We start from the raw sequence: 288,358 nt of genomic DNA, 5'->3' as shown, positions 1-288,358 counted from the left end.
TGGGACACCCTGGAGTAAAATAGGCTATTGTGGCGGACACGAAAGCACTGACGTGGTGACATCACCCCGCACACCAAGTGGGGGTGGGCCACACCCGGGAGAGAGGTGTGGCCTCACGATATACACGGGGCGCGCAGCCCTGAGCAGCTCAGTATTACAGTGAGCTCTTGAATAAAGACTCTTACAAATTACCGCGTTGTCCGCTTCCTCCTTGCTCACAAGCAGCGCGTGTAATACCACGCTTTACTGGTGACCCTCGACGTTGGGTCTGCCGTAGCGATCCTTCCAAACACGACGCCATTGCCATGGCCAACAACGCGATGTCGGTTAAACTTCCCGAATTTTGGGAGGCCCAGGCCGAAGTTTGGTTCGTCCAAGCCGAAGCCCAGTTTCAGCTTCGGCGCCTCACCGGCGACAACACGCGCTACTGCCACGTCGTCGCCTCCCTCGGGCCTGGCACGGCCGCTCGAGTTGTGTCCGTCCTTCGCCACCCACCGGACGGCCACAAGTACGAGGCACTCAAGCGGCTGCTCCTAGCCACGTTCGGCCTCACGGAGGACACACGGGCCGACCGCCTCCTGGATCTCCCCGAGCTCGGCGACACGCGCCCGTCGGTCCGAATGGACCATATGCTGTCACTGTTGGGCGACGAAGCCCCTGGTTCTCTATTCCGGGCGCTTTTCCGTCGCCAACTTCCAGCACAGGTACGCCTCGCGTTGGCCGGGACCATGCTAACGGAACCCCGAGCATTGGCCGCCGAGGCGGACAGGTACTTCGCGGCTTCGGACACGCGGGCGAGAGTCGGTGCAGCCCACCTCGTGGATCCTGAGGCTGATGCTGATCCACAGCATCAGCTTCCACAGCATACACAGCATGCTGATATGCACCTCGTGGCCGCCGCCACGCCCCGCCCACCGCCGCGGCGAAAACTGCCACCGCGGGGAAAACCGCCGGCTCCACCGGCCTGGCGGAGCCAGCCGCACTCCTCCAGCTCCACCACCTGGTGCTGGTTCCATGCCAAGTTCAGCCACGAGGCTCGACAGTGTCATCCGCCATGCTCCTTCAACAGGTCGGGAAACGCCCGGGCCGGCGCTCAATAGTGGCAATGAGCGCCGGCCGTTCGAGCAGCCTGCTGTTCATAACGGACACCTTATCCGGGCGCCGTTACCTGTGCGACATGGGAGCGCAGGTGAGTGTCGTTCCTGCCGGTACGTCGGACAAGCACACCGCGGGCGGGGGCCCCGCGCTGCTTGCCGCAAACGGGACGCCCATCCGTACGTACGGAAAACGCTGCCTCTCTCTGCGGTTCGGAGGGCAGGTTTTCCGATGGTCGTTCGTCACCGCCGACGTGCCCATGGCATTGCTTGGCGTGGACTTCCTGTGCGCCAATGGGCTCCTGGTCGACGTAAAGCACAGACATCTTGTCCAGGCCGAGACATTCAGCTCGCTCGCTTGTGCGCTGCCCAGCTCGTCGAGCAGCTCACCGAGCGGCTCACTGAGCGGCTTGCCAAGTGGCTTGCCGAACGGTTCGGTTCCAGCCACGTTGATCTGTACGCTTCCGGCAGCGGACGATCTTGCCGAAGCAGCGGACGATCACCCGCCTCCTCGCCGGCTTCCCGGCCCTCACGCGGCCCACCTTCTCGGCGGGGGCCGTCAAGCACAGGGTGGCCCATCACATCCCCACCGTCGGGCCACCGGTCTACGCCCGGGCACGCCACCTCGAGCCGACGAAGCTGGTGGTAGCAAAAGCGGAGTTCGCTACCCTGGAGCGACTCGGCATCGTTCGGCGCTCGGAGAGTGCTTGGGCGTCGCCGCTGCACATCATGCCGAAGCCCGGCGGGGGATGGCGACCGTGCGGGGACTATCGCCGTCTCAATGACGACACCACCCCCGACCACCACCCCGTCCCCCACATTCAGGACTTTTCCGCCCGTTTGGCGGGCATGTCCTTCTTCTCGAAGGTGGACCTCATACGCGGCTACCATCAGGTCCCCGTCAGGCCGGAGGACGTCCCGAAGACGGCGGTCATCACGCCGTTCGGACTCTTCGAATTCCTGCGGATGCCCTTCGGTCTGAAGAATGCGGCTCAGGCGTTCCAGCGGCTGATGGACAGCGTCCTGCGCGACTTGGATTTTGTATACGTCTACCTGGACGATATCCTCGTCGCCAGCGCGTCCCGCAAAGAGCACCTACACCACCTCCGCATGCTCTTCGAACGCCTGGGCCAGCATGGCCTGATTGTGAACCCCGCAAAGTGCCGGTTCGGCGTCGCCGTAATCGATTTTCTGGGGCACCGCGTCACCAGGCACGGAGCCGTCCCCCTGCCGGCCAAGGTGGAGGCGGTGAAGGGGTTTCCGCGCCCCCGCACGATCAGGGGGCTGCAGGAGTTCCTGGGCATGGTGAACTTTTACCATCGGTTCCTGGCCTGTATCGCCCAGCTCCTGCGCCCCCTGCACGAAGCTCTCCGAGGTATGCCGGGCAAAGGCGACGTTACCTGGACCGAGCAGATGGATGCGGCGTTCACGGGCGCGAAGCTCGCCTTGGCTAACGCCACCATGCTCGCGCACCCGGCGCCCGATGCACCGATCGCCCTCACCACCGACGCCTCAGACTACGCGGTGGGCGCGGTGCACGAGCAATGGGTGCGTGGAGCTTGGCAACCGCTGGCGTTCTTTAGCCGGCAGCTTTGCCCACCCGAATGCCGTTACAGTACCTTTGACCGCGAGTTCCTCGGGCTTCACTTGGCGGTCAGGCACTTCCGCCATCTGCTCGAGGGTCGTGCGTTCATGGCCTTCGTCGACCACAAGCCGCTGATCTTCGCGATGGGCAAGGTCACCGAGCCGTGGTCGGCCCGGCAGCAGCGTCACCTCTCGGCCGTGTCCGAGTACACGACGGACATCCGGCACGTCGCGGCGAAGGACAACCCGGTGGCGGATTGCCTTTCCCGGGCCGTCGCCCCCGCAGTCCACCTCGGCATCGACTATGCCCGGATGGCAGCGGACCAGGCCGCTGACCCCGACGTCCAGGCCTTGCGGACTGCCGTCACGGGCCTCCGCGTCACCGAGGTGCCGTTCGACGGCGCGGGCGCGGCCCTCTTGTGCGACATCTCCCTCGGGCAGCCTCGCCCCATCGTGCCCACGGGCTGGCAGCGCCAGGTGTTTGACGCCATCCACGGCCTGTCCCACCCGGGCGCGAGGGCCTCCCAAAGGTTGATCGCCGACAAATTCGTCTGGCATGGCCTCCGGAAGGCCGTCCACGGCTGGGCCAGGACGTGCCTCGCGTGCCAGCGCGCCAAGGTGCACCGGCACACCCAGGCCCCGTTTGCCCCGTTTACGGTGCCGGGACGCCGGTTTGACCACGTCCACGTGGACCTGGTGGGACCTCTGCCCCCCTCACAGGGTTTCACCCACGTCCTCACCCGGTGGCCGGAGGCCGTGCCCTTGGCGTCGACGATGGCGGCGGACGTCGCGCAGGCTTTCATCGCCACCTGGGTCGCCCGGTTCGGCGCCCCCTCAGACATCTCGTCCGACCGCGGCCCCCAGTTCACCTCGGAGCTCTGGGGGGCGGCCGCGCAGGGGCTCGGGGTCCGGCTGCACCGAACCACGGCCTACCACCCCCCAGGCTGATGGCCTGTGTGAGCGATTTCACCGCTCATTGAAGGCCGCGCTCCGGGCCACCCTCCGCGATGGCGGCTGGGTCGACAGGCTCCCCTGGGTCCTGCTGGGCCTCCGGACGGCGCCCAAGGAGGACCTGCGCGCATCCGCGGCGGAGTTGGTCTTCGGGCAACCGCTGCGGGTGCCGGGCGAGTTCCTCCCCGACTCCACGGCACCATGGTCCGTGGCACAGCAGCGCTCCGCTCTGCTCTGCAGGAGACCGCCCAGAGGTTCGCCCCGGTGCCAACGGCACGCCACAGGCATCCACCTACGCACGTCGCCCCGGAGCTTCGCACGGCGGAGTACGTCTTCGTCCGCCATGATGCCCACCGGACACCACTGCGGCCCCCGTACGACGGGCCTTTCTGCGTGCTGGAGACCGGGGTGAAGCACTTCACCCTGGACATCGGCGGTACTCCTGACTGCGTTTCTGTGGACCACCTCAAGCCGGCCCACCTCGACGTGGACCATCCACCGCCAGTGGCCCGACCCCCGCGTCGGGGCCGCCCCCCTGCGGGCGGACCCCCGGCACCGCCCAGCCCCGCCGCCACGCCGCCCCCCGGTCCTGCACCCATCCCAGGGTCAGCCGGTGGCATCCCAGATGGCATCCCTGCATCCCAGACGCCGCCAGTCGCCAGGGGGCGCTTCGGCCGGGTCATCCGTTTGCCCGCAAACTGACCCTTCAGGTGCGCGGGGATTCTGGGGGGGCGCGTGTGGCGGATACGAAAGCACTGACGTGGTGTCATCACCCCGCACACCAAGTGGGGGTGGGCCACGCCCGGGAGAGAGGCGTGGCCTCACGATATACACGGGGCGCGCAGCCCTGAGCAGCTCAGTATTACAGTGAGCTCTTGAATAAAGACTCTTACAAATTACCGCGTTGTCCGCTTCCTCCTTGCTCACAAGCAGCGCGCGTAATACCGCGCTTTACTATATTGTTTTTCCAATTAGGATTTTTTTTCCAATTTTCCAGTTTTTCCAAACACGATGGAATAATATTTACCGATATGAACAGTGATGTGGCTTTATTGAAATTCTACAAATACTGTTTAGATTTTGATGATTTGCGTGTGATATGATTTAACGGATGTTTATATAAATCGTTTAAAATAAAAAAAGAGCGGGTACCGTTGCTAGTAAAATAGAATAATAACATGTCATAATACGTCCAAACAATATTTTGATTCTGATTGGCTGGGCATGCCTGAGATGGTGGGCCTGAGAGTTACAAACACTCAAGAAAACTCCTTAAATATGGCAATTGTCAATGTTAATTGTATTTATTTATTTGCATTTCGCATTGATCATCGTGTAACATGCGTGTCAAACAAATAATATTCTGTATGTTATTTCGGCCAGAACCGGTATAAAGTTTTCCTTTGGGCTCAGCTTGAACAACAGAAAGTGTAAAGGGTTCGACATCTGGAGATTGTCTCTCAGCTGCGGGCAGTATGGCTTCCGACTGCCGTCACTTAGAGCAAGAACACAGCCGTGATGAAAAGAAGATGTTCCAGACAGCCACGTTCATTTCTCATCAATCGTTTCACCAAATGTGTACGAAGCACAAAGAGAGGTTGCAGTTTTTGGGAATGTATATGGGATGTACACCAGCCGAGCAGGGGAGAGGAACATTTTTAATGGGCCATTTCCCCCCAACAACGTTTTTCCTCTTTTCCTCCCTGGAGGCCAAAATGTAGGGCGAGGGAGGTACAACAGACTTCATTGTCTCCCTTCAGATGGCGCATAAGGTTTTGAAGCCGTATGTGGCTTATGCACCCGTTCATAATAAACAAGAAAAATTGGAGACAACAAAAGTCATTAAGATGCCCATTACCCTATAAATAAGATGATGATTTCGGCTTTAAAAGTCAAAAATCTTCATATAATGGCTTCACCTTGAGGAAGGTGGATCGAGTTGATGGAACGAGGAATGGAAATTGTGGGAAAGTATTTTCTGTAAACGATTATGGTTTCATACACGTGGCACCAGCACATGCTGCTTGCTGAGAGCCAGAGACAGCTTCGTGGATTTCGTCCGGTAAGTTTTTATAAGGTCAAGCCGTTATATGGCATGGAATTCCATCAAAACGGTGAGCAATGTCCTTATGGGGGAAGACCACCCAGGGCTGCCTCAATCTCTTCGGCCCAATTTCATTATACACTGTCTCAGTAGTGAGCATGTGACAGGTGTCTAATGGGTCTGTCATATGTATGTATGTATGTATGTGTATATATATATATATATATATATATACTCATGCTTTCACAAAATATCCGGGGAACAAAATGTTTCAGACCATGTAGTCTAGTAGGAAGACTAGGTCCCCCTGCACCCCCCGGAGATATACTTCTAATCAGTGTTTCTAGATTGGAAAAAATGTGTAGAAAATGACTAGCTATGGCCCCAAGCTGAAATAATGTCCCACATACCATTTTTATGCAAATTACTGCTGCCATTATCAAAAAAAGACTAGGTCCCCCTGCACCCCCCGGAGATATACTTCTAATCAGTGTTTCTAGATTGGAAAAAATGTGTAGAAAATGACTAGCTATGGCCCCAAGCTGACAAAATGTCCCACATACCATTTTTATGCAAATTACTGCTGCCATTATCAAAAAAAGACTAGGTCCCCCTGCACCCCCGGAGATATACTTCTAATCAGTGTTTCTAGATTGGAAAAAATGTGTAGAAAATGACTAGCTATGGCCCCAAGCTGAAAAAATGTCCCACATACCATTTTTATGCAAATTACTGCTGCCATTATCAAAAAAAGACTAGGTCCCCCTGCACCCCCCGGAGATATACTGAAACTGGCAGTGACTGGTGATTGAAATGCGGTGCCTTTTTGTGTTTCAGGTCGAGGTACGTGAACTCCCCACGATCTACAGCAACCAGGAAGAGACTGATACCAGGGTGGTTCTGTACCTCCATCATGCTGCTACCATCGGATACAAGAACGCTGTAGTCAGAACACCGGACACAGACATCCTCCTGATCCTGCTCCACCATGCCCACAACATCAAGCTGACGGTGTACCTGGATACAGGGTCAGGGAAGCATCGCCAACTTGTCAACGTCTCTGAGCTGGCAGAATCCCTGGGAGAGGACTACTGTGCCACTCTCCTGGGGTACTATGTGTTCAGCGGAGAAGACTGCACCAGTGCCTTCAAAGGGAAGGGAAAAGTCGGGCCCTTGAAAAAGCTGGAGAAGAATCCCAGGTTTCACAGGGCATTCGGTGAATTTCACAGGGTATTTAGAAAAATAAAACTTTGTGTTAACGTCTGTGTAGACGGACCTTAATATGAGTCTATTATTTCGTAAAACTGTGATTATTTTGTAAATAAAGCACTAATTAGCATACTAGTATACCATAGACACATGTAATCATGTTATGAATAGTTCTATCATGATCTATGCCCTTCAAAACATGGGTCTAGACACCTTCATTTTTCAATTATCTGCAATATTGGCTGAGATATGTCAAAAATCGTTTTTTTGATAATGGCAGCAGTAATTTGCATAAAAATGGTATGTGGGACATTGTTTCAGCTTGGGGCCATAGCTAGTCATTTTCTACACATTTTTTCCAATCTAGAAACACTGATTAGAAGTATATCTCCGGGGGGGTGCAGGGGGACCTAGTCTTTTTTTGATAATGGCAGCAGTAATTTGCATAAAAATGGTATGTGGGACATTTTTTCAGCTTAGGGCCATAGCTAGTCATTTTCTACACATTGTTTCCAATCTAGAAACACTGATTAGAAGTATATCTCCGGGGGGTGCAGGGGGACCTAGCCTTCCTACTAGACTAATGTATAGCTACAACAAGCAATTCCCAAGTGCAGGGATGTTGTGTGGCTTGGAAATCACCTGCCAGAATTTGAGAAAATTTGTACTTTGCAGAAATAAAAACATATCTAATGTACAGCCATCGAGTTGCCATATTGTATGGCACAGTTGCCATATACATATTGCTGTACAATATGTTGTTCCCTCCGCCACCGAAGGTGGATGGGGGTTATGTTTTCACCCCTGTCTGTCTGTTTGCCTGTCTGAGTATCTGTCTGTGAACAAGATATCTCAAAAAGTTTTAGAAGGATTCGGACGAAATTTGGCGGATAGGTAGCGTTTGTGACACGGACGAAATGATTAGATTTTGGTGAAGATCTGGATCCGGCTCGTATAATTTTAAAGTGATTCTTCACCATTATGAGATGGGGCCAAAAACGATGTAGAGCAGGATATCTCAAAAAAGTTGTGGACGGATTTAGACAAAACTTGATAGACAGGTTGGGTGTGTGACAAGGAAGAATTGATTAAATTTTGGTGAATCCGGATGCGGATCAGAGAATTTTTCAAGTGATTCCTTACCATTGCGATATTAGGTGAAAAGCGATTATATACATTATACAGTCACGTGAAAAAGTAAGTACACCCCATGTAAAGTTTTGACTTTTTCAACATATTTCAACATACAGCTGTTTGATCTTCATTTCAACAATATTTTTTTTTTATTTTTTTTTTTTTTTTTTGTATGCTGAATCGAGGCTCGTGAAAGAGCTAACATTTATTTCACAAACAAATCAACCAGACAAACAAAATATACAAAAAGAGGGAGCGGAAGACAAGATGGGGAGAGAAGGGGAAGCACACAACCACAACATTTGAGAGCAGGGAGAAGTGTGGGAGGGAGAGGGCTTGGGGGCAGGAGGCGTGGGAAGGGGGGGGGGGGGGGGAGAGAGGTATAAAACACAAGGGGACCGAAATTGGCGGGAGTAGAAAAGATCAAGGTTTTGGATGGGGGAGGATAAGAGATGGTGGTGAACAGCTGTTTTAAAGACCTGGAGGGTGGAGTGAGATTGAAGAGAGTGAGGGAGTTTGTTCCAGAGGCGGGAGAAAAGAGGAATGAAGGAGTGAAGGTGAGCAGAAAGTCTTGATTTTGGCAGTTTAACCATAAGAGGGTTGCAGGCAGATCTTGTGCGACCTGTAGGAATATTTGGGGGACAGAGCCCAGAGAGGGCTGGGGGGGCAAGGCCAGAGAGGAGTCGGTAGAAGACGGAAAGACCACCAACCTGCCTGCGGTGAGTGAGTGAAAGGCCCTTGGAGTTAGCTTCATCGCGGGAGATTCCAATGATTCTGAACGCTTTGGTTTCAACAGCGTGAAGACGGGCTAGGTGTGAGGCAGGAGCACCAGACCAGAGGGGAGAGCAGTATTCCATAGAGCTGCGGATGAAAGCCTTGTATGTGGTGAGGAGCTCAGGTGTGCCAAGGAAGGACTTCGCACGACGGAGGATGCCCAGTCGGCGACTGGCTTTGGAGGCCAGATTTGAAATGTGGTTTTCCCAGGAAAGATCATGGCAAATAGTGAGACCCAAAAGCTTGAGTGACAGAACTTCTTGGAGAGCATTATTCAGAAAGTGGATGGGAGGGTTTTCCAGTCGGTCTTTTCGGAGAGACATCGTAAGAGTGTGAGATTTATCAGGATTGAAAGACATGTTCCATTTGTTTGCCCAGTCTGTGATTTTGTCCAGGTCTGCAGAGAGTGAGGAGGCTGCAGACTGCCGATCTGAGGGATGAGGAATGGAGCGACAGAGAGTAGTGTCGTCAGCAAAGAGATAGAGAGGATTTTCAAGAGAGTCAGAGAGATCATTGATGAAGACCAGAAAAAGCACAGGGCCCAGAATTGATAGATAAAGGTGATATAATATAACAAATATCATGAAACATTTACATTTTGTAGTCCATTGTATAATTTAAATAAACATAAATGCAAATTTCGCATGTGGAAAAAGTAAGTACACCCTTGGCTCTAATAGGTGGTATTTCCCCCTTTGGCAGAAACAACCTCAAGTAGGCATTTCTTATAACTGTCTACGAGTCTCTGACATCGACTGGGAGAAATTTTTTCCCACTCCTCCATGCAGAATTCTTTCAGCTGTGCGATGTTTGAGGGGTTTCTTGCATGCACAGCTCGTTTCAAATCCCCCCACAACATCTCGATGGGATTTAGATCCGGGCTTTGACTTGGCCATTCCAGAACCCTCCATTTCTTTCTTTTCAGCCATTCCTTGGTGGATTTACTGGTATGTTTAGGGTCATTGTCATGTTGCAAGGTCCACCTTCGGTTGAGCTTCAACTTTCCGACAGATGGCCTCACATTATCCTCAAGCACCCTCTGGGACAATGAAGAATTCATAGTGGATTATATGATGGTGAGCTGCCCAGGCAATGATGCAGCAAAGCTGCCCCAAACCATAATATTTCCACCACCATGCTTTACAGTTGGTATCAGGTTCTTGTTGTCAAATGCTGTCTTTGGTTTTCGCCAAACATGTCTTCTGGTACCATGACCAAATAGCTCTACCTTTGACTCATCTGTCCAGAGCACATTGTTGCAGAAGTGCTGGTCTTTGCCCTGGTGTTCATTGGCAAACTTTAGTCTTGCCCTGATGTTCTTTCTGGACAGCAAAGGTTTCCTCCTGGCACACCTCCCATGTAGATCAAATTTGTGCAGCCTCTTTCTAATGGTTGATTCGTGCACTTTGACATCAACAGTGGAAAGAGCTACCTATGGGTCCCGTGATGAAATTCTGGGGTTCTTAGAGACTTCTTTCAGCATCTTGCGGTCTGCTCTCGGGCTGAACTTGCTGGGGCGGCCTGGCCTGAACAAGTTGGCAGTTGTTTGGAATCTTCTCCACTTGTAGATGATCTTCCGGACAGTCGAATGAATGATTTCAAATTGTTTGGAGATCTTTTTAAATCCCTTCCCAGACTCGTCGGCATCTCTAACCTTCTTTCTGAAGGCCTCAGAGAGCTCTTTTGATCTAGGCATGGTGACACCGCACACTTCAACAACAAAGAGCAAACCAAACTACAGACTTGGCATTTAATATGGAATATTTTTTTGTGGGGGTGAACTTACTTTTCAAGATGTCTTAGAACCAAAAGTTCATTGGAATTATGTTGAAATTATTCTAGATTTTGTTAATGTGACTTTTAAAAGAAACAAAATCCACATTTGACATTTCGAAACAAATAAATTGATCCTTGAAAGTGATGTAAACTGATATCGAACTCAATTCATGGACAGTACTGTGTTAAACTTCTGTACGTTTTCCAGAAGTATCTCTTTATTTTGCACATTAGCCAAATATATTTTTAACAAAAACAAAAGTTAAATTACGACTGGGATTACGGACAGTAAAATTACAGTTCAGTACTTCATGTAACCCCCACGAGAATTCAGGAGAGCACGTACACGTTGAGGCATGCTGTTCACGAGATTTGCCAAGGTTTGGACAGGAATTGCTTGCCATGCATTGACAATAGCCTGCTGCAATTCATGCACAGAGGTCGGCTGCTGGTCCAAGTGGTCGATATGACGCGATAATTATGCCCACAAGTTCTCTATCGGATTCATATCCAGGGACATGGCAGGCCACTCCATATGCTCTACACCACGGTCAGCAAGAAAGTGTTGGATCATGCGAGCACGATGAGGCCATGCATTGTCATCTTGGAAGACAAAGTTTCCTCGAAAGGCTGCACGAGCAAATGGAAGCAATGTTTCTTCCAGAATGGCCCTGTACTTGAACTGGTTCAGGATTCCATTCAGAACAACCAGGTCAGTTTTGCACCCTGCATGAAAAGCAGCCCAAACGGTCACCCCACCACCTCCAGCTTGGACTCTTGGCACTATACAATCTTTGTTGTAGGCTTCATGCACTTGTCTGCGCATTCGGACGCAGCCATCTTGACGATAGACCAGAAATCTAGACTCGTCACTGAAGATCACGTGATTCCAGTGTCCTGGCTGGCATTGACGGTGCTCTCTGGCCCACTGCAATCGGCGCTGGCGGTGTTGTCTGGTCAGGCGTGGCTTTCTCAGGGGACGCCTGGCACGATAGCCTGCTTGAACCAGTCGTTGGTTGACTAGCCTTCTGGATACAGGCACATTTGTCAGTTGCTGCCACTCAGCCCTCAGCCGATTAGCTGACTTGGTATGGCCATTGCGGACTAACCGGTGCAGCTGGCGATCATCCCTTCTTGTGGTTCTGCGGGGACGTCCTGGCCTCGGTATTGGAGTAGGGACACCCCTCTGATCATTTCGTTTCAGGATCATTGACACCTGACCTTGAGTGATGCCATACTGCTGAGCAATAGCACGCTGTTTCATGCCGTAATTTCGTAAAGCCACCACTCCATGAAAAACAGCATTGTCGAGTTGACGGACCATCTCCAGAGGAAGCGGCAATAACTTTTGGAGATGTGCAGCAGTTGTTTTCCACTAATACAGAACGCAACAACCCTTGTATACCCGACTGTGAAGCCAATCATCAAATGCACCTGTCCGTACATTTTGCCACGCCACCTGTGATATAATCCTGTTGTTGACTTCTTGCTGCGACAGACAATCAGTGACATGGTTCTTTTAACAAATAAATCACCAAAGTGTAAAAGAAATTCACCAGATTGATATACTGAGTTAAGAAAGTAAACCCAAGTCAAGAAAAAAAAAGATATTCCATATTAAATGCCAAGTCTGTGAATGTCTGAGGTTTAAATAAGACAGGTTCCTCCAGGATCCTCTCTAACGATGTTCTAATCATTTGCACCTGAGCTGGTGCACCTGATTCGAATTTTAGGTATTTGAAGTAGTGATAAATGTAGGGGTGTTCTTACTTTTTCCACAGGCGAAATTTGCATTTGTTTATTTAAATTATACAATGGACTACAAAATGTAAATGTTTCATGATATTTGTTATATTATATCACCTTTATCTATCAATATTATTGAAATGAAGATCAAATAGCTGTATGTTGAAATATGTTGAAAAAGTCAAAACTTTTCATGGGGTGTACTTACTTTTTCACGTGACTGTATGTTGCCTGGTAAACTCGGACACAAATTATCTCGGGGTACTCCAACTGGAATAATTTTGCTGCAGAGTCACAAAATTGAAACTTTGGAATTTAATCAAACTTCACAAAAGAAAGTCACCATCAAACTGTGGTAAAGGCAAGGCAAAAGTGGTAGTTGCAAACACGTGTTGTATTTCCTCCCGAAACCAACAATAACTACTCCGGAATTCTCCTCCCTCGGATGGAACCTCATGCAGCTTTGTGCAGGCTTTTCATAAAGTCATGGCCGCCGTCTTTTCCAGCCTGAAATGCCATGCCCCCTCAGCCTCCGTCAGTTCTGCTCCCCAATGGGCGTGGCCAACTCGAACTCTAAAGGGACTCTGTTAACTTCCGGTGCTGTTTAACGTTTTACCACCCGGTTACATTTTCCCCTGCTGAGAGTCACCGTCCACGGTGATTAGCACATACGTTTTTACTTCTTTCACAGCCTCTCTGAAAAACTCCAGTGCCCAGACTCGTCAGTAACTGAGATACGACCTCCAGACTTAAAGCAACAGTTGCATTGTCTGCCTTGTTGTCCTGTCATGGCCTACGTTACTTTCTGTCTTCCAGTCATTGGCATCAACCTTTTCTTCTGTAGATCCATCCCAGTTCTCATCACGTGCTGGGACCTCCTCAGAGTCTGTGTATGGGAAAGAAACTTCATCAAGCTCTTCACCAGGAGGCTGTTCTTCTGTGGCTGGCGTACTAGGAGGCAAAAGTCCAGCAGCTGTTTTTGCCTGCAATGGTGCAGTGTAACTGGCGTACCACTCGTCCCTCTCCAACGCAAGGCACAAGACCAGTTCTTGCAGCTGCCTCAGCTTAGCCTTCATCTCCTCTTCTTGCTGTCTTTGATAATTTGTGGTGAGAAGAGCAAATACATCTGACTGCGAAAAACCAACGGCACCGTTGAGATGAGATTGCAGCAGTGTGGCAATACTCCTACTCCTAACAACCATAGTTGGGCAAGGCCATCCATCTTCCTCCTGAGCCCAAAAGATGGCTTCATTACAGACCTGAATGAGAGAAGCCTGTGGTTCTTCTCTGACCTGTTTCCGGAGTTCCCTCCTCAAGGAAACATCCCTAATCCCTTCTACAAACCGGTCTCTTAAGGCAACTCTCTCACCTAGGATGGCAACACCTGACTGTCTTTTTGCAGAGTCTAAAATATGTGCCAAGGCAGGTGAGTAATTGCATAGATTCTCTCTCTCCTTCTGTTTGAGACCATATAATGACTGAAACAGTTGCGAGACACTACGCTTTTCCTCGAAAGCTTCCTTCAGGAACCTCAACAGATCACCCGAGCGGCCATCCTCCCTTTGCTGCGATGGCTAATCTATGGGGCAAGAACAAAAAAAGGATTCCTGGGAGATCCTGCCCTCGTAGATAACCAGTGTCGCAAGTTGGTGTTTGCAGTTTCGCCACATATGCCCAAACACAAACGTTGCTTTCTTTTTATGTGTCACATATTCCTGGGAGTTCCCTGAATCCACCATCACTGGTGTAATTTTAATCCGTTAATCCGTTCTCAAGTTAACAAAAAATAGATTTCTTGGATTCCACCATCGCAATTTGGCATTTGCAGTTTCATCACATGTGCCCATGTTCCCACAAACAAACCTTCCTTCAAAAAATAATTTGTTACAAACCTTCCTGGGAGTTTCCTGGATCCACAGTTGTTGTTTTCATTGAAATCCATTAATCTGTTCTCAAGTTAACAAAAAGGAATTCCTCGGAGATCCTGCCCTTGGTGTGAGGCTAACCAGCGTCGTAAGTTGGCGTTTGCAGTTTCGACACATGTGCCCATGTTCCCACACCAAAACCTTCCTTTTTTTCTTTTCTTTTTTTGCGTCACAACCCTTCCTGGGAGTTCCCTGAATCCACAGTCGGCGCTTTAATTGAAATATGTTGATCCATTGTCAAGTCAAGTTATAGTATGACAGACAAACTGACAGATGTGGCTCCTTTTGTAATATAGATAGATGATGACCAAGTCAGAAGCTTGTAGTGGGGCCTAGTACAGAGTGCTCTAGCAGTACTAGCTAGCATTCTCGATGTAGGGATGTCATGGCAAAAAATGTCGGTCCGATCCACTACATGCAAAACGAAAGTTGGAGTCACTCTCTCTAAATACTCTAAACTCTCTAAAAAGTCACTTCGGCAACATATGAGAGCCTACCTGGTCTGTTCATCTGATTGGCTAGGAAGGGATCACTTTTCAGCATTGCAGACCATGGCAAAAGGAAAAGGAAAAAAGGAAAAAACCAAGCTCTGTCAAAATTCGAAAATCTTTTTCTCGGTCATAATCTTACTATAATTCACCAAATGTCCGTCCGTCCGTTCGAAGGTACCGCTAAAACGGCTCAACCGATCGCAACGATATTTTGGGTGGGTATTCCTTGGACCCCTGGAAGTAAAATAGGCTATATTGTTTTTCAAATTTTTCAAAGATTTCCAATTTTCCAATTTTCCAGTTTTTCCAAACACGATGGAATAATATTTACCGATATGAGCAGTGATGTGACTTTTGTTGAAATTCCACACATACTGTTTATTCTACGTACCAGGAGAGAGTAGATCGACTTTTGACGAACTCTTCCGATATAAATGTGTGGCTCCGAAGTAACATGGCAGCGTGTGCAAAGCGACTGAGAAACAGGTGTAGTGGCCGCTTCCGTGTTACAGATTCGGCGCGCACTCTTCATACATAAACGTGTGACTGAGAAAGACGTGTGGCGGCCACTTCCTTTTTGCAGAATTCAATCTTTTATCAAAATGGGAGCCATGTACTGTTTAGATTTTGATGATTTGCGTGTGATATGATTCAACGGATGTTTATATGAATCGTTTAAAATTAAAAAAAGCCTTCAATTTCTGATATTTTGCCTTTTCATTTGGGCTTCCCAATTGAAGCCCCGCCAATAGGGTGGGTACCCTTGCTGGTAATAATAATAATTTTCAGATGGAGTATTTCTGAGCAGCCTCTCTCAATGGCAATGACTCTGGTACCATCTGACAGAGTTGTACTTCGTGTAGAATCCTTTGCTATCATTATTTTAACAGCTTGAAAGAATTCCGTGAAAATTACAGAAAACTGCATTCCTTTCCAAAGGAATAGGAAGGTAACAGAGAGGTGGGTGGGACTACGACTGTCAATCAACCTGATGGAGGCGGAGCCGCTACACACATTTGCCCTAGGGCCAATCAGACCTATATGGGTTAGGTTAATGGTGAACTATTTATCAGGAAGTCAGTGACAGCACCAACCAACACAATTTCTATAAAGCAAGTACTATTTAGAACGTTAGATCGTCTATAAAGAATGTACAAGTGCCATTACAACTTGAGCACGTCTATTAACTTTGTATGACTCCATTTGTAAATCAGTAGTAGAACATCTATATATATATATATATATATATATATATATATACACGAGTATGAAGCCCGTAAAAAATGACGGGTTGGAACAGTTTATTTGACGATGCAGCCGCGTGAGCGTGCCAAAGTCAGAAGCCTGGGCCTAGTGTCAGGTGTGCTTATATCTTCTTTATTTATAAGATATCCTACATACGTAAATGAACACTCGGTTTACTCTGCGCACTTTGCACGTCACGTTCAGCGAATGTCACCTCCCTGTGCCTTGTATTTTTTGTAATTTAAAAAAATGCTTCCATCCACCAACCTTGAGGCTTGGTTTGCAAGCCACCGTCTACAATTCCAATGTAAGAGACATAATTACTCTTCTTTTGGGTCTTCGGAATCCTTGGGGTCTTTTGGGGTCCTCTGGTTCATTTGGGACTTTTGGGTGTTCAAGCTCTTTTGCATCCTTGGGATATTTTGTGTCCTCTGGGTCATTTGGGTCCTCAGGGTATTTTGGGTCATTTGAATCTTTTGGATCTTTGGGGTCCTCGGGTCTTTTTTGGTCATCTGGGTCTTTGGGGTACTTTGGGTCTTTTGGGTAATTTGGGTCCTTGGGTCCACTGCACCCTCAGTCTTTTTGGTGTTTTGGATTGACATCCTACAGACGTCAAAGAACACTCAGTTTACTCTAGGCACTTTGCATGTTACGTTCAGCGAATTTCACCTCCCTACTGTATTTATTGTAATTATAAATAAATGCCACCGCAAAGTGGGCATAACCCCTCAGCCCATGCATGGTGAAAGGAATCCATGGCGGCCATATGGAAAATCGCAGCGCATCCATTTTCGAAAGGAACCTTCCTCTACTCAACCCCAACACACACTGCAAACATGGATTTAATCGGACAAGCCGTTCTGCTCGAAATTGACGGAAACCAATTTCAAGATGGCTACCGTGGCGGCCATATTGAAAGTCGCAGCGCGCCCATTTTCGAAAGGAACCTTCCTCTACTCAACCCCAACACACACTGCAAACATGGATTTAATCGGACAAGCCGTTCTGCTCGAAATTGACGGAAACCAATTTCAAGATGGCTACCGTGGCGGCCATATTGAAAGTCGCAGCGCGCCCATTTTCGAAAGGAACCTTCCTCTACTCAACCCCAACACACACTGCAAAAATGGATTTAATCGGAAAAGCCGTTCTCCTTGAAATTGACAGAAACCAAAAGTTGACGGACGCCCGGACGCACGCCCGCCCGCCCGGACGACATCCGTGACGACAATACCCCTTAGCGCTTAGCCCATTGGGCTGAGGGGTGAAAACCGCTTCCCTACACCGACCTTGAGGCTCGGTTTGCAAGCCACCGTCTACAATTCCAATGTAAGAGACATAATTGCTCTTCTCTTGGGTCATCAGTGTCCTTGGGGTCTTTTGGGTCCTCTGGTTAATTTGGGTCTTTTGGGTGCTCAAGCTCTTTAGCATCCTTGGGATCTTCTGGTTCATTTGGCTCTTTGGGGGTATTTTAGGTCATTTGAGTCCTTTGGGTCCACTGCATCTTTGGGGTCCTCGGGTGTTTTCAGTCATCTAGGTCTTTTGGGTCTTTGGGGTAATTTGGGTGTTTGGGTTCCACTGGGTCCTCAGGGTCTTTGGGGTCTTTTTGGTGTTTTGGATTGTTTCGTTCTGTGTGTCGTTAAGGGTCTTTGGGGTATTTTGGGTTTTCAGGGACTTTTTGGTCTTCTGGGTCTTTTCGATTTTTTTTTGGTCTTTGGGATATTTTTGGTCTCTGGGGTCTTCGTGGTCTTTTTGGTGTTTTGAGTCTTTGGTGTATTTTGAATCTTTGGGGTATTTTCGGTCTTCTGGGTCTTTAAGGGTCTTTGAGATATTATGGGTCCTTGAGGTATTTAAGGGTATTTTGGGTCTTTGGGGTATTTTTAGTCTTCAGTGTCTTTTGGGTCTTCTGGGTATTTAAGGGTCTTTGGGGTCTTTGGATCTTCTGGGTCCATGGGGACTTCTGGGTCTTTTTTTTTTTTTTTTTTGTATACAAGATCGAGGCTCGTGAAAGAGCGAACATTAATCACACAGAAAGACAAACAGACACATAAAACATATAACATCGGGAGCGGTAGACAAGATGGGGAGATAGGGGGAAGGACACAAACACAACATTTGAGAGCAGGGACCGAGAGACATGGAGACAACGAGAGATCTGAGAGAGGGCGAGGGCTTTGGGGGGGGGGCATGGGAAGGGGGCGGTGGCGGTGGGAGAGGTATAAAACATATGGACACTGCCAGGACTTCCAGGAAAGAAGTTGGAATTTCAAACAAGGTGGATCTGGGGTGAATTAGCGGGAGTAGAAAAGATCAAGGTTTTGGATGGGGGAAGATAAGAGATGGTGGTGAACAGCTGTTTTAAAGACCTGGAGGGAGGAGTGGGATTGAAGGGAGTGAGGGAGTTTGTTCCAGAGGCGGGAGAAAAGAGGAATGAAAGAGTGAAGGTGAGCAGAGAGCCGAGATTTCGGCAGTTTAACCATCAGAGGGTTGCTGGCAGATCTTGTGCGACCTGTAGGAATATTTGGGGGACAGAGCACAGAGAGAGCTGGGGGTGCAAGGCCGGAGAGGAGTCGGTAGAAGACAGAAAGACCACCTACCTGCCTGCGGTGAGTGAGTGAAAGGCCCTCAGAGATAGCTTCATCGCGGGAGATTCCAATAATTCTGAAAGCTTTGGTTTCAACAGCGTGAAGCCGAGCTAGGTGTGAGGCAGGAGCACCGGCCCATAGGGGAGAACAGTATTCCATTGAGCTGCGGATGAAAGCCTTGTATGTGGTGAGAAGCTCAGGTGTGCCGAGGAAGGACTTCGCACGACGGAGGATGCCCAGTCTTCATGGTATTTTGTCTTTAACAGACAGTCTACAGGGTATTTTGGGTATTCAGGTGTTTTGGGTGTTTGGGGTTTTAGGGGTCTTCTGGGTCCTTGAAGTTTTAGGGTCTTTTGGGTCTTTGGGTCTTACCAAAATTTTAGGTCTTTGGGGTCCTTTGTGTCTTTAGGGTCTTTTCAGTCTTTTGGGTCTTTGGGGTCCTTTGGGTCTTTGGGATATTTTGGGTCTTCAGAGTCCTTGGGGTCTTCTGGCTCCTTGAGGTCTTCTAGGCCCTCATTTTCTTTTGTGTCTTTAACAGTCTACAGGGTATTTTGAGTCTTCGGGTATTTTGGGTCTTTGGGGTCTTCTGGGTCCTTGGGGTAATTTGGGGGTCCTCAGCCTTTTAGCTCTTTTAACTGGTGGACTCACAGTCATGTTCAAAGATTGCCCCTGAAATCGCCCCCCCCCCCCCCCCTTCAAATCCCTCCTAAAGCACTACTAGTACTAAAGCACTAAAGTGAGATTTGCAGTACTTTGGTTTTTACTCGCCACCAAGTTGAAAATTTCGAACTGTAAGTACCCGCCATGTTTTTTCGTTGAGCCTCACGCGGCCCCGGTGTGCGCCTCTCAACAAGACAGTCCTTTTCCCCGTCTCGCCCTATCACCCGCCCCATCGCACGTCCCATCGCCCGGGCCATCGCACGCCTCATCGCCCGCCCCATCGCACGTCCCATCACCCGGCCCATCGCCCGGCCCATCGCACGCCCCATCGCCCGGCCCATCGCACGCCCCACCTCTGCACACACCGCTGCATGTACCGAGCTCGACTATCCGCTCTAACTCCTCTATCCCGAGGCCTATTCGCTCCACTCGGCAAAAAACTTTTGTCTTTAAACAACACCACTCGATTGACTCCTGGACTCGTGTCAGGCCTCAGACTCAGAGAACTTGAAATCGGCGTTGGTCTCCCGAGAAAACGCACAAAGCGAGGCGGGAGGAGAAAGCAGAGAAAAATACCGATTGTGATTTCTCTTCGTGACCAGCGATGCCCGGCCCACATTTTAATAATTCCTGTGAAAAAGTGTCCCCTGGAAACTTCAATAACCTCATCTATCCCTGTAGAACATACACAGCACCAAAACAACACCGTTCTGACCTGTATCTCGCCTTATTCAACGCTCAGTCTGTAAGTAGTCCTGACAAGCGAACCGAAATTACCTCTTTTATTCAAGACTAGGGCGTGCCCGTACGTGGGTGCAAAAAAACATGCGTGCAAACAACAACAACAAAAAAAAACTTTGAAACCACGTGGCAGTAACGACCACAGAACCCCCCCCCTCTATTTACATGAAATGGTTTGGTCCATTCGCAAAGCCAAAGCGAACGGCTTGCGAGTACGGTGACCATACCTTGGGAACCACTTGTCCGATTAATTTCAAACCTTGAAAAGGCACATCCTCAGGTCCCCAGCAATATACCTGGCAAGTTTCAAGTATATCGGACCCGTGGTTGTCGAGAAACAGCGGTCACAGACAAACACACAGACACACAGACACACAGAGATTACTGGAATTATAGATAGACTAGGATGTGCCCGTACGTGGGTGCCCGTTCCTTGCCAAAAAAAAAAAAAAAATGTCTTCGCCCATGCATGCATGGGCGTGCCCGTAAGTGCGTGATGTGACCGTACAATGAATGTATCGTCCCGACGCCGCAGCTCGGATGGCGCTGCAGTTAATCGGGCCTGTATCGGCAGAGTTATTATAAACGTGTACTACAATCGATCGTACCTTACAGCGTCTGCTCGCCACGTTCAGCATCAGTACGTCGTCACTATGACTATCCGTAAGTCCGGAAGTGACGTCCTCATTTGACTGTCCGGAAGGTCGCATATCGCAGTTACGATGAATCGCAAATTAGTTTTAATTAGTTTTAAAACATAGTTTAACGCCAACATAGCGCCAACATAGTTTGCCAACGTGAAATAAATGAATACGCTCTCAAATGTGCCGTCCGAGGCAGAGTCTGTTCGCCACGTTCGGCACACGTGATAGCTCGCTGCTCTCTGATTGGTTGAATCGTTTTTTGGACATAGCTCGGTAACTACTTCTCCGATTAATTTCAAACCTTGAAAAGGCACATCCTCGGGTCCCCAGCAATATACCTGGCAAGTTTCAAGTATATCGGACCCGTGGTTGTCGAGAAACAGCGGTCACAGACAAACACACACACACACAGACACACACACAGACACACACACAGAGATTACTGGAATTATAGATAGATAACGATATCGACGTGCTTTTTCTGACCGAAACTTGGCTCCGACGCAGTGGCGACGAAGCGAGATGTGCTGATCTCACCCCACCTGGATACACCCTGCAGTCATTTCCTCGCTCCTCTAGGGGTGGGGGCGTGGCTGTTATTTACAGAGACAACTTCTCTCCCTTTGTCTCCTTCACCACGACGTTTTCGTTCGACCATTCATCCTACGAGCTAGCCCATATCACCTTCACTCTGTCAGAAAACACTCTTCATTTCTTCTGCCTCTACCGACCTCCACCTAACCGGAAAAACAAGCTTACTGACTCTATGTTCGTGACCCAGCTTCCTAATCTGCTCGACCACTGCAATACTCTTCCTGGTTTCGTCTTGATTCTTGTAGATTTCAACGTCCACTACGACCAATCACAACTTCCTCTCACTTCAAAGATTATTGACCTCCTTTCTACTTTTAGTCTGTCTCAGTCTGTCTCCCAACCTACACACGTTAAAGGACACATCCTGGATTGGTTAGTGCACAGATGCGATGATCAGTTGGTGCAGTCCACGTCAGTGACCTGTGCTATCACCTTGGACCACTTCTGTGTCACCAGCCACCTGAGTATTGCTGTTCCTCGTCTTCAGCCCACCTTCATCACTGCCCGCAACATTCGTGCCATCGACCGTTCCGCCTTTAAAGAGGACCTTCACACCCGTCTCTCTGGCCGTTCCTATGTCACTGCAGAAGACCCCGACTGTTGCCTCCGCACAGCGTTGGACTGTCATGCTCCAGCGACACGGCGCGCCGTTCCCAGACGCAGGAGTACTCCGTGGTTCAGCGCAGTCAGCGACGAAGTCAGGGCTGCCAAAAAGGAACGACGACGTGCCAAGACACAGTGGCTGAAGACTGGCCTCACAGTCCATAAACAGTTGTACAACATAGCTAAAAGACTCGTCATAAAAATCATTCTGAAAGCAAAAACGTCATATTTCTGATCGGATTACTCGGAGCTCCTCCTGCAAGCAACTGTTCAGCATTACCAACCGCCTGTTTGCCACCAAAAATAAATCCGTTCTTCCCACTGTGTTTCCTCAAAACGAAGTACCCCAACGCTTCCTGCATTTCTTTCACAATAAAATTCAGTCAATAAGAAACAATCTTGACAAGCAGTCACTCCTTTCCTTCGATGATGCTGAACACTGCTTTCACAGACGACCTCTTAGTTCGTTTACTCCTGTTACTGAGGAAATTGTCAAATGTACAATCCTCAAGTCAAACACAAAAACATGTGATCTCGACCCCCTTCCCACCGATTTGTTTATTGAGTGTTTGGACACCCTCCTCCAATTTATTACTGCAGTTATCAATGATTCTCTGACTACGGGTTCATTTCCGCTTCTCTTTAAACAAGCTCTTGTTAAATCACTTCTTAAAAAGCCCACCCTTGACCTTAACGACATGAAAAATTACCGTCCTATCTCCAACCTGTCTTTCCTGTCAAAGATCACAGAAAGAATTGTGCTATCACAGATGAATGACCATCTAGTTTCAAATAATCTTTTCAATTCTCGCCAGTCAGCATATAGACCAGGCCATAGCACTCTCCTAAGAATAACCAATGATCTTCTGACCACTCTTGACTGTGGTAAGGTTTCCGTTCTTGCTCTTTTGGACTTGTCTGCCGCCTTTGACACGATTATTCATCGTCTTGAAATCACATTTGGTATAACTGGTACTCCACTTTCTTGGCTGATGTCCTATCTTACTGATAGAGTGCAAACAGTTGTTGTCAATGGCCAGAAATCAGCCCCTTCTCCGCTTTCCTTTGGCGTTCCCCAGGGCTCAGTCCTGGGACGTATTAGCCTAGTCAAAAAATCTGAAAATGTGCCTTTATAGAATGATTGAGGCATTTTTGAGTAAAAGCAAACAAACCACTTTTTCTGGGGTAGTTTTTCATGCTGAATATGAATCTGTTGTTTGCCAAGCCCAAAAATGCGTAATTAGGTCACTAATCAAGGTCAAAGGTCAATGAGTGCAAAATTCAATGTTTTTGAAAAAATGCTTTATTTTACATCCCCTATCTGTACATTTCAATTATTTTACAATATTTTGTCTAGTAAGGTTGCTAAAGCTTTTCAAAATCTTAATTTTAAAGGAAAACGTGAGGACACATCTATGCTCATTTGCCTTTATCTCTGTAAGGGGCGACAATTAGTTTTTGCGTAATTTGCTTGCAGTTTAACCTCTAAATGCACAATGGGGCAGAGTTTTTATGCTCCTATTGATGGTCTAGAGATAGATTTTATAAAGACAGAATCTAAATGTCACCGGTAAACAACATAGGTCAAAGGTCAATGAGTGCGAAAGTCTTGCAATGACGTAACAGTTACTTGCACTTGAAACCATCCCTTTCACTCAACAGTGAAAGTGGCTTCATCTTTCTGACCCCAATGCATTTGCCATGTTTGTCAAATCATTTCCATTCAGACAGAGCAGGGTGTTCTTCAATAGACCCTTAATGATGAAGAATGAATCTAATAGCCTAGCATAAGCCATCTAGTTCGTACCCTAGGCATCAGGCATTAAACATTTCAGGAGTACAGGTAAGGGTCTTTTTAAGATTGTTAAAAAATGAAATATAAAATCAAATGAAAGTAAAGGAATGCATTCTTCTTTGGTGAGATACATGTACATACAAATGTGTAATGTATGCTTGACATCTCACATCATAGGCAGGCCTACATACATGTACATTTACCTAACAGTAGCAAAAAGACAGGCAGGGCATGGGCATTGACGATGAGTGCCTAATGCATCTACCACTAATGAATTAGTGATATCGGTTAGATGTTTTGTCTTGAAGAAGCTTTACTTTGTGTCTTTGAGAATAAGATTAAAACCCGGGCCAACACTGCCTGCGCTTATTCGATCATTTAAGGGCTGTTGCAGTATATCATACAACGTTGTAGTTTTCATGGTCAGAACATGCGTGCCTGGTGCTTAGTTTGGTTTCTGTTTCTCCCCTCAGGCCAACCATGGAACCTATTGCCAGCCTCAAGCGACAGCGTGAGGATGTGTCGTTTGAACTTTGTATCATTTGTCAGGGAACTAGCCAGGTCAAAGATACGATTTTCAACCAGACAAACCAGGGTATTGCTGCCATCAGAGAGGCGACCGAGCTCCGATGCAAACTTAGACACTATGAATTTCGATCAGCCGTGGACAGGCTTTCGACTCTCTTTGCAGAGCCTCCAGAAAGTCTCCCCAAACTTAAATGGCATAAGCTATGTTACTCTGCATACACACACAAGGGGAAAATAAATGCTAAGCTAGCCAAGGAACAATCGAAAAACGAAAAAGATCCTGAAAGAAAGAGTGTTTCGGCTGAAGCATGTCCGTTTTTACGCAGTAGTACTACTAAGATGAACTGGACATTGTGTATGTTCTGCCAGAACTTTGACAAGAAGCAGAAGACAAGTCGTGTCACAACCTTCAAAATGAGTAATGAAATTACGGAAAAAGCTAAATTTGTACATAACATCTTAGTCCGTACTGCAAATGAGAATGATTTAATCTCAGCTGAGGCATGTTACCATGTTAACTGTCTTAGTAAATTCTTTAGGGATGTCAAAAGGGCGGAAACTGAAAGCAAATCAGCAGACATGGCGATATCATGGTTGTGTCAAGAGCTGCGTCACTCTGCTGAGAAAGGGCACGTATTTGAACTATCTGCAGTGTTCGAGAGGTACAAAGAGTTAGCCAGTGAGTGCGACGGCACAATTCCTACATCGTATCTTAGTAGACTGGGGACTTTTAAAGAAACTTTGTCGAATTGCATTGGGGACATTTATGAATTTCTTGTGCTAAGAAATTTGGCGCCTTCAGAGAAACAAACTTTGCTTCTTCCACGACATTTCAGTCACATACCTCTTTCAGAAATGGTGTGCGGTCAGAACAGTGCAGACTATATTCCCATATTTAGACAACAGGATGATCATTTTCTGTCTTTAGTGCACGTTGCTCTGCAACTCCGCAGTGATATCATGTCACATCCTGCATTCGAAGGTTGCGATGTAAGCGAAAAAGCAGAGTTGGCAAGTGTACCACCATCTGTACTCATGTTTGTGAATATCTTGCTTGGAGGCCAAAGTAGTGTCGATGCTGAGTTTGACGAAAGTGAGATGTCTGAAACTGGTTGGGTGAAGAAGACAAGGGTCCTTAGCATTGGACAAGACATGGTCTATGGTGTATGTGGAGACAAGAAGGCACCGCCTAAACACGTTGGAATGGGTATGACGCTGCACCAGTCAACTCGAACAAAGAAATTAGTTGAGCTATTCCATAATGCTGGGCACATAATCAGCTATAACCGGGTTCTTAGGTATGACACTGCCATGGCTGAAAACACTCTGAAAGCGCTTGATCAAGAAACTGGGGCAGTTGTTACCAGCAACCTGGTTTCGGGACGATTTGTGCATTTTTCTGGCGACAATATTGACATCAATGACTCTACCCTAGATGGCAAAAATACATTTCACGCTACTCAGTTAGCTGCCTGGCAGAGGGGGCCATCTGCTGAAAGCGGTCTTGGAGACATCAAACCATCCAATACGTCAACGTTGGATATACCAACAGCAGTTGAAAAGATCCAACAACAGCAGTTTCCGACACCATCAAAGAAGGTCACAGAAGATGCTGAAAAGTTCATTTGCCATATCTACAAGGAACCATCTGAGAACTGTAATCAAGCCCGCATTAAACTGTTCAACAAATGCCATGCAACGGAGACCCTACCTCCATCTAGTGATGCAGCAAAGTTCCACATAGAGCGTGCAAACTACCAAAGTTTCATTTGGAGAGAGGCCAGTAATCCAATGACAGATCTGCCACCGCCGACTGATTGTGGATGGAAACTCGTTGATGACAAGTTGTCACCGGTTCTTACAACTTTACCGTCAATTCCAAAGGGATGCCGAGAACTTACTCAGTGTGGTTGCAAGAAAGGTTGCAGTTCTGATAGTTGCTCTTGTCGGAAGTGGGGGAAACAGTTCTGCACTGAGGCCTGCAAGTGCAATGCCAGTGAAACACCATGTCGAAACAGGCCAAAGTAGGGGGGGGGGGGTCAGAGCTTACACAGTTAAGCTAATTGGCATTCCCCTGGATGGCTCCTCCTTCCAGCCAATCAGTCTGACAGACTGCAATTGATTCAGGATTAATTAAGAATACATGTGATAATGATCAACTGCCTGCACTCCAAACATGTTTGCCATGAAGTGCATTTTGCGCCTTGTGCCATGTAAGTGCACTTTGCGCCTTGTGACCGTTAGCCTTAATTAAGTGGCTAATTAGTCAAATATTGACATTTAGTGTAGAAAACAATCTTGCTATTATATAGGACTCAGGTAAACCACTTCACTGATGGTATTTAAGGCAACAATTCAAGTGAATTAAAACAGTATGTCAAAAAACGAAAAGTTGCTTCATTACGGATATATTCACAAAAATCTGATTTTTTCCCTTCACAATTCCCTTTACTTTCATAATTGTGAAAAGCTGTAGTAACCTTACCAGACAAAATACTGTAAAATAATTGAAATGTACAGATAGGTGATGTAAAATAAAACATTTTTTCAAAAATTTTGAATTTTGCACTCATTGACCTTTGACCTTGATTAGTGACCTAATTACGCATTTTTGGGCTTGGCAAACAACAGATTCGTATTCAGCACGAAAAACTACCCCAGAAAAAGTGGTTTGCTTGCTTTTACTAAAAAATGCCTCATGAATTCACGTTTCCCAGAAATTTGACTAGACTATATCCTCTTTCTTTTGTACACTCAGCCTCTATTTGATCTTGTTGCCAGACATTCAGTTGATCACCACGTCTTTGCGGACGACAATCAGCTGTACAAAGGAAGCACGATTCAACAAATCGTGCCCACTGTTGAAGTGTTAGAAGGCTGTATTGCCGACGTGAAGGCGTGGATGACCCAAAACAAACTTCAGCTGAACGATGCTAAAACAGAGTCTATGATTGTAAGATCGCACAGATGTCCTCTACAATGTTCACTTCCTACCACTATTCATGTTGGTGAAACCGATGTAAACTTTGTTTCGTCAGCCAAGAACCTTGGTGTGGTTTTCGACTGTAACATGACATTTTCCAAGCAAGTACTTCAAACTTGCAAATCAGCATACTTTCAGCTGCGAAAGATCGCATCCATTCGCCACTTTCTTACACCTCAGGCTGCTCTGACTCTGGTCTGTGCCCTTGTCCTCTCAAGGCTAGACTATTGTAATTCTTTGTACTAGGGCATTGCCCGTACTATATCTATATCTAAAATTATATCCCCCCCCCTCTATTTACATGAAATGGTTTGGTCCAAAGCGAACGGCTTGCGAGTACGGTGACAATCCCCCCCCTCTATTTACATGCAATGGTTTGGTCCAAAGCGAACGGCTTCCGGAGTTTGGTAAAGAAATCGCCATCGCGTGCACAAACGCGCAGGAAAGCGAATGAATCGCAAATTCGGTTTTATTAGTTTTAAAACATAGTTTAACGCCAACATAGTTTGCAAACGTGAAATAAATGAATACGCTGTCAAATGTGCCATCCGAGGCAGAGTGTGTCCTCCACGTTCGGCACACGCGATCGTTCGCTGCTCTCTGATTGGTTGAATCGTTTTTTGGACATAGCTCGGTAAGTAATTGTCCGATTAATATGAAACCTTGAAAAGGCACATCCTCGGGTCCCCAGCAATATACCTGGCAAGTTAAAAGTATATCGGACCCGTGGTTGTCGAGAAACAGCGGTCACAGACAAACGTACAGACGTACAAACGTACAGACGTACAGAGATTACTGGAATTATAGATAGATGCTGGCTGCCCTCAGTTTCGAAGGGGTAAGTTACAAAAGGTTCAAAACTCTGCCGCTCGTCTTGTCTGTAAGGCGAAGAAGTCTGACCATGTTACTCTGCTTCTTGAATCTTTACACTGGCTGCCTGTCTCTGCTCGTGTGCAATACAAAATTTGCACACGATGTTATAAATCATTGTGTGGAGCGGGACCTCACGATCTCTCCGATTTGCTCACTCTCTATGAACCTCGGCGACGGCTTTGTTCAAGCGACGACTCTATGACCTTAGAGCCGCCGCGCACCAGCACCAAGTCGTTTGGCGAGAAATCCTTTTCCTTTGCTGCACCTCTGCTCTGGAATGACTTTCCTTCCTCTGTTCGACATGTTGACTCTCTTCCTGCCTTTAAAACCTCCCTCAAAACCTATCTGTTTCACAAGTCTTTCAAAGTCTAAGTCCTGTTTTCCTTTTGGTTTGAGGTGGGACAGAGATCGAGAGTATTGTCTGTGTACATGTGCGGGGGAGGGAGGGGAGGAAGAAGGGGAGTACACATCTGTGGGTTTTGAATGGGGAGGGAGAGGAATAGGGCAAGAGTGAAGGTGTGTCTGTGTGTGTGTATGTTTGTGTGTGTGTGTGCGGTGTGTGTGCGTTCGCATGATAATGTAAAGTGCCATGAGGGTAGTTTACTCTGCTTGATGGGGCTATATAAGACTCCTTTATTATCTATATAATAATACTGTAAGGACTCGACTTTGTTATCCCTTTTACGCCACACCCAGTGACCCGATGCCCACGGCACTAATAGATTTACGATCTACGAACCGCACTCTTTGTTTATCACGTACAGACATACTCGAAAAATCTGAATTAGCCGACGTTGGGGCCCAAAAGCATCCGATTAACTGCCGATACGACGCCATCTTACGACACCATCGTATTGGCGTCTGCTGGGCGAAGGCGAAGCGAGCCGTCCGCTGATTGGACAGTCGAGTGGTGTGAACCAAATGGTCTTTTTATTCCCTTGAACATTTTAAATTAGGATATATAAGGAAACGTCTTTATCGTCATTTTAATAAAGTTAAATGGAGTGACGTTGCGATACTCGGGGTGCGTTGCATAAATCCTCGTAACTCAGAGAGGTGTAGCAGGTGGCGAGACGTAAGGAAGCTTAAAGATAACGAGCTGAAAACAGACGAACGATATGTCAATCCCTTTCTACACCGAACGGAAATAAAAGTATGAGAGCGGGAAGGCATGGCCTGAGCACTTCGAACAGAGAGGACTGATTGGACTTAACTTAAAGAGAAAAAATTGGAGCTTAACGGAAGAAGAAGATCCCATGAGGCTCCCCTATGCCATCCATAATGGTACACTCTATCCATACACCACATCCTCCCTTCCGTGGATGTTCCACGGGTTTCGGCTAGTTATTATTATTACTCAAAGCCTTTAAAACCTAGCCTTATGAAGAGGGACAGACACACATACACACACACACAAACACACACACACACACACACATAAACACACACACGCACACACACACACACACACACACACACACATTGTGTTTTATATGGTAGAATATATATATATATATATATATATATATATATATATATATATATATATGCGTTTGTATAAAAGTAAAGAGGGAAGTAATAAAAAAAATTTTTTTGAATGTAAAGGGATGTTGGGATGTTACTCCAAACAGTATGAAAACAAGGTAGGGATGATCACAAGAAATGATCAAGTGAAGCCATCCCTAAATCTTTCTTTGATAATGGTTGGCCCTAGAAAAGACATTGTTATATCGAACACAAACGCATACACACACACACACACACACACACACACACACACACACACACACACACACACACACACATACGAACACACACACATGCACATACACGAACATACACATGAACACACGCACATGCACACTGGCACACACACACATACACGAACACACACAAACACACACACACATATATTGTGTCTTTTCTAAGGCTAACCATTATCAAAGAAAGATGTAGGGATGGTTTCACTTGATCATTTCTTGTGATCATCCCTACCTTGTTTTCATACTGTTTGGAGTAACATCCCAACATCCCTTTACATTTAAAAAAATGTTTTTATTACTTGGCCTATAATGGTAACCGTGATAGTTAAACCATTCTTTATTTACAATCATTTCTGCTTCCAAGCTCTCAATTTTAAAGGATCTATTTTTACCATTTCAGGACACCATGGGCATAAATCTTGTTGGAAGAGATTGATTTGAAATATAACAAAACCAGAAGCAAAATGACAGCATTGAAAACTCAAGATGCATTTCCTAATTTGCACAATGTTGTGCCAAGTGTTCTGGCACTTCCTGCTGAAGTCAAGAAATCTGAAAAGCATTAACTCGCATCTCAACTTTCACTTGGTCAAAGTTTATTAGCAACCAAACTCCAATCATTCTGTAACATTTGATGCGACGACATTTCTGCTTTTAATCGGAGCACAACTATTGGGCTTTCCATTACCAGATATTCACCACGTCACGTGACGCAGCACATTGGCTACTGCTGGTCATCAATCCTGAGGAAGTGGCACTACCACCGATTCAGTTCCCACTCGGGTGGAAGTCTATAATTCGGATACCTTAGCGACCGACACACATTGGCTTATTCCTTAAGGCAATCCCTTATCCCTTCCAGTAATCCTTGAACCTCCCACCCCACCCACACTGTCTCCCATTTCCTCCCTGGTCTTGCTTCTCTTCCTAAATCATCCTCCAATGTCATCCCCATCCCTCACCTGCATCTCATTACCCCTTTCGAGGGGCATATTAAGGCTTGGGTAATGTGTCACGCGTAGTCCCAGCTCCCAGATGAAGGCTGCTCTTTGGTCGAAACGTCGGACCTTCGTGCCTTTGTTCTCAAACAGACATCTGATGTATTTCTCCTGAAAAGCCAAGGGCTGGCTCCATGAATGTCCTGCTGGTTTGCATTTTGAGCCATTGACTACAGAATATTTTGGACATCGATCGGCTAGTCTTTCTCATCAGCTTGGTCTCAAATTGTACTCCAGCTTGACATTTACTTTCAACATTTTGCAGGGATAAATATGATTGGCATTAGCACCTGGTAATGTACACAGGTCTGGATTTGCTGCATTTCTTTAATCAGAAATCTAATATTTGAAGATGAAACTGAAGCACAATATCTAGAGCTTTTACATCACCAACAGATCAGACCTGACCTCTCTGTTGTCGTCCGTCACATGTGGTCCACAAGCTCGCTCTCCTCACTCAACCCTGCAGGGCTGAGCCAATCAGAAGTGGGGTCAGGAGGGAAATTTGGCCTGGACCTCAAGCTCAAAGGGAGCCTCAGATATAGACCCTTGTTTGTTTGTTTTTGGCATTTGTTAAGTTTCGCAACTTGTTGTTTTTATATGCCTTAATATCGGATTTTATGTCATTCCTATTGGACCAAAAAAACCTGGTTTTGGCTTAGCGGTTAGGGTGCGGCTTGGGATCCTAGGATCCTGGGTTCGTAATCCCGGTCGATTGCTGAATTAACACCAGGAGGGTTGACTCAGCCTGTCATCCTTCCGAGGTCGGCAAATTGAGTAGCAGTTCACTGGTAATTCCCTGTGTGTCGCAAGAGACGACTAACAGGGTTGGCGGCAGGAAGGGCATCCGGCCATAAAACATTGCTTCAAAAAGGGGACCACGGTGCCAGAAAAAGGCCAACCCCAGCTCTGCGGGGAAAAATGGCCTCTGAAGGTGGTTCCTATCGGACCCAAATGTGACACTCTCAGCATCGAGATGCAAACGAACGTAAGCAGGTAAGAGATGTGATTTTGGTAAAATACGCACATTTTTTTGTTAATTTATATAGACTTTGTCATATTAAGAGTTCTAAGTGTTTATAAATATTAATAAATGTATATCGGTTCTGATGGCACAAGATTCAAGATTAGACTGATGGTTTATATAGCGACGGACCCATTTCGAGCTGCGAAATTCCTTGTAAACTGTGTAATGGCTGTCCAAATAAGGTGCTTGGGTGGCAGGTTCTGTTTGTTTGCAGTGGGTGGTTCTGTGTTTTTCACAAACTGCAACTAAATACCAGAAAGTCACTATTTTTTAATTATTGGGGGTGAACAAGCTGTACACAAGCTGAATGAAACACAGCTAGAATAAGAAGGGGGCAGTAGGGATGAAACAGAAAAGGAACAAACCACCTGACAACTAACAAACTAAATGAAGTAAGGGAGAGGGAGGAAATCACAATAACCTGGAAAAAGGGAGTGCATGGAAATGGGGTCATTTGAGGTGGAAGAGGTATTGAATATGGATGAGGGATGAGGTTATGTAGTGATGTACAGCTGTCTTGAATCCTTGGAGAGAAGACTCGGACTGAACAGACTGAGGAATTTGGTTCCACAGGTGAGAGAAAAGGAAAACAACTGAGTGGAAGTGAGCAGTGAGCCTGGATTTTGGAAGTTTAACAAGATGAGGGAGATTGGCAGACCATGTGCACCCTGAAGAAACCTGGAAGTGAGAGAGCTAAGAGAGGGCAGAGGTCACCAAGCTGTCTGTGATGTGAAATTAGCAAGCCTAGTCACTCAGCTTTATTGCCGGAGATCCCAATGATTTTGAGCGGCTTGCATTCCACGGTATCTAGAAGAACAAGGTGTGAGGTCACCCCAAAAGGAAGCGCAGTACTCCATCAAGCTGAAAATGGAGGCCTTGTAGGTTCTCAAAAGATCAGACTGGCCAAGGAAAGACGTTGCATCACAAAAGAGGCCCAGTTGACGGCTGACTTTCCAGGCCATCTTGGAAATATGGTCTGCGCAAGAAAGATCAAGGCCACTGGTAAGGCCCAAAAGTTGAGAGATGTAACCTCTTTAAGTGGTTTGTTTAGGATGTAGAGGGGAGGGTTTTCCAGACATTCCTTTCGGAGAGAATGCAATTGTGTGGGATTTGTCGGGTTTGAAATGCATATTCCGATAGGACCAGCTCCTAATTATATCAATGTCTGAAGAGAAGGAATTGGTTGCTGCCTGACTGGCTGAAGGATGGCAAATGATGCGGCAGGGGAGGGAATCGTCGGCAAAAGATAGGCAGGATTTTCCGATTGGATAACAAACATTATTGATGAGGAACACAACTGGCCCAAGACACTGTCTTGGGACACTCCAGCCTCGACAGGGAAAGGAGATCGGAGGATCCCGTTAAGAGACGCATGTTGAATACAGGAGTGGAAGAAGTCAGTGATCCATGACAGAAGGTGGCCTTGGATGCCATAAAGTCGTGGCCAAAAATATTGGCACTCTTGCACTTTTTTCAAATAACTCACAATTTTCTCGAAAAACAAGTTGAAATTGACAAATGTAATGGTCTCCACAATTCTTTATTTCACTGTTAATATTACAGAACCTTTGTTTTTGATTCAGAACTTAATATTGTTGCAGTTTTGTGTTTTTACAATAAAAGGTTAATTTCCCCTCCTAGTTTAGTTACACTACAACATGTAGCCTCATTTAAAGCTGTTATTTCATAGTAAATGTAAGCATAGACCTTTCCTGTGTGTAGTTTTGCATTGAGTAGAATAATGAGAATTAGGTCCTTTACGATGCCTCCATGCTTTTGGTTTTGGCGCGAACTACCACGAGGCCGGCCTGAACAAGTCGATCAAGGCCGAAGGAAGGCGGGGCAGAAGGAGTGGGAGTGACCAGTAAGCACGAGCCGCCAATCAGTGCTCGAGGGGAGTGACTTACCACTGCGGCAAAGGGCGGGGTTTGGAACATCCGATGCGGGCTAGGGCAGGGCCAATATAACCCTGTGCCCGGATCCCCCACCTCAGTTATGAGAAGGGAGGCAGACGAGTTATGAGGCAAGCCCATCAGTCGGTTCGGACCGCTGAGTTATGAGAGGGGATGCGCCGAGTTATGAGATGAGAGGAGACGCGCTGAATTGAGTTATGAGAAAGGAGGCAGACGAGTTATGAGGAGGTCATGCGCTGAAAGACAGCCGTGTCGGGCCACAGACGCGAATATTTTCCTCCTGCCTGCCTTTGTCGAGATACGCGCTGCGAGGATTCTCCCGCCTGCCTGCCTGTCTTCACCGGGGAACGTGCGGTGACCGCCAGAGGCCCACGCCGGGTGAGCTGTTCCTGGACGACCAAAGCCGGCGCGTTCAGCACATGAACAATTCTTCCTTCATCCCCCTGTGATTGTGAGTGGGCCCATTGTCTGGGGAGATAAGTCAGACTGTTTAAGACTGCCCTGTGTCTCTGCTTCTTCTACCAATCATTGTAAATAATAATTAAACCTGTTATTCCTTTGATTCGACCACTTTTGTCTCTCCATCATTGACTTAGCATGGTACGAATTATATCGCTCTGATCGGGTTCCAATAGCAAGGTAACAGCACGGACCACGTGGTACGCCATCCACTCGGGTGTACTCCATTACGCGTGGTTCGTGCAAGACTCGATCCCCGCCTTCCGCGGCGGCATGCGTACTTAGGTACGTGCGAAAATTGTCCCGAAACCCTGTTCCACGTCTGACCGGAAGTGGCAACTCAGTCTCGCGGTTGCGAAGACCAAAGGAGAACAAGGGGCTTAATCTCCCCTTGGTAAGGGAACGAGGTCGTGCAAAACCGTAACAATATATCCTTTAAAATCAGAAAATAAAAAGAAATGGCATTGACAAAATTATTGACAGCCTAGACTTAATATTTGGTAGCACAGCCTTTGGCCAAAATAACTGCAGGCAAGCACTTCCTGTAGCCATGAATGAGCTTCCTGCACCTCTCTACAGGCAGTTTGGCCCACTCTTCTTGAGCAAACTGCTCCAGTTCTCCCAAATTTGAAGGATGCCTTCTCCCAACTGCTGTGTCCAGATCTCCCCACAGGTGTTCAATGGGATTTAGATCTGGACTCATGGCTGGCCACTTCAGAACAGTCCAGCGTTTTGTCTTGCACCATTCCTGGGTGCTTTTTGAAATGTTTTTGGGGTCATTGTCCTGCTCCAAGACCCGTGACCTTTGACGGAGATCCAGCTTTCTGACACTAGGTTGAACATTGTGCTCCAAAATGCCTTGGTAATCTCCTGATTTCATGATGCCATACACACATTCAATGCAACCAGTGCCAGAGGTAGCACAGCAACCCTAAAACATCACTGAACCTCCTCCATGTTTGACTGTAGGGAAAGTGCTCTTTTCTTTGAAGGCTTCATTTTGTTTTCTGTAAACATAGAGATGATGTGCTTCACCAAATAATCTCTAATTTGGTCTCATCTGTCCACAGGACATTCTCCCAGAAGGATTTTGGCTTGTTCGGGTGTGTTTTGGCAAACTCCAGTCTGGATTTCTGAGGTCTCTCTCTCAGCAGTGGGGTCCTCCTGGGTCTCCTCCCATCGAACCTCCTTTTATTGAGTTGACAACAGATGGTGTTAGTTGAAACTGTCGTACATTCTGTCTGAAGGTCAGCTTGAATCTGTTTGGCAGTTGATCAAAGTGCTTTCTCCACCATTCATAAATCCTTTGCTGTACTCTTTGAACAAGTTTTGTCTTGCGGCCATGTCCAGGGAGGTTGGCTGCAGTGCCATGGGCCTTAAACTTCCTGATAACATTGCATATGGTGGACACAGGAACATCAAGGTCTCTGGAGATGGACTTGTCACCTTGAGATTGTCCATGCTTGGCTACAATCTTGTGTCTCACCTCCTCAGACAATTCCTTGGTTTTCTTTCTTTTCTCCATGCTCATTGCGGTACACACAGTGACACACAGTGACACACAGTGACACACAGTGACACAAAACAACAGAATAACTCCTCTCTATTCAAACTGGTTGAAGAGAGATGTTTGTATTGCAGATACCTGCAACTCACCACAGGTGAGTTCAATTCCAAAGCAAAGGAGAATCACCTGCTTGAAATCTAATTATTTCTCACAACTTCGAAAGGGGCCAATAATATTGTCCGGGCCACTTTAGGATGACATGTGTGGAATAAGCTAAGATTTAGTGTTTTTCAGCTTTGTTTTGTTTTGTTCCACTGCAAACCAAAGAAATACACATGTCGATATCAAAATATTTTTTAAATTCAACAATTTTCTGGAAGAAATGGTGTATTATTTGAAAAATGTGCAAGGGTGCTAATATTTTTTGGCCACGACTGTAAGCAGAGAGTTTGGATATCAATGTGGGATGCCAGGCTGTATCAAATGCTCAAGATATGTCCAGAGAGATGGCCCTTATTTCATGTCTGAGATTGAGGGCTTCCAACCATTGTTGAGAGAGTAGAAGCAGCATGTCCAAGGTAGAGTGACTGGATCTGAAACTGAACTGATGATCTGCGATCAGTTGATTGGAGAAAAAGAAGGATTTGATTTCAAATGCAATGATAGATTCCATGACCTTGCTTATATGAAAGGAAGCAAGCGAATAGGCCTGTAGTTAAGATGATCAGTTTTTGCACCATGTTTGTGAATTTTAATGATGTAGGTGAACTTCCACGCAGATGGAAACTGGCCCAGAGAGAATGATCGAGTGAACAGCAGGTATTTAGGACACCGTCTGGACTTGTCACAGAATTGGAGTTGAGATTTCCCAGAAACCTCTTCACCTTCTCAAGTGGAAAAGACAGTATCCAGCAGTTGTGTATGAGAGGGTATTGTCGGTGATGGGAGTGAGGGGATGGGTACACAACGGGTTTAACTGTAACATATACTGTGTGTTGGTGTGTTGGTGTGTTGGTGTGTTGGTCTGTTGGTGTGTGTGTGTGTGTGTGTGTGTGTGTGTGTGTGTGTGTGTGTGTGTGTGTCATTCATATATGTTCTCCACTCTCCTTACAAAGGTCTTTCAAATTCTGCTTTCTTTTTATCTTCTTACTCCAATACAAATGCAAATGTTGAATGGAGAAGGTGGATCAGACTCGGCAACGGTTGCTAGAGTGAGATGTGCATTGGAGAAGTTTCGGGAACTGAGTGGCGTGCTGATGAGGAGGGGAGTGTCGTTGAAGCTGAAGGTAAAGGTGTATGCTGCATGTGTGAGAAGTGTTATGATTTATGGGAGCGAGACATGGGTCATGAACGTAGAGCAGCAACGAAGGCTGGAAAGGGTGGAAATGCGAATGGTTCGGTGGATGTGTGGAGTGTCGTTGAGAGAGAGGAAGACAAATGATGAATTGCGAAAGATGATGGGAATGGAGCCTGTGATTGATGCTGTGAAGAGGAACAGGTTGAGATGTTTTGGTCATGTGTTGAGGAAGGATGAAAGTGACTGGTTGAGAAGAGTGATGGAAATGAATGTAGAAGGAAGTAGAGGATGGGGGAAGACCGAGAAAGACTTGGCTGAAGATGGTGGAAGAAGAAATGCGGGCAAGGGGGTTAACAAGGAGAGATGCAGAAAATAGGGCAAAATGGAGAAGATTGTCATGGGGACCGCAAGGCTAACTCCCGCTCTTGCAGGGAAAATGGCCTTAAAATGCATGTTGTTGTTGTTGTTGTACTCCAATACAAATGCAGTCACACACTCCCACCTCAACACCCATTTTATTACTATTTTTGAGGTCAAAAGGTCAAAGGTCAACTCAAGGTCAAACTTCTAAAAATATCAATTTTCATTTGAAAAATCATCACTTTTCATCTTATTAACCTGAAAGTTAAACAGCAATTGCATAGTGCATGACTGAATTGGGAAACCAACTATTTTTGAGGGCAAAATGTCAAAGGTCAACTCTAGGTCAAACTTCCAAAATCATCAATTTTCATCCGATTGACTTGAAAATTTAACAGCATTTGCATAGCGCCTCACTGAATTGAGAAACCAACTATTTTAAGGTCAAAAGGTCAAAGGTCAACTCGAGGTCAAACTTCTAAAATCATCTATTTTCATCTGAAAAATCGTCACTTTTGTCCCGAATTTTGATCAAGATCGTCAATTTTAATCTTGATGAAATGGACAATTTGATGGATCAATGGTAACCTTTTTGGGGGCGGGGGGGGGAGTGGATTTTGCAAGTATCGTGATCTGCATGACGTCTTCTTGTTTGTTTGTTTGTTTGCTTGTGTGTTTGTGTGCATCAAAATAGGGCATGAACAGATTCGGATGAAATTTGGCAGGGAGTTTGTGTATGTGATAAGGACGAATTTATATGATTTTGGTGATGATTCGAATCCGAATCTGGTTCCGAGGATTTTAAAATTGATTCTTCACCAGTGTGTAATGGGGTTTATACCGATATATAGGAGTATATATATTAGGCCGTTCAGAAATTATATGGTGTGAAAATTGTTTTTTATTTAAAAAACGCATACCCTCTAATTTTGTGAGGTTGGACATTATGAACAAATTTGACAACTTTCAGGTGGATCAGTATACATTAAGTGACAGCTCAAGTCATATGTAGAAATGAAAAAAGAACCAATTTTTCGTAAAACTAGTGATTTAATATAGCTTTCAATGCTTTACTTTTTAAATCATTTAATTACTCAAAAACATATTTTTCAATTAAGAAAATTATAAGTCATACGTCAAATGTTTTCACATGATAGAAACCACTGTCTTTATCATATTAAGTAGATATCATTAGGTTGTGTTGTCCTCAAAGAAATGCTTCTTCAGTGGCTTTCTGATCAATTTCCTGTGTTGTTCTACCACTTGGAAGATGAGCTGACGCTGTTCTTCATCATGAGTGAGGGCAAGGTTGAAATCTGTAGCCAACTTTACGGCACGTTCAGCACAATCATTGACCACACGTAGTGCAGAAACTTTTTCTTGGGCAAGAATATAGTCTTGATTCGAGCTCCATGTTTCAGGATCGCTTTTAAGGAACTCCTTTGACAACTTCAGAGCACAGAAGAGATTGAGAGACCTTCTTGTCACAAACTCAGCTAGCTGCCTCCCTTTGAATGCGTGACTGGCAGGAACATGAACTCTTCTCACATCTTCTTTCATCTCAGGCTTTTCTAAGGAGATTACCACATCCTTTTTCACCTCCACTGCAATTTTGTCAGAGAAGATAACTAAGCCAACCAAATCTTCACTCAAATACCATAGATGACTCCTCAATTTTGACAGAGCCGTCTTGGCAACTTTTTGATCGACTTCAGAGTAGTCTTCCATAGCCTGAAGAAGGTGTAAGTCATTGGAAGGTGCATTGCAAGTATCATTTGCAGTGAACCATGCTTTTACATACAAGGTGACCGTGAAGAGACAAATACGTCTTAGTTACTGGAATTCATGTGCAGATAGCTGAAACTGGTCGCGAAAACAGGATATCTTGAGGCAGTATATGCCTTTAGCCATCCAGCATGCACGATGGTATGCTCCAGGTGGGCTGAACTTTACATGTCCTTCCACATTATCTCCAAGTGTGATGAGAGCCAGTCTAATGAATTCCAAATAGTCATCTCTTGGCTGTTTGTCCATTAGTTGACTGTGAAGAAAAGTTATTGCAGAGTCGCGATTGTTTTCAAACCAAACCTTCTCATTGCCATCAAGGCTTGTGGCAAGTGATGCAAACTTGCTTGTGTCAATGGAAGTCCAATGCTTCTTAAAGCGACCAAAAATGCCAATTTGTGGTCCAGATGCAACAAAGAATGTGTCAAATACAGCTGAAGCAATGATTTCAAATATGTGATGCCGACAAGCCAAAAACAGTAGGCTGTAGTGGCTACCGCTGGGTTTTCACAATCGCCTTGCACCTATCAAGGACGCGGAGCGATCACCATGCCGGGCTCGTCCAGGACGCCCGGGCAGGCCCGTGCTCAACTTGCCAGGCCTCGGTCGGGACGCCCGGGCATGCCCGGGCAGGCTCGCCCTCAACTTGCCAGGCCGCAGCCAGGACGCTGGGCCACGCCCCCTCTCGCCTTTCCTGGGCAAACGCTCCGGGATAATATGTATATATATTGCTGCCCGATAAACGGGCTTTTCAGAGTGCCTGAGTGTTTGGTTTGATTAAAGCAACTCGGATGAATTCCAGCTTTTTGTCGCGTCCATTCTTCCGATCGACGTGGGAGCCCCAGCTCCTTCATTGGTGACCTACCGACATGGACACGGCAGTCGCCCTTAAACTGCCTACCTTCTGGGAGGCTCATGCGGCGGTTTGGTTCGCACAGGCGGATTCCCTGTTCGCCCTGCGAGGCATCACGGCCGACGACACCCGCTTCCACCATGTGGTAGCAGCGCTCGGTTCGGCCACCGCGGCCCGTGCCCTGAGCCTCCTCGAGAGCCCGCCAGCCGCTGACAAATATGGCGCGATTAAGAAGCTTCTTCTCGACGCTTTCGCCCTCCCATCGGTGGAACGCGCACGGCGCCTGCTCGACCTGCCCGAGCTCGGCGACACGCGCCCTTCCGAGCGAATGGACTACATGCTTTCACTGTTCGGCGAGCACTCTCCGGCATTCCTGTTCCGGGAGCTGTTCCTCCGTCAGCTGCCTAACCCGGTACGCCTCTCCCTGGCAAGCACGACGATCACAGATCCCCGGGCCCTTGCCAGAGAAGCCGACAAGATCTCCGCCGCAGGACAGTGCATCGCAGCGGCGACATGGGACCCACCGCCGTCCGACACAACACCCATGGCACCCGGCACGGTCGACGACCGAACTGCCGACGCAATTGGCGGCCGCTACACCGAGCCGACCACCTCCAGCACGACGACCGGGGCCTCCACCTGACCAAGCGTGGTGTTACTATCATGCCAGGTTCGGACAGAAGGCCCGGACATGCTGACCCCCGTGCACCTTCGGCAGGCCGGGAAACGGCCGGGCCGGCGTTCATTACCAGCCATGAGCGCCGGCCACATGGGCAACTTACTGTTCATCACGGATAAAGCGTCCGGACGGCGCTTCCTGTGCGACACCGGCGCCCAACTGAGCGTCATACCCGCCTCTGACCAGGACAGGCAATCCGCGGTTTGCGGCCCCTCCTTGGTTGCGGCCAACGGATCGACCATCCGCACCTCCGGCCCGCGCAACGTCACCCTCTGCTTCGGCGGCCAACGCTTTGCTTGGACGTTTGTAACCGCAAACGTGCCCATGGCTCTGCTAGGCGCCGACTTCCTCTGCGCACACGGACTGCTGGTGGATGTCCAACGGCGTCGTTTAATCAACACCAAAACCTTCAGCTCCCTGGTATGCACATTGAGCAGCTCCGCGCCGACCGAGCTGGCATGCGCCGTCCCGGCGGCGAACGAGTTTGCTCGCCTGCTCACGGAGTTCCCGGCCCTCACGCGGCCGACGTTTTCGGCCGTCGCAGTACGGCATGGGATCGAGCACCACATACCAACCACGGGCCCGCCGGTCTACGCCACGGCTCGCCGCCTTGACCCAGCCAAGCTCGCCGTGGCGAAGGCCGAATTCGACGCGTTGGAGCACCTCGGCATCGTGCGGCGCTCCGATAGCGCGTGGGCCTCGCCACTGCACATCATGCCAAAGCCGGGGGGTGGATGGCGCCCGTGTGGCGACTACCGCCGTCTCAATGACGCTACCACCCCCGACAGGTACCCGATCCCGCATATCCAAGACTTCTCCGCCCGTCTGGCGGGACGGGTCATTTTTTCGAAAATTGATCTCATATGGGGATATCACCAGGTACCTGTCAGGGCGGCCGACGTCCCTAAAATGGCAGTCATCACGCCGTTCGGCTTATTCGAATTGTTGCGGATGCCGTTTGGTCTCAAGAACGCGGCTCAGGCGTTCCAGCGCTTGATGGACGGCGTGCTGCGTGACCTGCCGGTCCTTTTCGTTTACCTGGACGACATCCTCGTTGCCAGCACGTCCCGGGCCGAGCACCTCCTCCACCTCCGAACACTGTTCGGGCGCCTCAGCGAGCACGGCCTCATCGTCAACCCGGCCAAATGCCACTTCGGCACGACGGCTGTTGATTTTTTGGGCCACCACATCACCAAGAACGGGGCCGTGCCGCTGCCAACCAAGGTCGAGGCCATCACCACGTTCCCGCGTCCCCGCACCATAAAGGCCCTGCAGGAATTCCTGGGAATGGTGAATTTTTATCACCGCTTCGTGCCCCGCGCTGCTCAACTCATGCGGCCCCTCTACGAAGCCCTCCGGGGCAAGCCGGCCAAGCACGACATTGCCTGGTCCGCAGCAATGGATGCGGCCTTCCAAAGCTCAAAGCGGGCCCTCGCTGACGCAACACTGCTCGCTCACCCGGTGCTCAACGCTCCCATCGCCCTCACCACGGATGCCTCCGACTACGTGGTGGGCGCCGTACATGAGCAATGGGTGAACAGGGTTTGGCAGCCACTCGCTTTTTTCAGCCGGCAGCTCCGGCCGAACGAGCTCAAATACAGCACGTTTGACCGGGAGCTCCTCGGTCTACACCTGGCCGTCCGCCATTTCCGCCACCTCCTGGAGGGCCGACCTTTCACGGCGTTCGTCGACCACAAGCCGTTGGTTTACGCCATGGCCAAGGTCACGGAGCCGTGGTCGGCCCGCCAACAGCGCCACCTCTCCGCCGTGTCGGAGTTTACCACGGACATCCGGCACGTCGCCGGCAAAAACAACGCCGTGGCCAACTGTCTTTCCCGGGCCAGCGCGAACGCGGTCCACCTGGGCGTGGACTTTGCGCTTATGGCGGCGGACCAAACCACCGACACCACGGTGCAAGCCCTCCGGGCGGCGGACACGGGCCTCCGCCTGGCCGACATCCCCTTCGCGGACACTGTCCTGCTCTGCGACGTCTCCCAAGGCCAGCCTCGCCCCATCGTGCCCGTCACCTGGCAACGCCGCATCTTCGCCTCCCTCCACGGCCTTTCCCACCCGGGCCGGAAAGCTTCCCAGAAGCTGGTGTCGGCACGATTCGTCTGGCACGGCCTTCGTCGGGACGTCCGCGATTGGACCAGCACCTGCACGGCCTGCCAATGGGCCAAGGTCCACCGACACACCCAGGCCCCGCTGGCACCTTTCACCGTGCCCGAACGACGTTTCGACCACGTCAACGTGGATCTGGTGGGCCCCCTCCCCCCGTCACGGGGGTTCACACACCTGCTCACCATGGTGGACAGGACCACCAGGTGGCCGGAGGCCGTTCCCCTCGTCTCCACCACCACCGCCGACGTGGCGCAGGCTTTCATCGCCACCTGGGTCGCCCGCTTCGGTGCACCGGCGGACATCTCGTCAGACCACGGACCACAGTTCACCTCCGAGCTGTGGGGCGCGGTCGCCCGCAACCTGGGGGTCAAGCTCCACCATACTACGGCCTACCACCCCCAAGCAAACGGGTTGTGCGAGCGATTCCACCGCTCCATGAAGGCCGCGCTCATGGCCGGCCTTCAAGACGGCGGTTGGGCCGACCGGCTGCCGTGGGTCCTTTTGGGCCTCCGCACGGCCCCCAAGGAGGACCTCCAGGCATCCACCGCCGAGCTTGTCTATGGCCAGGCGCTACGCGTCCCGGGCGAATTCGTGCCCGACGCTACCAGTCCCTGGTCCGCAGCTCACCAGCGCTCGGACTTCCAGGAGGCCGCCCGACGGTTTGCCCCCGTGCCAACATCCCACCACGGTGACCCCCAGTCCTACGTCCCCCCAGCACTTCGCACAGCGGAGTATGTTTTTGTGCGTCACGACGCACATCGGGGGCCACTCCGGCCGCCGTACGACGGGCCCTTCCGGGTGCTGCGACGGGACGACAAGTCGTTCGTCATCGACATCGGCGGCAGGTCGGACCGGATTGCGGTGGACCGCCTCAAGCCGGCGCACGTGGACGTCGACCACCCACCACGGGTGGCCCTTCCGCCGCGGCGAGGCTGCCCACCGTCCACGGTGCCCCCCACTCGACCGCCCACCACCACACCGGACCCCCTCCCACGACCCGCCAGGGGTCGCTTCGGCCGGGTCATCAGGACCCCCCTCAAATTGACCCTGCGGGTGCAAGTCGATTCTGGGGGGACGTGTGTAGCGGCTACCGCTGGGTTTTCACAATCGCCTTGCACCTATCAAGGACGCGGAGCGATCACCATGCCGGGCTCGTCCAGGACGCCCGGGCAGGCCCGCGCTCAACTTGCCAGGCCTCGGTCGGGACGCTGGGCCACGCCCCCTCTCGCCTTTCCTGGGCAAACGCTCCGGGATAATATGTATATATATTGCTGCCCGATAAACGGGCTTTTCAGAGTGCCTGAGTGTTTGGTTTGATTAAAGCAACTCGGATGAATTCCAGCTTTTTGTCGCGTCCATTCTTCCGATCGACGTGGGAGCCCCAGCTCCTTCAAGGCGTTTGTTTAAGGCATTTTGAATGATTGTGATTGCACCCATATTGAGTCCTGTATTTGTGCTTGTTGTGTCAAAACATAATCCAGAAAGCCATTCAGACACACCATCCCATTCATTGATGAACTTAATGACTGCTTCTCCCATCAGGATTCCAGTACCAGATTGAAGTTTTGGAATGCCAAGAAGCTTTTCTATGTCTTTTCCAGATACAACAACAGGCAAACGATCAGCCATTGTACAATCATTGTCTGGCATCAGCTTGCCATCAAAATGTACAACAAGAGGCGTATCAGGCGAAAAGTTTTCCTGAATAGTTTCTCCAATTGACTTGCAGACTGTCCTTCGAGCTTCATAAAGTGAAGTTGTTGACAGTGTCAGTCTGCTTACAGGGACCCCAGCAGCTTTCAGTGCAGGACCAATGATGTGCATTGCTTCACGTGGTGTAGTTCCAGTTCTATCCAAACTTGCTGCAACTAAAGGGTCTTCTACGATGCAACGTTTGTCCAACTTCATAGTCATTGGAGTTGTTGCTCCTGATGTTTCAGGCGTATCGATTTGTTTTGAGAAATATTTGTTAATCTCCACAGGCTCATCATCATTTGCAGATTCTTCACCTGTTGATTGTGATGAATCATCCAGCACTTCATTTGGGTTCATCACCATCTGTTTTTTTGCTTCCTGTTCTTTTTCAATGCACATCATCTCTTCACCTTGTCGTTTCTGTCGTTTCTCTTCTCGCTTTTTGAACTGCAAGTCTTCTCCGGTCATTATCATCTTCCTGGGTCCTTGTTGATCTTGAAGGAACTCAAAATCCTGTGGAATTTTGATAAGCTGTTCAGAATTAGCATGTGATAGATCAAATAGCTGATTCAGTTTATGGCTAAAATCAGTCTCCAATTGACCCTGCCTCTCCGTTCGCCGTGCCTTGTTTTTCCTAAGAAGGACATACTCCTGATAGAAAGCTTTAAGTTTTGCAATTGCATTTGGTTTGTGCTTTGTGGGAATGTTAGCCATATGCCAAAACTGAAGTACATCATCAATGACATTTGAACAGCTTCTTGGAACATCCAGTTTGTTGATCTTCAAATCGAAGAACAGACGACATAACACTTGACGATTGGTGGGTAATTGATTGCCCTCAAGTGCCGGGAATAATTTCTCCCAGCAACCAAATGCTGAGAGAATCCCTTGTTTGATAACCTGCTGCAACTGCTGCACTCATCATTGGTTGATTACTGCAAAAAAGGGAAAAAGAGAAACTTTATTTTTATACAAATATCAAATTCTTGCATAATAACATATATAATATGCAATACATTGTATAATGTATAGTGTATACTAATACATAAGCGTTACAACGTATATATATTATATAATATATACGTTAGCTCATTCAAAACTTTGGGTCTGTTGAGCTGTCACTTAATTATAATGGATTGACCTGACATTTTTGCCAGTTGTTTATTACCTGTTTCCTCATGTTTTGAGCACCTATGCATATCAACTTTCAGAGTTTTATTTTCTTCTGAACACCATAATATATATATATATATATACAGACTTGGCATTTAATATGGAGTATTTTTTCTGGCGGTGAACTTACTTTTCAAGATGTCTTAGAACCATAAGTTCATTGGAATTATGTTGAAATTATTGTAGATTTTGTTAATGTGACCTTTAAAAGAAAGAAAAACCACATTTGACATTTCGAAACAAATAAATTGATCCTTGAAAGTGATGTAAACTGATATCGAACTCAATTCATGGACAGTACTGTGTTAAACTTCTGTACGTTTTCCAGAAGTATCTCTTTATTTTGCACATTAGCCAAAAATGTTTTTAACAAAAACAAAAGTTAAATTACGACTGGGATTAGGGACAGTAAAATTACAGTTCAGTACTTCGTGTAACCCCCACGAGCATTCGGGAGAGCACGTACACGTTGAGGCATGCTGTTCACGAGATTTGCCAAGGTTTGGACAGAAATCGCTTGCCATGCAGTGACAATAGCCTGCTGCAATTCACGCACAGAGGCAGGCTGCTGGTCCAAGTGGTCGATTTGACGCGTTAATTCTGCCCACAAGTTCTCTATCGGATTCATATCCGGGGACATGGCAGGCCACTCCATATGCTCTACACCACGGTCAGCAAGAAAGTGTTGGATCATGCGAGCACGATGAGGCCATGCATTGTCATCTTGGAAGACAAAGTTTCCTCGAAAGGCTGCACGAGCAAATGGAAGCAATGTTTCTTCCAGAATGGCCCTGTACGTGAACTGCTTCAGGTTTCCATTCAGAACAACCAGGTCAGTTTTTCCGCCTGCATGAAAAGCAGCCCAAACGGTCACCCCACCACCTCCAGCTTGGACTCTTGGCACTATACAATCTTTGTTGTAGGCTTCATGCACTTGTCTGCGCACTTGGACGCGGCCATCTTGACGATAGGCCAGAAATCTAGACTCGTCACTGAAGATCACGTGATTCCAGTGTCCTGGCTGCCATTGATGGTGCTCTCTGGCACACTGCAATCGGCGCTGGCGGTGTTGTCTGATCAGGCGTGCCTTTCTCAGGGGACACCTGGCACGATAGCCTGCTTGAACCAGTCGTTGGTTAAATAGCCTTCTGGATACAGGCACATTTGCCAGTTGCTGCCACTCAGCTCCAAGCCGATTAGCTGACTTAGTACGGCCATTGCGGACTAACCGGTGCAGCTGGCGATCATCCCTCCTTGTGGTTCTGCGGGAACGTCCTGGCCTCGGTATTGGAGTAGGGACACCACTCTGGGCATTTCGTTTCAGGATCTTTGACACCTGACCTTGAGTGATGCCATACTGCCGAGCAATAGCACGCTGTTTCATGCGGTAATTTCGTAAAGCCACCACTCCATGACAAACAGCATTGTCGAGTTGACGGACCATCTCCAGAGGAAGCGGCAATAACCTTTGGAGACGTGCAGCAGTTGTTTTCCACGAATACAGAACGCAACAACCCTTGTATACCCGACTGTGAAGCCAATCATCAAATGCACCTGTCCGTACATTTTGCCACGCCACCTGTGATATAATCCTGTTGTTGACTTCTTGCTGCGACAGACAATCAGTGACATGGTTCTTTTAACAAATAAATCACCAAAGTGTATAAGAAACTCACTAGATTGATATACTGAGTTAAGAAAGTAAACCCAAGTGAAGAAAAAAAAAAAATTCCATATTAAATGCCAAGTCTGTATATATATATATATATATATATATATATATATATATATATATATATATATATATATATATATATATATATATATATATATATATATATATACATATATATATGTATATATATATATATATTTATATATATATATATATATATATATATATATATACATATATATATATATATACATATATATATGTATATATATATATATTTATATATATATATATATATATATATATCACAATATCTCAAAAAGTTATGGACGGATTCAGATGAAACTTAGTGGACAGGTTGGGTGTGTGACAAGGACGAAGTGATTCGATTTTGATGAAGATCCGGATACGGTTCTGGATATGAGAATTTTTTAATTTCTTAAATGATTCTTCACCATTTGAGATCGGATGGGGCCAAAAATGATGTATATCACGATATTTCAAAACTTTGTGGACCGATTATGAGAAAAGTTGGTGGATGAGCTATACCGCGTGCTGTTCTCGTTAATTCTGCTTTTCATCCTCTTTCCTTCCACCCCTTGTCCCTCTGTGCACATGTTAAACATAGACAACCCCCTTTTTACTTTTTAAAAATGATATAAAGTGAAAATTCTCTCAAGGCGCCAATTGATTAATTAGAGTAACTTTTGGTTCAGAGGCTTTCCACAAGTGAAGATACACATTTCAAAGGCTCTTAAAAAAAGAGATACTGTCCAGAGGCTGTACACAAGAGATATTAAAGGTTAAAAAGCCAAGACATGTGATTATAGCTCACGTCAAGACCTCAGACATCAATAGCAACTTACGCAGAACCAAAAGCATAGGGTTAGGCCTGTTGACCTTTCTCTGCCTTTTTTCTCATCTTCATGTCAGTTCAGTCAAAGAAAGCTTCCTTCACCAATTCTTTAATTTTTTAAAATTCTGTCTTGATCTTTGTACTCAAAGCTATTCGTTCAACTCTCTCTTGTAGTTGTCCCTTCCTCAAAACGTACTATTTCTACTGATACTGCTCTTCTTAACGATCCGCAGTCAAACTGGATTCCTGGTGACATCTCATGGTGTGACTTATTCCAGTGTCTGGCCAAGTGTGGAAAAAGAGAAGGAGGTGCAGACGCTTGTTCCTGCGACTAGCTACCGTGTGCGGATTTTCCACAATCCAGTGTTTTGGTCTCGTATCCAAAGAAACGGTACAACAGTCGTTCCTCCTAAGCTCCTTTTTTGAATCGCTTTCTACAAGAGTAACTGCAGTGTGACTTCCAGTTGGCAAAACCAACTACTTTCAGGTTCTTGTTAGTGAGTGTAGTGCCCTCTGCTGCTTACAACAAGGAAACCTGAGGCAAACAGAAGTTTACTTTGAAAGGATGAGGAAAATCCACCTAATGTCTCTACTTTTACCTTTAAAATGTTTTTGGAGTGATGTTGCTTTTCATCGGCAGATTTTTGGCTTTAGATCACGGTTTGCTCTCAAGAGCCTACCAGGAGCTACCCGGCACTGCTCGGAGGTGGGTGAGCTTTTCCCGGCGTACGCTCTGGAACGTGTTGGTTGGACATTGAAAAGCTATGGAGTTATTGGGCTCATGGTGTTTACCCTTTGCCTGCGGGCCGGTGGCATCACTGCCTGACCGACATTCCAAAATACACTTTATAGCGGCCTTTGGTGGCCTTAAAATGGACATCAAGGCTAACGTGTGGTAGCTCAGAACCTTGACCAGTTTCTGACGTACCTCAACCTAAATTTTGGGGGCATCTAGGTGCTATGGTTCGGCCGTGAAAGCATAACGTCCAAACGCATAAACAAACAAACACTTGAAAATATGTATACAGTATACCAGCAGGGTATGGTGACCACCCCCTGGGTGGGTCCAGTTTGTGCATCACTTGCTGAAAAAAGGAAAGACAGTATTTTGCAGGAAGACTATAATTAGGTTTGTGTGGTGGTCACTTAAAAGGTTCTAGATGGTCTAAACTCTAAAGGGTACGTTCAAATAGTAGTTCGTGTCTAATCGTTCGAAAGGGTCTAATCTCTGAAGCATGTAAAAAGTTCGATAATGGTCCAAGTGGTCTAAAGCTCGAAATTGTCATGGTTCCAAGCTGTCTTATCTGTCTAAAGACTGTATATGGTGTAATGAGTCTAAATGGTATTAAGGTCAAATGGCTCTAAAGGGACTTAAGGGGTGTAAAGCTCTGAAGATTATCGGGATCTAAGAGTGAAGGGATCTAAAGGTGTCTGAAGTGTCGAAATGGTCTTAAATGCAAAAGGGGTCTTAAGAGGCTTGGGGGTCTAAAGGGTCTTTGGGGTCAAAAGGGTCTTCATGGTCTAAAAGGCCTTCAGGTCTAAAGGGTCTTATGGGTCTTTTGATCTGAAAGGGTATCGGGGTCTTAGGGTATTTGGGGTCTTACGGTCTTTGAATTTTTAGAGTCTTTGGGGTCTTAAAGGGTCTTCTGGGTCTTAAGACCTATAAGACCCTCTAAGACCCAGAAGACCCTTAAAGGTCTTCAGGGTCGAAAGGGTCTTACAGGTCTTTTGTGTCTTAAAGGGGTCTTAAAATGTCTAATTGCCTTAAAAGATCTAACGGTCTTCTAAAGGGTCGATAGTGTACTGTATGTGTAGTATTTAAAAAACGTACTGTACGTGTAGTCAGGATGCAACTGATGTTCAAACAATACGTAATGAATAGACATATCTCTGGCCTTGCACCCCTTCTCTGTCTGTTCCTGCAGAACACACACGATCTGTCAGCAACCCTCTTCTGGTGAAATTGACAATATCAAGACTCTCTGCTCACCTTCACTCCTTCATTCCTCTTTACTCCCACTTATAGAACAAACTCCCACACTCTCTGCAATCCCACCCTTCCCTCCAGGTCTTCAAAACAGCTGTTCACCATCATTTCTTATCTTTCTCCATCTAAAACATTGATATTTTCTACCCCGTTAATACACCCCAAATCAACCTCCTTCAAATTCCGTTTTCTTTCCTGAAAGCACCTGTAATTGTCCATCTTGTTTATCACGTGTACCCCACCTCAGCCTTCTCCCTTCCACAGATCTCCCGATGTCCCTGATCTCTACTGTTGTTGTGCTTCCATTTTTCACCCCTCTTGTCTCCCGCTCCCTTTATTATATGTTCTATGTGTTAGCTCTTACACGAGCCTCAACTTAGTATATCAAAAAAATTAAAGAATATATAAGAAAACAGGAAATTAAACAAATTAAGATTGTGGGGAGGAGAAAAGTATATTTTTTAAATCAGTGTTTTTATATTTTTTCATTTCAAAATCAATTTATTCAGTGGGGGGTGAAAAGAAGAAAGTAATCAGCATTAACTTGAATCAGCATGAAACTATTAAGGACCCAGACAATGTTAAATAACAATGATTAGTGGAATACACTGTTACGTTCACTTGGAGATGTAAGGGGTTGATGGAGAGGGGGTCTGGATCAGTGGGTCATAGACAATATGCTACTTAGAAAATAATGCAATCCACATCAGAATGCTCAGCACACAATGGCAGAAACCCCTAACATTGAGGTTCATCGGGGAAACGGAGACGGCCAAACATTTCTCGTGAATGCCTGGTAAAGATTCTTGCATAAAACGGCTCACAAAGCTTCTTAAAGAAGCCAAAAATACTAGAAAAAGTACCTGCAAGAAAGAGGTGTGCCTCTGCTCAGCGAAAGATTTGGAGAACTTTCTGACCAATTCTCCTAAAACATTGATATCTTGCAGCCCATACTGCAAAAACTACCAACGATGTGGGCCTATGCAAGGGCTGTGGATGGGCACATTCTACGCAACCTCCCCGATAATCCCTGACAGCAAGTGGACTTTGAACCCTGTGGGATTATCTTGTGTGAACATGACAGACATTGTGATTTATTTAATGGAGTTTGCAATTGGAAAGTCGATGCCCAGATGCTGGAATTCCCAACATTCAGGTAGACTTCCAGGTGGGAGACATTGTATCTGGTTGAATTGCTTCTTGACATCAATGGCAAGGTCACATTTGGGCCTTGTCAATGCAAGGGATACGTTTAAAATGATGATATTTGCTATTAATCATGTTGGGGAATAGGGGAAGGTGGGAGTGGAATGTGTATGGTCTGTGGGCGCCATAGACTATATTTTTTGTTGTTGGTTCTGGGGCCGCAAGAAAAATTTATGCAAGATTTGTGCATCCATTGGTAAAAGGAAAAAACGCCTGTGTGTGTGTGTGTGTGTGTGTGTGTGTGTGTGTGTGTGTGTGTGTGTGTGTGTGTGTGTGTGTGTGTGTGTGTGTGTGTGTGTGGAATAATCCATTGTCCTCTCCGTGGTTTAGTCAGGTTCCTTGTGTCCATAATCTGACGCTCGCTGGAATATTTTGGAGAGTTGCCAACCCTCACATTTTTGGAAAATGTAAACAATGCCAAAACAGAAAATCCATGTTTCAGATTTTTTAAATGTACATAACATGGTCAAATAGGTCGTTTTGGGGCAAAAAGCCAATTTTTCGAATTTTAGCTCTGAAAATTCAAAATTACTTGCAAGGAAGTAACTGATGATGCATAACTGTTAACTAGAGGACTGTTCTTGATACAGATTATATATATATCTGCACTTTGAGTAATGGTTGCCATGGAAACTGCTTTAAATTTGTTCAAATTAACGTTTTTAATGCATTGCTTTCAGTACTTGAATCAAGTAACGCATGATAGAATATAGTGATCACTGATCAGTGACAGTCCGAATATGAATTGAGTGCAACTTGGCTTAAAGGTTGTCATGCCAAAAGCTATGTTTGGGATAAAACTCTTTTTATATGTATTGAAATAATAGTAGTAACATGATTATTGCATGATGCCGAGAACGTTCCGATAAGCCGATAGGCCGGAGCAGTTGCATTATTCGTAAAACAAACAACACTAAATCATTGAGCCAGACTGTTGTCCAATGCTGGTTTAGAGTTTCAACTATCTACTCGATGCTACGTATTCGACTTTAGAAGAACGACTCTATTGTCATCGGTAAAACGGCTGCCAAGTAATTATGCTAATTTGCCAAAAGCAGGTATGGCATCACTGACTCCAATGTCACTCATCATTGCCATCGTCATCATCGCTATCGTGGTCCTGCCTTTCAATGTTTGAGTCCTCGTCATTCTCACACGAAGTGCTGCACATGCAAGGATCAGTGCATGTTAGGTTCTTGGCCCGGCAGGAACATCTCTGTGATGAACATTCAGTCTTGCACTGGCACCTTACCATCTCGATAATTGCCTTTGGTGCAGGGAGAATGTCTGTGGTAGTCGGTTTGAGTTGATCACACGTGTCCTTGTGGTATCCATTCTTCAATGGATCGAGAAATGTTTGCTGAGAAATGGCTGATTGACCCCACACATATGCCTGGATATGTACCCGCATGATATGCTGTCTCAGAGCACCAACAGTTGGTGGTAGCCTGTCGTTCTCAGCCATGTTCTTACAGAAGAGATGCCACCGAAGTTCAGGGATGCTGGAAATATTGACACCTTTTGGACAATAAGCTGAGCAGACAAATCTAGCTAAAGTTGTGTACAGGTCCTCTGACAGTTCAGCATCCGTACAGAGCGTAGCAAAGGCAGCTATTATGTCGTCATCGGCCTTCAGATAGCACTGGAACCACTTTGCCTTTCCAAGTCTAGCGAACCGCCCATAGTGGGGCAACTTAGCATAACAATTGTGCATTTTGTGAGGAAAGCACCAAATTTGGCACACTAGTAGATTATCATATTATGAAAAGATCTGGATATTGGGCCATCTCAGATTCAGAGATTTGATTTTTGCAAGATTTCGATTCGATTGGGATCGAAGAGAACACCTTCTTCGTCTTCTGTGCAGTGAAGTTGCCAGCCCTGAATTCTCTGGCTACATCTGGGCGCTTCATTGGGAGTGCAACCATGTCCCTCAGGTCAACAGGGACCCACCTGGCATAGTGTGTGTGGTCTAAGGCATGGAACCATGGGACCAGTTCCGTCAGCGCATCAAGGTGAAATAATCATCTGGCCCAAAAACGCTCACCAAATCCACCCATAACTTTGCCGTCAACATCGACGGTTTCCCAGTATCCACCTCCCCTCACATCCGGAATCTTGGCATCATCTTTGACCAAACCCTCTCCTTCGACAAATACACTAAACAGATCACAAAGACAGCCTTCTTTCACCTGAAAAACATCGCCCGTCTCTGTCCATCCCTCTCCTCCACGGCTGCAGAAACCCTCATCCACACCTTCATCACCTCCCGTCTGGACTACTGCAACAGCCTCCTCTTTGGTTCACCCTAAATAATCATCAATAAACTCCAATACATTCAGAACTCCGCTGCCCGTCTACTCACCCATTCCCGGACCCGTGACCACACCACCCCCGTCCTTTACAAGCTTCACTGGCTCCCCATCCCCCAGAGAATCCAGTACAAAATCCTCCTCTTGACCTACAAAGCCCTCCATAACCTGGCCCCATCCTACCTAACTGACCTCCTCTCCAGACACACTCCCACCCACAACCTCCGCTCTGCTGGTACCAACCTCCTGACCTCCCCCCCCCCCCCATGCGGACCAAATTCAGATCCTGGGGAGACAGGGCCTTCTCCATCGCTGCTCCCACCCTCTGGAACTCACTACCTCACACCACCAGAGACTCCTCCTCACTCACCACATTCAAAACATCACTCAAGACCCACCTGTTCAACACTGCATTCAACATTTAACCCACAGCATTTAACCCCTGACTATCTCTTCTCCTTCTCCTTCCTCTTGCTTTGATTATTTACCTGTTGATTTTTGTCTTTTTGCACTTGTTTTTTTGTACTCTGTCAAAGCGTCTTTGGGCTTCTTGAAAAGCGCTATATAAAATAAATGTATTATTATTATTATTATTAAGGTACATCGTGAATGAAGCCTGCCGCAGATAACGCACGTAGACCAGTACCAACATCTCTAGTTCCAGCACAGTTGCCCAGTACTGAAAGTTAGGAATGTCTTCTCCTCTCTGGTGACACCAGTCTTCAAACTCAGGCAGGTCTTCTGCATCATCAGCATATGTCATACAGTGGCGTTCATACGCACGGTGTTGCAGGATGTGCAGTGCCGCTGCAGTGATTTGATGAGCTCTTCTTGTGCTGGTGACGTGGGCATCTCGCAGGAAGGAGTCGGCCGTCCCTGGCGTTGCAATCTCAGCTTGCAAATCTGCAAAATCTGCAAATCTTGCAAAAATCAAATCTCTGAATCTGAGATGGCCCAGTATCCAGATCTTTTCATGATATGATAGTCTACTACTGTACCAAATTTGGTGCTTTCCTCACAAAATGCACAATTGTTATGCTATATTTAGCTTAGCTGCCGGACTACCAGTATTATCGGCACCTGTGAAAGCGTGGAAGGCTGGCAATGCCTGGGCTCTCTCCTCACCAAGGGCCTTCCAGATTGGCTCAATTTGGATAACACTAGATGCCATTGAGATAGATGTGTGTCTTGGCAGCAGATGATAGTTTGCTATTGCAAGAACTAGGACATCTGTATCAGGTGAGAATATCGTCAGCTCAACATCTCCCTTATGTTGCTGTGATGCGGCTATTGCTTGCTTGATCATCAGCGTGTCGGCCTCCTCATGGTTATCTGCCTCAAATTGGAGACTCCTGTTGCTTGACGTCCGACCAGATGCTGAGACAACTACCACCTTGGTTGAATCACGGTTGTATTCTAGAGTTTTCTCTGCCAAGTAGTCCGTCAAATCAGCCTTGGTTTGATCATGAGACAGAAATTGGCTCATCGTGATGTGTTTGATACTGGTATCATCCTTGACCTGATACTGGACAGGTGCCTTTCCATGACGTCGTTTGGCTCTGGTTGTGCTCTTGAGGGAATCTTGCTTGTATGTATCAAAAACAAGTATTATGTGTTCGAAGCCCCTGGTCAGACTCAACACCCTATCATTGAAACATTCACTGAGATCCTTCACAGTCACCACCGTTGCTGGTTTCTTGGTCATTTTCTGGACAACAACCATTCCATCTATGACTGCGAGCTTCTTGCTAGTGCATGTACTGCCATCAGTTGCAAGATCAGTGGACACTGGTGCCATGTGTGTGGCATCAAGCTCATCTTCTGGAGAAGACTGTGCCTCGTTGGCAAACGTCTCCAAGATGTGGATAAGCTTTGACTTGTCTGTGCAAGAAAGTAAGCTACCGTCTGGTGCAAACAGGGCCCTCGGTGTCACAGTGAACTCAAAGTTGCCAATTGCGTCCTTTTGGTTCATATCCCTGCTGGATCTGGAGAGCACCATCAGTCTACCTAGTCTATTCTACCTAGTCTACCTAGTCATCTAGTCAATTCATTCTGTGGTTTGTACTTCGCCTGCCTCCTAGACTTGAGGCCGTACATGATGGTTTGGCTTACAGTTAATACTGATCTGTCCACAACTGATGTCCGTGCTTCTGATTGCATCGCTTCCACTGGACCAAGCATTATCCAACGTACCATTGCCCGAAGCTCGCTGGGAACGTCCTGTTCACTGCTAGAAACTAGTATATATTCATCCTGCTGATCTTTGCTTGAGAAATTGTCGATACTCTTGCGAACCAGCAAAGCTGCTTTGTATATGGCATCCATATGGTCCATGGTATCGTCATTTGTAATGCTTGCATTGACCATATCCTCCTCGCATGTCTCCAGTGAATAGAGAATAGCAGACTTCCGTCTGTTCTTTGGGAGCACTGACCTCAAATTTGGTAATGCCTGTAAGATTCTATCCTTCAGCCATTTCCTGCTGAATGTGGGCACGTGATGTACTAAGGCATCTATACCACCAAGAAGGTTAACATAAGTTGTCTCGATTTCCTCCATACATAGTTGAGTTTGCTGCTTGGTTAGGATGTCTACCAAGTTGATCAGTTCAATTAAACTCGCAACTTGTGTCATTGATGCTCTTTCCTTCCCTCCTTTGGCATCGTGATCTCGTAGGACATGGGAGGCATTTTTCGTCCAGCAAGATCTGTGGTACATAACGTCTATTGCATGTGCATCACTTGGTGCTATAGCAGTGTTCAATCGAGTCATATACACAGGGTTCTTGAGCAACCTCAACAGCGTCTCTCAGAGATTTGCCCGCACTGTCACTCCGAACAACGTAAATAGGTTTACCATCGTTCCTCTGGCAAAAGAAACACAAGGCCTTGTCATAGGGTTCTGTGGAAGACCGAGTGAATGGTGTGGAGGAGCTTGATGACTCCACACATACATCGGACCTTTTCCTCCTGCGACCTGGCCCTTTGTCGATATGCGATCCTGATGAAAGTGCCTGATCATAACGAACCCTGGCCCAATGAATTTGATCCTTGTTAGTTAAGTTAGAATAGCATTTTCGGTGCCAGACAGCATTCTTCATTTGCAACAGTTCAGCTGACGTCCCGTCTAGTCGTTTATGAATCTGTACATAATCAGCGTCCTGTAAAGTGGATCGCTCCTGTATTGTCTCTATCAAACGGCGGAATGACTCGACTTTTGGTTGCAACACCAAGGCTCCTTTCTGGGAAGAATCATCTTGGCACAGAACGCATTTTGACCAGTTCGTTGATTCTTTCACCTGGCAGGGATCCGCGCCACTCAGTGGTACCTCATCCATCCTGCAAATATAATAAAAATTCATTAGCTCAAAACAGAAAATCCATGTTTCAGATTTTTACCCCAAAATCGTTTTTACCCCAAAACTACTGTTACCATGGCAACCAACAGTTAAAATGCAACATTTCATTATCTTATAAAATCCATTGTTAGCTATTTAAGTGTAATCCATCATCAGTTGGTTATCTTGTATTGTTTAAGAATTCTTTAAATTTAAATTTAGAAAAAGTGATTTTCACCCCAAATCTGCTGTTTCCATGGCAACCAACAGATTGAAAAAATCTGAAACATCATTTTTTAAATTTAAATAGATCCTAAACTTCTCAAAAATCTATAGGTTTGCTACTCTCCAAGAAATTCCGGCGAAATTACACAAGGAACCTGACTAGTTTTACAGTGAAGAGTTTTAATACTCGGGAGAAATAAGGCTTTTGATACAAAACATCAAGTACATAGCTCAAGCACAGAAATTGACAAACTCATATGACAAACCCAATGGCAATGACAACCAGCCTCTCTCTCCCCATCCCTTGTGACAGAGTCCATTATATAGTGTTTTCAGCTGTTAACCAAGAAGGGTGGTGGGTGAACTTGAAAGTACAGACAGGGGGGTGGAGAAGGGGGCTGGGAGACCTTGCGGAGATATATCAATAGTGGCGTCACAAAGTCTGGGCTTTGGAGAAACCCAGCCAATGAGAAGACCCAAGTCGGTTACCGAGACAACAAAATTCCCCCAAGGGGCGAGTTTTCCAGAAATTAACTGTAAACGCGCAGTTCACTCCTGTAAGGGCCTCCAGCAAACTGTCTGACATAAAATGGCGACCTTGGGATGGAAGACTGATTGTCACCTGACGTGAGACAGAAGGCTGTAAAACTGAATTCATTATCAAGCCTGCCCATTATATGGCATATGCATGATATTGAAGGAGCTGGGGCTCCCACGTCGATCGGAAGAATGGACGCGACAAAAAGCTGGAATTCATCCGAGTTGCTTTAATCAAACCAAACACTCAGGCACTCTGAAAAGCCCGTTTATCGGGCAGCAATATATATACATATTATCCCGGAGCGTTTGCCCAGGAAAGGCGAGAGGGGGCGTGGCCCAGCGTCCTGGCTGCGGCCTGGCAAGTTGAGGGCGAGCCTGCCCGGGTGTCCTGGACGAGCCCGGCATGGTGATCGCTCCGTGTCCTTGATAGGTGCAAGGCGATTGTGAAAACCCAGCGGTAGCCGCTACACACGTCCCCCCAGAATCGACTTGCACCGGCAGGGTCAATTTGAGGGGGGTCCTGATGACCCGGCTGAAGCGACCCCTGGCGGGTCATGGGAGGGGGTCCGGTGTGGTGGTGGGCGGTCGAGTGGGGGGCACCGTGGACGGGGGGCAGCCTCGCCGCGGCGGAAGGGCCACCCGTGGTGGGTGGTCGACGTCCACGTGCGCCGGCTTGAGGCGGTCCACCGCAATCCGGTCCGACCTGCCGCCGATGTCGATGACGAACGACTTGTCGTCCCGTCGCAGCACCCGGAAGGGCCCGTCGTACGGCGGCCGGAGTGGCCCCCGATGTGCGTCGTGTCGCACAAAAACATACTCCGCTGTGCGAAGTGCTGGGGGGACGTAGGACTGGGGGTCACCGTGGTGGGATGTTGGCACGGGGGCAAACCGTCGGGCGGCCTCCTGGAGGTCCGAGCGCTGGTGAGCTGCGGACCAGGGACTGGTAGCGTCGGGCACGAATTCGCCCGGGACGCGTAGCGCCTGGCCATAGACAAGCTCGGCGGTGGATGCCTGGAGGTCCTCCTTGGGGGCCGTGCGGAGGCCCAAAAGGACCCACGGCAGCCGGTCGGCCCAACCGCCGTCTTGAAGGCCGGCCATGAGCGCGGCCTTCATGGAGCGGTGGAATCGCTCGCACAACCCGTTTGCTTGGGGGTGGTAGGCCGTAGTACGGTGGAGCTTGACCCCCAGGTTGCGGGCGACCGCGCCCCACAGCTCGGAGGTGAACTGTGGTCCGCGGTCTGACGAGATGTCCGCCGGTGCGCCGAAGCGGGCGACCCAGGTGGCGATGAAAGCCTGCGCCACGTCGGCGGTGGTGGTGGAGACGAGGGGAACGGCCTCCGGCCACCTGGTGGTCCTGTCCACCATGGTGAGCAGGTGTGTGAACCCCCGTGACGGGGGGAGGGGGCCCACCAGATCCACGTTGACGTGGTCGAAACGTCGTTCGGGCACGGTGAAAGGTGCCAGCGGGGCCTGGGTGTGTCGGTGGACCTTGGCCCGTTGGCAGGCCGTGCAGGTGCTGGTCCAATCGCGGACATCCCGACGAAGGCCGTGCCAGACGAATCGTGCCGACACCAGCTTCTGGGAAGCTTTCCGGCCCGGGTGGGAAAGGCCGTGGAGGGAGGCGAAGAAGCGGCGTTGCCAGGTGACGGGCACGATGGGGCGAGGCTGGCCTTGGGAGATGTCGCAGAGCAGGACAGTGTCCGCGAAGGGGATGTCGGCCAGGCGGAGGCCCGTGTCCGCCGCCCGGAGGGCTTGCACCGTGGTGTCGGTGGTTTGGTCCGCCGCCATAAGCGCAAAGTCCACGCCCAGGTGGACCGCGTTCGCGCTGGCCCGGGAAAGACAGTCGGCCACGGCGTTGTTTTTGCCGGCGACGTGCCGGATGTCCGTGGTAAACTCCGACACGGCGGAGAGGTGGCGCTGTTGGCAGGCCGACCACGGCTCCGTGACCTTGGCCATGGCGTAAACCAACGGCTTGTGGTCGATGAACGCCGTGAAAGGTCGGCCCTCCAGGAGGTGGCGGAAATGGCGGACGGCCAGGTGTAGACCGAGGAGCTCCCGGTCAAACGTGCTGTATTTGAGCTCGTTCGGCCGGAGCTGCCGGCTGAAAAAAGCGAGTGGCTGCCAAACCCCGTTCACCCATTGCTCATGTACGGCGCCCACCGCGTAGTCGGAGGCATCCGTGGTGAGGGCGATGGGAGCGTTGAGCACCGGGTGAGCGAGCAGTGTTGCATCGGCGAGGGCCCGCTTTGAGCTTTGGAAGGCCGCATCCATTGCTGCGGACCAGGCGATGTCGTGCTTGGCCGGCTTGCCCCGGAGGGCTTCGTAGAGGGGCCGCATGAGTTGAGCAGCGCGGGGCACGAAGCGGTGATAAAAATTCACCATTCCCAGGAATTCCTGCAGGGCCTTTATGGTGCGGGGACGCGGGAACGTGGTGATGGCCTCGACCTTGGTTGGCAGCGGCACGGCCCCGTTCTTGGTGATATGGTGGCCCAAAAAATCAACGGCCGTCGTGCCGAAGTGGCATTTGGCCGGGTTGACGATGAGGCCGTGCTCACTGAGGCGCCCGAACAGTGTTCGGAGGTGGAGGAGGTGCTCGGCCCGGGACGTGCTGGCGACGAGGATGTCGTCCAGGTAAACGAAAAGGAACGGCAGGTCACGCAGCACGCCGTCCATCAAGCGCTGGAACGCCTGAGCCGCATTCTTGAGACCAAACGGCATCCGCAAGAATTCGAATAAGCCGAACGGCGTGATGACTGCCGTTTTAGGGACGTCGGCCGCCCTGACAGGTACCTGGTGATATCCCCGTATGAGATCAATTTTCGAAAAAATGACCCGTCCCGCCAGACGGGCGGAGAAGTCTTGGATATGCGGGATCGGGTACCTGTCGGGGGTGGTAGCATCATTGAGACGGCGGTAGTCGCCACACGGGCGCCATCCACCCCCCGGCTTTGGCACGATGTGCAGTGGCGAGGCCCACGCGCTATCGGAGCGCCGCACGATGCCGAGGTGCTCCAACGCGTCGAATTCGGCCTTCGCCACGGCGAGCTTGGCTGGGTCGAGGCGGCGGGCCCTGGCGTAGACCGGCGGGCCCGTGGTTGGTATGTGGTGCTCGATCCCATGCCGTACTGCGACGGCCGAAAACGTCGGCCGCGTGAGGGCCGGGAACTCCGTGAGCAGGCGAGCAAACTCGTTCGCCGCCGGGACGGCGCATGCCAGCTCGGTCGGCGCGGAGCTGCTCAATGTGCATACCAGGGAGCTGAAGGTTTCGGCGTTGATTAAACGATGCCGTTGGACGTCCACCAGCAGTCCGTGTGTGCAGAGGAAGTCGGCGCCTAGCAGAGCCATGGGCACGTTTGCGGTTACAAACGTCCAAGCAAAGCGTTGGCCGCCGAAGCAGAGGGTGACGTTGCGTGGGCCGAAGGTGCGGATGGTCGATCCGTTGGCCGCAACCAAGGCGGGGCCGCAAACCGCGGATTGCCTGTCCTGGTCAGAGGCGGGTATGACGCTCAGTTGGGCGCCGGTGTCGCACAGGAAGCGCCGTCCGGACACTTTATCCGTGATGAACAGTAAGTTGCCGTGTGGCCGGCGCTCATGGCTGGTAATGAACGCCGGCCCGGCTGTTTCCCGGCCTGCCGAAGGTGCACGGGGGTCGGCATGTCCGGGCCTTCTGTCCGAACCCGGCATGATAGTAACACCACGCTTGGTCAGGTGGAGGCCCCGGTCGCCGTGCTGGAGGTGGTCGGCTCGGTGTAGCGGCCGCCAATTGCATCGGCAGTTCGGTCGTCGACCGTGCCGGGTGCTCGGGCGCCATGGGTGTTGCGTTGGACGGCGGTGGGTCCCATGTCGCCGCTGCGATGTGCTGTCCTGCGGCGGAGATCTTGTCGGCTTCTCTGGCAAGGGCCCGGGGATCTGTGATCGTCGTGCTTGCCAGGGCGAGGCGTACCGGGTTAGGCAGCTGACGGAGGAACAGCTCCCGGAACAGGAATGCCGGAGAGTGCTCGCCGAGCAGTGAAAGCATGTAGTCCATTCGCTCGGAAGGGCGCGTGTCGCCGAGCTCGGGCAGGTCGAGCAGGCGCCGTGCGCGCTCCGCCGATGGGAGGGCGAAAGCGTCGAGGAGAAGCTTCTTAATCGCGCCGTATTTGTCAGCGGCTGGCGGGCTCTCGAGGAGGCTCAGGGCGCGGGCCGCGGTGGCCGAACCGAGCGCTGCTACCACATGTTGGAAGCGGGTGTCGTCGGCTGTGATGCCTCGCAGGGCGAACAGGGAATCCGCCTGTGCGAACCAAACCGCCGCGTGAGCCTCCCAGAAGGTAGGCAGTTTAAGGGCGACTGCCGTGTCCATGTCGGTAGGTCACCAATGAAGGAGCTGGGGCTCCCACGTCGATCGGAAGAATGGATGCGACAAAAAGCTGGAATTCATCCGAGTTGCTTTAATCAAACCAAACACTCAGGCACTCTGAAAAGCCCGTTTATCGGGCAGCAATATATATACATATTATCCCGGAGCGTTTGCCCAGGAAAGGCGAGAGGGGGCGTGGCCCAGCGTCCTGGCTGCGGCCTGGCAAGTTGAGGGCGAGCCTGCCCGGGCGTCCTGGACGAGCCCGGCATGGTGATCGCTCCGCGTCCTTGATAGGTGCAAGGCGATTGTGAAAACCCAGCGGTAGCCGCTACAATATGTTATTTTAAATAGTTAATCATACTAAAAACGCAATTTGGCATCTGTCTGTCTGTATGATGATTTTTTGACCGCGATACATTCCATCGTTACTTATCCAATCTCAACCAAACTTGACAGGATGACTAAGGGTTACACAATGAAGGTTGTAGCACATTCATTTGCCCCCCTCCCGAAGGGAGTTCTCTCCACCAAGGGAGTTTTCCCCGCCATTGCCGTCAATGGATTTGCGTGTTGAGGTGTATATCAATGTTAAGTTAGCTTTGTCCTGGCGTTTTTCCAAGGCCGCTTCTAATAACAAAACAAACGATAATAGCATAATATAAATGTTATTACAAAACAATATTAATACCAATAATATTCCACCTCCCCAAAAGTTTTCCTCCTTGAACAAACGTTGTCAACGTTTATAAATAGCTTATCATAGCGTTTTTGTGGGAGCAACAGCCTCCACTGGAGGTTAAAATACTAGTACCGACTGCAAAGCCGCAATGAGCCGGCGAAGCCAAAGCCTCTTGCCACTATTTTACCCATCACTATGGCATCAGTAGGTTAGGTAGTTGGTAGTAGGTAGGTGTAGTAGGTACCGTACCTGGTAAGACTTGGTAAAAGAGAAGGGCAGACAGTCCTCAAAAAAACATGACCCATCACCAGGGACATCTACTGCAGCATATTCCCAAAAAGAAGACAATGGTGTCACATCCGATGGCTTTACTTGGTGCAACGTAAAAACCTCTCTCAAGTTACCACGGACTGTTGTCGAATCATGTTTCAGTGATGATAGCACTGGTGGAGGTTGTACCATTTTTCCTTTCATTTCGGTTCTTGTTCTTTCTCCGTAACAGACAACAGTGCCCAAAGCAATGACGATTTAGCAGAGGAAATTTGAGCATATGATGAGAACTATTTCGAGCAGCATATGCTTACGCGTGATTCGGTTGTTTTGCACCAACCTCGTTCCCGGCGTCGCAGACGTGTCGAGGGCGCTGGTAAGATGTCCTGTATCGAGGGCGCTGATTGGCTGATTCGGTTCTCCGACTGCCACGAGATTTCTAAAAAATAATTATTCGTCAATGTTAGAATATTTGACGCCGTTTTCACCGGCCGAAACGCGTAATAAGCTTGTAAAAAAATATTTTTTCAAATGCTCGAATCTCATTGGTTCTAATGTTCGATGACGATTTTCGTTGAAGATAACGAGGTTGGTCTTAACGTATTTTAATTACTAATTAGAGGTTTCATTATATTGTGAATCAAAGAACGACGTGTGAAACAAACTCCTATTGAACTTTTTCGCAATTGTTTTATGCAAACTTCCGCATCCAGTCGATGGTGCCCACGCACCCCACCATTGAGCGCTTTCATTTTAGAAATATTTTTGCAAATGCTCGACTCTCATTGGGTCCGGTGTTTGGTGACGCGTTTTGTTGAAGATAACCAGGCCCGTGCGGGCCGATGTTGGTCTTAAATTATTTTATTAATACATCGGAGGTGCATAAGATTGTGAATCAAACGACGACGGGTGAAAGAAACTCCTAATGAACGTTTTAAATTTGTTATGCATACTTCCGCTCACGCAAGATGGCTGCGCCCACGGCGCTTCGGATTCTCGAGCCAAGGCATAATCAGGTTTTCAACATAATACCTACTCGTTTATTGACAACACCGGCTTCGCCGGCTATTATACACCACAAACACGTATGATTAGCTTTTTAAACAGTCGCTAATGCTGTTTATAACACGGAAGCAATTTGGAGGAATCCCAACATCCAAAAAGTAAGTTTTACTTGCAGAACTGAGCGAAGATCTACTGCACTCTATATACCCAAGGGTGTGGTTAATAACATGACCCTTCTTTTTTTTGTATACTGCCGCTAACGTAGCGTTTTCTGTACCAAACTTTTGAAACTCTCTCCAGCTGTTCAACACAAAACTGAAAGGGAGGAAGCCCGGGTTGTGCGCATTTACCAAGCAGCTAGCCAAGCCAGCCGTTCCTTAACGGTTTTGAATTGAGTCCTTGCTCGAATGCTTAAACCACTTGTCGATCTCTCCACAAGAAACGTGGTAAATGAACACACACCCAATGTGCTTGAGACCCGACCATAGATCGACTGTAATCTATATACCCCAAGGAGGAATGACCCTTCTTGCCGCTCCCATAGTGAGCGGGTGAACTAATCTATGAAAATTACACAATACCGGGTACATATTTTAATCGATCAGATTAACAGTATGGCAAGGCGCCTGTGTAAATGAACTTAACACCGGGTGGCTTTAATGCGTATTCATCTATACAGGATACAATTGCCCCCCCCCCCCCCCCCCGCAAATATTCCTACAGGTCGCACAAGATCTGCCTGCAACCCTCTTCTGGTGAAATTGCCAAAATCAAGACTCTGCTCACCTTCACTCTTTCATTCCTCTTTACTCCCACCTCTGGAACAAACTCCCTCACTCTTCAATCCCACTCCTCCCTCCAGGTCTTTAAAACAGCTGTTCACCACCATCTCCTATCTTCCCCCATCCAAAACCTCGACCTCAAATCCACTTTTTTTTTTTTTTTTAAATACCGACTTTTCTTTCCTGGAAGTTCTAGCAGTGTCCATGTGTTGTATACTTTCCCACCCCCCAAGCCCTCTCCCTCCCACAGATCTTCCGTTGTCCCTGTTCTCTGCTGTTGTACTTCCCTCTCTCCCCCTATTGTATGTTTTGTGTGTCCATTTTTTTTTGTGATTGATGTTAGCTCTTACACGAGCCTCGATCTTGTATACAAAAAATAAAAAGGTGAGCGTCAAGGGTATTGCACCCCTACGATTCATTTTTCAAAGTGTTTTTTATCCGTACATAGCCCTTGACCTTCCTCTGGGTGAAAGAGGAGACCCTGCAAAGGTTGGCTGCACAGATTCCTTCATGATCCGAATGCATAAACGAACACACAAACAAATGAAAAAACTTTCTTCTTTATATATTAGATAAGAAGTTTTTTATTTTCATTTCAAAGGACTTCTCCAATACAACTGGAAAAAGTAAAATGCACCATTTTATTGCAATATAATATAACAGGCTCATAAAGGGGGTTACAGGTTACCAGTCAAAGGATGGAGGGGAGAGGTCAGGAGTGGCATTCCCAAACAGAATGTTAGCATGTCGAATACAAGAAATGAACGTCCAATTTAAAATACTGACAAATAAACAAAACTACAACCTGATCAAAATTAATAGAAAAAAAAAAGTTGATTGTAGTGTGCTTCCGATTGTTGCAGAATTCAAACAGTGCAGTTAGAAAGCATACTGGTTCGCACATGTTGAAAGCATTTGCTGTCCTTAACATCCGGTGTCATTAACCCGAACAACTTAAACTCCTCGTCCTCCTCCCTCCTCCACAATTGCACACCCAGAGGCACTTCAGCATAGAGCCATTTTAAAATGAGACTTCAATGGAGCCAGAGAACCAAAAAAAAAACAAAGTTGTAAGAAAATAGCACATTAATGGTATAATTATGGCATACATGTTGTCCAACCATTAATCTGTAGCTTATTAACAAATGTAATTTCCAATTTAGTTGAAAAAAAATTCTGATTACAAGTACCTCCAAATATTTATTTGAACTTCAGATTGTGTAACAAATGAGGCATGGTTTTCTCGACAAAATTATGATAAATTAGTATTGGTTCAGCAACATTGAGGAAAAAAAAAAAATTATAAATAAAACTTTCCTCAATAATATTACCATGTAAACTTAACCAGTGTGTATTTAAAGAACAACCCATGCTAGTATTTGTATAAATGAAAAATATTTTTTGGCTTCAGATTGGTTGTAGGTATTTTGCACACCGATGTTCAAACAAAATGAAAAGGTAACAAAGATATAGTGCATGCATTTACATTAAATGAAAATCTAAATATATGCTTTTGTATAAAAAAAAAATCCTTTAAAAACCTAATGAAAGTAACAGACAAAATAAAAGCAACAAGTATAGTGTGAACAAACATGTAAAACAGTTAAAGAAAAAACAAATTAAAACTACTTGGGTTAATGAACCAGGATGCCTTTTTACAAGGCCAATGATCAAACAAAGTATTCCTTGCTGGACTGGCTTGGTTCAGAGTCTGGGATAAGTGGAGGTAGTGTGAGAGGGGAGCCTTTGTCCTCTCGAGTACGATAGGCACCACGGTGGTGAAAACAATAGCGCAATCCCAGCACAAGCAGGCAAAGAAGGATAAGGACTGCAACCACCACTACACCTGAAAGAAAGAGAAAACCAAAATTAAATCCACACAGTGGCTTCAGTTCCCAGCTAGAGTTGGGAGTTTCTACACAAGTAACAATCGTGCAGCTCAATCAAAAATACTACAGTTTTTACATGACATATAGTACAATTGCACATGATCATAGTCTCCAGTCAAGCACAAACCAGTGACTAACACTCGATCCAAACAAAGCCAAAGGAAATCTGAAGCAACAAACCTGGGCAGTATATAATCAGCAGAGGCCTACAGGCCTAATGTATTAGGCCCATCACAAAGCCAAGATGGCGGCCATATAATTTCCTCTCGGTGCTATTGTGGGTGGATTCAAGCGGCAGATGTGGGTGTGGTCTGGCAGCTGTCTGACCAATGGGTGCACATTTCAAAAAAATTGACCTCCACCAAGAACCCCAACAACACCAACAGCAACTCAAAGCTCTTGTAGAGTTGCGACATGTTGCAGGTAAAAACAGTAAGGAAGTCACGGACCACTTCGACTGCACCTCCACATACATGATCGATGGAATCGCATGCATTTTCTGCAAGAAGCTCTACCTAAGCCATACTGAGCAATCCCTTCCATGAACATTTGCTCAATTTACAAACCAACAGCACAGACCCTTGTTCGACACTTCAACCTTCCAGCACATCATTTCAGTCATAGGCTAGTTTCCGGTATGTCTCTCCATTTCAGCACCACGGACAGTCACAAGTGCAAAGCCTTTACAGGATTGGCACGTTGGCTCCCCAAGGGATCAACGAGTGCTTTTCATTCACTTAAGCCAGGCATAGGCAACCTTTGCCGAGTCGCAGGCAACACCAATATTTTGGAATGTGCCGGTGAGCCGCATTCTCAAGGATAAACCCCACCCATCAAAATAATGAGCCAAAATAATGTTATCTCAGCACATGAGCAGGTGTGGTAGGTATAATGAACTCACAATTCAAGAGGCACGAATGATATTTCACAGAACTCCAGCACACCAGCAAATAATTTACGCACAAAAACCTGGTAAATTGATCAATTGCTCCCGCGATTAAGCAGAGCCTGTGGGTCTATCACAATGCGATCACAGACAGGTTGGTGATCTCTCGTTCTTCTACAGACTCCTTTCTGATCTTTCACACTCTGTTCTTTCCGTGCAGCAGTCTGTATCTATGTTGACCACCCTAGGCATCCCATCCTGCCCCTCATTCCTCTCCACACCCATCGTTTGTCCAAGTCTGCCTTTATCTTGGTCTTTGGCTCTGCTGTTGGTGTCGTCCCCGTCCCCCCCGTCCCCCCCCCCCATCCCCCCTCCTCCTCTCTGCTATTCCTTTTGTCCTGTTGCATCATGATTTGTTCAGTGCACTAGTATTGGCTCTTCCACGAGCCTCAACAATGTATACAAAAGAGTGCAAATTTGAACACATTGCTTCAGAAAGCGGATGGAGAATTGAGACACCATCACTGTTAGCAATGGTGACTTGTATGCGAGTCCAAGCAGAGACTTCCAAGTTCCTGAAGTCCCTCTTTAATTGAGTTTACTGGGATACCTGAGTTTGGATGCCTTTCACAAGGCATTGGAGAGATGTCTCAATTCGCAACTCTCGGGCGCAACTCTCAATTTCAGAGCAAGGTCCTCTTGTAGTTCTATCAGTTCCATCTGTAGATGAGCTGGAGAACCTTCAGCATTAACATGGAATGATGTAGAGGAGATGCTCAGGCTGGTTTATTTTCTTCCAAAAGCAGCAAAACGAGATCGGAATTCCTGGGTAAAGCCATAAAGCTCAGTAGCAAATCTGTTTCCTTTGCCTGGGAGTCCATCCCCAAGGACCTTTTATAGAGTTTGGAAGTGACATGCATCATCTCGCCATAGCTGCATTTTCCACAACCGTACTTTGTTTTGAAAATATTTTATGTAGTTCTACAACTTGTGAACCAGTGAGCCTATTTTCTGCAACTTTATGTTCAACTCATTCAAATGTCATATCGACGAGGAATGCCAAATCGGCCATCTACTCTTCATCTTGTAATTGCAGCATCAGTTCCCTTTCATGTCCATGAAGGTTGATACCTCGTTCATGAGATCGTACAATCGTTTCAACATTTCACCCTTACTGAGCCAACGTTCATCGGAAGGATAGACGAGATCTTCCTCATTCTAATCCAGGTCATCAAGGAAATATCAGAACCGATGACGTTTCAATGCCCGAGGCTCGATGAAATTGATGCAGGTAATGGACTGGAGCAATAACATGCTTGAGATCAGGGCCTTGGTGCTGAGGTTCTCATGGTGACAACACAGTGGAACACAGTCACTTCTGCAGAGTCCAAGCCCTGAATAGTGACGTCAGCTTTAATCTACGTAACTAGGCTGGTGTTTTGGCCCATCATAGTCTTCATCCAGTCAGTTGAAATACCATTCAGTTTCTCCCACTTGAGCTCTAAGCGGTCAAACGCAGCTTTCACCTCTGAGAAAAGATCTACGATTGTCCCTTTCATCGATTGAACAGCTACTAGTTCCTCAATGACACCGAAATCATCGACTCTTCGAATAAAGATGGTCAGGTGGGCTGCATCCATTTTTAATCAGTGCTTTTGTCAACAGCTATGGAAAAAGCCTGGTGTTGGGCTAGCGGCTAGGGTGCCAGCTGAGGATCCTAGGATCCTGGGTTCGAATCCCGGTCGATCACTGAATTAACGCCAGGGGGGTTGACTCAGCCTGTCATCCTTCCGAGGTCGGCAAATTGAGTACCAGTTCACTGGTAATTCACTGTTTGTCGTAAAAAGGCGACAAAAAGGGTTGGCGGCAGGAAGGGCATCCGGCCATAAAACATTGCTTCAAAAAGGGGACCGAAAAACAACAACAACCACGGTCCCCGAAAAAGGCCAACCCCCGCTTGCGGGGAAAAATGGCCTCTAAAGTTTTTTTTTTTTGGTTTTTTTAATGGAAAAAGCGCTGAGCTTCGATGCCGGCTTGCCCAATGAACACATGATGTTCTCTGGGCATAACAATCACGGGGAAGAACCTTCTGTTCAATTAAGAGGTACTCTTCCATCCATTATTCTTGGAACACTCGGCCTGTGTCGCCTATCTTCCTAACCTTACTCGAGGTCACCATGATCAGATGCAGCTTCATAATGACCGCAGGCTCGTAATTGACGAAATGGGTGACGCAGCTAGACAGAGTTGTTGGTGAGACCCTGGGCACGGGATTCAGTATGATCCCCACTGCGTGGGCTGCATTGAATATCATTTGTAAATTGCTGCATGGACCACACAAAAGCATGCCAGGTGCTTTTGTATGCCAGGCATGGGCGACCAGGAATTGACAACCTTATCCGGATCTTCACCAAAATATAATCAGTTTGTCCGTGTCACACACCCAACCAGTCCACCAACTTTTGTCCAAATCCGTCCACAACCTCTTGAGATATCCTGTTCACAGAGAGACAAACAAACAGATAGGGGTGAAAACATAACCTAGAGAGTTTGGAGGTAACTAGAGAGTCCATAGAACACGATACCCCATGCATTAATCAAGTACATACAGGAGGGCTTTGCCTTTTGCGGGAGCTACATTCTTGAAAATCACCATGAAAGGCAAATCCGCAAACTTAGGGGGTAATTGGGAAAATAGCATTGAGGACCTCAGCTTTAAAATTTGTCCAAATTCTACCCTTTTAAAATTACCAAGTTTATGCATTTTTGTGCTATTTATTTTCAAGAATAAAAGTTAAGAACATAAAATAAATTATTATTATTGTAGACATGCAGCTTGAGGCTGCTGGTTACATCATTGCTGGGAGCACTCATTTTTCCGACCTCGGAAGGACGACAGGCTTCGTCAACCCACGTGGTGTTGGTATTTTTCAAAGCTCAGGCTCAAATTCAAGACCCTAAGATCTGAAGCAAACCACCTTTACCGTTTATTATGCTTATTTTCCTGTATTAAGAAGATAAAATAAGTTTATTTTCTTGAGTTATTAAAATCATGAAATTTACTTTTAATACTAATCTTTCTATAATTCACCAAATGTCTGTCCGTCCGTTCACAGGTACCGCAAAAACGGCTGAACCGATCACAACGAAATTTTGGGTGGGTAATCCGGGGACCCCGTGGAGTAAAATAGGCTATATTGTTTTCCCAATTTTTCAAATTTCCCAGTTTTTCCAAACACGATGGAATAATATTTACCGATATGAACAGTGATGTGGCTTTTATTGAAATTCTACAAATACTGTTTAGATTTTGAAGATTTGCGTGTGATATGATTTAACGGATGTTTATATAAATCGTTTAAAATAAAAGCGGTCCCCTTGTGTTTTATACTTCTCCCACCCCCCCCCCCCCTTCCCACGCCTCCTGCCCCCAAGCCCTCTCCCTCCCACACTTCTCCCTGCTCTCAAATGTTGTGGTTGTGTGCTTCCCCTTCTCTCCCCATCTTGTCTTCCGCTCCCTCTTTTTGTATATTTTGTTTGTCTGGTTGATTTGTTTGTGAAATAAATGTTAGCTCTTTCACGAGCCTCGATTCAGTGTACAAAAAAAAAAAAAAGCCTTCAATTTCTGATATTTTGCCTTTTCATTTGGGCTTACCAATTGGAGCCCTGCCCATAGGGCAGGTACCGTTGCTAGTGATGACAAATTTGAACCAATAATGTGATGGTGATGTTGATGGTGACGATTCGGACAAGTTGGTGGAGATGATGGTGTTGATGGTGTTGATGTTGGAGGGTGTGAGAGGTTATTGTGTTAACAACCCATGCTAATTAGGTGAATAAAACCACAAATATTGCATCAATATAAGATTCATTGCGATAAAGCAAATCCACACAGGGGAAATCCACAAACAGCATGGTGCTCCTTCCTGTATTGAATTTTAATAAAATAATGATTTTAAAGATCGTTAAAAAAAAAAAAAAAAAAAAAAAAAATCAGGAAGTTTAGTGCCACTGAACCAATCTTATACACTATAATAAGACGACGTTTAGTCACAATTTCGGATATGGAGGCTTGCTTGATCACCACAGAATGCGTCATCAATCAGCAAAGTACATAACTATATTAGTGGCCTCTTCTTCACTCGATATGCACACTAGCACATGCCACGCCCCTCATGCTATATCGATATACAGTATAGCATGGTTTTTGGAAGTGTTATGAAGGCGATTTGTGTGTGATTATATAGTGCTCAAGTATATGATAATTAAATTTCATCAAAGATTTAAAGAGGTTTAAAGGTGTGTATTTAAGCGCCTTTGGGCTTCATGAAAAGCGCTATACAAAATAAATGAATTATTATTATTATTATTGTTACGTGCCCCTACCCAAACCCCGGTCACGGTGTACCTCCGAGCCCCGAGCGGAGTCACGGCAGAAAGATATGTTATTCTGTGTGTCAAAGATCAATGGTGAAACCACACCAATTGTTGCCAACAAACAAGTATTGTATTAAGGTCACACAAGAATAATAGCACAAAAACAATAGTAATCAATTGTACAACCAATATATCATTCCTATGATGGTACCATCTGTTTCGTACAATATAACTCACTGTGCTCCAAGTGAGCGAAAATAACATTCCCAATGTCTGTCCCGGCTTCAAGCCAAAGTCGATCCACGCTCCAGTGATCGTCAGAACGATATCGCATCGAGACCAGAATCCCGCTCGGTTGACAGTCACACTGCCAAAGATGGGCAAAGGTACCCTCAAGAGGCGACTGGGAAATCACACCTTCGGGCATGGATGTTCAACGGCTCCCCACACGACGAACCGCAAATTCCCACTCGAAATCCACGTTACACATGCAAACCAGGCTAACGGCTGGATGCGTTGAAATGGTTGGAGCGAGGTGAAAAACCAGGAGCGATGCAAAATCGGGCACGAGGCAAAATGGCCAATGGGCCCGTACTCGAGGCCTAACGGCACTCCAATGATTCTCTTCGGAATCAACCGCAAAACCTGACACGCAGGTTTATCTGTCACAGCGATAACAACTCTGTCGCAGGAATCCCTTTCCCAGGAAACCCAAAGTTCACGTGTGACACCCGTTCGCCAGCATTTGCTCAAGACCTCAAAGCAGCTCGGCTCCTTCCCGACCTCACTCGCGACACCTCCTTTTCCTCTTCTTCTTCCTCTTCTTCGTCCGGTTCCCGATCCGGTTTCTTTTTAAAACATTAATTTTTTTTACCTTTTGAAAACAGTCATCTCCAATTCACTTAAACGATAACAATAATAGTACATGGAACCAAAAATGTTTACAGTGGATGAGAACCACAACAACGGAAGTGACGAATCCGTAACAGTATATAAATAAATTCTGGATTTTACCACCATTGACTCCAGTGTCTATTACATCACCCTATCTAATACATCACACATTAGTTATTTGTGCCTGTTGTTTGTGTCCTTTATGACGTCCTAAAAAAGAATAAGATTCTTGTTTGGAATGATTTTAATTTGATCTCAAAATATGAGTAATTTGAGTAAAAAATATGATCTCACCCCTCACTGAGGATGTGCGATTGGGACAAATTCAGAGCCAGGGTACGGTAAAACAGCAGCCATGTCTTTCTATTCATATTCCGATTCATGTTCAAAATATAACATTAAATTTAAATAAGCTCTTCCTCTATCATAAACCGATAACAGATGGACAGCTAGATGGACAAATGTGAACCAATCGTTTAACCCCGCTTCTCACTTCTCGCGCATAAGGTAACAACCACAGCCACGGCGACAGCAACAACTATATTTACGTGTTATAAAAGACCATTTTTCACATGGTACATTTCATTTTACATCCTCAATGAGACTCACAGATCAACATGTGATAACATCTCTTCAGACGATCTGTTAACATAGGCCGACTGAGCCAGGTCGAAAACCCCCAGAAATGGCCGAAACGATATTTCAGGTTATGGTGTTCAATCATTATCTTTAAACTGCGTTCTGTACTATTACATTCCCCAAACACCGTTCCAACAAAAGCCCAAACTGGCTGTGGGACGTGCAGGAGGGAAATGTTTCTTACATTTAAAAAGGAGCTTATTTACAAAATAAATACGGGCACAAAGATAGACAGGGCACTATAAATATACAGCACTGATTTGTTGCTTGACAGACAGATAAGAATGAAAGGAACATGATCTTGCATGCAAAATGAATGGCAATAACCTGCTAATGGTCACAGCTGACTCCGCACGTGAAAAAGCTGAATGCCTCAACTCTGTGTTTGCCTCTAAATCTTGTGTCCCAAACCCATCCCTCTCTGTACCCACCATACCCAGTCGTACCCTGCTGCTCCTGGACTCCGTGTCCTTTCCTCCTGACAAGGTGGAAAAGTTTCTGTCAACCCTCGACTCTGATTCTGCAACTGGACCCGACGGCATCAGCCCATGGGTCCTAAAATCCTGCTCTGCTGCTCTATCTCACCCTCTCTCTGTTCTCTTCACCCTCTCTTTTGCTCAAGGTCAACTGCCATCTGCTTGGAAATCAGCCAACATCACCGCTTTGCACAAAAAAGGTGCAAAAACAGATCCTAGCAACTACAGACCAATCAGCCTTCTCCCAATTATCAGCAAAGTCATGGAATCCATCATTGCTTCGGATATGAAATCTTTCCTCTTCTCCAATGGCTTGATCTCCGATCATCAATTTGGTTTCAGACCAGGTCACTCTACTCTGGACATGCTGCTTCTGCTGTCTCAACAATGGATGGAGGTCCTCAATGCCAAACAGGAAATTAGAGCTGTCTCCCTCGACATATCACGTGCCTTCGACACGGTCTGGCACCCCGCTCTGCTCACCAAACTCTCCTCCTTTGGTATCCATGGAAATCTCCACGCATGGCTGGCGGACTTCCTCTCTAGTCGTCGTCAACGTGTGGCCCTGAATGGGTTTCTCTCATCTCCTCTTCCTGTTCAGGCTGGAGTTCCCCAAGGCAGTGTTCTGGGCCCCGTGCTTTTTCTGGTCTTCATCAATGATCTCTCTGACTCTCTCGAAAATCCTCTCTATCTCTTTGCTGATGACTCCACTCTCTGCCGCTCCATTCCTCTTCCCTCAGATCGGCAGTCTGCTGCCTCCTCACTCTCTGAAGACCTGGACAAAATCACAGACTGGTCAAACAAGTGGAACATGTCTTTCAATCCTGACAAATCTCACACTCTTACTATGTCTCTCCGAAAAGATCGACTGGACAACCCTCCCATCTACTTTCTCAACAATCCTCTCCAAGAAGTTCTGTCGCTCAAGATTTTGGGTCTCACTATCTGCCATGATCTTTCTTGGGAAAACCACATTTCCAAGCTGGCCTCCAAAGCCAGTCGCCGACTGGGCATCCTCCGTCGTGCGAAGTCCTTCCTCGGCACACCTGAGCTCCTCACCACATACAAGGCTTTCATCCGCAGCTCAATGGAATACTGTTCTCCCCTATGGGCTGGTGCTCCTGCCTCACACCTAGCTCGGCTTCACGCTGTTGAAACCAAAGCTTTCAGAATTATTGGAATCTCCCGCGATGAAGCTATCTCTGAGGGCCTTTCACTCACTCACCGCAGGCAGGTAGGTGGTCTTTCTGTCTTCTACCGACTCCTCTCCGGCCTTGCACCCCCAGCTCTCTCTGTGCTCTGACCCCCAAATATTCCTACAGGTCGCACAAGATCTGCCAGCAACCCTCTGATGGTTAAACTGCCGAAATCTCGGCTCTCTGCTCACCTTCACTCTTTCATTCCTCTTTTCTCCCGCCTCTGGAACAAACTCCCTCACTCCCTTCAATCCCACTCTTCCCTCCAGGTCTTTAAAACAGCTGTTCACCACCATCTCTTATCTTCCCCCATCCAAAACCTTGATCTTTTCTACCCCCGCTAATTCACCCCAGATCCACCTTGTTTGAAATTCCAACTTCTTTCCTGGAAGTCCTGGCAGTGTCCATATGTTTTATACCTCTCCCACCGCCCCCTTCCCATGCCCCCCCCCCCCCCCCCAAAGCCCTCGCCCTCTCTCAGATCTCTCGATGTCTCCATGTCTCTCGGTCCCTGCTCTCAAATGTTGTGTTTGTGGCCTTCCCCCTCTCTCCCCATCTTGTCTACCGCTCCCGATGTTATATGTTTTATGTGTCGGTTTGTCTTTCTGTGTGATTAATGTTCGCTCTTTCACGAGCCTCGATCTTGTATACAAAAAAAACAAAAAAAAACAAACAAACAAAAAAAACAATGGTGCCAAAATACCATACTTGCACAACAAAGGGGAAGTGAACGGCCAAGGACTTATGCAGGCATGAGCTGGTTGGGGCTGCAAGACTGCAATGGTTGTGCCTGCAGTGCGGCTTATAAAGCGAAGGTGAACAGGTGCAATGGCGATGTTGGGTGATATGCTCCCAACACTCCTCAGCCTTTTAATGGTGAGCAACGGAAGGAGAGAGACAGAGACGGAGAGAGAGGTCCCTATTGTGAGTTCACACTGCCCACAGATGGTCCCTATTGGCCACTCCAATGGATGGAGACTGCGCTTTCCCACAGTGTTTGTCCCACTCCACATCCAGGACCTCCCCCAACACAACACAAGGCCACATATCCTGTGGTCCTTTTGTGAGGCACAGCAGAACCCCATGCCTGCTATTGGTGCTTGAAAGTGTCCATTGTGTCCCACAAATCACTATTTCTGCCTTTGTGGCCACAATTCCTGCACTCAGCCTCACAGGTGGTTTTACACAACACAACCAATTACTCTATGCTACTTTAAGGTTTACACACTGAGCCTCCAAGGTATACCAGATTACTTACCTCTGACAAATATCCTCATACAAGAGGAATGCTACTCCAGGTGAACACTGGGACCAAGATCTTCTTAAGACTATCTATGCCACCCCCTAACCCTCTATTAGGGACTTCAAAAACGCCCCAACACTTACTCGGTAACATGTCTTACAGCTCTGCGCTCCCTTCTTTGACTCATAGTCAGGTTCACTATGTTTTTTCGTTCAAAATCATGGTAGATTAGCAAACCTATACATTTTTGGAAACGTTATTACATGGAAAATCTGAAAATCAATGTTTACATTTGCCAATTCCGACCAATTCCATTCGACCAATTCGACCATTCGACCAATCGCTTCGATCGACCATTCGACCATTTCAATTCGATTCATCGAATTCGATTCGATCGACCATTCGACCAATTCGATTTGCCAATCAATTTGACCGACCTTTGCTTGTGTGGAACGGACTGTGAAAACGATGCGGACTATATTGTCGGATACGACACACAGGACAGTGATGACGAACTCTAAATGGCATATTCTGTAATCGTGTATGTTTGATGCCATTGACTGCCTGTGTATATTTTGTCATTGACTGCCTGTGTAGATGTGAAGTTATACTGACTGCATGTGTAGACATGTTTTTTTTTTGTTTTTTTCCTTTGTTTGTTTGTTTGTTTGTTTGTTTGTTGTTGTTGTTGTATACAAGATCGAGGCTCGTGAAAGAGCGAACATTAATCACACAGAAAGACAAACCGACACATAAAACATAACATCGGGAGCGGTAGACAAGATGGGGAGAGAGGGGGAAGGACACAAACACAACATTTGAGAGCAGGGACCGAGAGACATGGAGACATCGAGAGATCTGAGAGAGGGCAAGGGCTTTGGGGGGGGGGGGGCATGGGAAGGGGGCGGTGGGAGAGGTATAAAACATATGGACACTGCCAGGACTTCCAGGAAAGTAGTTGGAATTTCAAACAAGGTGGGTCTGGGGTGAATTAGCGGGGGTAGAAAAGATCAAGGTTTTGGATGGGGGAAGATAAGAGATGGTGGTGAACAGCTGTTTTAAAGACCTGGAGGGAGGAGTGGGATTGAAGGGAGTGAGGGAGTTTGTTCCAGAGGCGGGAGAAAAGAGGAATGAAAGAGTGAAGGTGAGCAGAGAGCCGAGATTTCGGCAGTTTAACCATCAGAGGGTTGCTGGCAGATCTTGTGCGACCTGTAGGAATATTTGGGGGACAGAGCACAGAGAGAGCTGGGGGTGCAAGGCCGGAGAGGAGTCGGTAGAAGACAGAAAGACCACCTACCTGCCTGCGGTGACCGAGTGAAAGGCCCTCAGAGATAGCTTCATCGCGGGAGATTCCAATAATTCTGAAAGCTTTGGTTTCAACAGCGTGAAGCCGAGCTAGGTGTGAGGCAGGAGCACCGGCCCATAGGGGAGAACAGTATTCCATTGAGCTGCGGATGAAAGCCTTGTATGTGGTGAGGAGCTCAGGTGTGCCGAGGAAGGACTTCGCACGACGTAGGATGCCCAGTCGGCGACTGGCTTTGGAGGCCAGCTTGGAAATGTGGTTTTCCCAAGAAAGATCATGGCAGATAGGGAGACCCAAAAGCTTGAGCGACAGAACTTCTTGGAGAGGATTGTTGAGAAAGTAGATGGGAGGGTTGTCCAGTCGATCTTTTCGGAGAGACATAGTAAGAGTGTGAGATTTGTCAGGATTGAAAGACATGTTCCACTTGTTTGACCAGTCTGTGATTTTGTCCAAGTCTTCAGAGAGTGAGGAGGCTGCAGACTGCCGATCTGAGGGAAGAGGAATGGAGCGGCAGAGAGTGGAGTCATCAGCAAAGAGATAGAGAGGATTTTCAAGAGAGTCAGAGAGATCATTGATGAAGACCAGAAAAAGCACGGGGCCCAGAACACTGCCTTGGGGAACTCCAGCCTGAACAGGAAGAGATGAGAGAAACCCATTCAGGGCCACACGTTGACGACGACTAGAGAGGAAGTCCGCCAGCCATGCGTGGAGATTTCCATGGATACCAAAGGAGGAGAGTTTGGTGAGCAGAGCGGGGTGCCAGACCGTGTCGAAGGCACGTGATATGTCGAGGGAGACAGCTCTAATTTCCTGTTTGGCATTGAGGACCTCCATCCATTGTTGAGACAGCAGAAGCAGCATGTCCAGAGTAGCGTGACCTGGTCTGAAACCAAATTGATGATCAGAGATCAAGCCATTGGAGAAGAGGAAAGATTTCATATCCGAAGCAATGATGGATTCCATGACTTTGCTGATAATTGGGAGAAGGCTGATTGGTCTGTAGTTGCTAGGATCTGTTTTTGCACCTTTTTTGTGCAAAGCGGTGATGTTGGCTGATTTCCAAGCAGATGGCAGTTGACCTTGAGCAAAAGGGAGGGTGAAGAGAACAGAGAGAGGGTGAGATAGAGCGGCAGAGCAGGATTTTAGGACCCGTGGGCTGATGCCGTTGGGTCCAGTTGCAGAATCAGAGTCGAGGGTTGACAGAAACTTTTCCACCTTGTCAGGAGGAAAGGACACGGAGTCCAGGAGCAGCAGGGTACGACTGGGTATGGTGGGTACAGAGAGGGATGGGTTTGGGACACAAGATTGAGAGGCAAACACAGAGTTGAGGCATTCAGCTTTTTCACGTGCGGAGTCAGCTGTGTAGCCGTTTGAGGTAAGGGAGGGGATGGAGGGGGAACAAACACCAGAAACGGATTTGACCAGACGCCACCAGGATTTGGAAGAGGGAGACAGATAAGAGAGTTCGGTCTTGAGAACGGAGAGATATTGTTTCCTGGCTCTCCTGAGGGTGGACACACACTTGTTTCGGGTTTTGTGAAAGGAAATGAGATTTCCTTCCGTTGGATTTGCTTTCCAGGAGACGAAGGCAAGTTGTTTCTGGGCAACAGCCTCACCACAAGATTCCGTGTACCATGGACGGGAGGAAGGGTATGACAACTGAAGACGAGATGGGATAAATCTGTGCATGAGAGAGAGCAATTTACTTTGGAAGAATTCCCAGGATGAGTTGATGTCAGAGGTGGTAGAGATGGGAGACCAGTCCAGATGATTGATGGCTGCTTGAAGACCGTGCCAGTTGGCCTGAGTGAAATGCCAGACTCGTCGACGCTGAGCAGGCTCCCTGAGGATGGTCAGAGAGATGTCCACTTTAACAAGGACATGATCAGATGATCCGATTGGAGCAGAAGAAGAGCAGCAGACATTTTCAGGGAAGTTAGTCATAACCAAGTCCAGAAGAGAAGATGTTCCGTTGACTGAGATCCGGGTCGGGAAATTGACAGATTGTGTCAGTCCCAGTGAGTCGCAGAAGTCCTTTGCTGAGGAGCCATGGCTGGTGAGAGAGGTACCCACACCCAGCCAACTGGCATGACGACAGTTGAAATCACCACATATGAGGAAGAGAGAGTTGGGATGAGTAGATAGAAGTTGGTCCATATTATCAGACAGCGAGATGTAGATGGAGTCATCACTGTTTGGTGGACGGTACAACACACATATGAACAAGAGGTGGGAGCGAAGGGGAAGCCGTAGCCAGAGGTATTCCTGGGGGTGAGGTGGAGAGAGTGCAGTGCAGGGCGAGTGAGGAAGAGAGTTTTTGATAAAGATAGCAACCCCGCCTCCAGGACGAGGCTCAGGTCTATCATACCGGAGGAGGGAGTAGCCCGGGAGAGATACTAAGGAATCAGAGACATCATAAAGGAGGAAAGTTTCTGTTAAGCAGATCACGTCTGGTTTGACAGAAGCAACCTGTATGGAGAGATTTTGCTGACTGCCTGTGTATGTTTGGTGATATGAATTATTGTGACACATTTTGATGTTATTAACTGCCTGTACAAAATGATAACATGTATTTGATTATGCAACTTATCATCTATCTATAATTCCACTAATCTCTGTGTGTATGTGTGTGTGTATGTATGCGACAACGATTTCTCGACAACTATCGGTCCGATATACTTGAAACTTGCCAGGTATATTGCTGGGGACCCGAGGATGTGCCTTTTCAAGGTTTGAAATTAATCGGACAAGTACTTACCGAGCTATGGCGATTTAGCCGTTCGCCGTTCGCTTTGGCGTTGCGAATGGACCAAACCATTCCATGTAAATAGAGGGGGGGGGGGTTCTGTGGTCGTTGCGAATGGACGAAACCATTTCATGTAAATAGAGGGGGGGGATTGTCACTGTACTCGCAAGCCGTTCGCCGTTCGCTTTGGCGTTGCGAATGGACCAAACCATTTCATGTAAATAGAGGGGGGGGATATAATTTTAGATAGATATATAGTACGGGCATATATATAGTACGGGCATGCCCTAGTGAATATAAAGACAGTATTTTGCAATTCAAAACCTTTGATTCGTGTCTTACCATTCCCCATAGCACTAATTTGATACTTTCATTGGATTCCTTGTCCCTGAAAATATAGGTTTAGTATATTTTAAAAAGTTTTTAGGGTAATTAGAGGCAGAAATAGAACAAAATATGTATTTTACAGTGGCCATTTTGAAAATCCAAAATGGCCGCCATACAGGTATCTATCTATAATTCCAGTAATCTCTGTGTGTGTGTATGCGACCGCTGTTTCTCGACAACTACCGGTCCGATATACTTGAAACTTGCCAGGTATATTGCTGGGGACCCGAGGATGTGCCTTTTCAAGGTTTCATATTAATCGGACAATTACTTACCGAGCTATGTCCAAAAAACGATTCAACCAATCAGAGAGCAGCGAGCTATCGCGTGTGCCGAACGTGGCGAACACACTCTGCCTCGGACGGCACATTTGAGAGCGTATTCATTTATTTCACGTTGGCAAACTATGTTGCCGCTATGTTGGCGTTAAACTATGTTTTAAAACTAATTAAAACCATTTCATGTAAATAGAGGGGGGGGGGGATTGTCACTGTACTCGCAAGCCGTTCGCCGTTCGCTTTGGCGTTGCGAATGGACCAAAACATTTCATGAACCAAACCATTTCATGTAAAGCGTTCGCCGTTCGCTTTGGCGTTGCGAATGGACCAAAACATTTCATAGACCAAACCATTTCATGCAAATAGAGGGGGGGGGATATAATTTTAGATATAGATATAGTACGGGCATGCCCTAGTCTCTCCAAATGTAAACATTGATTTTTAGTTTCCTTATGCTATAACCTTTCCAAAAATGTATACGTTTGCTAATCTACCATGATTTTGAACGAAATATAATTTATTGACATAGTGAACCTGACTATCACTTCAAACATAAAAGCACAAAGAGACACCATCAAAATCACATCTGTCCTCACCATGAATATAAATCATCAGTTCTGAGTTGTGTGATTGTCTCTGTTGTGCAGCACTGTCTTGGTCAAATAATTACACTAAAACCTCGTTCAGTCAACAGTTGACATCGGTAATGACAGCACAAATCCATACAGAGATACTACAAGAGGATAAAGATCTGTCACTGAATTGTCTTGTAAAAATTGCACAACCTCCTAAATTCCTGCCCTTACAACGTACAGACAATATTTGTTTGAACAGCTTCCATTCTGCCCCAACACTTGTACGATTACCGAGGATGGCATGATCTTTAAAGTAGGCACATACCTTGGTAACTTCCTCATCCACGAACACACCCAAATTAGGATTGGTCACTTCAGGGACATGTGTGGGTAACATGGAAGTGAATGTACCAATCTGACCCAAGTTACTCAACCTCTCCTCTATATTACCGATAACAAGACTGATCAACTGATCAAATACACTGTTTATTTACGCATTGCCTCACTATCACTGACATGATGGCCTTGGTACACAAAGCTCTCGGAATTTGCATGCTTAGGCACATTTTCAGTTAAAGTCATGTAGTTTGTACTAGTGTGTACCTTTAAGGGTCTTTAGCTCACCCATGCATACATGCATGCATCCACCTGACCAAGAAAAGCACTAAAGTTAAGATTCACCTTCTGGAAAATTCAACACAGTTGGCTTTGATATACAGAATATCACTTAAGAAAACGGTGAACATGCTACAAATTTGGACCTGGTTACTGACTTCAACAAACCCCGTGCAAATGCAGATTTATCTTTCGCTAACAGACACAAGACCAGATCAGATCAGATCAGATAAGTTACAAATGAGAGTATTCAAAGCCCCATGGAAAGATAGACTGTACCAAGTATGGAAAAGCTGCACAAACCTATTTTTAAAGTAATTTTATACACCTTGAATTTCCTTCAGATTTCTGGTATGTTTATTTAGCATGATACTCAAAGTATTTTGAACACTTTGTTCATAATTTCCTGAAACTTCAACAAGTAGGATATAGTAGCAGTAGCTTGACCACTCATTAAAGCAAGTCAATGAGCCACACAATGAATTATTAGAATAAATGTATGATCTGTGCTGCTGAAATTGTGTATCTACCACCATTCCTGTGATCAATCATAACACTAGCATCATCACCACCCATCAGACGTGGGTGGGAGGGGAGCTAGGATTTGGCGGATCTGAGTAGAGTGGAGACCTGAGATTTGGCGTACCCGAGTGGAGGGCTATTTGGGAGACCCGAGTGAAGGGGGCCAAGGATTTGGCGGGCCTGAGTGGAGTGGGGACCTGAGATTTGGTGGACCCGAGTGGAGGAAGGGACCGAGATTTGGTGGACATGAGTGAAAAGGGCGCCTGAGATTTGGTGGCCCCGGGTGGGAGGGGCACTTAGGATTTGGCCGGCCCGGGTGGGGGCTGAGATTTGGCGGGCATGTGTGGAAGGGGGGGGCCTGTGAGGGATGGGGACCAGTGGAGCACGCACACGCACACAAACACACCAACATCCTGTCTCCCATGAATTTGAATTTCAAACATCGCACAAAAAAGCTTGACTGGGGAGCACGGGCTTGCCAGTATGCATACATAGTCATGGTGCATATTTGGGAAATTTGCTGGATTTATGCAATCTGAAAGGCTCGACTCAATAGCACTCTGTGCACCACTAGTCAAGCTGCAAAAATACATTTTTCTCCCTCAGCTGATGGTCTCATACACTTCAGGTTGAGATGCACTTTAACGAACCGTCGGCCTGTTTGACATCACGACAGACAATTTGTATTTAAAGGGTCGAAGCATATTTACAGCAAATCCCAAAACACTGGGTTACACTCGCTTCTTAAGGAAACGCGAGACCTAGACAACTCTGATTAACATTTAAAGGGACAAATCTGCCCAGTTTCAATCCCCCATGCATGGACAAAACATTCGATATCAACAATCATTAAAAAAAAAATCTGAGTAGAGTCATTTGATTTTGTTGATTTGATATCAACAATCATTAATCGAGACAAAAGGCAAGCATATGGATTATAAACATCGGCCTCCATCTCACATGTCCATTTTTCCCTCAGTCAATTATTGCATTTTATAAACTCTTCTGGTTCGTTGTTGATAGATAAATTGTTGCTGTATTTTTAAAAACAGCTTCGCCAATTTATCCAATTCCCATTCCCAAACATGCAAAGTCACAATGTATATACAATGTGCATGTGTGCATTGCTCAGCCTTGTAAATTCTCTTACCTATAATCAGCTTGTGATTCTCAGACAGCGTGTCTTTTGCCACATTTCCAACCAGATCTGCAAAACAAGACATGTTGAAACCAAATCGATGTTGCCATTACTGCCTCGAATGCAAAAAAAACGTTCTTATTCTACGCAAAGCTGTGTGCCATTTTGGGTTTGCTGGCTTGGTGTTCATAAAATCGAAAACCTTGTTCTTGGCATAAAAACCAAATCGATGTTCCTTGGCTTCGCCTCACAGGTGATGTGCAATGAGCTTTTATATCAATAAAAAGATTATTAATCAATTCCGCAAGAGGATGAGACTTATTAAATTTTGGCCTAACGTCTTTGTACTGTACTTTTAGAATTAGAATATCAGGAGAAGCTCCACCATGAACCTTAGAAAGAGAAGAAAATAATCAAAGTAAATGTATGGAACTCCAAATAGAGCAGAACCTACAATATAAATCACCATGGTGATCAAACAGCACCGACTTACATAACTCATAAAGCATTGGAGATAACCACAACACCAGAGGGCGACCAATTCGTGGCCACTCGCTCGCGAATAGTGAGCTTCAACGTTTGGATACGAAGTCAGGATCCTTCCGTTTGGTGCCAAAGCTGTTACTGTGGAAAATGTTAAACTGGGTGGTTTGCCTTTTCCTTCCGAGCAGTTGGTCAGGGGAATGATCTGGAATTTGTTGAGGGCGATGGCAATAACAAGCCAACGCTTCGCGAAAAACAGAGAGATCTTTAACGTCCTACGATGACGAGTGTGGAACACACAATGATGCATCGCACTGCATGCGGAACTCCAGGATGGCATTTTATAGCTGGTCCATATTCAAATCCAGGATAGATAGCTGAGATGCAAGTGTGCGTACCTGGAGGATATCCAGCCAACCCCTTATTTAACCAAGCAAGCTATAAAGATGCTAGACCACAATAAAAATTATATATATATATATATATATATATATATATATCTATATATATCTATATATATCTATATATATATATATATATCTATCTATATATATATATATATCTATATATATATATATATATATATATCTATATATATCTATATATATATATATATATATATATATATATAATGGTATCTGTAATCTGGTTCTCCAACCTAATGAGCGGACAACATGACGTCATCGCCATGCACGTCCGCCTTGCCTGCAAAGTTCCAGAGGAACCATCTAGCAGTGCGTCATTACGGATTATAAATACAGATACTGTCACAAGTGCATGCAAAACTCACAGTTACCGACCTGGTTTCGCCCTTGTTGGGGCTTCATCAGGGCAACGCAGTGAGGCTTTCCATACACTTGTAACTCTGTGACCCTTTCGGTTTTTATATCAGTCACTATGCGACCTTCATATCATCAGTGGGGAACCGCCAGCAAGGTGTCCCATACAGCTGCTGCTGCACCTTGCTGGGAGCGATAAGCACCGCCTGCCACGCGGTAACGTTATCTCTGGTATCCACTCATCATATGGAGTCGACTTGGTTGCCTCTGGAACTTTGCAGGCAAGGCGGACGTGCATGGCGATGACGTCATGTTGTCCGCTCATTAGGTTGGAGAACCAGATTACAGATACCATTATTAGTAACTCCCAATCGCAACCAAGTCGACTCCATATGATGAGTGGATACCAGAGATAACGTTACCGCGTGGCAGGCAGTGCTTATCGCTCCCAGCAAGGTGCAGCAGCAGCTGTATGGGACACCTTGCTGGCGGTTCCCCACTGATGATATGAAGGTCGCATAGTGACTGATATATATATATATATATATATATATATATATATATATATATATATATATATATATATATATTCTTCTTTCTTTTACTTGAAGCATTTTAAATGACAGTATTCCGCATCATGGTTAAAGCCATCAGTCTGTCAGCTGGCTTCCTTCACATATTGTCTTTATGGGCCATCTACTCGTATATATTATTGATTCAATAAAAGGGAGATGGATGAAATGGAAAAAAAGTTCGGGGAGGGATTGACAATGAAAAGAAAACAAATGAGAAAAGGAAGAGGAGATATTAGGAAGGTGTGAAATCGGGAGGTCAGGTGTTGGAGAGTATAGAATTATGGGATTTAAAAAAAATTACTAAATCGAGGCTTACAAAATACCAAGTTGACAGAGGGCTAAAAGGCAAAGTAGTGATCGTGGTGCAACAGTTGAATAGGACAAGCAGGGAATGAGCCAACTAAAAATAGAAAGAAGAGGAAGAGGAAGAAGAGGATGAGGAAGAGGAGGAGGAGGAGGAGGAGGAAGAGGAGGAGGCAAAACAAAAAGAAAAAAGAAAGAAAAGGAGGAGGAAATACATTAATTTGCAAGTAAAAAAAGTTGGGCAAGGTAGGGCTATAGAAACGTAGAAATATTGCGGATAAGGATGGGGGTCGAGACGAGATGGGGGTGCACTGCTTGCTTGAAGCCCTGGAGGAAAGAGTGGGATTGAGCAGTTTACATAAGACAGTTTCACAAATGCAAGAAAAGAGGACCGAAGGAGTTGGTGTGCTGTAATCCTGGATTTTGGGAGTTTAACCAGGAAAGGGTTAATGGAAGAATGCATGAAGAATGCATCTCAACCATGCATCCTGGATTTTCTGGGGAGGATTGGAGGGCTGAGATAGGAGAGAGGTTTAGACTAGGGGAGCATTAACAAACATACATACACCAAACAGTGACATGTTTATTACAGTTTTTACAACAGGGCACCACCCAGAATGAGGAGCTGCTCGATTGGTCAGCAACCATAACTTGGCACTGGTGGATTTCTCGCAGCTCAATAAAATCTTTATTTGAAGGATGTATTTACAATTTCTTGCAGGATTTTTCCATTTCAAAATGAGGATGTTACATCAACCAGGATCAAAGAGGGCGGGGGGGGGGGGGAAGGGAAGGGGGGGGGGAAGGGAAGGTGGGGAAAAGGGAAGGTGGGGAAAAGGGAAGGTGGGGAAAAGGGAAGGTGGGGAAAAGGGAAGGTGGGGAAAAGGGAAGGTGGGGAAAAGGGAAGGTGGGGAAAAGGGAAGGTGGGGAAAAGGGAAGGTGGGGAAAAGGGAAGGTGGGGAAAAGGGAAGGTGGGGAAAAGGGAAGATGGGTAGAGGAAGGGGAGGGGGGGGGGGTAGAGGAAGTGGAGGAAGAGAGAGGGAAGAGGGAATGGAGTGGCAGAGAGGGGAGGGTGGGTGAAGAGGAGACTAATTTGAAATTAGAAACTCCTGCCATCAGTAGAGTGAAAATTTTTATTTTTTATTTTTAAATATAACATGCTTTGGGACACACAAGTCACATTACAAAATGTCAATCTACAAGTACAAGCCACACCAATCTCAAGTCAAAGCAATTTCTTACAACAACAAACAAAATCAACATAACGACACAAACCTTGGTGGACCATTGTCGAAGTCCCTTGCACCCCGAACGTAGATCCCACACGCGTCCAAACTGTTGGTGTGAAAGTCTCATTTCCTGGCATCACCGTGGGTGTCGCCGAATCATTTCCTAATGCAGTCAGGGTTGCGTTGGGCCCCATATTGCCTGCACGGATCACACATGGAATCAAAACAGCTGCTCAAGCATCAAGCCGACAAGAAGCTTGCATGACGTCAGTGCAAGCAAAAGTCCTCCAGTAAATACAAGTGCAAAAACCATACAAGGGTTACATAGTGGGTGATATGGTTGCAAATCACAGACTTAACATTCCTGGCAAAAAAAAAAAAACAGGTTACAAAAATGTTTTAGAAAGAAAGACAAAATGCATTTCCAAAAGGCAGAATAAGGTACAAAAAACAACAACCGTGCTTACACCGTGCAAGAAGAGAGCATTATAACAAAACGTGACAGTTCAGTTTTTAAAACTGGGCAGTCTGGAATGAGCACATTTATGGTTGTTTGGTGTGGTACTAGTTTGGTGTGGTTTTCTTGAGTAGACATAAATATTAGTGAGAAATAAAAGCAGCAATTGGTCCTTCTTTTTGGTTTGGGGAGTGCAAGGGGTTGTTCATGGAAAGTAAGCTAAATTTTTTAGAATTAATTTGCAACACAAAGCACCTTTGCAAACTGGCAATAAAGCAAATTTACCACTTGCAGACCCCACCCATGTCCTTGTTTCTCTAGACTACATGGGGTAAGGTGTTCTACAAATTTACCACTCGCAGACCCCACCCATGTCCTCGTTTCTGCAGACAACATGGGGTAAGGTGTTCTACAAATTTACCACTCGCAGACCCCACCCATGTCCTCGTTTCTGCAGACTACATGGGGTAAGATATTCTACAAATTTACCACTCGCAGACCCCACCCATGTCCTTGTTTCTCTAGACTACATGGGGTAAGGTGTTCTACAAATTTACCACTCGCAGACCCCACCCATGTCCTTGTTTCTCAAGACTACATGGGGTAAGATATTCTACAAATTTACCACTTGCAGACCCTGCCCACGTCCTTGTTTCTCTAGACTACATGGGGTAAGATATTCTACAAATTTACCACTCGCAGACCCTGCACATGTCCTCGTTTCTCCAGACTACATGGGGTAAGATATTCTACAAATTTACCACTCGCAGACCCTGCCCACGTCCTTGTTTCTCTAGACTACATGGGGTAAGATATTCTACAAATTTACCACTCGCAGACCCTGCCCATGTCCTCGTTTCTGTAGACTACATGGGGTAAGGTGTTCTACAAATTTACCACTCGCAGACCCTGCCCATGTCCTTGTTTCTCTCGACTACATGGGGTAAGATATTCTACAAATTTACCACTCGCAGACGCCGCCCATGTCCTCGTTTCTCTAGACATGGGGTAAGGTGTTCGACAAATTTACCACTCACAGACCCCCGCACATGTCCTCGTTTCTGTAGACTACATGGGTTGAGGTGTTCTGCAAATTTACCACACGCAGACCCCGTCCATGTCCTCGTTTCTGTAGACTACGAGGGGTAAGGTGTTCTCCAAATTTACCACTCGCAGACCCCCGCACATGTCCTCGTTTCTGTAGACTACATGGGTTGAGGTGTTCTCCAAATTTACCACTCGCAGACCCCGCCCATGTCATCGTTTCTCTGGACTACATGGGGTGAGGTGTTCTACAAATTTACCACTCGCAGACCCTGCCCATGTCCTCGTTTCTGTAGACTACATGGGGTAAGGTGTTCTACAAATTTACCACTCGCAGACCCTGCCCATGTCCTCGTTTCTGCAGACTACATGGGGTAAGGTGTTCTACAAATTTACCACTCGCAGACCCCGCCCATGTCCTCGTTTCTGCAGACTACATGGGGTAAGGTGTTCTACAAATTTACCACTCGCAGTCCCCGCACATGTCCTTGTTTCTGTAGACTACATGGGGTAAGGTGTTCGACAAATTTACCACTCGCAGACCCCGCACATGTCCTTGTTTCTGTAGACTACATGGGGTAAGGTGTTCTACAAATTTACCACTCGCAGACCCCGCACATGTCCTTGTTTCTGTAGACTACATGGGTTGAGGTGTTCGACAAATTTACCACTCGCAGACCCCGCACATGTCCTTGTTTCTGTAGACTACATGGGGTAAGGTGTTCGACAAATTTACCACTCGCAGACCCCGCACATGTCCTTGTTTCTGTAGACTACATGGGGTAAGGTGTTCGACAAATTTACCACTCGCAGACCCCGCACATGTCCTTGTTTCTGTAGACTACATGGGGTAAGGTGTTCGACAAATTTACCACTCGTAGACCCCGCACATGTCCTTGTTTCTATAGACTGCGAGAGGCAAGGTATTCTATGAACTCTCGCGTTAAAGACTAAAAGTAAAACGAGTAAGAGATGCAAAATGTCATCAGACCCGTTTGTTTCAAACAGCAATAATTACGTAGGTACAGAAAATGCACAATAGCAAGACAATTCTAAAAAATGTTCCATGCGCTTGTCGTTTACTGCCCAACGTCATTAATACTTTCATTTCCCCTTACGTAACTCATTCGAGTCGGTATTTCACATTCGCATGAATAATGTCATCACCTGTAGGCTGTATGAAGGCTGTAACGTGACCGCGTGTTTCCACAATTAACGTACGAGGCCGCCCTTATATGACGTGCCTCACAGGGGGCGGGGATTGTATTTGGCAGAAGCCACGTGTGTCGGGGAACGCTCAGTTACCGAAAACATGTCTGATACCATACGTAATCTATGGACAGACTCAACTTTCAAAATTAAAGTTAACCAACCATTTTCTTCGTTTTGTAAGAACGAAAATATAACACCAAACAGAAAGTTACTAAACGTTACTTCCGTAATTCCTAAATGGTGCACATTTATTATATCCGGCGAAGCCGGTGTTGTCAATAAACGAGTACGTATTATGTTGAAAACCTGATTATGCCTTGGCTCGAGAATCCGAAGCGCCGTGGGCGCAGCCATCTTGCGTGAGCGGAAGTATGCATAACAAATTTAAAACGTTCATTAGGAGTTTCTTTCACCCGTCGTCGTTTGATTCACAATCTTATGCACCTCCGATGTATTAATAAAATAATTTAAGACCATCATCGGCCCGCACGGGCCTGGTTATCTTCAACAAAACGCGTCACCAAACACCGGACCCAATGAGAGTCGAGCATTTGCAAAAATATTTCTAAAATGAAAGCACTCAATGATGGGCGCCATCGACCGGATGCGGAAGTTTGCATAAAACAATTGCGAAAAAGTTGAATAGAAGCTTGTTTCACCCGTCGTTCTTTGATTCATAATCTAATGAAACCTGTCATTAGTAATTAAAATAAGTTAAGACCAACCTCGTTATCTTCAACGAAAATCGTCATCAAGCACCAGAACCAATGAGATTCGAGCATTTGAAAAAATATTATTACGCGTTTCGGACGGTGAAAACGGCGTCAAATATGCTAAAATTGACGAAGAATTATTTTTAGAAATCTCGCGGCCGTATGGGATAGTTTTTCACGGCCAGAAATATGGTATAAGCGGTTTACATATTTAGTTTAGAAATACGGATAGTTTTTCACGGCCGGAAATATCCGAAGTTGAGATGGAATTCATCAATTCACCGAATTAATCACTGCAAGCTAACGTCTTCTGGTGGACGAAGCTGCCGTGCCCGGAGAGTCAGAGAACCAGCCCTGGCGCCTGACAGCGACTGAAGTTAGAAGACAACACACACACTGTGAAAACGTATGTTAAGCCCAGTTAAAATTTCTTAAAATAGGCCCTAAGCTAGCACATCGTATAGTTACTTCCTTCAGCTTCTTGTGACATTTATTGTATGTAGGTATTGGGGAGGACTGTCTGCTGTTCTCTTTTACCAAGTCTTACCAGGTATGGTTGTAACGTATTATTCTGACTTGTATTTGCATTGTTGTTGTGGTTTATCGGACGCGCTTATTCGTCAGACACGAGTGAATCATCACCGCGTCAATAAACGCGTTTTCCGCTTCTGTTCTGACTCTGACATCACATGGTGTCAGAAGTTCGTTGATATTCACGCCATAAGCCGCCATTCGTCTCCATAAATATGGCATCTCCGAACTTTGATCATCCCTCGATCGACTGGGAGAGTCTGGATCTCTACCAGGAGTTTTGCCGGTTCAGAAATCACGTCAGTTTTGTCTTGTCAGGGCCGCTCGCAGACATAACGAAGCCTCGTCAAGCAGGATGGCTCGGAACGTGGATCGGCGAACAAGGTCGTCAAATCTACCAAACTCTATCTTGGGAGGAAGGAGAGAAAGACGACCCGCAGGAAGTGCTGAACAAATTCCAGAACTATGTGCAGCCCAGAAAGAACAAAAGAGTTGCCAGACACCGACTGAAACAAAGGCGCCAGCGGAGTGGTGAGTCTTTTGATCATTTCATAAAAGATCTGAGGATAATTCTCATGGATTGCGATTACCAAGACCCAGACGACATAATCGTCGATTGCATCATTGATGGCAGCCATGATAAGAGGGTCCAAGAGAAATTACTCGATAGGGGTGAGGAGCTCTCACTAGCTAAAGCTATAGAAATTGGCCAACAGCTAGAGCTCTCGCAGAAACATATGAGAATAGTCCGAGATGAAGATGCTCTCATCTCAGCCCTCAGATCTGAAAACGAACGAACTCAGCACCAGACTCAACGTTGTAAGAGCAAGCCTGATAGGCATACACAAGCCACCGAGCTGTTCAAAGCTGAGAATCGGTTTCGGAATGACGGTCCCTGCAGCAAATGTGGCCAGTCAGTGCACAGGCAAGCCAAGTGTCCAGCAATTAATTCTAGCTGCTCCTACTGCAAGAAGCCTGGTCACTGGTTTGCGGCGTGTCGGAAGAGACTGCGCGACCTAAAGTCCCTTGATGAGGAGACCAGTCTAGATCATGTAGATCTTCCTCAAGAACTCGTCAAGGAATCTGAAATTTTAAGGATCTCCGCTCTACAACCAAGCATCAATACGGCTACTCATGACAAGTGGGCACAGACCGTCACGTTGCTGGGTCAGCCGACTCGGTTCCGGATTGACACGGGTGCAAGGTGCAACACACTAACACTCGACGACTACCAGTTAGTCCAGCACCTCGCAGGCGATCTACAATCGTCGCATAAAGTTCTTAAAACATACTCGAACCATACTATCCATCCTGTCGGTACCGTGACACTCCCTCTCTCTCACAAAAACAAGACCGTTAGAGCCAGTTTTGAGGTCATTGACCTCGATCAGGAGAATGTAATGTCAGGCGCTACCTCGGAAGCCCTAGGCCTCATTGTCAAGCTCGATAAGTTGTCTCTTGTTCAGCCTCTAGTCAATGTGTCTCAGGAAGCAGTAATCTCTGAGTTTCCAGAAGTTGCCAAGACAACTGGAACTCTTCCCGGAACTTATCGGATCAAGCTTGTAGAAGGGTCACAGGGAGTAGTTCACGCTCCTCGCAGACAGCCTGCAGCATTGAGAGAGCAAATAGTTGACAAGCTACAAGAGATGGTCACCGAAGGTCACATCGCGAAGGTAGAACGACCGACTGAGTGGGTGAGTTCCATGGTAGTAGCTCTTCGCAACGGCAAAGTCCGCATCTGTATAGACCCCAAAGACTTAAACAAGTGCACAAAACGTGAGCACTACCCAATGAGAACTGTTCAGGAAGTTTTAGCTCAAATCCCTGGAGCCAAAGTATTTTCTGTGCTTGACGCCCGCAGTGGGTTCATGCAAATTCGCCTTGACGAGCCTTCTTCATTCTTGACCACGTTCAATACACCTGTAGGGAGATACCGCTGGCTGCGTCTCCCTTATGGATTGAGGTGCTCGCCGGAGATATTCCAGCGAATCATGGACCAGATGCTAGAAGGGATAGAATGGGCAACAGCGGTAATGGATGACATTTTAGTTGCTGGTCGTGACATCACCCACCACGACTGTGTACTGAAGCGAGTTATGCAACGAGCTACAAGTTATAACCTGCAACTAAACTTCCGAAAATGCCTCATCCGGCGAACCTCAGTCCCTTATGTAGGCCACCTGCTTACTGCAGAAGGAGTGCTACCAGATCCATTCAAGACGAAGGCAGTTGAGAAAATGCCACGTCCAACAGACAAACAAGGCGTCAAGCGTTTCCTTGGATTCGTTCAGTATTTAGGGAAGTTTATCCCCAACCTAAGTGACACAAGCAAGCCTCTCCGTGATCTCTGCAAGGCGGACGTGGAGTTCTCCTGGCAGTCAGCTCAGGAGCTGTCCTTCAAGAAGCTGAAGCAAGCATGTATTTCGGCCCCGGTCCTTCAGTACTACGATGTAAGTCAGCCAGTTGAAATACAAGCCGATGCCAGCCAAAACGCTGTAGGAGCCTGTTTGCTCCAGAATGGCAACCCTATAGCGTTCACATCACGCAGTATGACCGATACTGAGTGTCGCTACGCTATGATTGAGAAGGAAATGCTCTCAATCGTCCATGCAACAGAAGCATTTCACTACTATATCTTTGGAAAATCAGTAGTGGTATATAATGACCATAAACCCCTTGAGGAAATCTTCAAGAAGCCTCTCCTATCTTCTCCCATGCGTTTACAGCGTATGTTGCTCAAGCTTCAACGGTATGACTTGGAGGTTAACTACTGCCGTGGTTCTGAGATGGTGCTCCCCGACGCATTGTCCCGTGCACCTCTACCGGACACCGACTCAGAAGCTGGGAAAGACCTTGAGCCTGTGAACATGTTCCAGTTCCTTGCGATCACGAGTGGGAAATACCTCGAAATCCAGGAAGCTACTCTGAGTCAAATGAGCCTTCTCTGCGGTGTCATTGCAAGTGGATGGCCTGACTCCCGAAAGGAAGTCCCAGCACAGGTCCGTCCGTACTTTGACTCCAGAACGCAATTGGCAGTCTCAGACAGTGTTGTCTACAAAGGCATGCGCCTTGTCATCCCGCCAAGCCTCAGACCCAGAATGCTGAGCTTGATTCATGAATCGCACCTCGGAGTGAACAAGTGTAAGCAGCGTGCTCGCGAGGTCATGTATTGGCCCTCAATGAACTCTGACATCGAAGAAACTGTACGGAATTGTTGCAAGTGTGCAGAGTATCAAAGCGCTCAGCAACGGGAGCCTCTCTTGCCGACTTACACGCCTGATCTTCCATTCATCGAAGTTGGAAGCGACGTTTTTGACTTCGAATCAAAGCAGTATTTGCTCACGGTCGATTATTACTCCAAGTTTGTGGAGGTGGATTGCCTCAAGGACATTACAGCTCGCTCTGTAATCGAAGCTCTCAAGCAGCAGTTTTGTCGACATGGTATTCCAGAGAAGCTGCGAAGCGATTCCGGAAGTCAGTACACGTCAGAGGAATTTTCTCAGTTTTGCAAAGAATATGGCATAACTCACGACATTGTGTCCCCCAAGCACCAACGTGCCAATGGAGAGGCAGAAAGAGCGATCCAGACAGTGAAAAGGCTCTGGAAGAAGTCAGCAGATAAGTACTTAGCCCTGCTAGACTACCGCACCACTCCACTTGAAGGAATAAACTTGTCCCCGGCTCAGCTCCTAATGGGAAGACGCCCCAGAAACACACTGCCTTGCAGCCGCACTCTTCTCATGCCTGCGCGGTATGACCATCACCTTGTGAGATCACGCCTTGACACACAGAAGGAGAAACAAAAATACTATCATGACAAGCCATCTATGTCAGATTTGCCACCGCTCCAGCCGGGAGACAGTGTTAGGATGTTGCCAAACCCGGAGGCCAGGCATTGGATTCCGGCTGTAGTTGAGGCGCGCCACAACAGCCCCCGGTCATATTTGCTGAGGACCCCAAACAATGTGTACCGGCGTAACAGGCTCCATCTCCGCAGAGTGCCTCATTCAACCAATGTTGGCCCGGTGGGAAGTCAGCCACTCTCTCGCTTTTACTCTTCTCAGGACATGAGGGACTTCCCTGATCCCACCACTCAACAGGACACCCCAGTGGGGAACTGCTGCAAGTCCCCAAGTCCAAGTGAGCAAGCATCTGAATCCCAAAGTCTCCCAACAGTGTCATCGCCTCGAGCCACTGCATCTCCCAGAAATACCAAGTTCATCACAAGGAGCGGCAGAGCGGTTAACCCTCCCAGACGTCTGGATCTTTAAATTTAAATCAATTGATTCACGTGATCTGAATGTGATGCTGTTTGTTAATTAATTCAGTGTAAGTTTTACTTTATAGAGTTATTTGCTTTGCTGGTTTCCTTTAAAGTGGCTTCCTTGAAAGAAAGGAGGATGTAACGTATTATTCTGACTTGTATTTGCATTGTTGTTGTGGTTTATCGGACGCGCTTATTCGTCAGACACGAGTGAATCATCACCGCGTCAATAAACGCGTTTTCCGCTTCCGGCACGATGGAGTCTGCTTGAGTTCGTTACAATGGTACCTACTACACCTACCTACCTACCTACTACCAACTACCTATCTACCTACTACCAACTACCTACCTACCTACTACCAACTACCTAACCTACTGATGCCATGGTGATGGGTAAAATAGTGGCAAGAGGTTTTGGCTTCGCCGGCTCATTGCGGCTTTGCAGTCGGTACTAGTAGCCGGCGAAGCCGGTGTTGTCAATAAACGAGTACGTATTATGTTGAAAACCTGATTATGCCTTGGCTCGAGAATCCGAAGCGCAGTGAGCGCAGCCATCTTGCGGAGGTGGAAGTATGCGTAACAAATTTAAAACGTTCATTAGGAGTTTCTTTCACCCGTCGTCGTTTGATTCACAATCTTATGCACCTCCGATGTATTAACAAAATAATTTAAGACCAACATCGCCCCGCACGGGCCTGGTTATCTTCAACAAAACGCGTCACCAAACACCGGACCCAATGAGAGTCGAGCATTTGCAAAAATATGTCTAAAATGAAAGCGCTCACTGGATGGAGTGCTGGAGACAGCCATCGACCGGATGCGGAAGTTTGCATAAAACAATTGCGAAAAAGTTCAATAGGAGTTTGTTTCACCCGTCGTTCTTTGATTCATAATCTAGTGAAACCTCTCATTAGTAATTAAAATACGTTAAGACCAGCCTCGTTATCTTCAACGAAAATCGTCATCAAAGACCAGAACCAATGAGATTCGAGCATTTGAAAAAATATTATTCCGCGTTTCGGACGGTGAAAATGGCGTCAAATATTCTCGCATTGACGAAAAATTATTTTTTAGAAATCTCGCGGCCGTACGGGATAGTTTTTCACGGCCAGAAATATGGTATAAGCGGTTTACATATTTAGTTTAGAAATACGGATAGTTTTTCACGGCCGGAAATATCCGAAGTTGAGATGGAATTCACCGAATTAATCACTGCAAGCTAACGTCTTCTGGTGGACGAAGCTGCCGTGCCCGGAGAGTCAGAGAACCAGCCCTGGCGCCTGACGGCGACTGAAGTTAGAAGACTACACACTTACTGTGAAAACGTATGTTAAGCCCAGTTAAAAATAGGCCTTAAGCTAGCACATCGTACAGTTACTTCCTTAAGCTTCTTGTGACATTTATTGTATTGTATGCAGGTATTGCCATTGGGGAGGACTGTCTGCTCTTCTCTTTTACCAAGTCTTACCAGGTACGGTACCTACTACACCTACCTACTACCAACTACCTACCTACCTACTACCAACTACCTAACCTACTGATGCCATGGTGATGGGTAAAATAGTGGCAAGAGGTATGCAGGTATTGGGGAGGACTGTCTGCTCTTCTCTTTTACCAAGTCTTACCAGGTACGGTACCTACTACACCTACCTACTACCAACTACCTACTACCAACTACCTAACCTACTGATGCCATGGTGATGGGTAAAATAGTGGCAAGAGGTATGCAGGTATTGGGGAGGACTGTCTGCTCTTCTCTTTTACCAAGTCTTACCATGTACGGTACCTACTACACCTACCTACTACCAACTACCTACTACCAACTACCTACTACCAACTACCTAACCTACTGATGCCATGGTGATGGGTAAAATAGTGGCAAGAGGTTTTGGCTTTGCCGGCTCATTGCGGCTTTGCAGTCGGCACTTGTAGCCGGCGAAGCCGGTGTTGTCAATAAACGAGTACGTATTATGTTGAAAACCTGATTATGCCTTGGCTCGAGAATCCGAAGCGCCGTGGGCGCAGCCATCTTGCGTGGGCGGAAGTATGCATAACAAATTTAAAACGTTCATTAGGAGTTTCTTTCACCCGTCGTCGTTTGATTCACAATCTTATGCACCTCCGATGTATTAATAAAATAATTTAAGACCAACATCGGCCCGCACGGGCCTGGTTATCTTCAACAAAACGCGTCACCAAACACCGGACCCAATGAGAGTCGAGCATTTGCAAAAATATTTCTAAAATGAAAGCGCTCGATGGTGGGCGCCATCGACCGGATGCAGAAGTTTGCATAAAACAATTGCGAAAAAGTTCAATCGGAGTTTGTTTCACCCGTCGTTCTTTGATTCACAATCTCATGAAACCTGTAATTAGTAATTAAAATATGTTAAGACCAACCTCGTTATCTTCAACGAAAATCGTCATCAAACACCAGAACCAATTATTATTACGCGTTTCGGACGGTGAAAACGGCGTCAAATATTCTAAAATTGACGAAGAATTGTTTTTTTAGAAATCTCGCGGCCGTACGGGTTAGTTTTTCACGGCCAGAAATATGGTATAAGCGGTTTACATATTTAGTTTAGAAATACGGATAGTTTTTCACGGCCGGAAATATCCGAAGTTGAGACGGAATTTACCGAATTAATCACTGCAAGGCTGCAAGCTAACGTCTTCTGGTGGACGAAGCTGCCGTGCCCGGAGAGTCAGAGAACCAGCCCTGACACCTGACAGCGACTGAAGTTAGAAGACGACACACTTACTGTGAAAACGTATGTTAAGCCCAGTTAAAAATAGGCCTTAAGCTAGCACATCGTATAGTTACTTCCTTAAGCTTCTTGTGACATTTATTGTATTGTATGCAGGTATTGCCATCGGGGAGGACTGTCTGCTCTTCTCTTTTACCAAGTTTTACCAGGTACGGTACCTACTACACCTACCTACTACCAACTACCTAACCTACTGATGCCATGGTGATGGGTAAAATAGTGGCAAGAGGTTTTGGCTTCGCCGGCTCATTGCGGCTTTGCAGTCGGTACTAGTAAAGTTATGTTTAGTCGGTCATTTTGACGAATTAAAATGGCGCCCGATCTCCCGGTTCCATGCAATTTCAAATTTGACCCAAGAGGGGTCCGGCTTGGAAAAAGAAAATCTTCAGGCCGCAGTTTATTGTGTAGGCCTACGTCTTGCGAATTGGCAATAACGTACCGTACCGTACTGTAAATAATAATATACATCTTCGAGCATTGTTGGAAGGTGCAACTGTGTTTTAAATAATTAATACATCAGATCGGTAATTATGGGTTAAATCGTACATTAGCAATTTATTCTACCTTTGTTAACGTCGTGTTGTTAAAATTCGAATATTTAGCGCGAAAATGTTGACCACATTACCGAGCGAACAATGCCTACCAATACACCGCAATAAATATATAATTACAGTGGGTGCTATTTTAATTTGAAGAGCGAGAACGAATCAAACAAAGAACTAGGCCATGGGCCAGATATGGTTCTCGAATATTTAGCGCGAAAATGTTGACCACATTACCGAGCAAACAATGCCTACCAATACACCGCAATAAATATATAATTACAGTGGGTGCTATATTAATTTGAAGAGCGAGAACGAATCAAACAAAGAACTAGGCCATGGGCCAGATATGGTTCTCGTGCACCCCCCCCCCCCCCCCCCCCCACAACTCTACCACCCCATATATTTTTGAAGCACGAGGGTCCCCTCTGGTAAAACAGCAACAGTAAATAAACTGGTTCTTACTATTCATTTTTCACACATATTTGATGGTACCCTTAAAATAGATCTTTTCCGTGTCGTTATGTTCCCTGAGATGGCTGAAAGTGGTCTGAGTTATATAAGTTATATATCATCTGAAAGGTAATTATCTGCTGGTCATTATAAATGGCATATATTTTAGATTTAGTGTTACCATTGGCCTCAAAAATCAAGTCGAACAGCTATACCCCATGTTTCGCTGTGCCAACGTAACACAGACTAAGATATTCAAACTTATATCTTCAATCCAGCTGCACTAGACTTGATTGACATTAACAACACCTTTCTGGACATTCTTCATAAAAATACCTTTCATTTGATACCAAATATGTCTTCTTACCAGTAAACATCTATCAGATATGACACTGTAAACAGACCGCAGGTGTGCCGACAATTGCCGCATATGCTTCACAGATGATCCATGTGCTAACTTTCTGTGCTAACATGCACAGAAAGACAGACAGATGACACTGTGCGAACTTTCAACACAATTCAATATGAATTGCTAAATTCACACACAATCACACCTTATTTGTTACAGTATAACAACATTGTTATCAATTCCTTCAGTCTCCTCACTTCTTTCAGAGAAATAGTTCTATATGTCATGCTCATTTAAATCAGCACACTCAATACTTGTGAGAATCATGAAACATATATATCATTTTGTGCACAATCTCTTTCAGTTATGAAGCAGATCTTTTTCCATAATGATATAGGAATGTGAAACAGGTGAGGTGAATTCCGTCTTCAGACCACCGTTTTGTACAATGAGGCTAATCCTGGCCAAGAGACCTCCTGGGATAATGAAACGATGGCTGAAACAATTCCCAGACTCAGGCCGGGATCAAACCCGGGACCTGTGAATCTGAAGCCGAGCAATGTGAAACAAGGTTTAAAACAAAAATGTAAAAATGCCAGTACAATTCTGTTTCTCAACTACGTTGCTTCATATTGAAGAGAAGTTGTCATTCGTCCAAATCACTCTCACTCTCATGAGCGTCATCCTCTAGTGTCTAGTCCATACTCCATGTCACCAAAGGTTTCGGTGTCGGAATCATCATCACTGTTCGTGCTGTCTCGCACGTCCTGAGCTATGTCGGCTAGCTCTCGTGGGAGGGCATCCCCTTCATACCAGATAGGATCGAGGTTTCCCCCCTTTTCTTCCCAGCCGTGGCCCTGGCTCGCCTTGGGTATCGTGGGTTCGGGAATGTGAGCTCTCTTCCAAATTCCTACTTGGTAGTTGACCCTTCGAATGTGTTGTCTAAGACTCCTCTTACAGGGTGGCAGGTTACCCATATCTACAGTGCCTGATGGAACACGGCGATTCACCCAAGCACACAACTCATTAATTCGAATGAGTCTCAGATCATCCACCTTGGAGACTTTCGATGCTCTACCATAAATGGCGCATGTGAAGCTGTCCAGGTCATCAATGAGATGATCAAGTATATCCCAGGTATCTCCTAACTTCTTGAGCGTGGGAATGTACTTCGGTTGGCGCTGCAGAGTTTTCACTGGTTTGAGTTTGCCAATCCATCGGAATGCACTTGTGCTGTCGCAGCCGGTATATGCATGAAGAGCCATTAGTGCCGTGCATTTGTCCTTGCCAAATTCAGCAGCTAACGTGCTGACATTGATCATTCTCTGCTTGTTCCCTGCACCTGTGTCAAACAGCATAGTTACACCTATGGACGCAGCATGGTGTAACAGGATGAAGAAAATATCTGAGTCTGGGCTCTTCACTCGGATGTACCGGTAGTCCCTGCTTGTGGCATAATTAGCATACAGTACCACGCGTGAGTCAGTTTCCTCTTGTGAAGACTTCAGCATTGGCAGCTCCTGTACAACTATTTCCAGACCATCCGTTGATGTCAGCAGGTGTGCAATCCCTTCGCATATGAAGATCACCTTTCTTCCACGCAGCCTTGCTGCATACTGGTCACTGCTCCAGAGCCTAAGCATTAGCTTGATGAATTGGATCTTGTTGTCATCATTTGACAGGAACAACTTCCAGTCTGGTGGCCTCTTTGTAGCTTCTCCTTTCAGGATAAGCCTTTCTCCACATCCCCGACGGCTCCTTTCCATGGACTTCACAGACTCAGGTAAGTATTGATCCGTACTGAACACGACATCTCCTGTCTTGCCGATCATGTCAAATACCTTGGAACAGATCTGACTGAAGTTGCCAGGTACGTCTTTCAGATAGTAGAAGCATGCATTGCCATCAAACACAGTCAGCGTTTCTGATGCTGGTGGTACGTCAGCATCAGAACAATCTTTGGTTAGGTACTGGAAGGCTTTTGCCTTGTCTGTCTTGGCAAGATAGCCGTCCGCTGTGGCGATGCTGTAAGGAACTGCCGTTAATGGGTAGGTCATCAACTCTTTTAAGTCCAGCTGCAATCCCAGGCTCTGTGACTTAACAAAGAGGTGAAAAGCTACGTTGCCCTGCTGCTTATATTGGATGATCTTATTTTTGGTAGTCTTCATTTTGATGGTCTTGTTCATGTCATTCAAAGTTTTGAGCTTCAGTCACTTCACAGGTTCGAAGAACATCATCTGGTAAAACATCATCCATTTTGGTGAGATCAGAAGAACTTGGTGGCCATTTCAGATTGGGTGCTTCAGAGCATGCATCCATAATGGACTGTCGCAAATGCGTGCCTGCATTCTCGATCATATCTGTTGATCCTAATTGAAAGGCATGCTTAACGGCAATATTGACATCAATAGCTGAGCTGTATACCAAGTAGGACTGAAACTTTCCAAGGTCGCAGAATGACATCTGGTTCCTGAAGGGCTCGTGGATTTCAAGCTTGCGTTTCAGTTTTTCGCTCCGATAACCTGGATTGGCATGATTGCTGCTTTCTAGCTGAGCAACATACGATGCTCTCAAGTCTGATAGTTTCACAACCTTGTGGCTATGTAACACCTCCTTATCTACAACATCACAAACTACTTCAAAAGCTTTCTTGTGAATTTCTCCTAGTTCTAGCTGATGCTGCCGTACTTTGCCATTTCTCTGCCTTCTGCATATACTTCTGGCGGCAATTCTGGTGATATTTCGCTTCACAAGCAAAGAGATCATGACCCCTGATCCTTGTTAGAAGTTTTTCATCCTGTTTTCTCTCAGCAATTTCCAGTACTGACTTCCACCCATCAAATTCAAACCGACTCATTCCCTGGGTTGTCCAGCTTCCTTGTACTTTCACCCGTTTCCGGCCCTCGGAACTGCAGAATATACAGTCAGGTTTGAAAAGGACCTTGTCACCTAAGCTCCTGCGGCTCCGGCGCTGCGGCGGTGTATCAGTTGCTTGTGATGTACTTGCAGTAGGCTTGAGTCTATCGAGGTTCATTGTGAAACGCTTGTAACACTCCCAGTGGATGCCATGGTATTCTGCTATCACATCAGGAATGAGGTCGCATGTTTCCTGCATTATATAGCTAGATGACGGAGGCTGTGCAAGCCGCCTTGCTTTGACCTCCTGCAGCTTGGCCAATTTTCTTTCGGCATCTTTCAGCTCAGACAGTAGATGCAGCTCACCATATTTCAAACCGTCCACATGAACTATGCACACAGGGGTAGGAGACTGGTCACTGTCGCATTTCCGTTTCCTTGGTGCTTGCTCCATGATGTCACTTCAGCCGGAATACGTCACCTGGAAACATACATTTTGGATGGTAAATTTCTGAATAGTAGCGAGTGGTTGACAAAGCTGCTTCATTTGCAACATGCATGTATTCCTGTAACTAAATCGAGGTAAAGTGTGACTTAATAATATATTGTCAAGTAACAATGAGCAATTGAATGATATTTCACTTTCCAATAAAAGCACCTTCCATGACTGACAATGTCTATCAACGCGATCATTTCGTGCAGTCATCGCGATTGTCGGCACACCTGCATTCTGTTTGAAGTGTCATATCTGATAGATTTTTTTGACAAAAATACACATTTGGTATCAAATGAAAGGTATTTTTATGAAGAATGTCGACATTTGTTATTAATGTCAATCAATTCTAGTGCGGCTGGATTTGAAATATTAGTTTGAATATCTTAGTCAGTGTTAGTTTGACACAGCGAAACATGGGGTATAGCTGTTCGACTTGATTTTTGAGGCCAATGGTAACACTAAATCTAAAATATATGCCATTTATAATGACCAGCAGATAATTACCTTTTAGATGATATATAACTTATACAACTCAGACCACTTTCAGCCATCTCAGAGAACATAACGACATGGAAAAGATTTACGGCGCGACATTGGCAAAAAAGATATATTTTAAGGGTACCATCAAATATGTGTGAAAAATGAATGGTAAGAACCAGTTTATTTACTGTTGATTTCATGTTGAGGGGACCCTAGTGCTTCAAAAATATATGGGGTGGTAGAGTTGTGGGGGGGGGGGGGGGTGGGGGGGTGCACGAGGACCATATCTGGCCCATGGCCTAAACCTACCTCTGAAGAACATCTGAAGCAGAGCACAAAGAGGATGAACACCACTGCATGAATGAGTAATGACCTTTAACAAATATATATATATATTGTTACAGACGCGGTTGTGGATGTTATTTACCGAGCGGTTTGGTATGACCACGTCTGCACAAGTTACCCGATTATACCCGAACGTTGACTAATCGCGCTACGCTAGATCAATGAAGGAAAAGACACACGGCTGGGATTAAAATGACACGACACCAGGGATACGGTTCTCAAGACCCCCGGAGGAGGTTATATTCGTTCGGAAGGTTAGATTACAACTACAAGAGGGACAGCAAAGGAAGATAGGCACTTAGACACAATCTTATATTAACCCCAACAGACGACAGATAAACGGGACAAAAGGCTGACTCACACGGGGATTGATGGCTAGGAAAGGCAGGATCGATGGCTCCAGGTGCACCTGGGCTCAGGGACAGAATCGGCTCGGTCCGGTCCAGAGATGCAGCATGCAGGGAGCGGGAGGTCGCAGCGCTCGGAGGTAGTGACTTGCTCTTCTTCAAGCTGGGGGCGCATCTAACGTCACATCCGGTAAGTCGGCGCGTATATCCGGCGGGGAGTGACACGCCCTCGGCTCGTTAGCTCCGCCCCAGATGGAATCGGCTCGTTGCTTCTCATTGGGTGCATGCGGGGGGGTTACCGGCTCCACCCTTGACGAGGGGCTGACAGGGAGCCCCTTCGTGGTAACCCCGTGGAGCGCATGGTCATGGCGGCTAACCGAGCTGGTGGGAGGACGCACACTCCCCCCGCGCGCCGTGGTTGTAGTTGTTGTTGTAGCTGTAGTTGTTGTTTGGGGAAGAAGATGGGAGTAGGTAAGGGAAGGTCCTAAACTTACTACTGGTGCCATATAATCACATTCTGGTGCAACGAAGAGTCAGAATTAATGGAAAGGAGTCCTTAACTGACATAGACTAAGAATAACTAGCAAGATGTCCGAAAGTTGTCTACGTGAGATGCGGTGGACCTGGGCACGACATTTAATGGGGGAAAAAGGGGAAGGTCGGCTCTACTGATTGTTGTTTACAGACAATGGGACTAGGGAATGGGGGATTGGGGATAGTTGGGGAGTATTGGGGAAATAGGGGAATATTTACAAGCGGATATGGAGGCCAAATTCCATATTCGCAACATTGCACCCTTCTCTACCCTCGGGGCGTCCCGACCCGATAAATTTTTACCTACTTTAGTGTGGCACGCAATGTAGTTCCCTCTACTATTAACTCTACCCTGAGTGCGACAGTTTTACAGATATTCACAAATGAGTAAATATGTCCCCCTGCGACGTTGCACCCTTCTCCTCACAGAAACACACCCACAGGCTAACCGAATCCGGAAAGAATCCTCAAACTAAACATACAGCCGGTAGGGAGCATTATTTACACAAGACTACGCTGATATTTACACTACGATCCAGGACCTGTTTTTGGAGGAACACATGCAGATGTTATGCATAGAGAGAGCACGCATGCCAGCATCGATACACCAACCCACGAGTGCTCTGTGGCCTACGGCCTTTAATAATGTGCAGAGCACCCCTTCCAAGCATCAAGCACCACCCCCTCACACAGTGAGCACCATCCGGTGCACCAATAAAGTGTTTATGAATCATTGTGTGGTGTCGCAGCCGGCCGATGTTCTGCCGCTGGTCTTGCCTTCGTGTGGTGCACTTGGCCTTCTTGCCTCTTTCAAAAATAAAGAAAGGCGCCAACCGCGTCCATTTCTTTATTGTGGCCGTCAGGGGGCCAACTAAGAGTGGTTCACCTGTTTGGCATAGGTGCCACGTTGACCCATAGGTCCATCCACGGGTGGTGCTTGGCCGCAAAAGAGCTGCGGTCCATGGTGGGTGGCCACAAACATTGCGGTCCATATGGTGTATCGATCCAGGCAGCAAACAGCGAAAGTGCAGGCCCACAACTGCGAAGCCAGCACCTCTCTCTCCTCTCTCTCTACCCCAAAGCCAGATCCTCGGAGGTGGGAGACAAAAGAAGCAGACAAGTGAGTAAGGTGGTAAGGGCGCAAAAGTGCACGCAATACAAGGTGATGCACACTGGGGGCACATGGGAACCAGGTGAGACAGGTACGTTCCTACCGTACGCCCCCCCCCCCCCACCAGGTAACCTACATGGCCCCTCCCTTACCCCTTACTGTATCCACAAAACACAACACTACCCATAAACATCTACTTTACAAATCAACAAACATTCCTACTGTCTTCCCCGTTCCTCCCATAAACCAAATTCGTCTTCTCTCCCTCCTAACCAATCAAATTTGCTATTTCCAACTTTCCTCAAAATTTGCCATCTCCAACTCAACATCATAATTTGCCATCACCAATTCATCATCAGTCCCTCCTAAGGAGGGAGAGATGGAATCACCCCAATGTCTCATCCACGTCGTGATGCGTCTCACAAATCCTCACAGCAATCCTTACTTCTGCAACACAAACAAAGAAAACACAGGTGTGGAGTCATCATCATCACCACAGGTAAGTGGCTGCGCATGGTGCGACAGGTTCATCAATCCTAACTATTTCCTAAGTGACTTTACAACTTTACACTACCCGGGGTCTTCCTCCGGCCAAACCATTGGCCCTCTTACACTATGGGTTCTAAAAACCAATTCCCATTGGCCAAACTGTGGTGCTTTTCAATTTGGGGTCTCACTCCCCCGATTCATCTCCCGGTGCCCTCGCACAATTTCTGGGCTGTGGCGTGTACCTCTCCCAGCGGGTCTACCCACCTGCACACCTCCACCACTGCAGTTGCCTCCGAGCTTACCTGCTCCTTACCCTAACCTAACTACCTGGGGAAGGCCCTCTGGCGCTCTCCCCACTCGGTGCCCTCTCTGGCACTGGGCTGCCCGATCCACACCCGGGCTCCTCAGGCACCCACTCACAACTACCGGCTCCCAGAGCCCACCTGCGGCCTCACCTGGCCGACATCCTCACAGTGGTGGAGTGCCCAACCAACTACACACACTAACAGGCTACACGCCCAGCCATTTCCACAACACTAATGCACCCATTCACAACACCATTCTGCAACCGCACCACAGATGCCAATATCCAACCACAATTTACCTATACCCTCTACCTAACACTTACACTACCCGCCCCGGGTATCCGTGATGGGGGTCCACTCTTCCCCCATTCACACCTTCGCACCATGCACACCACTCCGTACCACTTACTCCAACTCTCTCCACACACCTGTACTTGCACACCTGTGCTCTCACACCTGGTGCCACCTGCACCCTTCTCTCCCCAAGCGCATTCGCGCTGATCCACAACACTCACTACTCATACACTGCTCCACACACCTGTCCAGTTGCACACCTGTGCAATCACACCTGTTCAACTCTCAACCACACGGCATCATCTCATCTAACTACTCCCCTCTGAAACTTGCGCTTCCCAGTCGTCCCTTTAAACTATTGCGCTCCCACGTCATTATCATCCATACTAATCTACCTGCGTCCCCACTACAGGTATCAGTCACTAACTAAACTTAACGTTACCTACTGTCATCTTCGCTAGATCCCTATCAATATCCTAACCCACCCGGGCTAGTTTTCACTGCCATACACCCCATAAGCTATTGCTCCTTTGCCCCCTCATGGGAAGGGTGGCAGGGATGCCATCCCACCACATCGGGGGTCTCTCACTACCAATTTTGCACATCAAATTTCAACAAATCAAAAATTTGCCAATCACTACCCATCATCTGCCAATCACTACTGCCAATCCCTTGCCAATCATCAAATTTTGTTTTTCTCCAATTTTGGGTCCAAAACACTAACCTCATCACCCAGTCTACTCAATAATGCCTCTCGGTGCGCCAATTCCTGTCCAAAGCCCGGCTTCGTAAAGCCAAGCAATGGATGCTGGTTGTTTTGTGCCGGCGGCAGGATGCGTCCGGCACTCGGTGCAGGGACGGGGGCTTACCCGTGCCGAGATCCCACGCACCTCCTCGGCGTGGAGCCATCCAATGCCCCGATCTAGACCTGCCGGCACGTCTCACCAAAAAGTGGTCGCCATGACGACCCTTTCTATCGGGCTGCCAGCTCCGCCTAGTGGAGCACGGACGCGGCCGTTCAAGGCGAGGCCCAGCACGCACCCAGGGCCCGCTTCGGCTAAAAGTCGCTCTAACCTCTAACCCGTTTAACGTCGATGCTTCACCTGCATGCTTACACCCCGCAGCCCGTTCCTTGCTCACACATCCAGCCGTGCCCATGCTCCTCGTACCTTTCCTTACACACCCAGGTACCCTCATTCCACTCACAGCCTTGGTCACACACCTGACCACCGAACACTGTGGCACACATTCGTTGCTCGCACACCTCACCAATACACCGCTTCGCGCCCCCTCCTCGGTCACCTCCTCTGTGACAATCACAGGTGTGCCCTCATTCGCACACCCAACCATGTGCCTCACCACCAACTCCAGCGTGCATTCCCACTCACGCTCTACCATTCCAGGTGTGCATCCTTCCATCCCAGGTGTACATCCTCGCTCACCTGTCACAACCAACTCACTCTCCTTGTCACTCTCACTACTCTCACCTCCATTCTTGCCAGCGCACTCACCCTTACTCTTGACAGCGCACTCTTTCCCCATGCACTTGTCCGTCACACACCTTTCTCGCGCACACTCTCCCGTCACACCCTCTGTAACACTCACCACACCACGCTTCCATGTGCTCCCTCGCACACGCGCTACGACCGACTCACTCTCGCCAGCACCCTCACTCCTTGGCACGCACTTTTTCCTCACACACCCCAGAGTCGGACTTTCTCGCACACCTCCTCTTTCGCACACCAGACCTGTCGCACACTTCACCAACGGCCTCTCACGAACACCCGGGTCTATCTCGACCCCCAAGCTTATTAAATCCCCTGGCGCATCATACGCACGACCATATTGGTCACCACTTACACCGGGTCCTCTTCCTCTTCGCTTCTCCTCCATCACCTGCGAATCCCTCATCCGGTTAATGAGCACATCATCACGATCCAAACACAGACTTTGGACCAATTCTTTTATCTCCTCTTTTATTTCTTTCTTATCCCCTCTCCGTCGCTTCTTAATTTCGCTCATCCCTTCTTCCACTTCTTCTAGTTTCTGTTTCACCTCTTTCATTCCCCGGTACGTCTCCTCAAGCTCATCCTCTAAGGCTACCTTGACCGTTTCCAGGTGCGTCCTCACCTGCCGGTCCTTCGTCTCCATTACCTCTACCACCTCGTCCAACCTCGCTGTCAGTCCCTCACGTACCATCTGACATTCCCTCTTTGTCGCTATTAAGTCGTTTTTTATGTCGTTTTGTGTCGCTTTTAAACCTCCTAATACCGCAGTGTTCCTCTTTACCTGGTCCGTTAGTTCTTTTTGTCCCTCTGTTAGCTGCTCCACCTCCTGCGTCAGGTCCTCTATGCCCCCTTGTAACTTTACAGTCCCCTTTCTCACCTCCTTCTCCATGTGCTCCTTACAGTGCCTCACCTCCTCGCGCACTCCTCCGACCTCCTCACCCACTCCTCTTCTGATCTCCTCTCCCATCACTTGCATCTCCTGCCCAGATGCCACCCTCATCTGCTCCATTTCCTCCCTGTGAGCATCCAGTTTGGTTTCTACCCCCATTCTGATCCCCTCTATCTGCTGCCCCATTTGGTTAACTTCCCTTTCCGCTTGGTCCCTCATGTCCCTCAATTTGCCTTCCATACTGCTTTCTAACCCCTCTAACCCATTTTTCACTCCCTCTATCTGATTCTCCTGGGCAGCCATTCTATTTTCTACCCCCTCTAAACCCCTTTTGCATCCCTTCCATTTGATTCTCTTGAGCGGCCATTCTGTTTTCTACCCCCATTAACCCCTCCTGTATTTCCCCTAATCTATTGTCTAATCCCTCAAATTTGTTTCCTAATCCCTCTATTCTACTCCCTAACCCTTGTTTCACCCCTTCTATCCCATTGTCTAACCCCTCTAATTTCTTGTCTAATCCCTCACCGGTACCCCTCGCTTCGTCCCTCATTACCCCCATTTCGTTTCCCATCCTGTTTTCCATCCCTTTGAAATTATCGTCTGTTTTTACCATAAAGGCCATCATCTGTTTCATAAACAGGTTCCAATTCATTGGCATCTCGGGTTCGGCTACCGCGACCACGGCCGCGGCTAAATTTGGTGCCGCTACACCCACGTGCGCGACAACGCTATTTTGCGACCCTGGCGCCCTCACTGCTTCGCTCTCCTCGCGTCCCTCAATTTGGTCCTGGACCGACCCTGCCTCACTCTCCCCTACCGGACCCCAGCTGTCTTGGTCTGCCATAGCGCGACTTTCAAAATTCGGGTTTTTATTTCCGTATAACAAAATCAAATTTCGCCGTTATAATTTCGCGCGGGAAACGCGCTCCGAATTGATTCTACTACAAATTTGGGCCTAATAAATTTAGTCCCGGGTTCGAATTCCACTCCTCGACACCAATTGTTACAGACGCGGTTGTGGATGTTATTTACCGAGCGGTTTGGTATGACCACGTCTGCACAAGTTACCCGATTATACCCGAACGTTGACTAATCGCGCTACGCTAGATCAATGAAGGAAAAGACACACGGCTGGGATTAAAATGACACGACACCAGGGATACGGTTCTCAAGACCCCCGGAGGAGGTTATATTCGTTCGGAAGGTTAGATTACAACTACAAGAGGGACAGCAAAGGAAGATAGGCACTTAGACACAATCTTATATTAACCCCAACAGACGACAGATAAACGGGACAAAAGGCTGACTCACACGGGGATTGATGGCTAGGAAAGGCAGGATCGATGGCTCCAGGTGCACCTGGGCTCAGGGACAGAATCGGCTCGGTCCGGTCCAGAGATGCAGCATGCAGGGAGCGGGAGGTCGCAGCGCTCGGAGGTAGTGACTTGCTCTTCTTCAAGCTGGGGGCGCATCTAACGTCACATCCGGTAAGTCGGCGCGTATATCCGGCGGGGAGTGACACGCCCTCGGCTCGTTAGCTCCGCCCCAGATGGAATCGGCTCGTTGCTTCTCATTGGGTGCATGCGGGGGGGTTACCGGCTCCACCCTTGACGAGGGGCTGACAGGGAGCCCCTTCGTGGTAACCCCGTGGAGCGCATGGTCATGGCGGCTAACCGAGCTGGTGGGAGGACGCACACTCCCCCCGCGCGCCGTGGTTGTAGTTGTTGTTGTAGCTGTAGTTGTTGTTTGGGGAAGAAGATGGGAGTAGGTAAGGGAAGGTCCTAAACTCACTACTGGTGCCATATAATCACATTCTGGTGCAACGAAGAGTCAGAATTAATGGAAAGGAGTCCTTAACTGACATAGACTAAGAATAACTAGCAAGATGTCCGAAAGTTGTCTACGTGAGATGCGGTGGACCTGGGCACGACATTTAATGGGGGAAAAAGGGGAAGGTCGGCTCTACTGATTGTTGTTTACAGACAATGGGACTAGGGAATGGGGGATTGGGGATAGTTGGGGAGTATTGGGGAAATAGGGGAATATTTACAAGCGGATATGGAGGCCAAATTCCATATTCGCAACATTGCACCCTTCTCTACCCTCGGGGCGTCCCGACCCGATAAATTTTTACCTACTTTAGTGTGGCACGCAATGTAGTTCCCTCTACTATTAACTCTACCCTGAGTGCGACAGTTTTACAGATATTCACAAATGAGTAAATATGTCCCCCTGCGACGTTGCACCCTTCTCCTCACAGAAACACACCCACAGGCTAACCGAATCCGGAAAGAATCCTCAAACTAAACATACAGCCGGTAGGGAGCATTATTTACACAAGACTGCGCTGATATTTACACTATGATCCAGGACCTGTTTTTGGAGGAACACATGCAGATGTTATGCATAGAGAGAGCACGCATGCCAGCATCGATACACCAACCCACGAGTGCTCTGTGGCCTACGGCCTTTAATAATGTGCAGAGCACCCCTTCCAAGCATCAAGCACCACCCCCTCACACAGTGAGCACCATCCGGTGCACCAATAAAGTGTTTATGAATCATTGTGTGGTGTCGCAGCCGGCCGATGTTCTGCCGCTGGTCTTGCCTTCATGTGGTGCACTTGGCCTTCTTGCCTCTTTCAAAAATAAAGAAAGGCGCCAACCGCGTCCATTTCTTTATTGTGGCCGTCAGGGGGCCAACTAAGAGTGGTTCACCTGTTTGGCATAGGTGCCACGTTGACCCATAGGTCTATCCACGGGTGGTGCTTGGCCGCAAAAGAGCTGCGGTCCATGGTGGGTGGCCACAAACATTGCGGTCCATATGGTGTATCGATCCAGGCAGCAAACAGCGAAAGTGCAGGCCCACAACTGCGAAGCCAGCACCTCTCTCTCCTCTCTCTCTACCCCAAAGCCAGATCCTCGGAGGTGGGAGACAAAAGAAGCAGACAAGTGAGTAAGGTGGTAAGGGCGCAAAAGTGCACGCAATACAAGGTGATGCACACTGGAGGCACATGGGAACCAGGTGAGACAGGTACGTTCCTACCGTACGCCCCCCCCCCCCCCCCACCAGGTAACCTACATGGCCCCTCCCTTACCCCTTACTGTATCCACAAAACACAACACTACCCATAAACATCTACTTTACAAATCAACAAACATTCCTACTGTCTTCCCCGTTCCTCCCATAAACCAAATTCGTCTTCTCTCCCTCCTAACCAATCAAATTTGCTATTTCCAACTTTCCTCAAAATTTGCCATCTCCAACTCAACATCATAATTTGCCATCACCAATTCATCATCAGTCCCTCCTAAGGAGGGAGAGATGGAATCACCCCAATGTCTCATCCACGTCGTGATGCGTCTCACAAATCCTCACAGCAATCCTTACTTCTGCAACACAAACAAAGAAAACACAGGTGTGGAGTCATCATCATCACCACAGGTAAGTGGCTGCGCATGGTGCGACAGGTTCATCAATCCTAACTATTTCCTAAGTGACTTTACAACTTTACACTACCCGGGGTCTTCCTCCGGCCAAACCATTGGCCCTCTTACACTATGGGTTCTAAAAACCAATTCCCATTGGCCAAACTGTGGTGCTTTTCAATTTGGGGTCTCACTCCCCCGATTCATCTCCCGGTGCCCTCGCACAATTTCTGGGCTGTGGCGTGTACCTCTCCCAGCGGGTCTACCCACCTGCACACCTCCACCACTGCAGTTGCCTCCGAGCTTACCTGCTCCTTACCCTAACCTAACTACCTGGGGAAGGCCCTCTGGCGCTCTCCCCACTCGGTGCCCTCTCTGGCACTGGGCTGCCCGATCCACACCCGGGATCCTCAGGCACCCACTCACAACTACCGGCTCCCAGAGCCCACCTGCGGCCTCACCTGGCCGACATCCTCACAGTGGTGGAGTGCCCAACCAACTACACACACTAACAGGCTACACGCCCAGCCATTTCCACAACACTAATGCACCCATTCACAACACCATTCTGCAACCGCACCACAGATGCCAATATCCAACCACAATTTACCTATACCCTCTACCTAACACTTACACTACCCGCCCCGGGTATCCGTGATGGGGGTCCACTCTTCCCCCATTCACACCTTCGCACCATGCACACCACTCCGTACCACTTACTCCAACTCTCTCCACACACCTGTACTTGCACACCTGTGCTCTCACACCTGGTGCCACCTGCACCCTTCTCTCCCCAAGCGCATTCGCGCTGATCCACAACACTCACTACTCATACACTGCTCCACACACCTGTCCAGTTGCACACCTGTGCAATCACACCTGTTCAACTCTCAACCACACGGCATCATCTCATCTAACTACTCCCCTCTGAAACTTGCGCTTCCCAGTCGTCCCTTTAAACTATTGCGCTCCCACGTCATTATCATCCATACTAATCTACCTGCGTCCCCACTACAGGTATCAGTCACTAACTAAACTTAACGTTACCTACTGTCATCTTCGCTAGATCCCTATCAATATCCTAACCCACCCGGGCTAGTTTTCACTGCCATACACCCCATAAGCTATTGCTCCTTTGCCCCCTCATGGGAAGGGTGGCAGGGATGCCATCCCACCACATCGGGGGTCTCTCACTACCAATTTTGCACATCAAATTTCAACAAATCAAAAATTTGCCAATCACTACCCATCATCTGCCAATCACTACTGCCAATCCCTTGCCAATCATCAAATTTTGTTTTTCTCCAATTTTGGGTCCAAAACACTAACCTCATCACCCAGTCTACTCAATAATGCCTCTCGGTGCGCCAATTCCTGTCCAAAGCCCGGCTTCGTAAAGCCAAGCAATGGATGCTGGTTGTTTTGTGCCGGCGGCAGGATGCGTCCGGCACTCGGTGCAGGGACGGGGGCTTACCCGTGCCGAGATCCCACGCACCTCCTCGGCGTGGAGCCATCCAATGCCCCGATCTAGACCTGCCGGCACGTCTCACCAAAAAGTGGTCGCCATGACGACCCTTTCTATCGGGCTGCCAGCTCCGCCTAGTGGAGCACGGACGCGGCCGTTCAAGGCGAGGCCCAGCACGCACCCAGGGCCCGCTTCGGCTAAAAGTCGCTCTAACCTCTAACCCGTTTAACGTCGATGCTTCACCTGCATGCTTACACCCCGCAGCCCGTTCCTTGCTCACACATCCAGCCGTGCCCATGCTCCTCGTACCTTTCCTTACACACCCAGGTACCCTCATTCCACTCACAGCCTTGGTCACACACCTGACCACCGAACACTGTGGCACACATTCGTTGCTCGCACACCTCACCAATACACCGCTTCGCGCCCCCTCCTCGGTCACCTCCTCTGTGACAATCACAGGTGTGCCCTCATTCGCACACCCAACCATGTGCCTCACCACCAACTCCAGCGTGCATTCCCACTCACGCTCTACCATTCCAGGTGTGCATCCTTCCATCCCAGGTGTACATCCTCGCTCACCTGTCACAACCAACTCACTCTCCTTGTCACTCTCACTACTCTCACCTCCATTCTTGCCAGCGCACTCACCCTTACTCTTGACAGCGCACTCTTTCCCCATGCACTTGTCCGTCACACACCTTTCTCGCGCACACTCTCCCGTCACACCCTCTGTAACACTCACCACACCACGCTTCCATGTGCTCCCTCGCACACGCGCTACGACCGACTCACTCTCGCCAGCACCCTCACTCCTTGGCACGCACTTTTTCCTCACACACCCCAGAGTCGGACTTTCTCGCACCCCTCCTCTTTCGCACACCAGACCTGTCGCACACTTCACCAACGGCCTCTCACGAACACCCGGGTCTATCTCGACCCCCAAGCTTATTAAATCCCCTGGCGCATCATACGCACGACCATATTGGTCACCACTTACACCGGGTCCTCTTCCTCTTCGCTTCTCCTCCATCACCTGCGAATCCCTCATCCGGTTAATGAGCACATCATCACGATCCAAACACAGACTTTGGACCAATTCTTTTATCTCCTCTTTTATTTCTTTCTTATCCCCTCTCCGTCGCTTCTTAATTTCGCTCATCCCTTCTTCCACTTCTTCTAGTTTCTGTTTCACCTCTTTCATTCCCCGGTACGTCTCCTCAAGCTCATCCTCTAAGGCTACCTTGACCGTTTCCAGGTGCGTCCTCACCTGCCGGTCCTTCGTCTCCATTACCTCTACCACCTCGTCCAACCTCGCTGTCAGTCCCTCACGTACCATCTGACATTCCCTCTTTGTCGCTATTAAGTCGTTTTTTATGTCGTTTTGTGTCGCTTTTAAACCTCCTAATACCGCAGTGTTCCTCTTTACCTGGTCCGTTAGTTCTTTTTGTCCCTCTGTTAGCTGCTCCACCTCCTGCGTCAGGTCCTCTATGCCCCCTTGTAACTTTACAGTCCCCTTTCTCACCTCCTTCTCCATGTGCTCCTTACAGTGCCTCACCTCCTCGCGCACTCCTCCGACCTCCTCACCCACTCCTCTTCTGATCTCCTCTCCCATCACTTGCATCTCCTGCCCAGATGCCACCCTCATCTGCTCCATTTCCTCCCTGTGAGCATCCAGTTTGGTTTCTACCCCCATTCTGACCCCCTCTATCTGCTGCCCCATTTGGTTAACTTCCCTTTCCGCTTGGTCCCTCATGTCCCTCAATTTGCCTTCCATACTGCTTTCTAACCCCTCTAACCCATTTTTCACTCCCTCTATCTGATTCTCCTGGGCAGCCATTCTATTTTCTACCCCCTCTAAACCCCTTTTGCATCCCTTCCATTTGATTCTCTTGAGCGGCCATTCTGTTTTCTACCCCCATTAACCCCTCCTGTATTTCCCCTAATCTATTGTCTAATCCCTCAAATTTGTTTCCTAATCCCTCTATTCTACTCCCTAACCCTTGTTTCACCCCTTCTATCCCATTGTCTAACCCCTCTAATTTCTTGTCTAATCCCTCACCGGTACCCCTCGCTTCGTCCCTCATTACCCCCATTTCGTTTCCCATCCTGTTTTCCATCCCTTTGAAATTATCGTCTGTTTTTACCATAAAGGCCATCATCTGTTTCATAAACAGGTTCCAATTCATTGGCATCTCGGGTTCGGCTACCGCGACCACGGCCGCGGCTAAATTTGGTGCCGCTACACCCACGTGCGCGACAACGCTATTTTGCGACCCTGGCGCCCTCACTGCTTCGCTCTCCTCGCGTCCCTCAATTTGGTCCTGGACCGACCCTGCCTCACTCTCCCCTACCGGACCCCAGCTGTCTTGGTCTGCCATAGCGCGACTTTCAAAATTCGGGTTTTTATTTCCGTATAACAAAATCAAATTTCGCCGTTATAATTTCGCGCGGGAAACGCGCTCCGAATTGATTCTACTACAAATTTGGGCCTAATAAATTTAGTCCTGGGTTCGAATTCCACTCCTCGACACCAATTGTTACAGACGCGGTTGTGGATGTTATTTACCGAGCGGTTTGGTATGACCACGTCTGCACAAGTTACCCGATTATACCCGAACGTTGACTAATCGCGCTACGCTAGATCAATGAAGGAAAAGACACACGGCTGGGATTAAAATGACACGACACCAGGGATACGGTTCTCAAGACCCCCGGAGGAGGTTATATTCGTTCGGAAGGTTAGATTACAACTACAAGAGGGACAGCAAAGGAAGATAGGCACTTAGACACAATCTTATATTAACCCCAACAGACGACAGATAAACGGGACAAAAGGCTGACTCACACGGGGATTGATGGCTAGGAAAGGCAGGATCGATGGCTCCAGGTGCACCTGGGCTCAGGGACAGAATCGGCTCGGTCCGGTCCAGAGATGCAGCATGCAGGGAGCGGGAGGTCGCAGCGCTCGGAGGTAGTGACTTGCTCTTCTTCAAGCTGGGGGCGCATCTAACGTCACATCCGGTAAGTCGGCGCGTATATCCGGCGGGGAGTGACACGCCCTCGGCTCGTTAGCTCCGCCCCAGATGGAATCGGCTCGTTGCTTCTCATTGGGTGCATGCGGGGGGGTTACCGGCTCCACCCTTGACGAGGGGCTGACAGGGAGCCCCTTCGTGGTAACCCCGTGGAGCGCATGGTCATGGCGGCTAACCGAGCTGGTGGGAGGACGCACACTCCCCCCGCGCGCCGTGGTTGTAGTTGTTGTTGTAGCTGTAGTTGTTGTTTGGGGAAGAAGATGGGAGTAGGTAAGGGAAGGTCCTAAACTCACTACTGGTGCCATATAATCACATTCTGGTGCAACGAAGAGTCAGAATTAATGGAAAGGAGTCCTTAACTGACATAGACTAAGAATAACTAGCAAGATGTCCGAAAGTTGTCTACGTGAGATGCGGTGGACCTGGGCACGACATTTAATGGGGGAAAAAGGGGAAGGTCGGCTCTACTGATTGTTGTTTACAGACAATGGGACTAGGGAATGGGGGATTGGGGATAGTTGGGGAGTATTGGGGAAATAGGGGAATATTTACAAGCGGATATGGAGGCCAAATTCCATATTCGCAACAATATATATATTATTACATGGAAAAAGAGGGGGTCGATAGCTATAGACTGTGTGGTAAGTGTAACATGGTCATTGTGACTGACTCACGTAGTGTAGATTATTCTTGTGAATAGGGAAAATGTCAGAGTGAGTCGTCTTGTTACACATGACACTGAGGATGCAGCGTAGGACTACGGTATGTCATTTATTGATTTTATATACCGTATAGTCAGGGTAATGTTGTGTACCGTAGCGTAAAACCTCCAATTTGAAAGACAAGGCCAGGTGGAGGCTTCGTGAAATAACTGCACAAAGAAAGTGCTTTGGACCATTACAAACTGTTGGCATGTATGCATAGGGGCCATGGCAGCGAGATGTGCTGTAGAAGCCCTGGAGTGTGAGAATACTTTTTTTTAATGGGCATGCCATACACTTGTACAGGATGGGGCGGTGGGAGGAATGTGCCAACTACACTGGCAGACAGCCAATGACGAGATCCACCACTTGGGGAGGCAGTCCCAAAACCCAGGAGGATTGGATGGAGGCAGAACACAGGGCGAGGGAGTGTGATCGGCTCTGTGCAGGAAGGCAGACTCACTAGTCCTGACCTCCGGGGATCACTTGCTTGAATCTGTGCCATCTTGCATTGCCTTCATCGCTTCTCGCTTGCATCGCAACTCGCTTCATCGTTGCTCGCCTTCACCGCTTCTTGCCTTCATGGGCCGTGTTGCTTGTTGCTGTGGTACCTCAACCAGCCTGTGCCAATATAAGCCCTGAAAAGGGCAGAGAGAGGATCTGCACCATCAGCAGAGCAGGTTACTTAGGACGCATGAGCTGATGACGTCCCGTTCCATTTGCAGAGTCAGAGTCGAGGGTTGACAGAAACTTCTCCACCTTCTCAGGTGCAAAATACACAGAACTCAGGAGAAGCTGGTTCCGACTAGGAAGGGTGGGTACAGAGAGAGGGGTTGGGGACACATGATTTTGAAGCAAACATGGAATTGAGGCATTTGCCCTTCTCGCGAGCGGAGTCGTCTGTGGTGCCATTTGATGTGAGCGAATGGATGTAAGGGGAGCATACACCAGAGACAGACTTCACTAGGCACCACCATGTTTTAGAGGAAGGAGACAAGTTTATAAGCTCATTCTTGAGATTGGACAGATATTGTTTTCTGGCTCTCCTGAGAATAGACACACTTGTTGCAGACTTTCTGGAATGATCTGAGGTTGATTTTACTTGGATTTGCCTTTCAGGAGGAGAATGCAAGTTGTTTTCAAGCACAGGATTCAGAGTACCAAGAGCAGGAGGATGGGCACTGCGGGAAGCTATCGCATATTTCTGTTGAATTTGCTAAAACTGCAGCTAACAGTGAAGACTCACTGAAAGATCATTGTAAACCAAACAGACCCTACCATACTTAAACGAAAAAAAAAATGTATGAAGACAGATAAGGAAAGAGATGAAGGGGAGTCTGTTAGGCTCCAGTCAACAATGGCTGTGTGCTGAACTGCTCAAACTAAATTATTAACCGAAATTGTCATGCAACAGCAGCCTACAACAGCTGCAAATAACAAGGATGCTTTTCTGTTTGAGAGGGATTGCATTAGACGTTTTACATTCAAAAAATATCATTATCATGGAAAAATTTGTAACAGTGACATTTGTTTGTTTGTAACTTCACCTTTTGGCAATAGTGTTCATCATTGCTCTAGCTATGGAAAGAAAATAACATTTTCTGGAAATACCTCTTTCAAATTCAAACGTTTTCACTCACTCAAACTTTTCCGAATGGCTTTGGAGGCCATCTTAGAGGTGTGGTTTGACCAAGAAAGATCATGGCAGATAGTGAGGCTCAATCGTGCAAAGTCCTTTCTTGGCAAACCTGAACTCTTATCCACCTACAGTCAACTTCTAGCTTTTGATTGGTTAACCAATTCAGTGACCCAATATGCTAATTCTTAAAATTTCAGGTCAATCGGATGAAAATTTATGATTTTATGCAACCTTCACCTTTGACCTTTTGATAAAAAAAGCAATCAGTATCAACGTTTGATTTGTGAACCAATTCAGTGATCCCATATGCAAATTCTTATAATTTCAGGTCATTTGTATGAAAATTGATGATTTTATGTGACATTCATATTTGACCTTTTGACCAAATTATTAATTTGTCTTCTCCATATTCTCATAATATGTTGAAAATTTGATGTCACAAGCTCAAATGGTAAAAAGGTTATGGCCTGGACAGACACACAGACAGCAGAATAAGATAGCAAAACCAGATGTTTGAAAATAACCCAAAAATATTTTACCGTGAACTAGGGAAACAAAAGGGAAATGTGTCAAAGCCCCCTGAAAAAGATAAACTGGACAATTTCTGGAAGGGTTTAGAAGACCAAAAATAACAGTAAGGAGTCGGAATGGATCCAAACACTTGGAAAATAAAACACAACATTGAAGTGAAATGCCCCTGGTGATAATTGATGAAGAAAAAAAGGAAAAACTTTAAAAAAACACCGAACATTGAAAGACCTGGCCTGGATGGAATTGCAAACTTCTGGCTAAAGCAACTAGATGCTCTCCACACTCACTATGCTCGAGCATTCAACAAACGTTTTATTCAAGAAGAAAAGGTACGAGATGAGTATCTCACAGAAGGTAACACCTTCCTCATCCCAAAATCTGTGTAAACCCAACTACTTCACAAGTAGACCAATAACATGTCTACCAACAACATACAAACTTCTGATGGGAATGATCACAAAAATTATGCACCATCAGCTAACTCAACAAGGAGAACTAGAGGCAGAACAGAAGGGATGTAAGAGAGGTGATGCTATGGAACAATAAATCACCTACTAATAAACAAGGCCAGACTCAAAAATTGTAAAATGAGAAGAACCAAACTGTCCACAGCCTGGATAGATGATAAAAAAAATAGTGCCCCGCATCCATGTATGATAAAATGCATGGAAGTGTACAAGATCAACTAACAAATAAATCAAACTGATTGAGAAAGTAATGGAGCTCTGGAATGCCACATTGATATTGCAGCACTCGGCAGGAAACCCTGGATCTTTCAGGGAGATAATGTGGGATTATACGACGTGGGATCTTCCAGGGAGACAGCCTTTCTGGATGATTCAAAACCTCACAACAAAATTAAGAAAAATTGGCAGAACAACTGCAATTAGTGAAATGGTATTCTGAAGCCATTCAAATGGAATTTGGTCTGGATAAGTGTGCAGAGTGCACATTCATAGGAGGTGAACCAACCAAAACAATATAAAAATCGACCTAAGTACAGCAACTTGAAAACAAAGCATCAATACAAATATCTCGAAGTAGAAGAGGGCCACCAAATATGTCACAAACAAATGGGGAAAACAATTACCAAAGAATACCTGTGTCGAACAAGGCAGATACCGAAAGCATATCTCTCCTCAAGAAAAGTAATCAAAACCATAAACCAACTCACAGTACCAATACAGTTGTGGAATAATAAATTGGCCAAAATCGGAAATCAACAAACTATATATCAATACAAGGAAATTTCTCACTTGCCACAAATTTTTTACAAAAATCAATCCATCCTGACAATGCACCTGCCGAGAGGAGAAGGAGGTAGCAGCCTCTTGGAGCTCAACTAAGTGCCCAGAATGACAACTGAAGGATTGTCTGATAAGTGAAATGTTCAACAGACCACCGAACCAAATTTATATACAAACATGAAGACAGCAAGCCAGAAACTTGTGGGGCTCTGGAATGCCACAGAAGACCAAAAGAGTGGCCTGATCCCAAACCCACGTTGCAAAAATTCCAAAACAGGTGTGAATAGAAGGTGTCACACATGAAAACAAACGAGCAACGAATAGAGCCCAAACAATTCCAAAAAAGACAAAATAAAAATATAAAGCGAAATATCAACACGTATGCAGTGCCTTCAGAGGGTATCCACACCCCTTGACTTTTTCACATTTTGTAGTGTTACAGCCTGAATTAAAAATGGGTTAAATTGAGATTATTTTTTTTGTTGTTTCTGATCTACACATAATACCCCATAATGTGAAATTGGATTTTTTTTGAGAATTGTTTGCAAAATAATTTGAAATTAAAAGCTGAAATGTCTTGCATCAATAAGTATTCAATCACTTTGCTATGACACTCCGAATTGAGAAATTGATATCAGGTGCATCCGATTTCCTTTGATAATCCTTGAGATGTCTTTACAACTTGATTGGAGTGCACCTGTGGCCAATTCAATTGATTGGACATGATTTAGAAAGAAACACACCTTTCTATATAGAAGGCCCCACAGTTGACAGTGCATGTCAGAGCAGAAACTCCACCATGAAGTCCAAGGAACTATCCGAAGTACCCGCTTGGAAGCCCGCTTGGAGTTTGCAAAAAAGCACCTAAAGGACTCTCAGACTGTGAGAAACAAGATTCTGTGGGCTTTCATGTGTCTTTCACTGAGGAGAGGCTTCCGTCTGGCCATTGTGCCATAAAGCCCAGATCGGTGGAGTGTTGCAGTGATGGTTGTCCTTCTGGAAGTTTCTCCCATCTCCACACAGGATCTCTGGAGCTCAGCCAGAGTGACCGTCGGGTTCTTGATCACCTCTCTTACCAAGGCCCTTCTCCCCCGATTGCTCAGTTTGGCCGGGCGGTCAGCTCTAAGAAGAGTCCTGGTTGTTCCAAACTTCTTCCATTTAAGAATTATGGAGGCCACTGTGCTCTTGGGAACCTTCAATGCAGCAGAATTTATTTTGTAGGTTTCCCCAGATCTGTGCCTCAACACAATCCTGTCTCTAAGCTCTGCAGGCAGTTCCTTCGACCTCATGGCTTGGTTTTTGCTCTGATATGCATTGTCAGCTGTGCGACCTTATATAGACAGGTGTGTGCCTTTCCAAATCATGTCCAATCAATTGAAATTACCGCAGGGGACTCCAATCAAGGTGTAGAAACATCTCAAAGACGATCAAGAGAAATGGGAGGCACCTGAGCTAAATTTCAAGTGGTCATAGCAAAGGGTCTGAATACTTATGTAAATGTGATATTTCAGTTTTTTCTTTTTAATAAATTTGCAAAACTTTCTAAAATCCTGTTTTATCTTTGTCATTATGGGGTATTGAGTGTAGATTTATGAGGGAAAAAATGAATTTAAACGATTTCAGCATAAGGCTGCAACATAACAAAATGTGAAAAAAGTGAAGGGGTCTGAATGCTTTCTGAATGCACTGAATATACTGTATCAGGTGGACAAGATAGTTCAGAAGTATATCTGCTTGCATTATCCCATCTGCTCGCATTAACTTATCAAGTGCTGATGGATGTAAAATACCCCTCGGTGTTCTTTGCAAAAGTAACCCGTTATTTGCTAACACCCTGAGCAAAATACAAAACCCTGCCCTAACTTCTGCTGGGAAAGTTAGGGCAGGGCACCACCATCTCTTATCTTCCCCCATCCAAAACCTTGATCTTTTCTACCCCCGCTAATTTCACCCCAATTCCACTTTTTTGAAATACCAACTTCTGTCCAGGAAGTCCTTGGTGTCCTTGTGTTTTATATTTCTCCCTCCCCCCCCCCCCCCCTTCCCATGCCTACTCCCCCCGGGCCCTCTCCCTTCCACACATCTCCCTGCTCTCGGATGTTGTGTTTGTGTGCTTCCCCTTCTCCCCATCTTGTCTTCCGCTCCCTCTTTTGGGGTATTTTGTTTGTCTGGTTGATTTGTTTGTGAAGTAAATGTTAGCTCTTTCACGAGCCTCGATTCAGTATACAAAAAAGAAAAAAAAAAGAAAAAAGGCAATAGCAAACAATCCTGTGTCAGTAGCACCAATGCTCTGAAAAGGGGTATGCACTTTGGACTGGATTGGATATTTCAACATTATGTAATCAATATTCTAGTGTTCAGATTATATTGGTTACACGTCACACTCCAGGGCCCTCATTCATTCTCAACGCCTCGCCCACCATCACATGAAGCATTAATTAAGTAGGTGGAGGGTGGAATTACAGGAAAAGAAAGTACATATGTAATAAGTGAAAATACAACAGGATGGAGGAAGCCTTTGCCCGTACCTTTACTCATATATATATATATATATATATATATATATATATATATATATATATATATATATATATATATATATATATTGTTGCGGATATGAGGTTTGCATTTTTTTGATTGTGTTGTATTATATTGGAGATGGTGATGAACATTGTTGGATATGGCCCCTCCTGCCTCCAGAGTTGTATAAAGGTAAAAAGGGCGTCCCATAATTAGTCCAAAAGCATACACGTCAGCCAATCATAGAATACCCCTGTTCGATAGTTATATCTTATTATGTGTTTCAGGGTAAGGCTGTGTCTCCCATTAATTGAAATACTCCATTGCACCAGTGAAAGAGATAGATTCCCTTCATTCCCATTCCCAAAACCTCCATTTCACCTTTCGTCATTGCCAGGCCTCGATCGCCATTGCCAATTACCTCCCCTCCAATAACCGCCATTGACCACGAGGCAGGGTCGGAGAAGAAAGGCGTGTCTCCACCTCGTCATAGAGGGGAGGAGTGAGCCAGCCCCACTCGACCAACCATGAGCCAGGGGTTTGGCTAGAGAGGGCGGAGGAAGAGCGATCGGGGAGGTTCGCAAAGGTTGAGGGGCGGGGCCTATATAACCCACGGCAGGGCGTTTCCCGAGGCAGACGAGCTTTTACGGAATGAGCTACGACAAGAGCGGAGTGTGTGGTTTTTTTGGTCAGAGCTGGGTTGGTCGTCAGTGGTGGTCAGTGTTTGCGTAGAGTGGAGGGGTTGCGTTGAGTTGTCGGTGGTGAGGAAGAGTTGGACTAAGCAAGAGAGAAAGAGTCCTGGAGTTAGTGAGAGAGGGAGAGAGAACCCGTCACGCCAGACCCCCCACCAGCAGCGTTGGCTTGGCTCCACCAAGCAGCTCCAACCCGCTACCCCGCGCACACGACAGGATCGGTGGCATCGGCGGCCGTCGAGGTCCAGCCCGACGTCCCGTGCGGGATCAAACTCCAGCCAGCTCCGTTCCTTCCTCCAGCCACCCACCTCCTGTCATTCCTGCCTGCAATTTCCATCCATTTGCGTACGTGAATTTGTTTTGTTCGTGCTGTCCTGGGTAGTAACAATAAGTCTGTATAAGCTAAAGATTTCACTGTGTCACCTGCGTCTCATGTCCCTGTAAATAAACGTGACTGCTTTCTTCTTGCTTATATGTGTGTAAATAATAAAGCCAGTTACTCTTCTGTACGTCTTCTTCCTCTTTGCATTCGGTCGCTTTAGAGTTTTCCCGATTGAATAGCGGTGGCGCGATCCGGCCAAAGTTTGGGGTAAATCGGGTTTTAGTTAGGGGAATAACTGTTCGGTCGCGGAGCCTCCGCTCGGCAAACATACCATCTTTAACCGCGTTCCGTAACAATATATATATATAATATATATATATATATATATATATATATATATATATATATATATATATATATATATATATATATATATATATATATATATATATATATATATATATATATATATATATATATATATATAATATATATATATATAGATATATAGATATATAGATATATATAGATATATATAAATATATATATACATATTGTTGCGGTTTTGCGAATATAGAATGACCCCCCCTGCGTCGGTAGTTGCACCACAACATGTAGCCTCACTTTAGTTCAGTTATTTCTTATTAAATGTAAGAGTAGTCTCCTTTCCTGTGTTAGTATGCGTTGAGCAGGCCAGTGAGTTGGGTGTTCTTTGGGCTGGAATGCCACGTGCTAGGCCTGGAACAAGTCTCGCAGGCCGAAGGGAGGAGCTGCAGGGGAATGGCCGGTAAGCGGCAAGCATCCAATCGGAGCTCAAGGGGAGTAGCTAACAACGGCAGCGAGAGGAGGGGCTTGGAGCATTCGGGTAAGGCTGGGGAGGGGCTATATAAAATCCTGCCCCGGTGACCCAGCGAAGAGAGTCGCTCAGCCCCTCAGTGAGAGTGCAGAGTGCCCCAGAGAGCGTTGTGAGAGCGAGTCGTCCAGCCCCAGAGTAGAGAGTTGGTTCGTGGTTGGTTTGTGGTTCGTGAACGTTGTGAGAGAGTACCAGTGACCAAGTCCCAGTGAGAAGGAGACGTTGTAGCCACGGGTGAATTCAGTTGCTTGTTATAGCCCTCTCTTTACACGAACTCTCCCTGTGCCCTGCGCTCTGCGGCTGTGTTAATCGCGCTTGTGGAGACGATCCATTCTGGGCCACAGACGCACGATCTCCCCGCCTGCGCTCCCAGCACACGTGCCGCGAACGTCCAAGGGCCACGCCCGGCACGGAAGACCCCAAATTCTCCAAACACCCATAAAGATCCTGAAGACGCAAAAGACTGTAAAGACCCCAATACCCTTAAAGACCAAAAATACCCCAAATACACCAAATACCCTTAAAGAACCAAAAGACCATGAAGACCCAAAATACCCTGAAGACCCAAAAGACCCAAAATACCCCAAAGACCCAAAATACCCCAAAGACCGCAAGACCCTTAAAGACCGAAAAGACAACAAAATCCCAAAGGCCTTGAAGACCCAAAATTCCCCAAAGACCCATAAAGACACCGAAGACCCAAAATACTGAAAGACCCCAAAACCCTTAAGACCCTTAAATATCCCAAAGTCCCAAACATTGAAAAGACCCCAAGACCCTTAAAGACCCAAAAGACCACGAGGACCCAAAAGACCCTGAAGACCCAAAATAACCCAAATACCCAAAAACCCAAAATACCTTGAAGATCCAAAGACCCTTAAATACCCAGAAAACCCAAAAGACCCTGAAGACTAAAAATACCCTGAAGACCCATAAATACCTAAAGGACCCAAAATATCCCAAAGACCCTTAAAGACCCAGAAGACCGAAAAGACCCCGAAGACCCAAAATAATCAAAAACCCAAAAGACCCAGAAGACCCAAAATACCACAACAACTCAAAATACATCAAAGACCCAAAATACCAAAAAGACCACAAAGACCCCAGAGACCCAAAATATCCCAAAGACCCTTGAAGACCCAAAACACCCCAAAGACCCAAAAAAATCTAAACGACCCAGAAGACCAAAAAGTTCCTGAAAACCCAAAATACCATGAAGACCCTTAATGACCCCATATAACCAAACAATCCAAAACACCAAAAATACCCTGAAGACCCTTAAAGACCCTGTGGACTCAGTGGAACCCAAACACCCAAATTACCCCAAAGACCCAAAATACCTCAAAGACCTAGATGACTGAAAAGACCCAAGGACCCCAAAGATGCAGAGGACCCAAAAGACTCAAATGACCTAAAAGACGCCGAAGACAAAAATGAACCAGAAGATCCCAAATTTGCAAAGAGCTTGAGCACCCAAAATACCTAAATGAACCAGAGGACCCAAAAGACCCTTAGGACTCTGAAGATCCAAATGAAGAGTAACTATGTCTCTTACATTGGAATTGTAGACGGTGGCTTGCAAACCGAGCCTCAAGGTTGGATTACGGAAGCGGTTTTGTTTTTAATTACAAAAAATACACGGTGTAGGGAGGTGAAATTATCTGAATGTGATATGCAAAGTGCGCAGAGTAAACCATGTGTTCATTTACGTCTGTAGGATGTCAATCCAAAACACCAAAAAGACCCTGAGGACCCAGTAGACTCCAAAGACCCAAATTACGCCAAAGACCCAAAATACCCCAAAGACCCAGATGACCAAAAATACCCGAGGGCACCAAAGATCTAGAGGACCCAAAAAACGCTGAGGACTCCAAAGACCCAAAAGAAGAGTAATTATGTCTCTTACATTGGAATTGTAGACGGTGGCTTGCAAACCGAGCCTCAAGGTCGGTGTACGGAAGCGTTTAAAAAAAAAATCACATTAAATACAAGGCACAGGGGGGTGACATTCGCTGAACGTGATGTGCAAAGTGCGCAGAGTAAACAGAGTGTCCATTTACGTCTGTAAGATATCTAATAAAGAAGATAAAAGCACACCTGACACTAGGCCGAGGCTTCAGACTTTGGCACGCTCACGTGGCTGCACTGTCAAATAAACTGTTCCAATCCGTAATTTTTGACAGGCTTTATACTCGTATATGTACATATGTATATCTATGTATATATATATATATATATATATATATATATATATATATATATATATATATATATATATATATATATATATATTATATATATATATATATATATATATATATATATATATATATATATATATATATATATATACATATATATACATATATATATATATATATATATATATATATATATATATACATATATATACATATATATACATATATATTGTTGCGAATATGGAATTTGACCTCCATATCCGCTTGTAAATATTCCCCTATCTTCTCCGATACTCCCCAACTCTCCCCTTACCCCATTCCCTAGTCCCATTGTCTGTAAACAACACCCATTAGAGCCGATCTTCCCCTTCATTCCCCCATTAAATGTCGTGCCCAGGTCCCCCGCACCACACGTAGACAATTATAGGACATCTTGCTAGTTATTCTTAATCTATGTCAGTTAAGGACTTGTTTCCATTAATTATGACTCTTCGTTGCACCAGAATGTGATGATATGGCACCAGTAGGAGTTTAGGACCTTCCCATACCTCCCCGCATCTCTTCCCATCATCTCAAGCTCCAACAACAACCACAACAACAGCGGCTTTGCGTCCTCACTCCGGCTCGGTTGGCCGCCATTGAACATGTGCTCGACGGGGTTACCCAGAAGGGGGCTCCCTGTCGGCCCCTCGTCAAGGGCGGAGCCGGTAACCCCCGCACCCAATGAGAAGCCATGGGCCGATGCCATATGGGGCGGAGCTAACGAGCGAGGGCGTGACTCCCCGCCGGATATACGCGGCCCCGCGCCGGACGTGACGTCAGAATCAGATGCGCCCCGAGCTTGGAAGGACAAGACGCCACCCTCCCGAGCGCTGAGCGACCTCCCCGGCATCTCCACCAAAGTCGCGACCCACGAGCGCTGAGCGACCTCCCCGCATCTGCTGGACACCACCGTACGTGATTCTGTCCCTGAGCCAGGTGCACCTGAGCCATCGACTGCCGCTTTCCTTGCCATCAAATCCCGTGTGAGTCAGCGTTGTCCCGTTTATCTGTGGTCTGTCTAGGGTTAATATAAGGTTGTGTCTAAGTGCCCACCTTCCTATGTTTCCCTCTTGTCCCTGTAATCTAACCTTTTCCGCCTTAATATAACCTCCTCCGGAGGTCTTGAGAACTGAACCCTTGGTGTCGTATTGTGTGATTGTAACCCAGCCGGGTGTCTTCTCTTTCCTATTGAGCCAGCGTAGCGCGATTAGTTAACATTCGGGCACAATCGGGTAACTTGTACGGATACGGCGGCCATCCCGCTCGGCCCACCATACCATCAAAGTCGTATCTGTAACAATTGGTGTCGAGGAGTGAGATTGGACCCGGAGCGCGTTTACGCGCTCGAAATTATAACAGCGAAATTTGATTGTGTTTTACAAAAAAAAAAAAAAATAATAAAAACCCGAATTTTGAAAGTCGCGCTATGGCGGATCAAGACAGCTGGGGTCCGGTAGGGGAGAGTGAGGCAGGGTCGGTCCAGGACCAAATTGAGGGACGTGAGGAGAGCGAAGCAGCGAGGGTAGCAGACGCGCAAAATGGCGCCTCGCTGGTCACCGCGCCCGTGACCGTGGCAGCGCCCCTGGTGGATCCGAACCTTTTTATGTTGCAAATGAGGGCCCTTATGGAACGAATAGAGGGCCAAATGGGGGTAATGAGGGACGAAGCGAGGGCTCAGAGTGAGCAAATGGGGGTAATGAGGGACGAAGCGAGGGGTACCAGTGAGGGGTTAGACAATAATTTTGAGGAGTTAGACAAGAAATTTGGGAAGTTAGACAATAATTTTGAGGGGTTAGACAACGGGATAAAAGAGGTGAGAAATGGGTTAATGGGGGTAGAAAACAGAATGGCCGCTCAAGAGAATCAAATGGAAGGGATGCAAAAAGGGTTAGAGGGGTTAGAAAACAGTATGGAAGGCAAATTGAGGGACATGAGGGACCAAGCGGAAAGGGAAGTTAAACAAATGGAGCAGCAGATAGAGGGGGTCAGAATGGGGGTAGAAACCAAACTGGATGCTCACAGGGAGGAAATGGAGCAGATGAGGGTGGCATCTGGGCAGGAGATGCAAGTGATGGGAGAGGAGATCAGAAGAGGAGTGAGTGAGGAGGTCGGAGGAGTGCGCGAGGAGGTGAGGCACTGTAAGGAGCACATGGAGAAGGAGGTGAGAAAGGGGACTGTAAAGTTACAAGGGGGCATAGAGGACCTGACGCAGGAGGTGGAGCAGCTGACGGTGGGACAGACGGAGTTAGTGGAGCAGGTTCAAAGGAACACTGCGGTATTAGGAGGTTTAAAGGCGACACAAAAAGAAATTAAAAACGACTTGATAGCGACACAGAGGCAATGTCAGATGGTACGTGAGGGACTGACAACGAGGTTGGACGAGGTGGTAGAGGTAATGGAGACGAAGGACCGGCAGGTGAGGACGCACATGGAAACGGTCAAGGTAGCCTTGGAGGACGAGCTTGAGGAGACGTACCGGGGAATAAAAGAGGTGAGGCACAAATTAGAAGAAGTGGAAGAAGGGGTGAGCGAAATTAAGAAGCGACGGAGAGGGGATAAGAAAGAGATAAAAGAGGAGATAAAAGAATTGGTCCAAAGTCTGTGTTTGGATCGTGATGATGTGCTCATTAACCGGATGAGGGATTCGCAGGTGATGGAGGAGAAGCGAAGAGGAAGAGGACCTGGTGTAAGTGGTGACCAATATGGTCGTGCGTATGATGCGCCAGGGGATTTAAGAAGCTTGGGGGTCGAGATGGACCCGGGTGTTCGTGAGAGGCCGTTGGTGAAGTGTGCGACAGGTCTGGTGTGCGAAAAAGGAGGTGTGCGAGAAAATCCGACTCTGGGGTGTGTGAGGAAAAAGTGCGTGCCAAGGAGTGAGGGTGCTGGCGAGAGTGAGTCGGTCGTAGCGCGTGTGCGAGGGAGCACGTGGAAGCGCGGGGTGGTGAGTGTTACAGAGGGTGTGACGGGAGAGTGTGCGCAAGAGTGTGCGCGAGAAAGGTGTGTGACGGACAGGTGCATGAGGAAAGAGTGCGCTGTCAGAAGTAAGGAAGAGTGTCCACCTGTGGTGAGTGTTACAGAGGGTGTAACGGGAGAGTGTGCGCGAGAAAGGTGTGTGACGGACAGGTGCATGAGGAAAGAGTGCGCTGTCAGAAGTAAGGAAGAGTGTCCACCTGTGGTGAGTGTTACAGAGGGTGTAACGGGAGAGTGTGCGCGAGAAAGCTGTGTGACGGACAGGTGCATGAGGAAAGAGTGCGCTGTCAGAAGTAAGGAAGAGTGTCCACCTGTGGTGAGTGTTACAGAGGGTGTAACGGGAGAGTGTGCGCGAGAAAGGTGTGTGACGGACAGGTGCATGAGGAAAGAGTGCGCTGTCAAGAGTAAGGGTGAGTGCGCTGTCAGGAATGGAGGTGAAAGTAGTGAGAGTGACATGGAGCGTGAGTTAGTTGTGACAGGTGAGCGAGGATGTACACCTGGGATGGAAGGATGCACACCTGGAATGGTAGAGCGTGAGTGGGAATGCACGCTGGAATTGGTGGTGAGGCACGTGGTTGGGTGTGCGAATGAGGGCACACCTGTGATTGTCACAGAGGAGGTGACCGAGGAGGGGGTGCGAAGCGGTGTATTGGTGAGGTGTGCGAGCGACGAATGTGTGCCAAAGTGTTCGGTGGTCAGGTGTGTGACCAAGGCTGTGAGTGGAATGAGGGTACCTGGGTGTGTAAGGAAGGGTACGAGGAGCATGGGCACAGCTGGATGTGTGAGCAAGGAACGGGCTGCGGGATGTAAGCATGCAGGTGAAGCATCGACGTTAGACGGGATAGAGTTTAGAACGACTTATAGCCGAATCGGGCCCTCGGTGCGTGCTGGGCCTCGCTTTGAACGGCCGCGTCCGTGCTCCACTAGGCGGAGCTGGCAGCCCGATAGAAAGGGTCGTCATGGCGACCACTTTTTGGTGAGACGTGCCGGCAGGTCGAGATCGGGGCATTGGATGGCTCCGTGCCGAGATGGTGCGTGGGATCTCGGCCCGGGTAAACCTCCTTCCCTGCACCGAATGCGGGACGCACCCAGCCGCTGGCACAAAACAACCAGCATCCATTGCTTGGCTTTACGAAGCCGGGCTTTGGACAGGGATTGGCGCACCGAGAGGTATTAGTGAGTAGACTGGGTGATGAGGTTAGTGTTTTGGACCCAAAAATTAGAGAAAAACAAAATTTGATGATTGGCAAGGGATTGGCAGTAGTGATTGGCAGATGATGGGCAGTGATTGGCAAATTTTTGATTTATTGAAATTTGATGTGCAAAATTGATAGTGAGAGACCCCCGATGTGGTGGGATGGCAAATCCACCATCCCTCACAGACGTGGGGCAAAGGAGCAATAGCTTATGGGGTGAATGGCAGTGAAAACTAGCCCGGGTGGGTTAGGTTATATTGATAGGGATCTAGCGAAGATGACATTAGGTGACGATAAGGTTAGGTAGTGACTGATACCTGTAGTGGGGACGCAGGTAGATTAGTGTGGATGATAATGACGTGGGAGCGCAATAGTTTAAAGGGACGACTGGGAAGCGCAAGTTTCAGAAGGGAGTAGTTAGCTGAGATGATGCCGTGTGTGTGAGAATTGAACAGGTGTGATTGCACAGGTGTGCAACTGGACAGGTGTGTGGAGCAGTGTATGAGTAGTGAGTGTGTGGATCAGCGCGAATGCGCTTGGGGAGAGAAGGGTGCAGGTGGCACCAGGTGTGAGAGCACAGGTGTGCAAGTACAGGTGTGTGGAGAGAGTTGGAGTAAGTGGTACGGAGTGGTGTGCATGGTGCGAAGGTGTGGATGGGGGAAGAGTGGACCCCCTTTCACGAGTACCCGGGGCGGGTAGTGTAAGTGTTAGGTAGAGGGTACAGGTAAATTGTGGTTGGATATTGGCATTTGTGGTGCGGTTGCAGAATGGTGTAGTGAATGGGTGCATTAGTGTTGTGGAAATGGCTGGGCGTGTAGCCTGTTAGTGTGTGTAGTTGGTTGGGCACTCCACCACTGTGAGGATGTCGGCCAGGTGAGGCCGCAGGTGGGCTCTGGGAGCCGGTAGTTGTGAGTGGGTGCCTGAGGATCCCGGGTGTGGATCGGGCAGCCCAGTGCCAGAGAGGGCACGGAGTGGGGAGAGAGCCAGAGGGCCTTCCCCAGGTAGTTAGGTTAGGGTGAGGAGCAGGTAAGCTCGGAGGCAACTGCAGTGGTGGAGGTGTGCAGGTGGGTAGACCCACTGGGAGAGGTACACGTCGCAGCCCAGAAATTGTGCGAGGGCACCGGGAGATGAATCGGGGGAGTGAGACCCCAAATTGAAGAGCACCACAGTTTGGCCAATGGGAATTGGTTTTTAGAACCCATAGTGTAAGAGGGCCAATGGGTTGGCCGGAGAAAGACCCCGGGTAGTGTAAAGTTGTTAAAGTCATTTAGGAAATAGTTAGGATTGATGAACCTGTCGCACCATACGCAGCCACTTACCTGTGGTGATGATGATGACTCCACACCTGTGTTTTCTTTGTTTGTGTTGCAGAAATGAGAATTGCTGTTGGATTTGTGAGACGCATCACGACGTGGATGAGACATTGGGGTGATTCCATCTCTCCCTCCCTAGGAGGGACTGATGATGAATTGAAAATGGCAAATTTTGATGAGAGTTGAAAATGGCAAATTTGATTGGTTAGGAGGGAGAGAAGACGAATTTGGTATATGGGAGGAACGGGGAAGACAGTAGGGATGTTTGTGGATTTGTAAAGTAGATGTTTATGGGTAGTGTTGTGTTTTGTTGATACAGTAAGGGGTAAGGGAGGGGCCATGTAGGTTACCTGGTGGGGGGGGCGTACGGTAGGAACGTACCTGTCTCACCTGGTTCCCATGTGCCCCCAGTGTGCATCACCTTGCATTGCGTGCACTTTTGCGCCCTTACCACCTTACTCACTTGTCTGCTTCTTTTGTCTCCCACCTCCGAGGATCTGGCTTTGGGGTGGAGAGAGAGGAGAGAGAGGTGCTGGCGACGCAGTTGTGGGCCTGCACTTTCGCTGTTCGCTGCCTGGATCGGTACACCATATGGACCGCAATGTTTGTGGCCACCCACAATGGACCGCAGTTCGTTTGCGGCCAAGCACCACCCGGGGATGGACCTATGGGTCAACGTGGCACCTATGCCATACAGGTGAACCACTTTTAGTTAATACCACCAAGTGCACCACAAGAAGAGCAAGAGACACCTGCAGGGTTAGGGGTTGTCGCATTTTTTTTTTTTTTTTTTTTTTTTTTTTTTTTTTTTTTTTTTTTTTTTTTTTTTTTTTTTTTTTTTTTTTTTTTTTTTTTTTTATACAAGGTCGAGGCTCGTGAAAGAGCGAACATTAATCACACAGAAAGACAAACCGACACATAAAACATATAACATAGGGAGCGGTAGACAAGATGGGGAGAGAGGGGGAAGGACACAAACACAACATTTGAGAGCAGGGACCGAGAGACATGGAGACATCGAGAGATCTGAGAGAGGGCGAGGGCTTTGGGGGGGGGGGGGGGCGTGGGAAGGGGGCGGTGGGAGAGGTATAAAACATATGGACACTGCCAGGACTTCCAGGAAAGAAGTTGGAATTTCAAACAAGGTGGATCTGGGGTGAATTAGCGGGGGTAGAAAAGATCAAGGTTTTGGATGGGGGAAGATAAGAGATGGTGGTGAACAGCTGTTTTAAAGACCTGGAGGGAGGAGTGGGATTGAAGGGAGTGAGGGAGTTTGTTCCAGAGGCGGGAGAAAAGAGGAATGAAAGAGTGAAGGTGAGCAGAGAGCCGAGATTTCGGCAGTTTAACCATCAGAGGGTTGCTGGCAGATCTTGTGCGACCTGTAGGAATATTTGGGGGACAGAGCACAGAGAGAGCTGGGGGTGCAAGGCCGGAGAGGAGTCGGTAGAAGACAGAAAGACCACCTACCTGCCTGCGGTGAGTGAGTGAAAGGCCCTCAGAGATAGCTTCATCGCGGGAGATTCCAATAATTCTGAAAGCTTTGGTTTCAACAGCGTGAAGCCGAGCTAGGTGTGAGGCAGGAGCACCGGCCCATAGGGGAGAACAGTATTCCATTGAGCTGCGGATGAAAGCCTTGTATGTGGTGAGGAGCTCAGGTGTGCCGAGGAAGGACTTCGCACGACGGAGGATGCCCAGTCGGCGACTGGCTTTGGAGGCCAGCTTGGAAATGTGGTTTTCCCAAGAAAGATCATGGCAGATAGTGAGACCCAAAATCTTGAGCGACAGAACTTCTTGGAGAGGATTGTTGAGAAAGTAGATGGGAGGGTTGTCCAGTCGATCTTTTCGGAGAGACATAGTAAGAGTGTGAGATTTGTCAGGATTGAAAGACATGTTCCACTTGTTTGACCAGTCTGTGATTTTGTCCAGGTCTTCAGAGAGTGAGGAGGCAGCAGACTGCCGATCTGAGGGAAGAGGAATGGAGCGGCAGAGAGTGGAGTCATCAGCAAAGAGATAGAGAGGATTTTCGAGAGAGTCAGAGAGATCATTGATGAAGACCAGAAAAAGCACGGGGCCCAGAACACTGCCTTGGGGAACTCCAGCCTGAACAGGAAGAGGAGATGAGAGAAACCCATTCAGGGCCACACGTTGACGACGACTAGAGAGGAAGTCCGCCAGCCATGCGTGGAGATTTCCATGGATACCAAAGGAGGAGAGTTTGGTGAGCAGAGCGGGGTGCCAGACCGTGTCGAAGGCACGTGATATGTCGAGGGAGACAGCTCTAATTTCCTGTTTGGCATTGAGGACCTCCATCCATTGTTGAGACAGCAGAAGCAGCATGTCCAGAGTAGAGTGACCTGGTCTGAAACCAAATTGATGATCAGAGATCAAGCCATTGGAGAAGAGGAAAGATTTCATATCCGAAGCAATGATGGATTCCATGACTTTGCTGATAATTGGGAGAAGGCTGATTGGTCTGTAGTTGCTAGGATCTGTTTTTGCACCTTTTTTGTGCAAAGCGGTGATGTTGGCTGATTTCCAAGCAGATGGCAGTTGACCTTGAGCAAAAGAGAGGGTGAAGAGAACAGAGAGAGGGTGAGATAGAGCAGCAGAGCAGGATTTTAGGACCCGTGGGCTGATGCCGTCGGGTCCAGTTGCAGAATCAGAGTCGAGGGTTGACAGAAACTTTTCCACCTTGTCAGGAGGAAAGGACACGGAGTCCAGGAGCAGCAGGGTACGACTGGGTATGGTGGGTACAGAGAGGGATGGGTTTGGGACACAAGATTTAGAGGCAAACACAGAGTTGAGGCATTCAGCTTTTTCACGTGCGGAGTCAGCTGTGTAGCCGTTTGAGGTAAGGGAGGGGATGGAGGGGGAACAAACACCAGAAACGGATTTGACCAGACGCCACCAGGATTTGGAAGAGGGAGACAGATAAGAGAGTTCGGTCTTGAGAACGGAGAGATATTGTTTCCTGGCTCTCCTGAGGGTGGACACACACTTGTTTCGGGCTTTGTGAAAGGAAATGAGATTTCCTTCCGTTGGATTTGCTTTCCAGGAGACGAAGGCAAGTTGTTTCTGGGCAACAGCCTCACCACAAGATTCCGTGTACCATGGACGGGAGGAAGGGTATGACAACTGAAGACGAGATGGGATAAATCTGTGCATGAGAGAGAGCAATTTACTTTGGAAGAATTCCCAGGATGAGTTGATGTCAGAGGTGGTAGAGATGGGAGACCAGTCCAGATGATTGATGGCTGCTTGAAGACCGTGCCAGTTGGCCTGAGTGAAATGCCAGACTCGTCGACGCTGAGCAGGCTCCCTGAGGATGGTCAGAGAGATGTCCACTTTAACAAGGACATGATCAGATGATCCGATCGGAGCAGAAGAAGAGCAGCAGACATTTTCAGGGAAGTTAGTCATAACCAAGTCCAGAAGAGAAGATGTTCCGTTGACTGAGATCCGGGTCGGGATCAGTCGGGATTTCGGGAAACGGGAAACATACAGTCGGGATTTTTAATCATTGAACAATGGTGACTGCACCGATTGGTGGTGGGGTGGTGCTGTTGATGCTCGGAAAGGGTGCTCTGCACGTTATTAAAGGCCGTCGGCCACAGAGCACTCGTGGGTTGGTGTATCGATGTTGGCAAGCGCGCTCTCTCTATGCATAACATCTGCATGTGTTCCTCCAAAGACAGGTCCTGGATCGTAGTGTAAATATCAGCGTAGTCTTGTAAATAATGCTCCCTACCGGCTGTATGTTTAGTTTGAGGATTCTTTCCGGATTCGGTTATCCTGTGGGTGTGTTTCTGAGAGGAGAAGGGTGCAACGTCGCAGGGGGACATATTTACTCATTTGTGAATATCTATAAAACTGTCGCACTCAGGGTAGAGTTAATAGTAGAGGGAACTACATTGCGTGCCACACTAAAGTAGGTAAAAATTTATCGGGTCGGGACGCCCCGAGGGTAGAGAAGGGTGCAATGTTGCGAATATGGAATTTGACCTCCATATCCGCTTGTAAATATTCCCCTATCTTCTCCGATACTCCCCAACTCTCCCCTTACCCCATTCCCTAGTCCCATTGTCTGTAAACAACACCCATTAGAGCCGATCTTCCCCTTCATTCCCCCATTAAATGTCGTGCCCAGGTCCCCCGCACCACACGTAGACAATTATAGGACATCTTGCTAGTTATTCTTAATCTATGTCAGTTAAGGACTTGTTTCCATTAATTATGACTCTTCGTTGCACCAGAATGTGATGATATGGCACCAGTAGGAGTTTAGGACCTTCCCATACCTCCCCGCATCTCTTCCCATCATCTCAAGCTCCAACAACAACCACAACAACAGCGGCTTTGCGTCCTCACTCCGGCTCGGTTGGCCGCCATTGAACATGTGCTCGACGGGGTTACCCAGAAGGGGGCTCCCTGTCGGCCCCTCGTCAAGGGCGGAGCCGGTAACCCCCGCACCCAATGAGAAGCCATGGGCCGATGCCATATGGGGCGGAGCTAACGAGCGAGGGCGTGACTCCCCGCCGGATATACGCGGCCCCGCGCCGGACGTGACGTCAGATGCGCCCCGAGCTTGGAAGGACAAGACGCCACCCTCCCGAGCGCTGAGCGACCTCCCCGGCATCTCCACCAAAGTCGCGACCCACGAGCGCTGAGCGACCTCCCCGCATCTGCTGGACACCACCGTACGTGATTCTGTCCCTGAGCCAGGTGCACCTGAGCCATCGACTGCCGCTTTCCTTGCCATCAAATCCCGTGTGAGTCAGCGTTGTCCCGTTTATCTGTGGTCTGTCTAGGGTTAATATAAGGTTGTGTCTAAGTGCCCACCTTCCTATGTTTCCCTCTTGTCCCTGTAATCTAACCTTTTCCGCCTTAATATAACCTCCTCCGGAGGTCTTGAGAACTGAACCCTTGGTGTCGTATTGTGTGATTGTAACCCAGCCGGGTGTCTTCTCTTTCCTATTGAGCCAGCGTAGCGCGATTAGTTAACATTCGGGCACAATCGGGTAACTTGTACGGATACGGCGGCCATCCCGCTCGGCCCACCATACCATCAAAGTCGTATCTGTAACAATATATATATATATATATATATATATATATATATATATACATATATATACATATATATATATATATATATATATATATATATATATATATATATATTTTGTTACTGATCGCGGTTTAGATGGTATGATGGGCCGAGCGGATGGTCCAACCGCGACCGTTACAGGATCCCCGACTCACCCGATTCACCCAGAACTTTGGCCGTATCGCACCGCAGCTGCCCAATCTGGGAAAAGACTAAAACGACGAATGCAAAGAGGAAAAGGAATAAAACGAGAAGACGTACAGACGAGTAATGGGATTTATTATTTACACAAGCAAAAAGGAGCAATCAAGGTTTATTTACAGCACATAAGACGCAGGTGACACAGTGCAAATACTAGCTTATACAGACTTAATTAACCCAGGGACAAGATACACAGAACAAACTCACGTACACAAGAAGGGTGGAGGAAAGGAATGAATGCTGGAAGGAGGAATGGGAAGGTTCAGCTGGGGCAGATGGTTCAGGCTTGATCCCGCACGGGACGTCGGCTGGACCTCGACGGCCACCGATGCCACCGCTATCTGGTCCCCGCGGGGTAACGGGTTGAAGCTGCCTGGTGGAGTCAACGCTGCTTGTGGAGCCAAAGCTGCGCTCTGGCTCACCTCAGGGCGCGTCTGCCGTCTCTGGCGCAACTGCTGGTAATTGACCTTGAACCTTCTCTCTCTTGGCCCTGGTGTCTCCTCACCACCGACAACTCAACGCAACCAACGTAACCACTGACCCTCTTCTGACGACCAACTCACGACTCACCACCGACTTCTTACCGCAACCAACGCAACCACTGACCCTCCACTGACGACCAACTGACGACTCTCTCCACTCTGACTCACTCAACGCTTCTTGCGCGCGCGCCTTTATAGCGCCTCTAGCGATCAAGCCGCCGGCCTTTTGGACACGCCCATCGGTGTGCTCACCTCGGCCCTGGTTGGTCAAGTGGGGCTGGCTCACTCCTCCCCTCTATGACGAGGTGGAGACACGCCTTTCTTCTCCGACCCTGCCTCGTGGTCAATGGCGGTTTTGGAGGGGAGGTGGTTTTGGAGGGGAGGTAATTGGCAATCGAGGCTCGGCAATGACGAAAGGGGATGTGAAAGAAATGGGGATTTTGGGGATGGGAATGAAAGGGGATCTATTCTCTTTCACTGGTGCAATGGAGTACTTCAATTAATGGGAGACACAGCCTTACTCTAAAACACAGAATAAGAGATAACTATCAAACAGGGGTATTCTATTATTTGGCTGACGTGTATGCTTGTGGACTAATTATGGGATGCCCTTTCACCTTTACACAGCTCCGGAGGTAGGGGGCGCAGAATAAACAATAATAATAATAATACAGCACACAATCAAAAAAATACAGTCCTCATATCCGCAACAATATATATATATATATATATATATATATATATATATATATATATATGTATAATTGTATATGTATATATATATGTATAATTGTATATGTATATATATATGTATAATTGTATATGTATATATATATGTATGTATAATTGTATATGTATATACATATGTATATATATATACTGAAACGCAAAAGAAACTTACCACCTTTGAAACCTTTAAATATCAACAATAACACTGCGTGTAGTAAATGTGTGAACTTATTTTTGGACAATAGTGTCCTCACTGTCGGACAAAATGGTCACTTGAACCTTCAATGGTCACTTCATAGCACAGCTGTTGAACAGCCGTTTTGACTGTCAGTGATTAGCCAAGGGGTACGGAATGATTTTAATGAGCTGCACGTGATGTCTTGATATTGGCTTTAAAAAGGCCAGTGCAAAATGGGTATTTCAATCAACATGCCACGATTGTCAAGGGATCAACGGCAGCGTGCCCTGGGCATGCTGCAAGGCGGACTGAGCTACCGTACAAACCAACAATTGCTAATTGAAACATTGGCATTTTATTGATGACATGTCAAGTTTTTGACCAAGATACACCATCTCATCAGTTTATTCTACAGTACAGAACAGCACAGGGTGCAATGTCAGTCCCCTTTCAATAGCGTGTGTGGCAGGTAGCTCAGTCCGCCTTGCAGCATGCCCAGGGCACGCTGCCGTTGATCCCTTGACAATCGTGGCATGTTGATTGAAATGCCCATTTTGCACTGGCCTTTTTAAAGCCAATATCAAGACATCACGTGCAGCTCATTAAAATCATCCCGTACCCCTTGGCTAATCACTGACAGTCAAAACGGCTGTTCAACAGCTGTGCTATGAAGTGACCATTGAAGGTTCAAGTGACCATCCGTGACCGTTTTGTCTGACAGTGAGGACACTATTGTCCACAAATAAGTTCACACATTTACTACACGCAGTGTTATTGTTGATATTTAAAGGTTTCAAAGGTGGTAAGTTTCTTTTGCGTTTCAGTATATATACATATACATAAGTTCACACATCAACTTCCGTTGAACTTGGGGACGACTAAGAAGAAGACCTTTGTTGGTCGAAAGCTTGTCGACAATTAAAGATCGACGTCCTGAAGCTGCATCCGCATCTGATTTAATCTCCCGATTATTTATTTAATGCAAATGAGACGCCCTGCTCGTACTGTGGAGTTTCTACTATTTCTCACAGTTATATATATATATATATATATAAATATATATATATATATATACAGTATATATATATATATATATATATATATATATATATACATACATACATACATACAGGGTCCGTCAGGGAGGTGTGACGATTTTCAGAAAACTCGTACAGTTATTTTTAGTCGAATTTCAATTTTTATTTTTTTAAAAGACTACATATATAATGCCATGTAATACACTGTAACAAAGACATTTTAAAAATGTAATTCATGTTTGAAAAATGACATAATCTAAATGGCGGCCGTTCTTGTCCAAGCATTCTTGCAGACGCGCGGAAAAGTTGTCCATAGACCTTTCAGCCATGGCAAGTGGAATAGCTCGAATTTCTCTGGTGATGGCATCTGAAAGGGTCTCAAGAGTGCGTGGTTTTTCAATGTAAACCTTAGCTTTCAGGTAACCCCATAAAAAATAGTCACAGGGTGAAAGATCGGGCGATTGAGGGGGCCACTCCACATCCCAACGGATTGAAATGAGGTGCCCTGGAAAATGTTCTCTTAATAAGGCCATTGAATCTCTTGAGGTATGGCAAGTAGCCCGTTCTTGCTGAAACCAAACTGTAGGGAGGTCAATGCGACGTCGTCTCAATTCAGGCAGTAAGAACTCGCGCAACATCGTAACATAACGTTGTGAGTTGACTGTCACAGTGCGTCCGCCTTCCTGGAAAAAATAAGGCCCAATTATGCCGAATCGGACTATTCCGGCCCACACAGTGACTCGCTCGCAGTGCAGGGTGTCTTTTATGGAGTTCTCGCGGATTTGTTGCTGACCAATATCGGGAATTTTGCTTGTTTACACTTCCCGACAAGTGAAAATGCGCCTCATCACTTATGATGAGAACAGTGTCATCCCTCAGCAGTTCCAGCATTCTTTCTGCAAACGTAAACCGCCGTATGAAATCATTCTGCTGCAGTTCTTGAACCACCATGATTTTGTACGTGTGATAATGAAGGTCCAAGTGCAAAATTCGACGAACTGATCTGTCTGACATCCGTAGAGCGCGAGCGTGCCGTACCGCTGACCGACGAGGGCTGGCCTCCACAGCTTGTCGAACCCTTTCGATGTTTTCCGGGGTCCTAACGGTTCGATCACCTCCCGGAGCTGCTCCCGGCCTCACAGATCCAGTTGTCCTGAAGTTTTTTACCCACTTCAATATTGTGTTTCGAGACGGAACGGCGCCACGTCGACCAACATTGAAGTGAGTACGAAATCTGCGCTGTGTAAGCACCACCGAACTACCCGTTTGAATAAACGTCTCAACAACAAAGACGCGATGTTCAATCGTCCACAGCTCCATGGCTACTGAAATGACGCATAACGAGTAACCATCAGCCATCACGCATGCGCTAGACCCCCCACTTGCATTGTTATACCCAATTTAAACATGAATTACATTTTTAAAATGTCTTTGTTACAGTGTATTAAATGGCATTATATATGTAGTCTTTAAAAAACAAACAAACTGAAATTCGACTAAAAATAACTGTGTACGAGTTTTCTGAAAATCGTCACACCTCCCAGCCGGACCTGTGTTATTTATATATATATATATATATATATATATATATATATATATATATATATATATATATATATATATATATATATATATATATATATATACATACATATGTACATACATACATACATACATACATACATACATACATACATACATACATATATATATATACATACATACATACATATATATATATATATATATATATATATATATATATTTAAGTATGGAGCTATAGGTCCATCACGGACAGTGTGGATGACGTTTATGTTTTCTAACGTACAGTCATTGTTCTGAGAAGACCTCTAGCGATCTTTGCGTCAATAACGTGTGTAGGACCCACGTGATCGGATCACTGACTCAATCACTGATCACTGATCACTGATCACTGATCACTGACTGTCCGTATACATGTATATGCATCCAGGGGATTCCATATAATGAGTGGATACCAGAGGTAATGTGCCATGTGGCAGATGGCACTTATCGCTCCCATTAAGGTACAGCATAGCTGGATGGGATACCTTAATGGCGGTTCACCACTGATGGTATGAAATCGCAAAGTAACTGATATATATATATATATATATATATATATATATATATATATATATATATATATATATATATATATATATATATATATATATATATATATATATATATATATATATATATATATATATATACATACATATATATATATATATATATATTGTTACAGACACGACTTTGATGTTAAGGTGGGCCGAGCGGAATGGCCGTCGTGTCCGCACAAATTACCCGATTGTACTCGAACGTTGACGGAGCCGCGCTACGCTGGCTCAATAAGAGAAAGAAGACACCCGGCTGGGTTATAAAATGACGACACCAGGGATTCGGTTCTCAAGACCTCCGGAGGAGATTATATTCGTTACGGAAGGTCAGATTACAGGGACGAGAGGTACAACATAGAAAGACAAGCACTTAGACACAATCTTATATTATCCCCGGACAGACGACAGACAAACGGGACAACGGCTGACTCACACGGGGGTTGATGGCAGGAAAGCGGGTATCGATGGCTCAAGGTGCACTCTTGGCTCAAAGCAGGGTCAACACGGTTCGGTCCAGAGATGCGGGGAGGTCTCGTCGCAGCGCTCAGAGGTGACGTTCTTTCTCAGGCGGGTCTTTCTCAGGCCTCTCCAAACTCAGGCGCATCTGTTTCAGCGCTCGCAGGTCCTTCTTTCTCTCCGCTGGGGGCGCATCTGACGTCACGTCCGCTACGTGGCCGCGTATATCCGGCGGGGAGTGACACGCCCTCGGCTCGCTAGCGCCGCCCCAGATGGAATCGGTCCGCCCTTCTGATTGGGTGCGGGGGTTACCAAGCTCCGCCCTTGAGGAGGAGCTGACAGCCAGCCCCTCCGTGGTAACCCCGTGGAGCGCGTGGTCAATGGCGCTAATCGAGCCGGTGTGAGGACGCATCCTCCCCCGCTCCGCCGCCATCTCCTCTGTTGTTGTTGTAATTGTTGGGGAAGAAGATGGAAGGAGGTATGGGAAAGGTCCTAAACTCACTACTGATGCCATATAATCACATTCTGGTGCAACGAAGAGTCATAATTAATGGAGACGAGGCCTTAACTGACATAGACTAAGAATAACTAGGAAGATGTCCGAAAGTTGTCTACGTGTGGTGCGGTGGACCTGGGCACGACATTTAATGGGGGAATAAGGGGAAGGTCGGCTCTACTGATTGTTGTTTACATGCAATGGGACTAGGGAATGGGGGATTAGGGAAAGTTGGGGAGTATTGGAGAAAATAGGGGAATATTTACAAGCGGATATGGAGGCCAAATTCCATATTCGCAACATTGCACCCTTCTCTACCCTCGGGGCGTCCCGACCCGATAAATTTTTACCTACTTTAGTGTGGCACGCAATGTAGTTCCCTCTACTATTAACTCTACCCTGAGTGCGACAGTTTTACAGATATTCACGAATGAGTAAATATGTCCCCCTGCGACGTTGCACCCTTCTCCTCACAGAAACACACCCACAGGATAACCGAATCCGGAAAGAATTCTCAAACTAAACATACAGCCGGTAGGGAGCATTATTTACACGACTACGCTGCTATTTACACTACGATCCAGGACCTGTTTTTGGAGGAACACATGCAGATGTTATGCATAGAGAGAGCGCGCTTGCCAGCATCGATACACCAACCCACGAGTGCTCTGTGGCCGACGGCCTTTAATAACGTGCAGAGCACCCCGTCCCAGCATCAAAAGCACCACCCCACCACCAATCGGTGCAGTCACCATTGTTCATTGGAATAAAAATAAATTCGACAACCCCTAACCCTGCAGGTGTCTCTTGCTCTTCTTGTGGTGCACTTGGTGTTAACTAAAAGTGGTTCACCTGTATGGCATAGGTGCCACGTTGACCCATAGGTCCATCCCCGGGTGGTGCTTGGCCGCAAACGAACTGCGGTCCATTGTGGGTGGCCACAAACATTGCGGTCCATATGGTGTATCGATCCCGGCAGCAAACAGCGAAAGTGCAGGCCCACAACTGCGCAGCCAGCACCTCTCTCTCCTCTCTCTCTACCCCAAAGCCAGATCCTCGGAGGTGGGAGACAAAAGAAGCAGACAAGTGAGTAAGGTGGTAAGGGCGCAAAAGTGCACGCAATGTAAGGTGATGCACACTGGGGGCACATGGGAACCAGGTGAGACAGGTACGTTCCTATCGTACGCCCCCCCCCCCCCCCCACCAGGTAACCTACATGGCCCCTCCCTTACCCCTTACTGTATCCACAAAACACAACACTACCCATAAACATCTACTTTACAAATCAACAAACATCCCTACTGTCTTCCCCGTTCCTCCCATAAACCAAATTCGTCTTCTCTCCCTCCTAACCAATCAAATTTGCCATTTTCAACTCTCATCATAATTTGCCATCTCCAACTCAACATCAAAATTTGCCATTACCAATTAATCATCAGTCCCTCCTAGGGAGGGAGAGATGGAATCACCCCAATGTCTCATCCACGTCGTGATGCGTCTCACAAATCCACACAGCGATTCATCTCCTGCAACAAAACAAAGAAAACACAGGTGTGGAGTCATCATCATCACCACAGGTAAGTGGCTGCGTATGGTGCGACAGGTTCTTCAATCCTAACTATTTCCTAAATGACTTTAACAACTTTACACTACCCGGGGTCTTTCTCCGGCCAAACCATTGGCCCTCTTAGTCTATGGGTTCTAAAAACCAATTCCCATTGGCCAACCTGTGGTGCTTTTCAATTTGGGGTCTCACTCCCCCGATTCATCTCCCGGTGCCCTCGCACAATTTCTGGGCTGCGGCGTGTACCTCTCCCAGTGGGTCTACCCACCTGCACACCTCCACCACTGCAGTTGCCTCCGAGCTTACCTGCTCCTCACCCTAACCTAACTACCTGGGGAAGGCCCTCTGGCTCTCTCCCCACTCCGTGCCCTCTCTGGCACTGGGCTGCCCGATCCACACCCGGGATCCTCAGGCACCCACTCACAACTACCGGCTCCCAGAGCCCACCTGCGGCCTCACCTGGCCGACATCCTCACAGTGGTGGAGTGCCCAACCAACTACACACACTAACAGGCTACACGCCCAGCCATTTCCACAACACTAATGCACCCATTCACAACACCATTCTGCAACCGCACCACAAATGCCAATATCCAACCACAATTTACCTGCACCCTCTACCTAACACTTACACTACCCGCCCCGGGTACTCGTGAAAGGGGTCCACTCTTCCCCCATCCACACCTTCGCACCATGCACACCACTCCGTACCACTCACTCCAACTCTCTCCACACACCTGTACCTGCACACCTGTGCTCTCACACCTGGTGCCACCTGCACCCTTCTCTCCCCAAGCGCATTCGCGCTGATCCACACACTCACTACTCATACACTGCTCCACACACCTGTCCAGTTGCACACCTGTGCAATCACACCTGTTCAATTCTCACAAACACGGCATCATCTCAGCTAACTACTCCCTTCTGAAACTTGCGCTTCCCAGTCGTCCCTTTAAACTATTGCGCTCCCTCGTCATTATCATCCATACTAATCTACCTGCGTCCCCACTACAGGTATCAGTCACTAACTAATCTTAACGTCACCTAATGTCATCTTCTAGGGCCCTATCAATATAACCTAACCCACCCGGGCTAGTTTTCACTGCCATACACCCCATAAACTATAGCTCCTTTGCCCCCCCATGGGAAAGGTGGCAGGGATGCCACCCTCTCCCACCGGGCCTATCGCTCCTCAATCCCCCAGTCCTCTGGCACTAATAAGCCCCCCTTATTCAGAGGTACTGGGTCCCGCCTCGGCATCTAAAGCCGAGGCAATCCACGGGGGCGCCTGCTCGCCGGTGTAAGGTCTTATCCGGTCGGCGTGGACGATCCGAGGGAGGGCTCGTGGCCCCATTTTGATCTTAAAGACCACGTCACAGATTTGCGACAGGACGACTCCTGGGCCTTGCCAGGGGGAGGTGAGTTTTGGGCACCTTCCCTTCCGCCTCCGGGGATTAAAGAACCAAATCTTCATCCCCGGAGCGTATTGACTCCCCTGGCTCCGGTCGTCGTACCTGCGCTTCATCTTTTCCCCCGCCAGATGGAGTTGGCGGCGGGCGAAGGCATGGACTAGCTCCATGCCTTCCTCTAGGTGACGTGCGTACCCCTCCCTCGGCGGGTTAACCACTGTGTCTGGCACGGGACCGCATAGCAAGTCGGCGGGAGCCCGTAACTCCCGCCCATACATAAGCAACGCTGGACTGCATGCGGTGGCCCCGTGCTGGCTGGTTCGGTAGGCCATGAGCAAATAAGGGAGATGTTCGTCCCAGTCATCCTGACGGGTGGTGGTGAACAGTGCCAGTTGTTGGATTAGAGTTCGGTTGAATCTTTCCACCATCCCGTCAGATTGAGGTCTTAAAGGCGTTGTCCTGGTTTTTCGAATTGACAGGAGACTGCACACATCTTTTAGCAATTTGCTCTCGAAATTTCGTCCCTGGTCGGTGTGCAACTCCTGTGGAATCCCATGCCGGCACACAAATCCTTCCACGAAGGCCTGCGCTACCACCCCTGCTTCTTGGTTGGGGAGGGCGTAGGCCTCCGGCCACTTGGTGAAGTAGTCCATCACAACGAGGATGTACTTATTACCTAGGCGGGTGCGGGGTAGTGGGCCTAGGATATCCATGGCCACCCGCTCTAGGGGGGCCCCCACCTGGTGTAATTGAAGGGGGGCCCTCATCCTCCGCGCTGGTCCCTTTTTGGCAGTACAGGCGTCGCATCTCCGACACCAGTCCTGTATGTCGCGCCCCATATTCACCCAATAGAACCTCCGGCGGACCCGAGATATTGTCTTTGTCCTGCCCAAATGGCCGCCGGAGCGGGTACCATGCACCTGTTGCAATATGACGTTCTTGAATTTGTCAGGGACGATCACCAGCCAGGAAGTTCTATCAGAGGGAACCTCCACCCACTTGCGATACAAGATGTTGCCTTTCAATTCCAGGGTCTGCCACTGAGCCCAATATGCCTTTGTCTGCGCCCCGAGGGGGGTGACCTCTTCCCCCTTTGGTCTTTGCCCCAATTTGACCCATTGGAACACCGGCCCCAGAACAGGATCCTCCTGCTGGGCCGTGCTCCAAGCCAACTCTCCAAATTCCTCGTCCGCGGTTAGTGGCAAAATTGGCCCTCTCACCCGGGTTGCCCGGACAACGAGGGTCGGGTCCGAATCGCCCAATTGTTCCCTCTCCTCGTGTCTCGCACAAAATTTGCAGTTTTCTCCCAGACAAGGACGCCGAGAGAGTGCGTCCGCATTACCATGGGCCTTCCCGGCCCTATGGGCCACATCAAAATCGTACTGCTGCAACTTTTCCAACCACCTTGCAATTTGGCCCTCCGGTTCCTTGAACCGAAGGAGCCATTGCAAGGAGGAATGGTCAGTTCTAACCAAAGATTTCCGCCCGTACAAGTACGGGTGGAAATGGTTCATGGCAGCCAGCATAGCCAATAACTCTTTGCGAGTGACGCAATAATTTCTCTCGGGCCTACTTAAGGCCCGACTATAATAACCAATCACTCTCTCCACGCCCTCCTGTGTCTGAGACAAAACTGCGCCCAATCCTTCCTGGCTCGCATCCGTGTCCAGGGTAAATGTCCCGTCACTAGTGGGGTAAGCTAGAAGGGGTGCGGATGTTAGACACCCCTTCAATTTTTGGAAGGCCTCGTGGCACTCCCGTGTCCAATTAAATCGCGTCCCCTTCTCCGTAAGCCGGTGGAGGGGACGGGCCAACTCCGCAAATTTCGCCACAAAGCGCCGGTAGTAGGAGCAGAGTCCCAAAAATCCCCGCACCTCTTTGATGGTACGTGGTGCGGGCCACTCCTCTACCGCTTTAATTTTGTCTGGGTCTGTTTTTACCCCCTCGCGGCCAATCACGTGACCTAGATAGGCCACCTCTCTTGCAAACAAAGTGCACTTACTCGGGTTCAGCTTCAACCCTGCCTGTCTGAGGCACCCGAACACCTGGTCCAAATTAGCTACTGCCTGGGGGAACGTTTGGGCATGTACCAGGACGTCATCCAGGTACACGAGGCATGACTGCCATGGCATGCCGCCTAGTACATGCTCCATCAATCTTTCAAAGGTGGCGGGGGCGTTACACAAACCAAACGGCATCACAGTAAACTGATACAGTCCCTTACCTGTGGAAAATGCCGTTTTCTCCTTCCCTGCCCTATCCATCTCCACCTGCCAATACCCACTCTTGAGGTCCAAAGTTGTGAACCAATTTGAGCCCGCAACGGCATCGAGGGTGTCATCAATCCTTGGCAGGGGATATGAGTCCTTGAGTGTCACGTTGTTTAGCTGGCGATAGTCCACGCAGAACCGCGTGGTCCCATCCTTCTTTTTGACCAGCACAACAGGTGACATCCAAGGACTTCCCGAGGGCTCGATCACACCTGCGTCGAGCATTTTTTCAACCTGCTCGTCAGCTTCCGCCCTCTTGCTCCATGGGAGCCGTCGGGCGGCCTGACGAATAGGCCGGGCCTCACCGGTGTGGATCTGATGTTTCACCAGGCCCGTACGTCCAATATCCTCGGTGGACAGGGAGAAGAGGTCCAAATGGGACCCAACCAGTTTGTGTAAGGCCTCCCTCTGGGTACCTCCCAACTCTATGCTGCTACGATTTACCATCTCGCAAATGGGATCGGGCCAATTCCTACTTGTTATTGAAGGCTCCCCCCGGGGTCGGCTCGGCTGGACGTTCTCGCCCCTCACTGTCGCGACTTCCTCAACGGGGGTGCAGCCAGCTACCCTCGTGCCCCTTACTATAGTGCGTGGTTCTGTACTCATATTTATTACTCGGACGGCCACTACCGGTCCGTCCGTTTTTACAAGGGTGCGGCCCACGATTAAACCCGGTATGGACTGCGCTGCCACCGGTTCGACCAGGCCGCAGGACTCCTGCCATGTTGGGCGAGCTGCCCATCGGGCCGGCACTATCGCCTCGGCCCTTGGGGGGATGGTCACGGCCTCGGAAGCCTCCAGCTCCGCTCTCTCGGCCGTGCTCACTCCCCCTAACGGCAGCTCTTCTACTCCCACCTGCAGGATCCCCCGGCACAAGTCGATTTTACAACCGCTGGCAGTCAACAGGTCCAACCCTATTAAACATGGGTCGCACACCTCCGCCACCCAAACATCTATCTCCCTCCTTACCGACCCTAACTTGAGGGTCACAGAACCACGCCCTATGATCGGGGCCGTTACCCCGGTAGCAAGCTGCAAACTATAATTTTGCAGGCGCTGGATCTTATCCCAGCCACCTGCGCTCGAATCAAGGACCACAGGGCTGATGATCGTGGCGCTAGCTCCTGTGTCCACTACGGCGTCTACCCCCACGCCGGCAATTTTGCATCTAATTGTCAGGCTACCGGTTCCAATTTGGCCACAATAAATGACCTGTCGCGTCAATGAGGGCTCTCCTCCATCCTCTGCTGCCGAACACCGCCCTACGTGCCCGACACCTTCTAGTTTCCCGGGGTCTGGCGGGGGGGTGTCTGGGGTCGGCTAACCCGCTCCCCCCTGGGCGGAGTTGAGGACCTCAACTGCCGGGGATCATCCCGGCGCGCGTTTCGACAGTGCCGCGCCAGGTGACCCAGGCGGTTGCAGGTATAGCACCTCACCTGGTAAGGTGCTTGCCTCCGGAATTCCAAATTCCCCCCCCTGTAGGTCCGAATTGGATTACCCGCTCGTGGTCCACCGCGGGCCACCTCCGGGGCCGCCTGCCATGGTCCAGGTCCTGCCAGGCGCTGGTCCACCAGCCTCCGGACCATGCCCGCCAGGTCAGGACCCACGTCGGGGGCGGGCCCCCTAAGGGGTCCGCCCTCCATCGGGGGTCCCATCTGGCGGACCGCCATTGCGAGACGCTCGCCTCCCCGGGCCAGGGGCCTCGCTGCTTCCCAACGGGCCGCAGCGTCAGCCGCCTGGCTCAGAGTCTGCGGGCGCCACATGGCGAGCTGTTGCCGGAGCTCAATATCCGGGAGGGCCTGGATAAAATGGTCCAGCGCCAGGCTTTCCCGGGAATCCGCTGCCATGCTAGCATGTGCGATCCCCACTGCGCGGCGAATGTCGTGGGCAAGTTCCCCGATGGCTTCCTGGGGCTTGCGCTTTCGCAGCGCGAGCTGAGCTTTAACAAGCTCGCTCTGCTGTTCTATTCCAAATCGATTAATTAGGGCGTCGCGGAGGGCTGGCAGGGTGAGAGCACCCGCTGGTAATGCCGTCAGCACCTCCGCCGCCGCGCCACGCAATGCGGCCACCAGGTGTACTCCACCTTCGTCCTCACCCCAACCGTTACCCTTACACACACAGTCGAACTGCGCCAGGTACGCGCGTAGATCACTCTTGCCGTCATACGGCGCGAGTGGGACCTTGTGGGACCACCTCGTATGCGAGTCGTTGCCCGCCGGCCGGACCCCGTGCGTCGCCCCTTGCGGGGTCAGCGCGGGGCCGAACCGGCCGGGCCCCCACAGTACATTACCCCCAAGGGGCTCTCGTGCCTCCCCGGTCCCTCCAACAACTACCCCTGTTGGTGTCGATGCATGGGTCACACCTCCGCAACCCGCTACCCATTCCATACTCCCACAACCTTGCTCACCCACACCTCGCACCTCTCGTTCCATACCCTCCGGACCAGCCATACACCTCACTCGTGGCCTCTCACGAACTTCCGGGTCTATCTCGACCCCCAAGCTTATTAAATCACCTGGCGCATCATACGCACGACCATATTGGTCACCACTTACACCGGGTCCTCTTTCTCTTCGCTTCTCCTCCATCACCTGCGAATCCCTCATCCGGTTAATGAGCACATCATCACGATCCGAACACAGACTTTGGACCAATTCTTTTACTTCCTCCTTTATCTCTTTCTTATCCTCTCTCCGTCGCTTCTTAATTTCGCTCACCCCTTCTTCCACTTCTTCTAATTTTTGCTTCATCTCCTTCATCTCTTCGTGCGCCCCTTTAAGTTCTTCCTCTAACTCCACTTTATTTTTTTCTATGTGCTCCCGCACCTCCCGCTCTTTAACCTCCATTACCTCTACCACCTTGTCCATTTTCCTCGTCAGGTCCTCATGTACCGTCTGACACTCTTTTTTAATTACCCCTACGTCCTTTTTCATCTCCTTCTGTGTCGATTTTAAACCCTCTATTACCGCTGTGTTCTTCTTTACCTGGTCCCCCAACTCCTTTTGTCCCACTGTCAGTTGTTCCACCTCCTGCGTCAGGTCCTCTATGCCCCCTCGCAATTTTACAGTCCCCTTTCTCACCTCCTTCTCCATGTGCTCCTTACAGTGCCTCACCTCCTCGCGCACTCCTCCGACCTCCTCACTCACTCCTCTTCTGATCTCCTCTCCCATCACTTGCATCTCCTGCCCAGATGCCACCCTCATCTGCTCCATTTCCTCCCTGTGAGCATCCAGTTTGGTTTCTACCCCCATTCTGACCCCCTCTATCTGCTGCTCCATTTGTTTAACTTCCCTTTCCGCTTGGTCCCTCATGTCCCTCAATTTGCCTTCCATACTGTTTTCTAACCCCTCTAACCCATTTTTCACTCCCTCTATTTGATTCTCTTGAGCGGCCATTCTGTTTTCTACCCCCGTTAACCCATGTTTCACTCCCTCTATCTGATTCTCTTGAGCGGCCATTCTGTTTTCTACCCCCGTTAACCCATGTTTCACTCCCTCTATCTGATTCTCTTGAGCGGCCATTCTGTTTTCTACCCCCGTTAACCCATTCTTTACTTCTTTTATCCCGTTGTCTAACTCCTCCCCAGTACCCCTCGCTTCGTCCCTCATTACCCCCATTTGGCCCTCTAATCGCCCACTATCAACCCTCATTTGCTCACTCTGAGCATCCATCCGGTTCCCCATTACCCCCAATTGCTCACTCTGAGCATCCATCCGGCCCTCCAATCGCTCACTATTCTGGGCCATAAGGGCCTTCATTTGTATAAAAAAAAGGTTCAAATCCATTGGCATCTCCGGTTCGACTACCGCGACCATGGGCGTGGCTAAATGTGGCGCCGCTGTAATCACGTGCGCTAGAGCGCCATTTTGTGTGCCTGCTACCCTCGCTGTTTCGCTCTCCTCATGTCCCTCATGTCCCTCAATTTGGTCCTGGACCGACCCTGCTTCACTCTCCGCTACCGGACCCCAGCCGTCTTGATCCGCCATAGCGCGACTTGCAAAATTCGAGTTTCGTAAAACAAATCCAACTTTTTTTTTTTTTTTTTTTTTCGTTATAATTTCGGCGAGCGCAGTAACCGCGGGACCGCGCTCCGGATCGATTTGGTCGAGCGCCGTACGCGCTCCGGCTCGATTTTCCCTCCCAAAATTTGGGCCTAACTAATTTAGTCCCGGGTCCGAATCTCACTCCTCGACACCAATTGTTACAGTACTAACACAATTGGTGTCCAAAATTTGGGCTAAATAAATTTAGTCCCAGGTTCGAATCCAACTCCTGACAACCAATTGTTACAGACACGACTTTGATGTTAAGGTGGGCCGAGCGGAATGGCCGTCGTGTCCGCACAAATTACCCGATTGTACTCGAACGTTGACGGAGCCGCGCTACGCTGGCTCAATAAGAGAAAGAAGACACCCGGCTGGGTTATAAAATGACGAAACCAGGGATTCGGTTCTCAAGACCTCCGGAGGAGATTATATTCGTTACGGAAGGTCAGATTACAGGGACGAGAGGTACAACATAGAAAGACAAGCACTTAGACACAATCTTATATTATCCCCGGACAGACGACAGACAAACGGGACAACGGCTGACTCACACGGGGGTTGATGGCAGGAAAGCGGGTATCGATGGCTCAAGGTGCACTCTTGGCTCAAAGCAGGGTCAACACGGTTCGGTCCAGAGATGCGGGGAGGTCTCGTCGCAGCGCTCAGAGGTGACGTTCTTTCTCAGGCGGGTCTTTCTCAGGCCTCTCCAAACTCAGGCGCATCTGTTTCAGCGCTCGCAGGTCCTTCTTTCTCTCCGCTGGGGGCGCATCTGACGTCACGTCCGCTACGTGGCCGCGTATATCCGGCGGGGAGTGACACGCCCTCGGCTCGCTAGCGCCGCCCCAGATGGAATCGGTCCGCCCTTCTGATTGGGTGCGGGGGGTTACCAAGCTCCGCCCTTGAGGAGGAGCTGACAGCCAGCCCCTCCGTGGTAACCCCGTGGAGCGCGTGGTCAATGGCGCTAATCGAGCCGGTGTGAGGACGCATCCTCCCCCGCTCCGCCGCCATCTCCTCTGTTGTTGTTGTAATTGTTGGGGAAGAAGATGGAAGGAGGTATGGGAAAGGTCCTAAACTCACTACTGATGCCATATAATCACATTCTGGTGCAACGAAGAGTCATAATTAATGGAGACGAGGCCTTAACTGACATAGACTAAGAATAACTAGGAAGATGTCCGAAAGTTGTCTACGTGTGGTGCGGTGGACCTGGGCACGACATTTAATGGGGGAATAAGGGGAAGGTCGGCTCTACTGATTGTTGTTTACATGCAATGGGACTAGGGAATGGGGGATTAGGGAAAGTTGGGGAGTATTGGAGAAAATAGGGGAATATTTACAAGCGGATATGGAGGCCAAATTCCATATTCGCAACAATATATATATATATATGTATATATATATATATATATATATATATATATATATATATATATATATATATATATATATACATACATACATACATACATACATACATACATACATACATATATATATATATATATATATATATATATATATATATATATACATACATATATATATATATATATACATACATATATATATACATACATATATATATACATACATATATATATACATACATATATATATACATACATATATATATACATACATATATATATACAGACATATATATATATACATACATATATAGATACATACACATATATATATATATATATACATATATATATATATATATTGTTGTGAATATGAGAATGTTTTTTTTTATTTTGTTGTGGTGGTAAAATGTTGTTGTAAAAGGTTGTTGTAAAATATCACCCCTCCTCCCTCCGTTGTGGTTGTATAAAGGTCAAAGGGCGTTCCCGTAGTTAGTCCATAAAAACATACATGCAGGACACGATATATCTTTTCTTTTGACAGTTATATCCATATTATGTGTATTAGCGTAAGGCTGTGTCTTCCATTAATTGAAATACTCCATTGCACCAGTGAAAGAGATAGATTCCCTTCCATTCCCCCCTTTCCGTCAATTGCAATTCGAAGCGCCTTCCGCATTTTGGTCGGTTTTTCCCTTCATCCGCCATTGACCACGAGGCAGGGTTGGGGGAAGGAAGGCGTTTCCCCACCTCGTCAGAGAGGGGAGGAGTGAGCCAGCCCCACTCGACCAACCATGAGCCAGGGGTTTGGCTGGAGAGGGCGGAGGAAGAACTTTTGGGGGAGGTTCGCCAAGGTTGAGGGGCGGGGCCTATATAACCCACAGCGCGACGCTCCCCCCAGTGAGTCGAGCTTGGAAGCAGAAACGGAGATGCACTTTTGAGCCGAGACAAGGAGGGTCACAAAGAGCTGAGTTGGTCGTCAGTGGTTGCGTTCAGTGGTTGCGTTCAGTGGTTGCGTTCAGTGGTTGCGTTCAGTGATTGCGTTGAGGAGTTGCGTTGGAGACGGAGTGGTTGGACCAAACAAAAGAAGAGAGGAGAGAACCCGTCACGCCAGACCCCCCACCAGCGCGTCGGCTCTGACCGTGATCCGACCCGTGATCCGACCCGTGATCCCACGCACACGACAGGATCGGTGGCATCAGCGGCCGTCGAGGTCCAGCCCGACGTCCCGTGCAGGATCAAGCTCCAGCCAGCTCCGTGCTGTCCTCCCCCTCCAGCCACGCACCTCCTTCCAGCCAATCCACTCTGCAATTCCCCGTGTGAGTCGTCTTTGTTTGTTCTGTCCTGGGGTTAATTAAGTCTGTATAACGATAAGCTAGTACTTCCCTGTGTCACCTGCGTCTTATGTGCTTGTAAATAAACGTCACTGCTTTCTTTTTGCTTGTGTGTAAATAGTAAATAAATGTAGTAGTATTTCAAACCTTTCTTGGCCTTCGTTTTCCTCTTTACATTGCGTCGCTTTTGTCTTTTCCCTCATTGAGCGGCTAGGGTGCGATACGGCCAAAGTTCTGGGTGAATCGGGTGAGTCAGGGATCCTGTAACGGTCGCGGAAATACCAAACCGCTCGGTAACTAACATCTTAATCCGCGATCGGTAACAATTGGTGTCGAGGAGTGAGATTCGGACCCGAAGCGCGCTTCACGCGCTCAAAATTATAAAGAACCGAAATTTGTTTTGTTTTACAAAACCCGAATTTTGAAATCGCGCCATGGCTGTTCAAGGCGGCGGGATGCCGGTGGGAGAGATAGACGGGGTGGAATCGACCCAGGACCTCGGGGAAATGTATGTGGAGGAAAGGAGGAGAAAAATGGCAATGTGGTTGCAGGAGTATCAGACGCGCAAAGTGGCGTCCTCACGCACGTGGGTGAAGCGGCACCAAATTTTGCCGCGACCGTGGCAGCGCCCCTGGTGGATTCGAACCTTTTTATGTTGCAAATGAGGGCCCTTATGGAACGAATGGGAGACCAAATGGGGGTAATGGGGAACCGGATGGATGCTCAGAGTGAGCAATTGGGGGTAATGAGGGACGAAGCGAGGGGTACCGGTGAGGGGTTAGACAACGGGATAAAAGAGGTAAAGAATGGGTTAAAGGGGGTGGAAAACAGAATGGCTGCCCAGGAGAATCAGTTAGAGGGGGTGAAAAATGGGTTAATGGGGTTAGAAAATAGGATGGAGGACAAATTGCGGGAAATAGGGGAACAATCCGCCCGGGAAATCGAACAGATGGGGAACCAGATGGAGGAAATACGACGAGGGGTGAGTGAGGAGGTCTCGGGGCTACGCGAGGAGGTAAAACGAGGCGAAAAGCGTATAGAGAAAGAGGTGAGAAATAATACGGCAAAGTTACAGGGGGGAATAGAAGATCTGACGAAAGGAGTAGAACAGCTGACAGTGGGACAAAAGGAACTAGCGGACCAAGTGGAAAAGAACACTGCAATCATCGGGGGTTTAAAAGCAACACAAAAGGACATTAAAAATGAATTAATAGCGACACAAAAGGAATGTCAAATGGTACATGAGGGATTGACGAAGAGGTTGGAAGAGGTGACAGAAGTAATGGAGACGAAGGACCGGGAGGTAAGGACGCACATAGAAACGGTTAAAGTAGCGATGGAGGAAGAAATAGAGGGGGCGCACCAGGAGCTGAAGGAGGTAAAGGAAAAATTAGAGGAGGTGGAAGAAGGGGTGAGTGAAATTAAGAAGAGACGGAGGGAAACTAAGAGGGAGATAAAGGAGGAAGTCATGGAATATGTACAAGGTCTGTGTTCAAATCATGATGCGGTGCTCACTAACCAAATAAAAAGTTTGCAGGTGGCAGAGGAGGTGCGACGAGGTACAGAGGTGAGTGGTAATGTACATGATGTGAGGGGAGATTCAGTCGGCTTGGGGGGTGGTGTAGACCCGGGTGTTCGTGAGGGACCAATGGTAAGATGTATGACTGGTCCGGAGTGTATGGACAGAGGAGGTGTGCAAGGAGGGTTGGCTATGAGGAGTGAGGGGGGTGCTGGTGAGCAAGGCTGTGGGGGTATGGCGTGGGTAGCGGGTTGCGGAGGGGCGACCCAGGCATCGACACCAGGAGGGGTAGTGTTTGGAGGGACGGGGGACGCGCGGGAGCCCCCCGGGAATAGCGTACTGTGGGAGCCCGAACGGTTTGGTCCCGCGTTGATCCCGCAAGGAGTGACGCGGGGTCCGACCTTCGGGCGCCCACAAGGTCCCACTCGCGCCGTATGACGGCAAGAGTGATTTGAGGGCGTACCTGGCGCAGTTTGAGTACGTGTGTAAAGGCAACGGTTGGAATCCGGACGAAGGTGGAGTACACCTGGTGGGGGCACTGCGCGGCGCGGCGGCGGAGGTGCTGACGGCTTTACCACCGGGTGCTCTCACCCTGCCAGCTCTCCGTGCGGCATTAATTAATCGGTTCGGCATTGAACAGCAAAGCGAGCTTGTTAAAGCCCAACTTGCGCAGCGAAAACGCAAGCCCCAGGAGACCATCGGGGAACTTGCTCACGATATTCGCCGCGCGGTCGGGATTGCACACGCGGACATGGCAGCGAGTTCCCAGGAAAGCCTGGCGCTGGATCACTTTATTCAGGCCCTTCCGGATCTGGAGCTCCGGCAACAGCTCGCCATGTGGCGCCCGCAAACCATGAGTCAGGCGGCCGACGCTGCAGCCCGTTGGGAAGCAGCGAGGCCCCTGGCCCGGGGAGGCGAGCGCCATGCAGTGGCGGTGCGTCAGATGGGGCCCGTGATGGGGGGCGGCCCCCCAAGGGGGCCCGCCCCCGACGGGGGCCCTGACCTGGAGAGCATGGTCCGGAGGTTAGTGGATCGGCGCCTGGCGGGACCTGGACCATGGCAGGCGGCCCCAGCGGTGGCACCCGGTAGTCCCCGACAGAGTACCCCAATTCGGACATACAGGGGGGGGAATTTGGAATACCGGAGGCAAGCACCTTACCAGGTGAGGTGCTATAATTGTGCTCGGATGGGTCACCGTGCATGGGAGTGTCGAGCTCCGCGCCGGGACGTTCCCCGCCAGCCGATGCCCTCAACTCCGCCCAGTATCGATCGGCCTAGCCGACCTCAGACACCCCCCCGCCAGGGCCCGGGAAACTAGAACGTGCCGGGCATGCAGGGCGGTGTTCGGCAGTAGAGGATGGGGAGAAGCCCTCGTTGACGCGACAGGTCATTCATTGTGGCCGAATTGGGACGGGTAGTTTGACAATTCGGTGCAAAATTGCCGGCGTGGGGGTAGACGCCGTGGTGGACACGGGAGCCAGCGCCACGATCATCAGCCCCGTGGTCCTTAATTCGAGTGCAGACGGCTGGGGTAAAATCCAGCGTCTGGAAAATCATAGTTTGCAGTTGGCTACCGGGGCAACGGCTCCGATCATAGGGCGTGGTTTTGTGACCCTCAAGTTGGGATCGGTGAAGCAAGAGATAGAGGTTTGGGTGGCGGAGGTGTGCGACCCATGCTTAATAGGGTTGGATTTGTTGACTGCCAGCGGTTGTAAAATCGACTTGAGTCGGGGGATCCTGCGATGGGGAGTGGAAGAGCTACCATTGGAGGGGGTGAGCACGGCCGAGAGGGTGGAGCTGGAGGCTCCTGAGGCCGTGGCTCCTGAGGCCGTGACCATCCCTCCGGGGGCCGAGGCCATAGTGCCGGCCCGATGGTCAGCTCGCCCGACATGGCAGGAATCCTGCGGCCTGGTCGAACCGGTGGCAGCGCTATCCGTACCTGGTTTAATCGTGGGCCGTACCCTTGTAAAAACGGACGGGCCGGTGGTGGCCGTCCGAGTAATTAATATTAGCACAGAACCACGCACTATAGTGAGGGGCACGAAGGTAGCTGGCTGCACCCCAGTTAGAGAAGTCGCGTCAGTGAGGGGCGAGAACGTCCAGCCGAGCCGGCCCCAGGGGGAGCCTTCAATAACAAGTAGGAATTGGCCCGATCCCATTTGCGAGATGGTAAATCGTAGTAGTGTTGAGTTGGGAGGTACCCAGAGGGAGGCCTTACACAAACTGGTTGGGTCCCATTTGGACCTCTTCTCCTTGTCCACCGAGGATATTGGACGTACGGGCCTGGTGAAACATCAGATCCACACCGGTGAGGCCCGGCCTATTCGTCAGGCCGCCCGACGGCTCCCTTGGAGCAAGAGGGCGGAAGCTGACGAGCAGGTTGAAAAAATGCTCGACGCAGGTGTGATCGAGCCCTCGGGAAGTCCTTGGATGTCACCTGTTGTGCTGGTCAAAAAGAAGGATGGGACCACGCGGTTCTGCGTGGACTATCGCCAGCTAAACAACGTGACACTCAAGGACTCATATCCCCTGCCAAGAATTGATGACACCCTCGATGCCGTTGCGGGCTCAAATTGGTTCTCGACTTTGGACCTCAAGAGTGGGTATTGGCAGGTGGAGATGGATAGGGCAGGGAAGGAGAAAACGGCATTTTCCACAGGTAAGGGACTGTATCAGTTTACTGTGATGCCGTTTGGTTTGTGTAACGCCCCCGCCACCTTTGAAAGATTGATGGAGCATGTACTAGGCGGCATGCCATGGCAATCATGCCTGGTGTACCTGGATGACGTCCTAGTACATGCCAAAACGTTCCCCCAGGCAGTAGCTAATTTGGACCAGGTGTTCGGGTGCCTCAGACAGGCAGGGTTGAAGCTGAACCCGAGTAAGTGCACTTTGTTTGCAAGAGAGGTGGCCTATCTAGGTCACGTGATCGGCCGCGAGGGGGTAAAAACGGACCCAGACAAAATTAAAGCGGTAGAGGAGTGGCCCGCACCACGTACCATCAAGGAGGTGCGGGGATTTTTGGGACTCTGCTCCTACTACCGGCGCTTTGTGGCGAAATTTGCGGAGTTGGCCCGTCCCCTCCACCGGCTTACGGAGAAGGGGACGCGATTTAATTGGACACGGGAGTGCCACGAGGCCTTCCAAAAATTGAAGGGGTGTCTAACATCCGCACCCCTTCTAGCTTACCCCACTAGTGACGGGACATTTACCCTGGACACGGATGCGAGCCAGGAAGGATTGGGCGCAGTTTTGTCTCAGACACAGGAGGGCGTGGAGAGAGTGATTGGTTACTATAGTCGGGCCTTAAGTAGGCCCGAGCGAAATTATTGCGTCACTCGCAAAGAGTTATTGGCCATGCTGGCTGCCATGAACCATTTCCACCCGTACCTGTACGGGCGGAAATTTTTGGTTAGAACTGACCATTCCTCCTTGCAATGGCTCCTTCGGTTCAAGGAACCGGAGGGCCAAATTGCAAGGTGGTTGGAAAAGTTGCAGCAGTACGATTTTGATGTGGCCCATAGGGCCGGGAAGGCCCATGGTAATGCGGACGCACTCTCTCGGCGTCCTTGTCTGGGGGAAAACTGTAAATTTTGTGCGAGACACGAGGAGAGGGAGCAATTGGGCGATTCCGCCCCGATTCTCGTCGTCCGGGCAACCCGGGTGAGAGGGCCAATTTTGCCACTAACCGCGGACGAGGAATTTGGAGAGTTGGCTTGGAGCACGGCCCAGCAGGAGGATCCTGTTCTGGGGCCGGTGTTCCAATGGGTCAAATTGGGGCAAAGACCAAAGGGGGAAGAGGTCACCCCCCTCGCGGCGCAAACAAAGGCGTATTGGGCTCAGTGGCAGACCCTGGAATTGAAAGGCAACATCTTGTATCGCAAGTGGGTGGAGGTTCCCTCTGATAGAACTTCCTGGCTGGTGATAGTCCCTGACAAATTCAAGAACGTCATATTGCAACAGGTGCATGGTACCCGCTCCGGCGGCCATTTGGGCAGGACAAAGACAATATCTCGGGTCCGCCGGAGGTTCTATTGGGTGAATATGGGGCGCGACATACAGGACTGGTGTCGGAGATGCGACGCCTGTTCTGCCAAAAAGGGACCAGCACGGAGGATGAGGGCCCCCCTTCAATTACATCAGGTGGGGGCCCCCCTTGAGCGGGTGGCTATGGATATACTAGGACCGCTGCCCCGCACCCGCCAAGGTAATAAGTATATCCTCGTTGTAATGGACTATTTCACCAAGTGGCCGGAGGCCTATGCCCTCCCCAACCAAGAAGCAGGGGTGGTAGCACAGGCCTTCGTAGAAGGATTTGTATGTCGGCACGGGATTCCACAGGAGCTGCACACCGATCAGGGTCGAAATTTTGAGAGCCAATTACTAAAAGATGTGTGCAGACTCCTGTCAATTCGAAAAACCAGGACCACGCCCTTGCGGCCACAATCTGACGGGATGGTGGAAAGGTTCAATCGAACATTGATCCAACAACTGGCATTGTTCACCACCACCCGTCAGGATGACTGGGACGAACATCTCCCGTACCTGTTGATGGCCTACCGAACTAGCCAGCACGGGGCCACCGCATGCAGTCCAGCGTTGCTTATGTATGGGCGGGAGTTACGGGCTCCCGCCGACTTGCTATGCGGTCCCGTGCCAGACACCACGGACACACCGCCGAGGGAGGGTTACGCACGTCACCTGGAGGAAGGCATGGAGCGGGTCCATGCCTTCGCCCGCCGCCAGCTCCATCTGGCGGGGGCCAAGATGAAGCGCAGGTACGACGACCGGAGCCAGGGGAGTCAATACGCTCCGGGGATGAAGATTTGGTTCTTTAATCCCCGGAGGCGGAAGGGAAGGTGCCCAAAACTCACCTCCCCCTGGCAAGGCCCAGGAGTCGTCCTGTCGCAAATCTGTGACGTGGTCATTAAGATCAAAATGGGGCCACGGACCCCCCCTCGGATCGTCCATGCCGACCGGATAAGACCTTATGCCGGCGAGCAGGCGCCCTCATGGATCGCCTCGGCTCTAGATGCCGAGGCAGGACCCAGTACCTCTCACGACGGGGGCTCGTAGCGTCAGAGGACTGGGGGGATGGTAGTAAGAGATGCCCCGCTGTGGTGGGATGGCAACTCTGTCATCTCTCACAAAGTGGGGCAAATGCGCAATAGCTTATGGGGTGTATGGCAGTGAAAACTAGCCCGGGTGGGTTAGGTTATATTGATAGGGCCCTAGCGAAGATGACATTAGGTAACGTTAAGTTTAGTTAGTGACTGATACCTGTAGTGGGGACGTAGGTAGATTAGTGTGGATGATAATGACGTGGGAGCGCAATAGTTTAAAGGGACGACTGGGAAGCGCAAGTTTCAGCGGGGAGTAGTTAGCTGAGATGATGCCGTGTGTGTGAGGATTGAACAGGTGAGAATGGAACAGGTGTGATTGCACAGGTGTGCAACTGAACAGGTGAATGGAGCAGTGTATGAGTGAGTGATGGTGATGTGTGTTGTGTTGACCAACTGGTCCAGGAAGGGGAGGAGGGTGCAGGTGGCACCAGGTGATTGCACAGGTGTGCACCAACAGGTATGGAGAATGGTAGTGTGGAATATCTGGCGTATTGGAATGGATGGTCGTGGAGTGAGTATGGTGGAAATTGTGGAGTGGAGTGGATGGTGCGAAGGTGTGAATGGGGGAAGAGTGGACCCCCATCACGGATACCCGGGGCGGGTAGTGTAAGTGTTAGGTAGAGGGTACAGGTAAATTGTGGTTGGATATTGGCATCTGTGGTGCGGGTGGCAGAATGGTAAGTGGATGGGTGCATTAGTGTTGTGGAAATGGCTGGGCGTGTAGCCTGTTAGTGTGTGTAGTTGGTTTGGGCACTCCACCACTGTAAGGATGTCGGCCAGGTGAGGCCGCAGGTGGGCTCTGGGAGCCGGTAGTAGTTGTTGTGGATGGGGCCCGAGGATCCGGAGGACGGACCCGGGTAGCCCAGTGCCAGAGGGCACCATGGGGTGACAGAGCCAGGAGAAGGGCTGTCCCCAGTTAGTTAGGTTAGGGTAAGGAGCAGGTAAGCTCGGAGGCAACTACAGTGGTGGAGGTGTGCAGGTGGGTAGACCTGCTGGGAGAGCTACACGTCGCAGCCCAGAAATTGTGCGAGGGCACCGGGAGATGAATCGGGGGAGTGAGACCCCAAATTGAGAAGCACCACAGTTTGGTCAATGGGAATTTGGTTTTTAGAACCCATAGTGTAAGTGGCCAATGGATTGGCAGGGAAAGACCCCGGGTAGTGTAAAGTGTGTTAATGTCATTTAGAGGATAGTTAGGATGAAGGATCTCCTCGCACCATCTGCATCCACTCGCCTGAGGTGACAGGTACTCCACACCATGCCATGGTTTAATTATTTTTATGATGCAAATATTTGGATTGTGGGACGCATCATGACGTGGGTGTGACATTGTGCTTTGATGTTCCATCTCTGCCTCCTTATGAGGATTGATGATGAATTTGGTGATGGCAAATTTTGAAGTAGAGGGATTGTGGAGACGAATTTGGTATAGGGGAAATATGGGGAAGACGTGACAGTAGTGACGAATTGGTAATGTGTAGGTTTTGTACATATGGGGTAAGGGCAAGGGTGGGCTAGGTAACAGGGGGGTGACGTACGGTAGGGACGAGCTTTCTCACTTCGCCCTCCGTACGCATTTCGCCTTGCATTGCCTTTTTGACGTGTACCCTTGTGACCTTACCCCTCGCTCAATTGTCTTTCTTTTGTCTCCCACATGACCTGTGCGCCGTTGGGCGCCGAGGGGAGCGTGCGTGGGTCGGCCATTGTGCGCCCGAAATTCCCAGAACCAGCTGTCTGCATCGATGCACCACATTATGGACCACATGCCTGTGGCCGAGCACCACTTATGGACCCCATGGGTTGGGGCATGGCCCCTCTGCTGGAACCGGCCATAAGGGCCCGAAATCTTGCTGGCGGACCTTGGCCACAGGGCACCGATGCCCCACAGGTGAACCACACTAGTCGGCCCTGTGGGCCATAAATAAAATAAATAAGAAGGACACATTGGGCACACTTTATTGCAAATAGGCCGCCAGTAAGCAAAGCAAAAGAGAATGACAACATCTGGAAGATAAATAATAATAACCAGCAGAGGGAGCCGAAGAGCAAGAGATCACCTGCAGGGTTAGGGGTTGTTGGTTTATTTTTATGGAACACTGATGAACTATGGTGACTGCACCGATTGGTGCTTGGGTGTGTATTGGTGCGTTTTTGGGTGCTTTTAATGGTGCGTCGATGCAGAGCAGACTGTCTCCCCCCAGAAAGAACAATTACAGGTCCTGGGTTAGTTTTGTAAATAAAATTAGCGTCAGTGTAAATAATGCTTCCCACCGTCAGTGTGTAGTTTGAAGACCATTCCGCAATTCGGTTAACTGTGGGCGTAAGTCTGTTAGGTAGGGTGCAATGGAGCAGCGGGACACATTTATTTATGTTTTAAAACTGTCGCACTCAGGGTCAGGTTAAAAGTAGAGGGAACTACACCTACGTGCCACACTAAGGTAAAAGTAATAGGCCCGGGACGTGCCTAAGGGGAGGAGGGTGCAGTGTTGTGAATATGAGAATGTTTTTTTTAATTTTGTTGTGGTGGTAAAATGTTGTTGTAAAAGGTTGTTGTAAAATATCACCCCTCCTCCCTCCGTTGTGGTTGTATAAAGGTCAAAGGGCGTTCCCGTAGTTAGTCCATAAAAACATACATGCAGGACACGATATATCTTTTCTTTTGACAGTTATATCCATATTATGTGTATTAGCGTAAGGCTGTGTCTTCCATTAATTGAAATACTCCATTGCACCAGTGAAAGAGATAGATTCCCTTCCATTCCCCCCTTTCCGTCAATTGCAATTCGAAGCGCCTTCCGCATTTTGGTCGGTTTTTCCCTTCATCCGCCATTGACCACGAGGCAGGGTTGGGGGAAGGAAGGCGTTTCCCCACCTCGTCAGAGAGGGGAGGAGTGAGCCAGCCCCACTCGACCAACCATGAGCCAGGGGTTTGGCTGGAGAGGGCGGAGGAAGAACTTTTGGGGGAGGTTCGCCAAGGTTGAGGGGCGGGGCCTATATAACCCACAGCGCGACGCTCCCCCCAGTGAGTCGAGCTTGGAAGCAGAAACGGAGATGCACTTTTGAGCCGAGACAAGGAGGGTCACAAAGAGCTGAGTTGGTCGTCAGTGGTTGCGTTCAGTGGTTGCGTTCAGTGGTTGCGTTCAGTGGTTGCGTTCAGTGATTGCGTTGAGGGGTTGCGTTGGAGACGGAGTGGTTGGACCAAACAAAAGAAGAGAGGAGAGAACCCGTCACGCCAGACCCCCCACCAGCGCGTCGGCTCTGACCGTGATCCGACCCGTGATCCGACCCGTGATCCCACGCACACGACAGGATCGGTGGCATCAGCGGCCGTCGAGGTCCAGCCCGACGTCCCGTGCAGGATCAAGCTCCAGCCAGCTCCGTGCCGTCCTCCCCCTCCAGCCACGCACCTCCTTCCAGCCAATCCACTCTGCAATTCCCCGTGTGAGTCGTCTTTGTTTGTTCTGTCCTGGGGTTAATTAAGTCTGTATAACGATAAGCTAGTACTTCCCTGTGTCACCTGCGTCTTATGTGCTTGTAAATAAACGTCACTGCTTTCTTTTTGCTTGTGTGTAAATAGTAAATAAATGTAGTAGTATTTCAAACCTTTCTTGGCCTTCGTTTTCCTCTTTACATTGCGTCGCTTTTGTCTTTTCCCTCATTGAGCGGCTAGGGTGCGATACGGCCAAAGTTCTGGGTGAATCGGGTGAGTCAGGGATCCTGTAACGGTCGCGGAAATACCAAACCGCTCGGTAACTAACATCTTAATCCGCGATCGGTAACAATATATACATATATATATATATATACATACAGCCTTGGCATTTAATATGGAATATTTTTTTTGTGGGGGTGAACTTACTTTTCAAGATGTCTTAGAACCAAAAGTTCATTGGAATTATGTTGAAACTATTCCAGATTTTGTTAATGTGACCTTTAAAAGAAACAAAAACCACATTTGACATTTCAAAACAAATAAATTGATCCTTGAAAGTGATGTAAACTGATATCGAACTCAATTCATGGACAGTACTGTGTTAAACTTCTGTACGTTTTCCAAAAGTATCTCTTTATTTTGCACATTAGCCAAAAATTTTTTTAACAAAAACAAAAGTTTAATTACGACTGGGATTACGGACAATAAAATTACAGTTCAGTACTTCGTGTAACCCCCACGAGCATTCAGGAGAGCACGTACACGTCGAGGCATGCTGTTCACGAGATTTGCCAAGGTTTGGACAGGAATCGCTTGCCATGCAGTGACAATAGCCTGCTGCAATTCACGCACAGAGGTCGGCTGCTGGACCAAGTGGTCGATTTGACGCGTTAATTCTGCCCACAAGTTCTCTATCGGATTCATATCCGGGGACATGGCAGGCCACTCCATATGCTCAACACCACGGTCAGCAAGAAAGTGTTGAATCATGCGAGCACGATGAGGCCGTGCATTGTCATCTTGGAAGACAAAGTTTCCTCGAAAGGCTGCACGAGCAAATGGAAGCAATGTTTCTTCCAGAATGGCTCTGTACTTGAACGGGTTCAGGTTTCCATTCAGAACAACCAGGTCAGTTTTGCCCCCGGCATGAAAAGCAGCCCAAACGGTCACCCCACCACCTCCAGCTTGGACTTTTGGCACTATACAATCTTTGTTGTAGGCTTCATGCACTTGTCTGCGCACTCGGACGCGGCCATCTTGACGATAGACCAGAAATCTAGACTCGTCACTGAAGATCACGTGATTCCTGTGTCCTGGCTGCCATTGACGGTGGTCTCTGGCCCACTGCAATCGGCGCTGGCGGTGTTGTCTGGTCAGATGTGGCTTTCTCAGGGGACGCCTGGCACGATAGCCTGCTTGAACCAGTCGTTGGTTGACTAGCCTTCTGGATACAGGCACATTTGTCAGTTGCTGCCACTCAGCCCTAAGCCGATTAGCTGACTTGGTACGGCCATTGCGGACTAACCGGTGCAGCTGGCGATCATCCCTCCTTGTGGTTCTGCGGGGACGTCCTGGCCTCGGTATTGGAGTAGGGACACCCCTCTGAGCATTTCGTTTCAGGATCTTTGACACCTGACCTTGAGTGATGCCATACTGCCGAGCAATAGCACGCTGTTTCATGCCGTAATTTCGTAAAGCCACCACTCCATGACAAACAGCATTGTCGAGTTGACGGACCATCTCCAGAGGAAGCGGCAATAACTTTTGGAGACGTGCAGCAGTTGTTTTCCACGAATACAGAACGCAACAACCCTTGTATACCCGACTGTGAAGCCAATCATCAAATGCACCTGTCCGTACATTTTGCCACGCCACTTGTGATATAATCCTGTTGTTGACTGCTTGTTGCGACAGACAATCAGTGACATGGTTCTTTTAACAAATAAATCACCAAAGTGTAAAAGAAACTCACCAGATTGATATACTGAGTTAAGAAAAGTAAACCCAAGTCAAGAAAAAAAAAAATTCCATATTAAATGCCACTTCTGTATATATATATATATGTATATATATATATATATATATATATATATATATATATATATATATATATATATATATATATATATATATATATACTAGCTTGGCTTGGCTCGCGTCGATACAGAGGAATGGGCTTATTTTAACTGAGGCTAATGACTTTACCTGAGTTGCTGTGTTGTCATGATTTTCACCAATCATAATACAAACAATTACTTTGCACAAATGTATTTGTTGTGTTTGTGATATTACATTTTTACAGGCAATTTAGGTTGAAGATTTAGGTTGAATGTTTTTGTTTCAAGAAAGAACTCCTCCGAACATACATAGGGGAGGGGTAGGTGCAGACTGGAAGTTTGGGACGATTACACCTCACCACCACGTAATTCAAAACACCTCACCACCACGTAATTCAAAATACCTCACCACTAAGTAATTCAAAACACCTCACAGCCATAAAACACGTCATAAAAACACCTCACCACCACGAAATTAAAAACATCTCACAGCCATAAAACACGAAAGAAAAACACCTCACAGCCATAAAACACGTAATAAAAACACCTCAGCCATAAAACACGTAATAAAAACACCTCACCACCAAGAAAATAAAAACACCTCACAGCCGTAAAACACGTAATAAAAACACCTCACAGCCATAAAACATGTAATAAAAACACCTCACCACCACAAAATTAAAAACACCTCACAGCCTTAAAACACGTAATAAAAACACCTCACAGCCATAAAACACGTAATAAAAGCACCTCACCACCACAAAAGTAAAAACACCTCACAGCCATAAAACACATTGTAGTGCGGTGCTATACGCACGTCTTGTCTTGCCAATAAAGGAAGCAACAACGTATGTAATCAAAAGCGTCTTTATTCCAAGGATCAAACTATAGCACTGCCGTGCTCGGGGCTGTGAGCCCCGTGTATATCCCGAGGCCACGCCTAACCCCTCGGGCATGGCCGACACCCTCCTGGTGCGCGGAATGATGTCATCGCGCCAGTGAGCCATCGTGTCCGCCACACGCCCCCCCCCCCCCCCCCCCCCCCAGAATTCCCGCGCACCTGAAGGGTCAGTTTGCGGGGCAAACGGATGACCCGGCCGAAGCGCCCTCTGACGGCTGGCGGCGTCTGGGATGCCGGGATGGCACCGGCTGCCCCTGGGATGGGTGCGGGACCGGGGGGCGGCGTGCCGACGGGGTTGGGCGGTGCCGGGGGTCCGCCCGCTGGGGGGCGGCCCCGACGCGGGGGCTGAGCCACTGGCGGGGGGTGGTCCACGTCGAGGTGGGTCGGTTTGAGGCGGTCCACGGACACGCGGTCAGGAGTTCCACCAATGTCCAGGGTGAAGTGCTTCACCCCGGTCTCCAGCACGCGGAAGGGCCCGTCGTACGGGGGCCGCAGCGGTGTCCGGTGGGCGTCGTGTCGGACGAACACGTACTCCGCCGTGCGAAGCTCCGGGGCGACGTGCGTTGGTGGGCACCCGTGGTGCGCCGTCGGCACTGGGGCAAACCTCTGGGCAGTCTCCTGCAGCATGGAGCGCTGCTGCGCCATGGACCATGGTGCCGTGGAGTCGGGGAGGAACTCGCCCGGCACCCGCAGTGGTTGTCCGAAGACCAACTCCGCCGCGGATGCGCGCAGGTCGTCCTTGGGCACCGTCCGGAGGCCCAGTAGGACCCAGGGGAGCCTGTCGACCCAGCCGCCATCGCGGAGGGTGGCCCGGAGCGCGGCCTTTAAGGAGTGGTGGAAACGCTCGCACAGGCTGTTGGCCTGGGGATGATAGGCCGTGGTACGGTGCAGCTGGACACTGAGCACCCACGCGACTGCCCCCCCAGAGCTCTAAGGTGAACTGGGGGCCGCGGTCGGACGAGATGTCCGAGGCGGCGCCGAACCGGGCACCCCAGGTGGCGATGAACGCCTGCGCGACGTCCGCCGCTGTCGTCGCCGCCAAAGGCACGGCCTCCGGCCACCGGGTGGTGCGGTCCACCATGGTGAGGACGTGGGTGAAACCCCGCGAGGGGGGCAGAGGTCCCAACAAGTCCACGTGAACGTGGTCGAACCGACGTTCGGGCACCGTAAACGGGGCCAACGGGGCCTGGGTGTGGTGGTGCACCTTCGTGCGCTGGCACGCGAGGCACGTCCTGGTCCAATCGCGGACGACCTTCCGGAGACCATGCCAGACGAACTTGTCGGCGACCAGCCTCTGGGAGGCCTTCGTGCCCGGGTCGGACAGGCCGTGGATGGCGTCAAAAACCCGGCGCTGCCAGCCCATGGGGACGATGGGGCGAGGCCGCCCGAGGGAGACGTTGCACAAGAGGGCCGTGCCCGCGCCATCGAACGGCACCTTGGTGATGCGGAGGCCCATGACGGCGGTCCGCAAGGCCTGGACGTCGGGGTCGGTGGTCTGGTCCGCCGCCATCCGGGCATAGTCGATGCCGAGGTGGACCGCGTGGGCGTCGGACCGGGAAAGGCAATCCGCCACCGGGTTGTCCTTCCCCGCGACGTGCCGTATGTCCGTTGTGTACTCGGACACGGCCGAGAGGTGACGCTGCTGCCGGGCCGACCACGGCTCGGCGACCTTGGCCATCGCGAAGACCAGGGGCTTGTGGTCGACGAAGGCCGTGAACAAACGGCCCTCGAGCAGATAGCGAAAGTGCCTGACTGCCAGGTGAATCCTGAGCAACTCGCGGTCGAAGGTACTGTACCGGCGTTCATGCGGGCGAAGCTGCCGGCTGAAAAACGCCAGCGGTTGCCAAGCTCCACGCACCCATTGCTCGTGCACCGCGCCCACCGCGTAGTCCGACGCGTCGGTGGTGAGGGCGATCGGTGCATCGGGCGCCGGGTGCGCGAGCATGGTGGCGTTAACCAGGGCGAGCTTCGCGCCCGCGAACGCCACGTCCATCTGCTCGGTCCAAATGACGTCACCTTTGCCCGGCTTCCCCCGGAGGGCCTCGTGCAGGGGGCGCAGGAGCTGGGCGATGCGGGGCAGGAAACGGTGGTAAAGGTTCACCATGCCCAGGAACTCCTGGAGCCCCCTGATCATGCGGGGGCGCGGAAACCCCTTGACCGCCTCCACCTTTGCTGGTAAGGGGATGGCCCCGTGCCTGGTGACGCGGTGCCCCAAAAAGTCGATCTCGGCGACGCCGAACCAGCACTTGGCGGGTTCACGATCAGGCCATGCTGGCCCAGGCGTTCGAAGAGTGTGCGGAGATGGCGGAGGTGCTCTTCACGGGACGCGCTTGCGACGAGGATGTCGTCCAGGTAGACATAGATGAAATCCAGGTCGCGCAAGACGCTGTCCATCAGACGTTGGAACGCCTGAGCCGCATTCTTCAAACCGAAGGGCATCCGAAGGAACTCAAAGAGGCCGAATGGCGTAATGACGGCCGTCTTCGGGATGTCCTCCGGCCTTACGGGGACCTGGTGGTAGCCGCGTATGAGGTCCACCTTAGAGAAGCAGGACATGTTCGCCAACCGGGCTGAAAAGTCTTGTATGTGGGGCACTGGGTAACGGTCGGGGGTGGTGGCATCGTAGAGGCGGCGGTAGTCCCCGCATGGCCGCCATCCCCCGCCAGGCTTCGGCACGATGTGTAGCGGCGACGCCCAAGCACTCTTGGAGCGCCGCACGATGCCCAGCCGCTCCAGCGTAGCGAACTCCGCTCTCGCCGCCGCGAGCTTCGTCGGTTCGAGGCGGCGGGCCCGGGCGTAGACCGGTGGCCCGACGGTGGGTATGTGATGTTCCACACCGTGCTTTACGGCCACCGCCGAGAAGGTGGGCCGCGTGAGGGCCGGGAAACTGGCGAGGAGGGGGGTGAACTCGTCCGCTGCCGGAAGCGTACAAACCAACCTCGCCGGGACCGAACCGCTCAGCAAGCCGCTTGGCGAGCCGCTCGGTGAGCCGCTTAGTGAGCCGCTCAACGAGCTGCTCAGCGCGCAAGGAAGCGATCTGAATGTTTCGGCCTGGACGAGGCGTCTGTTCTTCACGTCTACCAACAACCCGTTTGCACAGAGGAAGTCCGCACTGAGCAATGCCATGGGCACGCTGGTGGGTACGAACGACCACTTGAAGCGTTGCCCTCCGAACCGCAGGGAGAGGCAGCGCTTCCCGAATGTGCGTATGGGTGTTCCGTTGCCTGCAAGCAACGCGGGGCCCCGGCCCGCGGTGCGCTTGTCGGACGTAGAGGCAGGGATAACGCTCACCTGTGCACCTGTGTCGCATAGGAAGCGGCGCCCGGACAAGGTGTCCGTTATAAAAAGAAGGCTGCCGGAATGGCCGACGCTCAGGGCCGCTACCGAGCGCCGGCTTGGCAGTTTCCCGACTTGCCGAACGAGCACTGCGGGCGACAACTCCTCGCCTTGTGGCCAAACCTGGCGTGGAAATAGCACCAGGTTTGCGGCGAAGGCGGAGGCCGCGGTTTTCGCAGTGGTGGTGGGCAGGGCGTGGCAGCGGCCACGCGGTGTGCATCAGCCTCGGGAACCCCGAGGTGTGGTGCATCAGCGTCAGCCTCGAGATCCGCGACGGCCGCACTGAAGCTCGCCCGCGTGTCACACGCCGCGAAAAACTTTTTTGGTCTCGACGGCCAACGCGCGGGGTTCCTTTATCTTGGAACCGGCCAACGCGAGGCATACCTGGGCCGGTAGCTGGTGTAAAAAGAGCGCCTGGAATAAAAAAAAATCCGGTGCTTTGTCCCCCAGTAGCTACAGCATGTGGTCCATTCGGACCGATGGTCGCGTGTCGCCGAGGTCGGGAAGGTCCAGGAGACGGTCGGCCCGTTCGGCCTCTGTGAGGCCGAACGTGGCGATGAGGCGACGCTTGAGGGCCTCGTACCTGTGGTCGGCCGGTGGGTTCCACAGGATGGACACGACTCGGCCAGCTGTGCCGGGCCCGAGGGCAGCGATGACGTGGAAATAGCGCGTCTCGTCCGCCGTTATGCCACGAAGCTGAAACTGGGCTTCGGCCTGCATGAACCATAATTCCGCCTGAGCTTCCCAAAACTCAGGGAGTTTCACCGCTACCGCGTTGCTGCTTGTCATGGCGCGTTCTGTAGGTCAGCGTCGGCTGAACTAGTCGGAGGTCACCAATGTAGTGCGGTGCTTTGTGCACGTCTTGTCTTGCCAATAAAGGAAGCAACAACGTATGTAATCAAAAGTGTCTTTATTCCAAGGATCAAACTATAGCACTGCCGTGCTCGGGGCTGTGAGCCCCGTGTATATCCCGAGGCCACGCCTACCCCTCGGGCGTGGCCGACACCCTCCTGGTGCGCGGAGTGATGTCATCGCGCCAGCGAGCCATCGTGTCCGCCACAACATAATAAAAACACCTCACAGCCATAAAACACGTAATAAAAACACCTCACAGCCATAAAACACGTAATAAAAACACCTCACAGCCTCGAAATTAAAACACCTCACCACCACATCATTTAAAAACACCTCACCACCAAGTAATTCAAAACACCTCACCACCACATAATTCAAAACACCTCATCACCAACTAATTCTAAACACCTCACCACCACATAATTAAAAACACCTCATCACCAACTAATTCCAAACACCTCACCACCACATAATAATAAGTACCTCACCACCAATTAATTCAAAACACCTCACCACCATGTGATTTAAAAACACCTCACCACCATGTGATTTAAAAACACCTCACCACCACGAAATTAAAAACACCTCACAGCCATAAAACACGTAATAAAAACACCTCACAGCCATAAAACACGTAATAAAAACCTCACAGCCATAAAACACGCAATAAAAACACCTCACAGCCATAAAATTAAAAACACTTCACCACCACATCATTTAAAAACACCTCACCACCAAGTAATTCAAAACACCTCACCACCACGTAATTCAAAACACCACATTACTAACTAATTCAAAACACCTCACCACCACATAATTAAAAACACCTCACCACCACGTAATTATAAATACCTCACCACCACGTAATTCAAAACACCTCACCACCATGTGATTTAAAAACACCTCACCACCATGTGATTTAAAAACACCTCATCACCACGTGATTCAAAACCACCACAACCTTATTAAAAACACTTCACAACCACGGAAACAAAAGTTTGAGGGATTTGTTAGGTGACAACACAGACACTGCCCAGATGTGTAAATATATAGATAAATGACTGTACCCGAGTTGCCGTTTTGTCATTGTTTAAACCAATCATAATTCAAGCAATTATTTTGCACAAATGTATTTGTAATATACGTGATATCACATTTTATAAACAATTGAAGTTGAAAAAAAAAAAATTCCCCAAAAAATTACAAAAAATAAAAATAAAAATTGTAAAATTTTTCAAATAAAATACCCTTAGGACATACTGACGGGAGAGATATGTGCATATCAGAAGTTTGGTACGATTTCATAAAAGTTTGAGAAAGTAGTTCAGTGACAAGACAACACAAGACAACACAGGACAGGACAGACGCTGCACAGATATATATATATATATAGATATATAACACTAGATGGCATTGGTTCTGAAAGCGGTCTGGTTGCGAAGTGGGAGCATCTCTCCTGACAGGGTCATCTTGTCCTACATTACTCTAATTACTGAGTTCACTTTCATTCCCCGAAAGAGGGACGTCTTTAACTACACCATGGAAACAAATAGTTACAATTGGCCTCTTTCTGGAACAGTGGACAATTTGCCTCAATTGTGCTGTTTCATTTTTAAGCAAACAAACAATTTTTTATTTTTGTTTTAATCAAAAAAAAATATTCGCAATCAAAGGGATTATATATTTGGTAGAGAAAATATAGTAGTATGAAGCTTTAGTATCAATCTACATGTTCATGTTACTTACAAAAGTTTGTGTGTGACGTGTGTGTTTGGGAAGGGGTTTGAGAGCGTAGAATATAAATATATGAATGAATATGTAGAGGGAGGGAAATAAAAATAGAATTCAAAGGATGGGAAGGAGAGGGGAGCCAGGGAGGGCAAAGAGGTAATGGAGAAGAGAGGGTGGGAGAGAGGGAAGGTAATTTGGTGGAAAATGGAAAGGGGAGTTCAGGGGAAAAATATTCAAAAATAATTTTGGGGATGGGGGCGATTTCAAAAGAATATACTGTAGCGGCTACCGCTGGGTTTACACAATCGCCTTGCACCTACCAAGGACGCGGAGCGATCACCATGCCGGGCTCGTCCAGGACGCCCGGGCAGGCCCGCGCTCAACTTGCCAGGCCTCGGCCGGGACGCCCGGGCATGCCCGGCCATGCCCGCTCTCGACTTGCCAGGCCGCGTCCGGGACGCCCGGCCACGCCCCCTCTCGCCTTTCCCGGGCAAACGCTCCGGGATAATGTGTGTATATATATTGCTGCCCGATAAATGGGCTTTTCAGAGTACCCGAGTTGTTTTGTGACAATAAAGAAACTCGGACGAATTCCAGCTTTTTGTCGCGTCCATTCTTCCGATTACGTGGGAGCACAGCTCCTTCATTGGTGACCTACCGACATGGACACGGCAGTTGCCCTTAAACTGCCTACCTTCTGGGAGGCTCACGCGGCGGTTTGGTTCGCCCAGGCGGACTCCCTGTTCGCCCTGCGAGGCATCACGGCCGACGACACCCGCTTCCACCATGTGGTAGCAGCGCTCAGTTCAGCCACCGCGGCCCGCGCCCTGAGCCTCCTCGAGAGACCGCCAGCCGCTGACAAATACGGCGCGATTAAAAAGCTCCTCCTCGACGCTTTCGCCCTCTCATCGGCGGAACGCGCACGGCGCCTGCTCGACCTGCCCGAGCTCGGCGACACGCGCCCGTCCGAGCGAATGGACTACATGCTTTCGCTGCTCGGCGAGCACTCTCCGGCATTCCTGTTCCGGGAGCTGTTCATCCGTCAGCTGCCTAGCCCGGTACGCCTCACCCTGGCAAGCACGACGATCACGGATCCCCGCGCCCTCGCCAGGGAAGCCGACAAGATCTCCGCGGCAGGCCAACGCATTGCAGCAGCGACCTGGGGCCCACCGCCGTCCGACGCAACGCCCATGGCGCCCGAGCACCCGGCACGGTCGACGACCGAACTGCCGACGCAATTGGCGGCCGCAACGCCGAGCCGACCACCTCCAGCACGATGACCGGGGCCTCCACCTGACCAAGCGTGGTGTTACTATCATGCCAGGTTCGGACAGAAGGCCCGGACATGCCGACCCCCGTGCACCTTCGGCAGGCCGGGAAATGGCCGGGCCGGCGTTCATTACCAGCCATGAGCGCCGGCCTCACGGGCAACTTACTTTTCATCACGGACAAAGCGTCCGGACGGCGCTTCCTGTGCGACACCGGCGCCCAACTGAGCGTCATACCCGCCTCTGATCAGGACAGGCAGTCCGCGGTTTGCGGCCCCTCCTTGGTTGCGGCCAACGGATCGGCCATCCGCACCTTCGGCCCGCGCAAAGTCACCCTCTGCTTCGGCGGCCAACGCTTTACTTCGACGTTTGTAACCGCAAACGTGCCCATGGCTCTGCTAGGCGCCGACTTCCTCTGCGCACACGGACTGCTGGTGGACGTCCAACGGTGTCGCCTCATCAACGCCGAGACCTTCAGCTCCCTGGTATGCACATTGAGCAGCTCCGCTCCGACCGAGCTGGCATGCGCCCTCCCGGCGGCGAACGAGTTTGCTCGCCTGCTCACGGAGTTCCCGGCCCTCACGCGGCCGACGTTTTCGGCCGTCGCGGTACGACATGGGATCGAGCACCACATACCAACCACGGGCCCGCCGGTCTACGCCAGAGCCCGCCGCCTCGACCCAGCCAAGCTCGCCATGGCCAAATCCGAGTTCGACGCTTTGGAACACCTCGGCATCGTGCGGCGCTCCGATAGCGCGTGGGCTTCGCCACTACACATCGTCCCAAAGCCAGGGGGCGGCTGGCGCCCATGTGGCGACTACCGCCGCCTTAACGACGCTACCACCCCCGACAGGTATCCGATCCCGCACATCCAAGACTTCTCCGCCCGTCTGGTAGGACGGGTCATTTTTCAAAAATCGATCTCATACGGGGATATCACCAGGTACCTGTCAGGGCGGCCGACGTCCCTAAAACGGCCGTCATCACGCCGTTCGGCTTATTCGAATTCCTACGGGTGCCGTTTGGCCTCAAGAACGCGGCTCAGGCGTTCCAGCGCTTGATGGACGGCGTGCTGCGTGACCTGCCGTTCCTCTTCGTTTACCTGGACGACATCCTCGTCGCCAGCACGTCCCGGGCCGAGCACCTCCTCCACCTCCGAACACTGTTCGGGCGCCTCAGCGAGCACGGCCTCATCGTCAACCCGGCCAAATGCCACTTCGGCACGATGGCCGTTAATTTTTTGGGCCACCACATCACCAAGAACGGGGCCGTGCCGCTGCCAACCAAGGTCGAGGCCATCACCACGTTTCCGCGTCCCCGCTCCATAAAGGCCCTGCAGGAATTCCTGGGAATGGTGAATTTCTATCACCGCTTCGTGCCCCGCGCTGCTCAACTCATGCGGCCCCTCTACGAAGCCCTCCGGGGCAAGCCGGCCAAGCACGACATCGTCTGGTCCGCAGCAATGGACGCGGCCTTCCAAAGCTCAAAGCGGGCCCTCGCCGACGCAACACTGCTCGCTCACCCGGTGCTCAACGCTCCCATCGCCCTCACCACGGATGCCTCCGACTACACGGTGGGCGCCGTACATGAGCAATGGGTGAACGGGGTTTGGCAGCCACTCGCTTTTTTCAGCTGGCAGCTCCGGCCGAACGAGCTCAAATACAGCACGTTTGACCGTGAGCTCCTCGGTCTACACCTGGCCGTTCGCCATTTCCGCCACCTCCTGGAGGGCCGACCCTTCACGGCGTTTGTCGACCACAAGCCGTTGGTTTACGCAATGGCCAAGGTCACGGAGCCGTGGTCGGCCCGCCAACAGCGCCACCTCTCCGCGGTGTCGGAGTTTACCACGGACATCCGGCACGTCGCCGGCAAAAACAACGCCGTGGCCGACTGTCTTTCTCGGGCCAGCGCAAACGCGGTCCACCTCGGCGTGGACTTCGCGCTTATGGCGGCGGACCAAACCACCGACACCACGGTGCAAGCCCTCCGGGTGGCGGACACGGGCCTCCGCCTGGCCGACATCCCCTTCGCGGACACTGTCCTGCTCTGCGACGTCTCCCAAGGCCAGCCTCGCCCCATCGTGCCCGTCACCTGGCAACGCCGCATCTTCGCCTCCCTCCACGGCCTTTCCCACCCGGGCCGGAAAGCTTCCCAGAAGCTGGTGTTGGCGCGATTCCTCTGGCACGGCCTTCGACGGGACGTCCGCGATTGGACCAGCACCTGCACAGCCTGCCAACAGGCCAAGGTCCACCGACACACCCAGGCCCCGCTGGCACCTTTCCCCGTGCCCGAACGACGTTTCGACCACGTCAACGTGGATCTGGTGGGCCCCCTCCCCCCATCACCGGGGTTCACACACCTGCTCACCATGGTGGACAGGACCACCAGGTGGCCGGAGGCCGTTCCCCTCGTCTCCACCACCACCGCCGACGTGGCGCAGGCTTTCATCGCCACCTGGGTCGCCCGCTTCGGCGCACCGGCGGACATCTCGTCAGACTGCGGACCGCAGTTCACCTCCGAGCTGTGGGGCATGGTCGCCCGCAACCTGGGGGTCAAGCTCCACCGTACTACGGCCTACCACCCCCAAGCCAACGGGTTGTGCGAGCGATTCCACCGCTCCATGAAGGCCGCGCTCATGGCCGGCCTTCAAGACGGCGGTTGGGCCGACCGGCTGCCGTGGGTCCTTTTGGGCCTCCGCACGGCCCCCAAGGAGGACCTCCGGGCATCCACCGCCGAGCTTGTCTACGGCCAGGCGCTACGCCTCCCGGGCGAATTCGTGCCCGACGCTACCAGTCCCTGGTCCGCAGCTCACCAGCGCTCGGACCTCCAGGAGGCCGCCCGACGGTTTGCCCCCGTGCCAACATCCCACCACGGTGACCCCCAGTCCTACGTCCCCCCCTGCGCTTCGCACAGCGGAGTACGTTTTTGTGCGTCATGACGCACATCGGGGGCCACTCCGGCCGCCGTACGACGGGCCCTTCCGGGTCCTGCGACGGGACGACAAGTCGTTCGTCATCAACATCGGCGGCAGGTCGGACCGGATTGCGGTGGACCGCCTCAAGCCGGCGCACGTGGACATCGACCAACCGCCACGGTTGGCCCTTCCACCACGGCGAGGCCGCCCCCCATCCACGGTGCCCCCCACTCGACTGCCCACCACCACACCGGACCCCCCCCCCCCCACGACCCGCCAGGGGTCGCTTCGGCCGGGTCATCAGGACCCCCCTCAAATTGACCCTGCCGGTGCAAGTCGATTCTGGGGGGACGTGTATAGCGGCTACCGCTGGGTTTACACAATCGCCTTGCACCTACCAAGGACGCGGAGCGATCACCATGCCGGGCTCGTCCAGGACGCCCAGGCAGGCCCGCGCTCAACTTGCCGGGACGCCCGGGCATGCCCGGCCACGCCCGTTCTCGACTTGCCAGGCCGCGTCCGGGCCGCCCGGGCATGCCCGCCCTCGACTTGCCAGGCCGCGCCCAGGACGCCCGGCCACGCCCCCTCTCGCCTTTCCCGGGCAAACGCTCCGGGATAATGTGTGTATATATATTGCTGCCCGATAAACGGGCTTTTCAGAGTACCCGAGTTGTTTTGTGACAATAAAGAAACTCGGACGAATTCCAGCTTTTTGTCGCGTCCATTCTTCCGATTACGTGGGAGCACAGCTCCTTTAATACCATATGATGTGGATTCCTGAATACCTCAGGTTTGAAACAAGTGAATTATATTGTATTGGGAAATGATATAATGTACTGTAACAGTGCAGTCAGTTCGAACCAGTATACCTTATTTTAAATCACGAACACTTTTCCTAATTGACGAACTTAATACGATGAAAACATATATATGGGTCATTTAATCCTTGTGCTAACGGTTTATGAAAGTAGGTTAGCGTGCCAATGCGGTTGGTCTGACAATCATTAAAAGCTACCATGTGAAAGACAATAGCAGTTTGTGTGTTTGTAAGGAGATTAAAGACCCACAAAACGACTACATCATATGCAGCAACTTCTTGGTAACTGCCATGCCAACCCTGACCAGTCACTACCAACACCTGCCATCGCCAGGGCCTTTGACCACAACTGGATCACACGTTTTGGTGTTCCATGAACCATCAGTCCGGATCATGGTAGCCAGTTCGAATCAGCTCTTTTTCGTGAGCTGACTCAACTCTGTGTGTGAACCACCACTTACCATCCAGTAGTGAATGGTATGGTGGAGTGGTTCCACCACGAACTCAAGTCTACCCTAAAAGTGCATGACAACTCCACGCACTGGACGAATGTCATACCTATCGTCCTGCTTGGTACACGAGCTGCTCTAAAAGACGACCTTGGATGCTCCATGCAGAACTCACTAGCTCTGCATGGAGCATCCAAGGTCACTTCATCTTATGGCGCACTGCTTCAGTGCTTCGTCTCACAGGAGAATTATTCTCAGTGTCTGATGACACCTTTCCCAGGACACCACCAACTATGCCAACCAACTTCGTGGAGCCACGCAGTGCCTCCTGACAACACCAACATGTACGCTTTGTCACCCCCGGTTTTTGTATTCCCCAGGAATTTTCTACATGCACCCACGTATTTGTTACGAGAAAAAGTACTACCCCCATTCAAATTACTACCAACCCATAAAAAACTCAAAATAATGACGAGATTAATATTAAAACGCAGAAGGCAGCCTGAATGATAACAAAGAGTGGAGATGCAACTGCCGACCAGCGGGTGTTAACACCACAGTCGCTCTTACAGCACCTCAGGTTGCCGCGGACGGCATATCGGAAGGCACCAAGCCCGCATCTCCTGTTTTATATCTGCGATTTAGTGTAGCAGCATAGCAAACCTGTTGTGCATTTTGTGATACAAGCACCAAATTTGGCACAAATGTACATTAATATGTTGCGAACATTTTCAGATATTGGGCCACTTGAAATTCCGTAATTTTTTTTTTCAAATTTTTTCAAATTTCGTAATTTCAAATTTTTCGGGTGACACCGTCACAATTTCGGTCTTCGAGGCCGGCCGATATAGTGGGGCGGCTTAGCCCAAATATTCAAAAGAATTGTGCATTTTGTGATACAAGCACCAAATTTGGCACAAATGTACATTAATATGTTGCGAACATTGTGTGGTCAGCAATGAAGACGAGAGTCTGAATTACATGTATGCAAAAGACCTTGTGAACCAGTGAAGCAAATACACGGGTAAGCATGAATTAAATCTAGGGCATGATATAATTTCCATGATGTTTACCTCTACACTCAATGGTGGAAGGAGGTAATGTTTTGATCCCAGCTTGTCTGTATGTCTGTTTGTCTGTTAGTCCACAAAATTCCAGACAAAGCTTGTAGTAGTGGTAGTTGTAGTTGTAGTGGTAGTGGTGATAACAGAAATTGTTATATAGAACTGAACTTATATTATTATTATATGCAGAAAATAACTTCATTTCTATATGCCCTGCAGTGGACAGGTTAATTGGTTTATGCACTGAAGGGGTCACCCTGGTGTGCACTGCTGTGTTCTGCCTCACTGAGTTGTTCAGGTATGATGTACTCAGCACAAGCTTCCGGTCGGCCCGGAGGTGGGGGTGCGGGGCCTGTCACGGAACGTCAAAACAAACGGCCTGCCGGGGCCGCCCAAAAGTCGGGCGTGAGGGGCGCGACCACTAATGGAACGCCTCTCGCTTCCCAGATCGAGGGCCACGTGGTCAGGAGAACCTCGTCCCTTCCGGTCACACTTTGCCTATCGGCCGGCCTCGAAGACCGAAATTGTGACGGTGTCACCCGAAAAATTTGAAATTACGAAATTTGAAAAAAAAATTACGGAATTTCAAGTGGCCCAATATCTGAAAATGTTCGCAACATATTAATGTACATTTGTGCCAAATTTGGTGCTTGTATCACAAAATGCACAATTCTTTTGAATATTTGGGCTAAGCCGCCCCACTAATTATAATACAATTCAGAATAATGACGAGATTAATATTAAAACTCAGAAACCAGTCCGAATAATAATAATGAGTGGAGACGCAGCCTCGGTCCATCTGCTGTGAACAACACGACTGCTCCTACAGCACATCCGGTTGCCGCGGATATTGTGTTTGAATGCGCCAGGGCCGGCATCTCATGTTGTGCATCTTTGATTATTATTCCAGGTATGAATCGATTTCTCTCAAAATAGTGAATATTGAGGCACGATGTTGTTGAGTTTATTATCAATGTTGCAAGTAAATTCGCATAGTGCATTATTGGGTTGTTATTAGTTAAGGCCTACAAACTCGGGGAACAATGGGAGCATTTAGTCAAACCATCTCTGTCAATCCATCATACCAAATATGTTCTGGGGGGCAATGATGGCACAGTGATACCGTGATTTATTACGTTGTTTGGTTAGCGATGTTATTTGTTGAGATATTAGGATTAATGCAAGCATTCTGTGCATGATTAATTGAACGGTAAACAACACCACTGCTCTTACAGGACATCCTGTTGCCGCGAATATTGTATTTGAATGCGCCAGGCCGGCATCTCATGTTGTGCATGTTTGATTATTATTCCAGTAAAATAATTTGGAATTGGAATGGTGACTCTGCTCTGATCGATCTACCTCATCACCCTGCACCATCACACCTTGTTCCAGCAACCATATGACCGACGTAACAAGTTCTACAACACTCCGAGAAGACTTCATACCCAATATTAATGGTGGTCCTGATACAGTCTCCATAAATCGCTTGAAGCGAGCTTTTCTTGATGCTAGCCGACGAGCCGACCCTCCCATTGATCAACAGGTCGACACCTACGACAACAATAGCATTACCTCTGTATATGATTCATTCTGGGCATCATGTACACTTCTCAGCACGTTATTTATGAGAGTACATTTTACTTGTTGAAAATTTCTCTTTGCTGTGTCTTTTTTTTTACAGCATAGGCCAAAGGGCAAAGCCGTCTAGAACAGTGTTTGTCCGTCTGTATGTCCGTATGTATGCACGTATGTACGTATGTATGTATGTATGTATGTATGTATGTATGTCAGCGGTGATGTGATGTCATTACGGCGGTACAACGCCCAACTCCACACACCGCCATTTTGATTCCTATGCCGTTCAGGCCGGACATATCGTTGAACCTGTCATGTATCGCAATATACATGCTCTACCTTCACGTTTTTCAATCAGTGTGAAACAAACAAACACGTGAAGTAAAACACGTGAAAATAAGGATCTTTTATAACACGCGATTGCTATCGTGGCTGTGGTTGTTGTTGTTTGTGAGATTTTCTGGGTAGTTTTATATTTTTTTTTATTGCTTCGCAAAATATCACTACTGTATATATATATAATTTTGTACGCTCATTCCATGTCCTTCTAAACGGTTTCTACTGTCGTAGAATAATAAGCGTTTCCATTCAAACTGCTGTGTGAATAAACCATACAATGGCGCTTCTTCTTCTTCTTCTTCTTTAAATCGTAAAGAGGCTTTTAGAACTGGCAAATTCGTGATTAAACAAACGATTTTTACTGCGTAGATGTTTGGTTCCAGTGTTTACAGCGTTTGTCTCTCTGTATGTATGTATGTATGTATGTATGTCCGTCACATATTTTTCCTACATATTGGGTGAGCTTTAGGCTGGTTAAAAAAAAAAGCCTCTTTATCATCGCTGCCCACCCCATAAAAGTCGTCCGCCTCTAACATTTTTTTTTTAGCCGCGTCGCAAGACGCTGGTCATAGAGTGCCCTCTGCTGTTGTTGTTGTTGTTCTTCTTGTTCTTCTTGTTCTTGCAGAGAAGACAAAACCTCAAAGCTCCACCCATTCTGGGAACCATAGCTCCACCCATTGTGGGAGAGGCTTCATATAAACAAATATCCACCATTTTATTAACTCGCATAGCTTTGAGGCCTGTTTTGTAGGCCCGTGGTGTCTTCCTCTCTCACACAGTTTTATTTCAAATCAAATTCGATATATCATTTCATTTTTCACAGTCGCTAACATAGTTTTAGACTCGGTTGAAAAAAAACGGGAAGAAAATCCGATGGAAGTTGCCCTTTATAGAACGAAATGAATTCTCAAAGGCCTGTAACTTCAAGTCCATTGAGATATATTTTGTTTAAATCGCGGCATGGTCAGTCATACACCGCCCGAAATAACAGATGGGAAAATGCCGAGATATATTTAAAATTCGTCCATTTGATGACAATCGTCACGATGAAATATTTAATTTATACGTCGTCACAATAATGTGGAGAGAGGAGCATAGCTTCGTTCACGTGTCGCTACACACGAGAAATTGCCGAGATATATTTTTTTTTAATCGCGGCATGGTCAGTCATACACCGCCTGAAATAACAGACGGGAAAATGCCGAGATATATTAAAAATTCGTCGCCAGTCGCCACACACGGGAAATTGCCGAGATATATTTTCACTTTGCACAAAAATAACATCAAGTAATCGAATCAATAGGAATGTCCTGTGCCTATAACATCGACGTTATAGGCACAGCTGCATCTAGGCATTGTGTAACATCGACGCGGCTTTTGTTTTAATTTAAAAATTTTGTTCTTGTTTTTTTTTTGCTCGCGAAGTCAGTAAAATCCGTTCCCGCTCAGTGGAACAGGTTCGAATTTTGTATGTGCTCGCCTACTGTCTGAGCCAAGTTACATGTGCTCGAACTTCGCCGATCTGCAGGAGACCAATGAGGCAAAGTCTTCAATAATGTCTACGCCAAACCCAATCTCGCATGCAACGATGCGACAGAGAAGCCATACTACACGGCTGGCTATGAAGATGTGTGCTATTTGTGTGGCTGTGTTGAGGAGCTGAGTACCACAGATGAGTCATATCCTATATGCAGTACCTGCGGTAAGAGTCGTACTGCCGAGAAGAGGCCCACTCGGAAGTTCAAGAAGTAGTTGGTATTCTGAAGGAGAAGCCAAATATCATCGGCAAACGGGAGAGCCTTACGTGATAATTATTGCTGAGAATTCCTAGTCAAAAAGTAAACGAGCGCTACACTACATGTAGTAGGTGATGATAGATAGATGAATAAACGGCAACCAACACTCTACTCAACATGTATGAGTGCTATAATAGCAGTAGCTGCTGATATATAGATACATCTATGAGTGCTATAATAGCAGTAGCTGCTGATATATAGATACATCTATGAGTGCTATAATAGCAGTAGCTGCTGATAGATAGATACATGTATGAGTGCTATAATAGCAGTAGCTGCTGATATATAGATACATCTATGATGCTATAATAGCAGTAGCTGCTGATATATAGATACATGTATGAGTGCTATAATAGCAGTAGCTGCTGATATATAGATACATCTATGAGTGCTATAATAGCAGTAGCTGCTGATATATAGACACATCTATGAGTGCTATAATAGCAGTAGCTGCTGATAGATAGATACATCTATGAGTGCTATAATAGCAGTAGCTGCTGATATATAGACACATCTATGAGTGCTATAATAGCAGTAGCTGCTGATAGATAGATACATCTATGAGTGCTATAATAGCAGTAGATGCTGATAGATAGATACATCTATGAGTGCTATAATAGCAGTAGCTGCTGATAGATAGATACATCTATGAGTGCTATAATAGCAGTAGATGCTGATAGATAGATACATCTATGAGTGCTATAATAGCAGTAGCTGCTCATAGATAGATACATCTATGAGTGCTATAATAGCAGTAGCTGCTCATAGATAGATACATCTATGAGTGCTATAATAGCAGTAGCTGCTGATAGCTAGATACATCTATGAGTGCTATAATAGCAGTAGCTGCTGATAGATAGATACATCTATGAGTGCTATAATAGCAGTAGCTGCTGATATATAGATACATCTATGAGTGCTATAATAGCAGTAGCTGCTGATAGATAGATACATCTATGAGTGCTATAATAGCAGAAGCTGCTGATAGATAGATACATCTATGAGTGCTATAATAGCAGTAGCTGCTGATAGATAGATACAACTATGAGTGCTATAATAGCAGTAGCTGCTGATAGATAGATACATCTATGAGTGCTATAATAGCAGTAGCTGCTGATATATAGATACATCTATGAGTGCTATAATAGCAGTAGCTGCTGATAGATAGATACATCTATGAGTGCTATAATAGCAGAAGCTGCTGATAGATAGATACAACTATGAGTGCTATAATAGCAGTAGCTGCTGATAGATAGATACATCTATCAGTGCTATAATAGCAGTAGCTGCTGATAGATAGATACAACTATGAGTGCTATAATAGCAGTAGCTGCTGATAGATAGATACAACTATGAGTGCTATAATAGCAGTAGCTGCTCATAGATAGATACATCTATGAGTGCTATAATAGCAGTAGCTGCTGATAGATAGATACATCTATGAGTGCTATAATAGCAGTAGCTGCTGATAGATAGATACAACTATGAGTGCTATAATAGCAGTAGCTGCTCATAGATAGATACATCTATGAGTGCTATAATAGCAGTAGCTGCTGATAGATAGATACATCTATGAGTGCTATAATAGCAGTAGCTGCTGATAGATAGATACATCTATGAGTGCTATAATAGCAGTAGCTGCTGATATATAGATACATCTATGAGTGCTATAATAGCAGTAGCTACTGATAGATAGATTCATCTATGAGTGCTATAATAGCAGTAGCTGCTCATAGATAGATACATCGATGAGTGCTATAATAGCAGGAGCTGCTGATAGATAGATACATCTATGAGTGCTATAATAGCAGTAGCTGCTGATAGATAGATACGTCTATGAGTGCTATAATAGCAGTAGCTGCTGATAGATAGATACATCTATGAGTGCTATAATAGCAGTAGCTGCTGATAGATAGATACATCTATGAGTGCTATAATAGCAGTAGCTGCTGATAGATAGATACATCTATGAGTGCGATAATAGCAGTAGCTGCTGATAGATAGATACATCTATGAGTGCTATAATAGCAGTAGCTGCGGATATATAGATACATCTATGAGTGCTGTAATAGCAGTAGCTGTGGATATATAGATACATCTATGAGAGCTATAATAGCAGTAGCTGCGGATATATAGATACATCTATGAGTGCTATATTAGCAGTAGCTGCGGATATATAGATACATCTATGAGTGCTATAATAGCAGTAGCTGCGGATATATAGATACATCTATGAGTGCTGTAATAGCAGTAGCTGTGGATATATAGATACATCTATGAGTGCTATAATAGCAGTAGCTGTGGATATATAGATACATCTATGAGAGCTATAATAGCAGTAGCTGTGGATAGATAGATACATCTATGAGTGCGATAATAGCAGTAGCTGCTGATAGATAGATACATCTATGAGTGCTATAATAGCAGTAGCTGCGGATATATAGATACATCTATGAGTGCTGTAATAGCAGTAGCTGCTGATAGATAGATACATCTATGAGTGCTATAATAGCAGTAGCTGCTGATAGATAGATACATCTATGAGTGCTATAATAGCAGTAGCTGCTCATAGATAGATACATCTATGAGTGCTATAATAGCAGGAGCTGCTGATAGATAGATACATCTCTGAGTGCTGTAATAGCAGTAGCTGCTGATAGATAGATACATCTATGAGTGCTATAATAGCAGTAGCTACTGATAGATAGATACATCTATGAGTGCTGTCATAGCAGTAGCTGCTGATAGATAGATACATCTATGAGTGCTGTAATAGCAGTAGCTACTGATAGATAGATACATCTATGAGTGCTATAATAGCAGTAGCTACTGATAGATAGATACATCTATGAGTGCTGTAATAGCAGTAGCTGCTGATAGATAGATACATCTATGAGTGCTGTAATAGCAGTAGCTACTGATAGATAGATACATCTATGAGTGCTGTAATAGCAGTAGCTGCTGATAGATAGATACATCTATGAGTGCTGTAATAGCAGTAGCTGCTGATAGATAGATACATCTATGAGTGCTGTAATAGCAGTAGCTGCTGATAGATAGATACATCTATGAGTGCTGTATTAGCAGTAGCTACTGATAGATAGGTACATCTATGAGTGCTGTATTAGCAGTAGCTACTGATAGATAGGTACATCTATGAGTGCTGTAATAGCAGTAGCTGCTGATAGATAGATACATCTATGAGTGCTATAATAGCAGTAGCTGCTGATAGATAGATACATCTATGAGTGCTATAATAGCAGTAGCTGCTGATAGATAGATACATCTATGAGTGCTATAATAGCAGTAGCTGCTGATAGATAGATACATCTATGAGTGCTATAATAGCAGTAGCTACTGATAGATAGATACATCTATGAGTGCTATAATAGCAGTAGCTGCTCATAGATAGATACATCTATGAGTGCTATAATAGCAGTAGCTACTGATAGATAGGTACATCTATGAGTGCTGTAATAGCAGTAGCTACTGATAGATAGATACATCTATGAGTGCTGTAATAGCAGTAGCTGCTCATAGATAGATACATCTATGAGTGCTGTAATAGCAGTAGCTGCTGATAGATAGATACATCTATGAGTGCTGTAATAGCAGTAGCTGCTGATAGATAGATACATCTATGAGTGCTGTAATAGCAGTAGCTGCTGATAGATAGATACATCTATGAGTGCTATAATAGCAGTAGCTACTGATAGATAGATACATCTATGAGTGCTGTAATAGCAGTAGCTACTGATAGATAGATACATCTATGAGTGCTGTAATAGCAGTAGCTACTGATAGATAGATACATCTATGAGTGCTGTAATAGCAGTAGCTACTGATAGATAGATACATCTATGAGTGCTATAATAGCAGTAGCTACTGATAGATAGATACATCTATGAGTGCTGTAATAGCAGTAGCTACTGATAGATAGGTACATCTATGAGTGCTGTAATAGCAGTAGCTGCTGATAGATAGATACATCTATGAGTGCTATAATAGCAGTAGCTGCTCATAGATAGATACATCTATGAGTGCTATAATAGCAGTAGCTACTGATAGATAGGTACATCTATGAGTGCTGTAATAGCAGTAGCTACTGATAGATAGATACATCTATGAGTGCTGTAATAGCAGTAGCTGCTCATCGATAGATACATCTATGAGTGCCATAATAGCAGTAGCTGCTCATAGATAGATACATCTATGAGTGCTATAATAGCAGTAGCTACTGATAGATAGGTACATCTATGAGTGCTGTAATAGCAGTAGCTACTGATAGGTAGATACATCTATGAGTACTGTAATAGCAGTAGCTGCTCATAGATAGATACATCATCCTCCCTTTTTAGGGTGGCATAGTTCCGAACCCGAAGGATCGGTAACCGCCACAATTTCGGTCTTCGAGGCCGGCCGATAGGCAAAGTGTGACCAGAAGGGACGAGGTTCTCCTGACCACGTGGCCCTCGACTTGGTGGGGTTTGTCCGCACAATGTGGGCGCTTTCAGGATGAACTTTAGCCGGGGAGCGTTTGGGCGCCCCGGTCTGATACTGCCGCCCATGCGCAGAACAACTTGTGAGTGCACGTGGGTCCCGGCGGTCCCACTGGCCTAGCGCTACCATGTTTAGACAGCGAAATCCGTCCCCGGGCACCGGCACCTACTCCCGGAAGTTGACAGAATAGCGGCGCCAGCCACGGTAGGACACCCGCGGAGCCCCGGCGGACCAGGGACGCGCGAGCCTACGCGTTAGCGTGCTACGGCGGAATCAACGACTACGGCCGGGCCGATACTCGGCCCGGTCGCACCAGAAATGAACTGGTTTGGCAGTTGCGTTGGTTTGGCGCATGCATTGTTTTGTCCTATGTGTTGGTTTGGTGCAGGTGTTGGTTTGGCGGATGTGTTGGTTTGGCAGCTGTATTGGTGTGGCGTAGGTGTTGGTTTGACAGTTGTGTTGGTTCGGCGCATGTGTTGCTTTTGTGGATGTGTTGGTTTGGCACATGTGTTTGTTTGGCGGATGTGTTCGTCTGGCGGATGTGCTGGTTTGGCGCATGTGTTGGTTTGGCAGATGTGTTCGTTTGGCGGATGTGCTGGTTTGGCGCATGTGTTGGTTTGGCCAATGCATTGGTTTGGAGCAGGTGTTGGTTTGGCGGATGTGTTGGTTTGGTGCATGTTTTGGTTTGGCCGATGTATTGGTGTGGCGGAGGTGTTGGTTTGGCAGTTGTGTTGGTTCGGCGCATGTGTTGGTTTGGTGCTTAAGTTGGTTTGCCGTATGTGTTGGTTTGGCGGATGCGTTGCTTTGGCGCATGCATTGGTTTGGCAGAGCTGTTGGTTTGGCAGTTGTGTTGGTTCGGCACATGTGTTGGTTTAGTGGATGTTTTGGTTTGGCCGGTGCGTTGGTTTGGCAGTTGTGTTGGTTTGGCGAATGTGTTTGTTTGGCGCATGTGTTGGTTTGGCAGTAGTGTTGGTTTGGCGCATGTGTTGGTTTGGCGGATGTGTTCGTTTGGTGGATGTGTTGATTTGGCACATGCATTGGTTTGACGAATGCATTGGTTTTGGCGAATGCATTGGTTTAGTGCATGTGGTGGTTTGGCGTATGTGTTGGTTTCGCAGATTTTTTGGTTTGGCGGATGTGTTGACTTGGTGACTGTGTTGGTTTGGCGCATGCATTGGTTTGGCGCATGCATTGGTTTGGCGCATGCGTTGGTTTGGCGGATGTGTTGGTGTGGTGGAGGTATTGGTTTGACAGTTGTTTTGGTTCGGCGCATGTGTTGCTTTAGTGGATGTGTTGATTTGGCGCGTGCTTTGGTTTGGCGCCTGTATCGCTTTGACGCATGTGTTGGTTTGGCGCAAATATTGGTTCGGCGCATGTGTTGCTTTGGCGGATGTGTTTCTTTGGCGCATGCCTTCGATTGGCGGATGTATTGGTGTGGCGGAGGTGTTGGTTTGGCAGTTGTGTTGGTTCGGCGCATGTGTTGTTTTGGCGGATGTGTTGGTTCGGCAGCTGTAGCGCTTTGGCGGATGTGTTGCTTTGACGCATGTGTTGGTTTGGTGCATGTGTTGGTTCGCCGCATGTGTTGGTTTTGCAGATGCATTGCTTTGGCGCATGCTTGGTTTGGCGGATGTATTGGTGCGGCAGAGGTGTTGGTTTGGCAGTTGTGTTGGTTCAGCGCATGTGTTAGTTTGGCAGTTGCGTTGGTTTGGCGCATGCATTGTTTTGTCCTATGTGTTGGTTTGGTGCAGGTGTTGCTTTGGCGGATGTGTTGGTTTGGCAGATGTATTGATGTGGCGGAGGTGTTGGTTTGGCGCATGTGTTGCCATGGTGGATGTGTTGGTTTGGCGGATGCATTGGTTTAGGGAATGTGTTAGTTTGGTGCATGTGTTGGATTGGCGGATGTGTTGGTTTGGCGCATGCATTGGTTTGGAGCAGGTTTTTTTTTGGTGGATGTGTTGGTTTGGTGGATGCATTGGTTTGGCGGATACGTTTGTTTGATGGTTGTGTTTGTTTGGCGTATGTGTTGGTTTGGCGCAGGTGTTGGTTTGGCGATTGTGTTGGTTTGGCGCACATGTTGCTTTGTCGGATGTGTTGGTTTGACACATATGTTGGTTTGGCGCATGTGTTGGTTTGGCGGATGTGTTGGTTTTTCAGATATGTTGATTTGTCGGATGTGTTCGTTCGGCGGATGTGTTGATTTGGCAGATATGTTGGTTTGGCACATGTGTTGGTTTGGCGTGTGCATTGGTTTAGCGCATGTGTTCGTTTGGCGCATGTGTTGGATTGGCAGTTGCGTTGGTTTGGCGCATGCATTGTTTTGTCCTATGTGTTGGTTTGGCGGATGTGTTGGTTTGGCAGCTGTATTGGTGTGGCGGAGGTATTGGTTTGACAGTTGTGTTGGTTCGGCGCATGTGTTGCTTTTGTGGATGTGTTGGTTTGGCACATGTGTTTGTTTGGCGGATGTGTTCGTTTGGCGGATGTGCTCGTTTGGCGCATGTGTTGGTTTGGCACATGTATTGGTTTGGCGGATGTGTTGACTTGGTGACTGTGTTGGTTTGGCGCATGTATTGGTTTGGCGGATGTGTTGTTTTGGCGGATGTGTTGTTTTGGCGGATGTGCTGGTTTGGTGGATGTGCTGGTTTGGCGCATGTGTTGGTTTGGCAGATGTGTTCGTTTGGCGGATGTGCTGGTTTGGTGCATGTGTTGGTTTGGCCAATGCATTGGTTTGGAGCAGGTGTTGGTTTGGCGGATGTGTTGGTTTGTCGGATATGTTGGTTTGGTGCATGTTTTGGTTTGCCGCATGTGTGGGTTTGGGGGATGTGTTGGTTTGGCGGATGTGTTGATTTGGCGCATGTGTTGGTTTGGTGCTTACGTTGGTTTGCCGTATGTGTTGGTTTGGCAGATGCGTTGCTTGGCGCACGCCTTGGTTTGGCCGATGTATTGGTGTGGCGGAGGTGTTGGTTTGGCAGTTGTGTTGGTTCGGCGCATGTGTTGCTTTGGTGGATGTGTTAGTTTGGCGGGTGCGTTGGTTTGGCGCATGCATTGGTTTGGCGCATGCATTGGTTTGGCGGAGCTGTTGGTTTGGCAGTTGTGTTGGTTCGGCACATGTGTTGGTTTAGTGGATGTTTTGGTTTGGCCGGTGCGTTGGTTTGGCAGTTGTGTTGGTTTGGCGAATGTGTTTGTTTGGCGCATGTGTTGGTTTGGCAGAAGTGTTGGTTTGGCGCATGTGTTGGTTTGGCGGATGTGTTAGTTTGGCGGATGTGTTGATTTGGCACATGCATTGGTTTGACGAATGCATTGGTTTTGGTGAATGCATTGGTTTAGTGCATGTGGTGGTTTGGCGTACGTGTTGGTTTCGCAGATTTTTTGGTTTGGCGGATGTGTTGACTTGGTGACTGTGTTGGTTTGGCGCATGCATTGGTTTGGCGCATGCGTTGGTTTGGCGGATGTGTTGGTGTGGTGGAGGTATTGGTTTGACAGTTGTTGTGGTTCGGCGCATGTGTTGCTTTGGTGGATGTGTTGATTTGGCGCATGCTTTGGTTTGGCGCCTGTATCGCTTTGACGCATGTGTTGGTTTGGCGCAAATATTGGTTCGGCGCATGTGTTGCTTTGGCGGATGTGTTTCTTTGGCGCATGCCTTCGATTGGCGGATGTATTGGTGTGGCGGAGGTGTTGGTTTGGCAGTTGTGTTGGTTCGGCGCATGTGTTGTTTTGGTGGATGTGTTGGTTCGGCAGCTGTATCGCTTTGGCGGATGTGTTGGTTTGGTGCATGTGTTGGTTCGCCGCATGTGTTGGTTTTGCAGATGCGTTGCTTTGGCGCATGCTTGGTTTGGCGGATGTATTCGTGTGGCGGAGGTGTTGGTTTGGCAGTTGTGTTGGTTCGGCGCATGTGTTAGTTTGGCAGTTGCGTTGGTTTGGCGCATGCATTGTTTTGTCCTATGTGTTGGTTTGGTGCAGGTGTTGGTTTGGCGGATGTGTTGGTTTGGCAGATGTATTGATGTGGCGGAGGTGTTGGTTTGACAATTGTGTTGGTTTGGCGCATGTGTTGCTTTGGTGGATGTGTTGTTTTGGCGGATGCATTGGTTTAGGGAATGTGTTAGTTTGGTGCATGTGTTGGATTGGCGGATGTGTTGGTTTGGCGCATGCATTGGTTTGGAGCAGGTTTTTTATGGTGGATGTGTTGGTTTGGTGGATGCATTGGTTTGGCGGATGCGTTTGTTTGATGGTTGTGTTGGTTTGGCATATGTGTTGGTTTGGCGCACGTGTTGGTTTGGCGATTGTGTTGGTTTGGCGCACATGATGCTTTGTCGGATGTGTTGGTTTGGCACATATGTTGGTTTGGCGCATGTGTTGGTTTGCCGGATGTGTTGGTTTGTCAGATATATTGATTTGTCGGATGTGTTTGTTCGGTGGATGTGTTGATTTGGCAGATATGTTGGTTTGGCACATGTGTTGGTTTGGCGTGTGCATTGGTTTCGCGCATGTGTTCGGTTGGCGCATGTGTTGGATTGGCGGATGTGTTGGTTTGGCACATGCATTGGTTTGGAGTAGGTGTTTGTTTGACGGTTGTGTTGGTGTTTGTTTGGTGGATGTGTTGGTTTAGCGGATGTGTTGGTTTGGCGGATGTGTTGGTTTGGCGAATGTGTTGGTTTGGCGGATGTGTTGGCTTGGCGGATGTGTTGGTTTGGTGGATGTGTTGGTTTGGTGGATGTTTTGGTTTGGCGGTTGTGTTTGTTTGGCGCATGCGTTGATTTGGCGCCTGCTTTGGTTTGTTGCATTCGTTGCTTTGGTGGATGTGTTAGGTTGGTGCACATGTTGCTTTGTCGGATGTGTTGGTTTGGCGGATGTGTTGGTTTGGCAGATATGTTGCTCTGTCGGATGTGTTGGTTTGGCGGATGCATTGGTTTAGCGCATGTGTTAGTTTGGCGCATGTGTTGGATTGGCGCATGTGTTGGATTGGCGGATGTGTTGGTTTGGCGCATGCATTGGTTTGGAGCAGGTGTTTGTTTGACGGTTGTGTTGGTTTGGCGTATGTGTTTGTTTGGTGGATGTGTTGGTTTGGTGGATGCGTTTGTTTGACAGTTGTGTTGGTTTGGCGTATGTGTTGGTTTGGCGCAGGTGTTGGTTTGGAGATTGTGTTGGTTTGGCGCACATGTTGCTTTGTCAGATGTGTTGGTTTGGCGGGTGTGTTGGTTTCACAGATATTTTGGTTTGGCGCATGTGTTGGTTTCGCAGATATGTTGCTTTGTCGGATGTGTTGGTTTGAGGGATGTGTTGGTTTGGCAGATATGTTGGTTTGGCGCATGTGTTGGTTTGGCGGATGCATTGGTTTAGCGCATGTGTTGGTTTGGAGCAGGTGTTTGTTTGACGGTTGTGTTGGTTTGGCGTATGTGTTGGTTTGGCGGATGTGTTGGTTTGGTGGATGTGTTGGTTTGGCGGATGTGTTGGTTTGGCGGATGTGTTGGTTTGGCGGATGTGTTGGTTTGGCGGATGTGTTGGTTTGGCGGATGTGTTGGTCTGGCGGATGTGTTGGTTTGGCGGATGTGTTGGTTTGGTGGATGTGTTGGTTTGGCGGATGCATTGGTTTGGTGCATGTGTTGGTTTGGCGGATGTGTTGGTTTGGCGGATGTGTTGGTTTGGCGGATGTGTTGGTTGGTGGATGTGTTGGTTTGGCGGATGTGTTGGTTTGGCGGATGCATTGGTTTGGTGCATGTGTTGGTTTGGCGCATGTGTTGGTTTGGCGGATGTGTTGGTTTCACAGATTTTTGGTTTGGTAGATGTATCACTTTGGCGGATGTGTTGACATGGTGGATGTGTTGGTTTGGCGGATGTGTTGGTTTGGCGGATGTGTTGGTTTGGCGGATGTGTTGGTTTGCCAGATGTGTTGGTTTGTGTTTTGTGGTTTGTGTTTTCTGGCGTTTCGCCATTTTTTCACGGAATTATGCCCTTTTTGGGCTTCTTGGACTTTCCCCCTTTCCCTTTAACATATTTAACTGAAACTTGGTGCATTGCTTTATTTTGATCAGGTGCAGAAACTGCACCTTATTCTGTAGCTTTGCATACCTAAACGGATTTGGCCTACTGTATACGGCTCACAAATCACAACATCCCAATGAATATTGGGATCAGTAGGGGAGAGCATTTATTGGACCATCCATTGGTACCATTGCAAAGCACTTCTCCCTCTTGTTTATCTTGTAACTCTCATGATAAACGGGTATATCTTGCATGAAGTTAAAATCATTCAAAGTGACCAGTTATTAATTTTTTGATATGACATGACTCAGCTCAAGTCCTGAGAACACATCAGCAAAATAGTTGAATGTGAGTTCTTCATGAACAATCTAGTGCTTTGAAAGGATCATGGATGTTCCTTGCTTTATATGTCTTGAAGGTGATACATAACACGTGGCCAACAATCCTCGCCCTATCTCTTTTCTGTGGCAAATGAGTGGTGCTACGTTCGCAAATCCTATGTGGTGGGACATTTTCCATGCTGGCATTTTGCACTTCGGTTTCTACATTGTGCATCCGCTTTTATCCTTATATATGCCAATTTAGCATTCTAGTTTCAATTCCAATCTACGGATATGGGAATATCAATTGCAAAAATAGTTTGGAGGCAGAGGAAGGAAGAGTGAACACACAAAGAAGAGCAAAAATCATGACACTTACTTGCTTTAAGCCACGGTTAAACAGTTTCCACTGGAGTATTCTTCTCCGTTTGAGTTCCGCTTGGTTATATCTAACTTCCTTCCTATGGCTGCCTTCACAGTGGAGCTGGGAGTGCAGTCTGGACACGCAGAGGGTCGAGGAATTAAAAAGAGCTGGTCGTTATGGCCTGTGCTCTGCTGTTTACACTACACGCTCTAAATGCACGACAGTCAGGGTTTCCTGTAAACCCTCCCCACATCCTCCTCCCCTTCCTCCAGCTGCCCTCCCCACCAGGCACCAACTCTCCTTGTCCCTCATGTTCCTTTCCATCACCTATCAACCCACACCAAAAAACCTCTCCAAACTGGCATCGTTGCATCATAATCAGCATTGATTACAATTTCATTTATATATCTTTTCATTATATCTTCTGGGCGTTTGTAAAGTACAGTTACTTTTCAATTATTTCATCGCTTACAGTGGCCAAAATGGCAATCTACTCTTTCACTCTAATGGTGCCACATCTGTTTTGTTAGACACTGATTCACATGCATAAGATAGAAAATCAACTGAACAGGCAAAAAAGTAAAGGTGTTTGCTTCCTCCAGCAACAACTCTTCGTTGTGTTCTGTTTGCTTTACAGTATCCTCAGAGGCAGTTTACAGGCTTTTGAATATATCCCGCTCGGCCTCTTATTGCTAGCAAGACCTTACACTGAGGGTTATTGACGACTGCTTGTCTTTGCCTATTAGTATCGGGTAAAACATCCAAAAACTAATACCTCTTGTAGCCTCGAGTCTTATGAGTGTTTACTTTTGTTCATACAAGTAGGAAAAATATAATAAATAACATATCAAGGCTGGTGTTGAGTCATTCAAGGCTGAGCTCATTTTATTTAATCTTTTCTGTGCCAGAGTCTGGGTTCAAAGCCATTTCAGGATTTAACAAACATTTCACTATTTACTCAGACTGTATCTGTCAAATGTTGATCATCAAATGTGTTTTGTTCCAAAAATTTTTATATATCACAGTTACGTGCCCAGCAATGATGCAACCAGCAGTCTTGGGCTGCATTTAAAAAAGTCACATTGTTCTAAAACTACCTTAATTTTTAAAATCCAACTCTCTCCACCTCCCTTTTTTCCATATCTTCTACACATACTTATTTCCAATTGTTGGCCACCCCTGCTTCCTAACACACACATATACACCATGTGATATACTAAAACACAAGGTTATACACATTCCCAACTGTTGATTCAATTTGTAATGGCTACTGTCTCCAACTTCTTCTTTTTTTTTTTCTTTTTTTTTTCTTTTTTTTTTCTTTTTTTTTTGTATACAAGATCGAGGCTCGTGAAAGAGCGAACATTAATCACACAGAAAGACAAACAGACACACAAAACAAATAACATCGGGAGCGGTAGACAAGATGGGGAGAGAGGGGGAAGGACACAAACACAACATTTGAGAGCAGGGACCGAGAGACATGGAGACATCGAGGGAACTGTGGGAGGGAGAGGGCTTTGGGGGGGAGGCATGGGAAGGGGGGGGGGGTGGGAGAGGTATAAAACATATGGACACTGCCAAGACTTCCAGGAAAGAAGTTGGAATTTCAAACAAGGTGGATCTGGGGTGAATTAGTGGGGGTAGAAAAGATCAAGGTTTTGGATGGGGGAAGATAAGAGATGGTGGTGAACAGCTGTTTTGAAGACCTGGAGGGAGGAGTGTGATTGAAGTGAGTGTGGGAGTTTGTTCCAGAGGCGGGAGAAAAGAGGAATGAAAGAGTGAAGGTGAGCAGAGAGCCGAGATTTCGGCAGTTTAACCATCAGAGGGTGGCTGGCAGATCTTGTGCGACCTGTAGGAATATTTGGGGGACAGTGCACAGAGAGAGCTGGGGGAGCAAGGCCGGAGAGGAGTCGGTAGAAGACAGAAAGACCACCTACCTGCCTGCGGTGAGTGAGTGAAAGGCCCTCAGAGATAGCTTCATCGCGGGAGATTCCAATGATTCTGAAAGCTTTGGATTCAACAGCGTGAAGCCGAGCCAGGTGTGAGGCAGGAGCACCAGCCCATAGGGGAGAACAGTATTCCATTGAGCTGCGGATGAAAGCCTTGTATGTGGTGAGGAGCTCAGGTGTGCCTAGGAAGGACTTCGCACGACGGAGGATGCCCAGTCGGCGACTGGCTTTGGAGGCCAGCTTGGAAATGTGGTTTTCCCAAGAAAGATCATGGCAGATGGTGAGACCCAAAAGCTTGAGCGACAGAACTTCTTGGAGAGGATTGTTGAGAAAGTAGATGGGAGGGTTGTCCAGTCGATCTTTTCGGAGAGACATAGTAAGAGTGTGAGATTTGTCAGGATTGAAAGACATGTTCCACATGTTTGACCAGTCTGTGATTTTGTCCAGGTCTTCAGAGAGTGAGGAGGCTGCAGACTGCCGATCTGAGGGAAGAGGAATGGAGCGGCAGAGAGTGGAGTCATCAGCAAAGAGATACAGAGGATTTTCCAGAGAGTCGGAGAGATCATTGATAAAGACCAGAAAAAGCACACTGCCTTGGGGAACCCAGCACACTGCCTTGGGGAACTCCAGCCTGAACGGGAAGGGGAGATGAGAGAAATCCATTCAGGGCCACACGTTGACTACGACCAGAGAGGAAGTTCGCAAGCCATGCATGGAGATTTCCATGGATACCATAGGAGGAGAGTTTGGTGAGCAGAGCTGGGTGCCAGACCGTATCGAAGGCACGTGATATGTCGAGGGAGACAGCTCTGATTTCCTGTTTGGCATTGAGGACCTCCATCCATTGTTGAGACAGCAGAAGCAGCATGTCCAGAGTAGAGTGACCTGGTCTGAAACCAAATTGATGATCAGAGATCAAGCCATTGGAGAAGAGGAAAGATTTCATATCCGAAGCAATGATGGATTCCATGACTTTGCTGATAAATTGGGAGCAGGCCGATTGGTCTGTAGTTGCAAGGATCTGTTTTTGCACCTTTTTTGTGTAAAGCGGTAATGTTTGCTGATTTCCAGGATGCTGGCAGATGACCTTGAGCAAAGGATAGGGTGAAAAGAACAGAGAGAGGGTGAGATAGAGCGGCAGAGCAGGATTTTAGGACCCGTGGGCTGATGCCATCTGGTCCAGTTGCAGAATCAGAGTCGAGGTTTGACAAAAACTCCTCCACCTTGTCAGGAGAGAAGGTCACAGAGTCCAGGAGCAGTTTGGTTCGACTGGGAAAGGTGGGAACAGAGAGAGATGGGTTTGGGACTAAGGATTTTGAGGCAAACACAGAGTTGAGGCATTCGGCTTTGTCACATGCGATGTCAACTTTTTGGCCATTTGAGGTAAGGGAGGGGATGGAGGGGGAACAAACACCAGAAACGGATTTGACCAGACGCCACCAGGATTTGGAGGAAGGAGACAGGTTTGAGAGTTCATTCTTGAGTGAGGAGAGATAGTGCTTCCTGGCACTCCTGAGGGTAGACACACACTTGTTCCGAGCTTGGTGGAAGGAACTGAGATTTCCTTCAGTTGGATTAGCCTTCCAAGAGGCAAAGGCAAGTTGTTTCAGGGCAACTGCCTCACCACAAGATTCAGTGTACCATGGACGGGAGGAAGGGTAAGACAACTGAAGGCGAGATGGGATAAATCTGTGCATGAGAGAGATCAGTTTGCTTTGGAAGAATTCCCAGGAAGAATTGATGTCAGAGGCAGTGGAGATGGGAGACCAATCCAGACGATTGATGGCTGCTTGAAGACCGTCCCAGTCGGCCTGAGTGAAATGCCAGACTCGTCGACGCTGAGGAGGCTCTCTGAGAATGGCCAGAGAGATGTCCACTTTGACAAGCACATGATCAGAAGAACCGATTGGAGCAGAAGAAGAGCAGCAGACATTAGCAGGGAAGTTAGTCATAACCAAGTCTAGAAGAGAAGATACTCCATTGGCTGAGATCCGGGTCGGGAAATTGACAGATTGTGTCAATCCCAGTGAGTCACAGAAGTCCTTTGCTGAGGTGCCATGACTGGTGAGAGAGGAACCCACACCCAACCAGGTGGCATGATGACAATTGAAGTCACCACATATGAGGAAGAGAGAGTTGGGATGAGTGGATAGAAGTTGGTCCATGTTGTCAGACAGTGAAATGTAGATGGAGTCATCACTGTTTGGGGGACGGTACAGAACACATATGAACAAAAGGTGGGAGCGGAGAGGAAGCCGTAGCCAGAGGTACTCCTGGGGGTGAGGAGGAGAGAGGGCAGTGCAAAGAGAGTGAGGAAGAGAGTTTTTGATAAAGATAGCCACCCCACCACCAGGCCGAGGCTCAGGTCTATCATACCGGAGGAGGGAGTAACCAGGAAGAGATATTAAGGAATCAGAGACATCTTGAAGGAGGAAAGTCTCTGTTAAGCAGATCAAGTCTGGATTGTCAGAAGCAACCTGTATGGAGAGATCAGTCAGGTTTGAGCGAAGGCCCCGGATGTTTGAGGTCCATACCGTTAATGAAGAGAGAGGGGGAGCATCGGGTACAGGACAGGGGAGGGGAGGAGTAGGGTAAGATGAAGGATGAGAGGGGGAGGTAGGGAGAGCAGTTGTTAGTGTGTCAGCGATTGCAGAAGAGTTCCAAGAAAGGGAAGGATGAGGAGGATGAAAGGTTTGAAGGTGAAGGGATGAGGCACAGAGAGGGGTTGTTTGAGGGGGGGCAGAGGAAAGAAGAAGGTTGGGGGGGGGGGTGGAGGTATGAGATAGAAGGGAGACGAAGTGGGGAGGAGGCAGCTTTGAGGAGGAGGGGGGAGGAGGGAGAATTGGAGAGGAATGGTATGGGGGGAGATTTGAATGGGAGGGGTTGGGGGGAGTTTTGAAGGGGAGGAGTGAGGGGGGAGTTTAGGAGGGGAAGGGCAAGGGGGGAGTTCAGGAGTGGAGGGGTAGGGGGGGAGTTTAAGAGTGGCGGGGCAAGGGGGGAGTTTAGGAGTGTAGGTGCAAGGGGAGGGATTTGGATGGGAGGGGCAAGAGGGGAGTTTAGAAAGTGGATGATTAATGAAAGACGAACATTGAAAACAAATTGGGTTTGTTGTGATTTTCAAGTTAGCAATCCGGTTCAGAATGATGGAGGAGGGATGGAATGAATGTGAATTTAGACCATGTAGTGAGGGAGACGTATAAGATATTGAATTTCTTTTTTTTGAGGTGGAATGAGTTGGAGAGGAAATTGAGAAAAGCCTTTTAAATAGGAAGAAAAACAGCATGTTGTAAAATACCACTGAGTAAAACACTGAAGGGGAAAGGTTATACATATTTAAATAATATTTAAACAGAACCGTGAACAATCTTATGTGCACAAAAATACCAACGGGGGGAGAGCCGAGAGGGACCACCACGAGTCACGTGAAGGGCAAACGGTGGATGGCAAGGAGTTAATGGGGGCGGGGCGAACAGCACACCTGGACAGAAAATACAGGATGAGTCAACAGTACACGTGGAGAAATCTTAGCGGATATCGGTCGATATTAGGCATAATATTTTGCTATTCCTCCTGCAGAGCTGTGTTGGTTTGCTGTGTTGTGTTGGTTTGGCGGATGTGTTGGTTTGGTGGATGTATTGGTTTGGTGGATGTGTTGGTTCGGCGCATGTGTTGGTTCGGCGGATGTGTTGGTTTGGCGGATGTGTTGGTTTGGTGGATGTATTGGTTTGGTGGATGTGTTGGTTTGGTGTATGTGTTGCTTTGGCGGATGTGTTGGTTTGGCGGGTGTGTTGGTTTGGCGGATGTGTTGGTTTGGCGGATGTGTTGGTTTGGTGGATGTATTGGTTTGGTGGATGTGTTGGTTTGGTGTATGTGTTTGCTTTGGCGGATGTGTTGGTTTGGCGGGTGTGTTGGTTTGGCGGATGTGTTGGTTTGGCGGGTGTGTTGGTTTGGCGGATGTGTTGGTTTGGCGGGTGTATTGGTTTGGCGGGTGTGTTGGTTTGGCGGATGTGTTGGTTTGGCGGGTGTGTTGGTTTGGCGGATGTGTTGGTTTGGCGGGTGTGTTGGTTTGGCGGATGTGTTGGTTTGGCGGGTGTGTTGGTTTGGCGGGTGTGTTGGTTTGGCGGGTGTGTTGGTTTGGCGGATGTGTTGGTTTGGCGGGTGTGTTGGTTTGGCGGGTGTGTTGGTTTGGCGGATGTGTTGGTTTGGCGGATGTATTGGTTTGGTGGATGTGTTGGTTTGGTGTATGTGTTGCTTTGGCGGATGTGTTGGTTTGGCGGATGTGTTGGTTTGGTGGATGTATTGGTTTGGTGGATGTATTGGTTTGGTGGATGTATTGGTTTGGTGGATGTGTTGGTTTGGTGGATGTGTTGGTTTGGTGGGTGTGTTGCTTTGGTGGATGTATTGGTTTGGTGGATGTATTGGTTTGGTGGATGTGTTGCTTTGGCGGATGTGTTGCTTTGGCGGATGTATGTGTTGGTTTGGTGTATGTGTTGGTTTGGCGGATGTGTTGGTTTGGTGTATGTGTTGGTTTGGTGGATGTATTGGTTTGGTGGATGTGTTGGTTTGGTGGATGTATTGGTTTGGCGGATGTGTTGGTTTGGTGGATGTATTGGTTTGGCGGATGTATTGGTTTGGTGGATGTATTGGTTTGGCGGATGTATTGGTTTGGTGGATGTATTGGTTTGGTGGATGTGTTGGTTTGGTGGATGTATTGGTTTGGCGGATGTGTTGGTTTGGTGTATGTGTTGGTTTGGCGGATGTGTTGGTTTGGTGTATGTGTTGGTTTGGTGTATGTGTTGGTTTGGTGTATGTGCTGGTTTGGTGTTTGTGTTGGTTTGGCGGATGTGTTGGTTTGGTGTTTGTGTTGGTTTGGTGTATGTGTTGGTTTGGTGGATGTGTTGGTTTGGTGGATGTGTTGGTTTGGTGTATGTGTTGGTTTGGCGGATGTGTTGGTTTGGCGTATGTGTTGGTTTGGTGGATGTGTTGGTTTGGTGGATGTGTTGGTTTGGTGTATGTGTTGGTTTGGCGGATGTGTTGGTTTGGTGTATGTGTTGGTTTGGCGGATGTGTTGGTTTGGTGTATGTGTTGGTTTGGTGTATGTGTTGGTTTGGTGGATGTGTTGGTTTGGTGTATGTGTTGGTTTGGTGTTTGTGTTGGTTTGGCGGATGTGTTGGTTTGGTGTATGTGTTGGTTTGGTGTATGTGTTGGTTTGGTGGATGTATTGGTTTGGCGGATGCGTTTGTTTGACGGTTATGTTTGTTTGGTGGATGTGTTGGTTTAGCGGATGTATTGGTTTGGCGGATGTGTTGGTTTGGCAGATGTGTTGGTGTTTGCAGGTGTTTTGCGCAGGTGTTTTTGGGGGAAACCTGCGTGTCGGCAGGTAGTGAAGTTTCCCACTTTGGTGGTGAAGTTTATTGTTGGATTAATTATGTTTGGTTGATTCTGCCATCCTGCATTGTTTCAAAACATCCCAGAATGGTTTGATTGTTGATGTCAGGACTCGAGAAGATTCACTGCAAATTTTCCACATTGTTGTCCTTGAACGAATTCCTAACAGACATGACCTAATCAATCCCTAGCAAAATCTACCCTAATATTGCATTAAAGATGGTAGTGCAGGGTTTTAAATATATGTAGTTTTAAAGAAGTTAAGGCAGATGGAAAAGCTGAACGACTGTGCCTGAAGGATTAAAAGACTGCTGAAGTGGTAAAGAGAAACAGGCATACCACATTGAGTGAAGGAGCAACAGGGGGGGGGGGGGGGGGAAGCAGCAGTGGTTCAGTGAGTAGAAAATATCAGGGGTAGATATCAGAGAGACCATGAAGTGGTGATGAAGCTGCAGTTTCCAAAAAACTGAAAGGCAGTATAGCTTGGTAGATCGACTCAGATGGTCGGTTGCACAGAACAGAGGAAGGCATGAAGCTTACACTTGTTGAAGGTAACACACTGGATTTGTGTAAGGTGTGACCTGGTGGAGGGGTAGGAGATGAGTGGGAAGAAGAAAAGGCAGGAGGAGCAAGTCCAAAAGAAAGAGAGATGGTGAAGAGGTGAAAAGTCACTAACCTCCCTGTGGAGAGTGAGAATCATACCGAGAGACCTTGCCTCTTGCAGAGATTTAGCAATGACTCATTGGGTCTTAGATTCCACTGCCACAAGAAGCACAAGATGGAAGGAATCCGCACCGGCCCAGAGTCAGGATCAATATTACGTAGGGCTTTGGATGAAGGCGTTGTAAACTTTTATGAGTTTACCTCAAAACAATGTTGGCTCTGTGAAAACATAGCAAGGCGGCAACCACCTTCGGAGGCCAGCTGGAGGCAAGCTATGGCTGGTCATCAGGAAAAATAGTTCCAAACACTGCACCCAAAGATTAACCCAGAGTCTTACCACGGAAGTAGACTTGGGGAGTCAACAACCATATGGTATTTAGGGGTAGAGTAAGTATGTGGGACTATGTGGTCCAGGCAGTGAAGAGATGTTATCCAATATGTCAGAGTATAAAGCACACACCTATTTTCATTGTGAGAAAACGTGTGCACATGCAGGTTGGGGGTGCTCATTTCCATCTTGAGTCTGCTGTGAAATCATTTTGGTTTTACAGATACAACTAAATTACCTACATTGTGCGCTGTTGCCCGTTACTTCTTAATGCTCCACCTTCCCCTCATTAAAGCCCACAGGAAAACACATCACAATATTTAAATAATTTGCTGTACTCATGTCCTGTCCAGGTTTATAACTGGCAAGCCTAAAGTTTGCTTGTGAGCCAAAAAAGAACATTCCATTTTTAGCTGCACTGCCTTGCACATGACAGACATGAAAATGGAAAGCATGAAGGTGTGTTAGACCAGTACAAGTAAAGGTTATTTTGTTTGTGTTGCTCCAATTCCAAATATTCTAATATTTTTGCATGAAAAACCTTAAATACAACTTACTTCTCAGGGATGTCGACCTATCGTACCATAGATATATCGTTCTTTAAAGTTTCATGCAGTTTGAGAACCCAAAAAACTTTTGAGCAAACTTTTTGAATCGACTTCAAAAAAAAATATTTCCCTGGAATTCATGTTTGTGGAATTTATATAGAGGAGGCACAGAATTCTTGTTCGTCTTGCTGACTGCACAGCTGAAGGATCGCAGGAGGCCGGGAAAGCGCCCCACTGAAGTGTCGGGGCTAATACAACTCTCCATTACGAGTGGGAACAGGTGAGTAAATCCTGCCTCAGAAATTGTGCATACAAGTACATTGTGCATTGTGCAATCAAGACATCTGGCCCTACATGGGAAAACGACGTATTTCTCATATCCAAGGCAGATGCGGTGGAAGTGAAGGAAGAGAGGAAAACCCAGTACTTTGCAGCAACGTCAGGCCGGATGTTTTCTTTGGATCAAACCTGAATAGTTATTCATGGAAATAGAACGAAACGGATACCTTGGATGTTGTTGTTTAACACCTATTGTTGAACTGATAAATATTTCAAAATATAGCCCAATGCTTTGTTATTTACTCAGCATAGTTGTGAATGCAAAGGGAGACCATTTTACAAGCAGGTGGTGCCTGTAATTAGCTCCTTTCTGGCTCCTGTCTGTATGGGGTCCATGGCCAGCTGTTGAAATGTCTGCTTCCCCAAATGGAGGGGGAGCAACTTTGCTGATGCAGTTATTCCTTCTCCTTCTGTCTGACACATACTGACTCTGTTTGCGTTATGTTCCACAGACACACAACCTTGTGGAAAAAAAAAAACATTCCATTATCTGCTGTAACAGTGGCCTCTGCTGCTACAGTAGATCCTCTTAGAATTAGAAGAGTCGACGTCTGCCATACTGTTTTATTTTGCAGGAAAGGTAAAGTGCCCTCTTTGCGTTGGTGGTCCTCAAACTTACTTGCCCTCTTAAAGAGCAGAATCAGTCGTCATTAAGAAAGGGACATGGTTTCGGCACTTTTCACTTGCATGAAATGAAAACAGGTGTCTGAAAACCATATGATGTAAAACATCCAATAACATTGTGTACCATAAAGCAATATGAACAAGAAAAAGCAATCAGAGATTGCAGACCCTCGCCAGGACGTGTTTTTAGTATTTTTTAAGGCATTTGTATTAAAACAAATATGGCAGCCGAACCACGTGAACGATTACATCATTATTTTTCTCTCCAATTTTATCCATAGACGACGCTCAAGAAATTTCATATTGATCGGATGAAGTTTTGTACTTGTCGAATTATGACGTCATAATGGAGGCACCTACGACATCATCATTAACATATGTTATTCGCCATGGAGAGTTCTTTACAATGACCCATGTCTCAATTTTGTTATGCAGCACTTTCGGAGATATAGAGGTGTAAAGTCTTTCGGTCTTTCCAAGATGGCGCCCGTACCACGTGACCTATGACGTCATAATTATCATTTAAAAATTATACAGAAGGAAGTGCACCATTGGTGAAAATTTCCTGTCAATCAGACCAACTGTTGCAGAGAAAATCATATTTATTCTGTGCGGACAAACAAACAGACAGACAGAGAGACAAACAAATGAAAAATCAATCATAGAGTGACACTTGGAAAAAGCGAACAAAATAGAATGGCACTTGGTAGAGCATCCTTTTGACCTCAAAAATAATTTGTGGTTTAATTAAGTTACCTGATATGAAAATCGTCTTCAAATGTTAAGTGGATCGAATGAAAATTGACAATTTCAAAAATTTGGCCTACGTTGGTTGACCTTTTGGCCGATGTTGACCTCAAAAATAGTTGGTGCTTGGTTTCAGTAAGCTGAAATGCAAATCCTATTCCAATTTCAAGTCAATCGGATGAGAATTGAGGATTTTAGGAATTTTGTAAAAAGTGGTTGACCTTAAGCCTATGTTGACCTTTTGGTCTATGTTGATCTTCAAAATAGTTGGTGGTTGAATTTAGTAAGCTGATATGAAAATCCTATTCAAATTTCAAGTCAATCGAATGAAAATAGAGATTTTAGAAATAGCACCTACATTGTTGACCTTTGGCCTATGTTGACCTTTTAACCTATATTGTCCTCAAAAATAATTCGTGGTTGAATTCAGTGACCAGATATGCAAATCCTGTTAAAATTGTAAGTCAATTGGATTAAAATTTAGGATTTTAGAAATTCAACTTCACCTTTAGCCTATGTCAGTTCGTCCTTTTGACCTCAAAAACAATATGCTTCTTGCTTATGACCAACTATACCATGTAATGTTTCGTGAAGATCGGACCAACCAATATACTCGAAAAAATTTCGATTTTCGCAAGCAACAAAAATTTTGGAATCACCATGCCACAAGCGCACACCTCCACCACGCTGAACTGTTTATGTTTTGTATTCCATAGTTAGGCCAGATCTGGATCGGGATCATCACCAAAATCCAATCAGTTCGTTCTTGTAACATACCCAACCTCCCCACCAAGTTTCGTCCGAATGCATCCACATATTTTTGAGATTTCCTGCTCGCAGGCAAACAAACAGACACACAGACAAACAGGGATGAAAACATAACCTCCGCACACCTTTGGTGGTGGAGGTAATCAAATAAATATTGTACACCGCTCCTTTCCTATGCCATCTCCAGGCATTGCAAATCGTCATTGCTGGGCACCGAAGGGGGCTCGGCAGTGACGCACGCTGAAAGAGAGTACTCAGTTTTCACTCTGGTTTCTTGTTTGTTTGTTTTCTTGGTTGTTTGTTTGTTGTACACCGCTCCTTTCCTATGCCATCTCCAGGCATTGCAAATCGTCATTGCCGGGCACCAAAGGGGGCTCGGCAGTGACGCACGCTGAAAGAGAGTACTCAGTTTTCACTCTGGTTTCTTGTTGTACACCGCTCCTTTCCTATGCCATCTCCAGGCATTGCAAATCGTCATTGCTGGGCACCGAAGGGGGCTCGGCAGTGACGCACGCTGAAAGAGAGTACTCAGTTTTCACTCTGGTTTCTTGTTTGTTTGTTTTCTTGGTTGTTTGTTTGTTGTACACCGCTCCTTTCCTATGCCACCTCCAGGCATTGCAAATCGTCATTGCCGGGCACCGAAGGGGGCTCGGCAGTGACGCACGCTGAAAGAGAGTACTCAGTTTTCACTCTGGTTTCTTGTTTGTTTTCTTGGTTGTCCGGACGATATCTCAGCCATCCTTTGAGCTAGGAAGCTGAAATTTCGGCACAGTAGTGAGCAAGTCCTTTGTCAAATACGGTATTTTTTGTTTTTTGAATAATCAATTAATTGAGGAGTTATTTAATTATTAGCGTTTAATTAAGTACTTATTTAATTAATTAAATTTCATTTATCTTCTGACCATTATTAACTCAGGCACCTTTTGAGTTAGGAAGCTGATATTTGGACATGCCAATGACCAGGTGATTTGGCTGCAAAGGATATTTTTGATTTATTAATTAATCAATTAATCGATTAATTATTTAATTATTCGATTAATGACAAAAAATTTTTTTTTTTTTAAGTTACAGATTCTGATGAAATAGTGGTAGTTTATGTGTTCTCTGACCAAATTGATTAATAATTTAATTTTTTTATGATTATTATTTATTTTTTTTCATTATTAATCATTTATTTATTTTCTTTCTCATTTGGCCAATATCTCAGGCACCTTTTGAGCTGGGAAGCTAATATTTGGACATGAGTGACCAAGTGATGTGGCTATCAAGGATATTTTTGATTTATTGATTAATCATTTCATCTATTAAGTATTTATTGATTAATCGATTAATTATTTATTGAGTAATCAATTAATTATTTAATTTTTTATAAATGACTTATTTAATTAAATTTCTAAAAGATACATCTTCGGATGAAGCACTACTGGTTTAGTTATGCGATTAGCCAATTGATTATGAAAATATTTTGTGATAATCTTTTATTGATTTTAATTATACAATTAATCAATCAATTAGTGTACACCTCTCCCTCCCAATGCAGCCTCAATGAGCTGCACTGCGGTATTGCCGGGCGCCGGAGGCGCCCCGGCAATGCCGCGCTGCAGCATATTTAATTATTTGGCATGGGGCGGTGTACTTTGAATGTATGTGTACTTGTTTGTTTTCTTTCTTGGTTGTCCGGACGATATCTCAGCCATCCTTTGAGCTAGGAAGCTGAAATTTCGGCACAGTAGTGAGCAAGTCCTTTGTCAAATACGGTATTTTTTGTTTTTTGAATAATCAATTAATTGAGGAGTTATTTAATTATTAGCGTTTAATTAAGTACTTATTTAATTAATTAAATTTCATTTCTCTTCTGACCATTATTAACTCAGGCACCTTTTGAGTTAGGAAGCTGATATTTGGACATGCCAATGACCAGGTGATTTGGCTGCAAAGGATATTTTTGATTTATTAATTAATCAATTAATCGATTAATTATTTAATTATTCGATTAATGACAAAAAATTTTTTTTTTTTAAAGTTACAGATTCTGATGAAATAGTGGTAGTTTATGTGTTCTCTGACCAAATTGATTAATAATTTAATTTTTTTATGATTATTATTTATTTATTTTCATTATTAATCATTTATTTATTTTCTTTCTCATTTGGCCAATATCTCAGGCACCTTTTGAGCTGGGAAGCTAATATTTGGACATGAGTGACCAAGTGATGTGGCTATCAAGGATATTTTTGATTTATTGATTAATCATTTCATCTATTAAGTATTTATTGATTAATCGATTAATTATTTATTGAGTAATCAATTAATTATTTAATTTTTTATAAATGACTTATTTAATTAAATTTCTAAAAGATACATCTTCGGATGAAGCACTAGTGGTTTAGTTATGCGATTAGCCAATTGATTATGAAAATATTTTGTGATAATCTTTTATTGATTTCAATTATACAATTAATCAATCAATTAGTGTACACCTCTCCCTCCCAATGCAGCCTCAATGAGCTACACTGCGGTATTGCCGGGCGCCAGAGGCGCCCCGGCAATGCCGCGCTGCAGCATATTTAATTATTTGGCATGGGGCGGTGTACTTTGAATGTATGTGTACTTGTTTGTTTGTTTGTTTTCTTTCTTGGTTGTCCGGACGATATCTCAGCCATCCTTTGAGCTAGGAAGCTGAAATTTCGGCACAGTAGTGAGCAAGTCCTTTGTCAAATACGGTATTTTTTGTTTTTTGAATAATCAATTAATTGAGGAGTTATTTAATTATTAGCGTTTAATTAAGTACTTATTTAATTAATTAAATTTCATTTCTCTTCTGACCATTATTAACTCAGGCACCTTTTCAGTTAGGAAGCTGATATTTGGACATGCCAATGACCAGGTGATTTGGCTGCAAAGGATATTTTTGATTTATTAATTAATCAATTAATCGATTAATTATTTAATTATTCGATTAATGACAAAAAAAAAATTTTTTTTTAAGTTACAGATTCTGATGAAATAGTGGTAGTTTATGTGTTCTCTGACCAAATTGATTAATAATTTAATTTTTTTATGATTATTATTTATTTATTTTCATTATTAATCATTTATTTATTTTCTTTCTCATTTGGCTAATATCTCAGGCACCTTTTGAGCTGGGAAGCTAATATTTGGACATGAGTGACCAAGTGATGTGGCTATCAAGGATATTTTTGATTTATTGATTAATCATTTCATCTATTAAGTATTTATTGATTAATCGATTAATTATTTATTGAGTAATCAATTAATTATTAATTTTTTTATAAATGACTTATTTAATTAAATTTCTAAAAGATACATCTTCGGATGAAGCACTACTGGTTTAGTTATGCGATTAGCCAATTGATTATGAAAATATTTTGTGATAATCTTTTATTGATTTTAATTATACAATTAATCAATCAATTAGTGTACACCTCTCCCTCCCAATGCAGCCTCAATGAGCTGCACTGCGGTATTGCCGGGCGCCGGAGGCGCCCCGGCAATGCCGCGCTGCAGCATATTTAATTATTTGGCATGGGGCGGTGTACTTTGAATGTATCTGTACTTGTTGTACACCGCTCCTTTCCTATGCCATCTCCAGGCATTGCAAATCGTCATTGCCGGGCACCAAAGGGGGCTCGGCAGTGACGCACGCTGAAAGAGAGTACTCAGTTTTCACTCTGGTTGTTTGTTGTACACCGCTCCTTTCCTATGCCATCTCCAGGCATTGCAAATCGTCATTGCCGGGCACCAAAGGGGGCTCGGCAGTGACGCACGCTGAAAGAGAGTACTCAGTTTTCACTCTGGTTGTTTGTTGTACACCGCTCCTTTCCTATGCCATCTCCAGGCATTGCAAATCGTCATTGCCGGGCACCAAAGGGGGCTCGGCAGTGACGCACGCTGAAAGAGAGTACTCAGTTTTCACTCTGGTTTCTTGTTTGTTTTCTTGTTTTCTTTCTTGTTTGTTTGTTTTCTTTCTTGGTTGTCCGGACGATATCTCAGCCATCCTTTGAGCTAGGAAGCTGAAATTTCGGCACAATAGTGAGCAAGTCCTTTGTCAAATACGGTATTTTTTGTTTTTTGAATAATCAATTAATTGAGGAGTTATTTAATTATTAGCGTTTAATTAAGTACTTATTTAATTAATTAAATTTCATTTATCTTCTGACCATTATTAACTCAGGCACCTTTTGAGTTAGGAAGCTGATATTTGGACATGCCAATGACCAGGTGATTTGGCTGCAAAGGATATTTTTGATTTATTAATTAATCAATTAATCGATTAATTATTTAATTATTCGATTAATGACAAAAAAAATTTTTTTTTTTAAGTTACAGATTCTGATGAAATAGTGGTAGTTTATGTGTTCTCTGACCAAATTGATTAATAATTTAATTTTTTTATGATTATTATTTATTTATTTTCATTATTAATCATTTATTTATTTTCTTTCTCATTTGGCCAATATCTCAGGCACCTTTTGAGCTGGGAAGCTAATATTTGGACATGAGTGACCAAGTGATGTGGCTATCAAGGATATTTTTGATTTATTGATTAATCATTTCATCTATTAAGTATTTATTGATTAATCGATTAATTATTTATTGAGTAATCAATTAATTATTTAATTTTTTATAAATGACTTATTTAATTAAATTTCTAAAAGATACATCTTCGGATGAAGCACTACTGGTTTAGTTATGCGATTAGCCAATTGATTATGAAAATATTTTGTGATAATCTTTTATTGATTTTAATTATACAATTAATCAATCAATTAGTGTACACCTCTCCCTCCCAATGCAGCCTCAATGAGCTGCACTGCGGTATTGCCGGGCGCCGGAGGCGCCCCGGCAATGCCGCGCTGCAGCATATTTAATTATTTGGCATGGGGCGGTGTACTTTGAATGTATGTGTACTTGTTTGTTTTCTTTCTTGGTTGTCCGGGCGATATCTCAGCCATCCTTTGAGCTAGGAAGCTGAAATTTCGGCACAGTAGTGAGCAAGTCCTTTGTCAAATACGGTATTTTTTGTTTTTTGAATAATCAATTAATTGAGGAGTTATTTAATTATTAGCGTTTAATTAAGTACTTATTTAATTAATTAAATTTCATTTCTCTTCTGACCATTATTAACTCAGGCACCTTTTGAGTTAGGAAGCTGATATTTGGACATGCCAATGACCAGGTGATTTGGCTGCAAAGGATATTTTTGATTTATTAATTAATCAATTAATCGATTAATTATTTAATTATTCGATTAATGACAAAAAAATTTTTTTTTTTTAAGTTACAGATTCTGATGAAATAGTGGTAGTTTATGTGTTCTCTGACCAAATTGATTAATAATTTAATTTTTTTATGATTATTATTTATTTATTTTCATTATTAATCATTTATTTATTTTCTTTCTCATTTGGCCAATATCTCAGGCACCTTTTGAGCTGGGAAGCTAATATTTGGACATGAGTGACCAAGTGATGTGGCTATCAAGGATATTTTTGATTTATTGATTAATCATTTCATCTATTAAGTATTTATTGATTAATCGATTAATTATTTATTGAGTAATCAATTAATTATTTAATTTTTTATAAATGACTTATTTAATTAAATTTCTAAAAGATACATCTTCGGATGAAGCACTACTGGTTTAGTTATGCGATTAGCCAATTGATTATGAAAATATTTTGTGATAATCTTTTATTGATTTTAATTATACAATTAATCAATCAATTAGTGTACACCTCTCCCTCCCAATGCAGCCTCAATGAGCTGCACTGCGGTATTGCCGGGCGCCGGAGGCGCCCCGGCAATGCCGCGCTGCAGCATATTTAATTATTTGGCATGGGGCGGTGTACTTTGAATGTATGTGTACTTGTTTTCTTGTTTGTTTTCTTTCTTGGTTGTCCGGGCGATATCTCAGCCATCCTTTGAGCTAGGAAGCTGAAATTTCGGCACAGTAGTGAGCAAGTCCTTTGTCAAATACGGTATTTTTTGTTTTTTGAATAATCAATTAATTGAGGAGTTATTTAATTATTAGCGTTTAATTAAGTACTTATTTAATTAATTAAATTTCATTTCTCTTCTGACCATTATTAACTCAGGCACCTTTTGAGTTAGGAAGCTGATATTTGGACATGCCAATGACCAGGTGATTTGGCTGCAAAGGATATTTTTGATTTATTAATTAATCAATTAATCGATTAATTATTTAATTATTCGATTAATGACAAAAAAAAATTTTTTTTTAAAGTTACAGATTCTGATGAAATAGTGGTAGTTTATGTGTTCTCTGACCAAATTGATTAATAATTTAATTTTTTTATGATTATTATTTATTTATTTTCATTATTAATCATTTATTTATTTTCTTTCTCATTTGGCCAATATCTCAGGCACCTTTTGAGCTGGGAAGCTAATATTTGGACATGAGTGACCAAGTGATGTGGCTATCAAGGATATTTTTGATTTATTGATTAATCATTTCATCTATTAAGTATTTATTGATTAATCGATTAATTATTTATTGAGTAATCAATTAATTATTTAATTTTTTATAAATGACTTATTTAATTAAATTTCTAAAAGATACATCTTCGGATGAAGCACTACTGGTTTAGTTATGCGATTAGCCAATTGATTATGAAAATATTTTGTGATAATCTTTTATTGATTTTAATTATACAATTAATCAATCAATTAGTGTACACCTCTCCCTCCCAATGCAGCCTCAATGAGCTGCACTGCGGTATTGCCGGGCGCCGGAGGCGCCCCGGCAATGCCGCGCTGCAGCATATTTAATTATTTGGCATGGGGCGGTGTACTTTGAATGTATGTGTACTTGTTGTACACCGCTCCTTTCCTATGCCATCTCCAGGCATTGCAAATCGTCATTGCCGGGCACCAAAGGGGGCTCGGCAGTGACGCACGCTGAAAGAGAGTACTCAGTTTTCACTCTGGTTTCTTGTTTGTTGTACACCGCTCCTTTCCTATGCCATCTCCAGGCATTGCAAATCGTCATTGCCGGGCACCAAAGGGGGCTCGGCAGTGACGCACGCTGAAAGAGAGTACTCAGTTTTCACTCTGGTTTCTTTCTTGTTTGTTTTCTTTCTTGGTTGTCCGGGCGATATCTCAGCCATCCTTTGAGCTAGGGAGCTGAAATTTCGGCACAGTAGTGAGCAAGTCCTTTGTCAAATACGGTATTTTTTGTTTTTTGAATAATCAATTAATTGAGGAGTTATTTAATTATTAGCGTTTAATTAAGTACTTATTTAATTAATTAAATTTCATTTCTCTTCTGACCATTATTAACTCAGGCACCTTTTGAGTTAGGAAGCTGACATTTGGATATGCCAATGACCAGGTGATTTGGCTGCAAAGGATATTTTTGATTTATTAATTAATCGATTAATTATTTAATTATTCCATTAATGACAAAAAAATTTTTTTTTTTAAAGTTACAGATTCTGATGAAATAGTGGTAGTTTATGTGTTCTCTGACCAAATTGATTAATAATTTAATTTTTTTATGATTATTATTTATTTATTTTCATTATTAACTATTTATTTATTTTCTTTCTCAATTGGCCAATATCTCAGGCACCTTTTGAGCTGGGAAGCTAATATTTGGACATGAGTGACCAAGTGATGTGGCTATCAAGGATATTTTTGATTTATTGATTAATCATTTAATCGATTAATTATTTCTTGATTAATCGATTAATTATTTATTGAGTAATCAATTAATTATTTAATTTTTTATTAATGACTTATTTAATTAAATTTCTGAAAGATATTCGGATGAAGCACTAGTGGTTTAGTTATGCTATTAGCCAATTGATTATGAAAATATTTTGTGATAATCTTTTATTGATTTTAATTATACAATTAATCAATCAATTAGTGTACACCTCTCCCTCCCAATGCAGCCTCAATGAGCTGCACTGCGGTATTGCCGGGCGCCGGAGGCGCCCCGGCAATGCCGCTCTGTAGGATATTTAATTATTTGGCATGGGGGCGGTGTACTTTGAATGTATGTGTACTTGTTGTACACCGCTCCTTTCCTATGCCATCTCCAGGCATTGCAAATCGTCATTGCCGGGCACCAAAGGGGGCTCGGCAGTGACGCACGCTGAAAGAGAGTACTCAGTTTTCACTCTGGTTTCTTGTTTGTTTTCTTGTTTGTTTGTTTTCTTTCTTGGTTGTCCGGACGATATCTCAGCCATCCTTTGAGCTAGGAAGCTGAAATTTCGGCACAGTAGTGAGCAAGTCCTTTGTCAAATACGGTATTTTTTGTTTTTTGAATAATCAATTAATTGAGGAGTTATTTAATTATTAGCGTTTAATTAAGTACTTATTTAATTAATTAAATTTCATTTATCTTCTGACCATTATTAACTCAGGCACCTTTTGAGTTAGGAAGCTGATATTTGGACATGCCAATGACCAGGTGATTTGGCTGCAAAGGATATTTTTGATTTATTAATTAATCAATTAATCGATTAATTATTTAATTATTCGATTAATGACAAAAAATTTTTTTTTTTTTAAGTTACAGATTCTGATGAAATAGTGGTAGTTTATGTGTTCTCTGACCAAATTGATTAATAATTTAATTTTTTTATGATTATTATTTATTTATTTTCATTATTAATCATTTATTTATTTTCTTTCTCATTTGGCCAATATCTCAGGCACCTTTTGAGCTGGGAAGCTAATATTTGGACATGAGTGACCAAGTGATGTGGCTATCAAGGATATTTTTGATTTATTGATTAATCATTTCATCTATTAATTATTTATTGATTAATCGATTAATTATTTATTGAGTAATCAATTAATTATTTAATTTTTTATAAATGACTTATTTAATTAAATTTCTAAAAGATACATCTTCGGATGAAGCACTAGTGCTTTAGGTATGCTATTAGCCAATTGATTATGAAAATATTTTATGATCATTTATATATTTAAATTTCACAATTAATCAATCAATTATTGTACTCCTCTCCCTCCCAATGCAGCCTTAATGAGCTGCACTGCGGTATTGCCGGGCGCCGGAGGCGCCCCGGCAATGCCGCGCTGCAGCATATTTAATTATTTGGCATGGGGCGGTGTACTTTGAATGTATTTGTACTTGTTTGTTTTCTTTCTTGGTTGTCCGGACGATATCTCAGCCATCCTTTGAGCTAGGAAGCTGAAATTTCGGCACAGTCGTGAGCAAGTCCTTTGTCAAATACGGTATTTTTTGTTTTTTGAATAATCAATTAATTGAGGAGTTATTTAATTATTAGCGTTTAATTAAGTACTTATTTAATTAATTAAATTTCATTTCTCTTCTGACCATTATTAACTCAGGCACCTTTTGAGTTAGGAAGCTGATATTTGGACATGCCAATGACCAGGTGATTTGGCTGCAAAGGATATTTTTGATTTATTAATTAATCAATTAATCGATTAATTATTTAATTATTCGATTAATGACCCCAAAAAATTTTTTTTTTAAGTTACAGATTCTGATGAAATAGTGGTAGTTTATGTGTTCTCTGACCAAATTGATTACCAATTTAATTTTTTTATGATTATTATTTATTTATTTTCATTATTAATCATTTATTTATTTTCTTTCTCATTTGGCCAATATCTCAGGCACCTTTTGAGCTGGGAAGCTAATATTTGGACATAAGTGACCAAGTGATGTGGCTATCAAGGATATTTTTGATTTATTGATTAATCATTTCATCTATTAATTATTTATTGATTAATCGATTAATTATTTATTGAGTAATCAATTAATTATTTAATTTTTTATAAATGACTTATTTAATTAAATTTCTAAAAGATACATCTTCGGATGAAGCACTAGTGGTTTAGTTATGCGATTAGCCAATTGATTATGAAAATATTTTGTGATAATCTTTTATTGATTTTAATTATACAATTAATCAATCAATTAGTGTACACCTCTCCCTCCCAATGCAGCCTTAATGAGCTGCACTGCGGTATTGCCGGGCGCCGGAGGCGCCCCGGCAATGCCGCGCTGCAGCATATTTATTTATTTGGCATGGGGCGGTGTACTTTGAATGTATGTGTACTTGTTTGTTTTCTTTCTTGGTTGTCCGGACGATATCTCAGCCATCCTTTGAGCTAGGAAGCTGAAATTTCGGCACAGTAGTGAGCAAGTCCTTTGTCAAATACGGTATTTTTTGTTTTTTGAATAATCAATTAATTGAGGAGTTATTTAATTATTAGCGTTTAATTAAGTACTTATTTAATTAATTAAATTTCATTTCTCTTCTGACCATTATTAACTCAGGCACCTTTTGAGTTAGGAAGCTGATATTTGGACATGCCAATGACCAGGTGATTTGGCTGCAAAGGATATTTTTGATTTATTAATTAATCAATTAATCGATTAATTATTTAATTATTCGATTAATGACAAAAAAAAATTTTTTTTTAAAGTTACAGATTCTGATGAAATAGTGGTAGTTTATGTGTTCTCTGACCAAATTGATTAATAATTTAATTTTTTTATGATTATTATTTATTTATTTTCATTATTAATCATTTATTTATTTTCTTTCTCATTTGGCCAATATCTCAGGCACCTTTTGAGCTGGAAAGCTAATATTTGGACATGAGTGACCAAGTGATGTGGCTATCAAGGATATTTTTGATTTATTGATTAATCATTTCATCTATTAATTATTTATTGATTAATCGATTAATTATTTATTGAGTAATCAATTAATTATTTAATTTTTTATAAATGACTTATTTAATTAAATTTCTAAAAGATACATCTTCGGATGAAGCACTAGTGGTTTAGTTATGCGATTAGCCAATTGATTATGAAAATATTTTGTGATAATCTTTTATTGATTTTAATTATACAATTAATCAATCAATTAGTGTACACCCCTCCCTCCCAATGCAGCCTTAATGAGCTGCACTGCGGTATTGCCGGGCGCCAGAGGCGCCCCGGCAATGCCGCGCTGCAGCATATTTAATTATTTGGCATGGGGCGGTGTACTTTGAATGTATGTGTACTTGTTTATTTCCCTTCTTCCCGACATGTAATCAAAATTTGGCCTTAGAGAAACTCGTCAATTTCTCAACAAATCCGTGTCCATCGACCAAAGGCTAAATTTTCTGTCTGCTCACCTGCATATTTTTCCTTTTCACCTGCAAGTGAGAAATCCTATGTCTCAATACCATTCTTTCCCCAGTTATTTCAAGTAGCAACTCAACTCTGCCTTAAATCTGCATCTTCAACAACACAATTTATCATGGCACCACCACAATTACAGATAAGTTGTTAAGTCACGTGATTTGATTTGAGATGATCTAATGGTTGCTCAAGCTATGGTTGCTTAAGCTTGTTATGGTTACACTTGTTCGGAAAGAAAAATGGATCAGATTTATCTGGAGTGACTTTAGAAGTATTTTATTGTTGTAAATTTCATTCGTAAAATGAACAGAAATTTCGCTTCCCTGAAAAAAAAAATGATTTTGTTGAAAACAAAAAAATTGAAAAATACATTTGTGCCTTGAAAACATCATTTGGAGGAGAAGCTGCTCCCTCTCGTGGCATGAATCGTCAAATCTTTGTTTCTTCTTTATTTACAGGAGTGAGGCTCTTGGGGAGGAAGGACAAATGTCAAGGGAATGAACGAACCAGAAAAGAGGAGAGGAAGGAGGGAAGAAAACACTGAGATTAGCAAGTAAAATGGCTAAATTAGGAAAGGTCAATGGGAGTAATAAAATCATGGGTTAAAAATGGCAGGGCACTGCTTTATTGAAGTCCTGGAGGGAAGACTACAGTAGTTACCCATTCGGATGTCGTTTTTTTTTGTATGCAAGATCGAGGCTCATGTAAGAGCTAACATTAATGACAAAAAAACACATAAACGCACACATAAAACATTAAAAATAAAGGGAGCGGGAGACAAGAGAGAGAGAGAGGCACACAAGTACAACAGTAGAGAACAGGGACAACAGGAGATCTGTGGGAGGGAGAGGGCTTGGGGGTAGGGGGCATGGAAAGGGGGGGGGGGAAGAGGGTGGAAGAGGTATTAAACAAATAGACACTGCTCGGACTTCCAGGAGAGAAGTCGGTATTTCAAAAAAGTGTATCTGGGGTGAAATCTTTAATGATAAGTACAGTTATTATATGGTACCATTTATCCATACATTTACTGGAATTTTTTTTATACCTCTGCAGCTGAAGGTCGGTGGCAATGTTTTAATTGCGTTTTTTTCATAACACATTAGATCAACACGTTTGTACATCGTACATGACACACTGGATCAACACATTTGTACATCATGCATGACACACTGGATCACCACATTTGTACGTATTGTTACGGATACCGGCCATAATAATGGTGGTTCTAGTTATCATGGTTGATGCTTCTTGCTTAGTGATGATGCTTATTGATGATGCTGATGTTGATGATGCTTATTGTGGTTAAAAGGGTTAAAAGCGTTCCGGGTAAAATGTGGCCGGAAATCGGATCGTGACCCGGAAGATATAGGGAGAGAGAGGGGAGAAGCGGGGAAGATCGTAGGGAGACATGTTCTGATTGCAGCTCCGGACCGAGCAGTCGAACGTGCAGGACAAGGGAACTTTGCGTCCTTGAAAAGAAGTCCGCGCGATAGGAGATCGTCGGAATGCTGCGGAGCCTGCATAGTCGGGTATCCTCGTTGAGGTTGCCGAGTATCCTCACCTCCAAACCCGGGTGCGAGAGAAAGCCGACCGCCATCTTCGCCACACGCACCACCGGCAGTAACCAGGTTTTTGTATCGCGTCGGCCGGGCGTTATTCTCCGGTGGCTTGCCGGGGACGGCTGTACAAGACAGTGGCTGTGGGAGGGGTATTGAGGAGACTCGCGGATTGAACCGCAACCGGGTACGTACCGGAAATCGGCTTTGGGGAGGTTTCCCATTCTACCGCCATCGTTCTGGGGATTGGATCACGTGGCCTGCGGGTTGGTTCGATCGACTCCGCTTCCCCTGATTGGAATCGGAAATTGATTCCACGATCGCTGGAGCGAATCGACGTCGCCTTGGAGGAGTGCAGAGACATTGGGGCAAGGGCCGTGAGTTGGGGGTTAAGGGGCTCGGTAAGGTGGCGCCACCTGTAGATAGGAATTATATGGTGAAGTGCTGTACTAATTGGGTCGTGATTCCTGGGTGGGATTTATAATATATTGTGGTTTGTTCGTAACCCTTGGTGTGGACTCGTTATTGATTGGCTTGTTTTCAACCAAGGACAACACATCTTTCTGCCGGGGACTTCCTCGGGGTTCGGAGGTTTGCCGAGACCAGAGGATAGGGGAGGACCCCGTAACAGAAATTGGGGGCTCGTCCAATTGATATTCGTGGGCTTGCAATTGGGTCTGCGTCCGGGATCTGAAAATTCCTAAATTTAGTCCGGGTAAGAATTCCCTAACATTCCCAGAATTCCCAAGTTTGGAGCTTTTCCAACATTCCCAATTTTTTTCCAAAAAAAAAAAAAAAATTTATTTTTAATAATTTAATTTTAATAATTAATTTAATTTTTTGTTTTTTTTAATTTTTGTGTGAAGGTTAACAGATGTTAGCAATAGTCACCATGGAGTTTGACGCAGGGAAATTTACAGTGACCCCTAGTGAAGCACAGTTCAGAGCGTTAGTAAAATCGGACCTCTTGAAATTGGCCAAACATTTTAACATGGAGGTCCGAACTAATATGAAGAAGGCAGATTTGCAGACAGTGGTGATACAATCTATGGTGGGATTAGGAACATGGGAAGAGGTAGCCTGGGAGTGGTTACCAGAGGAGCAAGAAAATTGGGAACTCCGGAAACTGGAGATGCAATTACAGAGCCAGGAAAGGGAAAAAGCAAAGGAAAGGGAAAAAGCAAAGGAAAGGAAAGCAGAAGAGAGAAGAGAAGAGAAGCAAGCAGAGGAAAGGAGAGTGGAGAAAGAACTCCAGGAAAGGTTAGAAGAGAAAAAAGCAGAGGAAAGGAGAGTGGAAAGAGAACTCCAGGAAAGTTTAAAAGTACAGGAAAGAGAACTCCAGGAAAGGTCAGAAGAGAAAAAAGCAGAGGAAAGGAGAGTGGAAAGAGAACTCCAGGAAAGGTTAGAAGACAAAAAAGCAGAGGAAAGAAGAGTGGAAAGAGAACTCCAGGAAAGGTTAGAAGAGAAAAAAATCAGAGGAAAGGAGAGCTGCAAGAGAACTCGAAGCAGAGGAGAGAAGAGCCGAAAGGGAGTTAAAGGACCGTGAAGTGGTGCGTCAGCAGGAAATTAAAGTCAAGGAGCTGGAGTTAATGAGAGAACGGGGAGAGGTACCATCCCTGCTGACTGGTTCGACACCTAGTCAGAACACCTGGGATGTTGGCAGACATGTGAGGCTGGTCCCACCCTTCAATGAAAAGGAGGTAGCCAAGTTTTTTCCACACTTTGAGAAAGTGGCTCGACAGTTAAACTGGCCTGAAGAGTACTGGTCCATACTAGTGCAAAGTGTTCTGGTGGGTAAAGCTCAAGAGATTTATTCGGCTTTACCGATTGACCAATGTGCAGATTACGAGGTATTGAAGAAACACATTCTCAAAGCTGATGAATTGGTCCCGGAAGCTTACCGGCAAAAATTGCGGAATGCCAGGAGGAGGGAGAGTGAGACCCATGTGGAATTTGCCAGAGTGAAGGAAACCATGTTTGATAGTTGGTGTGATTCAGAAGGAGTTGGGAAAGACTTCGAACTATTGCGACAATTTATCCTGGTGGAGGAATTCCAACAGTGTGTCCACGAGGACATTAAAGTTCATCTGGAGGAAAGGAAAGTACCAATGTTGTATGAGGCAGCCACCATGGCAGATGACTATGCCTTAACACACAGGATGGGGTTCCACAAACCGAACTTCTCACCCAGGTCTAGCCAGGGGAGCTATGGTACATCAGGGGCGGAGAATGAGAATCCATGGGGGCGGCCTCGGGATGAAAATGAGGTCCACGTTGACACCCCGACTTCTAGAAATCGGAAGACTGCGGTTCCAAGACAGACCTATCGTCCGGGGGACTCGAGGCAGACCGCCGCCCCCATGCCTTGGCAGACCACGAGGTTCTCCCCTCCGGGCCGACTTACACTTTTTGCCATAAACCTGGACACTGGAGGTCCAACTGTTATGCTCTGGGAAAGGAAAATCAGGAGCGGAGTTCGACTAGTACGACTCCAAATGCGATGGCCATTGTGAGAAATCGCCCTCAAAAGTGTTGCCGACCATTTATTTCCGAGGGGTTTGTGTCACTGGATGGAGCCTCGACTAACCAGAGACCTGTTAGGATATTGAGGGACACAGGAGCTCATCAATCTTTAATGCTTGAAGGCATCTTGCCATGGTCCGAGGAGACGGCAACGGGGGATAGTGTTCGTTTACAGGGGATTAGTGGCTGTGTTAGTGCTCCACTTCATGTCATCCATTTGGAGTCCGATTTGGTGTCAGGACCGGTCACCGTCGGTTTACAAGCCACACTTCCTGTAGAGGGAGTAGCTGTGGTTATCGGGAATGATTTGGCCGGTGGTCAAGTTTATGGTAACGCGAGGGTTGGTAAAGAGCCCAGCAGGGAAAATAAAACCACACCAGTTCGGGATGGCGACAAAAGTACCAAGTTATTTGTAGGGGGACTGAACTTCAAAACAGAGGAAGAAGTTCTGACCTCTGTCTTCAACAGATATGGGCCACTTGTGGAAGTGCGGTTGGTAAAAGACAGGGAAACGCAACAGTCAAGAGGGTTCGGCTTCATCACGTTTGCAAGCACAAAAGACGCCAGAGGCAGAGAAGAATTGGATTGGCAAGGATTTGGAGGGTCGGACCATAACAGTAGGGAAGGCATTTCATAGGCGTCAAGAGGTCTACAGAAGAGGACAACTTGGCGGTAGTTTTGGTGGTGGCCGCAGCCGATATTACTATGGAGGCTCCCAGAGTTACGGCATCTCCCAAAAGAATGATTATCAGGGTAGCGGCCGAGAAGGAGACCACTATTCCCGTGACTACTGTGACAAGTGATCCCACCGTAATTATTAGGAGTCCGGAGAAGTGGAAGCACGGAATGCGGCGGAGCCGCCGAGCCCAGATTCCTACACGGACTAACCGTGAACGCCACGTTCCTAAAGGTGTCCAGGTAGTGAACTTTCCTGCACGGACTAACCGTGAACTTCACGTTCCTGAAGGCATCCATGTAGTGAACTTTCCTCCCCAGACTAACCGTGAACTCCACCTTCCTAAAGGCGTCCATGTAGTGAATACTCGGCTTGGCCTCCCGGAAAAAGTGCTATCGAGTTACTTAACTTTAGATTTTTTTTATCAACCCCTTAACCTTCATTCAAAAAATGAAAAATAAAAAAAATCAGAGGTTGATGAGATGGAGTTTGGCTTTGCAGGGGTTCAACCTGGAAATTGAACATGTGAAGGGCCGGGACAATGTCGTGGCGGATGCGTTGTCAAGAGTGAGTTAACTTTGGGGAATTCTGTGTGGGGGTGTGGTGTCTCCTTTCGCCTGTTTGTCGTTTTATTTTTTTGGGAACCATGGATGGTTGTTGCTCACAGGAATTGATGATTCGGGGGTGAGCTTACTCTTGTTGGTGTAAAGAATTTTGCCTACAACGAAAGTTTTCCCTATGTTCAAACTTTCTTTCTTGAGGGGGGGGAAGTGTTACGGATGCCGGCCCTAATAATGGTGGTTCTTGTTATCATGGTTGATGCTTCTTGCTTAGTGATGATGCTTATTGATGATGCTGATGTTGATGATGCTTATTGTGGTTAAAAGGGTTAAAAGCGCTCCGGGTAAAATGTGGCCGGAAATCGGATCGTGACCCAGAAGATATGGGGAGAGAGGGGGGAGAAGCGGGGAAGATCGTAGGGAGACATGTTCTGATTGCAGCTCCGGACCAAGCAGTCAAACATGCAGGACAAGGGAACTTTGCGTCCTTGAAAAGAAGTCCGTGCGATAGGAGATCGCCGGATTGCTGCGGAGCCTGCGTAGTCGGGTATCCTCGTTGAGGTTGCCGAGTATCCTCACCTCCAAACCCGGGTGCGAGAGAAGGCCGACCACCATCTTCGCCACACACACCACCGGCAGTGACCAGGTTTTTGCGGCACGTCGACTGGGCGTTACTCTCCGGCGGGCTGCCGGGGACGGCTGTACAAGACAGTGGCTGTGGGAGGGGTATTGAGGAGACTCGCGGATTGAACCGCAACCGGGTACGTACCCGAAATCGGCTTTGGGGAGGTTTCCCATTCTACCGCCATCGTGCTGAGGATTGGATCACGTGGCCTGCGGGTTGGTTCGATCGACTCCGCTTCCCCTGATTGGAATCGGAAATTGATTCCACGATCGCTGGAGCGAATCGACATCACCTTGGAAGAGTGCAGAGACATTGGGGCAAGGGCCGTGAGTTGGGGGTTAAGGGGCTCGGTAAGGTGGCGCCACCTGTAGATAGGAATTATATGGTGAAGTGCTGTACTAATTGGGTCATGATTCCTGGGTGGGATTTATAATATATTGTGGTTTGTTCGTAACCCTTGGTGTGGACTCGTTATTGATTGGCTTGTTTTCAACCAAGGACAACACATCTGTCTGCCGGGGACTTCCTCGGGGTTCGGAGGTTTGCCGAGACCAGAGGATAGGGGAGGACCCCGTAACAGTATTACATGACACACTGGATCGTTTGTCTATCTACATGACACACTGAATCAACACGTTTGTAAGTCATACGTGACATGTTTGTACGTCATACATGACACACTGGATCAACACCTTTGTGCATCATACATGACACACTGGATCATCACGTTTGTACATCATACATGACACAATGGATCAACACGTTTGTGCAGTCATACACGACACACACGATCAACACGTTTGTACATTGTACATGACACACTAGATCAACACGTTTGTACATTGTACATGACAAACTTGATCAACACATTTATCAATACACTGTATCAACACGTTTGTACGTTATACATGACACACTGGATAAACACGTTTGTACGTTATACATGACACACTGGATCAACACGTTTGTACATCGTACATAGCTCCCAGTGTGTACCCTGGATTAGAATAGGTACACTGTATCCCTGCATGTCATAAGAGACGACTAAGAGGGTTGGCATCAGGAAGAGCATCCGGCCATAAAAACATTGCCTCAAAAAGAGAACCATGACAATTACAACTACATATGGGCAGGGTACAGACCGAAGTGGAGATCGGTTTCTGAGGTTTGGGACATGGAATGTAGGGACAATGACAGGGAGATCAGGAGAAGTGGTGGAAGTATTGGTCAGAAGAAGAGTGGACATATGTTGTGTGCAAGAGACGAGATGGAAGGGAAGTGGTGTGAGAATGTTGAAGGATAGGCAGGGACACAAATACAAGTTTGTGTGGCAAGGGTGCCTGGAGGGCATGGATGGTGTTGGTGTCCTGTTTTCTGAGGAGTTTGTAGACAGTGTGGTGAGTGTGAGTGATAGGTTGATGATGGTGAAAATGATGATTGGAAAGCTCTTGGTGAACGTCATCTCGGGATATGCTCCGCAGGTTGGTCGGAGCGATGAAGAGAAGGACGGGTTCTGGTGTGCGATAGAGAAGCTGATGGAAAACGTGAAAGATGAGGAAGTTGTTGTGGTAGGAGGAGACCTAAATGGACATGTGGGAAGGAGTATGGATGGTTTTGAGGGAGTTCATGGGGGTTACGTATATGGTGTGAGAAATGGAGAAGGTGTAAGGATTTTGGAGTTTGCTGATGGAGCTGATTTGTTGATTTGTAATACTCAGTTCCAGAAATAGGATAATAAGCTTGTTACATACACGTCAGGTGGGTCGACGACAACCGTTGACTACCTGATGGTGCGTAGGCGAGATAGGGGGCACCTCCGGGACACAAAGGTGATCCCGGGGGAGGAGGCTGTTTCACAGCACCACTTGGTTGTCTGCGACATAAGGGTGAAAGGTGCGAGGAGAGCTCGGCGGGTGAAGTACCAACCGAGAATGAAGGTGTGGAGGTTGAAAGAGGTGACAGTAAGGGAGGCATTAAAAGAGAGGCTGAGTAGGGTAGAGGATGATGTGGTTGAGCTTGAAAGTGGTTGGATGTCAATGAAAGCTAGTCTGTTGGGAGCCGTTGGTGAGGTATGTGGATGGACAAAAGGACCACCGAGGCACTCGGAAACATGGTGGTGGGATGATGAAGTTGGAAAGAGGATTGACGAGAAGAGGAAGAAGTTCAAGGAGTGGCAGAAAGCGAAGGGTACAGGAGCAGAAACAGCAGAGCATGAAAGTTATAAGGCAGCCAAGAAGGCTGCAAAGAAAGAGGTAGCAAAGGCGCAGGAGGCATGTATGAAAATGTTCGGAGAACGCTTGGATTCGGAAAAGGGTCAGAGAGCAGTATTCAGGATTGCAAAGCAGATAGCGAAAGAGAGGTGTGATGTGATGGGGGTGAGTTGCTTGAAGGATGAAGTGGGACAAATCGTTGTGGACCCAGATGGAATTAAAGGAAGATGGAAAAGATATATGGAAATGCTGTTGAATACAGAGAATGAATGGGATGGCAACATGGAGAGTAACCCAGTTTTAGGACCGGCAGAGAAGATAACTGAGAAGGAAGTTGAGGAAGCAATAAAAGCAATGAAGAGTAGAAAAGCGGGAGGGCCGACGGGAGTTGTGGGAGATATGTTGAAGGCAGCAGGAAGTTGGGGTGTGAAGAGAATGACAGATATCTGTAATCTGGCGGTGAAAGAAGGCCGCATTCCAGTGGATTGGGAACTGAGTACCCTCATCCCTCTATACAAGGGGAAAGGTGACCCTCTAGAGTGTGGCTCGTACCGAGCGATAAAGCTATTGGAGCATGGAATGAAGGTATTGGAAAGGGTGTTGGAGAGGAGGATAAGGAAGAAAGTGAAGATAGACGAAATGCAGTTTGGATTTATGCCAGGAAGAGGAACGACAGACGCGCTTTTTATTGTGAGGCAGTTGCAGGAGAAGTACATGGAGAAGAGGAAGAAGTTGTTTCTTGGGTTTGTTGATCTGGAGAAAGCATTCAATAGGGTTCCACGCAAAGTTTTGACATGGGCAATGTGGAAGTTAGGAGTGGAGGAATGGTTGATCAGAGTAGTGATGGCAATGTACAAAAGAGCGCGCACAGCTGTAAGGACGTAGGACGGGAACAGTGGTGAGTTTGAGGTGAAGGTGGGAGTGCATCAGGGGTCGGTACTAAGTCCACTACTATTTGTAGCTGTGATGGAGGTGCTGGCTTAGAACATAAAGGAGGGTTTACCATGGGAGTTGTATGCAGATGATCTGGTGTTGATTGCGGAAAGTATGGATGGACTGAAGGAAAAGATGAACAAGTGGAAGGAATGTATGGAGACAAAAGGTCTGAAGGTGAATATTGGAAAGACGAAGGTGATGGCAAGTGGTAAAGCATGTGGTGAGGTGGAAAGAACTGGGAAGTGGCCCTGTGCTGTGTGCAGGAAGGGTGTCGGAGTGAACTCCATTCAATGTACAATGTGCGCTGAGTGGGTTCATCAAAAATGTAGTGGTCTGAGAGGGTCATTAACCAGTGTGGCAGCTACATTCAAATGTAAGGTGTGCACAGAGGGAGCTGCAGATGGAGGAAATGTTGAGTTGGATCTTGGAGACGGCGTGAAGCTGGAAGGTGTGAAAACATTTTGCTACCTCGGAGACATGCTGAATGGAGAAGGTGGATCAGACTCGGCAACGGTTGCTTGAGTGAGATGTGCATGGAAGAAGTTTCGGGAACTGAGTGGTGTGCTGATGAGGAGGGGAGTGTCGTTGAAGCTGAAGGGGAAGGTGTATGCTGCATGTGTGAGAAGTGTTATGATTTATGGGAGCGAGACATGGGTAATGAACGTAGAGCAGCAACGAAGGTTGGAAAGGGTGGAAATGCGAATGGTTCGATGGATGTGTGGAGTATCGTTGAGAGAAAGGAAGACAAATGATTAATTCGCGAAAAATGATGGGAATAGAGCCTGTGATTGATGTTGTGAAGAGGAACAGGTTGAGATGGTTTGGTCATGTGTTGAGGAAGGATGAAAGTGACTGGTTGAGAAGAGTGATGGAAATGAATGTAGAAGGAAGTCGAGGATGGGGAAGACCGAGAAAGACTTGGCTAAAGATGGTGGAAGAAGAAATGCGGGCAAGGGGGTTAACAAGGGGAGATGCAGAAAATAGGGCAAAGTGGAGAAGATTGTCATGGGGACCGCAAGGCTAACCCCCGCTCTAGCAGGGAAAATGGCCTTAAAATGCATGTTGTTGTTTGTTTGTTGTACATCGTACATAGCACACTGGATCATCATCACGTTTGTATGTCATACATGACGCACTGGATCAACACGTTTGTACATTGTACATGACACACTGGATCATCATCACGTTTGTACGTCATACATGACACACTGGATCAACACGTTTGTGCATCGTACATGGCACACTGGATCATCACGTTTGTACGTCATACATGACGCACTGGATCAACACGTTTGTGCATCGTACATGGCACACTGGATCATCACGTTTGTACGTCATACATGACACACTGGATCAACACGTTTGTACATTGTGGGCTACATGACACACTGGATCATCACGTTTGTACGTCATACATGAGTCATGACACACTGGATCAACATGTACAAGACATTTCCTTTCAATGTTCTTCCAACAGATGTCGAAGAAAGCTGGATCGTCTGCCATTTTGAATTGGCCAAACCGACTGTTGTATCCAGTAATCACACGAAACGTTCTGCTTGTGAACGTCAACGGTTTAATCACGAATCACCCAGCCTTCGGCCTCAGGCCTCATGCCAAACCACGTGCCTCTCTCAGCTCCTCCAACACTTTCTACTCTAACCGTCATTTCCGTTTCCGATGACGTCACTCCCATATTCCAAACATATCAATTATAAACATGTGAATTGCAAACATAACACCGACGTACGTGTGAATAACCACGGATAAGGCGTTATCCGGTTATCCAGGCAAGAGGAGGTTGGCTAAAGTGAAACGGGAAAAAATCGCAAATTTATTCAGCAGATAAACTTGTCCAGGCTTTGAGCAACCGCCGGATAGGTGATTTATGTTATCCGCCGGTGTACGATTCATGTCATTTTAACATAACCCTAATGTCCAAAATGTTGAAACCATTTCTTATTAATCGGAGGTACAATATCCAAATAGAGTAGCCTGTGATAAAAATTTAACTGACGAGTTGCTTTAAAATCAGGCAAATGATTTACATTTTGGTAACCATCTTTCATTTATGAAAATGATAGGATACATGTTAAGATTGTAAGTGCTTATAGTTTCTTCAGTGTGTTAAATATCATGTGGTTTAACACCCTTAAACATTGAAAGTAGATTGATTACAAGTGAAAATGTGGTCAAAACAATGTAATGACAAATATTGCGGTGGCCATCTTGGATTTATGCAAATTCTACTGCTGCAATTTTGGAGAACTTTTGATATGTTTTTCTGTCGCCTTTTCTGAGATGAATCGTGATTTAAAAAAACAATTTATTTTGCAACTTGTGGGTCATTCCATATATTGACTGGACTACTTCGCCAAGAGTGATCCAGATATCAACATTCAGTTTCAGTCATTCTTCTCTCTTTTTGGATCAGAAAAAAGAAAACTGTAGCCTCGAACAATGTATACTATAAAAGTGAATTTGTACATTTGTTCGTTTATTTATATTGTAACGGTTCTGTGATTCCGGCATTTCCTAAGCAATGTTGCATACAACATACAGGTTCCATAGTTAGTTATTTCCTTCGTATATGTGCAGAATAGTCCTTTGCCATTTGTGTAGTGGCTTTGTTGGGTCAAGATGTGTTGTATGGAATGAGTGAGGTTTTTTTCCCTTTTTCTCTCCATTTCTGATTAAGTACATGCAAACATATGCACAAGACGACTCAACCTAATCCACAACAGCTGTGTTTCTCGAGCCTTCCCTAATTTGCATATGCGTGCCAAAACCCCATTCAAATAACCCAACTACAGTACACATTAATCACAATTACAATCTATCTACAATCATCACGTTACACTCTAAAATCATGAAAACACTTATTAACACGACACTTTATTTGGCCATTACAGAAACTTGCTGTACATGCTCCCCATTACTCAAATCATGACACCACCACCTCAGCACGACCAACCATGACGCTTCAACAAACCACTACTATTCAACAAACAACAGCCTGGGAGAGCGGGACTTACTAACTATTACCTCAACTACAGCTCACCCGCAATGCACCTCCATCACCGCTTCAACTATGATCACCATAGATGCCCGCCATAGCCCTCAGAACAGGGGAAAGACAGCACCAGACGAGGCAGATGTGGGTCACTTCACCCTCCCTCTTCATACCTCATTAGCATGCAGAGAGAATATGCACTAATTGGCTCTTAGTGCCTCATTACCAGCCTGGACACTCCTGATCTGTTCACTTATAGCAATTAGGTTCCTGTACACTCAGAAAGCACAGCAAAAGATGCTAGCCCTATGCTAATTGGGGAGCTCCAGTCCATGGAATCGGCTGTATATAATAAAAGGCAGGTCGGAGCTGATAGGAACGGAGCTGGGAGCAGGAGTTTTCCATTGGTGGGACGGAGCGTTTAACGAGCGAGCGAAGCAGGTGCCATGCCAGGCACTTTCATTAAGGCCAAGCCAATTAACAAACGCATGAAGATTTTCTTCATAAGATCTCTCATCTCACATGATTAAGTAAGTCTGTCTTCTCACATTCTTCTCTCTTTCTTCAAATTGTCTACTTTGTACGCAGGAGCTCAACAATGGCACTGCCACTGCCTGTTCTTTTCAGAGAGGGACTTACAGATACGCGCCTCTTTCCAGTTTCCTCATCATACCCCTCACCGCACCCACCCGCACCTCTACAATATGCACCTTAGATACCAATCAATATTCCTCCTTTGACCCCCCTCGCTTAGTGTATGGGCAGCGTGGGCACAACAACCCATGCCCAGTGAACAAAGAAGTCGAAACCACCTCATTCTACCTTATCTTTCTTTTCTCTCTACCCTTTTTTTTTTTTTTTTTTTTTTTTTTGTATACAAGATCGAGGCTCGTGAAAGAGCGAACATTAATCACACAGAAAGACAAACAGACACATAAAACAAATAACATCGGGAGCGGTAGACAAGATGGGGAGAGAGGGGGAAGGACACAAACACAACATTTGAGAGCAGGGACCGAGAGACATGGAGACATCGAGAGATCTGTGGGAGGGAGAGGGCTTTGGGGGGGAGGCATGTGAAGGGGGGGAGGCATGTGAAGGGGGGGGGGTGGGAGAGGTATAAACATATGGACACTGCCAGGATTTCCAGGAAATAAGTTGGAATTTCAAACAAGGTGGATCTGGGGTGAATTAGTGGGGGTAGAAAAGATCAAGGTTATGGATGGGGGAAGATAAGAGATGGTGGTGAACAGCTGTTTTAAAGACCTGGAGGGAGGAGAGGGATTGAAGGGAGTGTGGGAGTTTGTTCCACAGGCGGGAGAAAAGAGGAATGAAAGAGTGAAGGTGAGCAGAGAGCCGAGATTTCGGCAGTTTAACCATCAGAGGGTTGCTGGCAGATCTTGTGCGACCTGTAGGAATATTTGGGGGACAGAGCACAGAGAGAGCTGGGGGAGCAAGGCCGGAGAGGAGTCGGTAGAAGACAGAAAGACCACCTACCTGCCTGCGGTGAGTGAGTGAAAGGCCCTCAGAGATAGCTTCATCGCGGGAGATTCCAATGATTTTGAAAGCTTTGGATTCAACAGCGTGAAGCCGAGCCAGGTGTGAGGCAGGAGCACCAGCCCATAGGGGAGAACAGTATTCCATAGAGCTGCGGATGAAAGCCTTGTTCACACCTACCCTTCACAGATGTTTCTGATGGGCCCATGTACTGTGTTTTAGATAGGTAAAGTATAGATTCAGTATAGTGCTGCTCTTTGTCCTTGTCCTTTCTGACTGTACATTTGTATTGCTTGACCATTGCTTGCAATCTAGCACCATCCACACCTAGTGTTAGCCTGGGAGATTTTAATTCTCCAACAAATTGACTCTAACATGCATATTCAGTGTGCACTAGCAGTTGCTCAGCTGTATACAATGAAGATCGTAACATAAGATGAGTGCATAACCAAGGGCGCGAGACCCGGTAGGAAAACCACGTGACTACAGGTAAATGGCAAATTAGATGGAAGACCCTGGGGGAACCTGGCAGACTAATTAACACCCGCCATGACATAGTTATCCATGCTTGGTGGCCTCAGGCCCGGTAAGTCTGAAACTGAGGCTCCCCCTCAAAAGTAAAACCCAGTGGCGTAACAATAACGAAACTGAGGCTCCCCCTCATAAGTAAAACCCAGTGGCATAACAATATATTTGTTTGTTTATACATTTATATATGCTTCAAAAACTAAAAATTTACTTAACCAAATCCAACCAAATTTTGCAAGTTGCCTAGGGGTACCTCAATTATGGTTTCTGTCTATGTAGCATATCTAGGAGAGGGGGTTCAGGGTGGGGGCATCGACTTCAATGCTTCCTATGTAAAAGTGTATTGTATAAGCGTGATCATTTTGTAGCCAGTATTACAAATAATCCTCTTTTATAAAGAAAGTGTAAAAAACTTGAGAATATGCATTACGGTGATGTTGAAATCTAAGTGAGAATAATTAGAAATTATCAAAATGTTTAATTTCACTCATTTTAAGTGGAGGTTCAAACCAAAACATCCAACACTGAGTTTAGCAGAGAATAGGAAGTGATTTCTGCTCACACCTTATATAAACAGCAAGAATGGTTGATGAAGGTGATGTTAGCTGACTTCCAAGCAGATGGAAGATGACCTAGGGAAACTTATGGAAATTATAGAATTTATGCCTCCCGGAACCCCGACACCCCCACGTGAGGCTGCAGGTACAGAGCCGATGTTACCCTCCACACAAAGTTGTATTTGTACCCCGAGTTTGGAGTTTGTAACTTAAAAAAAACATGGCCGTGCTAGAACACCTACAAAAAAACAGAGTGAGAAAGAGAGAGGTATAGGTGTCATACCTAGTTTGCCTTTATAGGTATAGGTGTCATACTTGACAATGCTTAGGTTACTCTTTCTAACATAGAAATTGCTTTAAAGATCTATCTCACACAAATGATAACTAATTGTTTTGGTGAACGATCCTTTTCGAAAATGAAGCTGAGGAAAAACTTTCAATGGACTACTATGAAAAAAGTCGTCTCACAAATCTTACCATAAGAAGTGCTGGATCAGACATACTTCACAGTGTTGACTACACCAACATGGTATTCATGCATTTGCTAACCAAAAGGCACATGAGGCATTGCTTTGAAATAAACAGTACACATATTTAAATTTGCTATATTCCTAACACTGGGTGTGTAAATATGGAAATATAAATAAGGGAGCCCACCCGCTGAGTTTTTCCCAGGGCCCCCATAAATGTTTAAATCGGCCCTGTCTACATCATGGATGCATGCATACATTATTCTAGTAAACCCCCTCCTGGCTAAACTTCTAGAATCCATGATGAATGCACACCACAACTCTCTTATTCTTCACGTCTCCCATCTGTGGAACCACCTTCCCGAGGCTGTTTTGTCTTTCTCTTCCTTTGATGGTGTAGGATGGAGGCAGAAGAAGATGAGGTTGTTTGTGTTCACAGATAGTTCAGAGAGATGAATAATGCAAGAACTTTTTACATATGCATAAAAATGTGTTTTGTCATACGAAGGTTGCTCTACCCATTGTTGATGTGTGAAATGTGTAAATTAATTATAAAATAATGTCGACGTTAAGATGAAGTTGGACTTTTTGGGGCACCGTGGTCCCCTTTTTAAGAAATGTTTTACAGCCGGATGCCCTTCCTGTCACACACCGGGAATTACCAGTGAACTGGTACTCAATTTGCCAACCTCAGGTTGACAGGGTGAGTGGCCGAGCCCTGATGTTAATTCAGCAATCGACCAGGATTTAGAAGCCAGGATCCCAGGATCCAAGCCGGCACCCTAACTGCTAAGCCAAACCAGACTTTAAGTTGTGTGTACATATATATATATATATACTCGGCTGTAATAGCTTTTTCAATACCAGAGTCAACGTTTTAATGACGCAGATAATTTTTTTAAATCAACGTTTGTGGAGGTTACAGAGGGTACCAACTATTAGGATAGACAACGTATTTAGAGGAGCGTAAAGGCAACGCATTTCGAGTCGGTCATTGGGGCCACAATACGGGACTTTCAACATGACCTATGAATGCTAACTAGGCATTTCGCACATGCACTGTGTGTGCGTTTTCAGTGATCCGGGTCAAGAACTGGGATGCTTTTAAATCTAACGGCATGAGCGCAAAATCTGTAAATCAAAGTTTTTTTAAAACACAATTTTCAGCATTTAAACGAAAGAGTGGCAATTGCAAAATTTGCTTTACCATAATTGTTGTGTCCTGGATGCAAATCAGACTCAAGGAAATATTGGATATACGAGAAATATCTGTAGAGGAGAAGTGTCTAGTTCCTACTAGTGCAGCGGCATAGCAAACCAATTGTGCATTTTGTGATGGAAGCACCAAATTTGGCAGAATGATAGAATATTATATGGAGAACATTTTCAGATATGGAACCACTTTGGAATTCACCCCAATGTGGCCGCCATATTGGATTTCAAAATGGCGGCTTAAAAATCTTTAATTACAAATATTTCTGGTTCTATACCAGCTACAGCCTTGATTTTAGTGTCTGGATGTACAAACTTGAGGTCAAGGAATTGAATGGTTCTACTTAGAAGTTGATTTACTGACGCCATATTGGATTTCAAGATGGCGGAAATTGATTTACTGACGCCATATTGGATTCCAAGATGGCGGCTTCCGAAAATCTGCTGACCGATATCTCTGGTTCTATGCCAGCTAGATACTTGATTCTGGTGTCTAGATGTACATTTCTGAGGTCAATGAATTGAATGGTTGTATTGAAATATGTTTTAATGCACATAAGCAACTGATAATCCCATATTACGTACATTGTATACACACGTTCAGCAAGAGAACTAGCGAGCGTATTGCATCAAGTCATGCCAAGTGTCACAGTTCCAACTCAATGTGAGCAGTCACCATCACAGGCACACAGTGCTGTGCATTTCAGAGCCGCTTTCTTGCACTTGCATCTCCCACTGCAACCGTTTTCGCACCCACAACAGATGAGTTCATAGCAGGATTTGGCAGCTTCTGGTAGTGTTGTCCACAGAGGATCGAACTGTCCGTCATTGTCCACCCACCCCCAGTCGCATGGTGATGGGAGATAGCAGTGTGGGACAAGAGACTGTCCCCAACAATGTCCACCCTGGTAAGTTGCTCTCTTCACGTGTTGTACTAGGGCGGCCTGTGTTGGAGGTATTGCTTCAATGGATCGAGATTTCTTTGCAAAGAGTTTCTTTCTTGCCAGATTCACCTCAGAACATGTGCATGTGCGGTCGTACAGAAGCACTACGTATCTCTCCAGGGTTGCCAGTGTATCCTCAGATATCTCACTTGGTGCAGATGCCAGGTCCAGGAATGCATTGGTCACTTCTGGAAAAGTTTCCCATACTGCCCATGCTGTTTTCTTGCCACGACCTGCAAAGCTCGAGACGGTATCACACCTTGTGATTGCATGGAAGATTGGCAGTGCCTTGGCTTTGTCTGGTCCCAGGGTAGCAGACAGCTCGTGTGCTGCTATGTAGCAGAAGTTCTTTCCGGTTCCAAACGCTAACCAGAGTTCGTCCACTACCTCATTAAGCTCCTGGGCCATCCACACAGCGAGAACCACCACATCTGTGTCCACGGTGCGGATGAGTACTCTGCGGTGTCCAGATTTCATAGCAGCTGCTGCGTGGAGCATCATGCGCGTGTCTGCTTCCTCGTGATTGCACGGGGCCAAAGCGGCTGTGTCTGCACATGGTGGTACAGCAATGACCTGTTGGTGTAAGTATGAACAATACCGTGATGTAAATTAAATGTGAATTCCTTTGGTGTAGGTGGTCACGAATAAAACCTGACATGAATCTGCATAACATTTATTAATTTATTTCAGTACATTATTTCAAGTACATAAATACAGGGCAATTATTATTATTATTATTATTATTATTATTGTTATTTACTTGGCATCAAACACATGAAATCATACAATATGACATTGCACATATAACAGTAGCCTGTTCGTGTACACTCCCCCAAGATGCCAGGAAAGAAAAAAGCAATTCAAGAACACTATGGCCAATAGGCCTTTCTTAACAATTTGAGGGAGTGTACCGTGGACAGCTAAAGATTATATATACAATACAAAATATTCTTCCGAATAGATAATACAAATCGGGATTATATAATCAAAATTAAATTACACCGTAAGTCAAGTCATCTGATGTTAGCTTGGAAGGTGCCTCACCTTCCAAGCAATAAAACCCTCTCCCTCCTTCCTCCTCTCCAGCCTCCACATGCACCATCAGAACTCTCCACGAAGGTAAATGCAGTTATTTTCATGTTAGTACATTTACTTCTTGTTTTTATTATTATTATTAGTTGATATTTAGGGCATTTACTCATCTTATTTTACCTTGAATCATGTGTATTTGCAGTTAACAGTGTCTTGATAATGGGTTTTTGGGGTCCAGGAACGGATTAATTCACTTTCCATTATTTCTTATGAGGAAAATAGTTTCTAATTCCGAACTTTTCCCAATCCGAACTGCCGCTGGAACGAATTAAATTCGGATTTAGAGGTTCCACTGTATATGAAAAGAATACACGTATGTGGGTAAGAATTTACTCTACAACAGCATAAATCAATAATACATTGTATAATATGTACTGAAACCACAGAAGATTGTACACACACTCTCAAACACACAAGCAGGCACGCACCCACTCTCACCACCCAGACACATACACACACTTTCACTAACACACACTAACATACATCATGCACATTACCTGTTCACCGTCAGTAGCAATCAGCTGTTTGTCTGGCACATCGATGGACTCCGTGACCTGCTTAGACAGAAAGCTGAAGAGTTCCTCCTTGTTCTCGTCGACACGGAGGAAACTGTGCCAGTTGCCTGGTAGGAGGGCAGAGCCAGTGACACGTCTGCGTATTCCCTTGCCTCTGTTGGTCCTTGCAGTTGCCTTCAGGCTGCCTGACTTTGCATAGCGGTCCCACACTAGATCGAGACGAGATCGATGTTGAAGCTGTGACATAATGTATGGAACGAATACTTTTGTGGCATAGTCAAGAAATGTTTTGGTCTGGCCTGGGCTCAGCATTTGAACTATTACAGCTCCATCGAGGATCACAGAAGATACTTGTGGTGGGTCCGACTTTGTTTCGACAAGCTGTTCTAAGGGCTGCAACAAGTCAGCTTTGGAACCAAAGCGGAGCTGTCCATTTTGCGAGAGTGCTGGCGGATGTGCGCTGTTCTCATGTTTGAAGAACTGCTCGAGACCCCCATCTCTGGTTTGGCATGCGATGTATAGTCTGGAGAAGAGCTCTGAATCACTCTTTGCAGAGGCTACTTGTTGTTTGCTCTTCTGGGCAGCTTTGACCTTGATGGATGAAAACAACGGGAGTTTGTTGCGTTTGATGACATCATTGAGTGGCTTGGATCTGTCTGCCAGACGTTCCTTCTCAAATGAATGGAACTGATCTCTCCCAATCTGTAAAGCTGTATGCACAGTATCTACAACAGCTGGGCCCAAGATCTCCAGTGTGCCCAGGACCAGCAAATCTGTGCTTTCTTCTTCAAAGGGGCTGCCCATCTCTTCGATGACTGTTGTCAGTGCACGGACATCTTGGACGAACTTCTTCTGCACACTGTCGGTTTGCTCATGGTGGTGGGTGTGCTCTCCCCTTTGGCGCAGTTGCTGTGAGGTCTCAAATTCTGTGATGACCCGAGCAACTTCGGGGCCAGCCACCATCCACCGTCGAAGGGCACTTGGATTTTCAGTTAGGCCCACTGCCCCGCCATCGCCTTTGACCGTGGCATTGTTTTGTTCATGAGCCTGGTCTAGGGAGATGGCGGAGAAAGCATGCCTAGTCTTCTTGGATGTGAAGTGCCCCGCATGGAACTTGGCAGCAACATCTGGGTGTTTCTCTGCAATGCCAACCATGTCCCTGATGTGGACTGGTAACCAGCGAGCATAGTGGATATGGCCCAATGCAGCGAACCATGCAGCTAGCTCTGGTAGGGTGTCCATGTACAGCGTGAAGTTGGACTCTCTCAGTGAACGTATGTAGAGGAGTATACAGAGCTCCAGGTTAAGTACAGTGGCCCAGTACTGAAACTGTGGACATGCCGCTGCTCTCTGGTCACACTATGCCTCGAACTCCAATGGTTCCTCATCTCTTGCAGTTGCTCTTTCGTTGTATATGTCATATGCACGATGCTGCAGTATGTGTAGGGCAGCAACGGTTACTTGGTGGGCGCGTCTTGTACGGCTGACGTGAGCTGCACGCAAGAAGGAGTCTGCTGTGCCAGCTGTTGCTATCTCTGCCTGAACCAATGCCTGTGTCCAACCGCTGTCTTGCAGCCAGTCTCCTGCTGTCTTCAAAGCTGCCATCTCTGTGTGTAGACCACCCAGCATGACCACAAAGAGATCTTCACCATGTGTGTCTGGCCAGTTCCATTGCACCTGCTTGGCGATCGCATAAAGTGGTTGGTCCAGTGTGACGACGGGTATCTGTCCAGGGTTTAGCTCATTGATCGCTGCTTTCACGACATCCATGGCATGGCGGATCATTGCCACTGAGTGGGCTTGGTCATGGAAGAGGGGAAGCAAGGCAGTGGGTGTGACTGTGATACTAGTATCCTTGGCCGATTGGTTCTCTGCGTGATGTGCAGCCCAAGAAATGTTTCCTGGATTCTGTGTGTCACCACTGTCACATGCATCCTTCACAGTCTGGAGCCACCTCTTCTCTTTATCCAGTTCAGCTTGTGCAGGATTCCTCTGCAGCGACGCCTGGGTTCCAGCTGGTACAGGGTGGCTTTTGGCAAGTGAACTAACTGGTTGTACATCTGTGTAATACCGTGGAAGGTCCTCCACAGTCTTGACATTTGAGACACCCCCGATGATGACAATACCTCGGTCTGTGCCTTGATTGTCATAGTCTGGATGTTGTATCAATGAAATACCAGTTCCGTGGAAGGAGTCGTGTGCTGTCGTGGAACTGGGATTGTGGTCTATATTATCCACAGCTGATGTGGTGAACACTCCACCGCGGAGCTTTGGGGGACAGACCACCTTCTCCGCCCGAAAGCGCTGACAGACCCCGTTCCCCAGCTCTGCAGAGATCCGTAGCACTCTATCATAGGCAATGCTGATCCCATGACTTGTGCCACTTGGCTTGGTGGGCAGCTAGAGTGGCAGCTATCCCTTGGCCTTCATCCAGTCGTTGCAAGTCCACGTCTTGTGGCAGCTTGCCTAGTTTATTGAATGCTGATAGATTGTCTTCAAGTGTCTTGTATCCAGCACCTGCATCAGTTCTTTTCGTGACAGCAGGACACTGTAGGGACTCTCCTATATCAACTTGACACAGAACACAGAGTTCCCAGTCGAGTGGTGTCTTTGGCGTTGAAGTTACATGCTTGGTAACATGAACTAACTTGAACTGCTTCGACATGATTGAAACCTGGATGGAGCAAACAAACAAAAAAGTCGTTTAATTAGGGGTTAATCAACGGACCAGCATGTTTTATCTACAGGACAATACACGACCCCCCCTGAAATTTGACACCAAATGACCTCTTTTAGGGGTATTTTTGGCCGAAATTTTCAAATTTTTCACTCCCCAGACCCCTAGATGTTCCCTTGAGCTCAGAATCGCCGCTGTAATGTGTCTACTGATGTTAGAAAAGATATAGGGTGAATGGGGCAATAATTGTGCCTGTAGGATTTGTTTCCGCCACCCCCCCTAAGGGTTACAGATTTTTAAAGCCGCCATTTTGAAATCCAATATGGCGGCGACCTTGGGTGAATTTCAAAGTGGTTCCATATCTGAAAATGTTCTAAATATAACATTCTATCATTGTGCCAAATTTGGTGCTTCCATCACAAAATGCACAATTCTTCTTAAATTTTTGCTATGCCGCTGCACTATACCGTTTCCTGTTCACACAAGCGAGTGATGGCTGTGGACCACACACAATCACACACTTCCTGTATAATTTTTAGTGATAATTATGACGTCATAGGTCACGTGGTATGGAAGACACCTTGGATAAACGCTGCGCATCTATATCTCTCAAACTGCTCAATGGAAAAATTGAAACATGGCTCATTGTCAAGTACTCCCCATGGGGAACAACATATAATTAATGATGATGCCATCTCTGCCTTCATTATGATGTCATAATTAGACAAGTAGAACGCTTGATCCAATTAGTGTGAAATTTCTTGAGCATGATCTAGACGAAAATTGTATGGGAGAATAAAATGTATGACGTCATCGGTTATGTGGTTCAGCAGCCATATTGGATTGAACATAAACCCATGTCATCAACAAACCACACAAACACAGCACAGCAGCTAATAAACACCACACAAACACAGCACAAACCACGTCCTGGCAAGGGTCTGCAAACTCTGATTGTTCTTTCTTGTTCTGTCTGTTTTGTCTGTCTGTTCGTCTGTTTGTATGTCAATCGCTTACAGGTCACAATTTTAAACCGATCTTTATGAAATTTCATCAAAATGAAACTTTTGAGTTGGTCAAAAGGAAGAAGCCTATTCATTTTGAGGTCAAAAGGTCAACATTGGCCAAAGGTTGAACTTTGTCAAATTTCAAAATATCCTCAATTTTCATCTGATTGAAACAGATGATTCAAATTATAAGAGGAATTACATATCATGCCACACAATTCAACCACTAATTCCTTTTGAGGTTAACATAGGCCGAATTTCTAAAATTGTCACTTTTCATCCGAATTTACTTGGGATTTGAAGAGGATTTGCATATCAGGTCACTGAAGTAAACCACCAATTGTTTTTTTAGGTCGACATAGGCCGAAGGTCAACAAATTAGGTGAAGTTTCTAAAATACTTGTTTTTTTTGCGATTGACTTGAAATTTGAACAGGATTTGCATATCTGGTCACTTAATTCCACCACCAATTATTTTTGAGATCTAAAGGTGAAAAGGTGAACATCGGCCAAATTGCTAAAATAGTCAATTTTCATCTGATTGACCTTTGAAATTTGAAGAGGATTGGCATACTGGATAATTGAATTCAATCACCAACATTTTGTAGGTTAACATATGTGAAAAGGTCAACATAGGCCAAAGGTCAACAACTTAGGTGAAATTTATAAAATCCTCAATTTTCATCCAATTGATTTGAAAGTTGAGGAGGATTTGCATATCACATCATTGAATTCAACACCAATTATTTTGAGGTCAACATAGGCCAAAGGTCAACGACTTGTTTTAGGGATTTCACAAGTATCATGCTATGCACGACACATTTCTTGTTTGTCTGTTTGTTAATCGGCTGCATGTTGCAATTTTACTCCGATCGTTCCGAAACTTCCTGGTCAAGGTAGTGAAAAGCTAGAAGCCTATACTTTTAGGTCAGAAGATCAAGGTCACATAAAATCATAAACTTTCATCCAAATGACTTGATATTTGATTGGGATTTGCATATTAGGTCACTGATTTGTTTTGCCAATCCAAAGCTAGAAGCATATTGTTTTTGAGGTCCAAAAGTGACTGCTTGTTCGTTTGTCTGTCTGTCTGTCTGTCTATCTGTCCAGGCGATAACATTTTCCCATTTAAGCTTTTGTCATCAAATTTTCAACAACCCTTTATTATGAGAATATGGAAAACGCCCATTAATATGTTTTACCTTTGTCTTATTTTAGGTGTTGTTTTCGTCAAGCTTAGTTTGAGTTCATAGTGGACGCGAATTGGCTTTGCATTTTGGGAGAATTTCTCGTTATTTGCTTCAGACTTACTTCTTGTATGTGGATTCATGTTTGAGTCTTTGATTTGTGCTTATCAATTTGTTTGATTATTGTTTTGACCTCTTGTTTGTTTGTTTGTTTTGAGATCATCATCTCAAAGATGATCAAGAGAAATGGGAGGCACCTGAGCTAAATTTCAAGTGTCATAGCAAAGGGCCTGAATACTTATGTAAATGTGATATTTCAGTTTTTTCTTTTTATAAATTTGCAAAACTTTCTAAAATCCTGTTTTCTCTTTGTCATTTTGGGGTATTGAGTGTAGATTGATGAGGGAAAAAATGAATTTAAACGATTTCAGCATAAGGCTGCAACATAACAAAATGTGAAAAAAGTGAAGGGGTCTGAATACTTTCTGAATGCACCGTATATATATATATATATATATATATATATATATATATATATATATATATATATATATATATATATATATATATATATATATATGTATATATATATATATATATATATATATATATATATATATATATATATATATATATATATATACATACATATATATTAGGGTGGGCTTCAAAAAATCAAAATGCAGATTTTCTCCGGGACATGGTCTATTTTTGTTCCTTTTGGTGTCAAAGGAAACCACACCAAATTTGAATGGAATCCAATAATATTTAGGGGTGCCACATCAGTGATGAATTTTCCCCCATGCAAAAATAGGAATTCCCATTTTTTGGGCTGTATATACACAAAATAAATACATAATTATATATATACATTAAATATAATATTAAAAATAAATATATAGTAAATATACATTAAATAATAATAATATATATTATATTATACATTATATATACAATTATACGATAGACAATTATACAAATAAAAAAATAAAATAAAAAATTAGACAATTATACAAATATAGACAAATATAATACATTAAATAATATATTAAAAATAAATATAATATATTAAAATTTAAATAGAATAAATAAATATATAGTTATACAATATATATACATTATAATTAAATATACATTAAATTTATACATAAAATATACATTAAATAATAAATATACATAAATACACATTATACATTATATATATAGTTATATACAATATATTATACATACAGTTTTGAAACTTCCTATGATCACCATCTGGGCAATTTTCATGCATGTTTTGTACAGGTTCCCGGGGTCAGGGGTACGCTTTTTTAGTGTGTAATATGTAGGCCTAACTTATTGACTGTGGCTCTTTTGTAGAGAGTGACCCTGTGGAGTAAGAATTAACAGGATTTTACCCACATTCTTGCGTATTTTGCAGATATGGCATGTGCTAGTACCAGTGTTTCATTGAAAACTCGGGCTCAGGATAATGTGTATCTCATTGGGTCCACTTCTGGAGATGCCATCAAAGGTGCCAAGCTCCCAACTGTGCATCAATCTCTTGTCCTGTTTTTCCATCACCTGAAGAAGGAGAATCGCACTGCCCGGGAGAGTGCAACCCTCACCATTGAAGAGGTTGTGAAGTTCTGGGAAAAAGCTCACCTACCTACAACGACGAAGCAGCACTGCATCCATCGTTTGGAGAGGCTATATGAAGAATGGAGGAGCCTCCAAAAAGGTGCAAAGCGGGGTGGTGCGACCCAAGAGAAAAAGGAAGCATCCTTCAAGGCCTCCTTGGAGAAGACGTTTTATCTTAGGCATGCAGATTCGGAGGCCATAATCACCAACCCCGAGGACAGGAAGTTTCTTCATGATCAATTCTCAGAGAGGAAGGCTTCAATGGGATCTGTAGACACTGTGTTGGAAGCAAAAACGAAGCGAAAGAAAGAAAGGGAAGAAAAGGAGAAGACTAAGGCAGAGAAGGAAAATAAGAGACAGGAAATGGTCATGAAGGGTGCTACTGCTATGGAAGTCACAGACTCAGACTCTGACTCTGAGACCACGGCACAGGCTGGTTCTTCATCATCTGATGGTGGGATATCTCGTCCCAAGAAAAGAAGGCTCAGGCAGCTTGAAAAAGAAATATATTTTGAAATATATAAATAAAAAGAAAAGAAGAAAAGTTTGAACAAATCAATCAGAAGATGGCTCAGGCAGCTTTGAAGGCACTTGGCCGCCACACGTGGTACATGAGCCCAGTACTCGTGGCATTTGCATTCTTTGACACCAGAATTGACAAAGAAAGCAAGATCAATATGATTGAAGCATTGAAAAATGACGGTGAAAACCCCTCTCCAAAGAGACCAGCTATCAAACGAGGAACCGCCCTGTCAATCGCTGGCCTCATAACAAAACACACCAAGCATTTCTTCAGCATCCTAGGGACCCCAACTGATTGGATGGACAAGGATCCTGGTTCATGGGAGCAAGAAACCAGCTTTCAGGAAGCAAAGAAAGCCGCCAGTGGCTTAGTCGTGGTGAACGACAGGGCAGAAAGGGGTGTCGCATTGATACAAGACTACAATAAGCTCCTTACAAAGGATGAAGAGCAAAAGCAAGCTCTGCTCCAAGTTGTTGCTGCTCACAGGAAGATGTACCCCGATGCCAAGAAGGCAACAGTGGTGAAACAGGCCCAGAAATAGGAGTTACATTTCTCATTATATTTGGGTTTTTTTATATTATGTGATATGGTGTCTCTTCATTTTATGAACTGAACATTTGGATTGTTATCATTGAATTTGAGTTTTCATAGCAATATAGTGCTATTTGTGCAGCTATTGTAACTTGTGTTTGCTAGAATACAAAGAAAGTGAGTGGAGGGTGGATTTTCATAAAACAAACTCTTCTGGTTTTGCTTTCGATCCATATATAGAAAAGTTTTGTAGACACCTTTAGTTTGAAGGCTGATGTGGCACCCCTAAATAAAATCATATTGCTTTCATATTTGGTGTCTTTTCATTTTGGAACAAAAGGAACAACATAAAGCCATGTCCCAGTAAATATTTTTAAAACATTATTTTGAGCACCACCCTAATATATATATATATATATATATATATATATATATATATATATATATATATATATATATATATATATATATATATATATATATATATATATATATATATATATATATATATATATATATATATATTGTTGCGGATATGGGATTTGCATCCATCCATATCCGCTTGTAAATATTCCCCTATTTCCTCAATACTTCCCAACTCTCCCCAATCCCCCATTCCCTAGTCCCATTTTCTGTAAACAACACTCTGTAGACCCGACCTCCCCCTATTTCCCCCATTAAATGTCGCATCCAGGTCCACTGCATCTCAGGTAGACAACTATAGGACATCTTGCTAGTTATTCTTAGTCTGTCAGGTAAGGATTCGTTTCCATTAATTCTGACCCTTCGTTGCACCAGAATGTGATTGTATGGCACCGTTATGAAGTTTAGGACCTCCCAATACCTCCCCGCAGCTCTTCCTCACAGCTCTCTTCAACAACAACAACAACAACAACAACGAGCGCAGGGAGTGCGCGTCCTCACTCCGGCTTGGTTGGTAGGAGTGGTGGGAGGGCACCAGGCCTTCCCAACGAGCCGCCATCGGACATGTGCTCGACGGGGTTACCCAACAGGGGCGGAACGTGGCTCCCTGTCGGCTCCTCGTCAAGGGCGGAGCCCGGTAACCCCCGCACCCAATGGAAGCGGCGGACCGGCCCCAGTTGGGGCGGAACCAACCAGCCGAGGGCGTGTCACTCCCCGTTGAGCATGCGCAGTAGAGAGAGAGGTGACGTCAGATGCACGACGAGCTTGGAGCAAGCAAGACCACCTCCGAGCGCTGTGAGACCTCCCTGCATCTTTGAACCATGCTTTATCCTGTCCCCGAGCCAAGGTGCACCTTGTGCCAGCGACCTACCTGTCCATTCCTGCCATCAATCCCCGTGTGAGTCTACCTTGTCCGTTTGTCCGTGGTCTGTCTGGGATTTAGATAAGACTGTATTTAAGTGCCCATCTCTTCTGTGTCTTTACCTCACTCTGCCTTGTAATCTACCCCCTTTTCTCCACCACTGTAATTATACCCTCCTCCGGAGGTCTTGAGAACTGTACCCCCCATTGCGTCGTTTCATCTTTCCCAGTCGTCGTGTCCTTTCTATCATTGATTTGGCATAGCGCGATTTGGCCAATGTCTGGGTGAATCGGGTGAGTCGGGAAGAAACGGGGAACAACTGTTCGGCCGCGGTTACCTCCGCTCGGTAAATAACATCCAATCCGCGGGCCGTAACAATATATATTGTTACGGACCGCGGATAAGATGTTGATTTGCCGAGCGGATGGCGCCGCGGCCCTAACAGTTACCCCGACTAACCCGATTCCCGAACGTTGGCCGAATCGCGCCACAGATATTCAATGGGGAAAAGACTAAAGCGAAGGATGTGAAGAAGAAGAAAGACAAAGGGTAAGGAATACAAATATAATTTATTTACTATTTACAGGCCCAAAAAAACCAAGGAGAAGGAAAGATAATAAAATAATTTACAGAAGAACTCAGAGACAGTGCAATGCTAGCTTACCTACAGTCTTAATTAATACCCTGGGACAGAACAAACAAAAGACAGACTCACGCGGGGAATGATGACAGGAATGGCAGGAGGTGGATGGCTGGAGGGGGAGGAAGGTCCAGCTGGAACCGCAGCACGGTCGGGTCGGGGATGAGCAGCCGCCACCCTCTCTCGATCGGCGTGTTTAGCAGCCGCCGTTCCTTTGCGGCCTCGCTCGAAACTGCCGTCAAGGCCCCGAAGCTGCTGCGGCTGAAGCTGCGGTGGCTGAAACTGCTGTGGCTGAAGCTGCGGTGGCTGAAACTGCTGTGGCTGAAGCTGCGGTGGCTGAAGCTGCTCTTTCAGGGATCCCTTACTCAACTCTCGTCTCAACTCAACTCTCGGCGTCGGGGCCGCGGGTTATATAGGGCCACACCCTCGAACCTTCGCGAACGTCCCCGAGCGTTCTCTCTCCGCCCTCTCAAGCCAAACCCCTTGTACTTGGTTGGTTGTTCGGGGCTGGCTCACTCCTCTCTATGACGATGGGCAGGCACGCCCTTCTTCCCCAAGCTGACCACGCTTAATGGCGGCAATTGTAGTTGGCAATGCGAATGGCAATGACGCAGTTGGAAATGGAGGTTTTGGGAATGGGAATGAAAGGGAATCTATCTTATTTCTCTTGGTGCAATGGAGTATTTCAATTAATGGAAGACAAATCCTTAGCCTAATACACATAATAAGGATATAACTGTCAACAAGGGGGGAAATCTATGATTGGCTAACGTGTGGTGTTTATGAACTAATTACGGGACGCACTTTGACCTTTATACATAACTGGAGCAAGGAGGGCGATATTTTACAACAATTTACTATACAATAAAAAAACACAATAAAAAAAACACAATCCTCATATCCACAACACTGCACCCTCCTCCTCTTAGGCACGTCCCGGGCCTCTTACCTTAACTTTTAGTGTGGCACGTAGGTGTAGTTCCCTCTACATTTAACCTGACCCTGAGTGCGACAGTTTTAAAACATAAATAAATATGTCCCGCTGCTCCATTGCACCCTGCCTAACAGACTCACGCCCACAGCTAACCGAATTGCGGAATGGTCTTCAAACTATACATTTACGGTGGGGGCGCATTATTTACAATGACGCTATCTTTATTTACAATGGCAACCCAGGACCTGTGATTGTTCTTTTGGGGGGGGGAGAGACAGCTTGCCCTGCATCGATGCACCAGGAAGCACCCAAAACACACCAAAACACCCTCAAGCACCAATCGGTGCACAGTCATCACTGTTCAATAAAAAATAAACCGACAAACCCTGCTGGTGGTCTCTTGCTCTTCGGCTCCCTCTGCTGGCTATTGCTATCTTCCAGGTGTTGTCATCTTCTTTGCCTGCACATGAAATAAAATGCACCCAACGTGTCCATTTCTTTTATTTATGGCCCACAGGGGGCCGACTATGTATGGTTCACCTGTGGGGCATCGGTGCCCTGTGGCCAAGGTCCACCAGCAATATCTCGGGCCTTCATGGCCGGTTCCAGCAGAGGGGCCATGCCCCAACCCATGGGGTCCATAAGTGGTGCTCAGCCACAGACATGTGGTCCATAAGGTGGTGCATCGATGCAGACAGCTGGTTCTGGGAGTTCCGGGCGCACAATGGCGGACTCACGCACGCTCCCCTCGGCGCCCAGTGGCGCACAGGTCCTCATGTGGGAGACAAAAGGGGGAAAAGACAGATGAGCGAGGGGTAAGGTCTCAAGGGCACACATCAAACAAGGCAATGCAAGGCGAAGTGCGTACGGAGAGCGAAGTGAGAAAGCTCGTCCCTACCGTACGTCACCCCCCCTGTCACCTACTCTACCCTTGCCCTTACCCCATATTTACAAAAATCTACACATTTACAAATTCGTCACTACTGTCACGTCTCCCCCATATTTCTCCTATACCAAATTCGTCTCCACAATCCCTCTATCCAAAATTTGCCATCACCCAATTCATCATCAATCCTCATAAGGAGGGAGAGATGGAACAACAAAGCACAATGTCACACCCACGTCATGATGCGTCTCACATTCCAAACATCTGCACAATAAATAAATAAAAACATGGCATGGTGTGGAGTTACGTCACCTCAGGTGAGTGGATGTAGATGGTGCGAGGAGATTCCTAATCCTAACTATCCTCTAAATGACATTAACACACTTTACACTACCCGGGGTCTTTCCCTGCCAATCCATTGGCCAACTTACACTATGGGTTCTAAAAATCAATTCCCATTGACCAAACTGTGGTGCTTCTCAATTTGGGGTCTCACTCCCCCGATGCAACTCCCTGTGCCCTTGCACAATTTCAGGACTGGGGCGTGTAGCTCTCCCAGCAGGCCTACCCAACTGCACACCTCCACCACTGCAGTTGCCACCCGAGCTTACCTAGCTCCTCACCCTAACCTATCTAATTGGGGAAGGCCCCTCCTGGCTCTGTCACCCCACTCGGTGCCCTCTGGCACTGGGCTACCCGGGTCCGTCCTCCGGATCCTCGGGCCCCATCCACAACAACTCTACCGGCTCCCAGAGCCCACCTGCGGCCTCACCTGGCCGAAATCCTCACAGTGGTGGAGTGCCCAAACCAACTACACACACTAACAGGCTACACGCCCAGCCATTTCCACGTCACTAATGCACCCATCCAAATACCATTCTTTCACCTCGCACCACAGATGCCAATATCCAACCACAATTTACCTGTACCCTCTACCTAACACTTAAACTACCCTCCCCGGGTATTCGTGATGGGGGTCCACTCTTCCCCCATTCACACCTCCGCACCATCCACTCCACTCCACAGTTTCCATCATACTCACTCCACGACCATCCATTCCAATACTCCATATACTCCAGACCATTTATTCCATACAACCATTCTCCATTCACCTGCAGTTGCACACCTGTGCAATCTCACCTGGTGCCACCTGCACCCTCCTTCCTCCCTGGACCATTTGGTCAACACAACACATATCACCATCACTCACTCATACACTGCTCCATACACCTGTTCAGTTGCACACATGTGCAATCACAATACAACTCACAATCACAATCAGTTACTCATACCCTTTCGATCCTCACACACACGGCATCATCTGAACTACCTGTTGCCCTGCTAACTTAGTGCTCCCCGTCTTCCCTTTAAACTAAGCACATACCACGTCATTATCATCCAAACTAATCTACCTGCGTCCCCACTACAGGTATCATTGTCACTACCTAATCTTAACGTTACCTAAGGTCATCTTCTAGGTCCCTACACACAATATCCTATCCCTCCCGGGCTAGTTTTCACTGCCAAACCCCATAAATCTAGTGCTCCTTTGCCCCCGGTGTGAGAGATGGCAAAGTTGCCATCCCACCACATCGGGCATCTTCCACTACCAATTTTGCACATCAAATTTCAACCAATCAAAAATTTGCCAATCACTACCAATCACTCTACCATTACCAATCATCACTCTGCCAATCCTTTGCCAATCATCAAATTTTGTTTTTCTAATTTCGGGGCCAAAACACTATCCTCATCATCACAGTCTACTCACTAGTGCCTCTCGGTGCGCCAATTCATTTCCAAAGCTCGGCTTCGCACGGCCGAGCAATGAATGCGGGTTGCTTGGTGCCGGCGGTTGGATACGTCCGGCATTCGGTGCAGGGAAGGACACTTACCCGGGCCGGGATCCCACGCACCATCTCGGCACAGAGCCGTCCAATGGCCCGATCTCGACCTGCCGGAACGCCTCAACAAAAAGGGGTCGCCATGACGACCCTTCCTATCGGGCTGCCCGCTCCGCCTAGTGGAGCACGGACGCGGCCGTTCAAAGCGCGGCCCGGCGTGGATCTCGCACGGCGGTTCTTTCGAAACCGCCGCAGATCCCCGCGGCACGCAAAGCTGCCCGGTTCGCACCGAAGGCCCGATTCGGCTATACGTCGCTCTAACCGCTAACCCGGTTACCGTCGATGCTCCACTTGCATGCTCACACCCCGCAGCCCGTTCCTTGCTCATACATCCAGCCGTCTTCATGCTATTTGTCATTGCACCTTCTCTTACACACCCAGGTACACTCATTCCGCTCACAGACTTGGTCACACACCTGACCACCGCACACCTTTGCACACACTCGTCGTTCGCACACCTCACCAACACACCTCTTCGCGCCCCCTCCTCGGTCACCTCCTCTGTGACAACCACAGGTGTGCTCTCACTTGCACAGCCAATCACGTGCCTCACTACCAATTCCAGCGTGCATTCCCATACACGCTCTACCATTCCAGGTGTGCATCCTTCCATTCCAGGTGTACATCCTCTCTCACCTGCCACAACCAACTCACGCTCCGTGTCACTCTTACTACTCTTACCTCCACACTCGGTCGCGCACTCACCCTTACTTTTGACAGCGCACTCTGTACCCATACACTCCTCTGTTACACACCTTCCTCGCGCATCCTCTTGCGCACACTCTCCCGTTACATCCTCCGTAACACTCACCACAGGTGTGCATTCTCCCTTACTTTTGACAGCGCACTCTTTCCTCATGCGCCCGTCCGTTACACACCTTTCTCGCGCATCCTCTTGTGCACACTCTCCCGTTACACCCTCCGTAACACTCACCACAGGTGTGCACTCTCTCGTTACATCCTCTGTAACACTCCCCATCCCGCACTTCCATGTGCCCCCTCGCCCACGCGCTACGACCAACTCACTCTCGACAGCACACTCACTCCTTGGTGCGCCCTTTTTCCTCACACACCCCAGAGTCGGACATTCTCGCACACCTCTTCTTTTGCACTCCGTACCTGTCGCACACTTCACCAACGGCCTCTCACGAACACCCGGATCCAAATCAACCCCCAAGCCAACTGAAGCTCCCCTCACATCATATACATTTCCGCATATATCGCCACTCACCTTGGCACCTCGTCTCCGCACCTCCTTCGCCACCTGCAAACTCTTTATTTGGTTAGCAAGCACACCATCACGATTTGAGCACCGACCTTGTACATATTCCATCACCTCCTCCTTTATCTCCCTCTTAGTTTCCGTCCATCTCTTCTTAATTTCACTCACCCCCTCTTGCACCTTCTCTAATTTTTCCTTCACCTCTTTTATTTCCCGGTGCGTCTCCTCAATTTCGTCCTCTAAGGCTACCTTGACCGTTTCTATGTGCGTCCTCACCTCCTGGTCCTTTGTCTCCATTACTTCTGTCACCTCGTCCAACCTCGTTGTCAGTCCCTCACGTATCATATGACATTCCTTCTGTGTCGCTATTAGTTCGTTCTTAATGTCTTTTTGTGTCGCTTTTAACCCTCCTAGTACCGCAGTGTTCCTTTGTACCTGCTCCACTAACTCCATCTGTCCCACCGTCAGCTGTTCTACCTCCTGCGTCAGGTCCTCTATGCCCCCTTGTAACTTTGCCGTCCCATTTCTCACCTCTTTCTCCATATGCTTCTCACCTCGCTTTACCTCCTCGCGTACCCCCGAGACCTCCTCGCTTACACCTCGTCGTATCTCCTCCATCTCTTTTGTAGATGCCACCCTCATCTGTCCCAATTCATCCCTCTGAGCATCGAATTTACCTTCTAACCCGATTTTCACCTCCTCTATCTGGTTCCCCATCCGTTTGATTTCCCGGGCGGATTGCTCCCCTACTTCCCGCAATTTGTCGTTCATTGTGTTTTCTAACCCCGTTAAGCCATTCTTTACCTCTTTTATCCCGTTGTCTAACCCGGCTCTTAATTGCTCACTTGTACCCCTCGCTTCGTCCCTCATTGCCCCAATTTGGTCTCCCAGCCCCCTGTTCTCTTCCATGAGGGCCCGCATTTGCAGCATGAATAGGCCCCAATCCATCGGCGGCGCTGCTACGGTCACGGGCGCCGCTAAATTTGGTGCCGCTGCATCCACGTGCGCGAGGACGCCATTTTGCGCGCCTGACACCTCCTCAACCACCTCCTCATTGCTCTCCTCCATTTCTTCCCTCTGATCCTGGGTTACCCCTAACCCCTCCTCTAGTTCCCCCACCGGCATCCGATCGCCTTGACTAACCATGGCACGATTTCAAAGTTCGGGTTTTTTTTCGAAAACAAAACAAATTTCGGCAGCTCGTAATTTTGAGCGCGTTAAGCGCGCTTCGGGTCCAATCCCACTCCTGACACCAATTGTTACGGACCGCGGATAAGATGTTGATTTGCCGAGCGGATGGCGCCGCGGCCCTAACAGTTACCCCGACTAACCCGATTCCCGAACGTTGGCCGAATCGCGCCACAGATATTCAATGGGGAAAAGACTAAAGCGAAGGATGTGAAGAAGAAGAAAGACAAAGGGTAAGGAATACAAATATAATTTATTTACTATTTACAGGCCCAAAAAAACCAAGGAGAAGGAAAGATAATAAAATAATTTACAGAAGAACTCAGAGACACAGTGCAATGCTAGCTTACCTACAGTCTTAATTAATACCCTGGGACAGAACAAACAAAAGACAGACTCACGCAGGGAATGATGACAGGAATGGCAGAAGGTGGATGGCTGGAGGGGGAGGAAGGTCCAGCTGGAACCGCAGCACGGTCGGGTCGGGAATGAGCAGCCGCCGCCCTCTCTCGATCGGCGCGTTTAGCAGCCGCCATTCCTTCGCGGCCTCGCTCGAAACTGCCGTCAAGGCCCCGAAGCTGCTGCGGCTGAAGCTGCGGTGGCTGAAACTGCTGTGACTGAAGCTGCGGTGGCTGAAACTGCTGTGGCTGAAGTTGCGGTGGCTGAAGCTGCTCTTTCAGGGATCCCTTACTCAACTCTCGTCTCAACTCAACTCTCGGCGTCGGGGCCGCGGGTTATATAGGGCCACACCCTCGAACCTTCGCGAACCTCCCCGAGTGTTCTCTCTCCGCCCTCTCAAGCCAAACCCCTTGTACTTGGTTGGTTGTTCGGGGCTGGCTCACTCCTCCTCTCTATGATGATGGGCGGGCACGCCCTTCTTCCCCGAGCTGACCACGCTTAATGGCGGCAATTGTAGTTGGCAATGCGAATGGCAATGACGCAGTTGGAAATGGAGGTTTTGGGAATGGGAATGAAAGGGAATCTATCTTATTTCTCTTGGTGCAATGGAGTATTTCAATTAATGGAAGACAAATCCTTAGCCTAATACACATAATAAGGATATAACTGTCAACAAGGGGGGAAATCTATGATTGGCTAACGTGTGGTGTTTATGAACTAATTACGGGACGCACTTTGACCTTTATACATAACTGGAGCAAGGAGGGCGATATTTTACAACAATTTACTATACAATAAAAAAACACAATTAAAAAAACACAATCCTCATATCCACAACAATATATATATATATATACTGTGTATATATATATATATATATATATATATATATATATATATATATATATATATATATATACACACAAAGAATTAAGTTAAGCACCCCCCCCGTTTTTTTACAACCTCGCACATTACAAGTTTGTTGTCGTCAAAACAGTGTAATATACCCATGATATTGCTATATTTTCTGGAGAAGTGATATTATGGTCACATAAAAACATAACAATCATGCCGTTTTCAATATTTTATTCTGAATAATTTAAGGTGAAATTTTTTGGGAATTTTAGGCATATTTTCACCTCAATTTAAGTATGGAGCTATAGGTCCATCACGGACAGTGTGGATGACGTTTATGTTTTCTAACGTACAGTCATTGTTCTGAGAAGACCTCTAGCGATCTTTGCGTCAATAACGTGTGTAGGACCCACGTGATCGGATCACTGACTCAACCCTACGTCTCATAGACCCTGTAAGCCGTCGTATGCGTTGCTGTGGCAGGTTGTTCCATTCCCGATGTAATGCACGTTCCAATTCATCCAGATTGGCTATTGGAGGGACCATCTTCGCAATTTGTCGTCCCAACATGTCCCAAACGTGCTCGAGGGGGTTCAACCTGCCACAGCAACGCATACGACGGCTTACAGGGTCTATGAGACGTAGGGTTGAGTCAGTGATCCAATCACGTGGGTCCTACACACGTTATTGATGCAAAGATCGCTAGAGGTCTTCTCAGAACAATGACTGTACGTTAGAAAACATAAACGTCATCCACACTGTCCGTGATGGACCTATAGCTCCATACTTAAATTGAGGTGAAAATATGCCTAAAATTCCCAAAAAATTTCACCTTAAATTATTCAGAATAAAATATTGAAAACGGCATGATTGTTATGTTTTTATGTGACCATAATATCACTTCTCCAGAAAATATAGCAATATCATGGGTATATTACACTGTTTTGACGACAACAAACTTGTAATGTGCGAGGTTGTAAAAAAACGGGGGGGGTGCTTAACTTAATTCTTTGTGTATATATATATATTGTATTCGTACGATCACCGTGCACACGTAAGGAAGTAGGTTTGTCCAAGTCTCACCGTGACAAGCTAGCATTCTCTTTGCTCGCTTGTTATTCAGTACAATTATAGATTTTTCCAGCAGAAGGCGATGTTTCCCAGGATTTAAACTACACATTTGATACCGATTGTCGTCTATGGGAAATATTCCTTTTTTTTTTTGTTCACTCCATTAATTTGTCAGAATAATTGGGATTTGGTGTGGTCGTCGACCCCCATTTTTGCATTTTATGAGATACCTGTGGCATTTACTCTACAATGCGGCACCGTGACCAATATGTTGTCTCACCGGTGTGTCCAATATGTTGTCTGCACAACGGTGTTCCAGCATTTCAACAGTCTGTTATTAATTATAATGACTAAAATATTGCATATGCTGATCGAAATGACCATTCTGTATTTCAGTCTATTTGCTTTACTTAACTGTTAATTTTTCTTATTTTGATTTTTTTAAACTTTAAATCATTACTGCTCATGGAACATTTACACACTTTTGGTATCCTCATGCTTATTCTGTGCCACAGACAATAATTCAAGTGTAAGACCACTGGACTATGTTTGCATGCTCAAGCTGACGCCAGTGAGTGTGATGTCCATCCTGTGCAAAAGTGTCAGACATCTGCCGATTACCTGATTGGCTAATCACTATCTCAGGTTATCCCCCATCCATACTCTTGATTTATTGGACTCCAAATGATGCCATTCCAAAGCACTCCATTTTTCTTGGCTAATGTGATTTTCCCTCTCTCCCTCACTTATTTTTGTTTGTCAGTTATCGGACAAACTTTCTGTTTATGGTTTGTTCCAAACCAAACTTATGGTTTATTCCTTTTTGTTTCATTCCCACTTCTCCTTCTTCTTCTTGTTGTTTCATTTGGCTTGTGCGCATCTTGTTCGCCACTATGTGTCCTTCTCCCACTCCCCTTGATTTCACTCTCAACCTCACTTCTACTCTGCTGTTGTTGTTTCCCCCTTTCAATTTTGTTCCATTCCATTCTGCTCTCACTCGAACATATACAGGTTGACCCCCAAACAAATGAAACCTACCTTTTATCTAATATATTGAGTTTTACTAATGACAATGTCTTGGTTTTTCAGGTGATTGAAAAAGAGTGAACCATAAGAGAGATTATGAAAGTTGGCAACGATTCTTCCCTTCTTAAAGATGCCACGGACAATTCAGCGAAAGACTTATTCAGGAGAGATATTTTATTTTATACAAGATCGAGGCTCGTGTAAGAGCTAACATTAATCACAAAAAAACATAAACGGACACATAAAACATATAATAAAGGGAGCGGGAGACAAGATGGGGGAAGAGAGGGAAGCACACAAGTTCAACAGTAGAGAACAGGGACATCGGGATATCTGTGGGAGGAGGAGGGCTTGGGGGCAGGGGAAGGGGAAGGGGGGGGGGGGGGTGGGATAGGTATAAAACACATGGACACTGCTAGGACTTCCAGGAAAGAAGTCGGAATTTCAAAAAAGAGGATTTGGGGTGAAATTAACGGGTGTAGAAAAGATCAAGGTTTTGGATGGGGGAAGATAAGAGATGGTGGTGAACAGCTGTTTTCAAGACCTGGAGGGAGGAGTGGGATTGAAGAGAGTGAGGGAGTTTGTTCCAGAGGCAAGAGAAAAGAGGAATGAAAGAGTGAAGGTGAGCAGAGAGTCTTGATTTTGGCAGTTTCACCTGGAACTTACACTGCGCCCTGCAAGTCACGGATACTTGCCAGAGTAAAAATATTCAGAGATAAAGCACTGTCGCAAATCTCAACAGTGAACCAATACATTCGGGTCATCCTCAAGATGTAAGGTCTCCTGAGAACATTGGCCTTGTTCATGATTTAGTGGGCAGAATCCCTAAGAAATCTCCCAAGTGTCTGAGGCAATAGCTTGGAATTTGATGTGAATCGGTGACAAGAATTCTCATCCACCATATGAAACTGTGTCCGTACAGAATTCAGATTAGAAACAAACTGATTGCACCCCACATGCAGAAAAGAGTGACAATGTGCCAGTGGTTTCCAGACAGGATTGAAGAAAAACTTCCTTGACAATGTCTGGTTTTCTGATGAAGCCCATTTCCTTCTTTATGGGAGTGTCAACTCCTAGGACTGCATATATTTGGGATCGACACCCCTGGATATAGTGCTCGAGCGACTTCTCCACTCAGAAAAATGCACTGTTTGGGTCACAATCCGTAAACATAGAATCTTCGGCCCTTTCTGGTTTGAGGACAATACAGACAAAATATTGCCCGTCAATATGAAACATTACAACCAAATTATTGAGAAGTTTTGGAGGGCCCTAGACAGTCGCAGGGGTTTACGATTGAGTAACAATGTTTTCAACAGGATAGAGCCACTCCGCCATTCAATTTTTTTTTTTTATTGGCTCAACATGCACTTTGGTGACAGTCATCAGTTGAAGAGTTGATGTTGAATGGGCCCTACGCTCACCAGATCTGTCACCACCAGATTTATATCTTCGGGGCTATCTGAAGGACAACTTATACAGAAGAAGGCCAAAATTCATTGCAGAATACAAAGCAACAATTATTATCGATAACATTTGTTTAATTCCCACTGTCCAATGTGTCCGAGTGTTCAACCATTTTGCCCGTCAAATCCAAGTGTGTTTGCAGCGCCATGGCAAACATTTAGAACACGTCATATAAGCACAGTCAGTCCTGGCCTATTCAAGGTAATCTGTGCCAAAATCTGACCCCCTTCCTCTTCTTGATTTATTGGATTTCATCCGAGTGATAAATTTATCCGAGTGATAAATGAGGATTTTATATTAGGTGTACCAGAAAGTGATGTCGTTTTTTAAGCTGTGTATACAGCTTAAAAAACGACATTACTTTACGGTACACCTAAATATTACATGGTATGTGTTTTCTTTTTTGGAGTCATCCTGTATGCAATAAAAATGACTGCGCTGTGGTCACAACCTGCGACAAAATCCGGTAACAGGCCGATTGGGAAACACGCATTTAAAACATTCTTAAAAGTTGACAGCATGATTGGGAAACACACATTTATTGTGCTATTAAAAACTCGACACCTCCCATCAATGTCACCAGCCGCCACAGTTATATCAGAATGAGATTCTTCATCACATGCGGTTAAGGATTGTTTAACCTCAATAAAGGGGCCATTCAAAAAATACATAAAACTTTTTTTTAGGGAAGTGCGTACCGCAGGGCTTGAATAAATATTACTTATAATTGTTATTCGACATATGATTAGATTTTTGGAGTCCCTTATTGTGGCATTTACTCTACAATGCAATGCATGTGTAATTGCCTGCAATGCATGTGTAATTCGACCCAAACAAAGCCAATGAAAATCTGACGCAAAAAACCTCGGGCAGTGTATAATCAGCAGAGGCCTACAGGGCTAAAGTGTTCGGCCCACCAGAAAACTAAGGTGGCGGCCATATCATTTTGTCTCGGTGCAATGGTGGGTGGAGTCAAGTGACAAATGTGGGTGGGGTCCGGCAGCTGTCCGACCAATGGGTTCACATTTCAAAAATCGACCCCCAACAAGAACCACAACAATAACATAACACATGGAGCTCTTGTAGACTTGCGACATGTTGCAGGTAAAACTAGAACGGCACTCAGTGGAGAACATACCTCCACCTGGTGAACAGTTTCCGTTTTGTATCCCATTGATAGGCCGGATCTGGATTCGGACCTGAACCAAAATCGAATCGGCTTGTTCTTGTCACCTAACCAACTCATCCACCAAGTTTATTCATAGCTCGTCCATAACTTTTTTTAATATCATGTTATATATCGCTTTTCACCCGATCTCTCAATGGTGAAGAACCACTTAAAAATTAAATAATTCTTGTAGCCGAATCCATATTCAGATCTTCACCAAAATCGAAACGATTAGTCTTTTTCACACACACACAACCTGTCCACCAAGTTTCGTCCAAAGCCGTCCACAACCTTTTGAGATATCCTGCTATATATCATTTTTGGCCAGAATTACTCAATTGTGAAGAATCACTTAAAAAATTCTACAAGCTGGATCCGGATCCGGATCTTCACCAAAATTGAATCGATTAAGAACCTGTATACAAAAAACTTGTGTACATGAGCCTTGAACATACCAAAGCAGACAGCCATTGTTGCTCAATTTGTGCTGTTTTGGCTGATATACGATGTGACCTGTGCCTTGCTCCTCCGTCAAGCTGGGGGTTTAATAACTCACTGTTTTTAACAATTCTCTACATTTATTTTAACAATTCTGAATGTTTTTTAAAATGAATTTATGAATGAATGTGCAATGAAATGAATTTAGCAATTCTTAGCAAAATGAATTTAGCAATTTTATTTAGCATGAATTTAGCATGAATTTAGCAATGAATTTAGCAAAATGAATTTAGCAATTTAGAATTTATATATACTAGGGCATGCCCGTACTATATATACTAGGGCATGCCCGTACTATATATCTATCTAAAATTATATCCCCCCCCCTCTATTTACATGAAATGTTTTGGTCCATTCGCAACGCCAAAGCGAACGGCGAACGGCTTGCGAGTACAGTGACAATCCCCCCCCTCTATTTACATGAATGGTTTGGTCCATTCGCAACGACCACAGAACCCCCCCCTCTATTTACATGCAATGGTTTGGTCCATTCGCAACGCCAAAGCGAACGGCGAACGGCTAAATCGCCATAGCTCGGTAAGTACTTGTCCGATTAATTTCAAACCTTGAAAAGGCACATCCTCGGGTCCCCAGCAATATACCTGGCAAGTTTCAAGTATATCGGACCGGTAGTTGTCGAGAAATCGTTGTCGCATACATACACACACACATACACACAGAGATTAATGGAATTATAGATAGATATCTAAAATTATATCCCCCCCCCTCTATTTACATGAAATGGTTTGGTCCAAAGCGAACGGCTTGCGAGTACGGTGACAATCCCCCCCCTCTATTTACATGAAATGGTTTGGTCCAAAGCGAACGGCTTGCGAGTACGGTGACAATCCCCCCCCTCTATTTACATGAAATGGTTTGGTCCAAAGCGAACGGCTTGCGAGTACGGTGACAATCCCCCCCCTCTATTTACATGAAATGGTTTGGTCCAAAGCGAACGGCTTGCGGAGTTTGGTAAAGAAATCGCCATAGCTCGGTAACTACTTGTCCGATTAATATGAAACCTTGAAAAGGCACATCCTCAGGTCCCCAGCAATATACCTGGCAAGTTTCAAGTATATCGGACCCGTGGTTGTCGAGAAACAGCGGTCACAGACAAACATACAAACATACAAACATACAAACATACAAACATACACACAGAGATTACTGGAATTATAGATACTAGGGCATGCCCGTACTATATATAAGCCAGGACGTGCCCGTACGTGGGTGCCCGTTCCTTGCCAAAAAAAAAAAAAAATTTGTGTAGGGGTGTGTGTGTGTAAACATCCTAGGGCGTGCCCGTACGTGGGTGCAAAAAAACATGCGTGCAAACAACAACAACAAAAAAAAACTTTGAAACCACGTGGCAGTAACGACCACAGAACCCCCCCCCCCCCTCTATTTACATGAATGGTTTGGTCCATTCGCAACGACCACAGAACCCCCCCCCCTCTATTTACATGCAATGGTTTGGTCCAAAGCGAACGGCTTGCAGTGTTTGGTAAAGAAATCGCCATAGCTCGGTAACTACTTCTCCGATTAATATGAAACCTTGAAAAGGCACATCCTCGGGTCCCCAGCAATATACCTGGCAAGTTTAAAGTATATCGGACCGGTAGTTGTCGAGAAACAGCGGTCACAGACAAACATACACACATACAAACACACATACAAACACACATACACACATACACACAGAGATTAATGGAATTATATATACTAGGGCATGCCCGTACTATATATAAGCTAGGACGTGCCCGTACGTGGGTGCCCGTTCCGTGGCCAAAAAAAAAAAAAAACGCTACCCGTACGCTCTACCCCGCCCGTACGCCCGTAAACAAAAAAAACAACGCTCTTCGCTTCCGCCCTTCGCTCTGACTGAATTGGGAGAAATAATGCGCATAAGAAATCGAATTACGTACCGTAATGGCGGTCAGCTCGTAACGCGCTCAGCTCCGCTCGTCTCACATCGGCCACGCCTACGCAACAGAGCGTTCTGTGATTGGCTGCCGGAAGATAAGTCGTCACTGTCCGGAAGTTCGCAAATCGCAGTTAGGATGAATCGTTTTAATTTAATCGCAGTTTGAATTCGTTTTAAAACATAGTTTAACGGCAACATAGTTTTCCAACGTGAAATAAATGAATACGCTGTCAAATGTGCCGTCCGAGGCAGAGTCTGATCGCCACGTTCGGCACACGTGATAGCTCGCTGCTCTCTGATTGGTTGAAGCGTTTTTTGGACATAGCTCGGTAAGTAATTGTCCGATTAATATGAAACCTTGAAAAGGCACATCCTCGGGTCCCCAGCAATATACCTGGCAAGTTTCAAGTATATCGGACCCGTGGTTGTCGAGAAACAGCGGTCACAGACACACAGACACACAGACACACAGACACACAGACACACAGACACACAGACACACAGACACACAGAGATTGCTGGAATTATAGATATATATATATATATATATATATATATATATATATATATATATATATATATATATATATATATATATATATATATATATATATATATATATATATATATATATATATATATATATATGTAGGGAGCTGTAATGCCCCTCCCCCTTTGTATATCCTTGCTGCTTTACCAATTACCAAGTATAACCAATTATATGTTTTGTTTTGACTTGCTACTGTACTCTTTCATGATACTGAGTTCTTTCTACTGCATTGAGGATGTGTAATATCCTAATAAGGAGTTCTCTGCCTTTGTGCTCTGGCCTGCGTGGGCGCAATCTCTAGTTCCCCTTTCCAGGCCTTGGAGGAAACTCTTATCTCTCCTTGCCTTTTTCCTGTTTTGCCATTATCTTGCAAGTTGACAGTTTTACGAGTGACCACTCCCCTTTGTACTTTCCCAAGCCAGCTGCTATACAGAAAGTTGTAAACATGTTGTCACATAATGCTGACCATCTCCTTATCAGAAGCTAACCCATGACTGGCCTTGGATGAACTTCCTTTAATTAACTGAACAACAGGATGGGACTATGGTGGGGGACCCAATGAGCCCATTCTGTCTCTGTGTCTTGTGAGCTAACTCCACCCCTGACTTTCCTTTATATAAAGCAATGTTAATTGAATTATTTCAGAGCATCTTGTTGTACTGTTGGTCATTCCTTGTGAGTTTCAATGCAACTTTGCTGTCCTCAAGCTTGAGTACTCGAGTTCCAATAAATATATCCGTTGCTCCTTTCTTCTGAGTTCTTCTGAGTCCCAAGTCCTAAGTCTCAATCCGACAACTGGTGGCAGCGGTGGGATCAGTCGGGGCAGTCCGGGACGCGGTCCCAGGCAAGGGAGTGGTGAGAGACCAGCTGGCAATTGATCCGGGTCAGGTGAGCTGTGGTTTTCTTTTGTTTTTTCCTTTTTAGCCCGGGGGTCAGTCCAAATTGTAACCCACTCTCTCTTGCTCGGTCGCCGTACGTTCCGTTCCCTGCTCATACCTGTTCCACGAACCTAAATTTAACTACGGACCGCTTGGGTCCTGGAGCAACTGATTGTTTATGGACTCGTTAGGGTAACGTTACGTAAGGAGAAGTGCCCCACGTTGGGCGCCTGAGGTTAAGGGGTAATAGATCTCTGGGTTGTGAGGGTAAGGATAAGGGCGGCGTCCCGAACCGAGGCCTACCCGGGAGACGTTGGAATTTTAAGTAAGATCAGAACTATTATACGGGCGTAGGACGCCAGGAAAGTGCAGTAAGGGTAGGATAGACGGCTGTGTAGGCGGGCGAGCCTCTCAGGAGAGTAGGTAGCGCGGCCGTACCACGCGAGGCGGGCGAACCTCACGAGTACAAGACTGCGAGCCTCTCAGAGTTAGGTAGACGGCTGTAAACGCGAGGCGGGCGATCCTCACGAGTACAAGGCTACGTCGGTAAACTAAATTTTCCTAGGATGGGTAACAGTATGGGTAATAAGACAGTAAAGGCAGGTGAACCGCTTAGACATACCCCAGCATTTTTTATGTTTAAGAGGTATGGCTATGCTGCTGTGAGACCAGGGAAGTCATGGGTTGCATTGACGAAGGATTTAGGAGAACCGTGGCCCGAAGGAGGGTCTTTTGCGCTGGAAAAATTGGACGTATTGTATGAGACATTAGAAAAGTTCGAACAGGCCACGAAACACTTTCCGCCTGACTATTGGAAAGTCTTTGGCTGGTGGAAGGAAGAAGCGATGAAGCGACACGCAAAGTCGAAACAGGCCAGCTTGGCCGGTGAGGTAACAAAACTCAAGGGTCTGAGGAAACAGGCGAATAAAGAGCAGGATGAAGCGCTTAAGGAAATAGAGAGGCAGGCCAACGCGCGACTGATGCCGCTCGTTGAAAACCCAGACCCCGCGAGAGGGGAGGCAGTGACCAATCTACCCTCCCCAGCCCCAGTCCTAAGCTCTGTCCCAGGGTTTCAGGCACCACCTATCCTTTCTGCGCCCCCGCTACCACCTCCCTATAACCCCGCTACCATCGCGCCCCAGATACCCCAGAACCACCCGAGCCAGGGAAGGCCGTTTGCACAACTCGGGGCTAACGGAATAGATGACGGGACCGACATCGCAGGGTTCCCGCCACCGATAGGACCGGATGGGTTATACCCCTCCCTGGTAGGTTGTAAGGGGAAAAGGACCTCACAAACTACCCCATCGGAATGTCAGGAAATAGAGGAAAAGAAAACATTGTGCCCTGTACAAGTTATCGGGGTTGACGCAGCAGGTCATGGGGTTCGGGAAAGAGTACCATGGAAAGAATCCTCTTTAACTGTAATGCGGGCAAGGATTCAACATTTGCTTATTGAGGATCCACGGCAGATAGTGCCGACCATGTCGAATTGGGTTTTGGATGGCGAGTGCGACTATCGAGACATAACCCATATGGGAGTGTCCGTGCTCCCACCCAAGGTATGGGAAAGGGCTAGACAAAGAGCACACTGGCCGGTGGCAGACCCAAGGGCTGGTGCAAACCCCCTGTTAACACAAGCGCAATGGGATGCTCAAAAGGTCCTGCTGCTAGATTCTATTGAGCAGGCGCTGTTGCCAGCAGGAGGTCCGGATTGGGGAAAGATCGGGGCCATAAAACAAAAGGCAGGAGAACCAATTGGAGAGTACCGAGAAAGGTTGGAAAAGGCCATTGCGCGCTGGGGAGGACTGGGTCCGATGCAGCTGGGAGGGCTACCCCAACCATTGGTAAATCAATATCTAATTGAGGGGCTTCGGCCGGTGTTAAAGAAACAGGTACAGACCGTCCTCTTCGGCTGGAAGGGAATGACAACCAACGAATTATGCGACAAACTGGAACAATGCCCGGGCTCCTCCTTAGAGGAGAAGAAGGATATTAAGGAGGAAATATTGCAAATGTTTGTCCAAGAGAAACGGGCTCAATTTAATCAGAATAAAAAGGGGGATCAGAGTCAGAACTACATACACGAACAGTGCCAGAAGTGGGGACCTGTTCGAGGTCCAGAGGAACATAGGAGGAGTTGTTATCCTCTTTTCTATAAGGGCCAATTCCCCAACGGAGAGTGGATCCACAACGAAAATGAGAACTGCGACGGTTGTACTGAGGAAGATTTTGGACTAATTAATATGAACGAGGTGAAACAACAATGGACAATACCACCCCCTCTTCCCCCTCCTCCTCAAAACCCTCAAACTTGGACTGTGCAAGGGCCCCCTCCCCAAAATTGGTATCCACCAAGACCCCTTCTCCAAAACCCCGGACCACCCCCCAATAGTGGGATGCAGAACGGACCAAGGGGGAACTGGGCCCCGCCTCGGGGTCCGCCGCAGTGGCAGCCAGTGAACCAGTCACATTGGGGGCCGCCAGAACGCCGGCAGGGCGGAAGGGGCGCTGTAGAGGGACGACCTATGCCCTCCGCACCACCGGTTCCGCAGGAACCGTGCCATTATTGCAAGCAGATGGGACACTGGATACGTGATTGCCCAAAGGCTCGTAAGGGGTTTCAGCCCCAATACAATAGAGGGGCCTATTGACGGGACGCTGGCGAGTCGCCCAAGGAGTGTCCTCTCTTGACCATGACACCGGCAGAGGAACCAACCATGATGTTGGACGTGGAAGGAAGACAATTAGAATTTCTCGTAGATACGGGCGCGACTCGCAGCACAATTAACAAGGGGCAATTGCCCTCTTTGCGCCCTACGGCCAGGAACGTTCAAATACTGGGTGTTTCGGGTTTACCCCAAGCGCTTCCTATTTCGGAGGAAGTGCGAGTAACATGCGGCCCGCTGGAGGCTAAACATGCTTTTTTGATGACCACTACCGCCCCGACGAATTTGCTGGGACGGGATTTATTGTGCCGTTTGGGCTGTCAGATCTCATGTACCGAGGAGGGAGTTTTCGTAGACGTCGCGGAATCTAAACGCGACTTGGTAATGACGGCATTGTCTCGGCCCGGCCCCACCGTGTATTGGTGGCGCATGGATGAAGGGGCTCTGGCTACCTGGACGCATATCATAGATAATGTGTGTTTGGACAACGCAGTTCTGCGAGATTGGCTACAACTGCACGAAATTTCGATAAAAACCTTAAAGGATAGTCCACCCCATTGCACTGCGTACTATGATGCAACGGGCGACGACGAGAATTATCGAGAAAAGGTTAAGGAGAAGCTGGGCGAGCGCACGCCTCTGCACTTGTCACGGATGTGGATCGGCCGCGAGGGAATAGGAATCGAGGCAGTCCTAACCTCGAGTCAGCGTGCATTGACCCGATACCCCGAAGGAGCGGCCGCCCATGTTACCCTCACTACTGCCAAGGGGTGGCCGCCGGAAAGTGTAGGTTGGATGGTAGGGAGGTTACGTGAAGTTCCCCTACAAGGTTATCGGAGTAAGAAGGGCCGTTGGACTTTGAAACGGCTCCAAAATGGCGAAGGGTTCTCAATTGACTTCAAGACACAACGGAGGGATGGAACGTTCGAAGCAACAGAGTTGCCTCCTAAGGGCACCTATGCCATGAGGGCAGTGCTGACGGACCCGGGTGAGTCAGATTACCTCCTAGCGGAGGTGCCAGACAATTTATGGCCCAAAAGCGACGGTGAGGTTGGACGGATGCGAGATGCCGAACCTCTAGTGATAGCAGTGCAGCCGGGGATGCGCTTGCCAAATGTAAAACAGTATAAGCTACGACCTGAGGCCGACGTATGCATAGCACCAGTGATTCAATCCCTAGTGGAACAGAAGATTATCGTGGAAACTAACAGCCCATGTAATACACCAATTTTGCCAGTTAAAAAGCCGTCAAAGGACAAATGGAGGTTTGTACAGGATTTAAGGGAGGTGAACAAGGTGATACAGGGCATACACCCACTAGTTCCAAACGGAGAAACCCTCATGATGTCAATTCCACCGGATGCAACATACTTCACGGTCATCGACCTTTGTTCTGCGTTTTTCTCTGTGCCCATCGCGCCTGAGTCACAATACTTATTCGCTTTCACCCATAGGGGGCGCCAGTATACTTGGACAGTACTACCTCAGGGGTTTTCAGATAGCCCCACTCTGTTTTCCCGGGCGCTGCACCGCGACCTGGCGGATGTGGAATTGAAGGGAGGGTCAGTGTTGCTGCAATACGTTGACGATTTGTTGATTTGCTCCCCTTCAAAGGAGGCGTGCGAAATGGATTCTTTGGCCCTATTAAAGGCCTTGGCGGCCAAAGGCCACAAAGTAGGCAGACCAAAACTTCAGTTTGTGCGGCAGGTTGTAACTTACTTGGGACACGCCATTTCGCATGGAAAACGAGAATTGGATGCTGGACGGGTGACCGCTATCATGGAGCTGCCTCGCCCTCGCTGGCAACGACAAATGCTGCGCTTCCTAGGTATGACGGGATATTGCCGCACTTGGATACTTGATTTTGCGCTGCTGGCTAAACCACTGTACGAGGCGACCAAATCAAATGCCCCGGACCTATTGATATGGACGGATGAATTGAGGCGATGTTTTGACGGGCTGAAACAGGCGCTGGTTACGGCACCGTCATTAGGACTCCCGGATTATGCGAAACCATTTACCCTTTACACTCACGCCGTGGGAGGTTTCGCCCAGTCAGTTTTGACACAGACCCATGGGGATAAGGAGCGGCCGGTGGCCTACTTTAGTAAAAAGTTAGACCCGGTCGAACAAGGGTTTCCGGTGTGCTTGCAAGCCGTGGCAGCGGCCAGGTACGCAGTAGAAAGAACAGCGGACATTGTTATGGGACACCCAGTAACGCTACGAGTACCACATTGCGTCACTTCGCTGTTGTCACAGCGAAGTACACAGCATTTGTCTAACACTAGATTAATGCAATACGAATCCGCACTGATCACTGCAGCCAACATCACGATCGAACGTTGCACGACGCTCAACCCAGCCTCACTGATGCCCACTCCTGAGGAGGGCGAACCTCATGTGTGCTCCGACGTTGTGCAGCTAGTCTCCACGGTGCGATCGGATTTAAAGGACAATCCCTTAGAATACCCCGACTGTATATATTATGTCGATGGATCAGCTAGGCGCGCATGGGACGGGTCTCTGTTGTCCGGGTACGCCGTGTGCTCGGATAGCGAAACGGTAGAGAGCGGGCGTCTTCCACCTACATTTTCCGCACAGCAGGCGGAGCTGTGCGCCTTGACCAGAGCGTGCAGCTTGGCGGAAGGCCTTGCCGTCAACATTTACACAGATTCGGCCTACGCTCACGGCGTAGTCCACGATAAAGGAGCCATCTGGAAGATGAGAGGTTTTCTCACATCTGCCGGTTCAGTGATAAAGAATGGCGCGTTGGTAGAAGGGCTCCTCCGAAGCATTTTACTTCCCCGCGCTATCGCGGTAATTAAGTGTCGTGGCCACCAAAGGGCGGACACTGACGTTGCCCGGGGCAACGCAAGGGCGGACGAGGCGGCAGGAAAGGCCGCCAACCAACAGATAGAACGCAACATGCCGATGGTGACACGAGCACAGAAGACAGCCGCACAGATTGCTGACATACCGACTGCGGGACCACCCGCCACACCAACTAAGGACGATATCATAAATTTGCAAAATGCTGCACCGACGGCCGAACACGAGGTCTGGCTCAAACGAGGAGCGATACGCCCTGGGCCAGGGGAAATGTGGACCCTTGATGAAAAACCTATAGCACCCCAGGCTTTACTGCCCTGGCTGGCACGCATGGCTCATCAGAATGGTCATGTGTGCCAGAGGGGGGTGATGGGACAGATAGACTACACTTGGGCAGCGCCAGGACTGTCACGGATTGTATCCGAAGTGTGCCGATCGTGTGTGGTCTGCCAGCAACACAATAGAGGGGCGCCACCGAGACATGCACATGATGGGGGACGACCCCCGCCTAGTGGGCCGTTCGCAACTATTGAGTTCGATTTTACAGAATTGGAACCAAGCATGTCGTTTCGCTATGTGTTGGTAATCGTAGATACGTTCACCAAATGGGTCGAAGCATACCCATGCGTCAAATCCGATGCTCCGACAGTAGTGAAGCGCCTCGTGCGGGATTTTATGTGCAGATTTGGCATTCCCCAGATAATTTCGTCAGATCAAGGAGGCCATTTCACGGCGCAGGTGGTTAAGGGCATCCTGAAGGCGTTGGGCGTTAAACAATCCTTCCATTGCGTCTACCACCCACAGTCCTCAGGACTTGTGGAACGAACGAACAAGACTTTAAAGAATAAACTAGCGAAACTTTGCGCAGACACAGGCTTGAGGTGGCCAGAGGCTCTTCCGCTTGCATTGATGAGCATTCGTTCCACCCCGGGTCGCACTACGGGCCTTTCCCCCCACGAAATATTAATGGGACGACCTATGAGCTTGCCCGTTTCAGCACCAACAGACATGTCCACCCTTGCTTTGCCAGTAATGGATGACATGCTTTTGAGATTTTGCATAGGCTTGTCGAATGTGGCACGCAGCATCCATGCTCGAGTACGAGAGGCGCTGCCTGAACCAATAGGCCACGCCATCCACAACTTTCAGGCCGGCGACTGGGTGCTCGTGAAGCACTTCACCCGCAAGGCTGCTTTGGAGCCACGGTGGAAGGGACCATTCCAGGTGTTACTGGTCACACCGACGGCAGTCTTCTGCGAGGGTAAACCTTCGTGGATCCACGCCACCCATTGTAAGTTGTCCTTCCCCGCACCACAAGCCACACAAGACACCGCACCTCACATTGCTGCAGACACCACACCTCACACCGCTGAAGACAATGCACCGTCTAGGGCACCACAGTCTCCTAAGGGCGGCGATGACGGTCATGATGATGGGAATTCTGGGCAGCTGCCTAACAAACCCCGCCAAGGATAGGCTTCTGCAGTTTAACCCACTGAGAGAGGATCTCCCCAAATACCCAGGACACGACAACTACACGTTATTTAAACTTTACTCCGTCAAATACATAACGGCTCCCCGGGGACAGGGGATAGTAGTACATTGCTGTGAGTTGGAGACACATTTCAAGTGGTTATCTGTAAGATGGATGGAAGCCATGGTGGTACACAATGGGACACCACAGGCACGCATGACAACCCCACGCATAGTCTTAACTAAAGTTAGACAGGTGGAAAATGGAAGGTTTACTGGGACCGTGACTAGTCACGCCGCCGCAGGATATCAATGGGGCACGGGCATCGACAATACTACTCTCCTACTGTCGCATGCCCTCGTCGGCCCACACACCACGATAATACTTGAATGTGGAATATGGCCCCCGCGCACGCTGATTAGAAGGAACAAAAAGAGGGGAGAGACCCAACACCAATTCCGGCCTAGTTGTGCCGCCTACGTCATTAAACCCCCTCCTGCCCAGGAAGTAAGAAGGAAGCCAGAGGAGAACACATACTGGAAGGTCGCACGGCATATGGCCACAGTACAGAATAGGACACAGTGTTGGATGTGTATGCACCTTCCCCGCACCAGCACAGCAGGCATACCAATGGTAGTGTTACCCCTATCACTCAATGATTTGTGCTCGAAGCCACTAAATACCAAATGCATTAGTACAACTCTGACAAGCCAAGGTTCTGATGAAACCGCGTGTAAACGAGTTTTCCAGTACTCCCCTCCCATCCTGTCCCGACACTTTGAGGAACGTCCGGCGCCGGTTTGGGTCAAGCCGGCATGGGGGGCCCTCTGCTTAGAAGGAAAGGGCCAAGTAATGGTAGGCAAATCCGTGTGTAGAGATACCCTTCCCGCGGACCCGAGAAAAGGGAAACACACGCTCCTAGTGAACGTTACAAGCTCGCCCTTGCATAACCTCACACACCTCCAGTTGGCATGGGAAGGGGAAAACGGGACAAACACTATCCCAGGTCTTCTCACTTGCATGACCACCCATTTAGTGGCCCCGCACGGGACCATGTTTGTATGCGGGAATAAAGCTTACCCGTATTTACCTGATAATTGGGGAGGAATTTGCTATTTAGGATCAGTTTTCCCTGAGATGGAAATGCGACAGCACTTGCATAATACCACCGCACTCATAAGGACACAACGAAGCACTTATTGGCACGACGACGACACCACTACTTTACACGGCGCTGATTGGGAGAAAGCCGTTAGCTTCTTCTTCCCATGGGCTGGGACGGTCATGAACAGTTACCGCATTGACAAAATTGCGTTAATCTTAGAAACTGTGGCCAACGCCACCGCTACAGCACACGACGAAATGTTGGACACAGTTGTCCATCTGCGTACAATGGTTATGCAAAATAGGGTTGCATTAGATATGCTATTGGCAGAACGAGGAGGGGTATGTGGGATAATTGAGGGTAAATGTTGCACTTTTATTCCTGACCCCTCACAGGGTGTCAGTGCTGCTATTATAACGTTAAGGGAAAGCGCTCACTCATTGACAAGGGATCGCTTGGATCGGGAAGCCTCCCACCAGTGGCTTACCGACTGGTTCAAAGGGTGGACAGGCACAATTGTAAAGTGGGTACTAACCGCTTTGGCAATAGTCCTTGGAATCGTGGTTAGTTGTGTGATAATCAAGGCTTTAGTCCTTGCGTGTGTGAGGAAGTTTTCCACAGGATGGACACTGAAGACGACAACAGAAAGGGCCATGGTGATGCTTGAAAAGCTGACCGTGGGTCCAGAGGACACATCAGCTGTCAACTCAACTGCCAGTCGCGGATCCTGGAACGACGACCTGAACGGGTCCCTGGGCCGCGACAATGAGATCTCCGCTTCCGAAGATTGTTCTTCCATTGTTGATATTACCGATAATGACGTCGAGTACACTTATGCGGACCTCGAAGCATTTCAGGCTACCAGGAGGCCGTTTAAACTGGGCCCCGACACGTCGGAAGAAGAAATCGACGATTTCCTGAAGGATTCCTCTCGTTTCTTCACGATATGCCATGCCGTGGCTATGACTATGGGCCGTCCACTCCGCAGGCCTACGCCACCTGAAAATAATGTTACTGATGATGTTACCAATGATGATGTGGGCCACTTGCGAGGGTCCCCGGCTGATGTTTATGTTTCAATGCAGGCTCTGCCTCTCCATGTTTCACGAGCTCACCTTTATGTCTCACAAGCCCACAGTGAGTCAAACGCCACTGACCCAGTTCGGGATTTGGACCCAGCTGTGAACCCAAGCCCGGATGGAGAGGAACTCGATCGTGAAAATACTCTGAGTTCCGAGTCTGATTGTTTTGGAGATTCGCCCTTGAATAACAGCGAAGCAAGCAGCATCGCCTCGGACGATCTCGACTTTGACCCAAAGGAAGTTTCTCTCCCACCTTTGGATCGTTATGCTTTATTTCATGGCCATAGGTTTGAGCCACCTGATACTGACGATGTTGTGTCTTCCCCAGATCACCAGCACGTAAGAGACCTCATGAACATGAATATCGATTGAGCGCTGAAGATCGACAAGGATTTCACTTGGGGAAGCCTGGGCGAGCTCCAGTTGGGGAGGAGTCCGGCTGCACCTCTGTGGTCCAAGGGTGGGTCGGAGATCTTCCTGGGTGTGGACCCCGGTGGAACCAGAGGTCTTCGTTGTGGATTTGGCGCGCTATTCGATCTTCATGTCTCTACGGTCTCACCTCATACACCCATCTACACCCGACTTACATCATACATCCACTTACACCCACTTGCACCCACACACCCGCGGATCAGCCTGCTGGGTTCGTTGTGCGGTACTGGGTACGGGACATGCTCACTGGGCTGCATTCGTGTGGTACGTTACGTTTAGTTACACTCTCTCTCTCTCCCACCTCTTTTGGTGGATTTTGTGTGCCATTTGATCACTCTGCTTTTACGGCCTTACATTGCATACTCACATACAGACGCGAATCATCCTACTGAGTTTGTGTGGTGCTTTGGTACGGGACATTCTTACGGGGCTGCCTTCGCGTGATATGTTGAATGATTTTTCTGTTTTTGTTTGAAATAAAGGCCTTTGATTGGCTCGTAGATAACTTTGTATCTTAGATCCAAAAGGGCGGTATGTAGGGAGCTGTAATGCCCCTCCCCCTTTGTATATCCTTGCTGCTTTACCAATTACCAAGTATAACCAATTATATGTTTTGTTTTGACTTGCTACTGTACTCTTTCATGATACTGAGTTCTTTCTACTGCATTGAGGATGTGTAATATCCTAATAAGGAGTTCTCTGCCTTTGTGCTCTGGCCTGCGTGGGCGCAATCTCTAGTTCCCCTTTCCAGGCCTTGGAGGAAACTCTTATCTCTCCTTGCCTTTTTCCTGTTTTGCCATTATCTTGCAAGTTGACAGTTTTACGAGTGACCACTCCCCTTTGTACTTTCCCAAGCCAGCTGCTATACAGAAAGTTGTAAACATGTTGTCACATAATGCTGACCATCTCCTTATCAGAAGCTAACCCATGACTGGCCTTGGATGAACTTCCTTTAATTAACTGAACAACAGGATGGGACTATGGTGGGGGACCCAATGAGCCCATTCTGTCTCTGTGTCTTGTGAGCTAACTCCACCCCTGACTTTCCTTTATATAAAGCAATGTTAATTGAATTATTTCAGAGCATCTTGTTGTACTGTTGGTCATTCCTTGTGAGTTTCAATGCAACTTTGCTGTCCTCAAGCTTGAGTACTCGAGTTCCAATAAATATATCCGTTGCTCCTTTCTTCTGAGTTCTTCTGAGTCCCAAGTCCTAAGTCTCAATCCGACATATATATATATATATATATATATATATATACATATATATATATATATATATATATACATATATAGTATATATATATATATATATATATATATATATATATATATATATATATATACACAAAGAATTAAGTTAAGCACCCCTACACAACGAATTAAGGTAAGCACCCCCTAATATATATTCTTTGTGTATATGTATACATTGGCATATATTCTAAGGTATGTGAGATCAAATAATGATTGGTATGACATTAGCAATTATCCATTGATGAAATTGAGTGATCAAAGTGAAAAAAAGTGATTGGTTGAGTCAGTGATCCGATCACGTGGGTCCTACACACGTTATTGACGCAAAGATCGCTAGAGGTCTTCTCAGAACAATGACTGTACGTTAGAAAACATAAACGTCATCCACACTGTCCGTGATGGACCTATAGCTCCATACTTAAATTGAGGTGAAAATATGCCTAAAATTCCCAAAAAATTTCACCTTAAATTATTCAGAATAAAATATTGAAAACGGCATGATTGTTATGTTTTTATGTGACCATAATATCACTTCTCCAGAAAATATAGCAATATCATGGGTATATTACACTGTTTTGACGACAACAAACTTGTAATGTGCGAGGTTGTAAAAAAACGGGGGGGGGGTGCTTAACTTAATTCTTTGTGTATATATATATATATATATATATATATATATATATATATATATATATATATATAACACTGTGTGTGTGTGTGTGTGTGTGTGTGTGTGTGTGTGTGTGTGTGTGTGTGTGTGTAATGTTACCGATAGACTCCTAAACGGAGAGGCTTACGTGCTTGATATTTGACATAGACATGGCCATTGAGCCTGGGACGAACATGGCCGAACTCAAAATATTTGACGATCCATATTTTTTATCATATTTACCTCAGCGCATTTCAGCGAAGTACCCGCTAATCTCAGCCGGTTCCAGAGCAGCTCGCTGATTCGCTCAGAGCGATCACGTGATGTTCCATTACCGCCGCCAGACTGATTCGCTCAGAGCGATCACGTGATGTTCCATCCCGTCACACGTCACACGTTTTTTCACCTTTTATGCGATCGTGTTTTGTATCGATTTTGTGCGATATGAATTAAATGTCTTTGAAACAGCTGTGAAACGTCTTTCCACAACCCTTCCGTAACCGATTGGAGCAGATTATTGCCGCACAAAACGAGATCCGCGAAAGCGAGTTGGTCGAGTCGTGCTGACCAAGATGGGGACACGGCGGCTTCACTTTTCACGGAGTATGAGCGTTCTATATATTTTCAATTCAGTGCGCCCGTGATTTGTGGCATAGACATGACCATTGGGCCTTCACGGTGTAATTTGTGCGAGGCTTTTGTCTGAGTGAGCTTGAGTCGAGAGGGCGAATGTACGGGTTGGGAATGTACAGGTCTCCCTTCCCCCGCCCGGCAACGCCGGTACTGGAGGACGTCACAGGATCGGTGAGTCTCCAAAAGCTGCTTCGTGCTGTTGCGAATATGCAGGACTATGTCCGATTGTTGTGCTGCTCTCCGACCATGAGAACTGCAACGTCATTGTTGACTGCCATCCCCTTCCCTCCCCCTTCCCCCTCCCCCCTCCGTCCCCCTTCCCTTCCCCCTCCACCCTACCCCCTCCACCCTACCCCTCCCCTTCTCCCCTCCCCCTCCCCTTCTCCCCTCCCCCTCCATTTTCCCCCTCCCCCTCCCTTTCCCCCTCTCCCTCCCTTTCCCCCTCTCCCTCCCTTTCCCCCCCCTCCCTTTTCCCCTCCCCCTCCCCCTCCCTTTTCCCCCTCCCCCTCCCTTTTCCCCCTCCCCCCTCCCCTCCCTTTCCCCCTCCCCTTCCCCCTCCCTTCCCGCCTCCCCCATCCCCCTCCCCCTCCCCCTCCCCTTCCTTCCCCTCCACCCTACCCCCTCCACCCTACCCCCTCCCCTTCTCCCCTCCCCCTCCCTTTTCCCCCTCCCCTCCCCCCCCCCGTTCCCCTCCCCTCCCCCGCCCAGCAATGCCGGGTACTTCTGTCGGGTCCCCCTCCCCCTCCCATCCCTCACCCTCCCATCCCTCACCCTCCCCATCCCCCCCTCTTCCCTCTCCCCTCCCCCCTCCCCTCCCCCATTCCCCCCTCCCTCCTCCCCTCCCCCCCTCTTCTCCCCTCTCCCCCCTCCCCCTCCCACTCTTCTCCCCTCCCCCCCGTTCCCCTCCCCTCCCCTCCCCCCCGTTCCCCTCCCCTCCCCTCCCCCGCCCGGCAATGCCGGGTACTTCTGCTAGTACATTTATATATACATACATATACAGTGCATTCAGAAAGTATTCAGACCCCTTCACTTTTTCACATTTTGTTATGTTGCAGCCTTATGCTGAAATCGTTTCAATTCATTTTCTTCCCTCATCAACCTACACTCGATACCCCATAATGACAAAGAGAAAACAGGATTTTAGAAAGTTTTGCAAATTTATTAAAGGAAAAAACTGAAATATCACATTGGCATAAGTATTCATACCCTTTGCTATGACACTTTAAATTTAGCTCAGGTGCCTCCCATTTCTCTTGATCATCTTTGAGATGTTACTACACCTTCATTGGTGTAGGATCCAATGAAACCTGTCATGCTGTACCGCTTTCACTTGGTAATACCAAACTCAACCCTCTCCTCAGTGAGAGACACATGAAAGCCCGCCTGGAGTTTGCAAAAAAGCACCTGAAGGACTCTCAGACTGTGAGAAACAAGATTCTGTGGTCTGATGAAACCAAGATTGAACTGTTTGGCTTCCGTCTGGCCACTCTGCCATAAAGCCCAGATCGGTGGAGTGTTGCAGTGATGGTTCTCCTTCTGGAAGTTTCTCCCATCTCCACACAGGATCTCTGGAGCTCAGCCAGAGTGAACATCGGGTTCTTGGTCACCTCTCTTACCAAGGCCCTTCTCCCCCGATTGCTCAGTTTGGCCGGGCGGCCAGCTCTAGGAAGAGTCCTGGTTGTTCCAAAGTTGTTCCATTTAAGAATTATGGAGGCCACTGCTCTTGGGAACCTTCAATGCAGCAGAGATTTTTTTTGTAGGCTTCCCCAGATCTGTGCCTCGACACAATCCTGTCTCTGAGCTCTGCAGGCAGTTCCTTCGACCTCATGGCTTGGGTTTTGCTCTGATATGCATTGTCAGCTGTGAGACCTTATATAGACAGGTGTGTGCCTTTCCAAATCATGTCGAATCAATTGAATTTACCACAGGTGGACTCCAATCAAGGTGTAGAAACATCTCAAAGATGATCAAGAGAAATGGGAGGCACCTGAGCTAAATTTTAAGTGTCATAGCAAAGGGTATGAATACTTTTGTAAATGTGATATTTTTGTTTTTTCTTTTTAATAAATTTGCAAAACATTCTAAAATCGTGTTTTATCTTAGTCATTATGGGGTATTGAGTGTAGAATGATGAGGGAAAAAGCGAATTTAAACGATTTCAGCATAAGGCTGCAATATAACAAAATGTGAAAAAAGTCAAGGGGTCTGAATACTTTCTGAATGCATTGTATGTATTGTCACCTTCGTGCCATTCTTGCTCATGTCGAAAAAGCGTTTACGACATAATCACAAAAAACGGTTGTTTTTTTTTAGCCATCTGGATCAGTACTGAATTTAAATTCTGTTAAGTGAAGAAAACCTAGATTATCATTGCATGCAATTGTAGAGAAACAGGTAACTAAGCGAAATTTATAAATAACAGATTATAAATCACCGTGAGCAATTTTGGCTTGGGCAATTATGGCACGGAGAAGTGCTAGAGACAATATTGCTCACGGTTCTACCTAAATGCTGACGACCCTTTGGAACGAATAATCAAGAAATTAATTTTTATGATACATTGACTTTGTTTTCATTTATACACTAGTTTTTTTTCGGACATCTCCTTCCGAAGATCGGTCACTAATAATGCCGGTCTCGATGTCCGTCCGTCCGTCCTCACTCTTTTCAACTAGGGTTATAGAGATGGGTTAGGGTTCGTTGAATTTAATGGGAGGATTCATTATTTCGGTGATATACGATGAGCGGAAATGGCACGAACACTCGATAAGCAGAAAATGGCACGGCGTTGAACAAACACATTTTTTTCGGCGAAAAAAACGTGTATAGACATTCTATTATGAATTGACAGTAACTGGACACAATAACCAATCACTGGATGACAAAATGTCATTTTCGATAAAATTAGACTTGAGCAAGAATGACACGAAGGTGACGAATTATATATATTAAGTAATGACTTGCGGTTGGGATTAAAATCAAATGAATCTATATTTAGTTTTCCAACCTTTAATGAGCAAACAAACAACTGCTCGACGTTTCGATCAGCAACACGGACAAACGTGCATTTAATTCACTGACCTTTCTCAAGAGTAAAGCAAAACAACTCTATACCCTCCCTCTTGCTCAACTCTTACTCTATACCCAACTCTTATATAATGGAAAATGGGGTGGGGACACCGAACCACCAATCAATGGTTAATGATGAATATTAATGGAGTTCATGTTACAGTATGTATTGTGGGAGTGAGTTTATTTTTTTTATACGGGTTAGGGTTAGGGTATTGAAATCAAGAATGCTGTGTTTTTTCACACTCATTAATAACCATAGAATTAGGACCAACAACTTTTTTCAACATAATTAATACACAAAATCAACCACACCGAAGAACCTGCCAATATCCCTAACTTATTGTGAGTAGTGTATGTGAAAGGTAATATTAAATGACTCCCGACCCCATTCCCTTAGTGGGTGTATGGTGTATTAGTGGGTATATTTTAGGCCCCCCCAAAAAATAGACCAGGCAACGCCGGCGATAATAAATAATAAACCCCTGCTATATAGCGATAAATTACAAATAGACAATAAGAGTAGAACATGCCTATCATAAAACTTAAATGGTACAGTAATTGTAGTAATTTAAAAGGTTTTATTGCAACTTTAGAATAAAATGAAAATGCTGAACAGTAATCAGAAATGAATGATTTTGAAATGCAGTTACTTGTAATTAATTGTTGGAGGCATATGATATTAAAGCGTTTCGTCATATTTTTATTGTTATTCAACTTTAGGATATTTTTTTTTTCTCCAATCTCATCTTCTGTTTTATTCATCGATAAAGATTAATAGGACCCAGCACATCATTAGGTTGGCTTGTTTGGCATTGTTAACTTGGCATTCTCTTATACGATGCTGTTATCCCATTTTCCAAATCCCATGTACCGTTTCGATTTGCCCAACAACAAAATAGAAGAGAGGGAAGGTGAGGAAACACAGTAGCCTGCAATGAAGAGGATTGAGAAAGGTAGGGTTATTAGGGGTAGAATATATCACAGGTAGGGATGGAGGCGGGTGACATCAAATGGTGGTGCACAGTTTGCTTTAAGCATTGGATGATGAAGTGCAATTGAACCGTCTCTGTCAGGAAAACTATTCCACAAATGGGACAAAAGAGTGAAGAAAGGGGGGGGGGGGGGGAGGGTTTGACCAGCTGTGCCAGATGTTGGGGTGCCAGCCCAAGGGGAAGAGTATTAAGTATTAAGTTCCATTAAGATATGGACAAATGCCTTGTAGGCTGTAATCTAGAACTGACTTGGGAATTTGTGGCTTAATCAATCTTTGGTTTAATCAAGAACTGACTAGGGAATGACAGAGGACGCCCAGTGTGCGGCTGGCTTTAAAGGTCAGCTTTCCTTTGTGGTCAGCCCAGGAGAGGTAATGTCTGAAGGTGAGGCCGAGAAGTTCAATGGACTGAACGTCTTCAAGGGCTGACCATGGCAATAGATAGATGGGTTTATTTGATGACTCTTCTGGAATGATTGGGTGAGTTTGAGATTTCTCATGATTGGAAAGACGTGTTCCATTTCTCAGACCAGCATCTAATCAAATCCAGATCAGCAGAGAATGACACGATGAAAGATCAGGCAGAGAATCAGCAGTGGGATGAAGTACTGTATGACACAATGTTTTATCATCTGCCAAAATCCTTGTGTTTCACAGAAAAATGCATTGACGTCAGAAAAATTCCTAACGTCAGTCCTATATTCGTTTTATGTGCAAGTTTCTCCATGAAACTTGGACCAAGGGAAGAGAAGAAGAAAAAATTATGACATTGGCAAACAACATACATGAGATACAATGTACTCTGTACTTTAACTTTAACTGTGCACTTCACTTGGTAACTCTATTTTTTATATATTTGACACTTTGATGTGACAATGAAATAATGAAAGAGATGAATGTGAGGTGGTAGTGCTGGAAGGACTAGGAATTTAAAACATTTCACATTCTTACCATGATGTAAGAGTTAACTGTCCTTGTGAAAAAGACAGTTACCACATTTAACCAAACAATATCATCTTTTGTGATTGTCAGGTAAAATTGTCCTTTTATACCTGTTGGTTGATCTATTTTTTGTTTCACATCTACTGTTTGTGTGCCTGTCAGAGTATTTGATGGCTAGACCAATTGTCACAATCATCTCTACAGATTTAGAAGCTGAGGTTACCAAGGAGCGTGGCACGCGCTTCGATTCGTTTTTCCAAAATGTGACCACTTTTGGACTTTACTGTGGTGGAACATCTATTTGGAGTGACCAGTAATGTGTTTCGCCAAAAAAAGGGAAATTGATTTTGTTGCATTATATTTGGTTTAAAAATAAATAAAAAAGCAAGTAAACTGCATTCCATTGGACATTCACAAGGGTGGATAGCAGATGGTGATGGGCAGTCATCGTTCAGTAGTGAAGGATGAGAGGAGGTGCTGGGAGAGTAGAAGCACAAGTTTTTTTTAATAGATCGATGGTCATCTTGACCTTGGAAAAGTGGACGAGATGTGATTTGGTCAACCGTTTGTCCAGAGATTGTTGACAGCGAGATGGATTGGCTCAAAGCTGCAGCTTGAAGAGATGGCCCATAGGAAAACAAAATGTACTGCTAAAGGGAAATTGCTGCTTTATCCTTTGGTTTCATTATTATTATATAATAATAATAATTGTTGTTGTTGTGGTTATTATACTATTATTATTATTAAAATAATTTACCTGGAATCAAGTTAATGTTTATTCCACATAAAAACGAGTTATAACCTTCAGGTTTTTAGTGCATTGTTTATTCAATTATTTGTTATAACATTTTCAGTTTTAATACTATAGCTGGTGTTGGCTTAGCGGTTAGGGTGCCAGCTTGGGATCTTGGGATCCTGACTTCGAATCCCGGTCAATCGCTGAATTAATGCCAGGGGGGTTGACTCAGCCTGACCATCCCTAAGTGGTCGGCAAATTGAGTACCAGTTCACTGGTAATTCCCTGTGTGTCGCTAGAGGCGCATAACAGGGTTGGTTCCACTGCCATGGAAGGTTTGTGACACCAAAAAATAACATGGACACATGTGACGAAACTGCAAATGCCAACATGCGACAATGTCTATCCCCACACGAATGGCAGGATCTCCCAAGAATCCTTTTTGGTTCTTGCTCCATATATTAGCCTTTGCAGCTATGCCGAGGAAATAGTCAGGTTCACTATGTTTTTTCGTTCAAAATTTTGGTAGATTAGCAAAACTATACATTTTTGGAATATTCAGAGCATGAGGAATCCAAAAATTAATGTTTACATTTTTTTTTTTTTTTTTTTTTTTTTTTTTTTTTGTATACAAGATCGAGGCTCGTGAAAGAGCTAACAATAATCACAAAAAAGACAAACCGACACACAAAACACAAAAAAACAAGGGGAGCGGCAGACAAGATGGGGAGAGAGGGGGAAGGACACAAACACAACATTTGAGAGCAGGGACATCGGGAGGACTTGGGGGGAAGTGGGAGAGGAATAAAACATATGAACGCTGCAAGGACTCTGGGGTGAATTACCGGGGGTAGAGAAGATCAAGGTTTTCGATGGGGGAAGATAAGAGATGGTGGTGAACAGCTGTTTTAAAGACCTGGAGGGAGGAGTGGGATTGAATGGAGTGGGGGAGTTTGTTCCAGAGGCGGGAGAAAAGGGGAATGAAAGAGTGAAGGTGAGCAGAGAGCCTAGACTTTGGCAGTTTAACCATAAGAGGGTTGCAGGCAGATCTTGTGCGACCTGAAGGAATATTTGGGGGACAGAGCACAGAGAGAGCTGGGGGAGCAAGGCCAGAGAGGAGTCGGTAGAAGACAGAAAGACCACCAACCTGCCTGCGGTGAGTGAGTGAAAGGCCCTCGGAGTTGACTACATCGCAGGAGATTCCAATGATTCTGAAAGCTTTGGCCTCAACAGCGTGAAGCCGAGCAAGGTGTGAGGCAGGAGCACCAGCCCAGAGGGGGGAACAGTATTCCATTGAGCTGCGGATGAAAGCCTTGTATGTGGTGAGGAGCTCAGGTGTGCCAAGGAAGGACTTCGCACGACGGAGGATGCCCAGTCGGCGACTGGCTTTGGAGGCCAGCTTGGAAATGTGATTTTCCCAAGAAAGATCATGGCAGATAGTGAGACCCAAAAGCTTGAGCGACAGAACTTCTTGGAGAGGATTGTTGAGAAAGTAGATGGGAGGGTTGTCCAGTCGGTCCTTTCGGAGAGACATTGTAAGAGTGTGAGATTTGTCAGGATTGAAAGACATGTTCCACTTGTTTGACCAGTCTGTGATTTTGTCCAGGTCTGCAGAGAGTGAGGAGGCTGCAGACTGCCGATCTGAGGGATGAGGAATGGAGCGGCAGATAGTGGAGTCATCAGCAAAGAGATAGAGAGGATTTTCCAGAGAGTCGGAGAGGTCATTGATGAAGACCAGAAATAGCACAGGGCCCAGAACACTGCCTTGGGGAACTCCAGCCAGAACAGGAAGGGAAGATGAGAGAAATCCATTCAGGGCCACACGTTGCCTACGACCAGAGAGGAAATCCGCAAGCCATGAGTGGAGATTTCCCTGAATACCATAGGAGGTGAGTTTGGTGAGCAGAGCTGGGTGCCAGACTGTATCGAAGGCACGTGATATGTCAAGTGAGACAGCTCTGATTTCCTGTTTGGCATTGAGGACCTCCATCCATTGTTGAGACAGCAGAAGCAACATGTCCAGAGTAGAATGACCTGGTCTGAATCCAAATTGATGATCAGAGATCAAGCCATTGGAGAAGAGGAAGGATTTGATATCTGAAGCAATGATGGATTCCATGACTTTGCTGATAATTGGGAGCAGGCTGATTGGTCTGTAGTTGCAAGGATCTGTTTTTGCACCTTTTTTGTGTAAAGCGGTAATGTTTGCTGATTTCCAAGATGCTGGCAGATGACCTTGAGCAAAAGAGAGGGTGAAAAGAACAGAGAGAGGGTGAGATAGAGCGGCAGAGCAGGATTTTAGGACCCGAGGGCTGATGCCATCTGGGCCAGTTGCAGAATCAGAGTCGAGGTTTGATAAAAACTTCTCCACCTTGTCAGGAGAGAAGGACACAGAGTCCAGGAGCAGTTGGGTTCGACTGGGAAAGGTGGGAACAGAGAGAGATGGGTTTGGGACACAAGATTTTGAGGCAAACACAGAGTTGAGGCATTCGGCTTTGTCACGTGCGGTGTCAACTGTGTAGCCATTTGAGGTAAGGGAGGGGATGGAGGGGGAACAAACACCAGAAACGGATTTGACCAGACGCCACCAGGATTTGGAGGAAGGAGACAGGTTTGAGAGTTCAAACTTGAGTGTGGAGAGATAGTGCTTCCTGGCACTCCTGAGGGTAGAAACACACTTGTTTCGAGCTTGGTGGAAGGAACTGAGATTGCCTTCAGTTGGATTTGCCTTCCAAGAGGCAAAGGCAAGTTGTTTCAGGGCAACTGCCTCACCACAAGATTCAGTGTACCATGGACGGGAGGAAGGGTAAGACAACTGAAGACGAGATGGGATAAATCTGTGCATGAGAGAGAGCAGTTTGCTTTGGAAGAATTCCCAGGAAGAATTGATGTCAGAGGCATTAGAGATGGGAGACCAGTCTAGTTGATTGATGGCTGCTTGCAGACCGTGCCAGTCGGCCTGAGTGAAATGCCAGACTCGTCGGCGCTGAGGAGGCTCTCTGAGAATGGCCAGTGAGATGTCCACTTTAACAAGCACATGATCAGAAGAACCGATTGGAGCAGAAGAAGAGCAGCAGACATTTGCAGGGAAGTTAGTCATAACCAAGTCCAGAAGAGAAGATACTCCATTGACTGAGATCCGGGTTGGGAAATTGACAGATTGTGTCAGTCCCAATGAGTCGCAGAAGTCCTTTGCTGAGGTGCCATGGCTGGTGAGAGATGAACCCACACCCAGCCAGCTGGCATGATGACAGTTGAAGTCACCACATATGAGGAAGAGAGAGTTTGGATGAGTTGATAGAAGTTGGTCCATGTTGTCCGACAGAGAAATGTAAATGGAGTCATCACTGTTTGGAGGACGGTACAGAACACATATGAACAAAAGGTGGGAGCGGAGAGGAAGCCGTAGCCAGAGGTACTCCTGTGGGTGGGGTGGAGAGAGGGCAGTGCAGGGAGAGTGAGGAAGAGAGTTTTTGATAAAGATAGCCACCCCACCACCAGGACGAGGATCAGGTCTATCGTACCGGAGGAGGGAGTAACCAGGAAGAGATATTAAGGAATCAGAGACATCTTGAAGGAGGAAGGTTTCTGTTAAGCAGATCAAGTCTGGATTTTCAGAAGCAACCTGAATGGAGAGATCAATCAGGTTTGAGCGAAGGCCCCGGATGTTTGAGGTCCATACCGTTAGTGAGGAGAGATGGGGAGCATCGGGTGCAGGACAGGGGAGGGGAGGGGTAGGGTCAGATGAAGGGTGAGAGGGGGATGTAGGAAGAGCAGTTGATAGTGTGTCAGAGATTACAGAGGAGTTACAAGAAAGGGAAGGATGAGGAGGACGAAAGGTTTGATGGTGATGGAATGAGGCACAGTGAGAGTTTGTTTGAGGGGGGGCAGAGGAAAGTAGAAGGTTGGGGGAGGTGGGGGTATGACATAGGAGGGAGAGGAAGTGGGGAGGAGGCAGCTTTGAGAAGGAGGTGGGAGGAGGGAGAATTTGGGAGGGATGGTTGGGGGGGAGATTTGAAGGGGAGGGGCAAGGTGGGAGTTTAGAAAGTGGATGATTAATGAAAGATGCACATATATAACAAATTGGGTTTGTTGTGATTTTCAAGTTAGCGATTCGTTTAAGAACGATGGAGGAGGGATGGAATGAATGAGAATTTAGAGCATGGAGTGATTTGGAATCATAAGAGATTGAATATTTTTTTGAAATGGAATGAGATGAAGAGGAAATTGAAAGGAGCCTTTTAAATAAGAAGAAAAACAGCGTGTTGTAATAAACCACTGAATAAAACAATGAAGGGGATAGTTGAAACATATTTAAACAGAACTGTGAAGAACAATCTTATATTCACAAAAATACCAATGGGGAGAGGAAGCCTAGCGCGACGACCACGAGTCACTTGAACAGGGCAAAAGGTGGAAGGCAAGGGGAAAATGGGGGCGGGGCGAGACAGCGCACGTGGGCAGAGGCAAAAGCACACGAGGAAAAAGGGAAATAAAAGTTTTTTTGGTTGTTTTTTTTTGTTTTTGTTTTTTTTTGGGGGGGGGGTGTGGGGGTTACAACGTTAGACAAATAGTAGATGTTTGGTGAAGCTTGGTGGAGAAGGGGAAATCAAAAAAGCGAGCAAAACAGCGAAGGAATGAACAACCTTCGACGGGGGAAGCCTGAGGCTGCAAGGCCTTGCTCGCGACGCGGCAAACAAGCGATTAATATATGAAAGATAAACACCAAGAAACTTCCAAGGGGGACACTATAAGTTCACACACCGAACGATAAATACAGTTTCGACAAAATACAATTGTGAACAGACTTAACTTTGAAAAACGTGGAGACCGTGTGGACCGTCGAAAACCCCTGACCACCGTCTCCAAGATCTCGCGAGCAACAACGAAACTGCAAATGCCAACATGCGACAATGTCTATCCCCACACGAATGGCAGGATCTCCCAAGAATCCTTTTTGGTTCTTGCTCCATATATTAGCCTTTGCAGCTATGCCGAGGAAATAGTCAGGTTCACTATGTTTTTTCGTTCAAAATTTTGGTAGATTAGCAAAACTATACATTTTTGGAATATTCAGAGCATGAGGAATCCAAAAATTAATGTTTACATTTGCGTAGACACCTTTGCGAAAATGACACTCAGGACAGTGATGAAGATCTGTAAAAGCATATTCCTGAACGGTATAGACCTCGTAGATCCTGTGTATAGGACTTATAGTTCAATCTGATACTACCTATAACTTCCTATAACAACCTATAACTTCAAAGGACTTGCAATATCATGTATTATGTAATACAGTTATATCACAAATATAAAGACAATGGTTTTCAATTACCTTTGTTTGTTGCTTTTCTATAATCCTGAGCACTATTGTGAGGCCTTTATTGGATTCCTTGACCCAGAAAACATAGGATTAGCATATTTAATTAAGTCTCTAGGTTGACTAGAAGCCGAGATCGCGCAAAATATGTATTTTATGGCGGCCATTTTCAAAATCCAAAATGGCGGCCATGCAGGTGTCTGTGCAAATGCCAACATTGATTTTCAGATTCTCCATGCTCTGAAGATTCCAAAAATGTACAGGTTTGCTAATCCCAAAATTTTGAAAGAAATTATATTTGTTAACATAGTGAACCTGACTAAAAGGGAAAGCCCCATTTTTTTTTAGCGTTTACGCAAAGGCTGAGATGACACCTCAAAGTTTGTTTCCTAGCATGGCTCGTGCCTAATACGTACCCCAGTTTGATCTAAAGAAAGAAGAGAGCGGCAGTGTGAGAAATTATTTTTATTTTGATCTTCCTTTTGGTGTGTTGTTGTATATTATTCGCAATCCAGCATCCAAAAAAGGGTTGTGATTAATATCCTATTAACAATGTCCTCGCTCTCTTAGTGTATAGCTAGTCTGGTATCATTCAACCTTGTATTCTTCACCTTGTATCATTCAACCTGTAGGTCATGTTTGGCCATAATATGATATTTCACTTAAATGCCCAAGTCATTTTATGAAATTAAAAAAGATTCTATATTCCACTGTTCATTATACTCTATCAAATTGGTTCATTATAACTGAACTGGTCCACCAAAATTACCATTTGCTATAACTTTTATTACTCACTTCTCCTCTCCATGGAACAACCATCCAGAGGCTGTTCTGTCTCACTCTTCCCTCCAGAACTTCAAGCAATCAGTGCACTCCAATATCTTGTCATCCCTAATTATTATCCATGATCTGTATTACCCACATTAACCTTTCCCAATCCAACCCTCTTACTTGCTAGTTCCAATGTTTCCTCCATCTGTTTTCCTGTTCATTCATTCCCTTGATGTTTGTCCTACTGGCAGATCTACATTGCTCTTCCATGAGTGTAAATAAAAAACGGTGCACTCCAATCTCTTTCAGTTGTTGCAAAATTGTAAAAAAAACAAAAACATTTTAATTTGTAAAATTTTGATTTGACTTTTAATTGTAAAAAAAAACCTTTTTTAATGTTGCAAAACCAAAACTAATTTATTTGTTTGGTTTGTATGCAGCCTGTAGTCCATGGGCCAGATAGGGTAAATGGTACCAGAAAGAGGTACCAAAAGATATTCATACCAGTGAAACTTGATGGTAAACCATTGCTAAAAATGTTTGCTGGACATTTCATTTGACTAGCCATAGCGTGCTACATGTGTTTTAAGTGTCTTGCCATTTTGAAGGTAAAAATGTGAATATCTACGTATTTGCCTGTGCCATCTGACCTAATCGTTTTGATTTTTCCCATCAGATTTTGATTAATACAGTGAAGAATGAAGTCATGAAGTGAAGAATGGAGTCGGACATTAATGTCAGTGGAGTGAAACATCCCAAACCATCCAAAATACCCAAACTTGACACTGGATTATATATCCTATGTAATCGTGAAGTGCCCACAAGTAACTTGACGAGGCCAAAG

At 46.8% G+C, this 288,358-nt stretch overlaps 1 protein-coding gene across 8 annotated transcripts; it reads right to left on the bottom strand.

The window, feature by feature from the left end:
- Positions 1–65,367: 65,367 nt before the first annotated feature.
- LOC137430304 (contactin-associated protein-like 2) lies at positions 65,368–196,924 on the bottom strand. Of its 8 annotated transcripts, none has more exons than XM_078780548.1 (6): positions 196,670–196,892; positions 185,396–185,458; positions 183,230–183,335; positions 87,399–87,551; positions 83,996–84,052; positions 65,368–66,665 (listed from the first exon to the last, which is right to left on the bottom strand). In XM_078780548.1, the coding sequence occupies exons 3-6, from the start codon at positions 183,315–183,317 to the stop codon at positions 66,490–66,492; spliced, it is 474 nt and encodes a 157-aa protein (XP_078636674.1). In that variant the 5' UTR covers positions 183,318–183,335; positions 185,396–185,458; positions 196,670–196,892; the 3' UTR covers positions 65,368–66,489. The 8 variants fall into 8 exon arrangements, with proteins under 8 accessions (XP_078636674.1, XP_078636673.1, XP_078636675.1 ...); XM_078780547.1 differs by lacking the exon at positions 183,230–183,335 and adding an exon at positions 102,911–103,025; XM_078780549.1 differs by lacking the exon at positions 183,230–183,335 and having other exon boundaries at positions 196,670–196,912.
- Between the last annotated feature and the right edge of the window lie 91,434 nt (positions 196,925–288,358).

The sequence above is a fragment of the Myxine glutinosa genome, chromosome 6 (genome assembly GCF_964187855.1).
Source record: "Myxine glutinosa chromosome 6, kmMyxGlut1.1, whole genome shotgun sequence".
NCBI classification, from domain to species: domain Eukaryota; kingdom Metazoa; phylum Chordata; class Myxini; order Myxiniformes; family Myxinidae; genus Myxine; species Myxine glutinosa.
Note: the sequence above shows the minus strand (reverse complement) of the source record. Positions and strands in the feature narration are given on the sequence as shown.

Bases quoted from the DNA above. Each gene is read 5' to 3' on its own strand.
- LOC137430304 (XM_078780545.1), bottom strand. From the start codon at position 145,474: ATGTGCCCCCAGTGTGCATCACCTTACATTGCGTGCACTTTTGCGCCC. The intron at 87,552-145,176 runs GTGAACCACTTT...TGATCCGTGCAG, and splicing joins GTGGCACCTATGCCATACAG to GCAATATGGGGCCCAACGCA. The intron at 66,666-83,995 runs GTAAGAGAATTT...TCTTTCTTTCAG, and splicing joins GAATCACAAGCTGATTATAG to GTGTAGTGGTGGTTGCAGTC.